We start from the raw sequence: 288,358 nt of genomic DNA, 5'->3' as shown, positions 1-288,358 counted from the left end.
TGAAAAAGTTGAATCGGGTTGCAATTTACAATTTATACGAACTTTTAATCTGGAATTTGCAATTTTGTTTTTAAATGACTGCAATTTGCAAAATAAAAACTTTAAATGGCTGCAATTTGCAAATTTTCCAACAAATTAAATAAGCTATTTTTATCGTTAGAGGTAAACCTAAGCGTGTAAGGTGGCAATTGCACAAAACCCCTAAGTAAAATGGGCCCTAAAATTTGAAACAGAGTATTTACACAATTTTTTTAACAATTTGTAAATTACCGAGTAAGAGAAAACTTTTATGATTGGTTATATCATGTGGAGTATTTGATAATTATTATTTTTAATTCTTTTGAGGTCAATTACATGGGTATAGAGTATAGACCAATTGAAAGGGGGAGAGTAAAAAAAAAATCTTTAGCTTAGTTTTTGTTTAATATGACACGAGTAGTTAGTTACTTGTCCAATAACAGCAATTAAATAGGTATTTAAGGATAAGGGCTACATTATTATATTATAAAACTCATCAACATTATATTACTATTCTTTGGATCAATTTTTATGTGAAATTTACACCCATGACGACCAGATCGATCCACTATTGGCTATATCGGATTTAAGTTCCCAAGTAAATAAATTTTCTTCTATTACCCAATTTTCTTAAATTTATAAAGTTAATTCATGAGCATAAGCATAACCACTAAATTAAGTTTTATTTATTTATTTATTTATTTATTTAAACCAGCATTATATTAAAGAAGCCAAGTCCATCAGTACATATGGAGTTAAATTATATCCTGTGGAGTACAATTTTCCCACACTTGCTCAACTTCTAAGGGAAATTAGCTTTGCTAAGTGATGAGCTAAAAAATTAAGATGAAAGAACAATTAGGGTACAACAAAAACTAAATAAAATATCTATCTATACGTATACCACAAAATGTCACAACTCACAAAAATTCCTCCACCAAGTTTAAAATTATTTAGAACTACTCTATAATACGAAGTACATATTTAATTTGGGTCTATGCGTCGAATTTGGGAGCAACATCATTTAACTTAACTCAAAGATATATAACCTAGACCAAATTCTTTACAATCCCCTACAATCTTAATATCTTTGACCCATGCCCTTACTTAGGGATGTTGATCGGTCCAAGATCGGATCGAAAACCGAAAAATTGAATTTAAAGAAACGAAGACCAGACAATTAAGTTAGGACCGAACTGAAAATATTGGTCCAAAACCTGGACCGGACTGGTTTGGATCGATTTTAGAATCTTAATAAAAAAATTTCCTAAATTTTATATAATTTATGGAAAATTAAAAAAAAAAAAACAATATTTTAACGTCTTTTTTTGTATGTTTAGTATAAAAAGACTCATATGACTAAAGTTTTTCAAGCTTGGTAGGATAATCTTAATCATTATTAAAGCTTTTATGTATAATTTTAAGCAAAAACCTGATCCGTTCAAAGATCGATTTTTATAGGGTTTTAGACCGGACCGAACAAGACCGAAGACAAAAAAAAATCAATTTCTCTACCAGGAGACTGGGCCAATTAATTTGGTCCGGACCGATCCGGTCCATTTTTCCGGTCCGGACCAAACTATGAACACCCCTACCCTTATGATATTTTATTAGATCATTTCAAGAACTTCTCACTCCAACTCTTGTCTTGTACTCTTGACTTCTTGAGTCTTGTGTCCTTTTTTTTTTTTTTTTTTTTTTTTTTTGGTAGAAAATCAAACGGCCGGATTCTACATTACTTCGTATAGTGTAATTTCTACAAGATGACGCTTCAAAATGATCGGACGAGGTGTTGTAGATGGACTTGTAGACGTTGTAGTGTCACATTGTAGCATGAATTTCCAATGCATAGCATATATTCTTGACGTTAACAAAAGTGTCATTGACATTAACAAATAAGACCAAAATCTAATATTTTGATTAGAACGTATTAAATTAGAAAATTAAGATAAATTAAACACTACGTAAGTGATAAATGTGAGATAAGAGTAGCAATATGACAAGTATGGACTATGAAATGATAGTATAAAACATAATCTTAGGTCTCAACCATCGGCTCTAATATCATGTTAAAAGACCAACTCAATCAAATATTTAACCTGGAGGCCCAGGGTTATGTTCTATACTGTAGCATGAAATCTCCTTTAATTGCATATTTTTTATTCACTAAAAAGATATTTTCTTATGTGATATCCAGCAAAATCGAGCTTGCAATTTTGAATACATATCAAGTGGTCAAGTGGAGGCATAATTAGTCTAGGCAGTGATGATGTTAATGGATGAGGATTTAATTGGAAGTTCTTAATTGTTGAAAGAACAAGGCACAATTACGCTCTAACCACTCCCTACAAGAAAAGTAGGGTTTAATTTGGAATAAAAATAACCTAATTAGACAAATTGAAATTGTTTCATTTGAAAAATCCAGCCATTGTTTGCTCTTTAATTTTCACGCCCACCAAATAAGAAAATGTCAATTTAGTTAATCAATCGTTTTTGTAGCATTAGTTAATGATATATAACGTCCTTAAGCTAAGGGTGCGTGCACGCACTTGATCATTTAGAGCATTAATCTTATTTTTGCTTTGAACTTATTTTTTATGATCTAGTTTAATTGACTTATTTAACTTTGCTTTGATCTTATGTACGCTAATCAATATGGAAAAAATATATCAAATATGATCTTATTAGATATATAATGATACTAGTACGTATCCCGGGCGATGCCTCGGGTTCTCTCCGCATTATATATCTTTATATTTTAAAAAATCCTTACATTAATTGACTACTTATATAAAACAAATTCTCCTAAAGGCGGGTGTATGTTAACTTATTGTGAGACAAGTTAAAATTATGTTAAAAGTATTTAATATTTATCTTATTATATTTATACATATCAAAGATTTTCGTTGACTTAGTATCCTGCATGTCACACTAATTCTTATTTGATGTCTTCATGACGTGTCACTTGTCAAAAAACCGATATGTCAACTTTTGATATCTCATTTTAATTGATTAAAGTATATCATAAATAAACCTTGTTTTGGGTTTCAAAAAAAAATAAACCTTGTTTTGTACAACTTTTTAAAATAAATTTTATAATATAAATTTAACATATTTGTAAGATAATTTTTTTAAATTTACGATCTACTTATTCATACGGAAAACTAGAAGTACTATCAAAAATAAAATTCTAAGGGTCTATTCACTTCAGCTTAATTTCAGTTCAGTTCAGCTCCAATCAATTCAATTCAGTTCACTTCAGTTCTTTTAATTTCCTTTTCTCATAAAATATTCATTTCAACTCTATTCGGTTTAGTTCAATTCAGCTCCAATCAGTTCAGTTCAGTTCAGTTCAGCTCCAATCAGTTCAGTAAATGTGAACAGGCCCTAAATAACTTTTTTATCTTAAAAAATCCATCTTAAATTCATTTATCTAGTGTTATAGGTGTCGTACTAAATCTTATATGCCGCTTTCATGGCACGACACTTGGCGAAAAGTTGAAACGTTAAGTGTCGATATCTCGTGAACTGGCTAAACTTATGAAATGAATCATGATCCGACCCTAATTGAAAGGTCTACATAGTAATAAAATTCTATTAGATTGTGAAGTATATTATTTTAACCGATTAATATATATTTATGGATATTTTACGCTTTAAACTAATTCCTTCGCTCCAAAAATTATTATGATATAAAAAATAAATTTATATGATAATTTTTTAGAATTATAATCTAATAATTTTTTGAATAAAATTAGAATTCAATTTGTACATCTGAAATATTGGTATTTAATCGAAAATCAAATTCTAAACTAACAATTTTATCCTAAAATTCTATCCAAATAGAATTCTAAACTAACTTTTTTAATCTTATGAAGTCTATTTAAATTTATCCAACGTGGCGCGACACTTGGCGAAAAGTTGGAACGCCAAGTGTCGCTGCCTCGTGACCCGGCTAAAAGTTTAGCTTTATATATTAGCTATATGATACATATTATTAATATGTAATTATTATTAATTATTATTATTATTATTATTAATAATAAAAACCTACAAAGTCAATCAATTTACAAGAAATTGGTGGGGAGCCAAGATACATTTTGGGCCCCACCCCTCTAGCTATAGTGAACTCAATTCTGTTGAAGATGTGAGCAGATGTACGAGCACCAATATCCTGAGTCTTAGCGAACACCTGAACCCGCTTCAGCAATGCAATAGCATCCTTCTCTAACTCACCCTATGAAGTAAATGAGAAAGGTAGAAAACCATAGCCAATAGCCTTGCAACGCGCCCTATACTTGTCCCACTTTCGCTGAGCTGCAACCGACACAACCCGACCAGGAATGAAGTCAGACAGCCCAGATTGTGTTAAAGGAGAAGACCCCGTCAAATCAACACATACATTAAGGCCTCTGTCCCAGGTCAGGAATAAAGCACCACATCTGATGGTCGAAGAGCCCCGTCGTCCCTTCCAGACAACCCAATGTTAACCTCCTTTCTCGCAGAAATCCCAGACCAAAAATAAATATCAATAAGGGTATCACGAACAACGTTGTGCCGATATTTAATACCCACCATCCTAGCACAAGGCACTGCATTATCCCTATAAATATCCCCATCAAAAACCCTTGAGCAAGCAGAACATGGTGTCGAAATGGAGAACAAAGGAACTCCCAACCGTTAACAAAGAACACAATGGTAAGTCTTACAATTCATAGTCTGATCCAAACCTGATATTGGAACCGCTTGCAACCAGGCTGAAGTGTGATCCCCTAGTTAGGACTTCCATAAGGCATGACGTGGAGATAAGGAGAAAGTGGATTCTGCAGATGCAGTGACCTTCGTGAATTATATATCTGCCAATTTCTTCATGTGTTTGGGGGCAGCGATCTCACTAGGGTTACTCAAAGGTCAGTCTCCAAAATCTTATTAAAAAGACTAAGAGCACCATCAAAGGCCGGTCTAGGACCAAAAATACCAGAATTGCGAAGAAGCGTAGCCTGAAGACCAGAAGACTACAAACGCAACGCTAGGAAAGCATAGTGCCAAACATCACCCGCTGAATAGACACCCAATCCACCATAAGCAAAAGGTAATGTGGCAAGACGCCATTGCCAATCACCAAAACCAGGCTCCAAAGCAGTTACAATACGCTCCAAAGAAGCCCGAAGAGCTACATCAAAAGAAATCTATGCCGCTTCAAAAAGACAAGGAGGACAAGTACGCATAGCAAAGTAGAGTTTTGAAACCCCAATACACGCACGAAGAAGTAACAACTTACATTGGGGATCATCGAGCTTAGCAACAGCATCCATTAGTACAATGATCTTCGACATCCTCTGCTAAACAAGCTCACAACAGAAAGAGGAATTCGCACTGACAGGACCACCCAACAATTTAACACCACGCACCGGACAACCAATATCTAAAGGAAAGACACCCACATGACGACTACGAGGGTCCTCCGAGGGCCAGAAATTATTATTATTATTATTATTATTATTATTATTATGTTACGAAATTAAAGGTATTTGGTGATGAAAAACTACACATAAAACATTAAAACATGTTAGATTGTTAGAACTTATTTTTTCTGATGTGGTCTGAAATAAGTAAAAATAAGGTAAGTTAAACATGACCTTACTTTTTCCATTCTCAAATAATATTTTTTCATTTACTTTTATACATTGTTTTAGGAAGGTGAATAAATAAATAAATAAAATAGTGGAGTTTGGTTGATTAAAGGTAAATATGCAAAATAAAATAGTAAGGGTATAGCCATATAGATCTTTGGGTTAATAAGACTTTTATTTGAAGACAGGTCTGATAAAAGAAGTAATACATGTGCCAAACAGTTGAATTAATATGAAGTATATGATTAAACTTAATTAGGTCTTGTTTAGTTGACAACATATAATGGGGGAAATAGAAATTCATGGGAATTAATAAGTTGGATATTTGTTTGGCTGACACATAATAGCAAAAATTAATATGGAGAAATTAAGGATTCACGAGAATTTCAACTTCCTACGAAACATGAAAAGTAAATTACCAAGCTAGCTCTCCCATGGGCCATGGTCAATCAAATTCCATGGGAATTTTAAATTCTTATATTGCTAACCAATAACAAATTGAGGAAATTCTTAGAATTTCATTTTAGTGAAATAACATCCTTTTATCCGTTTTTCTAAATTACACTCTTTTTTACTTTATTCCTTTTATGACAACTTTTTATTCATTTTTTTTAATCATCATCCACGATGCTACTTTGTGGACCTAATTTTATTTGATAAATCTCTCTATCTTTGTCGTCTTTAATATAAAAGTACCCACATATATAGTCCTTAATTTTATTTTTCATTGGTTTACGTAGCTAGGACTTAGCAAAACAAAGATGATATAAAATGCAACTTTGTATGTGAATTTAATTCTCATGTCAACTTTCAATACTAATTTGGTTTTCTTATGCTCCTCTGTTTTTTTTTTTAAATGTATCACTTTGACTTTTGCACTATTTACATACCATGGTTGACTTAATTTTTTCACCTCTATAAAATAAATACATGTTATTTTATAATATATCATTAGATTTGTCCTAATGTCTAGTTTCATAATATAATTTTGTTACAATTTAAACTAATAGTCAATTAAAAATATTAATGATCAAAATTATATCTCGATAAATGTGCCGATCAAAGTGATGTATTAAAAAAAACAGATGGAGTATGTCACATCAGTACACTCCGTACAATCATCAATTGGGTTACTCGTACTAAAATTCTCGATCTACTCCAATTTTATTTTGGTCACTCTAATCAAATTGTAAGCAAACCTTTTCTTGTGAGTAAAGTAGTTCATATTTTTTTGAAAAGATTTTTAGACGTTTACTTGCTACAACCAAAGATAGCGATGTGTAGTTCGATTTTGATTTCAAGTTTCTACATAGTATTATTTTTTTCAAGTTTCTATATAGTATTATTTTTTTTTCAAGTTTCTATATGCTAGTCCAAATTTTAAAAAGGCAAACTAGATGTAGGGATGTCACTAAGGTCAAGGCTAGTCATATCTAGTTATCCACCTCGCCCCAATTGGTAGAAGTTATACACAGTGATTGTTTGTAACTACTCCGTAATAAAATAACCAGCCTGGATAAAACGATAACATATTGTAATTTTTTTTGTACGGAAAAAGTAATTTTATTAATAAATAGTCATACGACATATACAATAATAATAAAGATTTGTAAACCACAATTTTAGAGAAATTAACATAACTTTTTCGATCAAAATCATAATTAATTTGCATATTTGGCATATCTCACACTCCACTGCTTCACTGCTTCAATCTTGACGCAAGCAGTGATTTTTGATGTATTTGTCTCTTTCCAAGTAGAGACCTTCGCAATTTGTGTTATGTTTTGACCGTAGAGTTGATGACAAACCCTAAACCCATATGAATCCAAATCACCTTTCCAATTATTATCATAGCCCTAAAAATAAAATTCTCATCCATAGATGAGAATCAAAAAAAATTGGGACAGACTTTCACAAATAGGAGAACAAAACAAAAGCAAACCAAGCAAAAACTTAATAAAATTAAACAAAAAAGGTCGGAAATAGTCTAATATCCGAAGAAATTAGACCATTTCCGGCCTAACGGCAAAGAAAACAAAAACCCTAGAGGAGAAAGGAGGGAGGAGGGAGGAGAGAGAAGAGAGAAAAGGCGGCGGCTCGGATTTCTTTATACCTATTTTAACATATTGTGCTTTTAATATGTTATACATAGCCCATAATTAATGAGCTACTTCCTCCGTTAAATTTTTATTCCAACATTTACCATATGTGGGAGCTAAGTATTATTAATTGCAACAATTTTTTTCCTTTTGTAGTAACTTTTCCCTAAAATGACCAAACTACCCTTATTATAAACTGATTAACAACACTGTTAACATATAACCAAAATTAATTAAAACCCTAATCTTCTATCATCGTTTAATATTTCTCACCAATAAAATCAGATCTCCCTTCCTCTTTATCTTTCCCCTAGGCTTCATCAAACATAAACTCTAACTCCTTTATCTTCTCAACTGCCTCATTCATTGTAACCTTCAAGTATTTGCATTTGCTCCATATGGTGTCCCTTATTTCACCCCCAATACTAGATTTATCACTACCCATTTTCTCATTCGTTTTCCACAATGTTCTCTCTCTCTCTCTCGCTTTCTTCTTTAATTTCCCCTTCCACTCTACTCAAAACTACGCCCTTCATTCTTCTCAGATTTTTGCACTTTTCTTAACAAAAATGAGTTCCTCTAACTATAATGAAACAAATCTCATCTGCTGTGAGAATATTCCTTCAGAAAAGAAAGAAGGTGATGTTCCTTCTGGTTACAAATGCTACATATGGGTTCGTGGAACTGGACAAATGAAACCAATTCGTCGAGCTTCTTTAATGAGTTTGCATCGTAAGCATGGTGGTGATGCACAGCTTGTTGAGTACATCTCTTTCGATGAGGACACTGAACTAAATCCAGATCTAGTGAAGAAAATTGAGTGAGCAAAGGGCAAAAGAGGTAGACCTGGAAGGAATGGAACTGGGAGCAAAGATGGATATGGGGTTGTTGCAGAATAGAAAAAGGAGTACCATGTCGCCGTTGAGACCCCTAATGTTGTTGAGAAGCCTTATGTTGAGGCTGCTAAGTCCTTCACTGCAAAGGGCCCCTTTTTTGGAATCAAGAGGGTTAGCTCTAGATACCTAATTGATGTGGATAAGTCCGATGAAGGGTACCTTGCAATTCTGAGGGAGTTTCATCCAGAATGGTTCACTGACAACATACCTAGCTTAGTTTAGTATAAATCTTCTAACCCTAATTTCTTTTTTATTTAATTTTCTTTAATTGTTAAATAGCAAATCTATTATGTTAAGATCGTTGAGTCTCTTAAATGGCATCCTTAAATCTTCTAACCCTAATTTCTTTTTCATTTAATTTTCTTTAATTGTTAAATAGCACTTCTATTATGTTAAGATCGTTGAGTCTCTTAAATGGCATCCTTGGTGTTGGTTTATATGAGTTTTGTTGTGAAATGTTGGTGATATATGGTTGTCAAATGTTGCCTGATTGTTGGTTGTTAATTGTTGGTTTATGGATCCCTGAATGTGAAATGTTGGTGATATATGTTTAGCTTGTTTGCTGGATATGTTGGTATGAGATGGTGAATTCTGTGTAGCCATCTTAGACTTGATATTAATTAATTACATTCCCATGGGCTAAGATTATTGAAGTGCTTGAACAATGTGTTTTTGCTTTGGTGAACAAATGTTGTAATTTGAACTATTTATACCCTCCTTTGCAAGTGAAATGTAAAAGGGTGGAAAATTTTGATTGAAAAAGATGAAAATATAAATTTTGGTGAAAATTCGAGAGGGAAAAAGCACACCCCCCTAAAATAAGATATGCTCCAACTAAAAGAAAAAGGGTCCCACAACATTTTCTTTCTTTTTAAAGTTGATCACATGCTCTTATCCCATACTTATTAACCCTTAAAACTTTGACTTGGAACCGTGCTATCCCCCTTTATTGCAAAAAACAATTGACGGAAGAAGTATATGTAGCCTAAGTTCACAATGTGTATTTTATTACGTGTGATATGTAGTTTTTAAACAAAGTGAACTAAACGTAATGTGTATCTTATTCATAATGTGTAACAAAAACCTATTAACGTAGAAAAAATAACCTCATTTTTTAATGTGTAATAAGGAATAATTGAAATGAATAATCCCACCTTTGTCACTTTTGCTTAAAATAATCCTACCTTTGCGTATTCTAGAAATAATCCCACCTTTTACCCTCATATGCTTAAAATAGTCCCTTGACCTGTTTGCAAAATTGCTAACCGGTTTTAGAAGGTGACTTGCCACGTGTCACCTTTTAATTGTTCTTATTATTTTTAAATAATTAATATAGAAAAAAATCAAAAATTTAAAACAAAAAAAATTAAAAACCCTTTCATCACCTTCTCCCCTCCAAAACCCCCACCTGAACCAGCCCTCCCTGCCCTTCCCGATCCCTCCCTGCCGAAGTAACTCCACCCCTTCCCCGCCGGCTTAAAACTAATCCCATTATTCTTGTGTAATGTTTCCGTAACTAATCAGCGACACTATAATTCTATTCTTCTTCTTAATGAAAATAATCATGAGTTCATGACTTTAGAATCTAAATATTCTGATATGATTTTTCATTTTGCCAAAGTAACTTTCTGTTATTTTCATTTAATTAAAAAAAATTAAAAATTTCATGTTTTGGTTGAATCAATATCACGGATTCACGGGTTCCATTTCACTATCTTGTGGGTATTCGATTGATTTTCTGATTTTCGAATTGTTTGATATTCGCTTGATTTTCTGGGTTTAATTAATTATCCCCAAATTTTGTAATCTTCTCTTGATTATATTCATGGGTGAGAAAATAGTATGTTTGTGTAGAAGATGACCACAATATTTGTTGCTGCTACTCATGGGCTTGAACAAAGTATATCATGAAACATACGAGTCGGTTTTAGGGGGTTTCGGGATGGCTGGGCGGTTGGGTTTTGGGGTGGTCGATTTTAGGGGTTTTGGGATGGCTGGGTGGCCGGTTTTAAAGGTACGGTGGTCAGGTGAGAGGGGTAGGGTTGGGACGTGGAGGTTTCAGGTGGGGCTCCAGTGATGGTGTTGGTAATGGAGGTCTGCCATTGAAGGTGGGAGGTAGGAGGTAGATAGATATTTAAGAAATTTAAAAAAAAAAAAAAGTTAACCTGTTTAATAGGTTATAAGTTAAAAGGATCGTTTTAAGTAGATGATAGGTAAAGGTGGGATTATTTCTAGATTATTTAAAGGTGGAATCGTTTTGAGCAGAAGTGACAAAGGTGGGATTATTAGTTTCAATTTTTCCGTGTAATAAAAACCTATTAACATAGAAAAAATGACCTCATTTTTTGATATATTCAACAAACAAATTTAATATGGTTTTTTTAATTAATTAAACTAAACATGATTATTTTTTACTTATGTATATAACACAAAACATGACAATGTATCATTCTCAATTTTTAAGTTAAACCGTTAAACTACCCATTATTGACTTGAAACAACCAGAATTGAACATGTTAAAAACCCATTATCTGAGACCAAAAACTGATCGAAACCATTTTATTCAATGCGAAATCGAACCAATTCGTGGATTCGATTAATGTAAATTATATAAGCATATATCTTGAATAAGGAACATAATTGTTTGAATTTGACCCCAAACTAAAACCGAACTGAATACGGTTTAAGCCGTTGTTGACCGAACTGTTTCTAATCAGAAACAGTGTGAACCTGGTAAAAACTGTTTAAATTAAACCATACTGCATCACAAAGCAACTTGTGCAAACCAAACTGTTTTCAACCACAAACCATTTAAATCGGACCGTTTACAACAGTCAAACCGTTTAAATCAAAATGTTTGGAACATGTTACTTTTTTATTAAAGATAAGATACATTGGATGATTGGAAGCGTCCACTCACAAGATCGTTACTTGTTTACAATTATTGTGACACGATTTCTGAAAAAACAAAGCAAGTGATTGATAGTAATGTAATAATATAATTATAATGAAACAATACTGTGGAGTACCTTATAATTTTTTTTTATAGTACTCGTATAATAGACTAAGAACATAACAAAACTTAAAACATAGCATGACATAGAATTGATATTTATTTGTATAATTCCGATACCTGAAATGAAGTGATATGTTTAATCTTGACTAGATATAAAACCAAATTTGCATAAACGGACAAACCGGTTTCAAACCAATTCGCCAACCATATAAACCTTCATCCCAAACCAAAACCGAGCCTCAAACCAAATTTACAATGCTATTCGCATGTAAACAGTGTAAGTGATGTAACGTAAAAATTTACCACAGAGCAATCTTTTAAGGACGTAGGGAGTATTAACGCGGTTAAAAAAATGGTTTGGATAGTATAACCCGGGTAATGGTATGCCGCTTTAACAGATAAGACGACACACACGACTACTCAATTCCCTTCACTTCCTGCTCCTTCCTTCACTCCCATTTCCACCGTCTCCTACGCCGGCGACGGTCCCACTTTCACCGCCGAACTTCACTACTTTCTCAGTCACGCTGGCCAGTTACGCCCCTCTCTTCTTTCTTTGTATTGCTTAGCTTTTGATTGTTATGTTTAAATTGTTATTTTACTTTGTAATGTTCCCTTCTCCCCTGTTTCTTTTCCCAGTTAGAATAATGCAGCAGAAAAAGAAATTGAAAAAAATGTACCCTTGATTCTTGAATTGAGTAAAATTGGGAAAGTGTGATTTTTGGAAGGCGGGGTTTTGATTTTTTTTGGAAAAATGTTGGAAATTTGAATATAGGTTACTTATGCTGCATAATAACTGACTCAATTGCATGATTTAATGGATAGAAATTTGTTTATGTCTTTAATTAGCAACCCCATTTTGCTAGTTTTATTCTCTTGTGTTCATGGTGATTGCTTGTGAATTAAATATGCTGATATAACCCTGTTCTGTATGGTACACCCGAGTGTATAATGGACACCTTGCTCCTTTACCCTTCAAATTGTTGTTCTTTGGCCTAAACATTTAGTTGTGGAGGAGGGGTTTTATGAATGAATGAAAATTTAACACAAAAAAGGGGCAACACAAATTGAAGTTAATGGTGTATGCTGAAATAAGCAAACCCTCCACAATTTTAAATAATGTTTATACAATGTGTAAAGATAAACTATGTTTTTTGATAGGTTGAACATCGAACGGAACAAAGGACCGCTGTAATTAGAAGTGGAGGATGGAGGGAGGACCCTTGGTATTGAGTCAATGCAGTAGCATAAGTAGCTCAAAATTTCAGTCTAGTCTTAATCACCATCCTTCAATATCTTTGTGGCCTCACCGACAAACTTCTCTTTCTCGCTTTAGTTTTAGTTCTAGTTCTAGCTCTAGTTCAATTAGCAGCAGTGCAGGCAGTAACATTTGCCATCCTAAGAACCTGAAACCCTGGTTGAGAAGAGAAGTTAAAAGCCAGCACTTGGTGTCTGGGGCTGGTGCTGGACCGGTTACCATAAAGGAAATTGATACTTCATCATCATCTTTGGCAAGTGGTAAAAATGATGACACATATACATTGCCCAGAATGGATAAGAATGGAAGGTTTTGCAGTCCAAGAGCTGCTCGGGAGCTTGCCTTGTACAGTAATTTTAAGCATTTCTTACTTTTTTTTTTTGCAACAATCTACATCATTTTACTAGGTGTTTGGAATGAATTTGATTTGTTTTGAATATGAAAATGGGCAGGTTGATTGTATATGCTTCATGTTTAGATGGGCATAATCCAGTTCGTTTGTTTGAGAAGAGAATGAATGCCCCTAGAGGTAGTTTTTGTTTGTTTCTTGAAATTCTTGCTCTATTTTTCTAATCCCAACCTCTTCTCCTTTGGACGGTTGGAGGAAAGCTGTGTATTTTCATTAATTGCTATGTCACTGCAAATTAGAATCTGGGTACGTCTTCAACAAGAACTCTTTACTTCAATATGATCACACAAGGTTTGGAGGTCCCCCTGTTATCACTTCCTCAGTTGAGGAAGCTGAGCAACATCTCAGTGAACTTGAAGCTGAATCAGCTATTGGTAAATTTTGTGACTTTGCTTTTATTTTGTATCTTTAGTATTGTTGAAAGCTCTCGGGAGATGCCATTATCTGATTCTGAGATTACTGACTATGTCATTAGTTCATCCGTCTGCTACATAGCATGTTGTCTACTTGCTAAATTTTTGGATCATAATCTCTCATTCTCTATATCATTGCAGTGTATATGCATAGTTCAGAAAAAAATGTTAAAGAAATCATCTCTTCTGTGTTAACTTTTGTTTCCTTGTTTAGTAAGTTGCACATCTACATTGGAAATTGGCTAGAAAATTCGAACATCTCATATGTACACTTTATGAGTTACACTGCTAATCCACCATACATGCCTTCTTGTGGTACTTCGTACTTGTCTAGTATTGGACTTGGCCAGCTACTTGCTTTGTAGATTGTAAGAGTAAAAATGGCGGGCAATCCTTGTGGTCCTAGTTTTCAGCTCCCTTACCCATTTTCCTTATTTGAATTCATTAAAATTATTACTTCCAGATCACATAGAAAACCATTCCGAGTCCTAGAACTATGTACTGATTTTTGCATACATACCTTTGAATGATTATGTTTCTTGCTTTCCATGGAAGACCTACAGCTTCTGCAATAAATCTGGTCTTAATCACAGTAAAGGACTCCATCAGTCCATCCAACAAGTCAATAATTAATTTAAAATTAATGTTATACAAGTACCTCTTGAAAGGCTCCTTCCCAGGTTGTGTGGGGGACGGGGTGGGGGTAGGATACTAGGATGTATGCAGTCTTGTGCACCATACTCTTGAAATAACACAAAGGATATATCCATGGGAGCTTAAATGAATACATCTAAACACGAGACAGCTATCTACTTTATTGTAAGAAGCAAAGACGCTTGAATGAACCGTTTGGGTCTAGTTTATTGCAATAATCATAAACAGGTGAATGTCTCGTTTCAATTTCATGTGATTTAGCTGATTTTCCTGTCTCTTAGTAGTTTTAATTTTTGAGTCAGTAAATCCTTGCCAAAAAGGCAAATAAGCAATTTAGCATTTTCTTCAGCAAATTGCCGAGATAGGACCCTTTTGTTTTGAGCTCATCTTTGTCTAATCTTGTATAGTCAGTCTTAGCTTAAAGCTGTGCCTATGAAAGGCTTCTTGGTTTTGTACCACATAGCCCAAGTCATTATGGGCGTCATAGTGTCATACCTTGTAGAAGTTAGTACTTAGTAGCACTAGAAAGTAGTGAAGACAATATTCTTACGGAGTAGTTGAATCCTATTAGAGTGAATCTGCTTAACGGCTGCTAAATTTTAGTATTTTACTAATTCCAGCTCTTCAGGATATGTCTTAGTACTCTTAGACCATGGACTTGCAGTTTAACACTACTATATGATCCCATCTGCGATTATGCATTTATGCGTGATTATTGGAAAAAGGGATGTCAGTATGTCACCATTTAACTATCCCAGTAGTCTGTATATGACATTACAAGAAATGCCTGCAAATTGCCAATATTTACCCTATGTTGATTTTAAACTCTTTTCAGTTAAGCGAAGGACCCTCTCTTCAGCTTACCAAGATTTTCCATCGATTTACAAATTTAGCTTCAAGCTCATGGCTTATGGCCCATACCAAGATTAAGTGGTTTTGAATGTCATTGACACTTAAACTATTGGGCACAGTGAATGATCATTGTGGCCCCTAGACTTCTTATAATCTTTCAAAATGGACTTTTTGTGGTGTTTATAGTTTGAGGTCATGTATGGATGACCAATGTGGATCCTGACTGCTTGGATACTGAGGATATTTTAATCTAGTTCTAAGTGGGAGATTTGCATTTCTCTTATATGCATCATTGATCAATTGTGCTGTTCTGGTTCCTTGTGAACACAATTTGTTTTGGTTGGAGAGATATGCTGAAACATAGTGCTGATTTTGGGATCATATTCATCCTTTAAGGCCTTTAACATGAGGTTCTGTTTCGATGGAAATGGAGCAATATAATTCCGACTAAAATTGTTATTTTGCGTGAAATGGCTGATTACCCATTTCAAGTTTTAACTTGATTTGCTTCACATGTTTCTGAATTCTGATTAGTTCATACATCTGTAAATTTGTGGTCATTCAAGTTTGAGCTTGTAGATTGCTGAATTTCCAGTTTTCTTTGTGTCCTAATACGCATCATCCTTCTCATTTTCTTGTTACAGCAGTTCTCTTAGATATTTGAGTTATATCTGATCATAACTTTTATTACAGAAGCAGAAGTTCTATCAGCTCCTCTGAAGTTGGTATACAGCAAATTGCTTCTGAGGCAAAAATTCTATCTCTATAGTGTCACTTTGATATTTTACTCTCACTGTATGCTAATACAATTTAATGCCTTTTATCCACTGTAGGTTCACAAAGAAACTATTAGGTGCAGTGGTGGATAATTGGGATAATCATGTCCTTGTGATTGATAAAGTAGCACCATCAAATTGGAAGGTCTGTTTTACACTCATTATTTATTCGTATGATTCTTAGAGTTGGGGCTGTGAAAATATTTCTATGATTACAGTTGTGTTTTTATTATTCGTACTTAATTTTTTTTTGGATTCTTAACTTATTAGCCACTCATTATTGGGTATACAGGACCATTATGCATTACATTTCACACCATTACCATGACTAATATTGCAAATACATGATTGTTTATGTGAACCTGTAGATAACTAGATAATGTAAATGTTTATTTATTAGAAACTGTGTGTATTTTTTTTCTTACAACCTCATACTGTCATTTTGAATGCTCAATCACTAGAATGAGCCAGCTGGAAGAATTTTGGAGTTCTCAATTCTTCATTTAGCAATGTCCGAAATATCTGCAGTCGGAACACGACATCAAATTGTTATCAATGAGGTATTTTATTCTTTATTGATGAGAACGTGCCAGTTTCAAATAGACAATACTAATCATAAATTTTTTCCTGCACTTGAAGGCTGTGGATCTTGCAAAACGGTTTTGTGATGGTTCAGCGCCTCGCATAATAAATGGCTGTTTGAGAACCTTTGTCCAAGAACAATCATGAAGAAATGCAATGCAGGAGGAAGATGCATATAGTAATCATGAGAAGAGGGCATAACTCTCCCACTGTCTGATGGAAGATAGAAACTGCTCGTGGAAGGAATTTGTATAGCTGATTGTTGCGGGTTTTCTCCATGACTCCATATAGCATTTTGTGCTCTTCAAGGCTTTATTTATTGTTGTTCTTTCCTTTGCAGAATGTAACTGAACTTCCCGCAATGACTTGAGGAAAAAAAAATGAAAATTATACAGTAGTGCTGTAGTAATGTAGAGCAGAGTGTAGAGAGTTTTCAACCAGCCCAATCTATGGGTTTATGGAAAGGGAGATGACAATTCGATGTTGTCCATAAACACTTTAATGTATCGAGTGAATGAGATTAATATGTTTCCTTTTTCACCGAAATGAGATAGCTTGGCACCATTAGTCTGTTAATGTCAATGTGTATAGGGCATGCATTAGCGTAGTTTGCAGCAAAAATGGGTTATGAGGTTTGGGCTTGGCTTGGCAGTCTATGACGATGACGGGGACGTTGTTGGGGCAGCTTGTAGTATGATGCTAGCTTGGTAGGTGATCATGACGTGAATGAAGCTGAGCCACTGATGGTTTGCCTATGGATTGTTATTGTAAACTATACAAGGCGTCAGAGGATAAGCAAATAGCATAAGCTGGTTGCTGGTAAAACTTCTAGAAGTCCGGAAATTGATGCTCTGTACTTTTATCTTTTTCATTATCACGAAGATAAACTTGTATTTTCTCCCTGACCTTAGATCCTTGTTAATGTTTATTTTATGAGTATATTGCCAAGCATCACCCTCATTCCACAGATTGATAACAGACTGATAAAACATTTTATTTGAATGCTGCTATATTTTTAACATCCCTTTTAACATTTTGTTCATTTATTCTTAGACTAGAATATATATAGCTAAAAGTGATAAATTATTGTTACTTTCTTAATAGAAATGTTGTTAGACAGTACAATTTCTTACAAAACTTTTTCTATATTTCAATATAATTTTTGCACAAAAAATCATTGGTTCTTTGACGATTTCAGGGAGAAACTTCCTCTCAGAAGGAGAAAGAGTTAACATGATTACAAAATAAAAACAAACATAAGCAAGATCACCAAAGAAACATAAATAAGGGTTTTTTACCTGTAGGTTGTAGCAACCGATAAAAGTTCCTCCAAAATTCAGTAATAGAAGCTTGGGTTTAAGAGTGGAGAGCGGTTATCATAAAGTTCCAATTTACGAAAAAGAAAATAAAACTAGATCACAAATTTAACGCACATTATTTTGAATTTAAAAAGGCTTTTTGGAGTCCGATACATATTTATCTAATAAGGTTTATTAAATTAAAAGTCTCAAACATACCAAAACATCAAATAAGTTCAGAAAAGATTAGTTTAAGGTCCGGTCCGATCAAAACATCAAATAAGCTCGAAAAGTTTAGTTCAAATAACTGCAGCTTAAAGTTTTTCCGATAGGCTTATTGGTACATTCTCGCAATAGAAAAATATCTTCATTTTCACTTCTTCTAAGCTCAAGTAAGAAAGCAACCATAGGCCCATAGCTTAGCCACCCACAACAATGGAGGTTTTTCCCCGCTTTTCTAACCGCCTTCTTTCTCTCTCCTCCATAAACCCTAACCCCAAATCTCTCATTACCCCATTTTTCCATCTCCAATTTTGCCAATTACCCACTTTAAATCCCTTACCCATTTGCCCAAACCCGCTTAAAACGACCCGTTTTTTCAGTACAAAACCCCTCAATTCTTCTTCTTCACCTTCCCCATTAACAACTCGAGCAGGTTGGTTACTGGGTCTTGGAGAAAAAAACAAGCAGAAGTTGCCCGACTTGGTTAAGGCGGGTGACCCGGTTCTTCATGAACCGGCCCGAGAAGTTGACCCGAATGAAATTGGGTCTGAGAAGATTCAGAAGATAATTGATGATATGATTAAAGTTATGAGGGTTGCTCCTGGTGTTGGGCTTGCTGCTCCACAAATTGGTATACCTTTAAAGGTTGATTCTTGACTTCTTGTTATTTAAATTTATTTTCATTTCGATTGTTTGCTTTTGATTTTATATTTTATTTGGTGTATTGAGAGCCGCAAAGGATATAATGTAGAGGTAGACACGTAGTTTGACTAATCACAAGGGTTGAGTACCATCCCGAGACTTTAGCCAATTAAGTTTTGTTTGATAATTGTGTGTTAATTTAGTCTTTTTTTTTTTTTTTTTTTTTTTTTTTTTTTTTTTTTTTTTTTTTTGGGGAAACAGTGTTTCCACTTCCACTAGTAGACTTGTTATGAGTTAGATTGCGTACATTTGGACCTCAGGAAAGCCTTGTTTAGTACTATGTATTAGTGTTTCACTAGTTTTGCTTGTAAGTGGTAAAGTTGCGTACATTTGGACCTCATGGAACTTTGTCTAATGTTTTATTTTTATTATGTTAAATGATGTTAAAGGCTTTGGAGGTACCAAATTAGGGTCTGTTCATTTCAGCTTAATTTCACTTCATTTCAGTTCAGCTCCAATCAGTTCAGTTCAGTTTAACTCCTAAATTCCTTCTCTCATAAAATATTCATTTTAGTTCAGTTCTATTCAACTCAGCTCCAATTAGTTCAGTTCAGCTTAGCTCAACTCAGTTCATTAAATGTGAACAGGCCCTTAGAATAATGTGTTAGGATATGTAATTGTTAATTTGTTACACTTTGTTGAATGTTTGAGAGTTTTGATGATTACTTGTTGAATTTTGAAATTATACAGTTCTGACCATTTGTGAACTTCACTTGGAAAACAAAATTTTGTTTTCCTAACAGTGTGAATAGTATGAATGTTGATATTTCAGAGTAGTCAATTATAAACAAAGACCTTCAATTTTCCTTTTGGTGTAAAAGCAATTAGAGTAAGATCATTTATTTGACATGAGAAAGTATAGTGCTTGTGATATGGAATGGTTGTTTGGCAAATAACAATAAGCTATTTTTCTTTTGTAATAGCTCGACCTAACTAGTCAATAACTAGGTGTAAGCCAAATATGAACTTAGTTTTTCATCTTTGTGTAGATTATTGTTTTGGAAGATACAAAAGAGTTCATCAGTTATGCGCCAAAAGAGGAGATCAAAGCACAAGATAGACGGCCATTTGATCTTCTGGTATGATAGACGATAAGAACATTTTAAAAAGATGAAATGGTTTTTCCTTTTGGTTTATGTTCCTTCTAATTTCTAGGAAGTGCAAAGTGCTCTCTATAAATTGACGAACTCTTAGATTTGAGGCAGGTTATTGTGAATCCAGTACTGAAAAAGAAGAGCAACAGAACGGCACTTTTCTTTGAAGGCTGCCTGAGGTATGAGGCATTACCTCTATTAATATCTTCAGCCTGAGTATCTGTCATGATAGAATAGGATCGTTTCCACCAAATGGTCTCTTGCAACTCATGTATTACACTATATGTGCTATTAGGCCTATTACTGCTATATTTAGTGGCATAGTAACTGTTTTTGTTGTGGTGGTATCCATTTTGTGTATACACAGTACTAAGGTGATATTCTTTGTTATATGAGGGCAGTATACCCCTTTTGTTTCAGCATACGCTCTGTGATATTACTACCTTTGTAATTCCCCTTTAAAAATATTGAGGGAAAATATGGAAAGAATGGAGGGCTCAAATATCTTTCTTATTTCTGAAGTTTAAATACAATCCAGGATAGTGCTGAAGCGTAAGGCCATTTGTTCAAATACATTCCAGGCAAAGTGAGACCTGACTTTCCTGCCTCAAGCATAGGCCATTTGTCAAATGAAATTACCTGTGACATAACATGTATGTTTTAGCTGTAGCATAGGTTGGAATGGTGTTGGCATGCTGCTTTGAATTATGATATAACACTTATGTATTCAAATTTGACATCGTTCTTCCTGTTTAACGGTGTGCCAAAACTCATGATACTTATCTGAATCTAAAAGTTTTGATGATTTACAGTGTCAACGGGTATAGAGCAGTGGTGGAGCGATATCTTGATGTTGAAGTCAAGGGACTGGATCAATATGGGCAGCCTATAAAAGTGGACGCTTCAGGATGGCAGGCACGTATTCTTCAGCATGAGTGTGACCATTTGGAGGGTACTCTATATGTTGACAAGATGATGCCAAGGACATTCAGAACTGTTGAAAACTTAGATTTACCTCTTGCAGTTGGCTCTCCGAAGCTTGGAGCACGCAAGATTTCATCTTGATAGACTAGCCGATGGAGGATCTTGTCACCCATTACATTGGTATAATTAGCTCGAGAATTTTCAAGGGGAACCATCATTCATTTTGATTATTTTCATATTGATTACATGTTATATTTTAGTGGGAAAGATCTCTGTAGGTGGCTCTACTTTTTATAAGCTATTTGTTCCAAAGGTACTTGGATATTTCATCTCTCTCCCTCTTAGCGAGGTTACATCAGTTTGAATTTTAATTCTGGTTGGTGTTGAAATCTTTGAATACTTAGGTTAATTGGTTGGATTATATTTGACCTTTCTTTCATCGCTTTAAATTAACTTCAAATGAATTATGATATGATAATAAAATTCTTAGCAAAATTATTGTTTACAGGCTTAAAATTTCCTTTCTGAATACAATTATTGATTTATAGTTCACTTCTGTTGCGTGCTTAGTCAATGTCAAAACATTCCTAGTAGAAGAAATCAAATGGAAAATTGCAGGGAATTTGATCTTGGACCTAACATGTTTAATCAACTACATTAGGAGACAATTACTTGCAAGTTGCAGCCATATATAGCCTTCAAAAATGCATCTCAATGTTCTGTTTCATGCAGTACATATATTCAGAGTAGACTGCTACTATGTTCAGGTTACATATATTTTACACAATTACAAACCAATCCACAAACTTTTTAAAGCGACGATGATAAGCAGTCTGCACTAGAGCTCACGAGTCATGACATTGCAAAAGTAGCCACCCTGTGTCATATCATCAAATCTCATTATTTGACATAAGATGATTTTCCATGGTCAACTTGAATAATGAAGGGCGTTGGAAGTTGGCTTTTGCTTGATCATGCTTTTGCTGGTTGGAAAGCAAGGGGAAGGATACACAAACCCAGAACTCGAACCTTGGGCTTGCCAACAAAATGCTGTTGTGACTCCTGTGTAACTTATGAGCTGGATGTCCTTCAAATATAACCCTTGGCAAGGACTGCTATCACTGCAAGCAAATCTTATCGCTTCCTCTGACACTGAAGTCCCTTTGATGCCCACAAATGATATTTTACCAACATGTACTGCTGATGTCTGCAGGTAAATGGAATAATACTCCAATTATTCAAATCAAGCCAGGGGGAAACTATCACTGTTTTGTGTTAGCAAACATATAAGGTTGAGAGTTTTGGACATGGAGGAAAAACAAGAGAAGATTGTTTTGCAGTTTCCATGCTTATGCATGTTAACATCTGAGAGGACTAGGGAGGAAAGCCAGTGAAGAAAAGGATAGGACGATCAAGAAGCAGGCTGGCCCTCATAATCTCATACTGTTAGTATTCCCCAATAAACTAATTATGTTCAGTATATTTCTGGCATTCTAGCTAAAACATATTAATGATATAATATGCTATATGCACTATATGGAAATGAAAACATATGAAGAGCATGTGTTAGAATAGAGTACAACTTGAAACAAACTTGCACCTGAAAAATACACCATATAATAATGTTAAAGGAACAAATTTTGCAAAATTACAAGCAGTATGTAATACCTGATTTTTACATGGCTTTGGAGAATCACAATAATATTGATCAATTATAATCGGATTAGAGACATTTTCCATCCACACGTTTCGGAAAGTAACCCTTGTCACATACCCAGCACCTCCCTGTCACAAATGACATCTTTCATTACAGTGGGAGGATCTTAACTGGGTTGTTTTTGTTAAATGCGAAGTACATAGATTATTTGGTTACCTGCTCCATGGCAGTAATTTTTTTTTTTTTTTTTTTTAAAAAAAATTGAACATTATTGTTGTTGTCGTGAGTGAAGAAGCTAAAAACCATATCACATAAACCATTACCTGCCAGGTTTTAATTCTTACACCATTCTGAGTATTCGATAGGTATGCCCCATCAACCATAACATCATCCACCTCTGCCCATTCATGCTGTTTTCCTAAACTTCCAATACTATTGGAAATTTCAAAGAATGAGCCAAGATCTCGGGGTGGACAAGAGACCAATCAGAATAAATGTAACACAGAATGGTATTGTCAATACCTTATGCCATGGCCTGGGCCACAAAAAAGACCTGTGATTACAACTTTTGAGGAATTGCTCACAATAGAGATACAATCATCACCTGCAAAAGTATGTAAACCATTCAGAAAAAAACTTAGACACAGAAATGGAGTTTGGTGAATGAGAAAACAACACAAATCATGTAAGCCACAGTTAATGTTTTGCAATGCTCTTCTTATCTCAAAGGACAACTTATTTGCATAAATTATTCATCCAAAAGTTCCTATTTATACGACAAAAAGCTAAAAATTAATTATTAAATGCAACAAGTCATCCCTTGACTCGCCACATTTATGGATCAAACCAGCAAATGATGCAGGCAGACCAAATACAAAATCCAGCATTACAGCATTTAGCCAATTGGTTGCCCCATCATAATGATCGAAAAAACTAAGAATCCATGTATTCGCTAACTGCAGCTAGCCAAGTATTCATGTAGGCATACCAATATGGAGCTATCACTTTATCACAGCAAATTTAAAAAACAGTAGTAGAAAAGTAACTAACCCGTTCTAATATTACTATCAATGACTTGCACATCAGAAGAGGCACTAATGTGGATTCCATCAGTATTGGGGCTTTCAGCAGGTGCTGTTAGTGTGACGTTGGAAACCACAACGCTACGACAATTGGTAAAGGTCAGATGCGTTTGTTGACTGTCAACAATACTGATATTTCGAATTTTTAATTTCTTGCACCTGTGAAAAATAACAGCCTGCAGCATGATTGTTCAGCCAATCTAAAGATTGCAAAAACTACATCAATCTCTAAGAAGTACGAATAACCTATAATAGCCACAAGTATGATTCAAGGACTGTCAAAAGAACATAAACTTATGGCTTGAGCAAGTAGCAGAACTTACAGTGGGAGCATGATGGCAAGGCTGCGAAAATCAACAGGCAAAAAGATATAAAGAAGATTAGATGAATCATTAAACAACATTTCGAAAGACCGAAAAGAAGATCATGGACATAAGAACAGCATACCATTGTCTTATTGGTCTTGCAGGATCTAGCCCACCATATCTCACCCATACCATTTATTGTCCCTCCACCCTCTAGAGTTAGTTTCTTTACACCGTGAAAATAAAGCCATTTTCGAGGGTTCAAACCAAGCCATACTTCAGGATCTTTAGGAGCAATAATTGCTCCAAGTATCTGTTAAAAGACACAAGTGAAAATGTCAAAAAGAAAAGAAAAAAAAAAAGGCTTTGTTTCCCACTATTATAATGGTAATCTATCCTTGAGTTGGAAAAAAGATGGAAGTCCATTAAGACAGAAAAGAAAACAGCATCACAACATACCCTTAGAGTCACCTCAGCTCGACACTTAGCAAAATTTATTGGCTGCACCAAATAAGTAAAACCCTCTGGAATTATTACTGTTGATCGCTGAGATGAATAACATGCCACTTTCCATGCTTTTCTGAAGGCCTGCAACGAGGTAAGGCATTTGATGTAACTGACAATCAATTTAGCAGGCCAAGTATTTACTGGCAAAGAAAAGTTTCAACTGCTTAATCTTATTTCCACCACTGAAAATTTGATTGTCGAAGGAGATGGAAAGAATACCAAAACAAGAATCTCAATTCACAAAAAATGCTGACAAGTAGCTAGTGACACATAACTTCAGTTGCTCTATCTTTTTCTTATTTTGGTACGACATCATTAGGTAACAATAACAATCAACAAGTTAGAATGAAATCTTTGCATAGAATACCAAAAGTGTGTGTCATAATGAGTTGGTATTAGATCACCCCAAATATGCTATTTTCTTCATCAATTTTCTTACTACTCTCTCCAACAAGCCGTTAATAAACCTTTTATCATATATTAAGGCTCCCCATCTGGGCCATTATCCCATTCAATCCTAGTAAACAAAAATTTACCCTCTGCCCACGGCACCAAGGATTATCAGATTACTTGTTTCCAACCTAAAGATGATATCATATAGCACATAAAGTACTACAGTAGACACTTCATAGTTGACAAAAAAACAAAGGGAAATCCTCCCATATCCAAGCCTTAGAATCCTTCTTAGATCAAGCTATTCTAAACACAGTAGACTCCCATTCCTCGAATACGAGCATATGAGTAACTTAGCCACAGTCATATTCCATATTGCAATATGACATTCAGACATTCAATTTGAAGAACAATCCTAAGTTCCTAACATGACTTATTCTGGAATCCCCCAAAATGCACACAGACATACTAACAATATCATCATCATCACACATTCACACCCCACCAAAAAAATAAAATAAAAAAAGCAGCAACACCAATAACCATAGATACATTGGTGATTAAATCAAATAAATAAAGCAAACAAATTGTAAAATCCATAAATTTCACATTTTTATTAAAAAGGAGGTAAATGGGTATGAATAATTATACCTCAGTATCATCATGAAGGCCATCACCAACAGCACCATATGCAGTAACATGAAGAACAGACCCTTCTTTTCTGGGTGTCCTGTTTCTTATAAACCCGGATTGTGGGAGCTCAATTAAAGAATCAATTTCCACTGAACTTGTAAAATGACTCAAATCCAACAACACAATTATAATAACTAACAATGTATAAGTATTTCTAAAATTATTGGGAAATTTCATTTGCCAAATTGGGAATTAATTAAATAAATTGTAGCAGGAAATCATACTAAACAATTAACGAAGCTACTTAATGATATCCGTCACTTTTTTTTTTTTTTTTTTTTTTTTTTGGGGGGAGGGGTTTGTTTCCGAATTCGTGTTTTTTTGGGGTTGATTTTTTTTTTTTAAGGAAGGAAGAAGATTGGAAGATTTAAGTGAACTTCACAGAAAGAAGCCGACAACAAATCAAATGACGTGGAAACTTTTTTTTTTCCTAAAAACAAATCAAATGATTTAAGATTACTTTATTACTCCGTATTTTTTAGATTGTCGCTCTCCTCAGGGTGTCCCTAATGAAGTTTAGGTGTCACACGACGCTCTCCTCATTTAATTCGATTTTTACTCCATATTTAAAAATATGGTTTTCAATCAACATGTTAGTCACTAAGCTATTACCATATTACATGACATTCAATAAAAATTAAATATTAATAAAGATTTTTGTCATGGAAATAATACAGTAACTCGGGGCATCGCCCGAGCCTAACACTAGTTTTATGAATGATAAAGCGATTGGAAAAATATTTAATTTTAGGAGATTGGTAAGTTTACAACTGCTAATCCCAATCTTAAACAATGTTTAAAAGTTAGTTATCAAACAAGTTTTATATGGAGTATAATTCTAATATGCCTCAAACTTGATTTTGAACTACTATAAATATAAGACTACATGTACATCTTGTATTAATTTTTTTAGTATTAATTTCTTTTCTTGCTTGGTAGAGTAGTTTGTTGATGTATGTTTTATATGATGGAGGCGAATAAAAAGAATTCGAATATTGATAATCAAAATTATACCGAACTTGAATGGAGTGTTGCAAAAATTTTATGCAACATGAAAAGGCGGGTGGGAGAAGAAGAAAAGCAAAAATATACCGAATGTGAATTAAGTGTTGCAAAAACTTTATGCGACATGAAAAGGCTAGTGGAAGAAGAAGAGAACAAGTCCATAATATCCAATTCATCATCTCATCCATCGTCTTCTCGTCCTTCATCAGCTACAAAAACATCATAAAGTCACCATAAAGGATTTCTCTTTTAAGTCGCAATTGCGTTCACTTTTAGACGTTTTTATTACTATATAATAGGAAATAAATTTTTTGTTTTTTTTTTTTTGATGCAAACGCGGGGCTAAGCCCCAAAGAAAAACATAAAAAAGAAACTAAGGTGGAACCAAACGTGGCATAACCACGCCAACAACATCATCATATAAAATACGATCCAACGGTAGTGGGGGGGACTTGAATCAACTCGATCTTGTTGTTCTGCGTAACACCTTGATTTGCTAGCCAATCCGCGGCTTTATTAGCTTCCCTGTAAATGTGATGAATTTCCACCTCCCATTTTGCATCTTGTATCATCTCTTTGCATTTATTAATAATGTGGATACTTTCCCCTGCATAACTGCTTGTATTCTTTAAGGCACTCACTAAAGATTGACTGTCAATCTGAATCTGCACCTTTAGAGGCTTGAGTCTTGCTGCCAGCTCCAGTCCAAATTGCACAGCACGGGCTTCTGCCATAAACGCATTGCAGGCTCCAAGTTTAAGAGAAAAGGCATACAACATCTTCCCTGTGCAGTCCCTGATCACCCCACCCACCCACCCCCCCCAGCTGGGCCAGGAGCACCCTTGGCAGCATCTTCCCTGTGCAGGCTCCAAATTTTTTGTTTTTCTTGTTCTTATTTTTGTTTAGGTTTAAGAAGTTTATGTTTTGCAAGTCATTGAAAAGTCTCATGCGGATTAAGTAGTCAGTTTTAGAATATCTAGTGGAATACTATCTCTATTTCATAATAGACGTAACGTTTGACTTTATATATCAATTTATATGTTGTTGTTGAATTAGTCTCAATATATATTTTCAAAAATTAATTTTTAAACTTTTTTTTAAAAAAATAATTAGTGCAGTAAAAGTTTTGATGTTAAAAGTACTATGTTGATAGGTAAAAATATTGCATTTATTGTGGAATGAAAGTAACAAAATATAAATATATTCACGCTAAATTTTTTTTTTTAGAAGTCAATCTTTTTTTTTTTTTTTTTTCCTAAAAGATTTTAGAAGTCAATCTTTACACTAAATTAGTACTCGTATAAGTCAATCTTCACCTAAAAAATCTAAAACTTGCGTTATTTTATTTACATCTATTTTCTTTTGTTTATTACTTCGTAAGTGTTTATTTATTATCATACCTTTTTTTAATGGTTTACTATCACTTGCTATACGGAGTATGATTCAAGTTAAAAAGTTAATGTTCACAAGAATCACAACTAGGTATTACTAATTTTTTATTTTTTTTATTTTTTTATTTTTTACAGTCTATCTTTGCTAATATTGGTTTTTTTTTTTTTTTTTCTAGCTTATAATTACGTTACAGGAAAACCAAAAAATATGGAGTACCATATCTCAACCCTCACAGTTTTTTGATTCAGTATCTTCGGTTTAGACACAGAGTGAGGGAAAAGAGTTGTGCTGCTTTTTTTTCAGGTTGATGTAATAGAGTGTACAACTTTGTATTTGTTAATTAGCTAGAAGCCTAGAATTGGTTTTGGTTAAAATAATAAGGAAAAATTGATATAAATAATCCCAACTTTTACCCATTCGCTCAAAATAATTCCAACTATGCATTATTTATTTGTTTTTAATAATCCAAACTTTGAGGAATATTTGCTCAGAAAGGTCTCAACCGATCACTCAACCTGTTATAACAGGTAATTAGGACACGTGTAATCATTCGTTAAAAAATAAAAAAAATTAAAACTATAAAAATACAAATAAAATAAAATAAACCAAGCACCACCCACGACCCCCCTCCCCAACCCCAGCCACGACCCCCTTCGGAAGCCCCGTCCCCGCCGCCGACCTGACACCCTCCTCACGCTGGCACCGATCTGGACTTCAGGGAACGGTGGTTGCCGGGATGGTGGTGGTGGGGTTGCGCGGGTGTTGGGTACTTGGGTGTGGGATTAATTTTTTAGTTTTTATTAAATAAATTTTGTTTTTCAGCCTATCACGTGTTGATACGTGTCACTTAAATCTAAAAAAGAAAAAAAAAAAACCCCTTTGATAGGTTACCGGTCATTTGAGACCGATAAAAACGAATGTCCCTTAAAATTCGGATTATTTAAAAATAATTCATAGTTGAGATTATTTTGAGCGATGGGCAAAAGTTGGGATTATTTTTATCAATAATCCAATTTGTCAAACAAAGTGAATTTTTTTTTTTTATCTTCCATTCTTTTTATTTTTTTGGATTCATTTTTACCTTCTCTCTGTAACACACAATTTTTTTTGATCGTTGTACTAATTTTTTTTTTTTTTTTTTTTTTTTTTTTTGACACAAACTACTATTTTTTCCAACTCTTTGCATTTGTTCATAGAACAATGAAAGACCAACTATTTATATCCTTAATTTATTTTGTCTATATATGGTCGATAAATTGAACCCCGTCAAATGTATCATATGAAAATTAGATTTGAGAACTACGGCTTAAAAAAAATGTACAAAATTTCATTTATCATTAATTCATTATGACACTATCAAGCAAGTAAGAAGGAATAAAATAGTAAGATTGCTTAAAACCATAGAAATTCCAATATAAATCACAAATAGGTAAATAAACTAAAAATAAGAAATGGTTCGAGGAGCTAACAAGTTAAATACGAGGTGTTTAATACAAAGTACTCTGTATATATACTCGCCTTTACTAAATGTGGATTCAAAACACTGATTAAGGTAAGAAATGTGGTGTATGCTAACTAGTATATATGCTTTGAAATCCCATAGCAAGTGGCTGTAAGGGATGCACAGTTGTATCTGAGTACAATGGTTTTTTACAAGATATATTGATCACAGTACCTATTTGTGGAGGAAGGGGAAGTTTAGAAAATCCAAATTAAATTTAAACAACTTAAAGTGGAAAGGAGGAAAAATTAACATGTATATTTCTGTTTACTGAAACAATGGTAGTATACCCCATTGATGCAGAAAGCCTTGCCCTGTAGTAACCTCGAGCACCAAAAGAACCAGCACGGCTAACATAGCAGCTCTTCCATTCCAAGTTTCAGCACTCTTAGTCCAACCCCATTCCCAAACTGTCACTGGAGGAGGTAGCTCTCTGCGTTGTGAGTCGTAAGCTGCCAAAAGCTCTTCTACACTGCCGAGTGGAACGAGAGACTGCATAATACCAATCCTTTGTTTTAGATAATCTATAGAAGTAATAGAACTAACTCATGCTTGAAGCTAACAGTCTACTACCACTTATATACTTACAGTCTCCTGACATCAAAAGACAAGAGAAAACCAGAGCAGGAAAGTGTGCAGATCCTTTAATTGGAGTGAGCATTAAGGGAGAATATCAAAACCAAGATATCCATTTACCTCAACTTCAACATGCCACTTTGCCAGTTTAAGCATGATGGATAGAGATGGCAAATGACTATTTAATTTAGGTCATATATGGGTGTGGTGAGTCAATCTGTTCAAATTCGGGTTAGATCAGGTATGGTCAAAATTTAGGTAGGGTCTATTGGCAATTTGCTTATCATAAACAATCAATCGATTTGTAATCATTTACATTTCCAGTCTGGGTCAATTTAAGATGGATTAGTTTCGGTTTGGATGTGATTGCAAGAACAGTAACTTTTTTGAAATTTCTTGTTTTACTGGTAACATATCTTGCAGCATGCAAACTAGATCCTTGTACTGTATTATGTTCTTGTCTACTAAAAATGAAAATTATTTTTCTCTTTCCCAATTGTATGTCTAGTATGTTACTTGGTTCTGAGTCTGACCAGGTCTTGTTTGATCAGTTTTGCAAGCTGTTTTGAAACCAGCACAAAGTTTAAAGTCTTCTATACTGGATGTAATATCTATTGATAGCACAGACCCCAAAATAAGAACATAATAAATGCAATTTTACAAGATATCCTTTAAGAAAAAGCTAAACAGATAAACAGGTGACAGGTCTACATATTAAAAAACTTATATTCATACCTGTCGTGCTTCAAGATTTGACACTGCCATTGCCCCAACATAGGGAAGGCTTTCGATCACAGCATCAGCCAGATCTGAAATAAATGTTGGTTCACATCCTAGGGCAGGAACACGTCCCCAGTTTTCTATACCTGATTCTAGAGCTAATTCCTTGTACTCCACATCAATTTCTTCCAAAGTTTCAATATGCTCACTAACAAAACTGATGAAAATCTTTACGCAATTAGTATTTATAAAATCTGTTGATTGTCCCCAAACAAAAACATTCATGGATGAATTGATTTTTATAGAAATGGAAGTACCTGATTGGGACGGCAAGAAGACTTTTCACACCTTTCTTTCCAAGGTCAATAATAGTATCATCTGTATAGGGCTTCAACCATTCTACAGGTCCAACCCTACTCTGTACAAAGATTCCAAAGTAATCCACACCATCAACAACTATAATGGGCATTTGAAATTTTAAGTGAAAAAAATTGGTAAGCACAATGTGCAATAACAATTTTCCCTATACTTGCCATGCCACAAGCATCATTAATATATTGTACAAAGCATACAAACATAGAAAGGAAATTTACAAATGTAAAGAACCACAGATCATTTAAATTCAATACCTGGTAAGCAAGAGTGAAGGAATTGTAAATCTTTCTCTTTTCTAATTCTTCCATTATCAGGTCAACACATTCTTCCATCTCAGCCTTGTATGGGTCACCAGCTTCTTCAACATAAGCTAATGGCACACCATGAGCACTAAAGAATATCACGACCTGTCACATACAATCAGTTATATACAATAGCAAGAAAGTAATTTGAAGCTTGGATTGAACACAAATTTGATCACAGAATCCTGGGATCCCTGTTTCAGATACTTGCAACACTCTCCTAAAATAGAAATGTCTCAATAATCAATACTTGCAACACAGCCCAAAATGGATATTTTTTATACATACAATTACAATTCTACCCATACTTACCAACCTAAAATTATAAGACTACCCCGCTCCCCACTCCTTTTTATTCAATTAATTAATTAGCTCATCCCCATTCAGGAACTTTCCCTCTCATTCTCCTCAGTTTCTTCCCTTGCCCCTTTCCAACACCAGGTCCATAAACCAGTAAACCACCCACCACCATTCCCAACCCAATCCACCACCAACCTCACCGATGCTGTAACAGATGCAAGAAAGAGTGAAGAACAACAAGAACATGTAGATTAATGCGGTTCACTAACAGAGTGTTAGCTACATCCATGAACATGCCACAAAGTTTTATTGAGGATATTACATACATACGTATTACAGAATACACTAAATTAAAATATAGAGTATATATAGTACTCCCGAAACAAAAACCACCACCCACCTTCACAAACTAACCAACACCGTAGCTATTAATTACCATCATCAAAACAATCACCGCCTTCACATAAACCACCACCAGTCCACCACCATCACAACTATCATCAAAACCACCACTATCATCAAACCACCACCACCATCAGATCTGCAAACTATAATACCCTACCAATCAGGCTATCACCATCAACAGTCCTCCATATTTACAACCCCTATTACCGAAACCACCCTCTCCACAAAATATCACTATTCTCATTGTCATCACTCATCACCACCCCACCCTCAGCACAATTACCAATCTACCTGACAGTATCACCAACCATTTCCTTCCAATATTTCCTTTTTAGAGAGGCGTATCTTCTTTCCATTGACAAAAAGATTGGCGGTGGTGATAATAACAAGGGGTAGGGTGATGGAAGCTGTGGCGATCGTGAGGGGGGTTGGGAATTAAGGGAGGAGGGTGGATTGGTGGTTTTGTAGTGGCCAAACCATGTGCCCCTCTTATACAAATTGGTTTATATACTCTATCACGCCCCCTCACATGAGATGTATGGACCTTGCCATGAGGGGTGGATGAGATTTGAACGTGTGATTTTTATCTCACAGCTCTAATACCATGTTAGAGGACCAACTCAACCGAATATTAAGCTTATGTTTGAAACTTGGAATTAGTTTACATACTCTAGGTCACCAACTAGAATTTCTCTTTTAGTTACAAAACAAATGTTTTCTATTGGCCGAGCTTGTCCTATTCAGAAGAGTAATCAATTGAAAATTCAATACCAAGTTTAGGTCAGCACATAAAGGCCTAAGGCATTAAATAACTAAAAATAACTCACCTCTTTTGGATTGTTAAACTTCTTTAGTTCTTTTTCAATCAAATTACCCATGGCCTTAATATATCCATCTCGCTGATACCAGGAAGGAATGACTGTGTGCTGCATGTTGACAAGGTAATCATCCTCCCTGCAATAAAGAGTTTATGAATCAAAACTTATTCTAACTTAAAGTATTAAACTAAGCCCACAAACAGAAATTTGTTATGCAAAAATAAATAAAAAAAAAAGGAGTACATACCGGAATATACTTTCCAGAAGTCTCAAGCTTGAACCACTGGTTGATATTGAGAATTGTGGGTAAAGAGGAAGCACAACAAGCTTTGTAATGCCATCTCGTTTTATCTATGCAAACAAAGAAAGAAAGCATAAGAGCAGGATTCATTTACTTGCCCTGAATTAAACACAATGATTTGAAAGAATCAATCATAACATTCAAGAATCCTCTCAGTCAGGTATGCTCATTGTGTCCTTTAATACGCAATGTCATTGCAACTAAGCCAAAAATTTGACAGTCAAATGAACTGACAACATCAAGATATGGGGCTTTTGAAAACATCATCTGTAGAAGATCCATAGCTTTCAAAAACATCATCTATGAAAATTCCATGGCTTTGGAAAACATCATCTACATATCATGGCTTTTGAAAACATCATCTACATATCATGGCTTTTGAAAACATCATCTACAGAAGATCCATGCTTTTGAAAACATCACTTCAGAAGATCCATGTCAGTCCTCCTATGAATTTTTCCTTGGATTTCCTAGAGGTAGACATAGGATCACAATACTGTTGAATTTACTATCTTCCCAAAGATTCAAACTCCTAAACAACGTTACCAACTAGCCCCCCTTTCCTCAAAACACCCAAAAAAATACCGCGAACCAAAACAGGTGTATTACACTGGCGAATTGATAGTTTTGGCACAATGTAACAAATTCAGTACCGAATCTCATATTAGAGGATTAGAAAACATTGCTCCTAAACACCATCTTTTATTAATTTGAGAGACAAACTGTACAAAACATTACTAAAGCTCAAAGTGACTACTTTCATATGCTCAAATAGGCAACCTCATTATTTCTTCAAAACAACGGACTTTCTAATTTATATGTAAGGTTGCTAGCCTAGAAAGAGAGCTTATTAGCATTTGTGTATTTATTATCTACAGGGATAAGGAAACTACAGAATGCACCTGCCTTAAAATTTATTAGAATCTTACCAATGATAATAACAAAGCTGTGATTGTTTTCTACTGTATTACAGACTTACAGTACTACTTTATGTCCTTAGCTATTACACTTGTATCTATACCTTGGCAAGAATAATGTCTAGCAACATGTCATATAGTAACTATGCACCAACAAGGGAAAACAAAAATAAAGGTACTTAATCAGTCAATTATTCTAATTGCAAAATTTGCAACTCAAGCCATACCTCCTCAATTGCCTCTTCAGTAAATGGATGCCAATAACGCATACCAACATACACAGTTGCAGGAACATTTTTTGCATAAAGAGCCTTCTGTAACTCTTCAGCCTGGAAGAAGGTAAACAACATATTATAGTTCCATGTAATCCCAACTTGTTTGCGTCAGACACAAAAGGACTGGAAAAAACAAAATATTGCTGCCACTAAAATTCGATTATATGAAGCAAAAGGGAAATATCATTTATAACAATGAGACAGTAACTCGCCTGTGCATCTGTGATCTTCCGAAGTGGAGAACCACCACCAATTGCAGCATAACCTTCTTTGCTCTTGGGAGCCCTTGAAACAGAAATAAATTGCGCAAGGGGCTTCTGAAGAAATCGGAACAGTCTAGGCAGTCTAATGATGTCCTGTTCATTGTCTTTGGTCAGGAAACTAACAGAACTAGAAATATTTGAAATAAATTGTCATAATAAAATGACAGAAAAAATTTATCAAAAAAATTAAATTAAAGCCAGTACGCATACAAAAAGGGAACGAAAAATTTGTGAAATTACGTCATGCAAGCCATATGCAGCAATTTTCCAGTACAGCCTTGCATATGCTGACTTGCTGACCTTCCTGTAACTAACACACTTACCCCTTGATTTTTCAATTTAGCCCAATTCCAAAATTCATCCTATATGTATGACCAGCAACTAGAAATATATATGCATTAGCTTAGTGATGGTGAGCAATAAACAGCTAGCCATAAACCTAGCATTTAAAAATGAATCTACCAAGAAGGGTTTGGGAATGTTGGCCCATTGAACCAAATAGATAATTGCTTGAAATAAGGTTTTTTAGATCCAGGCTGGGAACCAATAAAATACTGAATTATAAGATTTTCAAAAGTTTTAGCTGATACCTTAATGAAGTTTATAGCTAAAATGAAATAACATTTACAAAAGCACACAAGTACATAACCAATACAAGGAATAAGCAAAGCTTTTCTTAGTGTCCTATTCCCATTACAGCTTTTCACATTTAATAAAATGAGAAGACTAATTTGGATGCCTTCAACCTCTTCAACTAGTTGATCTTTCATGTTTGAAAACTCTGCAAGATATGTTACTGGAAAAGTTTACACAATTTTGAATAATACTATAGCCAATCTTCCACTTGTTTCCTTCTCTTTAACATCATTATGTTTGTTATTTCCTTTGCATACATATTCCAGCACAACTCCTTGCCCTTCATAAGGCAGAACAGACGACACGCGATATAAGTCTACTTAAGTAGTCATCTTCTTTGGTCTTACGTTCTCCAATATAGTTAATTTACATTCATAAATTGGTCTTCTAGAATTATAGCAACTGATGTATCATTATAGCGTAGGACAGACAGACAAGTGGCTCAATTCGTGCCCAACAAATCAACAGTTGTACAACAAATGTGACATACAAAATGCTACTGACAAAGAATCAATCAGAGCCTCAAAGCCCCAGAGATATGAAATCATTTCAGCAAATGACATCATTAGAGTGGAATGCATCACAAAAGTTATCCATGTAATCGCAAATCATACTGAAAAAGAGAGTTACATACCGGATCTGCAAAAAGGTTATACAAGAAAGGTTGCACATCGTCCAAAGTCTCTGGGCCTCCAAGATTTAGCAACAATACTCCTATTTTCTCCTCACCCACAGAAGGTGTTGTAGACACACTGGGAGTTTCAGAGGTCAGTAATGCTCCAACTGGAAGTGAATGTATTTTGAATGATTGACATATTGTAGATTCTTCTTTGGACCAACCAAAGAAACATTTTCCTATTACCAAGTGCTTTGATGTATTGGCATGAGCATTGTTCTCCATTGACACTCCTGCACAACGATATATCTTTTGAGGAGTACCCATCTCCTGTGGCAATAACCTAGCAGAGAAAACATAAATCAGCTATAGTTATGTAATAATGTCATCCTTGTTAATCAAAGTAGTGCTGCATGACAGATGATGACTACTAATAAATGCGACATAAATGGCATTATTTCATGATACAAGAGGAACTAAAAACCTACATTACATACTTAAAGAATCAAGACAAAAACAGTGCTGAACAATGACATATTCTAATGCAGGGAACTAATCCCCTTGCAGAAAACCAAATTTAGGCTGTTTTCACTCGTATCAAAACCTAGGAAAAATTGTGTTTACAACACTACACTGTGACTCAAGGTAACCAAATCTACTAGATTTAACAAGTGGGCATTATTTACTCTCAACTACAAGTGAATAGATGTGTGTCTAAGACCTAGGTTAGGAATATACTAAGAAATATTTTCACGCTTATGGCCTAATTTGAGAATCAAATATGATAGAGTTTGGAGTAATTGGAACATACTTCATATACTTTAGCAATAATGAAGAATCTGGTAACATATTTTGCAGCATGCACACAAGATCCGAGATTTTTGCCTTCATCATACGAACTAAATCATTCTTACATAGATGAAAATTCACCGTAAGTTATAAACTATTTTGTTTAACTGACATTAAATCTTATAGAATTAAATCCATTTGATCAGTACAACATTTATATATCATCTATATATCTCCAACACACACTTGAATCACTTTGTAATATTTAAAAGCCCTTTCCTTTCTAATGAACTCCACTAAAACAGTATCTTTCACTAGGGACAGTGAAGTAAGTTACATATATGATCGAATCTCGTCTACGTCATTGTCCTATTATTCCCTATAGGATTCTCTTTCCTCCTAACACATGAATGCTAATCCTACATGAGGTGCAAAATTTTGCAACAAGCTAATCACACCAAATTCAAGCATATTAATACAGCTAAATTCCATTAGACCATTACCAATTATTTTAAAAAATTCCACAAAATTAAGCAACCAAAATTCAAAGTTTATTCAATACAGATAATAATTTAGTAACACATGCAAAATAAAACCATAAATGATGATGAATCAAATTTCAAAAATGAAAATACCGGCAACAACATGAAAGAACGGATGTACGGTTCTTAGACAAATGCATCACATCATCACCATTAGAAACCCTCAACCCTACAAAATCAGCACAAAAAACCCACAAAAATTACAGAAAAATCAACCCAAAAAACAACAAAATTAAGCAAAATTATGACAAAAAAACAAGAAATTACCGGTAAATCGAGCAGATTGTAGAGTAGAAATAGCACTACCAATTGCCATTTTCAGAGCTCAAAAAAATGGGGAAAAGGGGTCAAAATTCAGCGCCGCATTTAGAGAGAGAAAGAGAGGAGAGAGAAAACAAAAGTGAGAGAGTGAGAGTTACAGAACAGAGAAGAGGAGAGCAGCAGATTACAGGTCTGCTCAAATGAGTATAGCCCACACTTCAATAGTGGCATTATCCGTCATACCTGAATATTTATTTATTAATAATTTTAAAATATGGTGGAAATTTCTGCAAGAATATGGTTCATACGTGTGACATGGATGATGTCCACGTCATCATCTTTGAAAAGACTTGGGATTTTTTTAATGGGTATTATTTTATAATTTTGTTTAATCCAATCAAGAGTCAAAGATACTCTTATTTTTAAAAAATAGAAAGTCAAAAGATATTCTCAAATGACATGGGTGACAATCAGGTTGTATGGTTTGGGTTTTTCATTCAAGTCGGTGACTTGTGAATTTATTGTCTATTATTAGTGTAGGCACGGAAATTTTAAACAACAATGCGCATGGTGTATCTGTTTTCAGAAGAAAAAAAAATGAAAAGAGCATATTTCTCTGGAATTTATTATGTGTCGCTACTTATTGTTTGTGTCAAAATAAACATATTTTTGTTTAGTTTACCTAAGAATGAGTAATGAGAATCAATCCCATGAAATAGGATGAAAGCTTTAACCACTAGAGTTATACCTAACTCTCGTAGTCAAATATTGACTCTTTTGTATTGACTTTCATATTTTGATTGAATAATTAATTTGGGTTATTTTGGCCCATAATAATAATAATAATAATAATAATAATAATAAAACCCAACAAAATGGGTTTGAGTAGAGTAATAGTACTCATTTAAGTAATAATATAACCCAACAAAATGGGTTTGATTATTCATTCAAATGGATTATCGGTAAAATGAGATTAAAAGCACATTTGGGTTAATGAAAAGAGAGTTGTCATTAGGCCCATTTAGGTGGTCATCTTAGAACCTTAGCCTTGGAGAATTCTATAAATAGAATTCATCTCTCATTTGAGGCATATAGAAAATCTAAAGAAAAACCTTTATAAGGAAAAAAACTCTCTAAACCTAAAATCATTCTAATTTCTCTAAAAACCTCAAGACAAATCTATATTTTGCAGACTTAAATTTTGTGTTACAATTTTTTCGACAAACTCAATGGGACAATTATTATATTACTTTTTATTTCGTTCTCTAAGTTTCAAAATCCGTAGAATTAATGGGCGATTGTGTCAAATTTGCTTCCAAATTCTACAAGATTTAATTGCGTCAAATCTACACAACCTAGCTTGATGTGGCATTTGTTGCGATTAGTTTTTAGGTGTCAAATAAGGACATAATGTGAAAATAAAATTAAAAAAAAACTTCCTATAAAATTAATAATTCTTTACTAGACTAATCACAAAGACTTCATTTCCTCCTTATATGGACTAAGCCTTGTAAGTACATAATATGGATAAACCATCAAAATTGAAGTCTTGTTAGAGTGGAAATAATTATTATTTCCTTATATTTTTAATTTCCACCTAATCTACAAGAGTGATAATATAACAAATTATCCATAAAAACATTGCTCTCACAATTTTAAATGATTTAGTTTGATGTGAGTCGCAATCAAATGTATTTAGAGGCATGTTTTAACGTTTTGAAAATGAGGTATGTCTTAATATGTTGAAGATAATGAAATTTTTTATGATTGATGTAGTAATAGTTTCAAAAAAATTATCTTTAGTGGTTAATCTTTGTAAATTTTGGCATGTTTTATGTCGATGAGGCATGTTTTAATGTTAAACATAATGAAAAAGATAGAGAGTGTTTCAATTAACTCAAATAATTTTGATTGATGATTATTGATTAATACAGGTAATTTCGAAAATTTTGATTGAGTGGTCATTCTTAGCTTGCATGTTTTAATGTCTCAAAGATGAGTCATGTCTTAATGTCTTGAAGATAATGAAAAGGAGAGTGGTTCAATTATTTCTAAAGGTCTAATAATTATAATTGAATATTGATAATGATACAAAACATTAATACTTTTATATTATATATGTAGGAAGACTATTCAATGGCTATATAATAGTTGGCGTGTCAAAAAAAAAAAATGGCTATATAATAGTTGTGGCCACTATAAACTTTTGATCTAAACCCTTTATTTTTTTAGAGGAGATCTTATCCATTCATTCATTTATCAAATCAAATCATTATTTTTAAAATTTTTTTTTTTAAAAAAAAACTGCTTTTACCAATATTTTTTTTTTAACTATTGACGACATATTTTATAACTGCTTCTCCATTGATGGGAGGTTGGAAATTAATTTTAATTCATATACACTAATACACTACATAGGCATTAGAAATTAAGATTGTACGATCAAGCAGCGTTAGATTGATTCATAGTAGCATTATTATAAGATTACAAAAATTGGAAGAATGGTATATATAGAAGAGAATCAGATATGATCAATGGTGGAATTTGACATATTTAAACATTTTAATTTCTTCTATGTATGGTATGACCTTTGAAGATAATGAATTCATCAATTCATGGTAAACAATGGAGTAGTATGAAAATCGTGAGTCTAGGGTGGAAGAGGATGATAAGTTGGTAATGCAGTATTTAATTTAAATCAATCAATCAATCAAAGCCTTAATCCCAAAAGTGGGGTCGGCTAACATGAACCAAATTTGATTATTCCGTGTAGTCATCAACATAAATCTTTCTCCTCCATCCCTTACGATCCAAAACTTCATCCTCACGTAAATCCATGCACTTCATATCCTTCCTCACTCCTTCCAACCAAGTCATCTTTGGTCTCCCTCTTCCTCGTTTAATCCCTCCATGGTCCCACTCTTCCACTCTTCGCACCGGTGCACCCTCGGGTCTCCGTCTTACATGTCCAAACCAACGCAGACGATTTTCCCTTAATTTATCTACAATGCCCGCCACACCTACTTTCTTGCGAATAACCTCATTTCTGATTCTATCTCTTAAAGTGTTTCCACACATCCACCTTAACATGCGCATTTCCGTAACCTCCATCTTTTTAATATGCTCTTTCTTAGAAGCCCAACATTCTGTATCATAGAGCAACACTGGTCTTATGGCAGTCCTGTAGAATTTTCCCTTCAACTTTAAGGGAATGCTGCGGTCGCATAACACTCCCGTGGCCGCTCTCCATTTAAGCCACCCTGACTTAATCCTGTGGGTCACGTCTTGATCAATGTCACCATTCTTCTGGATGATCGACCCTAGGTACTTAAAACATTCACTCATGGTCAAATCCTTTCCATCCAAACTCACCACTTCATTGCTTGTCCCCCTCTGAGTGCCAAAACGACATACCAAATATTCAGTCTTACTCCGACTTAGCTTAAACCCTCTAGATTCCAACCTTTGCCTCCATTGCTCCAACTTGACATTAACCCCATCCTTAGTCTCATCCACCAAAACGATATCATCTGCGAACAACATACACCATGGAACCTCATCTTGAATTGGTCTAGTTAATTCATCTAGAACCGTTGCAAAAAGAAAAGGGCTTAATGCAGACCCTTGATGCAATCCGATTGTAATAGGGAAATCTTTTGTCAACCCTCCGCATGTCCTCACATTTGTTGACACATCCCGATACATATCCTTAACTAGGTCTACATACCTTCGTGGGATACCTTTCTTCAACATTGCCCACCAAAGTATCTCTCTTGGCACCTTGTCATATGCCTTCTCTAAATCAATAAAGACCATATGAAGATCTTTCTTCTTTACCCTATAAAACTCCATCATTTGTCTTATCAAATGGATTGCCTCCATAGTAGATCTCCCAGGCATAAAACCAAATTGGTTATCTGAAATGCTTGTGCATGCCCTCAACCTTTGTTCAATCACCCTTTCCCACAACTTCATAGTATGGCTCATAAGCTTAATTCCTCGATAGTTAGAACAATCTTGAGCGTCTCCTTTGTTTTTATAAACCGGGACCAAGGTGCTCTTCCTCCAATCTTGTGGGATCCTTGTAGCCGTCCATATCTTGTTGAAAAGGTTTGTTAACCAATCAATACCAATCTTACCCAAACACCTCCACACCTCTATCGGTACCCCATCAGGGCCAACCGCCTTCTTAGGTTTCATCTTCCTCAGTGCAATCTCCACCTCTACTCTCCTAATCCTTCGCACATACTCCATGTTGATTTCTTCATCACTCATAGAGGTATCTCCTATCACAACTCCATTACTTCCATTAAATAATTCATCGAAGTACCCCTTCCACCTGTCCTTGATGCCCTCCTCTTGCACTAGGACCATTTGGTTCTTATCTTTGACACACTTCACCATGCCAATATCCTTCCTTGCCTCTTGTCTTCTCTTTGCCATCTTATAAATGATCCTTTCTCCCTCCTTGGAATCAAGCTTTTCATAAACCTCCTGATATGCCTTTTCTTTTGCTTGGCGAACAGCTGCCTTTGCCTTACTCTTAGCCTCCTTATACGCTGCAAAGGTTTCATCACTCCTACATTTTCCTAAGGCTTGATAGCATTCCCTTTTTTGCTTAATTACTGCTTTCACCTCTTCATTCCACCACGAAGTATCTCTCTGTACCGAAGTTCTTCCCCTTACTTCCCCTAAGACCTCTTTGGCCACTCTTAGGAAACAGTTCTTCATTCGTAACCAAGTCATGTCCGGATCCACCTCTCCATCCCAATCCGCTTCTTCAATTACCTTTTCTGTAAAAACCTTAGCTTTTGCATCCCTTAGGGTCCACCATCTTATCCTTGGTTCTTCTTGTCTAACTTTTTTCTTCGCCTTCTCTTTCAGACGAATAGTCATTACCAATAGCCGGTGTTGGGTGACCACACTCTCCCCTGGGATAACCTTACAGTTTATGCAACTTTGTCTATCTATGCTCCTTGTGAGCAGGAAGTCTATTTGAGTTGCATTTGCTCCATTCCGAAAAGTTATCAAGTGTGAATCCCTCTTCTTAAACCAAGTATTAGCCAAAATTAAATCATATGATTGGGCAAAATCCATAATAGCTTCACCACCGGCGTCCCTCTGCCCATACCCAAAGCCTCCATGGACACTCTCATAGCCATCTCGGCTCGCCCCAACGTGCCCATTTAGATCCCCTCCAATATATAACTTCTCTGAGTGGTGGACACCCTGCACCACCTCGTCTAGGTCCTCCCAAAATTGTCGTTTCTCTTCTGCATCTAAACCCACTTGGGGAGCATAAGCACTGATAACATTCACAATCTCCTTGCCACATAGCAACTTCAGCCTTATCAACCTATCGTTCTTCCGATAGACCTCGATCACCTCTTTTGCCAACCTCTCATCGAGAACCACACCAACTCCGTTCCTAGCTCCACCATTCCTTGTTCTGTGGCTCGTTTCTTGCCCAACATACCATACCTTATACCCCAAAACCAAGCCTCGAGCTCCTTCTCCTGTCCATCTTGTCTCTTGGAGGCACATGATGTTCACGCGTCGTCTTTTCATTACTTCTACCAATTCTGCTGATTTTCCCGTAAGAGACCCCACATTCCAAGAACCAATCCGCAAACTAAATTCTTTTCTCCCACGCTCCCTCCTGATCCCAACTCCAAGCCCTTGATTATTTGACACCACAATTGGGCAATATGGCGCGTCGCTTCTGGGCGACGACCTAGCAACCCTTACATACTTATCACTGCACCCGGGTCTGGGAAGTGCAGCGCGTCGCTCAGTAGGGAACGCCCCAATGGCACGCCCTTGCTCATTTGACACCACACTCGGGCAATGTGGCGCGTCGCTTCTGGGCGACGACCTAGCAACCCTTGCATACTTATCACTACACCCGGGTCTAGGAAGTGCAGCGCGTCGCTGAGTAGGGAACGCCCCCACGAAAATATCTGTTTGGCTCATGTCATGGGATGTGACGAAGTTTTATACTGGCTGTCACTGGCCTACCGTAACCCTCCTCCTTTATCCAGGCTTGGGACTGGCAGCGGGAAACCCACTGGCGGAGTTGCAGTATTTAATTTAAAGGTAAAATAAAATTATTTTTCAAGTCAACCCAATAGTCAATATGAAGGATGTGGAACTATTATTGACAGATGTACAATCATGAATTAATAGTTATGGTGGCCACAAAATTATTGTAGCCATTGCAAAATTGTCTAAGTTCTTTACCCATATAAAAATAAAATCATCTCCCTAATACCAAAATTAGCGAAATTGATCTTAAAATTTACTTGGAATTTAAAGTAAGATGGGATATTAAACTATCAACAAGATCATCATACTAAAAACCATAGATCAATGGGAGGAATTGAAAAGAGCATTGTTGAATGAATAACAAAGTAACCAATTAGTTAGGTTTTTTTAAAAAAAAAATTTAAATTTTTTATTTATTTATTAATTTATCAACTAAATGAATGGTTAAGATTTAATATTGTGTATCAATGGCTTAGATTAAAAGATTACAATGGCTACAAAATTGTGGTAGCCATTGCAAAATTGTCCCTTATAATAATATTCATATTTTATCAAAATTTTATGCCAGAGCGATAATTAAACAAAATTAATACATTGGTTATAACTTATAATGATGTTATAAAACGCCAATATCGTTATTTCTAGCAAGCTATTAAAAACATCCAAACTTTAGGATTTGTAAACATAACAAAGCAAACAAAACAAAGCCTTTTAACCAATGTGACCATCAGTCTTACAACGATCCCATACTTCATTATTTTTTTTCCATATTAAGGATTTCAATTTCTCATCAACTTCCTTTGATTTGACGGTTGCATCCGTCAACAGGTCATGGCATTGTCTTCCCATATTTATTAGTGTTGTGCAACATTCTTCTGTAACGATTGTTGCATCAGCAAATACATATAAAAATATTGCATTTCCACAAATAGCGCCTGCCTTATTTGCACATTCGACAAAAGAAACGTTGTTAAAACATGTGCATGGACTTGGACTAGGCTCATTAACGGCTTCAATGATAGCATTTGGTCTAGAGACTACAAAGGAGGTTAGTAGCATCATAGACATGACAAGTAAGTTTATTTGTAGGGTAATTTTAGTATCCATTGTAATGAAATAATCGAGAGAATGAATGTTATGATGATAAAATATTCTCATCACCTCTTTCTATAGGAAGAAAAATAAAACAGAAGTTGAGATTATAATGGGAGTTTCTCTATCTTTAAGTTATTTAATGAATGAAATTTTGTAACTTTTTTTTTTTACAACAGTAAAATTCTGTAATTTGCAACTCATTTTCGTTTCTCCAATCACTTTGTAACTCTTTTTGTTAGGTTACATAAAAGTTATATAATGAATGAAAAATAATACTTTCCCAACTCATGTAGAAAATTTGGAACTCTTTTCCAACTCATATAGAAGGTATTATTTTATATGCAGGAAATACCAAATAAAGTTTCTACTTAAGAATTTTTTACATGGCTAATAAAAATAATTCCATTCAACTTCTTTTAATCAACAATTGTTTTAGGTAGTGTTTATTAATGACTAATACTATAATACTTGTAAAATATATTGACAAATAGGAAGTGTATATATATTGAATTCGCATTTTAAAATACTTTCACAACACTTATTAGTTTTAATTATGTCAATATATATTCACAAAAATTATTTTTCAACCTTCCACATTGTCAAACTCAAAACCTCTATAAGCTTACTTATGTAAACTTTTATTTTTTGAGTTTAGGGAACATAAATTTCAAACAAGAATTAAAGTTTCACCCTCTCAAAACTCTAATTATAATTGCAAGACAACTAAAATCTTTGGAGAATTTTTAAAGTCCTTATTAGCCAAACCTATTACTCTTGTTATCCAAACAAAAACCTCAATTGACATTGACATGTCAAATTTATATTATAGAACGAAAAAATAAAAAAAAAATTCAAAAATTGAAAAGTCATACAACATTTTTAGGTTATTAGGCATAAAATTTGCGCATCTCACAACCATGGGGTTGTGGAGTAAATCCCACCAGAGACACTTTAGGATGGGGATTCCCTTACCCTTCCCCCCACTCCCAAAGTGCCTAACCCGCTAACTCGAGACGGGAGGACCTGTGACTCTGCGGCCTGATAAGACCTTTCTCCTTACCCAAAAAAAAAAAAAAAAAAAAAAAAAAAATCAGGTTGTAATAAGATCCAAGATTCAAAGGGATAAAATCATTGTTCCAAGAAAACTCAAGAGATGTTAATGGAAGATGACCCTTGATCCACTCTTTTTGGGAGGTTACACCACTTGTATTTTACAACATTAACAAATAACTTCATATCAAACCCTCGAGCTAAATCACAACCAGCTTAACGGAAAATTGTTGCATCGTTTTGAATCAATGCTCTCTACATATAAGGTGACTCACATACAAATAATCTATCAGATGTTAAGGCTCAATTCCTCTATAAATTTCTTGCACTAAACTCTTTCTCATATTTTTCAATGATCCTACAAACTGTGTATTAGTAAATGTAAAAGATACAAAATGCAATACTTGTTGCAAGAGATAGAAACTACTAAATTCCTCGCTATCTTTTTATTTCCAAAAAGGAACATTTTGCCCGTTGAAAAGAATTATTGTAAACTCATCAAGAATAATAAGAAGTTATAATGCCATCAGTATTATGCTCCCTTCTTACAGAACTTTTCAAGCCATTCCATAGTCACACTCTTTGGCCTCTCTAGTGGCAAGCCAAGAGCTCGGTCCCATATTAGCTGCATGAGGAGATCAGATATAACGAAAATTTATAACGAATTAAACTCATTTACGGTGTAAAACTAATTAGCAAATTTAGATAATAAAAATGAACAAACCTGTGAGCAAATGCCAAGACTCCTTGATACTCCAAACAAAACTGTATAGTACCTGTCAAAGAAGATATTTGTTATATGACTAGGAAAGTAGTTTGAAACATTGGAATACAAAAGAGGAAATGGAGGATACCTTGCTTCCGTCAAACCATAGTGGTTCAGCAAAACTCCACTATGAGCGTCAACATTCGGCCATGGGTTCTTAACCTATATAATCCCAAAACATCATACATTAAGAGAAAGAGAGGAACTCGTGCAAATTCTTGAAAGAACTAGCATATCCAAAGCATTATACCTTTCCAAGTTCTGTTAGAATAGGAGGCACCACTTCATACAACTTTGACACCTGCAAAAACATTTTATTGAGGTTATAATCTCAAAAGTTAAGAAAGAAAATGATCATAATCTTTCAGAAAATATATACCAGTTGGAAAAGTGGGTCGTGAGGCATGTGCTTCAACGCAAATTCTCTCTGGCATGTGTATCTTGGATCTGTCTTCCGCAGAACTCCATGACCATATCCAGGTACCACCTATAGATTTAAAAGTGTACATAATAACAGCCATGTATGTGTTAGACCCTTAATGGGAGTATGGGGGCATATGGATGACCTTACATGAGTAAGGACAACATCAAACAAGATTTAGCAAGAACATATCATCAAGATTTAACGAATTGAGAAAAAACAGGTGGACAGTTTAAGACTACTCTCAATGTTTACAGATATTTTGACAAATGGGAAAATCTATCATAAACACAAGCAGAATGCTCAGAGATTGCTTTCCTATTGTTCCCTATGGCCCTTGCCGACAAGATGTATAAGATTTTACTATAGGCACTAGGCCCACCCATTCCCTTTCTCTCCTTATCCCACAATTTTGATCAATTACAGAATTTACAGTCACACCAAACCACACCTTGCCACAGAATAGAGCAGTCTATCAATATCTGTAACTATGTTGCACCATATTTGTCCATGTCTTAATTTACACTTGAATACTTGATGCATACATTAATTCCCCCATCAGTCAGACAAACACCCATTCCAGCTTAAATTCATAGTTGTTATAATTACAATGCGGCGCGCGTGCGCGCGCACACCCACACACAGACTGTAGCTATCCCCCCCCCCCCCCCCCACACACACACACCACCACCACATACACACACACTCACACTCAAAATATATATTGAGTGTTAGCTAATGTTAGTTGGCAATTTACTGTACAATGACAGCGTGATCATTGATCATACATGTGATTTATCGACTTACCTTGCCACTGTTTAGTGTCTTCCAAACATAATCTTTCAACTGCTCAGTCGAGATGTTCTCTCCACATTCATCAACAACCGACTTAATCCACAGCAGCACTTCCTGAGATAAAATAGGTCAAGCACTTAATCCACAACTGTTTAGTGTTTTTGAGATTTAGCTTGTTCCAATGCATGGTAAAAAATGTAACAGAAAAAACATGTAACAATTCCAAACTGTAGCCTTGTAGGAACTCAAATTCAGAAGAAGGAAAAAAAAAAAAAAAAAAAAAAAAAAAAAAAAAAAAAAAAAAAAAAAAAAAAAAAAGATGTACAACTAACAATGTTTTATTTTGCAGGATTAACTGGTTAGTGATTATCAAAAGAAATAAAAATAGTTATGGAAAAATATTATACCTGGTTGGCTAATCCGTGGAGTGGGCCAGCTAACCCATTCAATGCAGCTGCAAATGATAGATAAGGATCTGAAAGTGCACTACCCACCTACATTGTGGTAAGAGCAGGTCAGAGTCCTAAAGTTCAAGTGTAATATTTGATGCATAAAGATGCTTCTTATTGATTTTTTTTACTACGTATTATCATGAACTCCAAAGAAGCCCACCAATGCAGTAGCAAACTAACTGAAAACTGAGGAGTTGAGGACAAAGAAAGTAAATTTTTCAGATATTTACCAAATGGCCAGTGTGAGCGCTAACATTACCACCTTCGTGATCACTGCAAAATAGGAGAAAAATATTTTATCTTAATATAAGTAAATTCTATGATTCTAATGAGACAAGTCTTATCTGAACATTCTGGCAAATGTTTACCTGTGAAGTGTGACATAAAGCCGCATCAGCTCAAGCATCTGAGAGCTATCAAATCCCAACATATGCGCGAAATTTGCACCATAATCTAGGGAGTCATCCTTTGGTATAATCTCTCCATTCTTATACATCCTTCAACACAGATTAATAAAACATAAATCGATATTTATCCAATTATAACTCACAACAAAAAAAAAAAAAAAAAAAAAAAAAAAAAAAAAAAAAAAAAAAAAAAAAAAAAAAAAAAAAAAAAAAAAAAAACATGAGCAGCAACCTTCACACTATATCCAGCTGCCTGTATGGATCAATTGACATCAAATTGGCAGCAAGAATGCAGAAAGCAAGGCCAACCCATCTAATACTCTTTAAGCCCTCACCATCCTTTTGAGGAGCCATTATAGATTTATAGTATACTTTGTATAGAAAAGCATGCACTACGCAATTACTATAAAGTAGTAAATCACCTACTCGCTTTTAGCAATGCTTTATAAGTTTTGAGTAAAGGATGAGTGTCATCAAATTTTCAAGGTTATTTCCTTATAAAGGGAGTAAATATATTTCCAAAAGATATAGAAGTTTGTCACTAAAACCCAAGTACAGTTCATCTCACTAAACAATACTAGCTACATCAAAAGTCATGAAACCCTCGTGATACATATGCCCCTTTTTAAGTGTACATAAGATGATAGACCTGGGCTCCAACAGATTGTGACTTTAACCACATAAAATTCCTGGATGCTAAAACTTTAATACCTGAGAGCTCATTTCATTTACTTTCTTCTTATTACACAAAAAAAACCTGAAGCTGGTAAAACACCATCCTTGAAATCTTAATGACTGATAGAAGTAATACTGACCTGCGATAAATATAAGCTGCAACAACAGGAACTTGAGCAATCAAAGTGAGGCAATCCTCATATGTTGGCTCCCAAAACCTGGAATCAAAATCACCTTTAGTACTTGGCTAGATGAAGAAAGTCAAGACAGGTAAAATAAAACCGCAGTAAAATATCGTAGTGACTCACTTTGATTTGTGGATCCCTTTTTCATAAGCCTTCTGAAATTCGCTTTGGACCTTAAAGAAAGAAAGAAAAGTTATACACCTTACCAGCAATCAATTTTTTCCTTTTATTTGTTGTTTCATAAATTAAAAGGACATGAGCCAGAGGTCATTAGTTAGAAGCTTTCATCAATAATGCAATAGCATGATCAGAGGAGTACAACAGTCACATCAAGAATGACAAAAAGGAAAAGAACAAGAAATAGCTTACAGAACTAACATCCAGAAGTAATTTTACATCATTGAATAATTAACATACATGCCAAAAAAAACAACAAGAGAAACCAATAAGGAAGACACCAAAATAAAGGTATAATCAATACCTGAAGGGCCATAACACCAGTAGTAAACTGAGTCATTGGGTGAGCAGTTATTGGAAGGGCATCAATTGTTTTGTAGACATGGTCTGCAATTACAATAATTCAATAAATTCTCACACTTAATGAAAGATTTATCTCCAACTAGACAGAGATGGCTAAGATAAAGCACATAGTAGAACAAGAAAACTTTTCTTAATAGTTCCTCCATTTCTTTCAGTTGCAACAAATGAAATGGAACGATTTTTCAAGAAAGAAGAGAGATAAGGAAAGGGTATCCAAGTGTAAATGTGAAGTAAGGGAAAGGTAATAATTTTCCAGGTCCAAAGTTACTTACTACAGATTGGTTGCAAGTTTTGCAACAAATATGAAATTTCCAAAAATAAAAAAAATAAAAAACAAAATAAAGGAGAAGCGATGCAACTAAAAAGAAATGGATGAAGTATTGATAACACATCTTATGGATAAGAAAGGCAAAGGATGGGAAAAAGATACAAGTAACTGACCACCAGTCCACTGCAAGTTTTGAAAATGTAAAAAACAACTCTTATATTAGTTGATGAAAATCAAGAAGAAAAAGTTAAACACAGATGCAGTTTAGGAGGAAAAAAAAACTGCTTAAGCAGCAAAGAAGAGTGTACATGCATAGAGGTATAGCATAGTATACCTACAAATTAGACACCAATACTGCAAAAGGATAGATTGACTTAAAAAAATGTATCATTAGTGAAAAAGTGAACCTGGGATCGAAGCACGTTCCCGCAATTCTGCTGATAATGCATCTACTTGCTCTTTGCTTGGGACCTAAATTAATGAAAGAAAAGCAAGATACAGAATATAAAATTTCAAAGATTAAGTAAAATTAGAATTTTTATGTGACCAGAAATTTTTGCTTGGTAGACTGACACTATGACCACTGCTGACATAACATGTGACAAGCAATTTTCATAAATCATAACATAAATTCTAAGGTAATAACATATGAAATTCTGTCTACAATATAGTTCTCACATCAACCCTGAAGAACAATTTAGCGAGATCTCTTCATCCATATCTGCATATTTCAGGGCACCAATTGATTTCATAGTGGAATAATGATAATATAAAAATACTCAGACAAGGGCATAATAACTCAAAATCAGCCTTCTCTCACATTCAAACAGGAATCTTATGATCAAATGACATTCTTAAAATCTCATTCTAGTACATTCAGACAAATGGCAAAAGAACAACTTTCTTTAAACAGAGTGAGACAAAATATAAGGCAAAGCAGAAGACCATAGCGTATACAGTATATTTGGAGATCTTCAGGTTCAATTATGCAGAACTTTAGAGATAGAAAGGTATAATCTTTAGACCCAGACAAAAGCACAATATTTCGAAAAATGGATTATTAAAGAAAAAAAGGCTAAGGACATTGAGAAGCCTGCAGCCTGTATTTGTAAGATGAATTTATATACCTTTCCAGTTAAAAGAAGCCAAAGAAGACTTTCAGGCAATGGCTCTCCACCAGGACTTGCAGCAGGTAATAGTTTCTGACACTCAGGTATAGAATAACCCCTGAACCGAATTCCCTAAAAAAGTATCATAATCAATGAAACAAATTAACATTAATGTCAAAATTAACTGAAGGGAAACATTTGGAAAGTAGTGAAAATTACTATACCTCTTCTGGGTCAAGTAAAGAAGTTTCCCAAAGTAAACCGGTCATTCCTCTCATTCCTCCCAATACCTAGTACATTAATGTAATATACTTATATGAGAAAGAGACAAAGTAAAAATCCATAGGCCAAAAAAGAGATATAACAAGTATTGTAGCTATGAATTATACGACAACGTGATTATTTTTAATACTACGACAATCCAATGTAGCTAGCCACAAGTATCCTAACACCTCAAATGGATACAAATACATGGCATGGTCCTAAGTTCACATTGTTGTCCTAATCCGAAATTTCTCAAAGTCTGAGTAATGTACGATAACAAAATAGGAGTATAGAGCTATTGATTATAGATAAGCTAATACCATGTCAACAGTAATGTTCCCAAGCTGGACGCTTCCATTTTCTTTCTTTATCTTCTTCAACCGTTCCTACAGAAATAGAAAATGGGATCAAGAACAAAACCACAGTAAGAACTTCATGAATGTAAACTTCATTATAGCAAAAGTTTATAATCATCAAATTTGAAGTCAAACAAACCTGTTGTTCAGGAATCAATTCTTGTAACTCGGAACGAAGGTCCTGCTCATGACATGAAAAAAATTGCAATAAGACACAATAAGCTTAACATTTAACACAAACAATTAAAAAAAAAATGCAACATTTTAAACTTGATGATTAAACAATCATGTCGATCTTATCGACCTTTTATAAACTTAAATTTAAAACAAACACCTGCATTCTTCTCTAGTTTACACCACAATATGGTCACTTCTCACTTTACACTTACACTTGACATTGGCAACTTTCAGCTACAATAATACCTCTATACAATGCATAACCAAAATAAATTTACGGAGGTTAATTTATGTACAGATGCATTTTCACTCAATTTTACAAATTACAAATTAATAAATCAATGGCATAAACAAGGAGATAGAATTTACAAGGCTAGATGAACTTTGCATCTGAATCCATCTCACAGAACCACTTAGACTTGATTGTTGGCCCTGCAAGTAAAAATTCATTCATAACATCATCAAGGCTACAACAATTTTAAAAAAAACATGACTCAAACCATACATTTGTAAATTTAAATTACAGAACATTCATTTTAATAGGAGTAAAAGCAAATTACAACAACATCTACTTATAATTACCAAATAAATAGTAAAAGGATAATGATATATGCAAGTATTCAAATGCAACCTCAAAAGCTAACAAAAAACATTAATTACACCAATTGACGCCGTAATTTTGTCATACATTCCTAAATTGATATCGAATTATGAACTATATTTAATGTTTATAGTTAGCTCGGATTGCAAATATACATCAAAACTGATAAATCAATCAAAGTGTAATGTTAGAAGTAAACATAATAAAATTCAACAAAATTTAACAAAGATCCAGAAGCTTACAACTCGAGAACGAAGCTTCGAGAGAGTTGAAATGCCTCGGAAAAACGACATGATCAGCCTAAAATTGCAAAATTAAGAGCAAAACAATCCAAAAATTAGGAAAAATTAATGCAATTACAGGAAGATTAAATCTGTAACAGTTGAAGAAATTGAAATCTGGAAAAGTTAGTATGAATGAAATTCAAAAGTAAGAGAAAATGGAAGAGAGAGAAAATCACCTTCGTTAGAACAACGCAGAGAAAATGAGGAGATTCGAACGAGTCTTGAATGAATGAATGAATGAATCGGTGAGGAACGAGTTAGACGGGTAAAACGTGTTGGAGTTGGCGGCTTAATTGAATAGTGTTGGGCTAAACAGCTTATTGTTGCTTGGAACAGTCAAGTCAATTTTGCATTGCCGGGCCTTTTGCAAAGTTTTGAGTTAGTTCATTATTTTAGGTGCAAAGAGAGTCGAAAGGGCAATGATATATTGAAATAAATAATATTCAATTTTAAGTCTTGAATATCGTCATAAAGTTTTTATTTGTCTATTACTTATAAATTGTTAGTTAAACTGCTTATATAGAGATGTTTGGCATGTGAGAATGAGAGTTTGAGAATTAGAGGATTGATTTAAATTGAGAATTTTCCATTATAACTTTATTTGTTAACTTTTCTCACTTGCGATTCTTTCTAACTCTTCTCATCACCTGTGTTGACTCATTTGTGCAAATTTTTATTTAAAAAAAATGAAGTTCAAGTTTGGAGTAATATTAGGAATGAGGAAGTACTTACAGATCTAGTTAGCATCACAATGCTATATACATTTAATTTGAATACTAGAGCTTACAATTGAACTGAAATTGGAAAAAGGTACATTTAATCATGCATTGAGCTATTTACTGTGAGATGATGACATCATTGACCTATATATATATATATATATATATATTTGAATAGTCATCATTGAGCTACATAGGTATAGGAAAAACAGCATTATTACAATTTATACTTGTATATATAATTTAGTAATTGACATTGTATTAATTAATTAAAAAATATACTATTCAAAGATTGACAAAGTCAAAGAACATGCATGTTGAAATATTAACAACAAGAGTTATTTGGTGCTTTTAGATACCAACTTGTCATAAACAAGTAATCTAAATGTCAATCAACATAAACATACACTACCCTCGTATTCTGTTCCCATGACGAGTGGCAAAACCATAAATTTTCATCAAAAGGGCCAATAAGAACAAATATGTTATTCTTTCTCATGTAATTATTTATACTCGGTATTTCCTATATTCATATAGCTAATAATCAACAAAAAAACAAGGACAAAAATTGAACACACAACTAATGTGAAACTTTAGTAAATGAACAAGAATACTAAGTAAGTTACACATTGTGTTCAAAAAAAAAAAAAAAAAAAAGTAAGTTACACATTGTTTACGTGCATAGCCACCCTAATTCTGCCCTATTCCCGCCCTTGAGCACATATGGGAGAATATGAGATAGTATAAAATTAAGTACAATAATGAAAATCGTAGATTTATCAACTAATATATTTGTTCCATTTCATTAATTAAAATAATGAATGTGTTATGTGTATGCATTCAAACTCATTTTTTCTAATTTATACAAATAATCTATCTATAAAACACATAAGACAATACAATAATAACACTCCCACAGCTCACAATCCGATCTATTCACAAATCACATTGCCTTAATGAGAAAACAAAATTTTATACAATGCATCCAATTGATGATAAACTTTCATATTCAAGTAAAAATTTCACATACAATTAAAAAAAACGCCTTTAAAAATCAGACTATTCAATTCTTTAAATTTTAAAACATACAATTAACCAAAAACTTTAAGAATGTTAACAACTCCTCAAACATCGTATATTTACATTCCTGCTACTCAAAAAAATTGGGGCACAATGTAAAACCCAAAAAATGAACAAAAACTATTGTTCATAATAAATTTCTTAAAGCCTTAACATTATCCAAAATTACACATAATTGTTTTTCCTAATAAAAAAAAATTAATACCCGTTGACTTTTGAAACCTCATCCTCGCCTAGCCACATTACGTAAATTAACATTAACCAAAATACTACCTGGGCCGGGATATAATATTCCGTACGGTTCGACCGGACCGTGGAGTTCTCCTTAATGCAGCACAACACCCACAACCTTTAACCCGAGGCGAACCCGGTTCATCAATCGCATCCTGGTTCGACCGTGTAGTCTTTATCGGCTTAATATTAATCGTAGGATTATTAACGTTTAAGTCATCACAAAAACGTGATTGTTGTCGTCGTTGTTGTTGTTGACCGTGCAGCGGTCTATTTGGTAGAGTGAATTCTTGAGAATAAAAACGTGGTTTGGTCGAATTAGACCTGTTTTTAGGCCGAGTTATTTCACCTGATAAAAATAAGTCGTCCCAAACAAGGCCTGAAGAGCCTTGACGCCTGAATGAAATGTCTGATCTTTGTAATCCTCCTGCACTTACTTGCGCCATTGAGTTTGATTTTCTCTCTCTTTTGTTTTTTTTTTCTTATCGTGTATGGATAATGAAATGTTGTTTCGATTTTTTTGGTTGGCGGGTTATTTTAAGGTGGTGGTGAACTTTTGACACTATTTATAGACTATAGAGGGTTTGAAGGAATAAAATAAGGGGTTGTTTAATAGAAGTACTAAGTAGTATATAAGATTTGGAGATTTAATTTTCTTGAGTGTATCTAAATATAGGTGTCGTGGATAAAGTTTAAGATTTAAAAAAATAAATTTTGTGGAGTAAATTTTTTTTTTTTTTTTTTTGACAGGAGATTACTTGTTATGGATAAAATTAAGTCTTTGCTTTGGGATATAATTAAGGTTTAAAATTATCCAGTGGTTAAAAATTTAAAAAATAATAATATAATATAGGTTGAACAAGTCATAATCTGTTATAACTTATATGTAATGTAGGATCACAAACTTTTTCTTCAAAAATAAAAATAAATATGTAGGATCAAAAACTTTAATTTGATTATTGTCTTAAACTAACAGATTTATTCAGGCATAGTCTTGCATAATTCAGCATGTTATATAATTTGCTAAGCTATAGTATGACCTATGTCATTATTTGATATGTTAATGACTACCTACTGACTATTTACAATTATTACGCTCAACATAATACAGTAGTGGATCTTGGCCGAAAATATAATAGGGGTCAGGATTTAAATATTTTACCTCTTACTCAAAACTAATCACTATATCCTAATATTTTATAAGTAAATATCGGTTATTTAAATTCATTAACTAATTAATAACAATAATTTACGGGAGCCTGGCCTCGAATGTCTCTGGTGGGAAATCCCCCTTTGTATACATGCATGGATTGAATGGAAAGGCTTTTTAAAAAGAAATTACTTGATTGACTACAACTTTTTGGGCTATTTTTATTTTACTTTTAAAACCAACCATTGTTGATTATTTATTTAATTAATTACTCTTTGTTTGAATGTTCATGGAAATTAAAATTTGGTAGATAGCACAAAAATTAAACGACCATAATATAGCATATACTTCATTTTCGTTTCACACTATCATAGCATCATTGCCATATATTGTCATAATCATAAATTCATAATGCAAAGTAATTAAGAAAAGAAAGGTCAACTTTGACTTTCACAATGATCCATTAATTATTTACAACCAATGTCCGTCACATCTATGAGAGAAATTATAGTCAATGAATTGCTCAAATTTCAAGGTTTGTGATTTGCATGAAGTCCATGAACTATCAAAAATGATTTACTAGGAGTACATTCTTTAACTAGAGAACTCTTATTTTATTTTTTTTATTTTTTTTTGACAATCCAAACCCCAACAAAAGAGAACTCTTATTTTATAAGTTATAGGAAGTATGTTTATTTTATTTATTTTTTAAATTGAAGGGCACAAATTGGTCCATTGAAGATTTAGAGTGCTATCATTAAAAGTACTTTCGGTGTACAAATTTGCTCCTTTGAAGATTTGGATTGTTGCCATTAAAAGTGAAATACCTTAGTGCGTGCATCCATTACGAAATATAGTATGAATCATTGTTGTATAGACCTAACAAAACCAACCAATACTTGATTTACATAATGGACTGCATTTTAAAACTTATTGTAGATGTGGCCTGGTTCATTAAATTGAAGTAGTCCAAGTAATTTGACCATCCTCATTATTAGAGGTTCATACTTTAAGCCTAATCCTAACAAAATTACTAGTATTATTGTAATCGATACATGGCTAACTTTTAATGTCACAATAGTAACTATTGGAGTATGTTTGATATCACTGTAGTTTTTTATAAAGTCATTGCAATATAGCCTATAGGCCTAGTTGAAGTAAGACAAGTCATATGACCATCCTCATAAGATTACACGAGGTTTATCTTCCTAGTGCTAAATGTTTGCAAGTTATGAAATCACATTGTAATATACCTCATATATTAGTGAATTTGTTACACAACCTCTTAAGAAAACAAAATTTGCAACATTCGTTTATTTTTTTTTTAAATTATAATTGCAATATTCCTTTTTTAGGGAAATAATTGTAACAATCCTTAAATAGAGCAAGGTAAGATTTTGGTTAAAAGAAAATCGATGATTAATAAGATGACACGTGTTAGGCTAATATTGGTGGAAAAGCCCCATAGATCGTGAAAGTGCAGAACCACTAACCATCCATGAAGAGGTTGACTTACCAAACATGGGTTGAAAAAAGGGCTGGTCCACTAAAAGTCAGTTACTAAGAAAAGAACCTCAAAAATAACAGAAGAATGCAAAAAACAAACATGAAATCATCTCGAAAATGGGCAAAATCCATTTCTTCTATTTCTTCTTGCCTTTATTTTCTTCTCATCATCTTTCAAGTCCCTCTTTTCAGGTACACATACACTATTTTTTTACATCTATTCGTAGTTATAATCAATTTGACACGATAACGGTTGCTACAATAGTCACAATGTTCAAATTTGTTTATAAACTCGTGGTTTATAGACTTATTATAGTTAAGAAATTGATCAATGTCCATTTTATGTGTTAAGATTGTGAGTTATTTAGCATCAACTAAGGTGGATTATTGTTGTAACACGTTTCCATCTATAAGCTAATGAGTAAAGTTGTTGTTCATATATTAATGTGGTGCGGAAATAGAATGAAAATGGTGAAATCATATACTTCTGTATTAATAAATTCTCCGCCTCCAAAAATGAGGCTAATGAGAAAGTAATTGGAATTCAATTCATAGTGTTACCTATCTTAGTTGATGGAAAAAAATCTAACAAGTGCTATGCCAATTTGAAGACATTTAGGATTTCGAAAAATACATATTTGGCTATTAGCAAATCTTGTGTATATTTTACTTGATGAATGTTTTTCTTGACATTGAGTTTATAGCTAGAAAAATGTTGAGTACAACATTTAAAATGGCCAAATCCTAGAATCATGAGAAGTTATTATTCTTGCTTATGAATCACAGGGTTCCATGTCGAAGTGGAATATGCATAACTCCGGTTCAAGTAACATCTTCTCAGCTAATAGCAAGCGAAGTCTTGCCTGTTTCATTTGTGAAGATCCTTCTTTACCCGGGTGCGATTGTTAATGCTCTTATCAATGGCATAACCATCCCTAACTATGATGATTTGCTAGAAATTTATAACTTTACTCATGTGAAAGAGGCTTCTGCAATCATTGATCTTAGGCATCTTGAGGTTTGTTACTACTAATTACTATTTAAACTTGTACTATTGCATCTTCTGATATCATCATATGACTTAGATTTTGTTCTTTTCACCTTCGATAAGTAAACTCAAGTGAAAAGAATGACACCTTAATCTTAATCTTCGCGTAAGTTCTGCTGGTGTTTTCAGTATAACAGATAATAACTCTGACATTTTTTCTGAGGACTGTCATTCAGATTCTAGCAGGAAGCTACTTCTGTGTGGTTGGGGCAATACTCGGTCTGCTAAAGAATGGCAGGTTAAGCTTATTTGGAAGTTTGCTGCTTATATGGGGCTTGTTTAAGGAAATAATGAGGCAAAAATCTACTTGTTTAGACTATTGTCAGTCAGTTGAAATTTCTCCGATCATGTTAGTAGCTCTCTTTAACGCGTTATCATCTATCAGAAGCGATGTAAGAGCTGTCGTAAAAAGCTTTCAAGCTCACCAATCAGCAACAGCAGCAGTTGATTTGGATGAACATATAAAGAAAAGGAAGAAGGATAGGGAGATGAAGAGACTTGAATGGAATGTCAATTATGTTGGCAGTGCTACAACTCCTAGGTCTACAAAAGTTGCACAACAAGGAATTAAAAATACTTTTTACTGAATTTTCCTCTGCTTTTTTGGTACAAGTATGATTTTATTGTTAGTATTTTCTAGTTTTTGGAGTTTTTCCTGGTTAATTTCTAGGTTTCTTTTTTATTTGGAAGGCGAAGATTGTTGCAAATCCAAATCCTCTTATCACATTTCCGTGTGATGGCATATACTTTAGCAGTGAAACACAACATCAGTTTGCAATTTTTTTCACTGAAAATTTTGCGTTTGGGTTGGCGTTCATATCAGCTATTACCATTGGGGTGCAGGCTTCATTTCTTTACACTAGCGATTTGCGAGTTAAGATTGATAATGATGGTTCATTTGATAGACGATTCTAAGGGATAAATTGATAATGATGATAACAATTTTATTCTCCGTAGTGATAGTTTAGCAAGTGACTAATCTGTAACAAACTAACAAGTTAACATGTTGCATGAAGACATTCCCTTGCTTAAGTGGTTAAGTGACTAGAGAAAACTAGAGAGGATCCATCTCCATGATGACCATGAATTAAATGAACTTTCTCTACTCGGTGGATAAATTACCCACTAGCAAAAGATATATACACAGTAATGTATCTATTCAAATACGTAGTGGTAGCGAGTGACTGTGGCATTGAGTTTAGTTAGCTGGCAAAGGCATTGTTGAGATGTATTATCCAATCGTGTTGGGTCACTAGTCATACCTAAGCTAATTTTTTTTATAGCATAAATATGATAATGACCTAGGCATAAGCACAAACCAACATACAACTACGATGCGTCATTTCACGTCTAGGTTGTCCATTTAGAAATTGCAATATGATCCGTAATTAGCAAGTCGGACCTACAAATTGTAACAAAATGTAGGCACGCAAGCCGAGACATGACCTAAACTGTATATCTTCATCTCTCTCATTCTTGCTATTTTTTTTGGGTGTTTAGAGAGCCACAAGAGCGGGGGTTAGAATAGATCCCAAGATCTCCTGAAATCGGAAAGGAAGCACTAAACACTTGAGTTATTCTTCACACTCTCTCTCATTCTTGTTATTTTGATGCTACATTGCCTTAGCAAATCACAATGACATTAGTCTTATTACCATCAAAGGCATCAATCATTCATTGTCCAACTGGCCATATCAAAATTTGCTCAAGTTGGAACAAATATGATATGATCATCAATTATTTTGCAACTCATGTTACCATATATAGCCAAAAATCACATTGATTAATTATTAATTACACATTTAAAACTCAAATCTGATTTTGGCTCTCTGTATTGGACCATCCCCATGACTAGAATGTTTGGTGTGAATTTAATGGCATTTTCACAGGTTTTCTCTCTCCTAATTTCTCATCAATCTGCCCATCACGATCCCACCTTTTGTTGTCCTATGTTTCCAATTTCCCTTTAATTTATGTTGAAAATGAAAGGTGAGAATTTTAGCTTCATGTTCTCAAAAATCATGACAAAAACATCATAGAGAGCCACAAATTTTTTCTGGTTTTGAAATTTCTATCAATTTACTGTCATTTTTTCTGGGCACTTTTTCATAACTTGGGAAAGGCCTCAAATTCTTAAAAAATTAATTGGGTTTTCTCAAATTTTTTATTTGCTGAGTGTTTGTACTAGTTTTGGGATCAATATTACAGGATTAGAATTTGGGTAGGGTTCAAATTCAAATATTTGAATTGGATTTTCCCAATTTGCAGATTGCTTGCACTAGTTTTGTAATCAAATTACAGTGCTGTCAACAAGATAGGAACTTTGGAGCAAATTTCAGATTTCTGAAGTGGGGTTTGTTCAGTGTAGCAGATTTCTGAGTGATTTACAGGTAAAATCAAATAGTTTCTGAAGTGGGTTTTGCTTGGATGACGTAGAAATGTCTTTTTTCATATACACATTCATGAAACTTTGATTGTGAAGGAATGATTTTTTATAGTAATTTGAGGCACACCTAGGAGTAGGTGTTTGATGCCTTTGTGTTAGAATTCGAGCAATCGAACCGCGACACTTGGGTATTGATTAAGGTTATTGGTTTATAGATGCAAGCAATTGATTGATGAATGGTATATAAGAGATGTTTGATGGAATTATGACAATGTCTTTTCATACATTGAACTATCCAATACACTTTTTAGGGAGGACATATAAACATGGCACTTTAAAAAGCTCAAGAGTAATTCCTGCTTCGGCTACTCCCCCTTCTTCAATACTTGTGCACACTGGTGAAAGTGACAACTCTTTGAAATGTGGGGGAATTTATGTTCCAAACATGTCTTTATCAAAGAAAGATTTTAGTACTAGTTCCATACTTAACCAAGGAAATGCAATTGGTGTGATAGGAGGAGTATCTCTTGATTCTACATTAAATTTCGTGAATAAGTTTGTGCGTTGGGGATCAATGGAGGGGAAAGATTGTCCTCCCTTCATTCTTTGTTCTGATCCGCAGCTGATGGAGGAGCTGTTGATCTATGAGAGAAGTTCTTTTCCTTCGTTGTATGCTCAAGTGAGGCCTTCTAATTTGGATCATACTCTGATTGTAGAGAACTTGAAGCGCAAAAGGGCGTTTCTGGAGCAAGGGGGTGCCCAGTGCCTTGTGATGCCTTGTCATTTGTTGCATTCATGGCATGCTGATGTTTCTAATGGATGCAGTGTGCCCATTCTTCATATGGCTGAGTGTGTGGCTAAGGAACTTAAGGAAGCCAAGTTAAGGCCTCTTGAAACTGGATGTCCTTTGAGGATTGGTGTGGTTGGTAGTGATGCTGTACTGAAATCAGGGTTCTATCAGGAAAAGCTACAGAATGAGGTATTGGTTTCGATGGTTTGCTCCTTTTACTGTGCACTTCTTACAGTCTGGATTGAGAATATTGATTAGGAAAGCTTGTTTATTTTTGGAATGTGACATTATCAATTAGGTGGAACTTGCATATTGTTTTGAGTTAAAGACTTAGAATTTGCATTGCTTTAGAATTTTAGGTATTGATCATGCAAGCTGACGTATCATGATATTTCTGTGAATGAAACATGAACTTAAAGTGCTGACGTATTTTGATCTTGTGAAGTAACTAAAGTACTAAACTCTTGGATGAAACTTGGAGCTATTTAAGTATGAATCGGGACTTGTCTTTTTAGTTCAAAAGTTTCATTAATGTTGCTGGAGCTTTTACATACATAATTGTTGAACCTTGTAGAATGTTGAGCACAAGTCTTTCAAGGTTCTTATTCACATTAAGGTGTAGACAATATGTAATGTCCAAAAGTAGAAGTATACAAGAAAAGCCTGTTTTCGACTCCTTGAATCGTGGAATCTCACCCCACCCTACCTCCCCTAATATAAAATAAGAAGGAAAAAGGTCTTTGTCCTTCCTCTGCTTTCTTCTTGGAGTCTATAACTCTGTAATGATGAAATGTGCTGGCAGTATGATTGGGATATAACTCATATAAGTTTTGGGTTTTGCTGAAATGTACTTAAACTGTTAAAAGAAATGATACATGTATCTCATGAGTCTTTAAGACTCAAATAAAATAACACATCTCTTCTTGTTCCAGTGCCTTTGCGTTACCACTCCTTATCCCTTCCTGTTGAACTTCCCATAACATTTGGCATGTTTAAAAGGTTTGTTCTATGCTGATCAATTCAGATAGAGAAGTTTTTGCTTTAGTTATAAGCAGCACTTTGAATTTGAGCAATCTTGTTGTGATTTTCTTTATATTCATTAGGGCTATGAGTAGAGTTTCCTGTTCTATATTGAGTATTGAATTTTCTCTCCTACAACAGTTGAATTAAGCTTAGGCTTTTCTGTTATTAGATGTCTGATGAGTTGCTGCAATTTTCTTGGGCATCAAGTTCTAAGATGCACAACGGAACCCTTTTTTTTTTAACCCTGGTTTGCCTGCATTCTGGGGCATCTGTTGAAGTACAATTTGTGTTTATGGTTTACATACGATTTGGTTTTGTAGCTTTGCATTATGAATGTGTGACACTTGATCTCTCTTTTTTAACCCCTGCTCTTATGAGTGATCAGGGTTAATATAACACCACCATAATATACCAATAATTTGTTTCCTTCTGAATTCCTTGGTAGGGATTTGAGGTCGTGCTTCCAGATAAAGCAACCATGGAACACACTGTGCGTCCTGCCATTGAAGCTTTGGACAGGAAAGACATTGAAGGGGCTCGGAACTTGTTAAGAATTGCGCTTCAAGTTTTGTTAGTGAGGGCCGTAAACATGGTCATCATTGCATCTCATGACATGCATGAGCTTTTACCCCCTGATGACCCTCTACTTAAGAAATGTATTGATCCAATTGATGCTTTGGTGAGGTCAACTATCAAATGGTCTCAATCTGTGGACAGAAGTTCTTAGTGAGCAGATCTTATAATTTCATTAAGCAGTATGAATGTGAATTATCATTATGTAAATGCCTCCTCTTTTTGCCATTTATTGATGCAGGACTTTTTGTCAGTTTACAGATTTTATTAAAATTGTGTTGATTTCAGGCATAAGTAGCGAAGGACAATTGTAAGGGCAGACTTAATGGCAAAGTTCTGCAATTGTTTGATATTCCACCCTCTGCAAGTGAAATTCAGTCCATTCCTCAGTTTTTTTTTTTTTTGGTTCATATTCTCTTATACAGCCAGTCCGTTGAATGAATGAATTCATCAAAATCTGATCGTAGGTAAAGTCCATTTGAGTACCTAGGCACAGGGGGTAAAGAAAACTGTATTGCGACCTAACTGTTGGGAAATTAGCACAACTTAGCAATGACAACAGATAGAAACAGGAATACTATCAGAATTTCCCTCTCAATGAAAAAGATCAATCTATGGTATATACAGTTTATGTATTTTTATGTCTAATACAGTTGCAGAACAAATATCTACACCATCCAAGTGGTATCTTGCTAACAAAAACTTGAATGGATTCTAATACGTACACTTCAAGACCTTAATTCTGCACTTCTATAACGGTATTTCTGAACTCTCCTTATGTATTGTTTCCAAGCTCCACCCGAAGTACCAAACCCAAATCTAGAGTTACCCCGACATGAAACCAAATCTAATACTACTACTCATTGTTGACGCCCACTAGCCAAACCAGGCACCGAGGATTCCTCATCAATCCAATCAGCGTAGATACCAACAATTTTCTTGGGCCTTGTCCATTTAAATGAGCTCACTCGTGGTGGTGGCAGTCTGTGCTTGGAAGCAGTTGGTTTGAGCGGTTTCTGAACCTCACTAGGAAAGGCATTCTTGACCAAGGTCTTAGGAGCAGTCTGTGAATTTTCAGATTGTGATGCAAGTACAGGTGCGGATCTTCTTGAATCTGAAACGAAGCACGGGAGATATGGTAAGAAGAAAGCCTATTTTTCTTTTATGTGAATAAGTCAAGCATAAACACATCACACATGTATATACACATAAATACATTAAAACAAAGCTTAAGATTAAAAATAGGTTACAATTAATACAAAAGGCTTAAGACAATGCCTGTGTCAACAAATTTTTAAAGCTGGTGATAAATGCACTGAAAGCAGCCTAATATAATACAGTATACACATTTGAAACTGAGTCAAACTTTCTGTTTCAAATTTCATGCTTGAAATACTGAAACAAGATTTGTTTTTGAACTTGAAGCAGCAATTTTTTTTTATAGATACATGGTGTTACAGCTACCATCCGAATCATGATGCAATTCACAGCAACAAAGTGAACAAACTGACGATGAATGCTAGCACATAGCTGTGACTAGAAAGCATAGATTGGTCCATAGTCGCCAAAATTTTCAAGGATTGTAGTTGCAACGAATGTGACACACATATTTCAGTTCTCATACATGTCAAAATTTTAGTAACAATAATGCAGTAAGCTACTGTATTGAAGTTTCACATATCTTAGCAAAGTAATTTAACAAAGAACTCCAGTCGCAAACTACAGAACACAAATACTAAATAATTTGCTGAAGGTAAACAGCCAACACAGCCTATTACCTTCTTGTCCAAGAGCATAATTGCATACTGAACCATTAGTATTGATGTCATTGTCAACAATCATTAATTTTGTACATTCCCTTCTGTTGCACCATGAATCAACATCCACTGGCTGAATGTTATTAGCAGAGTTCTCTGTATACAAGTCCTCCCTCCTCTCTGCATAATAATCTGATTCTCTATGCGGAAACATACATCGTTCACCATAAGGGCATGTACTCCTAGAGTTGTACCTGCAACTTCTCTGACTTTCCTCAGGTAAATGAAAAAATTTGCATCTGTCCCCAAAATGGCATCTTCTAGTAAACCAAAAGTTCCTGCATGGAAGAGTCTTGTACTTGGAATTAACAGTAAAAGAGCCTCTATTAGCAGAAAACCGAGCTTCCGAGGGTCTTTCGACTATACTGTAGTTCGTCATAGGAGATTGATAATCAGTTCCTGATTGAGAAAAAAAAAAACCCAGCAACAGATGAACAGAAGGCGGTCTTGTAACTCGCCTGCAGACTAAGTCAGGATCTATCACATATGCACCTGCAAGGCTGCAACAACATTTTATTTCTTTCAATTAATCAAACAGAAAAACAAATTCAATCGGAGTTTAAATTAGCATTTCACAAAATCAAGAACACCCATTGGATTTCTTTTAAAAACCCTACGCCTTGACAGAATGACAGGAGAAATTTAGAACAACTTGCATTGTCGTTTCTTTTTTTTTTTCCTAACAATTTAACAATAACACAGTAACATTTTCAAACAACAAAACATTCCCAGAAACATAAACCCATAATTCAAGCATTCAATTCCCATAATAAGCAGAAATTGGTGAAAAATACATGATCCAAGAAAATTCAGACCCGCCCTTCTTTCTTGGGGTTACTTAGCTCCTAATCTCTGCCAAAATTATCAAATAATTAACACAGACATTAACATCTAAGCCCTTTTTCATGATTATAATTTCGACCCACAATCACATATTAACTTAGATTAAACAAAAATCAACACCCCTAAAACCCCTTCATCAAGCTTCTTCCATTTTATCAATTTTCAATCCTTAACACATTATAACAAGTTAAAAATCATTTGGGTTTTTCAATTATAAAATGGCTAATATTATAAGACACAAATTACAAATAAACATCAAAAATTTCTTGCCTGAGATTGATGATTAAGAGTATATACACCAATTTTTGATCTTAATCTTGAAGCCTTCTTGTTTTTGAACACAGCAATTTTTGATGACTAAGAGTATATACACCAAGCTTCAAAACAACAGAAAACACAGCAAATACTCTAGTACATCCTCTCTTCTGTAAACACTACACACTATTATCCCTTACGAGCAAGTATTATAAATTCCAGTCAGGTTTGTGAATATATCAAACTTTCCCTCTCAATGAAAAGATCAATCTATGGCATGTGCGGTTTATGTACTTCTATGTCTAATACAGCTGCAGAACAATATCTACACCATCCAAGTGGTATCTTGCTAACAAAAACTTGAATAAATTCTAATACGTACACTTCAAGACCTTGTTTCTGCACTTGTATAATGGTATATCTGAACTCCCCTTATATACATACTGTTGCCAAGTTCCACCACAAGTACCAAACCCAAATCTAATACTTATTGTTGAAGCCCACTAGCCGAACCAGGCACCGAGGATTCCTCATCAATCCAATCAGCATAGATGCCAACAAATTTCTTGGGCCTTTTCCATTTGAATGAGCTCACTTGTCGTGGTGACAGTTCGTGCTTGGAAGCAGTTGGTTTGAGCGGATTCTGAACCTCAGCATTGACCAAGGTCTTAGGAGCAGTTTGTGCATTTCCTGATTCTGATGCAAGTACAGGTGCAGAACTACTTGAACCTGAAACAAAACTCGAGAAATATGGACAATGGTAAGAAGAAAGCCTATTATTCTTACATAAGTCTAATAAGCATTACCACAAGTATATCCACATATATAAATTAAAACAAAGCTTAAAATTAAAGTTTGGTTACAATTAGTACAAAAGGCTAAACACAATGCCTGTGTCAAAAAAATTTTAAAGCTGGTGATGAATGCACTGAAACCAGCCTAACATAAATATAGACAATTTTTATAGATACATGGTGTTACAGAGACCATCCATACCATGATGCAATTCTTAGCAACAAAGTGAACAAACCGACGATGAATGCTAACACATAGCTGCTGTGACTAGAAAGCATACATTAGTCTATAGTCATCTAAATTTTCAAGGATTGTAGTTGCAACATTTAGTTATATGTCTGCACCACCAACAATGATCATTCCCTAATTCAGATTCATATCCCGTTACATGATTTTACATCTTCAAGAATTCAAATCATTCAGCTCATTTGCCACGAATGTGTCTCACATATTTCAGTTCTCATACACTCATACATTGATACATTATGTCAAATTTTAAGAAACAATAATGCAGTAACCTACTGTATTGAAGTTTCACATGTTATCTTAGACAGCATAGTAATTTTACAAAGAATTCTAGTCTCAATCTACAGAACACAAATACTTACTAATTTGCTGAAGGAAAACAGCCGAATTTCAAAGTGCACATAAAACACAGCCTATTACCTTCTTGTCCAAGAGCATTATTGCTTACAGATCCATGACTATGGATGTCAACAGTCATTGAGTTTGTACATCGCCTTCTGTTTCTTCTTCTGTTGCCCTCTCTCCTCTCTGCGTTATAATCTGATTCTGTATGCCAAAAAACACATTTTTCACCATATGGGCATGTCCTCTTAAAGTTGAACTTGCAGGTATTATGAGAAAATTTGCATGTGTCCCCATAATGGCATTTTCCAGTAGACTGAAAATTCCTGCATAATGCTTTTCTGTACTTGTAATTACCAGCAACCGAGCCTCTATTAGCAGAAATCGGTGCTTCTGAGGGTCTCTCGGCCATACTGAAGTTTCTCACAGGAGATCAGTAATCAGTTCCTGACTGAGAAAAATAACCAGCAACAGAAGGCGGTCTTATAACTTGCCTGCAGACTGCAACAACATTTTTATTTCCTTTCGATTAATCAAACAAATAAACAAATTCAATCAGAGTTTAAATTAGCATTTCACAAAATCAAGAACACCCATTGAATTTCTTTTAACTCTACACCTTGATAGAATGACAGGAGAAATGTAGAACAACTTGCATTGTCTTTTTTTTTAAAAAACAATGTAACAATAATACTGTAACATTTTCAGATAACTAAAAATTCCCAGAAATATAAACCCATAATTCAAGAATTCAATTCCCATAATTAGCAAAAATTGGTGAAGAATACATGATCCAAGAAAATTCAAACCCACCTTTCTTTAAATTATCAAATAATTAACATATACATTAACATCTAAGCCCCTTTTTATGAAATATAATTTCGACCCACAATCACATATTGACTTAGATAAAACAATAAAACATAATCAAGCTTCTTCTATTTCAATCAACAATACTCATTTCTTAACACATTATAGCAAGTTAAAAATCATTTGGGTATCTCAATTATAAAATGGCTGAGATTATAAGACTCAAATTACAAATAAAGATAAAAAATTTCTTGCCTGAGATTGACGAACTCCTTAAGTCTTTGAACAAGAAGGCTTCAAGATTAAGATGCTACAAGTATAAGATCATATAAGAATGGCTAAGAAAACTATTCTCTGCTTTCTTTGAGAATTTTATAAAAGTGATAAAAATGGGGAGTAATGCAATTGGACAGAAATGGGAGTGTTATTGTTGTAACATTAGAAATTGTTCCGTTTAAATGTCCTCTTTTTTTTCCCGGGAAGAAGAAAGTTAATTTTATTGTATCGGATTATTTTTGTATTTTCCCTCAAATTGATTGTATCTTTCCCATAACGGGTTATTGTATATGGAGTACTTTTTTTATATGTACGCGATACATGTGTTAATTCAAAATACTTTCAAATCTCGTTCATTAAGTCATTTACGAGACTTTCTATATTAGATTTTTCCAAAAAATGATTAAATTAACTTGTTTATAATAAAATCGAATTAAGTTGAATGTACTTGTTACGCACCCCAGTGGTATATCTAGGAATTTTGAAGTGTGGGTTCAGAATCGTAAAAAAATAAAAATATATATCGTAAAGAATCAATTTATAAGTTCAAATTTCGGATTACAAAAGGATTACATTTTTAGGAAAATAAAAAATAGAACTACAAAAGCATTCTTTGAGTTTGATGCTTTGGAATTGTGTAAGTACATTATTATCACTAACTCTAGTAAATAAGTCTCTTTCAAGAAAAGTAAGTAAACTATCATTGAAGAGTTGATTGCCTATTCTTAAAAATCAATAACATACTGTAGAGGTGATCATTTATGGGTTTGGGCGGGAAAGGGACAGGCTAACAGCTAAGGCCTTGTTTATTTCACCTTATTTTTGCTTATCTGATCTGATATGCTCTTATTGTCTAATTTGACCAGACTTTGACCTTAAGTGTACAATAATCTGTAAGGACAAAATATATCAAGTGAGATCTTGTTAGATTTGTAATAATATATATTTTATTAATATATAATTTTCATTATTTTTTTCATTATGAAAGTAAAGATATTTAGCGATAAAAAATTGCACATAAAACGATAATATGATCTGAACTTATTTTTTCTAATCTGAATTTATTTTTTCTGAAATAAGTCAAAATAAGGTGAACTAAACAAAGCCTTTTATGCGAGCTCGGCAATTTGTCCATACCCGTCCTATTAAACGGGTCGAGCTTGTCCACAGGGTAACGAGCTTAAATCTTTATTTTTTTAATATTATTTTAAGTACTTTGTTGTTATTATTATAATCTTTTTATTGATCAAGTTGTCTTAAAAATTTCTTGATCACAAATGATAAAGAAATTAAAAAAATATTGAAATCATGACATATGTTAGTAAAAAATATGAAAGAACTTATATAATAAGTCTCGAATGATAAAATATTAAAAAGAAAAATAGTTATTGTAGCTATTAAAAACTTAAGAGTCTTTTTTTTTTTTTTTTTTGGACCCAGAATAAAAACTTAGAGTCAAATATACTTTCTTTGTATTCTTTTCTATAATATATGTATATAATCTAACTAACAAAAAAAATTTATTTAATTACTATGTATTTTTTATTAAACGGACCAAATGGGCTAGCCCATGGTACAAATTGTTTGGTACATGTCCGCCCAATTATGTTAAAAAAAAAGTGGTAAATTCCACCTATCAAGAAATAATTGAAACGTTATTTCGATGCACCTCCGATCGAAATAAAAAACCTTCTTTGGGAGGGTATGGTAGGGGTGGCTTTGCCACGGTTGGTGGTGTAACTGTGTAAGTGTTTTTGTTTGGGTTTTTCCCTCCTTTGCATCAAAAAAAAAAAAAAAAAAAAAAAATAATTGAAACGAATGTGTAAAAAAATAAAAAATTGAAACATAAAAACGTTAAAAAGGACAAACGTAACTCTCTTTTAAAAATGGATGAATAAATAAAAATTAACAAACGTACTCACTAACAACTGGAATTCGGATTGTTTTAGGCACCCTTGTTCTCTTGAATCAGAAACCAACGAAGAGAGATCGAATTGGAAGAGGTGATCCGAGCAACTGACGAATCAGATTCAAAGTAGAAGATTATAAAGGATTCATGTCTCAACAGCTTTTTGAGCTTCTTTCTTCTCTCCTCAATGAGGTATACACCATTAATCTTTTCCATCTGTCAATTTTACACTTGTTGAACTCTTACAATCTACCTTGTTTTTGTTGGAAATCTCTTAATTTTGAATTGGGTAATTACAATCTGTAGATTTAATGGAATTCAATTAATTTTGAATTGGGTATTTTAAATTTTGTAGAATGTTTAGGGTAATTAAGTTGATAGAACATGTTGGATTTAGGTACTGTTGAAGATGTAATGCACCCTTTTGGATTTTGATGTTTTGTACTCAAATTTCACATCTTTTATTAGAGGAAGTTAGTCAATGTAATTGTGGTAACGAGAGAACTAATGACTGGGTTTTGCTTGATCTATTGGCTGAGAGAGCAATTTGGGTTACTAAGATTTGAACAGAAATAGTCATAGTATAAACTCAAATTATTATAGGAAACTACTTAGGATTGAAATTGTGTCGTTACTGGCTCGTGGGGATTGTTCAATTTGTTCAATCTCGTCGGTGATGCTCGGTTTGAGGATTGGTTTGTGCTTATTCTTGTCATTTTAATCTTCAGTTTTGGTATCGAAATTTGTGGTTTATGATGTACAAAGTTATTTTCTTATCATATCTCGGTTTCTTATCTACTTAAATTTGGCATGAGTGATACGGTGATACCTATATCCCCTAGATTACATATTCATTCCAAATGGACAATATAACATTGGGGTTGTTTGCATGTATGGGGAGCTGGAATTAAGGGATTAATGTCTATTTTGTCTTGGCTAATTAGGCTAACGATCCCACTAGGTTCTCACTTTAAAAGTATTATGAGCAGTGTCTAAATTAGCTTGGAGTTAAGCAGTTAACATAATTTTGATCGTTCCCTGTTGCCGTAGAAGAGCTTTTTTTAATAATTTCCCCATGACCCAGTCTCTATGTTGAAGCTTGGCCCTTGTAAACAGTGTTCCAATTCACTTGGAATCAGGACATACTTTTTTCTCCTTGCTGCAGCTGTAGAGCACTATCTAATGATTGTTTCTGAACAAAATACTACAAAGGACCATGGGGCTGTAGCATCTAATTTGATCATGTTCAAGCTTCTGCACCTGAATTACGTAATTAGTCTAGTTGCATGATGTTGCAGAATGCATCTTTCCAGCATACTATGTCCCTAGACCAGCCTACTTTTGTCCAGTTTATTTTCACAAAATTCATTAGATTAGAAGCTATGGTGAGTATATATATATTACAATAGAACGATTCGATAAAAATTTTGGCCCATATTTGTAGCTTCCATTGCCAAATCATGGAAACTTCAGTAAGTCAGTTGAGTTTATTTAAGGAATTCCTGAAAGGGAATTATTTGGTCCATTGTGACTTTATATGATTGTAACATTCTATCTGTTCTTCCCCTGATTGTAGCTGCTAGCCTGCTAGCTCCTGTTAATCTTTGACTGTAACTTAAGTTTCTATCCATTTCTTGAAACCTACACATGAAGCCAGCTGTCCTTGGCAATCTAGTGCTCTTTTCAGTTTCCTTTTTCCACATCTCTTTGAATCATACATGAGGATGTGTAGTCGTGTAGATTCAGAGTCCATTGTTTGTCCAACAATCAACCCATGCAGTTAATTAGCTGGAAATTGCAGTAATTCTTATGGTTGAGGTAGAAAAAGAAATAAGTGAGTAATAAAAAACCTATAAGCTGAGGATAAAGGAAGTGGGTCGAATCTTTTGTACACTTCTTATTTGTTGGGGATCAGATTCACTCTGACGAAACAAACACTGATCTGCTGCTCCTTGCTGGCATGGAAGAAAGTACCAACAAGCTGTATTGTGCCTTACTAGCTCATTGCTTATGAGTGATGAACTTATTTCAGTGAAATTTCTCTCCTGGCTACTGGAAGACTGTTCCATACTGGAGTTTCTTCATCTGCTTGCTTGACATCACACTCTCCTTTAGCCAGAAAAAGAATCCTTGATTGTTTGCATTTTTTGTACACTTTATTTGTTTAAGCCTTAGATAATGTTAGTTGTAATATTTTGATGCTGATATCTCATATAGGCCTTACAGAAAATAGAGAGGCCAGCACCCTGCGCTTTAGCACTGTGCTCTAATACCTCTTACTGATACCAGTTGGGACTTTCTTTATTTCCTTATAAGGAAAGAGTTTTGTCTCTTTGGTATGATAATTGAGAATCACTCCTTTGTTGCGTACTCTGTGTAACACATATGCATTCAAATTGAAGACACTAGTTATAGTATGGGACAACTTTAGTTGGTAACTTGGTACTAATATTTCTATTTTGTTAATCTGCGGCTTTCTGAAGCCATTCTCCAGCTGGCTTTTAAGGTTTAATTTGTTAACATGTTCCTTTTCTTTTATTATATTATCTTTTTCTGGGAGGAAATAGTTGTCTTCTACGGTGTATCCATCCCCTAATATTTGTATTGCTGGATTTTTGTTCCCCTTCGAAATCACTCATTGCTGCCTGCTGTGTAGGTGGAGTCATTATCAAATGAAGAAGAAGTTGATTTACGTGCTAAAATAGAAGCTCTTAAATCAGAAGTTACAAAAGTACCTTCTCAATCTCAACAACATACTGATGATGAGGTATCTTCCTTCTCTTGGGACATTTTCCTTGCAAAATTGGGTTTGAGGTACTTGGTTCTCACCATCTGTTGCTCGTGTCACTCAGTTGGAGCTGGCCAGTAAAATGGATAATTTGTCATCGAAGCTTGATGAAGTGGATAAGATGATTTCATCAACAGATCCTCAAGTAAAATCTCTATTGAGTAGTACTGCTGATGTATGGATGCCTGTTATAACTGCTACTTCAGAGGAACGTCGTAAATTTTCGTCATCGGTTGAAGGTGAAGAGCCTGAAGTAAAAGCAAACGCATCCAAAAAGACACCCTAGGGCAATGATGCCTTATAAGTAACAATTTTATGCAAATGCAATGATTCACTCCATTTGGTACTATTTTGTATGTTTCGGAGAAAAAGTACTTATTTGCTGTTTGTAAAATAAGCACATAGCATGCTGGACAGTTTCTTCATTCCTTTGTAAATTCAATATATGAGCCTCGTATCCTTTCTGATATATGTAACAATGTACGTATATACTATGTATATGCCTTAAGTAACAAGTCCATGATCTATGTGACTGTTTTGTGTCAATTTATTCTGCCTTTCTGGTGTTCTAAAATTATCCATTTGAAGTCGTTCAAAATTCATTGGCTATTTTGCAAACTCTTTCAAGTCTCTGAGATTGTTTCGCACAAGCTTACTATGAAACATCAGAAGTTACCCCTGAAAAAAGTTTTTTAGTATTCTGGAAATAGGATATATATACAACTTTATGTTGTCAGTAAGCTTGCTAGTATAAATAACAGAATGGGAGCTTGCAACTTTCATGTTTTCTGTATGTTCTTAAGTGTCAAATAACAAAATGAGAGCTCGCAACTTTCGTGTTCTCTGTGCTCGCAAGTGTAAATAACATGATGAGAGCTTGCAACTTTCGTGTTGTCTGTATTAAGTTGTTGACTAGCGGAATCCAGTTAGACTTAGAGGCGTTAGAGCTGAGTCCAGCAGAGTCTGTTGTCCTCGGGAAATAGTTCCAAAAAAATCTAGTTTGGAGAAAAACGGGGAGTATAATTACAGAAGGTGAAAAGGATAAACAGCTTTATGCAATCCCAACCAAAAGGGCTGGAAATACTACTGAAAAATCCAATAACCCTGTAAAATAATTATATTAAAAATAAAGTTAAACATTGGTTTCCTGGAGGCAAAGCAAACAGATTTTGAGGCATCAATGCTCTGTGCTCCTGTTTCAACCAACGGATAGAAATAAGGCGTGTTATCCTTCCAGTTGTAGCTTCTTTATCCCAGGAAAAGATGGGAGGATTGCGATTATAGCATCACCATATCCCACAGGTTCTGTTGAAAAACTAAGATTAGCAGGAACAAAAGGAAATAATACTGAGAATAAAAAAACACTTTAATTCTTATCAATCATAGCAGAAAATTATAATGAGCGTACCGCCATCCTTGCATAGGATCTTTGTGACTTCACCAGATATATCTGACTGCAATTGGAATGATGAAATTGGAGAAATTAGATGTTGCTTTCCTAAGTGCACAAAATTTGCTAATAGCCAGAATATATGAACACCACCGAGCATTCACAATTTGCTAAGAGAAATCAATCATCTTCGATGAATTATACGAAGTACCTAAAAAACAGAAGTAAATAAATAACAGCATATTCTGAAGAGTAAATCAATTACCTCAACTGGTATCTCGCCACCTAGCTGCTCAATGTAACAAATCACTTGCCCCTCCTTAACAACCTGCTTCTGTTTATGTCAAAAATAAATGTTAGAAACTCATATAGCAGATTAGAGAGTGTTAAGCTGATAACAACATGGTCCATAAAACCATAACAAAGATATGTCTTGAACATTTATGTGAACTTTCATAAACTTTCAAGTTCTGAAAAACCATTCCTTCTCCAAAAATCAAATCAAGTAGCCTCAGTGAAACAGCAAATTATAGAGTATATATATAGAACCAACACATGACATGAGTACATGATGAATAACTTGGCAACTGATGTCAGCATAAGACATTAAGACCATCCATGACATACAGTAAACATCAAATACCTCTACCCTTCGACAAACATTAAAAAGATGAAAACTTGGCCTCATAGCAGGATTGTAGGAGTAACAGCATAAGATAGCACCTAAATGGGTACCTCCATGTCTCCTCTCCCTTTCTAACAAACCCAAAGAGGCTCCACAAAAAAGGGACAATCACAAGAATTAAGAGTGGATTAGGCAAGGGATGAAATAATCTACCTCTTTGCAAGCTGGAGGTGCACGCTTTCCTTTTATGGTTCGAGATCTCCGGAAAAACCCTACCTGCATCATCAATGGCTTTAAAATTTCTGCTTTAAATATCTTTAAACTAGAGACAATATATAAGAGGATTCTTACCTTTGGAGATTGGATTATTACCAATCCTTCATTTGCCGCTCTCTCAAGCAAGGTATCAGCAACAATGTCTAGAGGCTCAGCCTTGGTGATGGCTAGTGACGATGGCGAGACTGGACCATTCAAAGAAGGTGCCTCTACTGCTGTGCTTGAACTCATAGAAGCTGAACCAGATGGAGGGAGAGGTGGAGGGTCAACAGCCTTAGACAACTCCCTCGTTACATGGAGGTGAAAACCATTAAGCTAATCTTGCAAGAACGTCAAAGCTATTAGAAATGTGAAGATGATTTGCATTTACACAAAAAGTTGACCCAAAATACAAAAATATTTGTAAATATCCTAGTGTAAACTAATACTTAATTTTTTATAGATACTAACATCATTTACAAATATTCCACGTACTGCCAAACGAGGCCTAGAACAGCTTAAAGATAATTGCAAAAAAAGTAATCAAGTATGTTGTAAATTGAACATGCAACTCCAAGTACTATTTAGCTTAAACTGTATCCCATCCCTAGAAAATATTTAAGCATCAACAGGTATCTCATCACTGTGATAAAGAATCCTGGATCTATTCCAAAAAGTGTTGCAATCTAAAATGAGACTCCACAACTAAAGTCCAGCAACACTTGATGTTGTCACTGGAGTTGTGGTTGCAGCATGCCAATGACCAAATTAATGGAGCTATTGTGTGGGATTGAAAGTCTTTATTAATCCAGATGGCTTAAGGTAGCATAATTATGGCCTCTAAAACTTTCAAATCTTCATTTAATTCTGAGATAACCACAATTGAATCAAGCAATATTTTTTTCAAGAATTTGTCGTTTGAAAATGCCAGGTTTGCCAGCTAAATGGAAATTGGTATGAAGTTGCTACAGCTCGAAAGTGAGATTTTCAACATTCATGATGAGCTGAGTTTTCAAGATATTCTACACACAAGAGTAACCGCAAAAACAATTGTACACTACCAGCGCCCAAACAACTGTACACTACCAGCACCCAACATGTATTCAAGTTTAAACCAAAGATAGGCTTAACCTACAGGATACACTTTAAAGAAAATGTATTAACTCTACTGATAAGCACAAATTAATTTTAGGAATTAGAATCAAATTCATCTTTCAATACTTTTTTTGATAGAATAGAAGATATCTAAGAGTATCATGCTTTGCCATCAAAAAAAATGTTTCAAATCCAGCATTATTGGAATCACAACTAACGAATAAAATTGTATTTCCATGTACCAACTATCCATGGTCCAAAGAGCAATGTGATTCCATATCATCCTATTTCTTATCAATACGAGAAAGGTAAAGTAAAATATAAAGGAACAAAGGAAACTTACTTTCAGTTCAAATTCTGCGATTGATGTTGTATCGCATATTTCTGTCAGCAGTAATTTCACCTAGATAGAGGGGGGAAAAGCATCAAATTTAACTGAACTTTTAATCAACGGATAAATAAGGCTCAGATAGAAAAGGAGGGTAAGAAATAAGAGCACAGGTCAGAAAGGGGATTTAGAAGGTAAAAACAGAAAAGGCAGAGATGGAAATTATCAAATTAATCAAGGAAAATCAATTTCTCAATAACCATAATACAAAAAAAAATATGATTATTTTGCTAGCTTGTCTACACCAAAATCCCATAATACTCAGAATACAATATATAGAATTCCCAACAAATTTTAATATAGGGTATCAGGTAAAAGAATATCAAACTGAAATTCACAAACATTATTATTAACAGTCTAACTTTGTTCAGCCTCTGAAACATCATATAAAATAATTCACATTCAATCGCAGACTTGAAAGGTGTGGCAAGTACTCTGACAGAATGCATTTATTTTAAACAGATAAGAATCATGTGAAAGACTCACAGAATCAAGAAACCGATGCAATGTCCATGTGGGACTTCCCTCTCTGGATGCACATATACCAAGTTCCAAAATATTACAAAATGGACCAAAAGTCATACATCAAGGCATGAAAGTTCTACCAGCAAAAATTAGTAAGAAGGCATTGAGCTGAATCCACCTTTTCTGAACAATAAATGATAAAGCATTTAGTTAAACTTAATAAGACTTAGAAATGAATAACCTCGTCTGAATCTGGAATAAGCTGGCTAACCGGACCAGAAAGGTTACTTTGCTCTTCTCCCTCCTCTAACGTTGAAGTAGCTGGCTCACCTGTATGAACATTCATATGACAGTGTGAACAACATGCAGGTACGGTGAAAAGGATACCTATAAGGAGACTACATAGAATTTCCTTTTCTCTTTCATAGTTTTATTCCTTCCCAGAAAATGCAAGTTAGACATCTAGACAGACAGACAAAGTTTTCTAATAATTACTTTCCTTTTCTGAAGAAATCAAACTTAACTGGTTCATATAACATGAGAATTTGAGAATATCAGCATCAAACAAATTAGCACCCTTCAATTGATATATCTTGTCAAATTAAGTTGCTAATCAACAAACTCCTCATGGAAAAAAATAGTTTACAATTAATACTAATGTAACATAGCCCACAAATTTACACTAGGTCTTGTTATTTGAGAACACTCCAAATGCTGCAACTAAAGTTTTCGATTTTCTTATGTTTTGGGTTTCGTTCATGGTGAACATGTTTTCAAGCTTAACATAGTACCATTGAGGTTATGGTACCTGTCCACACCATTACCACCCTTGAAATTTCTGTAATAATACATTAATACTGTAAGAAACACAGGTTACCCTTTTCATATACAAAGAAAATCTGCAGTAAATCATACAGCCAAACATTTGACTTTACCGTTCCTTTCCTCTCATAAAATCATAAGACAGTAAGACACTATTCTATATCTTCTTTTGCATGAAATTTATGTATTTCCCAGAAATTTTGTGCAAAAAATTTTACTCATAGACTTGTTTGAGGCATCAAGCATCAAGAAGTTGACATATGTGGAATTGGAGAAGGGCCTACTAGCCTAGAGACCCTAGAGCACCTACACACGATGCTATTACTACATCTTTATCTCAGTTCCGGAATTATTAGACCAAGAATAAATAAACAATACCAGAAGACAAATGAAAATAAGTCCGGGGAGAGAAGTTGTTTCGGACTACACATGCATTGCAACATGCAACAGCAATGATAATATGATTTCAAGTTACAACTATAGCATTAGCTGCAAGCCTGTAATAGTAGCAAAAGTAAAGAACGAGTAACAAAGGATAAAAAAGGATTCTGTTATCACTTACTTTCAGTGGTCAATGATGCTTGAGCACGGCATATAATGAATTCTTTATGTGAAGTTTGTGACATTTTTAAACCTGATTGCTTCCATGACTTTGGCCTACTTCCAGCTTGAATAACACGCGGGAAGGATGTCAAAGATAAGCTACTCCTATAGTTAAGCTTCGAGCCCAAAATTTGTGTGTTTGAAATACCTAAGCTACCTGAAATCAGGCAAAAGATAAATTTGTGATTTGATGAGCTTATAATAGGATTGATATCCTACGATTCCAAACACATACTGACTTCCATAGGACAATGGAAAGACAAGGTTTCATCTTCGGTGGGAATAAGAGGTGATGGAATAGTAGCAAGCCAAAATTGCAAATAAACTATTTATCGAGTTTTCAATTCTACCTGATCACAAACATGTTCAAAAGGTTACAAATTATGCTTTGTTGCATAGGGGTGGCAATTCGGGTCAACAGGTAGGTTCAGGTCAGATTTATTGTATGGTTCAGTCGCCACTTGCCAAGTAAGTAGCAGGGCACTTGTTAAATACTAAAGTACATCATCCCCTTCGGTATATAAAAGCCATGTTGATCCAACATTTGCCAAAACATACTACGACATACAACACTAAACAATGTGAATAACCTTCATGTCATTCTACTTTTTCACACAACCAAGCAGCTAAAAACTAACATCTATTGGTTAATTTTTCTCAAAGATTTCCATACTAACAACTAATGCAAACATCTAACGAACTCGGCTCATTGAATCAACTAACAATATATGAAATTAGACTTAATTAGTTACAATGCCAATCTACTAATCGAATTTACAATCCCTACATGAAGAAAAATAATAGAAGATCAACATTTAAGTAACTAAACTACAGAAACATTTACTATGTTCAGGCCTTTCGATTCCGGCTCCGGTTCCATTTCCAACAGCATGATAGAACTTATCAAATTCAATTGAATAATTTTCAAGAAACAAATTTTTTTTTTTTTTTTTTTCACTCGATGCAAACAATACAACAATAAATATCATGCAATATAGATACGAATACAATAAATCAAATTTATAGGGTGTGATAAAATTAAATCTATTTCACCCACTAATTTATAAGCATTATTCAACAGAACCCAAAAACCAAATTCCGAAAAAATTAAGAGCAAAATCAACAACCATAACAAGACAATGGATATATAAACACAAGGGAAAGTGATGATCACAGCAGAAAGATGCAAACTTTGATTGAAAGAGGAGAGAGAGAGAGAGGGACTTACTGGCAGCCATGGCAGTGGTTCGAAGTAGTTAGAGAGAGAAAGTAGGAGAGAGAAACTGGTGGAGAGAGTGAAAGCGCATGAAACCCAAAAGCTGCAGAGCTCAGGTTTAGCCGTTTTTTTATGGAATTAATTTTCTGTGACTGAAATACCAGTATTTTATTCCCCGTTTTTTTTTTTTTTTTTTTTTTTTTAATACTCACCTATAATGATGTCTTTTGGCCAAATTTTAGTCATAAAATATTTACCAATTTGTGTTTTCCAATAACCATTAATATTACCCGTTCAAAAATAACCATTAATATTATTTTTTTTTTTTTTTGACAAGAATATTAATTTTATACTCGTACCAATTTACAACAATATTTACAAACTTAGCTTTTTTTTTATGTAAATTTTGCTTTTTAATGTTTTTTTATTACATTTTCTCTCTACTTTTTAACATATCCCTAAATTTACATTTCCAATATACTTTTTACAACTTCTTAATTATGTTTATTAATTTCTGTAAAAATTGCTCATAAAAGGAATCATTAAGGGACGGAAGGAGTACTTCGTAGTTAAGATGAAAGGCCGTATCGAACAATCAATATGGAAACAAATCAAAATTATGGTCAATATTAGACCAAAATTACTGCACTACTAGCTTTGAGGAAATCTGTTGGAATTAGTTCACCTAATTTTGTTTTAATTATTCATTTACTAACAAGTACGTAACATATACTACCTTCGTTTCTTTTTAGTTGACACGTTTTCTTAATCACGTTTGGCTGTTTGCCAATACTCATATTCAACCGCTAATATCTTTAATTATTGAAAAGGAAAATTATAAAAAGTTAATTTTGAAAATACTCCGTATATATCATGACGAATCTAACAAGATCCATATGACTATATTTTTCATACATATAAATTACAAAATACGGTCAAAGGTGTGTAAATTGTGCTAAAGTCAAAACGTGTAAACTAAAAAAACGAAAGTAGTATTAAAAAGGCAAATTTTATTATACGAGTATGTTGGTAGGCAACTATGCAAGATGGATAGATTTTTTTTTTTTTTTTTTTTTTTTTACGGTAAGAAGAAGGACCCTGACCAAACCTCAACCCTCACGGTTTTTTTGGTACGGTATATGCGAGTTAGGCACTTTGAGAGTGAGGGGGGAAAGGTAAGGAATCCCCACCCTCAAAGTTTAAAATGTTAATCCTAATAGTTGAGCACATGTTCATCCAAACAATCTCATGCGATATATACTACTTCTATTAATTAAACATATAAAAATATGTAGTACATATTAAACTCTAATTTAGTAATTTGACATTGAAATCCAATTGTGGCAATATGTTTCAGTACAACGTTATGATAGTAAGGGATATTGATCCCTTATAGACTAGACTAGCATGTTTTTCTCCTAGAACAAATATCCTAAATCCTCCAAGATTGGTACTACACACCCTCAAATTCTCAAGACTAAGAGTAGAAATGAGATTTTATAAAATTATGCACAAAGGGCAAAACGGTAAAGACTCATTATATTTGATTCTTCTCGCTTAATAATTTTCAGTAATCTACTAATGTAATTTAATCATATGTTTGGAGTTTTGGATTTGGCACTATAGAGTTGAACTAAACTGAAATTATGAAAAATAAGTCCAAAAGAACAGAGCTCTACTCCATTGAACAAGTCCTAAAAAAAAGCAATTGCATTCATTGCTTGATTCATCAACATTTACAAGACACTATCTATATAACACAACCTTGCTACAGAGCATTGCTTCAATAAGCTGCACGTCATCGAAATGGGGAAGTATGATAGCAAAATTACACATTTATCTTCCAACCCAAAACCTTTCTTGAGCAAGCATTATCTCTAAAAACTAAACAAAACCTTTTCTACAGTTGGATTTTCAAAAACCCTTTCTACTCCTGCTACTAGGACTAGCAGGAGCAGGACTTCTTGCATTCATAGATTCACCAAAACTATGAGCACGAGCAGGACTGCCTCGATATCCATCAACCCGAAGAGGAGATCCTACTGTGCCCTCAGTCCCTCTGGAGGCTTCGGCCTCCAGAACTTTTGCTTCTTCAGTCAACATCCCTAACTTCATAGGCAAAGCTTCATTATTAGTTCAAGAAAAGAGCAATGGATGAAGAGATGGGGAGAGAAATAATATTACCCGAAGTTCATTTTCTCGGAGATGATCTTCAAGAGCCTCAATAGCAGGAGTAAGACTGCAATATATAGTATCAAGTGAATATAAAAAATGCACCACCAGAATAAAGGTACTCCTGAAAATCAGCGTACTCACCAGTATTCCATTAACTTGCACATTGAAGCTTGATATGTTGATGTATGATGAATGAAAGTAAGTGGATGCAACTTGCCATCCCTTTATAGAAGTTTTAATACAAAATAACAACCTATTAGAGGAAATTTAAAAATGCTCTGTAAGAAGGAAAGAAAAAAGAAGCCATCAGCAGTTTACCTGATATTCTGGGATATCGCTTGGTTATAAGCAGCCTTCTCCTCTTCATACAACACACGCTGCAAATCCGTAAAGGAGGCCAAAGGTGAATCTAGCTTGAGAAGGGAAGATGCAGGAAGAACGTCAAGAGGGATTTCTTTCCGGATATACTCTGCTCCACTACCAACGCAGGCAAGGAAAATAACTTTAGAAACATTAAGTAATATAGCCTACTAGCTTGTACAACCTATAACCTGACACAATTGTGCACATGAAAATACCAACTCCCTAAGAAATACGTAATTATAAATTTTGAAGAGAGCTTCTCAAAACCATTTTGCAATTTCCACCTTTTTTCTCATTAATCCAAAACAATCAATACAACAAAACTTGCTAGAATACATTTCAATCCCCAACCTTATTATCCCCAATATGTACGATATCTACTAGCTGCAGAAACTTCAAAACCACATGCACTCTCCATCCTAAATTTGCCATTATATAAAACTTCAGAGACCCCCAAAAAGTTAAATTGTTTGAATAAACATGAAATAAAGTTATATCTTTCAAAATATAAACAAGAAATGAGGTCTCTATTGAAGTTTCTCTACACAAAGGTTGGCAAATTTTACAAGTTGCTAGGCGCGCTTAATCTCATCATACTCTTAAAAAAATAATAAATAAAAGATGTATGGTAAAGCTCAACAAGTCATGACAACAGAAATTGCTGTCAAAAGAATGACATGATATATTGATTTGAAAAACACACAATCTGAATCTGGAAAATTGACTCTAAACACCAAATCCTCATTCACCCACCAGAGCTGCTAACACACCAGCACACTAGCATCACAACAACGACCTTGCTTTATCCTCCTCCCCCAACCCCCCCCCCCCCCCCTCTCTCTCTCTCTTCTCTCTGTCCCCCCTGCATCTCCTACCACTGCCAATCCTATACTTTTCTTTGTATGGATAGCGCAAACACCTCCCATTTCCCTAGCTATAACAATACTAGAAAAGGTCTTTCAGAAACAGCATCAATTGATAGGCAACTGAAAACCAAATACTGCATGTCTGCAGAGCATAATAGCGTAATAGAAAAAGATGCATACCACACTACTGCTCTGGGAAAATAATTCCTTTAATAATGGTGCCAGCGCTATATAGAGAATTGGTATTGTAGAAGATATGAGATAAAACACTAGAGAAAGGATGAACACGTACTCATATATACCTCATTTCCAAATGAGAGCGATGCATAGCTTCTTGCATGCCATCAGACATATCCATGGGATCAATGTCACCAAAAGCATTACCAGCGCTGTCAGGGTGAAATTTCCCTCCTATTCTATCAGAGCCCTGAAATTTTCATATAAATGGATAAAGAAGCTGCCTACATTTCAATTTTGTTTAACATTAATCATTCAAAGGTAGACAAACAGGGAGTTTAGAATGCAGCAAAAGAAGCATCATAAAAAATTAAGAAAAATTACCCTTATACCTACCCCCAACAAAAAGTTATAGATCGATGTTCCTTAAGAGACCCATTTATCCTTATTCTGGTTCCAACTCATCTAGATTTTAAGATAATTGATAAAGATCACAACACAGATTTGCACAAAGGAGGTCATGCTATTAAGTTGAATCAAGACCAAAAAAAAAGAAAAAAAAAAAAAAAAACTCAAAAAAGGTTCTCTAACATGTCACACACTAGATGAGGGAATATATTCTTACACGTTCAATCCTTAAAGAGAAAGAAAAACACTCATCTCATGGAGATGGAAGCACAAACACCACAATTGACCGATTGAGTGTCGATTACTTTAATGTCTGTAATTCAAGGTTAAACTATTCCTCACAAATCATTGTTAAGAAGTACCATGAGCTACAAATTATAGCCTTTATAGGAGCCCTCATTAATCCTTCTTTAGAATAAGTTTCAACTGTCAATTTTGTCAAATCAATATCCCACTTATATTCAAGACAATGCTCCTTTTTCCAGTGTACTTTTTTCCATCCTTTGCTAGGTCCACCAGAATTACGTACACATGGATTTTCAACACAACATTTCATATAAGCCCATGCTAGTCATCATATATTCACTGTCACACACATGGCAAACTGAAACCTCTTCTCTTCCAAAAGGTGCTACTTCCACATGTAATAAGTGCAGAATTTCTAAATGCATGTCATATAGAAACTTAAAATATCAATGTTCCAAAGAGGTGGAGGGGGATTAAAATTTCAGCTAGTTGATAAACTTTAAAATAACACCCATTGAAAGAGGAGCTTAAAAAATTTTCCTAATTACAGAAGAAGCATCTAGTTGACTTCCTGATACGCAAATTGAGTCAAGTGACAGGAGTCACAGGACATATACATGAGGAAAATACATAATCAAAATAGATTTGAGAGTAAACTTATATGTTTTATTGACACAAGCACCAGCAGCAACTACTATTGGCATTCATATAAAACCAATTTCTTTGCACTTTCATATATCCTTCATTTAAGAATAAGCTCACAAGATAATCCTTCCAAAATCAAAGGTCATTCACATCAAAAAGGAGTACCATAGATATATATCAGAAGAAGAAGAAAATAAACTTTTGTTACTAACAAGGGTTATAAAAAGCAACAGGTAAGAACAACTCAAAGGAATGGACTATGAACAAATAAAAGATTATGCGATAAATTATATACAAGGGATATATAAAATCCACTTGTGATCAAGATCTCATAACAACCAAAATGATGAAGCCCTGGAGACTAATCTTTCAGTGATTGAGCATGTGGAAAAAGAAAACTACAGCACACTTGTAATTGTAGTGCATAATAAAAAAAGAGCTTGCCCCGAGCATCCATTAAAGAATAGTGCAAAGCCTAGCATAGATTATGCCTTAACATCACTTATGACAGCATCTATGTAACATTTTCATTGCAAATCATTCACTAAGGCATCACGTTTGAATGAAAATACCCAACTCTGTGTCTAACCTTAGTTGCAGCAGTTCTTGAATCACCTGTGTCCTGTTCAGGTTTTTCACCCTTCCCAGAGCCTAACCTTGATGCATCATCAGAACTCAAAGATGATTCAACATCTATAATGTGATTTTTCTGTACAGGAGATACAGTCATAGGCCTTGAATTGTAACTCTGCTTCCCATCCAAAGACTGGAATGCAATGGCTTGAATTCTTCCAACCTGAATATTGGCCAACAAAATTCACAAATTGCTCCAACAAAAGTGCAAGGATAAGGGTTTAAAGTTTTTTTTTATTATTATTATTGACACAAACCTTATAAGCATCTTCATTAAAACATGAAAATATAAGGCCGATGAATCCTGAATCTAAAAGCTGATACATTGCCTGAGTACGCACATCTGCAGAGGGTAGTCAATCTCAATTAACGGGGCAAAGTAAGACAAACACAGAGTTTATCCAATCTTAGAGCCCCCAATATATACTTCGGTTTGGAATTTGAATTACTAGAAATCGGCCATAAAATGCAGCAGAGATTAGTCAAACAACTGCGCCTTTCTGAAAAACAAATAACTTACATGCATATACGTACGTACATTGCAGATGTGTGTGTGCATTTGAATGTAAATAATTATTTAATCTACCAAATATTATCATCTCAGATATAAAAATGCATGCAGAGAATAAGAATTACATTACTCAACAAGATTGAGAGCGACAAGAAAAATACACTTAATTAGATTATAGCCTAAAATGGTAAGTATATTGAAGACTTAACTACTTAGCTTTAATCTCACAGACCCATAGTAGGCAGGATTTACACAGAGAGTAGTTTTTGGTGGTATTTTAAACTGAAGAGGTAGGGAGGAGAACGAAAATATATTGAATTTCAGGTTGGGCTTTAAAATCTCAGGACAGTACCGAAGAAAATAAGAGAATAAGAATTGAAAATCTTTATTCATAATTAAGTCTAGACTGTCTCTCTCTCTTACATCAACCCTGCTCATATTATACTCCTGTGCTCTATCAATCTCTCATCAACCCGGCTCATATTATACTCCTGTGCTATCTGGCAACTGCTCCCACTATCTACTCTGAATTTTGAAGATGTATACCTATAAAATTATAGTCCAGCCAAGTAATTCATGTGTTGAGGAACTTATAACTGTAATTTGGCTTGCATTCTTGTAAGGAACATCGGATGAGATGACATGTCACGAAATTTTAAGTTTTTATTAATATATATTTTATTGGATATGCAGAATATATGTAGTATAACCAATACCTAATAAATGTTATGTGCACCTAAAAACCACTGATTTGTATAGAGCTATAGACAAGGAGTCGAATTGGTTGGCTCCTGCCCCTTGTGGCCACAGCAACAATGAAAGTAACAATTGTCACAATTCCATACTTACCAACATGCGATGGAAGTACAGTTATATGAGGATGAGAATGATACCACCCAATCACTCTTGTTCGTCTTCCAGTTGAAGTGCTCATTCTGTGCTATTTAGTTAATTACACAAATCGTCCAAAATTCCATGCACATTTTTCAAAAATCTGAAACTTCAAAGTTCACTCATGTGCAGTTGTTTAAAAGATTACACAGTTGGCTGTAATTTATATCCTTTGAATGCACTCATTTCCCATTCGTTAATTTTGCAATCTTTAAAAATCCAATTAACTTTGCCTAACCTACCAAATTTATAACAAGAAATTTCCTTCATCACTCACAGCCCCACACAAAGTAAAGGGATTTAAAGAAGTTAGCTGAACATACACAAACAAAAACAAAGGATATTTCTGCCATAGCTGATGCGGCAGCCAACTGTTCAGGGTTAGTTTCCACTCTGTCCTTCCTTCTATCAGACCGAGTCTGCGGTGCTGCGCCCCATATCAAAGCTGTTGTTTTTCCACCTCTCGAGCACTGAAATTGTTAAGTTACCATCATGGCATCAGTATACAGAAAATCTGACAACAAAGGATGTGGCGAGTACTAAACCAAAAGGGAAATTTTGCCACCTTTTTAATTTTGTTTTCAAATTTCAAAGTACTCTCTCACTTATTTCATTTTCTGCCCAAATTAAACAACCAATTCTGCCTTATTGATAAGAAATGGAAAACCCCAAATAGTGAATAAGTCTAAGAACCCACTCTAACCTAACTTACACCCAAAATTCAACAAATTTCAAACCCTAAACCAAATTATTACTTACACATTTAAAAAAGCAACAAAAAATTCAACCTTTTAATTCTTTAATTCAGAACAAAATTACATCTTTCATCATGCTAAAAGATTAACATCAAATAAACAAATTGAAATGAAAATGACAAAATTAAGGAAACCCATGAACAAAAAAACACCCAAAGATTGCAAGCACATAACTTTCATCAAAAACAAAGAAAATAAACCTTAAAATAACCAAAATTCAAATACCAATTAACCAAATCTGGACAAAAATTACAGAAAGAGTCAAGAGAGAGAGACTAAACCTCAATGTCTCCAAGAAGAAGACCCATGATCTCTTCTGTTTCGGTTGAAAAAGCGTGGGTGACGCAAGTTAACCACACTTCTTCCGACATTTTTACATTTGTCAGTGACATCTCCTCCTTCTCCTTCTCCTTCTCCTTCTCCCTCTCCCTCAAATCACAAAAGCAGATTGAAATTGTTGTGGTTTGTGGAATAGAAATAGAGAGGGAGTGCAGGCGCAACGTTACTGCACTTCTCCAGGTCAAGGGGGTAATTAATAGTTATCGCGTTAGAGTCGAGGAGAAATTTGTATTAATCCCCTTGTGATTTATTACATACAAAAGGTTGCAAATCAAGTGACATGCATTTTCATACCTACTGGGTAGGGTTAGATCAAGATACGATCAGGGCTGTTTCCCTCTCGACTTTGGGTCTTAGGGGGATATACTACTGTTTTTAAGTAACACGTCCTTTAGTATAAACTAATGTGTGTCCCGGGTGATGCCCCGGAGTGCTATTTTGTACTTTAAACTTTTTTAATTTGATAATTATGTTCAACTGAGTGTGATTCTGGCGTTACCTCGGATGTTACAGTTTTTTTTACCTCATATGTATTTATTTTCTAATCTTGTGAAAAATAAATAAATTAAATAACCACTAATTTGAAAGGAATATATAATGTTAATTATGTGAAATTTAAAACACTAATAAAAGTTGGTTGAGATGGTAAGTGTACAACCTTTATTTGTTGGAGGTTGCGGGTTCGAATCTTGATCAAACCATAATTTATTTATTTTGTTAAATGAACTTGCAAGCTTATGTGTCGCATGCACTTTGAATATATATAGTATAGATATATATAGTATAGATTTTAATATATAGTATAGATTTTACTCGCATGAGAATTAGAGCAACTCTAGTGACAAGCTAAGTAATTGTCATTGTCAACCCTAAATGTTATGTAATGATGTACAATAGTTATAGTAGTCAACTTGCTCAATACAAAAAAGGTTTAATTAGAGATTACAACATATTTTATTGATTATATGCATCGCATTTTATTTTTCTAAAAAAAAGACAAAAAAATCCATATTGTAGGTTATATTTTATCGGATTTTAGTTAAGATTTCTGGTTGATTACAAAGTATATCACTTTTGTAACCCTTTATAAAATTTCCGTACCTCTTTACTTTTAAATTCACTTCAAATTGTTGAGACATTATTGAGTTTGAAGTCTTTTACTACCCCCCTCACCCCCCAAAAAAATAAAGAGTCATTAGTTTAGATCACTCCTAAGCTTCTAAACATAAGTCCCAAATCCTCTGATCTTCAGCACCGCCACATCAATGGTGATTGTGATGGCGACAATGTGAAGCTAATTTGTTTGGTTTAGCTAATTGCATTTTTCTTACTCCAGTGGTAAAAAATGTAATCCATCCTATTAAGCAAATGTAATATTTGTTGGAGAATTAAGTATAACATGCGCTGTATACGATTAGAATGTGCATTACAATATTACATATAAAAAATTGGGAATTTAGTGGCAAGTTAATAGAAAAGACATGAGTATATAATTTAAAATACTAATCAAAAATTATTTTCTAAAAGTAAAAGTGTGTCATTATTAAATAAAATAACTTTTAAAGAAATTATCATGAATCATAGTTGCAAATATATCATCATAGTTGCATATAATATTTTTATTTTTTATTTATATCTTCAGGTAGATCTAAGTAGATTAATGTTATGTTGATAACACATTTTCTGTCACCTTTAAATGATTAAGTGCAAAATTTTTAAGATGTTTTTTTTTTTTTTAATGAAAATATTTAAAATGACTTAAATGATTAGATTGTTTGGCAAAACGCCTTAAACAAAATTTAAGGTGACAAAAAATATGACATAAATTGAAATATTAATTTGAATAACATCCTAATTTTTTTTATTTGCCTAACTTAAATTATCAGATAAACTAGTTCTAAAATGATTTGTACTTGTGTTGAAATTTTAGATTTTCTAGGAATTGTTTGTAAGTGCCATTTGACTATCTTTCACTAATGGAATCGTTTTTCTTCTCATAAAAAAAATTCAGCACCTCATGTTACGCTAAATAATCTTCACCAATTTTTTTGCTATTTTTATTTTTTCAACTTATAATGTGCCGACACGTGTCACTCAAAACTGAAAAAAAACCACTTAAACAGGTACAGACCACTTGGGATCATTTTAAGCGAATGACCCCCAAAGTTGGGATTATTTAAAAATAATCCAAAGTTGAGATTATTTTGAGCGAATAGACAAAAATTGAGATTATTTTTGTCAATTTTTTCTAATTTTTATTGAACTTAATTTAATTTACTGATTGGGTCATGTCATTCTCTCTCTAGAAATAGAGAGTTTTTCACTCTAGAAATAGAGTTTACCCCTCAAGGGTTTTTTACGGTGGTCCTTTAAAGCAATCTCCCTTGGAATCACCCACACAACCATCATTAAGTTACCCAGGTAAGTTGTGCCTAAGAAGTAATTACCGCCCTACGCTGCTCCCTGTCAAGCCACTTGGCAGATCTTGTTGGTGCCTTTAGAAAAGGCCAATATCTTTATTCTTCTGTAATCATTCCTTTTGCTAACGGAATTTCCATTTTTCCTCCTGCTGTGAGTGTCTTTTCACCTCCGTTTTGTTTTTTACTCTCATCCTTCTCCATTTTGGATTAACGGTGAGCCCTTTTATTAACTTCGTTAGTTTAAATTGCTGTTTGGGCGGCTAATCCTACCAATTAACCACAGCAGTAATTCTCATTATCCAAAGCTAATCTGCATGCCCCTGTCACCCGTAACGAGACAGAATTTTAATCGCCTCCTTGGCATGGTGGCTAATTTAAATCTCATCCTATTTCTCACAACCAAAACACAGCTTCTATTACCTCTTCCAAACACCTCTCTGCTTGTTTCCGTTTGTTTTTTCTGTTCTTACCACCCATCACACCATGACTGACAGAAACAGCTCTAGAAACATAAATAGGGCAGCAGCCTTAGCAGAGTTAGAACCTTACAGAGTCACTGGTAGCAGGGCATTTTGGCAAAAATGTGTGTATGGATATCTTATGGATTACCGTACTTTAAGTCCTAGTGCCATTCGTGATTTCATCAATCAAAGATGGAGAACGAGGGGTTACATCGATGTTTTCAAAATGAATGATCTGTATGTCTTTAAATGTACAAATGATGAGGACAAACAAGACCTCTTGTACAAGACAAAAGCATGTTTTGATGGTGCATTAATGGTTTTCGCGCCATGGTGGCCCAATCAAGTGCCACACACTGTTCGTTTTAGAAAGGCCAAGTTCTGGGTAAGAATATGTGGCCTTCCATGTGAGTACCTCAACTCACATATGGCAGAAACTGTTGGCGAGCTGCTGGGAATGCTGGGAATGCCATTCCAGATTGATTTTGAACCTCAATTTGTGCCAAGAAACGACTATCTCAGAATCGAAGTGCTGCTCAACCTTGGAGAACCTTTAATTCCTGGTTTTTTTCTCAAGTTGGATGATGACTCTGTCATCTGGATTCAGCTAAGGTATGAGAATCTCTTTAAATATTGTGTTAGATGCGGTAGAATTGGTCACAAATACTCTAGGTGTAGAAGACACGAGGATCTCATCCAACAGGATGTTAATCACAAACTGATGCACTATCAATCTAGGGGTATTCCCACCCTTGAAGTAGAAGATGGTTTTTCTATGTTTAATCTAGACATGCGAGCTACTCCAGCTTCAGAACGCACTATAACCCCAAGAGAGCAATTTGGGAATGATCCGGACCACCCCCCATCCCCAAACTTTCGGGCTTCGGATATAATGGTTGACTTTGATCTTGGAATTCAAAGTGGCGGTCGGACTGTCAGACCTGGAGAAAGGTTTAGCGGTGGTGCGGCACCTTTCAGGGGTCCAATTGTTAACCTTAATGCTGCTCAGACTCACGTCAGCCAGCAACAAACGGGAGTTGATATGGATATTGAAGGTCAGGAGGCTGCACAAGAACAGGGTGCTGCTCAAGAACTAGGAGAGGCGCCACCGCAGGTAGTAGCTGAAGGAGAAATTGGAGCAACCGAGCAGAACACTGCACCTGGTAGTGATCCTTACAGAAGAGCTGCTGCTACAGGGCCAATTCAAGGCGAAAATTCGGATCCAAGTCAGAACAGGGGAATGCAAGGCGCATATCCGAGGTATGGATCTGACATTGAAAGTATTAGATTTGATGTCCTCATGAGCTCTGCAATCCAGTCTAGGGTTGAATTAAATGATGATATTGCCGGAAGAAGAATAGATGATGCTGGCTACAACCAGCGTTTCTTCATCGATTTCGACGCACAAAATCAACCAAGGGCATTTGAGATAAGAGAACCAGATTCTCCAATTCATGACCCAATGGATTACCAAGGCGAGGAAAGTCCAGAAGGATTCCTAATTGGACAGGTACCTGAAGATCCGATGAGCCCTTGGTTGGGTGAGCAACAGATTGATGTTGAGGAGGAAGACTTACCAGAAGAAAATAGCGCGGAAGCACTTGCTAACACTCAGGTTCGTTCGCAGCCAAGAATCGAACAAATTGCAGTTGAAATTGAAGGCAATAGGGGAGTGGAGGTATCTCAAACATCGGAAACAATGTCGGACAGTGCTCTTATCTCCACCAAATGGGGAGAACGAGATCGAAGGGGGAGAAAGGAAAAGAACAGGAGATTCAAGAAAGGAAAGAACAGGAGAAGGTTTAAGCAAGAGAATTGCCCCCTGAAACGCAAGGCAATTTCGGATCTTGATTTAGTCTCCATCCAATTTATAGAAGAGGAAGAAGATGACGCGGACTCGCACATGGCAAGAAAGAAGAAAAAAGGGAAGCGTCACTGTGTTGGTGGGGATCTTGCTGGAGAAGGGCCTTCTACCTCAACACAATTTGGGCCTGGGCCTAAGCTTTCTTTTTCTTTTGAAGCTAACCTTGTTTTATCTTACTCAGGAGATGGGCTTGCGGTGGTTGACCCAATTCAACCACCTCTAGCGCAGTGATCGGTCTAATCTGGAATTGTCGGGGGATTAAATGCCCAACTACCCCGATTATTCCCATTTTGAAAAGACTTGTTGGGTCTTTTGATCCGGATTTCATTTTTCTTTCGGAAACCAAAAGTAATTCGGATGTAGTCTTTAATCGTCTTAGAAGTCTAGGTTTTAATTTTTATAAAGGTGTCAACCCTAGGGGACTTAGTGGTGGCTTATGGCTAGGTTGGAAGGACAACAACTTGTTCAAGGTTATTTTTGTTTGTGTCAACTTCATGGTTGTAGACGTCAATGATTTACTCAATGGAAAATGGAGGTTGATTTTGGTTTACGGGGAACCAAACACTTCACAACGATGTGGTGTTTGGGATTGTCTCAACGATTGGGTTAACCCAAACATTAATTTACCGATCACTTTAGTTGGCGACTTTAACCAAGTAGATTCACTTTTAGATAAATCCGGGGAGAAAACATCTCCCATAAGAGGTGCAAATTCATTTAACGATTGGAAATCTCTTAACAACTTGCATGATATTATTTATGAGGGACCTAAATTTACTTGGTCTAATGGGAGAGAAGGAAGTGAATTGGTTTTAGAACGCTTAGACAAAGGCTACGCAAATTCTTGTTGGCTAAATAAGTTCCCTCACGCTCATATTATTCACAAGCCCATTCAAATCTCAGATCATGCCCCAATCATTTTTAACAACCAACACACTAAGCAGAAAAGGAAAACGAGCAGCTACAAATTAGAACAGTGGAGCCTGAATTATGGTGAATGCATAGAAGCAGCACAAAGGGGATGGCATACAAATCAGAACGGTTCCCCTATGTATAAGTTAATACGACGGTCTCAACAAGCAAGAAAGGAAATCAAGAAGTGGACGCTTGATAAAAGAGAAGAGTGGAACGGGACCTGGGATAAATTCGAAAAAGACTTGCTGGAAGCCCAATTAATTATGGAAGAAGAAGGGAAAGACGAGGAGTTTAGAGATGTAAGTAAGAAGCTGGAAGAATACTCTTCAAACCTTGCTGTTTACTGGCGACAAAGAGCAAAAATAAACTGGAATTATGCAGGGGATACATGTTCTAGATTTTTCTTCAATTTTGTCAAAGGACGGAAAGCCAGAAATAAGATTGATGCGATCAAGGGAGAGGATGGAGAATGGATTACAGAAGAACATGAGATCGCAGAATTAGCAGCAAATTTTTTTAAGGGTATATACAGGGGAAGGGGTGCATCCATAAATAGCAGCTCTGCGAATTGTAATAGGAGAGATGAAATTGAACGAGGCACCAGAGGCATCACAAGACATCTCACAGAGGACCAGAAGGATATGCTCTCCAAACCGTACTCAAGGAAGGAAATCAGGAATGCCCTTTTTGCCATGAAACCCTGGAAAGCACCAGGCCCAGATGGGATCCCAGCTGGGTTTTACCAAAAAAATTGGAATTGGGTTCAACATGATGTAATTGATGCGGTACAATCGGCCCTCAAGTCAGTAACATTTTGAGAGAATTGAATTGCACTAATTTAGCCTTGATTCCGAAGTGTGATAATCCCGAAACTATGGATAAACTTAGACCAATTGGTTTGTGTAATGTCATTTACAAAATCATCTCAAAGTGCATTACTAATAGACTAAGAAGGGTGATTAATGACTTAGTAAGCCAGTTCCAAAATGCTTTCATTCCTGGTAGAGCAATTGCTGACAATATCTTAATTGCTCACGAGTTGCTAGAAAATATTAGGAAAACAAAGAAAGGGGTTAGAGGAAAACTTGCCATTAAAACGGATATGAGTAAAGCTTATGACCGAATTCAATGGGATTTTTTAGAGAGGGTACTCTATAAATTTGGCCTGCCAAATCTGATGATCAAGACCATTATGCACTGTGTAACTTCAACTTCCTTTTCTGTAATCATAAATGGTTCTGTAGGAGAAAGGTTTGCTCCCAGTTGTGGCCTAAGGCAAGGGGACCCTCTCTCCCCTTATTTATTTATTCTATGTATGGAAGGTCTTTCGGGTTTAATTGGTATAGAGGAAGAGGCTGGGAACATAGTGGGGATCAGTGTAGCCCAAAAAGCCCCAAAAATCAGTCATCTTTTCTTTGCAGATGACTCAGTGTTTTTTGTGCAAGGCAAGGATAAGAGTGTGCAGAACTTAAGTAAGGTCCTTGATATCTATTGCAAAGCCTCTGGCCAAATTATAAATCAAGAAAAATATGTGCTTCTCTCGAGTCCAAACTTGGATGATAGCAAAACCAGCAAATTTAGTGACCTCCTGGGTATAAAAAGAAGCAACAATTTTGGGGTTTACCTCGGCATCCCAGCTGATTTTGGAAGCTCCAAGCAACAGATTTTTGGTACTCTTATTGATAGAGTCAAAAGCAGGCTAACTGCGTGGAATGCCCTATTCCTTTCTTATGCTGGGAGGTTAACTTTGATCAAGTCTGTGCTTTCCAGTTTGGGAACCTACGTTCTCTCTGCTTTCAAGTGTCTTGTTACTATTTTGAGAAAAATTAACAGCATTGTGGCTAAGTTCTGGTGGTTGGGAAGCAAAGCTGGAAAAGGTGTTTACTGGAGAAAATGGTCTATCCTCACTCAGCATAAGGAGAAGGGAGGGTTAGGCATCTTGGATGCTCGTTTCTTCAACCAAGCTCTATTGGCTAAGCAAGGTTGGCGCATTATAAATGATCCCGAGGCTTTAATTAGCAGAATCTTTGGGACTAAGTATGGGATTAACAAGGAGTCTTTGTTTGAAGATGCTTGGGATAAGAGGAAAGTTGGTTCATGGGGCTGGAATGGTATAAAGTGGGGTCTTCAGGTTCTAAAAAAGGGGTGTGTGTGGTCTCTAGGTGATGGGTGCGGTGCAAAAATTCACCATCCCTGGGTAAATGATTCCACACCTGAATGGAAGAATCAAGGATCACACATAAATGAGGTGGTTGCCAGCTTACTGAAGGAGGATGGGAGATGGGATCTCATCAAGTGTCATGCTTGGTTCACTGACAACACGGTAAGGAATATTGAAAAAATAAAACTCATGGACGCAGGCATGGATGATCATGTTGTCTGGAATATTAGCAAGAATGGACTGTATACAGTGAAGAGTGGTTACAGATTCCTCCATGATGAGTATTACAGCAAGGACATAGTCTCGGATAATAGGAGTTCTAATTCTCACAAATGGGAAAGATTTTGGAAGCTTGCTGGGACTTTGAAACAGAAGACTTTTGTTTGGAAAATTCTCAACAAAGCTCTTCCAGTTGGCAGTGAAAGGAAGAAGAGAGGTTTAGGTGACAATCACCATTGTGTTCTCTGCTGGAATGGGTTAGAACAGCAGACCTCTCACCTTGAAACCCTTGAACATTTGTTTAGGGACTGTTCTTTTGCTAGCCATGTGTGGAAAGGCTGCAATCTAGGCCTCAATGTGGACTCCCAGAGCAATATCCCCATCTCGGAATGGATTGAAAACTGGCAAAGAGCACTTACTGGTGTTCATAAAGGTTTGGAAGAGAGTTATTTGCTTTTTATTGCAGGTTTGGAGTGCATATGGGAAGCCAGGAATGCTGTGATATTCAGGAGCTCTAGTCCAAATCCGTGGGGAGCTATCAAGAAAATGGAGTATCAAGTCTACCTAGCCCTGAAAAAATCACGCTTGCAGGAGGTAAAAAATGACAGAAATTCCTTGCAGGACCAGCAGCAAGAGCACAACTTTGATCAACCTCCAGGTTTTGGTTCGAAACACAACTCGGAGGAGCATGATAATTGCAATCACTCCTGGATCATTGGAACTGGTAGCTGCAATACTCGAAGACTGGTGGTGCAACAATTAAATAAGAGACGGGGTGCTTCAAGCTGGACATGGTGCATCGAGGATGCTACTAAGATCATTGTGCAGAATCCTTGTCCTGCTGAATATGAGGGCGACACTATAAGCTTATTACACGCTATCTATGAGGGAATGCAAGCTGCTCTTAACAGCCAATTTTGGCACCTCCAGATTTGCTGCCAAGACAAACGAGTTGCACGCTGGCTACAAGGAAGTCTTACTGATTTGCAGTAAGGAAGGAAGTGGATTCACAGGATTCACAACTTGTTACCTCTATTTCATTGCTTATCTAGTGTTACTGTTATTGGGGATTAACTCCCTTTGTACTGGCTGTCAAAAAAAAAAAAAAAAAAAAAAAAAAAATTTTAATTTACTGAACTAATTTAAAATAATTAATTCGCTCATTATACTTAGTATTAATTAAATTAAATAATAATATTTGTATTATAAAATTAAATAATAATATTTGTTAAGTATCAATCCTTTTTTTTTTTTTTTTTTTTTTTTTTTACTTTTTTTGATTTGAAAATTGTAAATATCATCCTAATCCTGATGTACAAATCCAAATTTTTTTGGAATACATTTTTATATGAGGATGAATAATGACCGTCGAAATGATTAGATCTAACGATTGAGATTATATGCGTGTAATTAATCCTTGTTTTCAATGTTTTCCAATTTCAAGCATTTCACTTTCACGCTTCCACCTTTCTCTCTCTCTCTCCTCCCTCCATTGAAGCGTACTTCGAGTTTTCCATTGAAGCGGCTTCTAAGCTTTCTATCCTCCATTGAAGCTGCTTCTGTGGTAAGATTATTATTATTCTTCAATTCATCGATTATTAATCGCTCAATCTAGGGTTTAATTTCACACTATCGTTTTTTTTTTTTTAATTTTTTTTATTTTAGTATAGTTTATTAATTTAGGGTTCTTATTAGGTTGATTATTGAACTATTGATTATAATAACTGAAGTTGTGGAAGCTTAAAACGAGCGATTTTGTTGCAAGAATTTTGTTTTATGCAATTTATGTTGATTTTCTTTAGCGAGATGAATTTTGTGTGATGTTTCTGAGCCTAATCAAGCCGATCTGAAATAATTTGGGGCTATTTAAGCATGAGTCGAGCTTGAGTTGGAGTAGTAGTAGTATGATTAATAAACTAATTAAGTGATCTAGTATTTTATTTGATTTGTTTTTGCCAAGTAAGTAGCACTATGTGTTTAGATTCCGAAGAACGGTCGTTGATTTGATCAGCATTATTGTTTGATTGTTATTTGGTGGCTGTTAAGTGGGTTTCGCGCTGTTTAGGTGATTCTTGAAATGGAGCATTATATAGGTTAAATTGAAGATACAAGTGTAAATTTAAGCCATACAAATGTTATTCGTATTGTGTACCATTACTTATGTTTGATTTGTTGAAGTTTGAATATGTCTTTCTGCCTCTGTTGATCAGATCATAGCTTAAGAATTTTGTAAAGAATGTGTGAATTGTGCTGATTTATTGTTATAATAATAAAAATTTTATCATTTTGAAGTTCAATATAATTAATAGTGTAAGGTTAATTTCATGTTAGTTTGATTGTCATAAAAGTGAATAAATAGATATATATTGCCAAATCTAGAAATTACAGAATCACACCTCTGTTATTCTATGCATAAAATTCCAGTCTTAGCTTGATATTCGTCTTGATTTTTTAGATAATTCTGAACATTTCAATTAACCATGCATCATGAAATTGGTAAAAAATGGCATGATAACAAATCGACAATGTCCTTATACTATAAAGCTTAGAACTTGATTTAGTAGAAGTCTTGGACTGACATTTGGTTGAAAGGTTTAGTAAGGAGCAAAAAATAGAAAAGAAAGAAGGTGAAACCATGTAATGATTTGGGAATACATTAGAAAGGCTTTATTTTTTTCCCCTTCCTTCTTTGTTATTTGGTATCATACATCTGACTTCAGGTGATTGGATTTTCCCCCCCTTGATAAGATTTATCTATATTTAGTCGATGATTGTTTTTGTCCAATCATCATTTCAGGCATTCTGGGTGAGATTTTAATTTTTTAATTTTTATTATTTTTACAATTAACTTTATGACTTGTTTTTATAAAAGCTCAGATAATATAATTTATAGACCAGTTCCCCCAAAAACTCTAACCTAAGGCCTTTAATGTTATTAACGTGCTCTTGCTGGTTATCCAGCAGCAGGATTCTCTTTGAGTAGTGGTTCTGTTTTATATTATGTATTTGTGTTTGTGATCATCTTGATTTACTACAAATAAGTGGATGATACATTTGTGTATTTGATGCTTTTCTGCTGTATATATTAGTTTGAGTGTCATAATTGAAGTCTGCAGACAAAGTGGAAGGGAGGCAATCTATTATGCATTGCCTTTGTGTCCTTAGATGAACTTAACTTTCAGGGTGCATGTAGCTGGTCTTGTGTGATGTGATGATTCATACTTTCACAGTGTATTTGCTGCTTCTAACCCTAATAATTTTGCCATCAGGGAGGTTGTGTCAGTCTGCTCAGCATGAACCTGCAGCAAGCTGCACAGCCAAGAACTTCTGCCAATGGTTTTAATCGTCGCAGAGTTGAAAAAGAGAACAGCAATAGGATGGATATTAAATCACAGCCTGGCAAGTCAAATCCCGATAGAGTGACAAGTGCAGGTGAAGATCTCTAATATAAGTGCTCTACTAATTTTTCATTTGCAACTTAATAATTTTATTTTTGATGCAGGTATAACAAGTGGCAGCAGAATTGTAGGGTCTGAGAGTCCTTCGCAGGATCGGCTTGTGTATTTGACAACCTGTCTAATTGGACATCATGTAGAAGTCCAGGTTAAAAATGGATCGGTATACTCTGGAATTTTCCATGCGACAAGCGCCGATAAAGATTTTGGTAAGTCTCGTAGATGTGAAGCATTAGTATTTCATGCTTTTCTGCTGTCATACAGCACTGTAAAATTGACTGTTGTGGGAACATTGCCTCGTGACATTTCCTTTTGGTTCACTCTCAGGGGCTGTCTTGAAAATGGCTCGATTGATTAAGGATGTCTCTCTTAGGCCACAAAAGGTTACTTCTGATTCAGTTGTCAAGGCTCCATCAAAAACTCTTATAATTCCAGCTAATGAACTTGTGCAAATTGTGGCTAAGGTCTTCATCTGCACTCTTCGTTTTATAGATTATATATATACAGGGAACGCATGATTGAATTCTAGTTCTGTTTTTGTTACATTGTTTTTTGTCTCTACTTAGTCTTACTTTCCTGATTTTTAATGATTCAATTCCTGTCAAATATGCTGCCGTTTGGAACAAAAATTTATGGTTCTCTCAACTGACATGATTTTTGGCAGGATGTGCCTGTTACAAGGGATGGATTGTCTAATGAGCTCCGAGGTGAAAGTAGGCAGGATATAATGTTGGACTCTTACATATCTCATTCTCGTCATGTTGAGGGGGGACGAGAGCTCGAGCCCTGGATGCCTGATAAGGATGATCCACTGTGCCCTGAATTGGACAACGTTTTTGATTCCTCTTGGACTGGGTTGTTATAGTAACTATATCTATTAATTAATTTTCCAAATTTTTTGGCTTACTTCCTATTACATTGAACTTTCTAATTTTTTATAACTTATTAAAAGTTTTTTTTTTTTTAAAAAAAAAAAAAATTGCTCACTTATTTATTATTTTATTTTTTAAAATTCCTGACATAAGATTTTTTTAATCTTCACTCAATAGGAGCTGGGACCAGTTCAAGGTTAACGAGAAACTGTTTGGTGTAAAAAGCACATTCAACGAGGAACTGTATACCACAAAACTTGAGAAGGGCCCTCGAACAAGGGAATTAGAGGAGGAAGCTAGGAGAATAGCTAGGGAAATTGAGGGTGAGGAAACTCATGATCTTCATTTAGCAGAGGTGAGGTTGCACTGAATAAACTATTCAAGTCTTGATTTTTGGGACATTCAATCTTACTTGGTGGACATGTATTCTATTTCAGGAGCGTGGTGTAAATCCTTATGGTGGCTTTGATATTGATGAAGAGACAAAGTATTCCGCAGTTTATAGGGGTGCTGATGACAGTGGGTGTGCAGATGAGGATATATTGTTAAATTCACGTGATGCAGAGACCTTTGGAGATTCTACTGGGCCTGCTTTTGGCAGATCCTTTGCTGATGTCGCTAGTGGGAAAAGTGGAAAAGGCTTTGAAGGAGGTAGAGTGCCTTCGCGATCTACAGTGAAGGTAAATATATATATATATATATATATATATATATATATATATATATATATATATATATATATATATATATATATATATATATATATATATATATATATATATAATTAGTTTATCTACTACTGTTGATTGATTATGATGTAATAAAGAATTCTTCCAAATGTCTACCTAGCAAATAACCTGTGTATATAATTAATCTATTGAAATAGGGAATCTGACTTGAGAAAGAAAGGAGTACTGTGGAACATAGCTTTTAGGATCTTGAAAAGCACATACCCCTTTATTTTTCTAAATGCAACACTTTAGAGTTTTAGGTGGTTGAGTTGAATGTGTTAAGATATTGTTTTATTAAAAAAAAAGAGGTAGTAAGGCAATAGTTTATTGAAAAGTAGGAGATGAGGGAAGAGAGAAAGTATTATTGGGGCTGGAGTGGCAACTATGAGAGGAGAGAGATGTAATAAAATACTTAAATTTATTTCCATTATAGGAATTGTTGCATAAAAAATAGAGGGAGTAGGTGTTCTTCATCAATGGTTATTCACTTTAAGGCTTTGTTCTTTCGTCTATTGATTCATTTAGAAATATGTAGATAGGAAAAAAAGTGTGATATTATGTAGTCCTTTGCCTTGTGTATTTTGGTGCAATTTTAAGTTGCCTCATTATGCTGATATCATGATATTTTTTATTACTTCCCCTGTTTTTTTTAGTTGACACGGCTTGACTTTTGAGTTTTGACACTACTCACAAATCCTATTTGACTAGTTTTTGTTAGTTATAGCTACGATAAAACATAATCACGTGTTGTCTTGTTAGAACCATCTCAAAATATATTTTCATGATACCAACTTTTTATACTACGTAAGTTTTACTTATTAATCATTGAAATAGTGTGTTGGCAAATGTTAAAAAAGAAATGTGTCCACTAAAAAAATGGAGTAAGTACATGCTAGAGATCTATGTAGCTGAGTTATTGTGACAGTAGTCTAATTATTGTTAATCAGAAAATTTAAATATTTACCTACAAACTGCTACCTTACCTCTTGACATGTATTGTTTGAGATTATGAGATTTGATTGTGTAGGTTTCAAATTATAACTGATTGGCCAAAAGAAAGAAAAAAAAAAGGTAGGTGTATGGCGTTAATGTGAAGCCATTTATTCTGTAGTGCACCATTAAAATTGTGTTGAAACTTGCAAGTCGCAAGTTCTCAACTTCCTAAGATTCTTGCATTATGCTACTCGTAGACACCAGAAAGCAGTGAAGATTCTTCATAAGAGTTTTCCATTACTGTAAATTCTTTCAACTGCAGTTTGTAGAATAAGTGCTGATTTTGTGGACCTATCTAGATGATTGAAACCTACCAAGCAATGATGATAAAGAAGACGTATAATGTTTTGAACAAACGAGCTACTCACTCAAACTATGCAGATCTGCTATATATGAGAAATCTTTTGGTCCACTTTATAGTTTATCCATGTAGGCATAAAAGTGTAATAGAGTAACTATGAAAAGGATCGTTATGCTACATTGCTACCCATTTTGTCTCCGAGGCATTTTTATTTTTTGGAAATATTGTGTCTCAGAGGCTTGTATACTGTGATGATCTTGTGCAGCTAGAGCTTGAATGGTTATTGCAATTGTCATTTATTGTTTATTTTCCAAGCCTCTTTTTAATACAGTGTATCTGGGTGCTAAGGCTGAGATTTCTTTTCTTGAGGCTGATTTCAACTTTTTTGTCTAGGATTTGTGTCCTATACTTGATATAATTTGGTTAAAGATGGTTTGCCTTAATTTTTCTGTTCATTTCACTTGTTACAGCTTGCATCATTCTGTGTATTTTGAGTTGGTCTTCTCTAACCTAATTTCCCAAGTTCCAACTTTTAATGTAGAATGCATAGTTCAATTTGTGTTATGTGCATGAAGTCCTGTAGTGAGGGGCATAGGCTGCAAATTCATGGCGGATTATTTCAATTGTGGTTGTGGATGGGTGAGGTATAGCTAAACGGAATAATTTTTTTACATGTCATGGGCATACTTATGACAAGCTATTGGGGACTTTTCTCTGTCAGAGTTTTGCCCAATGACCTTTGGTTGGTTAACCTCCTGAACTGTTTTGAAACCTTTTTTATTTTTTTATTTTTTTTTTTAAGTTTTTGAGATAGGTTGCTCAAAGTTAGGTTTACATTTGGTCCTATACCTTGGGGAAATATCTGTGTGCGCGTGTGTGTGTGAGAGTATCATCTCTTCTTTCAGCATTAATATGTTTTTCTTGGGAACTGATGTTTTTGAGGGGTCAATATTGCTGTGGTGTATGCAGGATGAAATACACCCAACCCAGTTTAATGCCAACCAAGATTTCCAATGCTCTGGCTCTTTGGCGTCTGATCATAGTTCAAATGCTATTGATGCATTTGAAGATGACAACAGGTCTTCTTTCTCCTGTTAAGTTCTATTATTGAGTTGAGATTTTGCTTAAGTTGGCGCTATGATTGTATGGCATAATTTAGTATGTAGTAATGCTGATATTTCATTTTCTCCTTTCTGAAACCTTTTGTGCATTAGGGTGCAAGGAAATTATGTCGATGACCAAGGCGGAAAAATATTATTTAAGGAGACTGTAAGAGCACATATGATGAGTTTTCTTGACTGTTGTATTCTTTAGTTGTTGCATTTAAATCAACTTGTATTATAACATTTTTCTTGTTTATGTTCTTATATGTTTTTGGTTTCCATCACGCAGTTAAGTGAGGATGTTCACACTGGAAAAGCTGATGGTGAATCAGGTACATGTCTGATTTTGGCTGATGCCTGTGCTTTGTCTTGCTCAAGAAGTTACAGGCCTTGCCTATTAAACATCATTTTTCTTATGATGGATGAGGCTGGAAAACCTTTTGGGGAGGGAGTGGTAAAGGGAAGAAAAAACAAAAGCTGTGATGTATTAGTGCTGTGATCTGGGGATCTCAAACTAAACTATTCATGCACCTTATTGCATTGTTATTAACTTATGCTATTATGTATATTAATTGAAAATTCTTGTGGGAACCTCTGCGTGTTGACTTTATCTTCTCTTGATTAATATTTATGATAAATAGGTATGGTGCTCGCAACTTAGTTCTGAGTATATTATGTGTGATTGCCAGGCGTAATGGTTTTCCTTATTTTAATTAAGGATATGCATATGCTGTAGGAATCTGGCTTAGCCTTTGGATTGGGGGTTTTGGATAAAAAAGATTGGCCATAATTTGATGGGAAGATCTTCAATTTGGAAGGCTTCTTGGGCTTAGGTGGTGTTTATTGCTTCTTTGTTGTGTAGTTGTATGGAAATGTTCCAGACTTAGGTTTTTGAAACTACTGTATATCTTTTTAAAATGAACTTAGTGAAAAGCATGAATGATTGATTGGAAAATGGACAATTTGTTTTTTGAACTAATCACCTTGTCATTTGTAAGCATTTGAAATGAACAACTAAAGGATCGTATGGTAATTTGGTTTATGATTGTTAAAGACCCTTGAGTCATATGCTAGGTAACAATGATTCTTACATCAATTCTGCTTTCCGCATCACTCCCCTTGTGAAGATCAGCTAACAATAGTATTGATCCATTTATCATTTACTCGCTCTTGTTTAATCCTTTCATCATTTTTTGTGGATAAAGGCTGGTTATGTTCTCTTTATATGCTGCTATAGTTAATGGAACTATGGATTAGTCACTTAGTCTAATTATCAACTGGATCTCCCTCAATATGAATATACTGGGAGTGACAGCAAAACTAGGGAAACCCTGCCTCTTTGAAGCTATTAAACCCAACATTCTTTTCGTATGCTTGGTTGTAGTGTAAGGTAGGATAATAAGAGGTATATTTTTAATCGGTAACTGATGATGGTTGCATACAAATGCTTCAAGCATTTCGAGAGGCTCTTTTTTTTCTCCCAAGAATCAAAAAGTTGAAATATGTCATGCATTCAACATGAGTCTCACCTTCCATTTTCTCTTCTTATATTAGATCGATCTTCTCTACTCACTTCTACCTGCTTTCTGTGAACACAATTTGTTTCTAACTGAATTAAAGTGATTTGCTCATGTTACCCTTGCAGCCTTAAATTATACTAATTTGCTAGGGGATCTAGAAGGAGTCAGTACAAAAGGTCAGAGTTATGGATTAGGGTCTTTGAGGACATGAAGTTAGAACTTGATGTAAAGAGTAGTCTGTAATATTGACGGGAGAGTGAAATGCTGCTTTTAGTGATCATCTGAAGGAAAAGAACTGGATCAAGTAGTTTTTTGGAGCATCTTTGCCGTATGAATTTTTACATAATCAAGTATAACAAAAAATTTACACTTGAAAGTTGGGGGTATTTTAAAATTTTCCAAGCATAGAGTTAGGGTATTCCAGTTAAAATGACATTTTTTCTACAAATTTTTTTGGTGATGTGATAAATTAAGGGGGAGTTTTGTACTTGCAATCCTAGAGTGTGTTTATTCTTGTTTTCAAAAGTAAATTCGAGTGCCTATGCTGAGTATGGATTGACCCTTGTCCTGTTATGCAAGTATTCAAGTGGTGAAATATTAAAAGAAAATGAACGGATGCGAATGCTTATGGTGGTTTTTGAGGAATTTTAATTTAATGTTGGCTGTTATGATGGTATTATGAAATGCAAGGGTTTTGTTTCTTCACAAAGAATGTCACCGAAGGGAGGTATTCAATTCTATGGTGTCCTGTGTTGGTGATTGGGAGTGTTAGGAGCTTGTTGTGGTGCAAGCAATAGAATAAAAGCCAAAGGTTAACTAAAGCATTGGGGAGCCTGCTGCACCTAGGCATGCCTTTGGTGCACTTCATTAAAGTGAGGCACACTTAATAATTATTAGAAATGGTGGATAAAGTAGTAAGAGAGATTAAGTTAAAAGTTGGGAGGGTGTAAAAAGTAGCTGAAATAAGTAAGAGATTGAAAAGATGTAAATATTGTGGGGAGGGAGGGTAAGATTGTAAAATGTGTTTGCCAAACTTAGAATAAAAGAGAAGTAAGCCTTTTTTTTTTTTTTTTTTTTTTTTTTTTTTTTAAATAAAAAAAATTAATGGAAAGTGGGTATATAATATATACTTCTACCTGTATATATGTTGCAGAGTATTTTTTTTCATTTATGATTTTTCTTCAAATCTGATGGTCCTTCAGCTACATTTGCCTGGAAGATTATTAGTTTGTTTATATATGTTAGATCTGACTCATTATTGACATGCATATTTGTAGATTTACAACCATTGTGGAATGTGAAGCGAAGTGGCTCTGAGAAGACTAATGTGTCTTCATTAACAGCAACAACTTCAGATGTCAACACGAAACCTGTAGAGAAAACCAGTTCTAGTGAGCTCATAGAAGATAGCTCTGGCAAAGCACATGTGCCTACTGAACCCACAAATTCTCGAGGACGACCAGGCAGTTCTGCATCGTCTACTTCGGAGACAGGAGCTGCTACCACAGCTCCAAGTGGTCCTGCCCTATCACCTAGCTCATCTATGGGTTCATTATCTTCTGAAAAGTCAACATTGAATCCCAATGCAAAGGTTTCTGTACATTCTTCATTTTTTAAAAATGATTTTTGGGTGCATGCTCTGTATCTTGTTTTTTATGTTTGCCTAAATATGCTTTCATGCTTTGTGTGGATCACATTTTCTGTCTACAAATTACCTACGCTTTACATTGGTCAAATTCATGCAATGATGCATTTTTTTGTTTTTTTTTACTTGTTTTACTTGCAGGAATTCAAATTTAACCCCAATGCAAAATGTTTTGTTCCAACACAAAGTCCTTTAAGGCCACCTTCCCCAGTTAATGATGCTTCATTCTATTTTCCATCCAGCATGCCTACAGTGCCTCATATGCATGGCATGCCAGTTGGTATGGGGGTGAGTAACTGATTAAATGCTTAATGGAACCCATGCTTTTTTTTTTTCATCTTCTACTTGTTTATACCTCCTATCCGCTCTCGTAATTTTTCACTATATTAGATGTGATGGGCTGTTTAGTGGGAAAGGAGTTAAAAATTGTACAGTTGTCAAATAATATACCTTTAGGAGAGAGGTTTGGGTGGAAGGTTTTAATCTTTTTTTTATTTTATTTTATTTTATTTTATTTTATTTTATTTTTTTTATTTAGGAACTTAAGCCTAAAAAGAAAATGAGGTGGGTACTTTGAATAAACCCAAAATGCAAAATGGGTCAGTATTTTGAAAAAAAGGGAGTAGTAGTGTTTGGCGAGAGTATATTTAGGTGGTATCTTCCTCTCCTAACTGGTTACGAAATGAAATACATGGTTAAATTTAATCCTCCCCCCCCCCCCCCCCCCCCCCCCCCTCTCTCTTTTCCGGTCTGCATAATAATGAGGTGGAATGAATGCTAAGATAGCTGGTGGTCCAACTGTTTGTTGTTTGGATAGTCTGCAAGTATGAAAGTCTATCAAATTTGGGAATGGTGATTATGGAATGAGCACTTGAAGCCAAACTTGATCCTCTTTGTCCAAACAACATACCTCAAGTTTGGCCAATAATTTATGTAAAAGTAAGGGATGTGAGAAGAAAATCTTAATAGTGAGGTAGGAGTGGGGACCGTGTGAGTATTTCCATATAAGGATTTAAGGAAGTGTTGCTTTAAAAAAATCGGCTGATTATAAGAAGTGTTGCATTTACAAAAACACAGAGGGAGTTAAAAAATGATCTTGTACTCCTTGCCTCTGCCTAGTCCCTACTGCACCTGTGGAATAGCCTACCATAATTGACCATAGCTGAAAGAAGAAGCTACAAAAGTGTCTTCTCTGATTTTTTGATTGTTAGATAAGGTTAGGGATTTCTTCAGTAATACTTTATGTATTGCACTCTTGCAGATGCAACAAGATTTACAGCTGCCTTGATCAGAGCCCTAATCACTTTTAATTTTTTAATATTCTGACAGGTTGGGCCATCCTTTGTTGGGCCTCAGCCAATGCTTTTTAATCCTCAGGCTGCAGGGATGCAATCACCACAAGCATATTTTCCTGCAAATGGCCCTCAGGTGAGATTTTTACTACATTCCTGCTAAATAGAAATCATGCGTAAATTCCTTGTGTAGGAGACTTGATGAATTTTTGATTTCTCCTAACCATGTGCAGTATGGACAACAGATGATTCTTGGCCATCCCAGGCAAGTCATGTACATGCCAGGCTACCCTGCGGTAAGTTAATGGCTTTTTTTAGATGATTGTGTATTCAGTAGAAGATTAAAAATATGTCCCCATTTGTCAGTCAGTCCCATTCACTGTCTTGGCTTGTGGATGGTGAGATTTTCTTCTTTTTGTAGTTGGCATCAAATAAGCTCAATTCTACTTATTTAATGATGTCATTTTTCTCCATAGGAAATGCCATACAAAGGACGGGAATATTAGACACTTTGAGTCCAACTGCATCTTCAGTGGGGCATTGCATTGTTTAGAACAAAATAACAGATTCAAGAAGAAAATTTCCGCAAATGCTTCTCACGTACCAATTCTCCAGTGGAGACCAGGTTATTGGTGGAAGATACCGAGTTTCTGGTAGTAGCACTGGTCATGCCTTGTATTACCATGTTCCATTAAACATATACCCCTCTTAGACAGCTTGTGCTCAGATCACTGTCATAGTTTTCTTTTAGGACGAATTCAGTATAATCAAATTGTTCATTTCCCCCATAATGTTCATCTTTAATCTGCATATTTAATGCTAATTTAGAAATAGATAGGTACTTCATGTTGTGTGGACTTAATAACCTTTTTACTCGAGCTATCTGATCGATTGTGATAAATTTATAGGACTTGTCACTCGTGTTTGTCTTCTAATAGTGACAAGTTGTACACGATTGGCTACAATTTTGTTCTCATTTTGTTGTTGATGCAGTAGTGATATAGAATAGCACTTGATAGCTCAGTGGTCATAAAATTATGGGATTTTCAATAATTATCCTCTATGTTCCAAACCTCTTTTATTCATTCTGTTTCGAGTTTTTTCCTTTTTTATTTCCTTTGATCTTTGTAAAGTCCATTTTTAAACATGTTTTCCCTTGCCGAAAGAATACTTTTTATAGCTTATCTTGAACTTGTGGATCAGTGACCATGAGGTTACTTGGCAGCTGTGTTGAACATCGGGTCAGTGATGTTTGTTTGTGCTATGGTCATAGTGGCTGTTTTGATGGGGTGTAGCTGAGAGGAGTATTATGTTTGTCGAAGGTTTTGGAAGTCGATTTTGGAATGAAGCTGAGAGAGGGAATACCGGAATATGGTGGTTGAAGGTGCTTGGAATAGAATAGAATACAGGGTCACTCGTTATACACCATTGCACATCTTATAACTTTCAATAGCTAAAATATAAATAGTGGTCATACAAGCTATATTAAAATACAGATCTCCTCTTCTACTTATTTCCTGCTGGATTTTCACACCGCAGAAGAATTATTTTCAGAGTTTAACCTGTTAGATGAAGATGGTATCTGTAAACTGTTTTCATCCTCACATTCTGAGACAGAGAAAGGGATCATATCCCTGTTGTGATTAATCTCTTCTGCTTCCTGTAAACAAACTAGGCTCTCCTTGTATGGAAGAACTTGCAATATATTAATAAACCCGCGAGCTTGAAGATCTTTCATGTCTTGTGCAACGGGATTGTAGGAAACTAGATTTCTTTCAGCATGTTCCAAAAGAAGCTCGCCATTCTTCCAAAACCCCAAGGGCGCTGCTACCCCCAATACGGGTCCTATAGTTAGTTGCTTCATCCAAGACTCTCTAACACCATACTCGCCCAAAACCCACACATCGAAACTTTTACTTACTCCTCCAAGAGGGTAATCATGAATGAAAGCTAGGTTGTTCTTTATGGATGCTAGACACCCATGTACTCTCTTTGAAGGGATGCCATTATAATAAGGGAGTTGGGTCTTTGTGAAAACCTCGTTCTTCATGTTGAACGAGAAAATCACTTTCTGTACATGGTTATCAATCTCAAACCAGCTAAAAATACCGTCTATTGAGGGGCTTGAAGACGAGCAAGGTAGATTCCCAGTTGGCTGAAATTCCTCCCCAACATCAATCTCCTTCCACTTGTTGGTGCTCAGTGTGTATAGCTCCGCGTGAGCTATAGTTGAAGACGAGGGCAAACACATGTGCTTGAATGCCAAAACCTTGTACTCATTCCTTTCATCATCAAGCCCAAAACCAACACACAAGTCGAAAGTGTATGCATCAAGAGGAGACTTAACATGAGACTTCGGAAGGTTTTTCAGCAGTCGGTTTGCAGGATTCCATAGTGATATTGCACCATCTTTAGCATCAAAGACACAAAAGATCCCATTACAAGGTCCTAAAATATGTGCAAAACTACGGTTTTCTTCATTTGAACTAGGAAAAGATAGTTGAAAATGCTTATTTTTGATGTGAAGTGTCTCAGAAGAGATCAATGAAAGTACTTGCCTCTTTGGTGGTTTAACATGGCTAATTAGAAGAAGCTCATGATTGTTTGAGCTTACAAAGTGCTTGAGCATGAAGCGCGAATCAATAATATGAGCATACCATGATTTCGATACACATTTGAATCGTTGCAGGGACTTAACAGGCAGCCTTAGTAGGATCTCTGAAATCAAGTCTTCTGGTAGTGTAACAAGGATTGACATCTTCAATTTTCTCTAGCTTGTCTTTGCTGTTGGTGATTTTGTTTGCTTGATTGTTGTGTCTTTTAAGTGTAAATTTATGGAAGTTGTCAATGAGAAAAAAAAAAGTAGGATTTGAAAGGTTCTAAATCAATAAGCAACCTTTTAATTTGTTGACAAAGGAAAAGTTAATTAGAAATGTCATTTTCAAATATTTGTTCAACCACCTTATCCTAATAAGAAGAAAAAAAAATATTAGTGCATTTTCGTCCGCAATCAAGAGCACAACTTAAACCATAAAAATAAAAATCATATATACATAGTGTTTTAGACTTTAGAGGCATTTTTTTTTTTTAGGTTATTTGTCAGGACGTTTTTACCATTTTAGAGATATTTTTACAAGTTTTATAATTGTGTCTTGAGAAAAAGGAAGATAAAAAACCTGTTAAAATAAAGTACTCGTAACAAGTATAGAGATGAGAATATTTTGCAATTTTAATTTATTTTTTTTAAATTTTACATTTTAGGCAATCAAGCAATGCATGTTGTTGTCCATTATCTTGGTATATTAATGCCTTTTAAAACAAAACAAACGGGGAAGATAATTACGCAAACATAACTTGTACAATTATTTCAAAATTCATAATGCTTTTCATCATGCATGACTTCATTCGGTTCTTTTTAACTTGAAGATGACACATGACATACGTGCAATGAATTACTTATGGCTTAAATAATAAAAACAGGACAATTTGAAAATTAATTATAATATTATACAAACTGAATTGAATACAATAGTCAGTAGGAAGTAATTGATAAACAGGGAGAAGGTAGGAGGAACTGGGAGTTAAGACAACTTTAAAAGGTTTGGGTTGCAAGAATTCCAATTCTGTAAGGAAAGTAATATTGAGGAGATCTTCTTGTAATATTCTTATTCTTTCGTCCGTTTTAAATACTCCGTAATAATTAGTTTTTGGTTCCGGACAATGCTCAAGTCATTACATAAAAGTAGCAATTGTATGTGTACTTCATGATTACTTAATCTTTTGTTGATTAATTAAATTCTATTTTTTCTTATTTTATTCACTAAATTTTGGACCTTTCTTTGCAAAATAGACATAAAATAATACGACATAGCTTACTATAAGTATATAAAACATTTGTAATATAAATAAACAAGAAAAAAAAAATGAAAGAAAAGAAAAGAGGAGATTGATCAATGCATATATGTAGCTTAAGATTCAAGAAAGATTAATCTTAACTAAATTATCTTCATTTGATTTAAATAAATCAAATCAAATAATTAAATGAGTACAACCTTATAATTCCTTTAGGGAGCCTATTTTCAGATTCAGGAAACAAAAACTACATATATAGGAAAATATTCTCATGCAATAAAGAAAGATAAAAAAATACCTAGTCCATATTTTTTTTATTTGCCATTTTTGGGCTTAATTAACTACTATATAACAAAAGAGTGTATATGGACTAATTTTAGAACCAAAATCCAAAACCCATATTAGAAATTTAATTCTTTGGATTGGCAGGCGACGCGTTGCTGATGGGTGCATTGTCTGGGGTGGTGCTGGGTGTATTGCTTGGGGTGGTGGTGGTTTCGGTCGTGGTGCCAGCAGTAGGGTTGCTGCCTGCTGCATCACTGGTGTTGTTTAATCCCAAAGTGCTCTTTACTGTTTCAGCTGCTCCTGTTGCAAGGCTCTTCACTTGCTCCCCTGTCTGTGTAATATAGATATTTTAGTTTTAATTAGCTCAAAAATTATTTCCAACAAAGTTATATTAAAAATACAATAAGGCACTTATATATATATATATATATATATATATATATATATATATATATATATATATATATATATATATATATATATATATATATTGCCTAGTTATTTAGATCACTTAAACACTTAAAGTTTAAAATGTAATAGAATATTTATTTATAGATAGAGGGATCGCAGTATGATATAAGAACATTTATTAATAAACGGAGGGAGTATGTTATAATTTTTTTTTGAAAACTCGGAATGAGATTATAACAGACTTGCCTGTTGAAGAATCTGAGTGGCTTGTTGAGCAGATCCTGATGCTGCACTGCTGACTTGGGCCATAACTCCTTCACTCTTCTCCTGAAATATATATCAGATTAAAATTAATAATTAAGGCCTCATGAAATAATAATAATAAAATTAATAATAATCCTAATATACATGAAATCGACGAAAAAACGAGGCTAGATCAATTAATTAGAACAAATTTTATACCTGAGCTTGGGTAGCAGCCTCATTGGCTTTTTGGCTGATTTCTTGAGTTTGTTGGTTGCTTGCCATTTTGTTTGCAAAGTCTGAGCTTAGAAGAGATGTAGATTTTGATTGTGAAACTTAAAAGTTCAAAAGATATTTGATGTTTCTTACAATAATGCAAATTAGAGCTGTATTTATAGTGATGATTATATATCTCAAAGCACCAATGAAACTATTTTTGGGGTGTTTACTGCATAATTTTCTCTAACAATTTGATGGTAATTAATGGTGTTTGTTGCGGGAAATGGGGTTTATTGTTAATTGTTAAGCCATCTTTTGACCATTTCACACAAAAGTGCAAGTATTCACCATTGTGCATGCTTCTTGGTCAAATTATTATCTAATTTTTTTTGATCAATATTAATATCATTATTACTATTTTTTTTTTTCTAGAAAACAATTATGTGTATACTATCAAGTATCAACCACCTTTACCTGTCTCCATTAAAAAACAGAAAAAACAAAAATATAACCTTTAATTATCCCTTTAATGCATTATTCTCAATTCTTAATCTATAATAACCTAACTTCAGTGTACAAGCATAGTATTCTGGCTAGAGCTTCCCTCCCGATTCTAGGAGGTCCTAAGATCGATTCTCACCCCCGCCCTCGTGGCTCTCTAAACAAAAAAAAAAAAAAAAAAAAAGGTATTCTGGATTAATGTTAAGAAACCATGCTTCAAGAAACAAAATTAAAAGATTCAGCCATTTCTCAAGTTAGATTATACCTTCTTCTGTTCAAGGAGTCAATAGATGAATTATCAAACTTATTTCCATTTATCATTCAAAGAGATTACATTAAAGTTCTGAAAATTATTACATTCTCCAGTACAAAATACCATAAGAGAAATGTCTTAATTACAAGGATCATGTTGGTATTTGTTGAGGAATATTGGTTTAAACTGTTGATGAAGAATAAGTAAGTGTTCTTAGATACGAGAAGATGACAGGAAACAAACTTCGTAGGTATTTTACGTACACAAACGAGAGCACAGCTAAAGGCCTCCACAAGCACAAATTGTGCCTCATGGTCACCCATAGAGTGCTTCAATGAGAGCAAGTATCAACTGGATAAAGGTCGTGAGACTTAGAAGTTAGAAGACAATCAGTCCTTGGTGCATCAGATGAATGTATCAAGCTTTGTGTTTCAGATCCAGACATTTGTTTTAGCGGCTGCTTCTTAGATGTCTGATAAAACCACTCATGACTATATACCTTATTGGGCTCCAGAATTAGTTCTTGTACCGCAGTGTTTCCTTCAAGCATGTTCAGTGCCTCAGACATCGTAGGCCTAAGTGCTGGAGACGGATTTGTGCATAATAGTGCTATCTGAATCATAATTGACGCTTCTTCTTTGTTGTAATCAGTTCCTAATGTTGGATCCATCAACTCCATTAAGTCTCCTTTTTGTTTCAGAACATAGGCCTGGAAATTATGAAGATTGATATAAATGATATCTTTTCCATTTAGAATGCAGAACATTATCCTGCATAACAAAGAAGTATATGGCTAAAGAAATTAAATTTACCCAATCAAGGAGACAAAAGTGATCTTCACTAGGCTCAAATTTCATGTTGCTTCTTCCGGCCACGACTTCTAATACAACAACCCCAAAGCTGTACACATCAGCTTTAGGTGTCAAATAACCCCACAATGCATATTCTGGAGCCATGTATCCTCTGCAAACAAACAAAAATTCCTAGTTCAAAGAATGAATTCAAAGATTGCCTTTGCCCCTTAATCAGAGTTAACCTCTCATCTTCATTAATTCATTGACCGATATATTACTATCATTTCCATATAATGATATCATCATTTAAAAAAATTACATAGTTTGCCATCCCAAGAAACAAGTGCAGGAGACTAGATAATGGTTATACTATGAATTACAGAAAATAGATCAGCCATCTTATAATGTACATAAGATTTGAGTAATAGAAATTAATAATAAGAAAAAGTAGAAATACTTTGGACAAGGTCTTATGAACTCTATGATAAAGACAATAGAAATTTAAAGAGTTAGCTTACATTGTTCCAGCAATTCTAGTGCTAATGTGTGTAACCTCCTCTTCATTAAGCCTTGCCAACCCAAAGTCTGAGATTTTTGGGTTAAGGTTGCGATCAAGCAATACGTTTGTAGCTTTGATGTCCCTATGAACAATTTTTATCCTTGATTCTTCATGTAAGAAAGCTAAACCTTTAGCTATCCCAATGCAAATCCTTTTCCTTATAGGCCAATCAAATTTTAATCGGCCATCATCTGGACCTTCATTTAGAAAACAACTAGTAAGTTAAAATCTTTGCGGACTACTTTACAACTATGACTCCACTCGGAAGGAGTGCCTGCATTGCAAAGTCTGTACTCTTGTACTCTTTGCAATGCAAACAGGATAAAGAGAGAAACACAATATAACTCCTTACCAAACAAAGCATGTCCAAGGTCTTTGTTCACCAAGTATTCATACACCAGGAAAAGTTGGCTTGTATCGACACAACATCCATACAATCTCACAAGATTTGGATGGCACATACTAGAAATCATGCCAATTTCATTCACAAATTCTCGATTTCCTTGGGAAGATTTGGCTGAAAGTTGTTTCACAGCAATATGGGTACCATCTAACAGGGTTCCCTACATAAGAGTTGGTATAAATTTTTGTGCTTTTCACTCCCCAAGTTGTCCATGACTTATAAGTTGAATAATTACACACCAACACTGTAATTCATTAAGCAAAAACAAAGTACTTAGTAACATACCTTGTACACAGATCCAAACCCACCTTCTCCTAGCTTATTAGCAGTATTAAAGTTGTTACAGGCAGCCTTGATTTGCTTATAAGTGAAAAGACCAATTTGTGGATTCAGTACACGGAGCTCTGAGCACAAATCAATAGTATTCAGAAAGGTACAATTCTACAAGTAATTAAATTAAATAGGAAGTAAACTAAGTGGTACATTGATAACATAAAAATTTGAACAATCACTATTGTTTTTTTGCTCATGTTGTGGATTATCTGCAACTTGCAGTGCTCTTATTTTCTTATATGCTCAAGATCATTTTTCGTGCCCCTGTCTACGTGATTAAAGACAGGTGATTTGAAAGTATAAAAGATGTGGATGGTCATTTAAGGCATATTAAACAGTAAAATTAATTTGTTCATCAGTTGAATTCTAATAAACATGTTAATGTAGCGATAAGTTAGAAACACTTTCAACTACAAGTCTGTAACATCTCACATAAGTAAAATGTTCCTACATCACAGGTAGCACAGCACACACTGACCTTGTTCCCTTGATTTTATAATTTCCTTATGGCGTTTCCACCAAAAAGCAACTAGTGCAATTCCAATGAGGAACGATGTAGCTGCTACTAGAGCCCACATGACTATTTTCCAGTCAAAAGGAGGGTTGAACTCTGCCCAAAGAAAAAAATTAACACTTACTAATTGAACCTTAAAAAAAAAACCTTATTTCTAGACAATTAGGTTGATACACAAACAAATTTAACCACTCTATCAATGTCATGCCCCAATTTTGAAAAATTAGGAAACTTATGGCAGAAGATGTACTTGCTAATTTTACAGTTCATTTGATCAATGGTAATGATGCAATAATTAATTTATTTCATGAGTACAAAACAATAGGATTAAACGTTTCCTTAAAAAATGACTTAAAATGAGCACAAAATTTCTATATGATGCTTGACTTACGCGACTCTACTGAAATAGCTGAAATAAGAGGTCCATAATTTCCTTTTAGTGGAATATTTGTGCTCCCTTTTCCAGCATAGTAGAAGCGAATTTCTATTGTTGAATTTGTTACTGATATGTTACTGAAAACTTTCTTGAAAGCCTTATGTGTTCCATTAGCTTCCTTTACAATATCAAAATCCTTGAAATATAGCTTTTCCTGCACAATGTAGTCCAACTCTTTAGATGCAAATTTCTAAAAATTCCAGCAATTTTATGATCATTAATAGGACTGAGATAAGTAGACAGTATTAAACAACCTGGATAAAAATATCAAACACCCGCCTTCCTATACTTGTGTATGTATCATCATCTGTAAAGACGATTTCAGAAAAGTAAAGGGTCACACTGTAGTTCCCTTTTGCCAGGCAACGGCCATAGTAAGTTAGAGACGTAGCAGAGAGTCGTGCATCTTTATACAGCCCTTCATCACTCTTTCCTATTACCTTAGAAGTATTTTGCGCTATATAATTATTTGTATAACTTTCAGGTTTCCAGAATTCTCCACTACTACTGAATCCCCAGTCAGGCTGGTTATGAAAAAATGTAGCAGCACCATTTTTCTCATCATCTTGCTGATAGGTGATCTTTCCTATTCTGGTTTCTGGTCCCCCGCAGTTAATATGCAATGAATACCGAGCTTCACAAGTACAATAATACATGTAAATGAAACCTTGACCATAATCTTTGACTAATATATAAGATTTTTACAAAAAAAAAGTTTTGTAGAATTTAGCATCATTGATGTTAAACACAATTTTTCATATGTGGCTGGCCACACCGTGTGGTCGGGGTTACTAATTCAAGAGTTACTTATTCAGAGGTTACTTATTTTGGGATTACTCAGATGGTCAAGGGTTACTTATTCAAGAGTTATTTGGACGGTCAGGGGTTACATTCACACAGAAAACGCACTAACCGACTCACTAACCCCAGAATAAATAACCTTCGACCGACTGAGTAACTTCTGAATAAGTAACCCTTGAATAAGTAACTGCGTCCACACAGTTTGGAACACTGAATCTTAAAATATAAATTTGAGTATCATTATCATACTAAAATAGTATCTCTATGACTAAGGATATTACAAATTTAGAATTTATAAGCGGTGAACTAATAGTCCGTATAGATTACGTTTGGATAACAATAATGAAGAGAAAGGAAGGGAAAGGAAAAAGAGGAAAGGGAAAGGGAGGGAGAAGGTGACCTTTTATGTTCCTTCTAAATCTCTCCAACAATGGAGGGATTTGGTGTATAAATGGAGAAGGAAAATGCATCCCTTCTTTTCTCTTCTCTTCCTTTCTCTCCATCCAAACATAGTGTAAGACTAAAGACTAGAAACATTGTTTGGATTGAGAGAATTGGAGGGAAAGGAAGAGAAGGGATTCATCCCCCTTTCTTTGAATACCTTTTGGTAGGAGGGAAAGGAAAGGAAATGGAAAGATCCATTTTCCCTCCATCTTTAATAAAACAAATCCTTCCAATGTTGGAAAGATTTGGAGGGAAAATGTGACCTTACCTTCTCCCTCCCTCCCTTTCCATTCCTTCCCCTTCCTTCTTTTTCCCTCCCCTCCCTTTCTCGTCTACTTTGTTATCCAAACATACCGTAATGAAGAAGCCAGCACAGTGCACTTACACTTTGTTTGGATAGAAAAGTGGAAGAGAAAGGGAAGGAGTGAAGAAGAAGAAAAGGGGGGGAATGGAAGGGGAGGAGAAGGTAAGGTTACATTTTCCCTCCAAAACTTTCCAACATTGGAAGGATTTAGTTTATTAAAGAGGGAGGGAAAATGAATCCTTCCATTTCCCTTCCCTTCCCTCCTACCAAAAGGTATCCAAAGAAGGGAAGATGAATCCCTTCTTTTCTCTTCTCTTCCTTTCCCTCCAATTCTCTCAATCCAAATAATGTGTAAAAAATAGCCTTTGCTATCAATCAAATAGAGCATATACCTTTTGGACATCTTAAGCTCTTCAAGCATGCACTTGAATCTCTATGTCAATTGTCATTAAGGATATCAATAGTCAAGAACGGGACAAAGAATGTATACCAAATCTATTTAAACAATATCTTAAACTTACAAGGTTGTACGCCTTGCATTGCTCCTGTACGAGTTTCTGAAGAAAAGAAAAGACGAGAGTGTATCTTATTAAGCTAAGAATTAAGTGCGAGATGAAGATAAGAAATTGCAGCAGAATAGACTGCATAAAACTTACATAGTATTTTTGCCACAAAGAGGTTCTTTAGGGTCATCAGTAAAATTGTTGTACGAAATGTCTATGTGGCTGAAAGCACAATTGTCATGTCATCAGGAGAATATTTATTTGCTCAAAATAGCAACAAAATTAGCATGAACAAATGAGCATCATACAATGTTGGCCAGCATTTCCACTCCTAGCAGAAACTCATGAAAATTTGTAACTTGAGTGACAAAACCATGTTACAGACGCAATTCTCTTTTGATTCATCACTTAATCTAGAAAGCTATTCCTCTGTCTTCAAAAAGCACTTTCCTTTTCGGTCTGCTTTGATATTAATTTAACGCTCTGTTTAAGGATACAACTAACCCAGTCTCAAGTGGGGGGGGGGGGGGGGGGGATTAATGTTCTTCTTTCTCGTCAACCTCAACCATGGAAAAGACACAATCAATCCTGATCTGAACGAAGAAGGGCTAGTGGTGGAGTAATCACTCAAGATATTTTATCAAAATATCAACTATAAATTCAATAAAATAGTGGAATTACTCACCAAATTGCTCTGTTTTAATCCTCTAAGGAATTAGGTATCAATATAAGATCAAACAGAAATCACGTCTAAAATTAAAAGGTTTTGGTTATACTCCCTCCGTCCACAAATATTAAAGAATTTAGTAGGGTGTGGTGAAATAGTGAGAAAAGAAAAGGTTAATGGAGGGATCTAGAACACATTGGTTGAGTGTAAAATTTAAATAGGATCACAGGAAGATTATTTGTGGACAGAGGGCGTACTAATTAAGGGTAAAGATCATACATAGTATCATCTGCATCTGCAATCCAGTTGGGAATAGGTCCATTTAGCATATTTCCAGTTAAATGCCTGAAAGAAGAAAAAAAAAAAAAAAAGGAATCATCATTACTCGCCAAAAGAAAATCTTACAACCGATTCATTTCTGGTTCACTTGACAGAAGCCAGACTTATGCTGCAAATAAGTGTAGGCTCCAGAAGAAGTTACCGCCAAACAAAGTCCAAAACACACTGTAGAAGCTCTTGTAAAACATGAACGATTGACAAGATTCCAAGCACACGAAGCTCACAACGTATACAGCTAAGTCAAAGAGAGAAATCACAGATTCACAGTTCCCATCCTTTGGCTTTCAGGTCAAACAACCCTTTTGGTAGTGTAGGAATCAATGGCATAATGATCACAATTTTGAATTTTTTCAACATTAGTCTATGACAGTGTCCAATTGTTCATGGTAACACACCTCCATCCTTGAGTTTTATGTGTTTAAATCATTACCACTCAGTATCACTTTAGAGATGGTATCTAGGGGTTGAATATAATAACCATGGACATTGAAAAACGGCTTTTCTTATTAATTGACATAAAAAACTCGTTACCATTACCACAAGTTGTTACCGCAAAAGGGACTGGATAGGTACATCTGTTGCTGAACTAGTTCTATGCTCTATTTACTTGCACCTACCCCTTACTTTTTAAGGGTTCCAATGCTAAAGTGGGTTTTCAAGGCCAGTTGAGACAAACGCGGTTATGATCATATAATGCCAACTGAACAGCCACAATAATTAGGTGCTGCAATTTGTTGGTATTACATCTTCTAAGCTCTGAATACACCTATTTCAGACTGTTAGAATTATATTAGTTTCATAAAAAATCTTATTATCTTTCCTTTATAAAATTTAATGATATTGGGATGATCGAGATCATAAGTTGTGTAAGATTGATTGGGACTTTGGGAGTGCTTACAAGTGTTCTATATAAAAGAGAGTTGGAACAGAGCCTGTCAACCTGTTGAAGCTAAGATCGCTGCAAAATAACACAATAAATGAAAAAAAATAACTTCAGAAACAGGGATACGTTTATACGTACGATCATAATAGCCATATAAGAAGTGTGGGATGGAAAAGTATACATGAATATTAATTTCTTCAAGGATCTAATATCTGGGGGTATTTCACCAGTAATATTACAGCTCCTCAAAATCCTATCACAAAACAAATTACTTGCTTAGGTTGATGTTTAAGTTGTGCAAAAACTACTTTTGCTCCTTGAGTTTTTATTTCAATAAAAATAACAAAACATGACTCACAGTGTAGTTAAGTCTCCCATATTTTGTAGTGATGGAAAATTAGAACCTTCTCCGCCCAAATCACTGATTCTCCTGCAGAAAAAGTACAAGAAATCAATACTGCCATTCTATCTGTCCATTGAAGCATAGATAATAAGCTAGATTTTATCTTGACAAGATCATTAGAAAGAAATTATTCACATCACAATAAACATTGTCATCATGTTCAAAGAAAGGTAATTTTATTAAAAAGTATGGGCTTCATCTTACACTAATAGAAAGGTTTGTTTTACACTATCTTCTAAAAGAAAATTCTTTATTTGAGAAAAGAAGTATACATATAAAAGGAGGCCAAAGAGTCCTCTGAAAATAAGTAAATAAGAAGTGTGACAATCATGCAGCACATCAAGGAACACATCCAGTAGAGGAGAAATTGGAGAATGTTGAACTCCTTTAAGAAAAGAATTCATCATAAAAAAAAATATGAGAAACATACATAATAAAGTAGAATTACTTACAAGTCTTTTAATTTGTGCAGAGTAAATATGTCAGATGGTATCGGCCCCTCAAAGCCACTGCCTATCATATATCTGCCGAGTGTCCACGGTGACGCTAAGACGGATCAAAACCATGATTGGAACAATTTTGCATCATTCGGATTTTCAAGGAAGACAACTTACAAGTATTGAAGTTCTGAATAATGCTTTATAAAATCAGGTAAGCTTCCGTTGAAGTTGTTGCTACTTAATAGACTAGCAATTACACCACAAAAAGAAATGATTGAGAAAGAGGAGACGGATAAATATGTACAAAAGCTTTATGCATATAGTTAAACTCTCCAATGTAAAAACTACTTACAGTATTGTTAAATTTCTCAGATTCTTCAACTCCAAAGGCAAATGTCCTGTAAGTTTGTTGTCACTTAATATTCTTTCATCAACAAGGGAAGAGACACAAGTTCCGGTGTTAATGATCATGTAACAGATGAAAATTTAGAATGAATAAATGTGGCCTATCACTAAAAAAAGAAAAACGAAAAAGGTACCTACAAGTTGGTTAAGCTGACCAAGTTCCCAAGTTCAGCAGGAACAGTTCCATTAAAGTGATTGCTCTCAATGCTTCTGATGTTCATACACAATTTGAGAATCAGGTAAGATATATATGCTACATGTTTGTGCTTTCACTTAAAGAGGGCAATAGGGAGAACAAGGAGGATACAGCTGTGTAAGAGTGGTGATTTTTCCCAAATACTTTGGAATTGGTCCTGATAGTCGATTGGCAAACAGAGACCTGTAAATAGAATAGATTGCAAAAACAAGACATTAAGAAAATATGAATACATGTGAAAAGGAAATACATGTTTTCTTACACAAAATTCAGCTTTGTATCAATCCATTCAACTGGCACTGTTCCAGTAAGGACATTACTCGAGAGATCACTGATTAAAACAAAATAAGGGGGACAAGTTAATGGCTTCCTGAAGTATCAATGACCATATATGCACAAAAAAAAAAAAAAAAAAAAAAAAAAAAAAAAAATCACAGGGGGCTGTTCTTACATGGTCTTAATGTAACGCAGCTTGGAGAGGGATTTCGGAAGGACACCAGCAAGGTTTTGCCCCTTCCAGTGACTTTATGCAAGAAATAAGCTTTAAGTTAGACTATGTCATCTACGAAAATCATAGAATAATTACCAAAAATGCTGGCACATGAAGAACAGAAATGACTGCAGGGTTGGTATTTACAGAGTATTTCTATTTCTCTATCTTAAACAATTTTTTCTTCAGATGAAGAGATTCTTTAAGTCAGACAGCTTGTTCATTCAGATAACATACTCATGGGTCGATTGGATATAATCTTCTTTAGAAAGGATTAAAAGCGTTTTTGGAGCACTTAAAGCCATGGCTTTAGATGCTTGGGGTAGGTTTGGAATCCTTAGGATAGTGTATTGTGACAAATGGGAAAAGATCAATGCACAAAGGTCAACTTTATTGATTTTAAGAGATGAGACCATGATATGGATTAGTCATTATGGCTGATCCCTTTTGATCTTTTTAATCCAATCAAGGTTTATGATTCCTCCTCCAAAGAGATCCATTGGAGGATCCTACCCTTTTACCTTTATAGTTTCTTGGATTTAAAACCTCGTAACACCTTAGTGAGATCCCACTCTGGTTCTTGGTGATCCACACCAATTCTAGCCAAGTTTCCGCTTTTATTTTCTGTCTAAGCTTCAATAATTTTACATCACATCATAAGCTCTTTAATATAAAAGAATATGAGCCAAGTTTATCCAAAAACACGACTTAGTTGCTCCGTAATAATAGAACTTATTTAAACTAAATATGTACTTATTAATCAAGTTGAATAGAACACATACACTCTTAATAACCTTTCTTTTTTTTTTTTTTTTTTTTTTCCTTTTTAATGTCAAGTACCACCGGAGGGATATGGCATGGCTAATGTTAAGGTATACCTCGAACAAAGCTACTCTGTGAGTTAAGAAACAAAGGATAATATAATCACTAGACTGAGAACTAATTCAAAAAATCAAAATGAATAAATAAATCTATGTATCAAGTGCCAAAGCCTAAGCAAGCAACTTGTATGTTTGAGCAACTTACATATCTGTGATATGCCATGTGCCATTTAGGCATGTGCAATTGACCAAATTGATATACCTCTTCCTAGTTGGGTCATCTTTTGATTTCCAGCAAGTGTTACTTGCGCTCTGGCTACAAGGATCTGTTGAGCAATCTGAGTCATTTTTTCGCACTTCTCTGGCAATTTGATGAAGACTTTCCACTGCACACACCAAACAAGATATAAATACATCACTTTGTGATCGTGAGAGAAGTTAGTAAATGGTGATCCATTTGACTTCTTCCATTTATCTTGTCAGTTGTGCTAATAAAAGTTAAGTTAGAATGAACCAGCTCATAGGAGATCAAGAATTCAGACATTTGACAAGAAAAGAAATGTGATGCTAGTTGGAAATAGAACAAAGACAGCCAAGTTGGGATGATTTCTGTAAACAATAGAACAGATGGCACTCGATACAAACACCAAATTAGTATCCTGTGTGCTGATCATGGATTCATTTTGGTATCGTATAAAGTTATCATTTGCAAATTACAATGTCTACTACCATAACCAACATACCTCCATTCTCTTCACCTTTAAACTTTAATAAAACAAAAGTGTAAGATAAGATCTAGCAAGGGATCAACCACTATGGACCAACTTTTTTCTATAAAGTTTAACTCGTTATATAAAAAGGGAACTTGAAACATCAATTCGAAGGTTAGCAACTTAGCCTTACAGGAACCATCATGGTATAACCAACAAACTCTCCACGTTCTAGGAAGGGTTGAAAAAATATAACAAAAGCATATGCTAAGGCCTAATAGAGACGCATTATAATATACAAGAAGGACTAACATTACATGTTTACAACCAATGCTTGTCCTTGTTTTGGGAAAGCATTGATGGTTGAATTGGATTCTCCTTCTCGACCCTTATGCACCATGCTTAAATCATGCATGCTACATACTTCCTAAGTTCCTATGTTCCATAGAGTATTCCCCACTTTTCTTTTTGGGTGTCCATTTGAGTTTGCTTTATACCATAAGTTTTTGAGTGCATCTCAGCACATAGCTCCTATGTATTTACAAAAGATATAGTAGGATAAAAATGTAAATTTGGCAAGCTGACTTTACAGTGGTACATTATAATGTACCATTATGTATGTATAATGTACTATTAAATTATAATTTGTCTGAATAATACTTTTTGTGTACTATTATGCATGTAGTGGTACTTTATACCATCTTATACGTTGAATATTTTTCCCCAAAAGACTTACCACCTGTCATCTATTTACATGTAATGGCACATTTTTCATCCTATACGTTTGTTAAACTAATAGGAGCTATGCGCTAAGGGTTAACCTAAGGCCCCGTTTTGTTTGATGTAAAATGTTTTCATGGAAAATGATTTTTCCATTTTTTTCCCATTTTCCTTTGTTTGGTTTGTTAAGGGGTGGAAAACAATTTTTCCAAGGGTGAAAAATTTCGTCCTTAATGATGGAAAACATTTTCCATCTTAAACCAAGAAAAGCTACATTTTCCTCTCTCCTCCTTACCTCCTTTTTTACTTCCCTCTCATTCATCCTTACATTTTCACTCCTATTTTTTATTTTTCTTGAACTTTTCTTGTATGCAACCAAACAAAGGAAAACAAATTTGCAATTGTGCTTTTTCTTAAAAATATGTTTGCCATAAAAACTGATTTTTCATTGAAAATGTTTTATATTAAACCAAATAGGGCCTAAGCTTTTAACACTTTACTCTCATACAGACATACAGTGTCTTTGGTCCCACCAATTTTCTTATGAACTCCACAAGCCAAAAACTAAAAAAAGTAGCTAGTACATTTTTTTATATGGGCAAACAAAAGGAAACCAAAGGAGTACCTAAGCTCAATTCACAACTACAGTACAAATTTTTACATGTATTAGCCTCAAAACAAAAGGGGCCAAAGAGAAGCAATTTTATTGACCTTATCTTACAATTAACTCAAAAAAAAAAAAAAAAAAAAAACCTGATATGAATCTATCAGCCATGATTTAACTTATCTTGATGTATTAGCCTCAAAATAATCTATCCAGTTTTAATTCAATTATATTGTAGTTGTTAATTGAAAACCACAAGATCAGAAAATTTTAGATCACATCACATTAGGGTGAACTGGACATAGCCTAGAGATATCAAAATTCTACAAGTTTACTAATGTGTAATTAAAGATAGCAATGATAATTTTTTTTTGCACTGTTAAACATATAAAAAAGAAATGGGAAGAACAAAAAGGAAAGGAGAAGTACAGAGAAAAAGAAAGAAGTGAAAATAAATCAAGAAAGAAGATCGATAAAAGTCATAGGACTCATAAAGAGGATAGAATAACAAAGGCCTAGTGAATAGTGAAGAGTAGAAAGGACAAGATTTTCTATTCCATTAAAAGAAAATGGTTTCCTTTTGCAAAATAGCAATTTTACTAATTTTCACTCCTTTAAACCACCCCTCAAAAGAAAAAAGAAAAAAAATCGAGAAATATGTTATATCCAACCAAACACTCTCGTAGGCTCGTAGCAGCTTGTATATGTTAAATTCAAGTATAAAGCATACACTATGGGCGGAGTTTGTCCCTTTTTATTTGTCCCATACTCTTTCTTGGAGTATCTCGCATAGTCATATTATAACCCCGTGTACACAAATTTGGCTCATTTGTAATTAAGTGAACTTTGTTCTATGAAGTAATAAAAAAGAACGGAGGGAGTACATAAGTAGCATTTAATCAAGCATTTGATGGGCATAATGTTTAACAACACTCCCATAGTCCCAACTAATACAAAGTACTATAATAATACAGATTATTTCGACTATAAAAGTTGTTTTTATAGTATCTTTATTTGCAAATGATACAGTATATATTAGTACGGGTATATTCTAATTTACACAACAAATCAGGTACATAGAATGGAAAAAACAGAAAGAGTACCATAAATAAAAAAAATAAAAAAAAAGAATTAAACAGCTAACCTTCTTGAGTAGGAGTGGGAGAGCAATCACTGCAAACGCCAAAACCCATAAAAAAAGCTAGTAAAATTACAGCGGCTGTGAAACTGCTGAAACTCAAACTAGCTGCCATTTGCACAGTAGCTTATACTACGAAGAATAAGTTTTTTATTTTTTTTGGGATTGCGCTAATTTGATCATTTTGATGCTTCTAAAAGGCTTTAATTTATAGTAGTAATTGCAGACTTTGAAGTGCCAAGCCAAAGTCAAGTTTTTTCTTTCCCTCTTTTTCTCTTCCGTTTTACTGTGAGATGTGACTTTTGAAAAGGAAATAAAATTCATTTGATTTAAATTTCTGGATGAATAAAACTGACAATCGACTCAATTGAATTGAGGATGACTTTTGAATGGCCACAATAAAATTGTGGTCATTATATTAAATCAAATCATAATCGTTAATTTTAATTGATTAATGTGAACCGTTGATATGATTACTTTTTATTTTTTTAAAAAAAAAGAAATTTGAGCAAGATTTTTTTAAAAATACCACATTCTTATCAGTTTTCGATCTTATCAATTTCTTCTTACTCAGTAATTTTTTTCCTTTACTTCTTTGTTTTAAATTGGATACATATTGCAAAAAATTCAAGCAACCTTAATTGGATGCCAGATTCAGAGGCAACAATTGACTTGATCTAATGCCATATCAGTATATCACTATGCGCAAAAAGCACATACAAAACAGACATGCGGCTTTTGTTATCCCATCTATTGCGAGAAGACAACAATGGTTGAACTTGGAGCCAATAGCAAATAATTATAACCAGTATACGTGGATCACAGGCAAAGATTGAATCATTGAATGAAGAGAAGTAAATGGGAAAAAAATACAGACTAATCAATAAAGAAAAAACTGATCGTGATAGTTTTTACAACTTTTTTTTTTGTCAATTTTTTTAAAAATAAAATAAAAATAAACCATATCAACGGTTTAGGTTAGTCAATATAAATGAATGGTTGTGATTTGTTTTAATAAAATAACCACAATTTTATTGTAGCCATTTGAAAACTATCCTTGAATTGAATTCTAAGAAGTATTGAATTGAGCTGCGTTAGATTATTACGGAAAATGGATCAATTTCAAGCACAACTGATTTCAAGAGGGTTATTATTACGGGTTTTTCGACATATATTCCTGATTTTTTTTTTTTTTTTATTCAACGTTTACTCGTGAACTTTTTAAAATTCATCATATACCCTTATGTTTTAAAAAAATGCACCATATACTTTGATGACTAATGATTGTAAACTTTGTTAATCATTAGGGTTAATTATGATTAGAAACTACCCTAAATACTTTATACCTCCGAAGTCCCCTATATTTTTTTCCCACCCGCAAAACCACCCAAATTTCTTTTTCTTATCCTCAAAATCAATCATTCAGATATGATTATGGAGATTTGGAGTGGTTTCATGATTAGACAAAGGAGAAAAGTGATTTCAAGGATGGAGGGATAGACCTAATGTGGTTTCGATGCATAATTAATTAAATTCCACCCATCTTTTTGTCATTAGGGGTATATGGTGAATTTTTGTAACAATTCAGGGGTATATAGTGAATTTGAAAATTTTCATAAGTATACGGTGATAAACAAAAAAACTCAAGGATATATGGTGAAAAACCCGTTATTATTAACCCACTTTTAAAAGTGGGTTATTATTACGAGTAGTTTTTTTGTTTTATTTTCATTATTTTACAAGAATAGGGCATTTGATATGTGGGAGTGAGAGTTTGGAGAATAGATGATGGAATAAGATTATTATAAGTATAAGGCGGGCTTAAATTAAAAGTGCTTTTTAAGACTACAATTTCTGTTGACTAAAAAGTAAGACTAAAATTTATGTTAGGAAAATGACAACTTTTACATTATATAAGGATTACTTTAGTTACTACCTTGCTTGGATCGGAGGTAATATATTAAGAGGGTAATAAAATTCAAACTTGAAAAAATATAAGTAATTAGATATGTTGTAGGAGACAACTAGACAAAAAAGGAGAGAGATGGAACCCTGGTAATGAGGATATAATTACCCACTCTCCCCTTTAATATAACTATTAACCCCAAAATAAGGGTAAACGTTCTTCTTTCTTTTCATCATACCACACCATAACTACATAATTTTCTTTACAATCACACCATCACTATCTCCTCCTTACTTATATTCACTTTCATTTTGCTTAGTTTGACTTTTATTACCTAGTAATACACCTCTCCCGATCCAAGCATGTCCTTAGGGTAATTTTAACCCATCATACAATAAGTTAATGAAAGTTTGTCTTAATCAAGAATTTGTGTTTGGGAATATATTTTTTGGAATTTATAAAAATGAAACCAATTCTTTGTTTGATAGTAAATGATACTAATATGTAAGGAATATATTTCGGAGTATAAATTTACAAAATTATTCTTACTAAATTTTTTTTTCTTACTTATTTATTAATGACATTTTTGTAATTTTTCTCCATTTCCAATTCCAATCTCCTAATACTTGCCCCCTTGGTATTATTTTGTTGGAAATAGAGGGCATATATTCCCCTTCCCCTTCCCCTTCCCCTTCCCCAACCTCTATTCCCAATCCCATGAAACAAACATAGGAGTTTCTTCTACTTCAGACTACAACTGCCATTCCCACCCCAAATTCCCACATACTAACACCCCTTAAGAGCTCAAAACAACATAACATCCACAAATTATAAAAGCATGCATCCAGGGTGACGGTGAGCCCGAGTAGCCAATCATTGAGCCGGAATAATCCAAGCCCGAAGGACTTTGTCCTTATTACGAGTAGTTTGACTAGTACTAGTTTTAATTTCGGAAAATTGTTACAATAGTTCTTTTATATACCAATTTTATCCAAAAGAACCTTAAAAAATATCTAAACATTGCCAACAAAATTGATCATAATGTCAACATTTCATAGGAAGAAACTATTATGCCCTTACTCATTGGTCTCATTCAAATTAAATGCACATTAATAATAATTAGATCTAAATTTAAAATAATATAATTACATCTAAATTTATAATAAATTAAAGGCAGGTAGCCAGGTGCCAACGCCCAAAATTGGCAGGCACCCCGCACATCCGCGCTAGAACCAGTTGGCCCCAATAGGGTCTGGTTTCGGGCTCTAATTGTGCGTGACGTACAACAGTTTTGGGCATCGGTTGTTCGTTCATACACTTAAATTTTTTGTTAATCTTTAGCTAAAACGGAGTAATAGAGAATTTATTTTGTCTCTGTAATAATTACTAATTTAGACATTAAAGAAAATTTATAGACAAATTAACTAAAATAACTTAAATAACAATGAGTAAAAGATTTAAAGGATTTGAATTGATCACTTGTAAGAGTCATTATAACCAAGCTTAGTTTTAAAAGTTTGTAGAATAGAAAGGTGGTACAAACCAAACGAGGTGTAAAATTTAATTAAATATAAATATCCCGCAGTTAAGTATTTTGATCAGAGAATAAGAGAAACCCCTAGTGAGAGAGAGTCCCCTTCTCCTTCTAAACAACAGCCCCTACTCAACCTCCGATAACGTCTCCTCCACTAACAGCCTCCCCTGTTTCCACCTCCATAATTCCACCTCCTACATCCAAATCTTTCCTTGATGTCCTTCAGAATAAACAAACCCATCCCCTGGCTTCTCAGCGAGCAGCTACTTCCCCCCCTGCTGCTTTTAATGCAGATAAGGAACTTTTGTCCCAATTAATGCTCAAGAGTATGAATCACTCTGCTCGAACTGGATAACGTCTATCATCTCTAAACCCTATGGTAAGTTGTTTTCTTCAGACTTTTATGCAGAAAACCTTACTAAAATTTGGAAACCTAAGTCCCCCATCTCCACCTTCCCTATTGGTAAGGGTTTCTTTATCTCCAAATTCAATCATCAAGAAGAGGCTGACCGCATTCTGAAGTCAGGCCCTTGGTTCATCAATGGAACTTTTATTTCCATAGAAAGATGGAAGCCGGGATTTAAGCCGTCCATGGCTCCTCAAAATAGGTCGGCAGTGTGGGTTGATTTACCTGAACTCCCTGCTGAGATGAATAACATGACAATGTTATCAAAAATAGGAAATGCGATTGGAACCTTTGTCAAAAGGGACAATTCGAGAGGTATTAATTACCTTCGAACAGCGAGAATTTTGGTCTTAATTAATGATGATCTTCCAAAGAAAAACCATATTTGGCTAGGCTCAATCAAGCAGGAAATTTGCTACATCCAATTCCAACAAAAACCATCAGCGACAAAGAGTCAGAAACCGGTCAACCTTTCTAAACCACCAGAAAAATCCACCTCATCAATTCCCTCCACCTCTCAAGTCCGCCCCACAACTTCCACCTCTATTGACACCCGAATTGCCACCCAGAGTGACACCTGGCAAATTGTTGCTACCAAAAGGGACTCCATGTCGTTATCTGATGGACAAAAGAGATTACAAAAGTGGGTCCAGCAAGATAAAGGTGCAAAGTTTAGCTCGTTAGATACGACAAACAAGTTCCAATTGTTGCAATTGGAAACTCAAGTTAGTGGGACCACCAAGCTTGGTAATTCTACTGAAATCCCCCTTATTCTTCTGAACCAAAAATCTTTCCAAAATCCTATTTTCATCCTTCCCAATCCCTTTTCTGACCAGAGCCGCCTGACATTGCCTTGTCACTTCACCCCTTCTCATTTCTCCTTCCCGATATCCGACAGTTTTCAAATTCAACCCACCCTCACTACAACTATGCTTTACCCCGAACATTTTCAGCATAATTCCATCTCACCATCTCTCCTCCTCAGAAAAAATGGAAAACAGACAAAACAAAAGAGAAAAAACCCAAGCCCTCATCCGTGCGATCCAGAGTCGCCGGAATCAGCCCCGCCCGGTGACGGTCACCCTATCGTCAGCGAGGAACCTAATTACCTCCACAAAACCACAATTCACCCCAGCAGAATCCCTGTTCAATCTGCAATCGTTCTATGTTCAAGGAGTTCTGGGATCCTGGCACGCACTCACCCCGGGGGTGGTGCGGGAAATCCTTCTAGCTCCGGCGGAAACAGCTCCGATGTTCTGCAATCTGAAAACAGGGGACGAAACGGATCCCCGTGTGCTGGTTCCGGCTCATATCCCGTCTTTGGCGGATGTAACTCTGATGTGCCCCCCTCTCGGAATTCTCCTAAAATGGTGGATATCGGAGCTCCAGAAATAGTACTCCGGGATGTTCATGCCGTGGGAACTACAAACTCTGGCAGATCCGCAGCCCGTGCTTCCCAAAGAAAGAAAGGCGCTGTCGATTACAAGCGACTGGCTAGTGGTTCAATCCGTCGCCGGAACAAACAATGTGAAGTGGCTCCACCTAACTCGCGAAGCCACTCAGATTCAGCTGCACTGTGGTTGGGGGACGAACAAGGAGACAAACCAGGAAATGTCGGGTATAAAAATCAAGACCAACACGTTGGAAAAGTTCAGTCATTACTCGGGCCAATATGTCACAATCGACAACAATGCGGCCTACGAAACGAAGGAGGAGATGTGCAAATTTCCCGCGATGAAGCCGGGGATGTCAATTCTTCTGTGGCATGCTAGGGGAATAGCTCGCCGGGGATTTAAAAAGAATTTCCGGCAGCTATTGAAGGACCACGATCCGGAAATAGTGATTCTTACGGAAACCAAGGTTCGCAAGTCGGGAGTGAAGGAAATCATCGAGAACTTGCCTTTCAACTCTTTTGAGGTTGTGGATCCGGTTGGTTTATCTGGAGGCATCCTTATAATGTGGAACAGTGGAGTTAATTCTATCACCACGATCTCCAAAGATCGTCATTTTATCCATGCCATAGTGCAGGTAGCCAATCAAGCCTCCTTTTTTATTTCCATAATATATGCTAGTACGTGTTTTAAGGGTAGATTAGAATTGTGGGGGGAATTATTAAATTTGGCGCCTACTATAAATCTCCCTTGGCTTGTATGTGGTGACTTTAATGATATTTGCTTTGCTCACGAGAAGTGGGGTGGGAACCCCCATCCCATAACTCAAATGAGAGCATACAAGGACACAATGGACATGTGTAACCTCTTGGATTTGGGCTATACTGGCCACAAATACACTTGGTTTAATAAAAGGAGGAATACTCCAATTTTTGAAAGACTCGACAGATTTTGGGCCTCCCCTTCTTGGATCCAGCTTTTTCAAGAAGCGGTAGTCCAAAATCTACCGAGAATGTCGTCGGATCACAATCCTTTGTTACTTTCTCTTGACAAAAGGGTTCAAGTACCGGGAGAAAAACCTTTCCGGTTCGAACCGATGTGGTTTTCGGTCCCAGAATTCGAACCTTTTGTTTCCAAGCAATGGATTGATATCTCTTCCAATTTGCCTTCTAAGCTTAATGATCTTTCTAAGTCTATGTTAAGTTGGGCCTCCACAAACTTTGCTCCTATTCAAAAACAGATAAAAAGAGTCAAAGCAAGGATTGAAGGGGCCCAACTAGCTTTTCAAAATAACCCTCAAAATGCTTTTCTATTTGACTTAGAAAGATCATTATCGGAAGAGTTAAATACTCTTCTTGATCAAGAAGAAATGTATTGGGCGACTAGAGCAAGAACGGATTGGCTCATTAATGGAGATAAAAATACAAAGTTTTTTCATCTCACCTAGACCATCCGGAAAAAAAGGAACAAAATTTCAGCTCTTAAAAATGATGTAGGGGAGTGGATATCTGATCCTTCTCAAATTCATGATCTTATTGTTCAACATTTCTCCTCGCTCTTCAAAACTGATAATATCCATCTTCCAACCCTCCCAAATTCTTTGGAACACATCAATTGCTCCCTGCCCCCTAGCCTGATGGAATTCAAGGAAGCAGTTTTCTCTATTGGGCCCTTAAAAGCTCCTGGGGAGGACGACTTCCATGCCATTTTCTTCCATAAATTCTGGGATTTTGTTCACCAAGATTGCTTCAATCTAATTTAATCCATCTTTCAGTCTAAGCACTTACCTCCATCCCTAAATAAAACTGTCATATGCCTTATCCCAAAAATCCAAAGCCCAACCCACATTTCAAGCTTTAGGCCCATAAGCCTTGTCAATTGTTGTTACAAATTCGTGTCAAAAATTTTGGTAAATAGAATTAGACCTCATCTAAATTCTATTATCTCCCCGAACCAAAATAGCTTCCTCCCGGGTCGTGGTACCGAAGTTAATTACATAATTGCAACCGAGATTATCCATTCCATGGGAAAAAAAGGGGGAAGAAAGGGGGTTTTTGCTCTAAAAATTGATCTCGAAAAGGCATATGATAGGCTTGAGTGGCCGTTTGTAAGGCATTGTCTTCTCTATTTTAATTTCTCCCTCGACACGATTGATTTAATTATGAGTTGTGTCACCTCCGTCTCCTCTTCTATCCTTATAAATGGTCATCTTTCTAAATGCTTCTCTCCTTCTAGAGGCCTCCGTCAAGGAGACCCCCTTTCCCCTTATCTTTTCATCATTTGTTTGGAGTACCTCTCAAGAATGATCCATAAAGAGTGTGACATCAAAAATTGGAGCCCTTTCCGTTTTAGGGGAGGGAAAACATGCATCTCCCACCTTCTATTCGCGGATGATGTTCTTTTATTTGGACAAACCGACAAAAAAACTCTCAAGTCTCTCATCAACACCCTTTCCTCCTTTTTCAAGCTTTCCGGCCAAAAGATGAATGCTCAAAAAAGTTCAATTTTGTTTTCCCCAAACACCCCTCAGTCCATGATAGATGAGTTTGAACAAGAGTTAGATGTCACGGCCACCAAGGATCTAGGTAAGTACCTAGGCTTCCCTCTATCCTCAAAAAAACCAACCAAAAGAAATCTCCATGACTTGGTGGACAAAATTGGTAGTAAGTTGGCTTCTGGGAAGAGTAGAACCCTATCAAAAGCTGGGAGACAAATTCTTATCCAATCTACCCTCCAAGCAATCCCTCGATACCTTATGCAATCTATTTGGATGCCTCAATATGTTCACAAGAAGTTGGATTCAATTTGCTCCAACTTCCTTTGGGGAAGTTCAAGTGACAAAAAGAATATCACATGGGTTTCTTGGGATAAGGTTTGTAGGCCTAAAGACATGGGTGGGCTGGGCTTTATTAGGCATCATCATCTGAATTATGTTGCCCTTGCAAAGCTTTGTTGGTTGGTATATAATAATAAGGGTTGGGCTGCTCATATCTTAAGGGAGATATATATTGATGGCAAGCCTAACCCCACCCCCTTCACGAAAGGATCTTTTATTTGGAAAGGCTTGGGAAAGGTGTGGCCTTTTTTTCAGAGCAGCATTGTTTGGGATGTGGGAGATGGATTTGAGATTAGCCTGTGGGAGGATAGATGGTTGCTCAAGTCTAATTTCAGATAGCGCTTTGTTGGGCCTATAAACTGTAATTCTCTCCATCTTTCTCTTTATGCTATCAACCAGTGCTCTAAACATCAGTTGGAATGCCTTATCTCCTTCCAAATTTCTGATGATCTCTTCCACCTCATTCGCTCAGTGTTCCATAATTCAACCCATGACCTCCACTTCTCTTCTTGGTCCTTTAAAGGAAAATTCGACTCATCCAAAGCTAAATTAGCCATTCAAAATCTGCAACTCTCCTCTGCCCCAGTGCTTAACTGGAATCAAATTTGGCAGTCACAGTCTTTTACCAAAATAAAATCCTTTCTATGGCTTCTAGCTTGGGAAAGAATTCCTCACAGAAAAAATCTCCACCAGAGAATCAACCATATTTCTCCAAATTGTCTCTTCTGTCCTGCATATGAAGAATCCTGCTGTCATATCTTTTTGCATTGCTCTCGTGCAAGGGAATTCTGGCACCTTTTACCTTGCCCTGTAACTTTCTGTACCAATATAACTTGGCAAGATTGGTTGTTTCAAAATCTCAAATGCAAGGATATGACATGTTGGTCAATTCCTTGGAATGTGATCTTCTGTTTTGCTATTTGGCATATCTGGTTAAGGCGTAATGCTTGGTATTTTTCTCAATCAAACACCCCCATCTCAAAAGTAATCCACCAGTGTATTTGGGCTGCTTCGGAGTTCTACTTTTCTTCTGAGTGCAACAATGAAAGTCTAAAGCCCATTCCTACTCACTGGTCTCCTCCCCCTCCAAATTTCTTCAAAATCAATTGTGATGCTTCGTTTCTGAGCTCCACTAAAGAATCGTGTTGTGCTGTAGTTTGCAGGGACAGTCTGGGTGCCTGGGTTGTTGGTTTAGTATGGAGAGGCTATCATGCATCTAGTCATGATGCAGAATTAAAAGCCATTGAACTAGCGCTTAATTTGATCAAATCAAGAAACTGGCAGAATATAGCTGTTTATTCAGATGCTAAAAGGGTAGTAGATGAGATCATGGCCCCTCACTGTGAATCTAATGTTCCTTCAATGTTATCGAAATGCAGGGACCTACGAATGGAACTCCATGTGGATATGCACTTTGAGAAAAGGCAGAGTAATGCAGTAGCAGACGTGTTAGCCAGGGATGCAAGAAGTAATCTGGAGAGCCTATATGAAACTTGTATTTTGTCTAATCCTCCAGAAATTTGTATTAGTGCTTTTGAGAGAGACCAAACTCTTTGTAGGGAAAACTCTAATTCTGATTTGGCCGGTGATGTCCCAGCAACTTCTGTTTGTAATATTGCTAACCTTTAAGTAATGCATCCCTAATTTCAAAAAAAAAAAGTATTTTGATCACAATTGTTTAGTATATACTATGGAGTATCATTATTATGAAAGCAAACCTAGCGAGAATGAACTAAATATGAGAGCATTTTAATCAAATTGTTGCAACTAAAAATAAACGGAAGAAATATTATACATAAACACAAATAAAGTTTGAAATAACAAGACTTTTATTTGTAGTTGTAAATAGAATTGTAAAAAACTGACGGATTCAAAAATAAAGGAAACCAAATATAAATTGACTTGATAGTTGTTCCCTATCCAATATGTATGGATACACTGCATGTCATGAGCCATATCACATCCATTCAATGCCAGACTCAGGAATCAGGACCCTTCCTCGAAGAAAAACTTTCTAATTGAGAAATTAAACGTAAATGATAACATTACACACTAGATAATCCCGTAGAATAGAAATTCTTATTATTCAAGCTATGTAGGGTACGTAGTAGTTGTGTATCCTCCACTACTTTTTCTGATATTTTAATGCTATTGACTCCCAAGTCCACGATTTCCTGTTTAGGATAACTTGTATTTTTCCAACTTTATTAGATGGTGTGATTGAATGAGACAATACGCTTTATTGTATGGAGAAAGAATGACATACGGAGTAATAATTTAAGAAAAGGAGGGGCACAAAGCAAGCTAAGATCAATAGTAACAAAGACGTACGGAGTAATAATTTAAGAAAAGGAGGGGCACAAAGCAAGCTAAGATCAATAGTAACAAAGACGGGATTTGATTTCAGATTTAATGATCCGAGAACCTTAGCATATATACTGACCATACATTATATCTCTATAGATGAGTATACAATATATTTTCGATCACAATCTATATAAGTATGTCCGATTGTCCTTTAAACTACGTATGTCTAGCAAAAATGTTCTTCATGGTTGTCCATGTATGCTTTAATAGGAATAATTATCAACTGGATAAAGATCACGTAGAGACGAGGAAGTCGATAACTCGACCATAGGTACACTAGGAGAGTGTAATAGGCTTTGAGTATCGGTTTCGATTGTTTGGCTTTGCCTACTCTTAGATGATCCATACACCCACTCATGAACATATGAGTTATTTGGCTCTAGAATTAGTTCTTCTACCTCTATGTTTCCTTCAAGCATGCTCAACGCCTTGGACATTGTTGGCCTAAGCGCCGGAGACGGGTTAATGCATAATAATGCAACCTTAATTATTGTTAACACTTCGTCTTCATTGTAATCTGTCCCCAATCTTGGATCCACCAGTTCTATCAATTTCCCATTTTGTTGAAGAACAAAAGCCTGGGAAGTAAAATTTAAGACGTGTTTATCTCTTCATGTACCAAAACTTAAAGACCTTACCATTGCTTTTACCTAATAGCATCATGCATGCTATCTCATCTAGATTTAGTTATCACGTTAATAGTTTAAATGACTATAATTCCAAATGGAGCATTTAATAAGCTAAGATTTCTATGTTACTGAACAAAAGAAAAAAAGAATTACCAAATCCAGGAGACAAAAAAGATCTCCACTTGGTTCAAACTTCATGTTGCTTCTTCCGGCTACAATTTCTAACGCGACAACCCCAAAGCTGTAAACATCCGCCTTCTCTGTTAAGTAACCCCGCATTGCATATTCTGGAGCCATGTATCCTCTATAAATCGAAATTATAACAAAAGATTTCAGATAAACATGTTGGCCTTGTTTAATGAAAAAATCACGAAGACCAAATACAAACATCCGCCTTCTTTGTCACATAATAGTGAAATATAATGAGATGGTCCGGTCTAGACAACTTACATTGTTCCTGCAATCCTAGTGCTGATATGAGTATTATCTTCTTCATTGAGCTTTGCCAATCCAAAGTCGGAGATTTTTGGGTTAAGGTCACGATCAAGCAAAACATTTGTAGCTTTGATATCTCTATGAACAATTTTTATTGTTGATTCGTCGTGCAGGAAGGCCAGACCCCTTGCTATGCCTACACAAATCCTTTTCCTAGTAGGCCAATCGAATCTCAAGTGACCACCTTCCTCTGTAACATAATTCAGTTAAAATGTTACGCGACTTGTGTTGATACAGACAGTATATAGCTAGCTAGGATCAAATATACATAGTACATACCGAACAAAGCATGTCCAAGGTCATTGTTCTCCAAGTATTCATAAACCAAGAAAAGTTGGCTAGTATCAACGCTACAACCATACAGTCTTACAAGATTTGGATGGCATAAGGTAGAAATAATACCAATTTCATTTACAAATTCTCGGTTCCCTTGGGATGATCTTGAAGAAAGTTGTTTCACAGCAATATCAGTACCATCCAACAATTTCCCCTGCACATAAATACAAGGTTTAATTTTCGAGTCTTGATAGAGTTGTCCAAGAATAAAAATGCAGGACACTTAATGATTTTCTAGCAGTAAAATTATCGCGAGAAAGAAAGAATAATAATAGGCAGATAGACCTTGTACACACAACCAAAGCCACCTTCTCCAATCTTGTTAGATGCACTGAAGTTGTTACAAGCAGTCTTGATTTGTTTGTAAGTGAATAAACTTATTTGTGGATTTTGTCCTAGGAGATCTGATCAAGAAAAAATGTCAATTTAACCATGTTTAACAGAAATTAAACACACACAATAAAATGGCAAGTCTTCTTCGGACAAACACATGTACTTACCTTGTTCCCTTGATGCTATTAATTCCATACGGCGTTTCCACCAGAGTATACCAAGAACAATATTGATTACACACAGTGTAGCCCCAATAAAGATCCATAAGAGTATTTTCCAATTAAAAGGAGGGTTGAACTCTACAAGAAATGACACGACGAACAGCTTAAATATCTAAATTAAGACAGACAGAATGAAGAAAATGATATTAGGCATTAGCATTATGTCAATCAAAAGAAATCCCGATGTGTGCATGCATATATATTCACCTGACTCCACTGAAATAGCTGAGATAAGAGGACCATAATTGCCTCTTACCGGGATCTGCCAGCTCCCTTTCCCTGCGTAGTAGAAGCGAATTTCTACATAATTGGTTACGGCTACATGTGGAAAAGATTTAATGAGCGCCTTACTCGTTCCATTCGCTTCCTTCTCTATATTAAAGTCCTTGGCAACCAACTTCTCCTGCACCAAAATTCATGTCTATGAAATGCTCTCAAACAGGAATACTTTTAAGTAATTAATAATACTCCTTAATTTGTAAATGCTTTTGTTAGAAACCTGGATATAAATATCAAAAAATCGTCTCCCAAGACTCACAAACGAACTGTTGTCAGCAAAGACGATCTCAGAAAAGTATAGTGTCACAGTGTAGTTCCCTTTTGCCAGGCAACGACCATAATAAGTGAGAGATGTAGCAGCAAGTCTTGCATCTTTATAAAGCTCTGTATCATTCATCTGTAGTGTAGATTTGTTTTCTGCTATATAAAGATCAGTAGGAAGTCTACGATTCCAGAACTCTCCGCTACTGCTGTATCCCCACTCTGCTTTTTTCGGAACAAATTTAGCTGCACCATCAGACTCATTATCTTGTTCAAAGGTAGTTTTTCCAATCCTAGCTTCTTCTCCTCCACAGTTGATATGCAATGAATACCGAGCTTCACAATGAGAAAACTATCATTAGAATCTCAAGCTAAGCCAGCTTCTTTCATCCTTGCTCCAACCACACGAAATCAGATGATTATATTATTGACAGATCAGGATAGGTGCATAGACATTAAGGTGTCACATGCTTTTATTCCTATATAGCTCAAGATAACAAGGACGCGACTAAAAGATCATTTACCTTTAGAACATTTCAAGTTTGTTAGGCATGCGCTTGTATCTCTTTTGTGGATTTCAGCAACCAAAAAGACATCATAATTCATGCATCAGCTTCAACAAACTTGTATTATACATGTAAAACAAATGGAAAAAAATAAAATTTACTTACAAGTTCGTTTTGAAGTCCCTTGCATTGCTTCTGTACAAGTTTCTGAATAGAAAGGAAGGAAAGAATGAATCAGTTTTCAACTAATGAAGTATACCAAAAAGTTATAAAATACCCTCAAGACGATGTATTCATGTAGATATTAATGTACACTTACAGAGTTGATCTATCACAATGAGAAGTAGCATTAAAATTGTTGTAAGAAAGGTCTATATGGCTGAAAGGAAAAAATAAAATATAATAAAATTAGATTCCAAAGTACAAAAGCATCTATCACAACTAAATCTAAGAATAATTTGTGACATTAAGGTTGTAAGCCCAAACCTACTGTCATCTGTGTCAGTGATCGAGCTGGGAATGGTTCCAGTTAACATATTGCTTGTCAGAAACCTAAACATAAGCAGTCAGATAAATGCTTAATACATAAAAATACACTAGAGGAAAAATTTATACAGGATCATATAAAATATGGTGGACTAAACTTTACTGAAATTAAGCTTGTTCTAGCTAGGCTGAAAATATTGTGGAACAACTTGGGCATTTTCTAGGCTGTAGAAGAGGTTTCTAGATATTTTTAGTTGTACAGTCATGTGAGAGTAGTTGCTTACAGTTTTCGCAATGAGTACAAATATAGGAAACTATCTGGAACGGCGCCTGTTAACTTGTTGAAGCTAAGATCCCTGCAATATAGCAACAAAGAATGTAAAAAAAATTATATTTAAAATGCAGAGAAGTAGATCAGTAGATGCATAGGAGTATATACAAAGAAAAAGAAAGGAAGATGAACTACAGTTGGACCAATTGTGGCATATTGCGTCCGATGTATGAAGGGATAACCCCAGTAATGTTACAGCTCCTTAAAACCCTGTGAAATTAAATATAAAGTACTTGCTCAAGATACTGTGTTCCAATTTTATTTTATTTTCAATTTTCTGAATTAGTTCTGTATATATATGAAGAAAAATGACTCACAGTGTATTCAGTCCATTCAAATTTTCAAATGGTGGAAATTCAGAACCATCTCCATTCAAATCAGTGATTCTCCTGCAGACAAATATGTGAGTAATACAGTAACATGTATGCTTTAATTTGGAAGTATAAGAAAGCTATATAAATAGGGATGTGTAGATAACTTACAGTTCCTGTAAATTATTCAGAAGAGAAATACTAGGTGGGATGGGCCCTTCAAAGCCACTACCTTGAATTTCTCTGAAAACAGAATAATTTAGATGGATCAGAATCATTTTCTGGAACATATGCAGAGTTAGTGTTCTCAACAAACAAACTTACAGGGCTTGGAGTTTTGTCCAACTCTGAAAAAAATCAGGCAAGCGCCCGCTGAAGTTGTTACTGCTTAATCGACTACAACACATGGGAGATTAGACTTATAAGACGGAAAATGAGTTAGTCTATGATAAGTTATATGGTAAAGGAGCTCAAGTATCAAATTAAGGAAATAAGTGTTTTATCTAAGACATCTAATCTCAATTGACAGTGTATACTTACAGTTCTGTTAAATTATTTAGGTTCTTTAACTCGACAGGCAAGGACCCTGTAAGTGCATTGTCAGTTAGAGTTCTTCCATCCAAGAGTACATGCAAGTTCAAAGAACACAAAAGAAGTTTAGTAGCTAGTATTAGTATAGAGTAAATGCTACAAAAAATACCTTAACTATATCTTAATAAGTAGAAATTTGACCTACAGGTTGCTCAAGTTGATCAGTTTTCCAAGTTCAGGAGGAATAGTTCCGTTGAATTGATTACTCTCAAGGCTTCTGAATAATTTGGTGTCGCGTGTTCAAAAAAGAAATGAAACATTGTAAGAAACATGCACAACCTTGTTTAATGTGTGGTGAAAAGGGAACTAAAAGTGAGGATAGCATACAAATATGTAAGGGTGCTAAAATTTCCCAAGTAATCAGGAATAGGTCCTGACAAGCGATTTGCAAAAAGAGACCTGCAATAACAGACAACATCCCTTTTGCATATCAGAATTCAAGCACACAGAAACATTATTGGATCATGAAAATTAATATGGCCAGTTTCTTACAAGAATTTCAACTTTGTAGCTGTCCATTCTCGTGGGATAGTTCCAGTAAGGAGACTCCGTGAAAGGTCTCTAACAATATACAAGGAATAGATTATTGTCATATATAAATACCATCATTCATTATGCAAAAAAACTTACAAAAGTGTAACTGAGAGAGTCTTCCTACAAGGTTGTTAGGTAAGACAAATTTGCAAGATATCTTGGAAGTACGCCACTAAGACTTTGGCCCTTCCATGAACTGTTTTACAGCAAAGAAAAACTTTGTGTAAGAGTAAATGAATCAATCTAACAAGATAAAGAAGAAGATCAGAAAGACACTATTTAAGCATCTTATAATTGCTCTTACATGTTTGTCACATGTGTTACACCATCAATGCATGAACAAGATACTTGGTTGACATAACTATGCCTGCTCGGATCAACTTCTGTAAACCAGCAGGTGTTGTTTTTGTCACAAGGATCCTTTTTACAGTTATTCATGTCAGGCTTCTTCAATTCTTTAGCAACTTCCAGAAGGGCAATCACTGCATATAATACGGAGTAACATATTATTCAACGTTCTGAGCTTAAGATAGAGTATAGAAAGTTGGACATACCTCCCTGTCCATTAAGGCCTGTGTTAGTCCTCGTATGTATCAACTTACAACCACTTAACCACACGAGGCCTTATCAAAGCATAATTCATCTTTCAATCTTTGTATATAGGTATCTTTGTTCTGTCCATAATTATGTATGAAATTCCAAACAAAAAAAAGAAACTTTTTTTTCTAGCATCATGCACTAATTAATATACATTGCATATGTAAGAATCCTACCACTAACTACAACCTCTTAAATCGTAAAAAGTTGTAATAAATACTTATAGACCTGTATGTTTTACATGCTGCATTATCAAGATTAAATTTCACTGTTGCATTGATAGATATGTTTTTATTGCACAAGTTCTAGACATCTGCTGTTACAGCATTCAGAAATCGCAGCAGGGTCAAAACACTGGTTCATTCACACGTACCGATTTACTAATAGTAATTGATGACTGCTATCTTTTTTCACCAGACACTATTCTTAAATGACTTATAGCTTACAGTAAGTTTATAGGGGATATGACAGGCCAAAGAGGAGAAAAATAAGAATTTTGTGACGTCTTAAGCTCATTAACTATCTTCATACGTTCATACGAGGGAACATTGAAACAGGATTCAAACTAACATATAGTCCTCTTTTGATCTAGAATTAGTTACCACATTGTCTCAACCTTTACAGTTAGGTTGTAACGCCTTATTCTTACATGACCAAAAAGAGGTTTACAAGGATAATGACAGTCAAATACAACGTAGCAGACAAAACAGAATTTTGGTACACATTAAATTCATTAATTTCATACCAGGGACTATACTCCCTTTAATCAGAAACCAAATAAAATGCATATATATAGGAATTTCGTTATAAAATTAGAATAGTCTTATATGATCTGAAATGTCCTTTAGAATACTAGCTATACATTGGTACATCTCTTGATTCATACACAATTCAACAAAGTTGAAAAAGTCTCAAGGACAATAACGTTTCAAATTTGGATTATAATTTATTAATGATTAATCAAAACATTTCATTCAAATGTCCCCAATAATCTTTTTATGAAGCATGTTATAATTGCACTACCTTTTTGAACTATTAAAGATAAGATAAGAGCAACTTGCCAATGTGTTATTAGTATATACATCACAATAGACAAATACTAGATGATACATATAACCTGTGTATGAGTTGAGAATAAAGTCAATACGTACACCCGAGTTAAGACTAATTGTCCCACATGTATGAAAGAGAAGAAGGAAATGACTAAAAATCTAACATACAAGTTTAATGGGCACGAATCAACAATTGGTTATAGGATAGAACTTTGCTGAGCTTACATGGAGTCAGACTCTCCTTCGTTCGATCTGGGTTGTTCTTGCCTAGTGAAGATAGATTTATTCATCTAGTATGAAATCATATTGGACTTGTATATGCTTCGATTCTCTTTGGATGAATATTAATGAAAAGTTTATTTGAACTTGGATTGATGCATGTCATGATGTCAACATGTCAATAGCTTAGTTAGACTACATGCATCATGCATGCAGAGACATACCCCCATGCATGATATGATCAAAACTCACTTCGCCCATGGAATATAAACTACAAGTCAACATTTGAGAGTAGAGAGGAGCTGAGTTTAACACTTGTTGAGACTAGGGAGGAGTTAAGGAAATCCCCTACTCTCAAGTACGTGGTAGGGCTTGAATTGAACTCGTGATCCCAAAGTCACAAATTGAGTTTTCCACCATACTTGTTTGTTACTTATATAATTAGTTAATTACATACAAGCTAAGTTAGGGTCCTGTTGTTGTAAATATACATACAAGACCTAACCTATAAGAAGATGAGAAGAAATGAAGCAATAAACTCAAAAAAAGGGAGTAATACAAAAAAGAAGAAATGAGTGAAAATGCTAGCTAACCTTCTTGAGGAGGTGTGTTTGGTGCGCAAACATCTGTAGCTGCGCTGAAATGCGCAAGCAGAAGCAACATGAAAAAGAACATACTACTATTTGAAGTGGAATTTCTGCCTGATAATAATGCCATTTAATTTCCAGGTGAGTACTTCTCTGTCTTTTTTGTGTTAAAAGTTGTGCGCTGCCAAAGAAATTTTATTTATAGACTAGAATATTGTTTGAAAATTACACCCAAAATATCATTATTTAGTCATAATTATGAATAAGAGGTACGACCATATGATATGACAAACTCACAAAGGTCCCAATTGTCATTTTTTTTTTTTTTTGTTTTTCCAAATAATTGCCAAACAAGTTCTACTATTTTTTGCGTCGAAAATAATTAATAATAATACGGATCTGTTCACATTTACTAAACTGAGCTGACAAAAATGAATATTTTATTAGAGAAGGAAATTAGAAGCTAAAATGAACTGATTGAAGCTAAAGTGAACATAAATTAAGCTGAACCGAACAAACCCTAAAGTAGATTGGTATATGCAAACCAAAGATCGAATAATACGTTGACCGGTGAAATGAAATTAGATATATACTTTATTTTATAAATATGTAGCTGCTGACTTTTGCTTTATACACGTACTAATTTAAACGATTTTTTGAGCAAAATCTTATATGGGGTACAGTGTTTAAGTGTTGCTACAATACAGTACCTTGGAATAAATTGAGGCTTCATTACAATTCCAATAAGGCAAGGAAAGTCACATATAATCTAATTCGATTAATAATCACGTAGATTGTAGTATTTGCTCATATTCTACCTGTCAAATTAGTCATTATGACTTACATTAAATAACTTACAATTTTCCATACGTAACACATAATAAAATACTAATCATAATCCAACGGTGTTAATTAAGATTTGATGGATAAAATGTACGTGTTCGATTATTTCTGCAGGTCTAATATGGATTGCTCTATAAATATTTTTTTTTTATTAAATTAAAGAATAAAGAATATTATTACGTACTAATCTAAATCAAAACAGGCTTCTAAAGTTCTAACGCTAAGTATCAAAGTCAAAGGCAAATAATTGACAATTGTGTACTTGATTTTGAAAAATAGTATTAATATTATAAAAATTTACGTGCATGCCCCAAATTGGTAGGGCTTTGATCTAACTATCAATTAGTGTGTATTTCAAACAATGTTCCCAAGTTATAAATTCATCATATTACTAGTTTACTACGTACATGAGTTTCAAATCATAAAAAACGAAATATAAGAATTGGAGTAGCAAAGAAATAAAAGAACGAGAAAAAAACATCAAGGATGATGAGATCCATGGAAAAGAAGAGTACGTAAAAGTATCATCATATGATCCATATACTTTAAACCCAGAATTTATAGTTTGTATACGGAGTATACGTGTGAGGCCTATCGATAAATATAGTTTAAAACTCCAAATATCGAAATTATTAAAAAAAAAAAAGAAAAAAGAAAAAAGAATGGAGAAAATATATCATTATAACTTTATATGCCAAAGGTCATCAATATCAATACTATATACTAATAGAGAGACCGGAAGTGACACATGTCATCTCCTGGTTAAATTTTTTTGCTATGGTATATTATTATATAAAATATCTTTCCTATTTTAAAGTAACATATTTCTTTCATATAAATAATTATGTACCTTTATAATAGGATTTATAAATCACAATAAACTTATATAAGGTAATATCTTTTTAAAAAAAAACTAATATACTGTAATATATATTAAAATGATATGATTAACTAAGATTTTTATAATATATTTTTGTTGTAATAAAATTCAAGTTGTATTATTGATTGTATGTATAAACATATATATCTATTTTGGCAAAGACCGTGCGTTGCACGGGATCTAAGTTAGTTCTACTATAAAATAGAATATTAATGCTCCTCTATAATATGTGTGCAAATTCCTAAATTGTATTTATATTCTAGCTACTTAAGCAAGATGCTACCAACCTTAACTTCTACCCCCTTCTTAATTATGAAGTCAAAATAGTGTAACCTGTAAATTGTGTACGTGAAAACTAAGATTCAACTTAGTGACATCTTCATAACGCAAGCATGACATAATCATTTCTCCTAATTTAAAAGCAGTAGACCAGCCACAGAGGTTTTCCCATTGATCTACTCTCTAGTACTCTGTAATTAAGATCACTGTACTGCACCTAAAACTCGACAGTAGACTACTGAATTTCGCGTTTGGTTTTCCCATTACATGTAATTGTCCTAAACAGATTACTTGCTACTTGATCACAATCCTCGAACCGTTCACAAAATACACATGTACACTATCACGGATTCATGGTGATCACAATACTTGAATTGAGCAAGTGGTTGAGGCTCTTGGATAATTCTTTAATGTAGTCTCAATCGACGTCTGATCTGGAATTGGAATCCTAGATTCTTGGGCTCGAAATATGACCAATTCCTCCAAAACTAATGCTTGTCTTAGGAAAAACTTGGTTATTTCTACTTCCCGGTTAAATAATCCATAGTACTCTTTTATCACTATTCTTTTAAGATGATACCTGCAACATGAAGGAATTGCGCGAGCAGCTCTGAAACACTCTAGTTCCAACTCCAGTAACTCGCTTTTATATCCAGAGTATACGAAGTATTCACGAGGATCAGAACTCATAAGCCCCTGCAAATTATTAGTAGACAACAATCAAAAACATAATTTGCTTACAGTTGATTAAGAGCTAATGCAACATTAACTATACATGATGCATTGCACTTGTGTAAATAATACCGAAACCATACACTTACAGTGCACTTACCCATGGTAAAATAAGTGTTTCTAAGACGGGCGAACTGAAAAGAAGTGGCAGCAACAACTTATCCCAGTAGTGATTTTCACCAGAAAAAGACAGCTCCAGATGCTTCAGATTATGAAACACAGGCAGTTGATCCGTTAGGACATTTTCGTTATCACAGTCAAATCCCTTCAGCCAAAGGTGAACATTTGACAACCAGCTGGTCAATTGCATGATTCACAAAATAACAAAAAAAATAATTTAGCTATAAACAGAGTTTAGATCAGAGTGACTTACCAGAAAGAACCAGCCAAGCAAAGACAAATGTTGAACATAAGACAAGGGTTTGATGAGGGTACTTATCTGCTTAAAAGAAAACTGAATTTCCTCATGTAATAAGATATCAGGGATGGTTAGTGCTTCTTTAACAAAACAAGGAATCTTGGGGATTGAGTACATGCATCTTGAATTATCCATGAATTCAAGGAACTCCGAATCAGGATAGCTGAAATGCACCAACTCATTGTAATCACGCGCAATACTCTCAAGTCTATTCATATACATACACAATCTCCGAAGGGAAGTTGGATAGATAGATGTGTTGTGGATATGGTTTGGTAAGGCTTGAAATGTGAGGTCTTCAAGTGAGGGGCAGCTTGAAACTAGCCTGGGCAGAAGGTCATCATCAGGAATGAATGAAGTGAGCAAGAGTAGTTGTTTCAAGTTTGGAAGTCGATAAACTGGCATAGTGATTACTTGATCAAGACCAATGTTAACCTGAAGCTTCAACACCTCCAATGTTTCACATGTGAATATAGCCGGGGGCAACTGAGCTTTATCTGGTTTCTTCACCAGAATGCAGAGGTCCAGCTCCCTAAGGCCAGAAAAAGTCAATGGAAAAGAGATCCATTTTTTAAGATGTGTGAACTTCAAGTCAAGGAGATGGCGACAACCATTAGAGTACGGGTTCACACGGCCTGCTCTGCTGATATGAAGTCTAAACCTTTTGAGATGCTGAGAACGATATTGTTGGAGGACAGTATTGACAAAGGTGACAAAAGTGGGCAAACGCTGAATTGCAGATGGGTGTTTCAATGCTTTCAAACAATGTGATGTAGGTAAACCGTCGAAATCGAGGCTTGTAATTAAAGGGAAAACCCTCCTTATTCGCTTAGAGATGACAGACAGAGAAGCTGCATCCTTGGTAGGAAGCAGAGATAGAATCTTAATCAACAAATCATCAGGTAAACTGGTGAGCCTATCTACCCTTGTTCTAACGTTGCGATTTTGCACTTCCTGTGAGAAAATTATAGTGGTACAGTAATCAGACAGGGTTTTGTACTCAAACACATACATAAACTTGATCTCTGAATAGAGATCAACAATAAAAATTAGAGGATATTGTGTCAATTATTAATTTGTGGGCCTAGATTCACAATATAAGCGTTTAAACCAAAGAACATAAACCTAAAAGATATAAAGAACATGTAATACACTCAAAAATAATGGTGGGCAATGGACATGGTCTAATCTCAATGCATGCATAAAAAAACATACAAGTATATCCAAAAGAAAAAGAAATGAACATATATAAAGTTCAACTACACCCAAAGAACAAGTTCCATTTATATTCATTTTTTAAAATAAAAAAGTCCAATTGAGAAGATCATAGTTAAAAGAACAAGAACATAATCTTCAACCTTAAGACACAAATCCGAACATATAGTTCATAATCAAAAGAACATGATCGGTGATTCTTTTCATCTTGGCAAAATATAATTCAACGCCGAAAACATAGTTTGTCATTCTTGGTCAGGTGAACGATTTAATTTGCGCTATAACGTAACATAATCTCAGACTTCCCTAAATTATGGAATTATTATAAATTGCTTTGACTGATATATACTAATTTGGAAAGTGCATTTAATCACAAATTCACAATAACAATCAGAAGATTATTTGATTTAATCACACATTCACAATAACAATCAGAGAATAATTTGGAAACTGATATCGAATCCGAATTAGCCTAAAAGAAAAAAAAAAAAAAAAAAAAAAAAGATAAATTATCACACTTTTCCTCTAGCAAATTATATAGTAAATGCAAATTTAAACATCCCATGAACAAGAACATTAATTTTTAAACCCAAATTCACGTATATATATCATTCTGAATTCGTAATGTATAGATTGTTGTATCAAAGAAAATTAAAATTACTGAAATGAAATCAATGATCACGAAATTTATAACGAATCCTAAAGTTACTACTCAAAATGTCAGATTTAATTAGGGTTTTATAATAATCAACAAAATCATTATGATTGAATAAATTAATGGAAGAAAGATTCATATTAATAAGTACAAACCCAAATTTGCAACTCAGAATTAATAACAAACCCTAATTTTTTTAGTTGATCGAAAATACAGTACAAGAAAATTGAGTTGGGAGTGAGGAGAGAAAATTACCATGGCTGCTGATAGCGGGAGAAAACCAGAGTGTATTTGCAAACCCTTTTACGTACTACTACTTTTTTTTGCTTCTCGACGTATTTAAATTTTTAAAGGCAATGTTTATTTCACTTCTTATTTATTTTTTTTAAAATATTTAAAAATAAATTTCACCTCTAAGTCAAAAAATAAATAAATATTATCTCCATTTCATATTATTTGCCATAATTAGACGTTTTTCCTCTCTACTTTATGTCAAATCGTTACAAATAATATGAAATAAATGTAGTAAATAAAACAAAGGGTTTTTATACGTGGTACCCCTGCGTTATTGGGTTTTCTACATTGTACCCTTCAAAATCCAAAGTTCTACAAGGTGCCCTTGAGTTTTTGGGTTTTTCTACATAGTACACACTTGTGTTGTAAAATAAATAACTCTAACTTAATTTGACTCAAATCGACACCATCTAAATGATCTATTTACCACTTCTATATTTATATTCGATGGAGAAATCACCAATCTTCATTATTCGTTATTTAATGGAAGTTTTGTATGATTGTTTGAGATGGAAGATAAGAATTTTTTTTGCTCCTACTTAACTAAAAGAGCTTGTTTTAGAGGGGACTCAAGTTGTTAGTCCTTTTTTTTTGCAATAAACATGGTAGTTGTGTCTTTGAAGATACTAAATAAGTCGTTTAGATGGTGTTGGCTTGAATCAAATTAATTTAGAGTCATTTATTTTACAACTCAAGGGTACCATATAGAAAAATCCAAAAACTTAAGGGTATAATGTAAAACAAACTAATAACTCAAGGTTACCTTGTAGAAATTTGAATTTGGGAGGGTACAAGATAGAAAACTCAAAAACTCAAGGGTGCTATGTAGAAAAACCCATAAACAAATAAATGTCACCTCGTTTAGATACTCCATTTTATTTTTATGAGTGTTCTGCTTTGACTTTTGCATTGTTTAAAGGATTACTTTCACCGATATCTATGTTTCATTACCTTATTACTGTCTATTACTATGGAGTATTACGAGCCGTACTTATTTCAAATTAAATCTAATAAAATAAGTTCATCTCATAAGTAGTACTTGATTATTATTTTTTGTGTAATTTATATGGTTAAGACCCCGTTCACTTCACCTTATTTTTGCTGAACTGAAATTATTTTTACTGAAACAAAATTATATTTGCTGAACTTAAATTATTTTTACTGAACTTAAATTATTGTTGCTGAACTGAAATTATTTTTACTGATTTTCTATTATAATTCTTCTTTAAGATAACTGAATTTTACTGAACTGAAATTATTTTTACTGAACTGAAATTAATTTTACTGAACTGAACTTATTTTTACTTAATATTATTTTTTTAAGGTGAAGTGAACAGGGCCTAAATATCTTTAATTTAATTCTGTAATGAAAAAATTATGAAAATTACATACGAAGTATATGTTAGGTAATAATCGTAATACACGTTAATATAAATCTTACTCCGTATAAGATTCCATTGATATATTTTTCCTTATAAGACTGAATTTGTAATTTGTACACAATACTCCCTCTATTTCTATATTTTTTTTCCCCATTGGCCATTGCCAAAAGTCTAGCAAACTTTTAAAAGTTTGACCATGAATTCTTGTTATTCTACAAGAGTTAATATAGTCATATGGAATCTTTAATATATATATATATATATATATATATATCTTTAATATCAACTTTTTATAATTTTTACATGTATGAAAATGGAGATCATATAAATGTTTTAACACATATCTTGAAAATCGTGAAAATTCGGGTAAAAAAATAGGGATAGATGGAGTATTATAGAACCACAAATCTACCTCCTTTGGACTTCCTTCAATTCTTCAACTAGTCAAACTAATGTAGCATAACTTTATATAAAATAGAAGGTATAGGCCCTGTTCACCTCACCTTAAAAAAAATAATATTCAGTAAAAATAATTTCAATTTAGTAAAATTAATTTCAGTTCAGTAAAAATAATTTCAGTTCAGCAAAAATAATTCCAGTTTAGCAAAAATCAGTAAACTTAAAGAAGAAATATAATAAAATATCGGTTAATATAATTTCAATTCAATAAAAATAATTTCAGTTCAATAAAATTAATTTCAATTAAGTAAAAATAATTAAGTTCAATAAAAATAATTTCAATTCAGTAAAAATAATATTAGTTTAGCAAAAATAAGGTGAAATGAATGGGGCCTTAATGCCCAAACAAACCAAAAAAGAATTAAAAAAGTATTTTTTTTTTTTATTTGTACAAGGAAAAATAAAATCAATTGAAAGCGAAAATATTCCAAACCTTAAATTAAGACACCCCTCAATCCCTCATTCATAAAACTCAAAAATGAGCAAAACCCAATTAATTTCCCGTAATAATAAAATATGTTTATATTACCTTTTCTCTCTCTTCGCGTCATATGGACATTATTTCCTTCTCTCTCCTCCACTCTAATGGCCATTATTTCCTTCTCTCTCCTCCCCTCCCATGGCCATACCCATGATGGACCACCTTCGCGGCTCTACATCGCCCGATCGGCCAGCCAGACAAAAAACACCGTAGTAGCAAATTATGTAAAGTAAGCCCATCCTAACCCCTTGGAGAAAGGGATTTGCTCATGCGAGTGGTGCTCACGGTGGTGCGGCGGTCCAATGGTGGTGCTAATGGTGATGTGGTGGTCGGCTGGTGGTGCTCGTGGTTGTACGGTGGTCGATTAGTGAAGCTAATGGTCGTCCAGTGGTGCGGCAGGTGCTACTAGTGGTTGTAAAGTGGTGATCAGATAGAGGGGAGAGAAAGGGGGTGTGACTCCTAAACTTACAAAATTCCTCTTGATGTGGCTGCTAAATTTACAAAATTACCCTTAATATAAAACAAGTTTTATAAATATACGAAATTAACTTGTATTTTCTCCTCATAAACATATGTCCTCTATCGCATTACAACCAACTGCCATTTAATCATCTTTGGCTCTTTGCCATTATAAAGATAATATTCAAGATTTGATAGGAAGGAAAAAATAAAAATGAAGGAGTAGTTCATTGGGAATATGTATTTTTTAGGAACATGTGTAATCCAATTAAATTTGCTTTAGTAAAAAAAAAATGTTAAATCATTGAACTTAGGCGGGGATGGAATTTTTCCAAAGTTAAATCAGTTAAAGAATTAAGGAGTAAAAACAATGGTAAAACACAAAAAAAAAAAAAAAAAAAAAAAAAAAAAAACAAAAACAAAAACAAAAAAAAAAGGATGATGACATTATTGACTTATTGAGTGTAAGTGGGAAATTTTTAAATAGCATGACATGAATTAAAATCTGATATCATTAATTTTGGATTATTGTTGATTAAAAAGACTTTTCAAAAAGAAGTCCCTCGCGTAGGGTTGAAAATTCTCTCTAGGGTTCCGTGCTTTCGTTTCCAAAAATTTCTGTGCCATTAATCTCTGAATAACCTTTACAATTCAACCAATTTCTTTTATTGTCGGGAATCTTGTGATATGGAGGACCAATTGATTAAGGAGTGGGATAATCTGAAACTGACTGAGGAAGAAAATTTTGTCCTTGGTGAGTCGAGTGCAATGGAGGACGAGGAAAGCTCACAGCAGAAGCTTGCTTTGTCTTTGGTAGGTAAATTGCTCACCAAGAAATCCTTTAACATTGATGCAATGAAGCGTGTGCTGAAAAATCTCTGGAGAATTGATGGTAATGTGGCGATAAGGTCTGTCGAAACAAACCTTTTTATCTTTCAATTTTTCAATGCTGATGATAGGAGGAAGGTATTAGATGGGAGACCTTGGGCTTTTGACAATCAGACCCTGCTTCTGAAGGAGATTTGCGCTGATGAACAACCTTCAGAAATCAGCTTCGACACATGCCCCTTCTGGATTCGAATTCTTGATGTTCCGTTTGGTCGACGTTCTTCTTGGTTTGCTAGGGAAGTTGGTGACTGCATTGGAGAGTGTCTAGAGGTGGATGAATCCGACCCTCTTGGGTGGGATGAGTATATGCGAGTCAAGTCTTGGTGAATATCAAAAAACCCTTGCGAAGGGGGATAAAGATTGCTATTGACTCCGGGAAAACCAAATGGATTGGCTTCAAATATGAACGCCTAGGAGATTTTTGCTATTATTGTGGCCGAATTGGGCACAATGATAAAGATTGTGAGGAGAAGGACAACTGCAGTAATGAGTCGCCAATCGTGTTCCAATATGGCCCGTTCTTGACGGCTTCCCCTCATCGTTCGAAGGTGCCTGCTAAGGAGAGGGAGTTGGAGAAAAAATGGATGGAGTGCTTAGCAAAGAAGAACAGATTGCCTAGGTCTGATTATAATGACCCTTCTGCCATTCGATTGGGGCCACCTAGTGCAGCAAGGAAATTGTTGTTTTCGTCGCCAAACACGACCTCTGCAATTATACCAAAGCCACGGACTGTGTCGCTCATGGCTGTGGCTGATGAAGGCAATGGGAAAATGGTGCTACGACCAACTGCGGTACAAGCAAGGGGGGCAGAACATGTTGAGGATGTCACTTCTATTGTTGTCGAGAGTCAGAATGTGGTGAGGGATGGGGTGGTGGTGCATGTTGGGGAGCCTGGGGTGATGGCGGGTACAACTACAAGAGTTCGAAAGTGGATCCGCAAAGATGGTGTCTCGGATATGGATGTGACAGAGAGTAGTGATGACAAGCTTATATCAAAAAAGAGGAGTGCTGATTCTATTGTGGAGGTACCTAAAGATGCTACTGCCAAATTTTCTGAAAAGAAATTGAAGCTTGACATTAGTGGTATTTCTTCTGTTAATTCTGTACCTAAAGTAGAGGGTCTTGGTATTGACCAAGCCCTCGAAAAACAATGAAAATTTTAAGCTGGAACTGCCACGGGCTTGGCAACCCGCGTGCAGTTAGGACCCTCCAAGATTTATGTTGGAGGGAAAGGCCGAATATTGTCTTTGTAATGGAGACTATGTTAGATGAAAAAATTCTTAATAAAATAAAAAATCGTTGTGGTTACACGAATGGTTTCTGTCTAAGGAGTACTGGGAGGTCTGGCGGGATTGGGCTATGGTGGAAGGATGTAAATCTTGCAATTGTCTCTTATTCAATCCATCATGTTTGTGCCCATATTTCCGATGCAAATAATGTTCCTTTATGGAGAGCTATAGGTATTTATGGGTGGCCAGAACAAGCAAATAAACATCAGACGTGGTCTCTTATGTCCCAAATTAAAGCTGCTAATCAACTTCCTTGTGTTATGTTCGGGGATTTTAATGAGATTGTGAGTATGTCGGAGAAGGAGGGAGGTGTTCCGCGGAGTGAGAGGTTGATGGATGCCTTTCGAGAAGCAATTGATAGATGTGAATTACGGGATTTGGGGTATAAGGGGAGTATTTTCACTTGGGAGAGGGGTAATTCGATGGCAACTTTTATCCGGGAGTGCCTTGATCGATTTCTTGCGGATAGTGGATGGTGTGATTTGTTCCCTGAAATTGAGGTGCGGCATCTACCAATCTTAAAGCCCGATCACGCTCCAATTGTGTTAACAACAGAGGTGCAAGGTCCGAATGAACATTTTAACATGGCGTATAAATTCGAGCATTTTTGGCTCTCTGATGATGGGTGTGGGGAAGTGGTCAAAGGTGCGTGGGACGAGGCAGGGGGTCTTGGTATGCGTGAGAAAATTGCTGTTTGTGGAGAAAGGTTGGCTAGTTGGGCCACACTGACTTTTGGCTCTATTAAGAAGAAAATTAAAAAAGCTGAAAAATCTTTGAAGGAGTTGAAAGAAAGTCCCATGGATGGTGAAAAACTGCTGCTATGCAACAAATTGTCCGAAGAACTTGATTCCTTGTACTTGATGGAGGAGTCTTATTGGTTTGCACGTGCTCGGGCAAATGAGTTGCGAGATGGGGATAAGAATACAAAGTACTTTCATCATAAAGCTAGTCAACGTAAGGCTCGGAACAGAATTAATGGCCTATTTGATGAGCATGGGGATTGGAAGAAAAGCAGGGTCGATTTAGAGAAATTAATTGCTGCCTATTTCTCTAAACTTTTTGCTACTAGTTCGCCCACGGGGTTTCAAGATGCCATGGAAGGACTCGATACTTTGGTTACTCCGGAGATGAATGATGTTCTTGACTGTGAGCCGACAGGTGATGAGGTGAAACAGGCTTTGTTCCAGATGCATCCACATAAGGCCCCGGGTCCTGACGGTATGCATGCTTTATTTTTTCAAAAATTTTGGCATGTTATTGGGGTGGATATTATTGCTTATGTTCAGAGTTGGTGGAGGGGTAATATTGATCTTTCGGGGATTAATAATACTTGCATTGTTCTAATTCCGAAAATTGAAAAACCTACTCTGATTTCGGAATTTAGACCGATAAGTTGCTGCAATGTTATTTATAAAATCATCTCGAAAGTGCTTGCAAATAAATTGAAAATTTTTTTGGGTGAAATTATTTCCCCAAACCAGAGTGCTTTTGTCCCGCAGAGGCTTATCACTGATAATGCCATTGTAGCATTCGAAATTTTTCATCATATGAAGCGAGGGGGTGAAGGTAAAGATGGCAACATTGCACTAAAACTGGATATGAGCAAGGCGTACGATCGTGTAGAGTGGGTTTTTTTGGAGCAAGTCATGTTTAAATTGGGTTTTTCGGCTCATTGGATCCACAGGGTGATGAATTGTCTTAAAAGTGTTTCTTTTGCTTTTAAGATTAATGGTCAAGTGTCTGGTTCTGTGATTCCTTCGAGAGGTTTAAGGCAGGGTGATCCAATCTCTCCGTACTTATTTTTATTATGTGCTGATGCTTTCTCAACTCTGATATCCAAGGCCGCCAATGGTAATCTTATTCATGGTGCGAGGATATGCAGGGCTGCTCCTAGAGTGTCTCACTTGTTTTTTGCAGATGACAGTATACTTTTGGCTAGAGCAAATGTGCAAGAATGCTCGGTTATAGCTAATATTATTAGCAAATATGAAAGAGCTTCGGGTCAGAATGTCAATTTATGCAAGACTGAGGTCGTTTTTAGCAAAAAAGTGTGTCCGACGCGGAGACAAGAGATTATAGATATTTTGGGTGTTAGGGAAGTGGCACGTCATGAGAAGTATCTTGGATTACCGACCATAATTGGGAGATCGAAGAAGGCGATTTTTGCAGGATTAAAGGAGCGGATATGGAAAAAACTACAAGGGTGGAAGGAAAAGTTGCTTTCTAGACCAGGGAAGGAAGTGATGATTAAAGCCGTGGCCCAAGCAATCCCGACCTATATGATGAGTATTTTCAAGCTACCTGAGGGTCTCATTGACGAAATCCATTCTATGTTTGCGCGCTTTTGGTGGGGCTCTACGGATACTGCGAGCAAAATGCATTGGCAAAGGTGGGAACTCTTATGTCGTTCCAAAGCAAGTGGTGGTTTGGGTTTCCGGGACCTAAAATGCTTTAATAAGGCATTACTTGCGAAACAGGTATGGAGGTTGCATCACAATCCTGGTACTCTTATTCACACAATTTTAAAGGCAAGATACTTTAAAAATTGTGATGTCCTTGAAGCTAGTAGTGGTTACGACCCGAGCTATACATGGAGGAGTATGTGTGGCACTAGAGAGCTGCTCCTTGATGGCCTCAAATGGAGGGTGGGAACGGGTTGTGCTATAAGTGTATGGAGTGATGCATGGCTGCCTGGTTGCTCGTCAGCTATTGTGCCCACTCCGACACCTACCAGTGACTTGTCTCTAAGAGTATGTGATTTGATTGATCATGCTAGTGGAATGTGGGATATGAGTGTGATTAATTGCAATTTTAATGCTGTTGATGCTGCCAAAATACTATCCATTCCCCTATCTCCGAATAGCCCCCTTGATCGAATGTATTGGTGGCCGTCGAAGAATGGGATGTATAGTGTGAAATCTGGATACTGGTTGAGCAAAAGAGAGTCTAGTGTGGAGCAAGATAGCAATGTGAATGATGTATGGCGACTGATCTGGTCCTTGAAGTGCCCCCCAAAATTGAAGCATTTTTTATGGAGAGCCTGTAAAGGCTTCCTAGCAGTAAAGGAACGTCTATTTTTTCGCCATGTCACCTCAGATAAAACATGCTCGATATGCAATGCCAATGAGGAATCTATTATTCACGCCACATTTGAGTGTGTTGCGGCAAAAGAGATATGGGCTGCCAGCCCCTATTTTGACAGTATAAGGGATGCCCCATCTGGTAGTTTTTGTGAAAGACTATTGTGGCTGTCCTCTAAGGTGTCGAAGGAGGAGTTTATTACTATGGCAGCTCTAGCTTGGGCCTCGTGGCACTGCAGAAATATGTCAATTTTCGAGCAAGCAACATTCAATGCTGTGGATGTGGCGAAAGGATGGATAAACTTGGTAAGGGAAAGTAATGCATATGGTACGAAGGTTAGCAATTCTGTCCCACAGGTCTGTAGCTCCTCTAGCAATTGGTGCTGTCCAAGTGAAGGCGTGGTAAAAATTAACTGTGATGCTCATGTGGGAGCTGCTACGGGATTGGGTGCTGTAATGAGAGATGATCAAGGCAACCTGCTTGCTGCTGCAGTACGTGCTGAAAGTGCAGGGTGGGGGGTGGATTTGGCAGAAGCAGCTGCTTGTCGCTATGGTTTGTTGCTAGCTAGAAGGCTGGGGTTTACAAGAGTGCACCTTGAGTGTGACGCTGAATCAGTTGTGAAGGCAATTTTGTCTAAGTCCGTAGGCTTTTCTCCTATTTTCCTGCTTTTTGATGATATTTGTAAATTAGCGTCTAGTTTTATTTCGTTTTCGTTATCTCATATTAAGCGTGCGGGTAATACTCTAGCCCATAATGTTGCAAGATGGGATGCTAGAGGTTGTAACGAAATTGTTTCTCTTGGTCCGTTTCCCCAAAGCTTGATTACTTTGGCGGAAATTGATCTGCTTTAATGATATTCTCGCAGCTTGTTTTCAAAAAAAAAAAAAAAAAGACTTTTCAAAAATAATAGAAAGGGAATGATTTCAAAATAAAATTGAAAGGACTATTTCACAGTTCTACATCTCCTCATCAAATTATATTCTCATCCACAAATATCATACTACCTCTGTCTTTTTTAGTTGACACGTTTTGATTTTAGCACTATTCACACACTTGCCTTTGACTGTATTTTGTAATTTATCCGTAATGAAAAATATAGTTATGTGAGATCTTGTTAGATTCGTGACGATATATAGTTTCACAATATCAAATATTTATAATTTTTTCTTATCGATAATTAAAAATGTTAATGGTTAAATATGTGCATTGACAAACGTAATTAAAGAAACGTGTCAATTTTAAAACGAAGGAAGTAATTCTTATGTACGTGATGTTCATACATAACAAAATCACGTCACGAAGAAAAGTACGTACAGCATCTTTTTATAGGAAGGGTCATCATCTTTCTTTCTTTTTATATGTGATGAATACTATTTATTAAAATTTTATTATAAATCTCGTGAAAGTATGAAATTTCATCGAACACTTGAATAGTGCTTTACTAGCCCACTGTATCTTGGCACTTGGCAAATTCCATAAATGGAGATATCCTTTTGAATAGTCCAACTTCATGCATATGGTCTATATATATCCTTGATCCCCAAGTATAGATAAAGGGTCATAGTCCAACCTCCCTTTCAAATAAATTCGTTTTTCCTAGAAGATATTTTTGTAATTTTGTTTTTGTTCAAATTTGTCTTAGGTGTCCATATTTTCTTGGAACATAACGATAATTAACAAGTATGTACTCATTTTCTGTAACCCGTTTTCTCTTTAACTGATTTTCCCATAGCCCGCTCTTTTTCCAAAACACTATAAATTCCATCTTTTAAGCTTCCTCCCCACTTAACAAAACCCCAACTGAACATGGGTATTTTACCAATTTCATATTTTCTCTCTTCTTTCAAAAACCCATCTCTTAATTTTCTTCAAAGTCCATTCTTTTTGCGAGATTCCTCTGTTTTCTTACATCTAATCCTATTATTTGGTCTAATTCTTACATGGGTTTACAAATTATTCCGAAGAAATGGCAATGATCACACCAAAGATAGAAACTTTTGGTATTATAAACCTGTTTTCTTCCCTTCTTTAGCTCTTTCATTATTTAATCTAGCATTATTTTGCTTAAATTGCTTTTATTGGTATAAAAATGGCTGGTCAGATGAAAAACTAGCTACCCTTTTGGATTTAGCATTGAAGGTGTTTGTTTGGTTGTTAGTTTCTATTTACTTGCATAAACAATTTATTTACCACTTTAATGGTGTAAAACTTCCTGTTCAATAGAGAGTTTGGTGGGGTTTTTACCTTGTTGTGTCTTGTTATTGTCTTATTGTAGACACTATCCAACTTAGTAGAAATCAAAGTTTGCCAATTCAAGTTTTGGTATGTGATGTAGTATATGTTATATCAGGAATTTTTCTTTGTTGTGTTGGGGTTTTTGGGAGGTTTACTAGTGAGGATAGTGATCTTCAAGAGCCATTTTTGAATGGTATTGGTAGGGTGGATTCGAGTCTGAGCGAAGGGAGTGAAACAATTAGTCCTTATTTGAATGCTGGGTTGTTTAGTAACATAACTTTTACTTGGGTAGGCTCATTAATCTCCAAAGGTTATAATAAAACTTTGGACTTTGAGGATGTTCCGTCTCTTTCAGGTAAAGATGATGTTAGTGAATCCCATATGATTTTTAGAAATTGTATGGAGTCTCTTAGAGAAGGTACTGATAAGAAGGTGACAAGTATGAGGCTTGTGAAATCTTTGATCTTAACATCATGGGTTGATATCGTATTGACGGCTTTCCTTTGCCTCATCAAAACAATAGCGTCTTTTGTTGGTCCTTACCTCATTGATACCTTTGTCCAGTACCTTAATGGGAGAAGGGAATACAAAAACCAAGGCTATGTACTAGTTTCTGCATTCTTCTTTGCGAAGCTTGTGGAATGCCTATGTCAAAGGCATTGGTTCTTTAGGCTTCAAGTAGTTGGGATTAGGATGAAAGCTGTGCTTATAGAGAGTATCTATAATAAGGCATTGACCCTCTCTAGTCGATTGAAGCAAGGTCATACAAGTGGGGAGATGATCAATTTCATGACTGTGGATGCAGAGAGAATTGATGATTTTAGTTGGTATATGCATGATCCATGGATGGTCATATTGAAAGTTGCATTGGCCTTGTTGCTGTTGTATAAAAGTCTAGGGTTGGCATCACTTGCTGCATTTTCTGGAACCATTTTCACTATGTTGGCCAATTATCCTTTGTCAACTTTGCTTGAGAAGTATCAGGCAAAGCTAATGGAAGCCAAGGATAAGAGAATGAAGGCGACATCTGAGATATTGAAGAACATGAGAATTCTGAAGCTTCAAGCATGGGAAATGAAATTCTTGTCTAAGATTGTTGACCTAAGAAATAGTGAAAATGTTTGGTTGAAGAAATTTTTTAGTATTTCAGCTGCAACAGTTTTTGTTTTCTGGGGTGCTCCAACATTTGTGATGGTTATTACTTTTGGGACATGTATGATCATGGGTATACCTCTTGAATCAGGGAAGGTTTTAACTGCTCTTGCAACATTTCGGATTCTTCAGGAACCCATTTACAATCTGCCAGACACAATCTCTATGGTCATACAGACAAAAGTTTCCCTTGATAGAATTGCCTCTTTCCTTTGTCTTGATGACTTAGAACCTGATACTGTAGAGAAAATTCCTAGAGCAACTTCTGAAGTTGCTGTTGAGATTAATGAAGGAAATTTTAGCTGGGATTCATCGGCCTCAATCCCTACATTAAAAAACATCAATCTTAGAGTTAAACATGGTATGAGGGTGGCAGTATGTGGTACAGTTGGTTCTGGAAAGTCTACTCTACTTTCTTGCATTTTAGGAGAAGTTTCAAAGATATCTGGAAGTTTACGATTGAGTGGATCCAAGGCTTATGTCCCACAATCCCCTTGGATTCAGAGTGGCAAGATAGTCGATAATATATTGTTTGGCCAGAATATGGATCATGAAAAGTATGACAGGGTATTAGAGGCATGTTCCTTGAGTAAGGATCTTGAAATCTTGTCTTTTGGAGATCAGACAATAATTGGTGAGAGGGGTATCAATTTGAGTGGTGGTCAGAAGCAGAGGATACAACTCGCTCGTGCTTTATACAAAGATGCTGACATATATCTGTTTGATGATCCATTTAGTGCTGTTGATGCTCACACTGGTAGTCATCTCTTCAAGGTATTAATCTTTTCCTTTTGCATAAAATGCATTCTATTTTGTTCTCATTTATCTGTACAAATACTGCTAAATATTCACATTATCCCTAATATGTATTATGAATTATATAATGTTCACTATAAAAGCTATAGTTATATTTGGAGTATAAGTTGGTTGGACAATTATAGCTTCATTCTAGACCATCATTTGTAGTGCAAGTTTTTTTCTCCTGCTTGATCTTGTTACATGCTTAGTAATTGGAAGTGCTGAACCCATTGTTTTAAATGTAATTTTTACGGTCCGAGATCAAAGTCCGCATTGAGTATAAAGCTGAGATCCAGGCTTGTGCTATGAAATTACATGTGCTTACGTTGTCTTGTTTAGAATCTTTTGGTCTTTAGATTCATTGTTCTGTTGCAAATTTTCTGTTTGATTGCAATATCTAGCTATTTATTTCTCTTGGGATCATAACTTATTGGGTAGTGTCTGATTAACTTGCAGGAATGTCTGCTAGGTCTTTTAGAATCCAAGACTGTGATATATGTAACACACCAAGTGGAGTTCTTGCCTGCTGCAGATTTAATATTGGTGAGAGAACATAAAAACAAAATTTCTTCCTCCAATTGCTGGCATTATTTTTATTTATATCACCTTCTGATACCCTCTAACTCATGTATCGTTTAAAGGTCATGAAAGAAGGGAGTATATTGCAAGCAGGAAAGTACAATGATATTCTTGCTTCCGGAACAGACTTCATGGAACTTGTAGGAGCACACAAAGAAGCCTTATCTGCACTTGATTTGGCAGAGCCTGGAGTTTCAAAGCCGAAAGTTGATGAGGAATGTAGTGATAAGAAAGCCTTAGAGGAGAGCAATGTTGGTAAGGTTGAAAAAAATGATGATATGGCAGGGCTTAAGCGACAACTTGTTCAAGACGAAGAAAGAGAGAAAGGTAGAGTGGGACTTTCAGTCTATTGGAAATATCTCACCACAGCATATGGAGGAGCTTTGGTACCCTTAATATTGTTAGCTCAAATACTTTTCCAGACTCTTCAAATTTTAAGCAATTATTGGATGGCTTGGGCAACTCCTGTCTCTTCGGATGCTAAACCTATTGTCAACGCGAAAACTGTAATACTTGTCTATGTTGCTTTGGCCATTGGAAGTTCCTTCTGTATCCTAGCAAGGGCTAGTCTCCTCGTGACTGTTGCATACAGGACAGCTACTTCCCTATTCAGTAAGATGCACTCGTGCATATTCCGTGCCCCCATGTCATTTTTCGATGCTACCCCAAGTGGGCGGATTTTAAATCGGGTACATAAACTTCCCCTGCTCCTTTATTTTGCATTCAATTTTGAAATATTTCTGAAAATTAATGGTATATACATATAAGAACTGGAAAATTTGTTTGTAACATCTCTAAACAGGATAAGTTTCTTAAATCATCCACTGCAACTTATTGAACCATATTCACGTCATGATTCAGGCATCTACAGATCAAAGTGCTGTAGATTTGAACATTCCATCTCAAATTGGTGCATTTGCATTCTCGTTCATACAACTTCTGGGAATTATTGTGGTGATGTCACAAATTACATGGCAAGTTTTCGTGATTTTCATCCCTGTTACTGCAGTCTCTTTATGGTATCAGGTAACTTTGATGAGCTTTGTACTCTTGTCATTATACATATTGCAAATTGCTTTACGAGCTGTTCAAAAGCTTGTATCGAAACTATGACTTGAATCTAGTGTAGCTCAATATCAACTAATATGCATGGAAATGGGAAGCAAAATTATCAAATGAGGGAAGAAAAATATAAATTCAAAATTATTTTTGTTTATGTTGCAGCAATATTACATACCCTCAGCAAGAGAACTTTGTCGATTGGTTGGAGTAACTAAAGCTCCAGTGATACAACATTTTGCTGAGACTATATCTGGAGCAACAACTATTAGGAGCTTTGATCAAGAATCTAGGTTCTGTGCTACAAGCATACAGCTAGTAAATGGATACTCAAGACCAAAGTTTTACAGCGCTGTTGCAATGGAATGGCTTACCTTTCGCTTGGACATGTTATCTTTAATTACATTTGCCGCCTCATTGATCATTTTGATCTCCATTCCTGTAGGACTAATTGATCCTGGTACATAATTAAACCCCATTTATTTCTGACTCGCTATCTTATTCCATCCTGTACAACATAAACATTCTAACATTTAATACTCTTTATGTTTAAAGGAATTGCTGGTTTATCTGTTACGTATGGGCTCAATCTGAACAGGCTACAAAGCTCGATGATATGGAATTTATGTAATATGGAGAATAAAATCATCTCAGTTGAGAGGATCCTTCAGTATACTTGTATTACTAGCGAACCTCCACTTGTTATAGAAGAAAATAGGCCAGATTCATCTTGGCCGTCTTTTGGAGAAGTCAGTGTTCAAAACCTTCAGGTGATTTTAGTTTCATTTCACTCTTATTATTTCATAAAATTTTGACAACAAACAATAATAATAAAAAAAAAAGAAACTAAGTGCATGCTAGTTATAATGTTGTGGAAATGTATAGATTCGTTATGCTCCACACATGCCACTTGTGTTACGAGGAATTACTTGTACATTTCATGGAGGGAAGAAGACTGGCATTGTAGGGAGAACAGGAAGTGGTAAATCAACCCTCATACAGGCACTTTTCCGCATCGTTGAACCTGCAGCTGGGCAGATCATGTTAGATGGTATCAACATATCTTCCATTGGACTGCATGATCTACGGACTAGATTAAGTATAATCCCACAAGATCCCACCATGTTTGAAGGAACTGTCCGAAGCAACCTGGATTATCCTCTTGAAGAATACTCTGATGAACAGATTTGGGATGTAAGTCTTACATTTTGGTACATAACTTTGCGCTCTACAAATACCCTTTTCCATTCCTCCCTAAAAAAACACTTTGTAATGTTTTCAGGCTCTTGATAAATGCCAACTTGGAGACGAAGTTAGAAAGAAAGAAGGAAAACTCGATTCAATAGGTTTGTTTGTTACTTCATTTACTCTGATTTTTTGTTGATTTTGGTCCTATTTTTTGGCTTTCAACTTATTTGGATTCTTTATCAAACTTTCAGTTACCGAGAATGGTGAGAATTGGAGTATGGGGCAGAGGCAGCTTGTTTGTTTAGGCCGCGTGCTACTTAAGAGAAGCAAAGTATTGATTCTAGACGAAGCAACTGCATCAATCGACACAGCTACAGACAACTTGATTCAGCAAACACTAAGAGAACATTTCTCAGATTCGACGGTAATAATCATAGCTCACCGGATTACATCAGTTATCGATAGTGATATGGTGGTGCTTCTAAGCCATGGACTTGTAGAGGAATGCAATTCACCAATGAAGTTGCTAGAAAACAAGTCATCGTCGTTTGCTAAACTCGTTGCAGAGTATACAACAAGATGTATATCAAATGCAGAGGATGTAAAAATGTAAAATAACAGTACATTACGGTGAAGTCCAAAGAACTCAACTATGTCTTCTTGGATGATGGCGAAAATCATTACAATAAAATTTTGGATAAAAGACTAAAATTGTTAGCAATACAATGTACAAATAGAGTGTACGTAAGCAATAGAAAGTACAAACAGAGTGTTAAGTGTAAGTGGTGGTGCTAATATTGGTCCTCCAGTTAATTAATGATGCTAATTGTCATGGTAATAGCAAAGATATTTGATTATAATGTTTTTTTTTTTTTTGTTTTTTTCTCTCATTTCAAAAAGACTACTTCCTTGAGTCCTTCGTTTTTAATATTACATACATTAATTTGATTTATGATTCACATGCTCTCTTTGATTTAATTATTCTCTATTTTAACGTGAATAAATGTTCGCTGTTATGTAATATGGATTATATAATTGATTAATTGTCATGTCTATTTATATAATATTTTTTCTATTATTACTATTCCTCTATCCCTATTTGTTTTGGACAGTCTTTTTCAACTCGAAATTGGGTTGGGCCTGGCTCGTTTTTTAAAAATGGGGGGCTTGGGAAAGCATTTTTATGCAAATTTAGTTGCTTTTTTTCTTGGCCCGGCCCGAAAAGCCTGCACGGCCCAGCTACAAATTTTTGCCTAGACTCAAGTGTAGGCAAAAATGCATGCACCACCTTCCAAACGACCATATGATTTGCATTTCAACTTCGCATTGCTGCACTTCACACACACCCACACTCTAATACTCTAACCGCCATGCTGTCTCTGTAGGTACACCCCTGCTTCTACAGTAATCACAACAGCAGCAATTCAGAGAAGATGTCGAGTATATACGCATCTTAATCGAGTTTGCCCATATTGATAATCCTAACTTATATTCAATCAATTCAACAAGCAAACTACAAGCCTAATCGAAGCAAAAACAAGCAAATAGCACATGAATAGTATAGAGAATTTAAGCCATAACTCCCTAATTTTGGTTGTGATGAAGATTTACACAAAGGTTGTAACGATGATGATTTTTAATTGGTATTAATGTACTGTGGTGGCGGCGACAACGGCAGCGATGACGACAATTACAATTATTGTGGCCAAAGTTGAAGTTGTGTTAGACAAAATAGCTACTTGTATATATCAGAGGATTGATGAGGAGGAGAGGAGGAGATGAGTAAATTTATTTCAAACCACCATATATTAATGTTCAGCTTGTGGAATTGATAATGAACATATTATTTAATTGTTTCTTATTCCAGTTTTGTGCGTCTTATATGAACATCTATAACTGTTATTTTGCTAATCAATTATTTTTACCAATTTCGTGTGTCGCATAAAAATAATCTTAGGTTAAAAAATGCTCACTTTTGTAATAGTAAATGTTCATTTATGTTTAACTTATGTTTTCAGAAGTAAACTATATGTTTATTATAGTACTTGAATATATATGTCGTACATGTGAATTTCAATGATTTTCATTCTTTTATATACGCTCATATATATATACTAACTAGTGAACATATTTTAATATTTGTTCATGTGACTTTTAATGATTATCATTTGTTACATGTTTGATTATTGCAGTGGGAAAAGAGGATGCTCTTATTTTTGAAGAAGCAAGTCAGTCTGAGTATTGGGGAAACAATTTCTTTCTAAAGATGATGCTTATAAAATGTATAATGAATATGCTTCTATGAAAGGTTTTGGAATTAGAGTTGAGAGGAGTATATGTAAGAGGCGAAGGGATACTCATTTTCTATGAAAAGATTTGTTTGTTCTAATGAGGTTTATAAAGATGATAAGTGTAGAAATATTAGGTCCTATGAGAGACTTGATACAAGAATGAATTAAATGTTTAGCTTTTGTACAATTTAATTTTCTACTGATCGTTCAGGTATGTTTATGAACATGTAGTGTCAAATATTCTAATATAGTTATTGAATTAAGGGTCAAAGTTGACAATTGTAAATGCTCAACCACAAATTCAAGTTGTTGAATATTTAGTTTTTTATTTATGAATATGTTGTTTTCCTAATATGAACATTATATAAGTCTTCAAAAAATATGAACATTATATATATACTATCTAATAAAAATTTGCTTTTGAAAGATTTGATTTATTATAATACTTAGGGATCGGAAAAAAAAAAAAAAAGGTTTATCATTCTTATTAAAATCAAACAGAAATCGTATATCACCAAAAATTGAAATATTGGAAATTAAAATATACAACACAATTCACACATATTATTATACACGATAAACTTCTCATCCAAAATCGAAAAATTCAAGCTTGTGTTATTGGTTCATGTTGCGCAAATCCATACCTGTTTGATCTCCTCAATTGTTTTCGTCTTTTTTTTTCTTTGCTATTGTGTGGTCTAACTCACTATATCCACGATTCTTTGTTTAATTAATAGAAAAAAAAACAAATGAATTATTAGTTAGATTTGAGCAACAGTAAGTGTTAAAATGAATCAAGTTGCATATGAATAAATGAATAGTATACCAATTAAAATGATCGATATGGAAATGAAGATTTATCAATATATATATAAATGAACATATATTAGTGTGAAAATGACCATCATCCAAAAAAAATGCAAATAATAATAATAAGAATAATAATAATGTACTCATACTCAAAAATCAAAATGTACTTGTTTAAATTATTAAGTTTTAAATGAAAATTAGTAAAAATTACTAAAATGCAATAATTCATACTCTATTTCCATGTTTCAAGCTTCGATGATGTTGTAACACAATTGCAACAAAAAATTATTAAAGGGTTTATACTCTTTTTTCGAACAAAATCTGAACAAAATCACTTACTCCTTCAAATTTCGACCTTGATTTGCTGAATTCTGTAGTAATTGAACAATTTTTTTTTTGATAATTTGTGACAAATACGTAGAAATTTTCTGATTTGAAAATGCAAAAATGCTGTAAAGAGAGAAAATGTAGAAAATGGGTGAGGAGAGAGAAAGTGAAATGAGAATAGTGGTTTATTTTTTTTTATTTTTTTTTTTATTTATATAGTACGATTACTATATGAGCAGATTCTGGGAAAGTGGGTATTTGGGGGAAGGGGTGCTATACGATGCATTTAGAGAGGGGTGTAGGGGAAGATGCCTAGACTAGAGTCTAGCCATAAATAATTTAGCCTACAAAATGGGCTGAAATTTTAAGCCTTGGCCCGACCCGAACCCTGCTCGGCCCACCCAATGATTACCTCTATTAAAAGGGTATTCTTTAACGACTGCTGCATATCATATATGGTCATGGGACAACAACTTTACTCTCATACAATTACTTTAGACCTTACCACTTTTCTCACTTATCAATGCCTTTAACCAAAACTTAAAAAAAAAAAACAAACTATGAGTATTGGGAAAACAATTAGAAACAGAAGGATCAAAGTAATAGACAATTAAAGCACAAGTATCAATGTTTAAAATTATCTCTAAAAAAAATGCAAATATTAAGTAACGGAAGGAGTATTTTGTCCATATTCTTTTGTCCCATTTGACTGTGCATAGTCTCTAAGGCGCGTCTTAAAAAGTCTATATCCTTATTTCCATACATGTAAAAGTTATAAAAACAAGATATTAACAATATTTATGATGAGACAAATTTAACAAGACCACTTATGACTATATTATCATTAATAGATTACCAATAATTTATAGTCAAAATTTACAAATTTGACATTAAAACTGATAATGGGACAAAAATAAAGGAAGAGAGAGTATAATTAATACAATCTAAAACTTTCTATGTCGACACCTTTGTAAAAAGAAATCCATGGTTCTGCATGCCACTCCCTTTAAAGTGACTTTATATTTTAGGAATAGTATACCTGGCCTCATTTGTACAAGAAGAAAACTAATAGACATGCACAATTATTGTGAAATCATTATTTTATGATCAAAGCTTAATATAAAATAAGAAAATTCATGGATCGAGCAATAATTTTCTGATCAAATCTAATACAATTTTATCACATAAAAAACGTTATCTAGAAGAGTACGCGAGAAGTGGAGCTAAGTCAGCTAAATACGATAACACGTAGTCGTACAATAGTAGAAGCTAATAGTTGCATGGCACGTGACAAGTTACGTGTCTCATAACAAGACACGTGTTCTAGGTTGGGAGAATCATGCAACGTCTATAAATATCGGGTTCATGCAATCTACAGTATTAGTTCAACACATATTAAAATATAAAAACTCATAATCATTATTTTCAGGTTTTATTGTTAATCAAAGATTTTTAATTAATTTTCGATAAATTGGTAATTAGTTTGAGGTGGTAAAAGGTATATATATATGGCGTCTCATGGTCAGAGTTACAGAGCTGGTGAAGCTACTGGTAAAGCTGAGGTAATTTAGTTAAACACTTAATTAAATATCTTTAATTTGATATATTTTCATATGTATGTTGCACTATGGTAGTATGGTTGGATTTATGAATTCGATTTATGGCATTTCATGATGTTCCCAAGCAAAACATTATGTTTTATTGGCGCTCAGAGAGAGCCACAAGGACAGGGTGATGAGAATCGATCTCAGGATCTCCTGGATTGGAAGGGAAGCTCTAAGCCTCTAACCACTTGAACTATCCCTCACTTTCACGCAAAAACATTATGTAGTTGTACTATTTTATAATATTGTTCATATTTATACTTAGCTCTTTATGTTTAGAACTTTATTAGGATAGTGATGATTTATAATCGGATTATTTTATGAATTTTACTAAATGTAGTATGTATTTCGTGTACTTATATTAATATAAGGGGTTGAGCTAAGATAATATTAGGATTGTATGAGAGATATTATTCTAACAAAATGACCATGATGTACAAAATATGGTAGGATTTACACTATGTTATGTGTGGACATGGTAATCTCTCTTCTTTTGTAAAAATGGCAACTAGCTTGGTTTATGTGGATTTATATTCTCGGTTTTACAATCCGTAATTATTAGTTACACTTGAGAGTATGTAATATTGTAAAACCTATGTTAAACACGTTCATTTGTTTGGTATTAATCACAATTGAGTTGATTCATAGGAGAAAGCTAATCAAGTGATGGGCAAGACAAGGGGAGCAACAGAAGCAATGAAGGACAAGGCCCAACAAGCCAAGGACAAAACAATGGAAACAGCCCAAACAACAAAAGACAAGACTTCTGAAAAGGCCCAAAACACAAAGGGCCGAGCCCAGGAATCCAAGGACCAAACCAGTGGGTACGTAGCTGATAAGGCCCAATCCACCAAGGATGGGGCCGCTGGAATGGCCCAAACCGCCAAGGACAAGGCCTATAATGCAGCCCAAGTCACCAAGGATAAGGCCTATAACGCGGCCCAAGCAACCAAGGAAAAGGCCTCGGAAATGGCGGAAGCCGCGAAGGAGACGGCGGAAGCCGGGAGCGAGAAGACTGGAGGAATACTCCAGAGAACCGGAGAACAAGTGAAGAGTATGGCTCAAGGTGCAGCTGATGCTGTTAAGAGTACTTTTGGGATGGGTGAGCCTGAGGAGGATGAATTGGATGAGCCCATTAGGACTAATAGGCCCAATAGGCCTTAGATGAGTGTATCAGTTTGTTGGGCCTTTTGTAGAATTGGTCTTTTTAGTTTGGTTGTTTATTATTGTGGTTTTGTTTTGTTGCAATATTTCTATTTTGGACCAATTTTATTTTAGGCTTTATGACATGAGAGTATTTATAACAAAAAAAAAAAACATGAGAGTATTATTTTTTTAAAAAAAAAGACATGAGAGTATTAAAGAGTGACTCCTCTTTGTTTATCACTAGATTAGGTACGGTAATTTTTAAAAAATAACATCAACTTGGTTATTTTACCACAATTAAAACAAAAAAATCTAAAAACACTGTGGACAATCTTTGATCAAAATATAAAAGATTAAGTGGATATATTTAATAAGTATTTCCAATTTCTTCACTCCTACATGACTCAAGATAAATTGCCAAATTGGTACACATAACAACACTTGACAAAGGAATTCGGGATTTCGGATACGTCGTTTAGAATTTTTTTGACTTGAAAATTTACATTGGTAAATTAGATTTTTTATCTTTATAAAATTCCAGAAATGAGCATTTAAGAATGGTTTAAATATTTTTAAATGCAATTACTAAATATATCAAGGATCACTATTATGGAGATAATAAATTCGTTCTTTTAGGTCATCATTATCTGATGGAAGATATATTTAATAAGTATAAATTGAATAATCTAATATTCTTAAATAATTGTCTACTAAGTAATTAAAAATATTGATGTGTAGATATTGTATTCAAATATATAATTATATATAGTATCAACATGTTTAGAATGAAGCAATAAATAATACTGTAATATTGATCTTCTTGAGATTTTTTTTGTGTGTTTATATTAATATTATGACGTGTATTCTAACTAATTTTTATATATTAAGGTAGTAAATAGTAATGTTTCTATAATATAAAATAAAATAATTTAGCAGAACGTTTTGCGTGAGACCGGACTCACGTGAGTCCGGGCTCATTAATTAAAAAGGCGCGGGCCTGACCAACCCGACCAAAGCCCGTGCGCCATTTTATAAATTGTCTTAATTTTGTCGTTTTCATCATTTTAATCATTTTCATAAAATTTCGAGCGCCGTCATTCACTGAAATTCAACCACTTCATTTTCCCAAAATTTCATAAAATTCAAATCTGCAAAATTCATATAATTCAAATCTGCAAATTCCAGAAAAACATGGAGAAATCAAACAATAGGATGATGATTGAAGGAGATTCTGATTCACCTATAGAATCAATTTGCAGCTCAATTACTGCTGAAAAAGGTACAATCTAATTCATAATTTTCTTTGCATGTAATTTCAAATTTCATATAATATTGATTTCGATTTATAATTCGCATGATTTCAGATTGTATTATACCGATTTTGAAATATGAATTTCGACTTATAATTCGCATGCAAGCCAAATTGAATTTCATATCGTATTAAATTTCAATTTAATATCAGATCGTATTTAAATTGGAGTTAATTTCTGCTTATTATTAGCAATTAATGCCAATCGAATTTCAGATCGTAGTTAATTTCAACTTATAATTTGAAATCAGGCCTAATTTATTTTCAGATACTCAGTTTACTATAGTATTCGATCGAATTCAATTTCAACTTATGATTTGCATGCAAAACTATTTTTGATAATTTCAAATTGAAATTCAAATATATAACACTAATGATGAATGCAGCAGATAATGTTATTCTAGAAGAAAATATAAATGAAGAAAGAGATGATGCAGAAAGAGATGAAGATACTGCAAGTATAATAGGTATACAGATAATTAAATGTTCTGTAAAAGTATACTCTGTAATTTAGCAATCTCCTTGTTTGAGGGATCTAAACTTGAGGCTAGCTTCAAATCCCAAAATGCCAAATCTCTTCTATGAAGCTCAATTTCTGCCATTGTTCTTCTAAACAAGGCTTTAACATTAGATGGGTTAAAGTCTAATATAATTATCTATTTTCCTGACTAATATAACTTTATTCCTGAATATTATAATCTAATTTCTGATTCGAACATTATTTTGATATTTTGACTATTTTTTGTTACTGAAATTAAATTAATATTATTCCTGATTGAAACAAGTTTATTCCTGAAGCATACAATTTAATTTCTGATATATTCAAATTAATTCCTGAATAAAATTTAAAATACCTGACGTACATATTTTATTTCCTGACCAAAGAAATCTTAAAGCTGACAAACGTAATCTTATTTCTGATTGAAACAATTTTATTCCTGAAATATATAATCTAATTCCTGATATCATAATATTTTAATACCTGACATACAAAATTTAATTCCTGACAAAACAAAACTAATAAGTGACATAAATAATCTAATTCCTGAAAAAATAATCAACAACATATTATAATCAGATACAAATATTATTATTTCTGACTTATATTATCTATTTCCTGATTAAATGTAAACATAATCCTCACTGAGATCTTTTATTTCCTGACTAGTATTTAGTAATTCCTGATTTAAATAATGTAATTCCTGACGACATGATAATACTTAAGTATCATAAATTTAAAGAACATTTATTTACTGTGTATAATATTTTATTTCCTGACAAAAATAAATTATGATATGTTTCATATATACTTTTCTTGCAGATTATTACAAATATGAGAAGGATGAAAACATAAGTAAATGTCTAGCAGGTTATACTGTATCAGACTACAATGAGGGATTTGTTTTATACAAAGCTCATTCAAGGACTATTGGTTTCAGTGTCAGAAAATCAACAAAGAGAAGAGATAATAATGATAAATTGTATGAGTTTTATTTTAGGTGTTCTAAAGAAGGGCATACAAAGGGTAAAATGAAGATGGCAGCTGAACAAAATTCAGCGGAAATACCCATATTGGGTAAAACTGATGAAAAAAAGAGAAAAGATAGGGAGGTAAATGAGACAAGAACTGGTTGCAAAGCTCATATTCGTTTCAAGAAAACCAAAGAAGGAAATTTCGAAGCTGTTACACATGAGTTGGAACATAATCATGAATTGGTTATAGCAGTTCAACGTAATCATCTAAGATCAGAAAGGCAAATATCAGCACCAATGGGTGAACTAATTGAAAGCATGGTTGAAAGTGGTATCAAACCAATGGATGCTTACAATTATATCACCAATGAATCTGGAGGAGAAGAATGTGTAGGTCATACTAAGAGAGATCACCTAAACTATGTATCAAGGGTGAAAATGAGTATGGTTGAAGGTGGAGACATGCAGAATGTATTGGATACCCTTCAAGAGAGAGCAGATAATGATCCTTCATTCTTTTATAGACTGAAATTTGGAGAAGAAAACAATGTGGTGAGCTATTTTTGGCGTGATTCTCAAATGCTTGAAGATTTCAAAGCCTATGGTGATGTTTTAATCTTTGATACAACATACAAAACAAACAAATATGGGTTGATATGTGCACCATTTGTTGGTATAAACTGTCACCGGAGAACAACAATGTTTGGATGTGCATTCATAAGTGACGAAAAGACTGACACATTTGTTTGGCTTCTTAAAATTTTCAAAAAGTCGATGTGTGGAATCGAACCAAAATCAATCTTCACTGATCAGGATCTTGCAATGAGTAACACCATACCAGAGGTAAGAATTTTATTCTTCATAATATATTGTTCCTGGATTAGAATAACTTAATAACTGATAAAAACAGATCAATACCTGACAGAAATTATATAATTCCTAATAAATATCTGTTTAATTCTTGACTAATAATATATATTTCATGTTCATAATTTAATGTAAATAATTTCTGATTAAAAATATATTAATTCTTGACTAAAATAATATAATTCCTGACGAAAAATTATTAATACTAAAAAAAATAATCAATATATGAATAAAAACCAACAAAACCACATCATTTTAAACCATTACTAAATAAATCTTTTGATAATAAAAACAGGAAATACAGAAACATAAACAAAATAGCATATCATATTTTCCATATATTTTAATGATATTGATTGTGACTAGAAATTAACAGAAAAAAAATAAAGAAAAAAACCCTAAAATCATAATCTTCTTTATGTTCTTCCTCAGATATTAACCTTGTTTTTTATTTTGATCTTCTTTTTGTTCTTTCTCTTCCTTCTTGTGTTGATCTTCTTCTTTCTGCTTTTTGTTCTGGGTTTCCTGTCATATTTCTTGTGCTCTCTTTCTCTTGCTTAGTTCTTCGATTTCATTCTTTTCAACCTTTTCATAGAGCTTCATCAATCCATTCTTCATTCTATCTCTTCTATCCAACAGTTCATTTAACTTTTTTTCAAAGTTATCAATTGCATTTTCTTCTGGATCGTTTGTTGAGGTAGAAGACTGAGAATTGTTTTGCATATTTGACAAATATTGAGGATCGTTTGATGAAGTAGAAGACTGAGAATTGTTTTCCATTTTTGAAGAATATTGCAAAAAAAGTTTGTTGTAGGAGAGAGAATATACCAAAGTACAAAAACATGCAAAATGTATGAGTAAATAATACTTTTATAGACAAATAAAAAATATTTAAAAAAAAAGATAATTTTTAAATATATTCCTTTTTATTATTATTACATTGTTTTACCTATGTTATCTAATTCCTGAGGAAAAGTATGTAATTCCTGACAAAATAGTTTTAATTCCTGATTATACAAATAATCAAATTGCTAATTTCTAACTCTTATATTGTTATGCCTGAGAAAAATATACTAATATCTTACATAATTTATGTAATTTCTGACTAAATGTTTCTAATTTCTGATTATAATAGTCATATTACTGACTACAGTAATTTTAATTTTGTTGCAGGTTTATCCAAACTCAAGACATAGGCTATGTCTATGGCATTTGCAAAAGAATTTTGTCTCACACTTTGGTACTCTAAAAACAAATCCTGAATTCAAAAAAATGTTTCACAAATGCTTAAGTGGATGTGATTCTGAATCTGACTTTGAAGATTGTTGGCACAAGATGGTTCAAAAACATGGGCTAGAGAAAAAAGAATGGTTTGATAGGTTATATGGTCTACGAGATAAATGGTGCACAGCATTGAGCAAGGATATTTTCTCAGCTGGAATTCTTTCATCTCAAAGGGTAGAAGTAACAAACAGAGCAATTTCATTTAAGGCCAACAAAACCACAAAGCTTTTGGAGTTCTTTCATATTTTTGAGGCTACTGTGAAAAGATGGAGAAGCACTGAAAAGAGTGACAACTTCAGATGTACTACTGAGAGACCAAGAACAACAACAAAGATATTAAAACATGCAGCTGAAGTTTATACTCTAAACTTATACAAGGATTTTAGGCTGGAATTTGAAACAAGTCTTGGAGCATATGCAAGAGAAAAAGCCACTTCAATGCAATATGTCAAATTCTTTGATGTTTCTCTTGATGAAGATTATATGCACACCTATCAAGTCATATATTACACTCAAAACAATGAGTTTATGTGTTCTTGTATGTGCTTCACAGAGACTGGATTGCTGTGCTTTCACATTATCAAGATAATGCAAATGTACAGCATACATGCTATACCAGAGAGATACATTCTGAAACGTTGGACCAAGCTTGCTAAATCAAACATTTGGGATGGCAGTGAATTAGGTACGTACATACTTTGTTATTTTAAAATTTATTTCATGTTTATTTAGTATAAAAAAAATATCTTTATTCCTGAGATAAACATTTTAACTACTGTCATAAATAATTTGCTGACATAAATTTTCTTAATGTATAATACATGAAAAAGATAATAATATTCTGATTGAAACAAGTTTATTCCTGAAACATACAATTTAATTCCTGATATATTCAGATTAATTCCTGAATAAAATTTAAAATACCTGACATACATATTTTAATTCCTGACCAAAGAAATCTTAAAACTGACAAACTATACCTTATTCCTGATCCTTTCTAATTTATAATAACTAATTTCTGATTGAAAATTTTTTATTCCTGAAACAATCTAATTCCCATGTAATCAAAAAATTTTAATACCTGACAAACATAATTTAATTCCTGACAAAACAACTCTAATAAATGAAAAAAATAATCTAATTCCTGAACATAATGAACACTGAACAACATATTATAATATTATTATTCATGAACAAAATATTATAATAACTGATACATTTATTATTATTTCTGATATAAAATCAGATTTATTTTACACATAAAATGATATAAATATTTAAAAACTTATACATTGGTACCACTTCCTCCTTCATTAGGAAGCCTTTCAGTACCATCAGCATTAAAAATTCTAATATAAATGTTATAATGATCATGATAAACATCAAGTCTGTCTCCAACAACTATGTTGTTTGCAGCTACAAAGTTTTCCCATTCACGATTAATCAACATACCACCACAACCTGTATTTTCTGGTATGCTTAAGACTCTTACTTCCCAATGTCTATCTTCTCTGCCATTCTTCCCAGCAAAGACTCTAACAAAGTTCTTGAATTTCAGAAGAAAAAATTTCCAATCATCAGGAAGACCCTGAAAGAAAAAAAAAAATCAATTTTGATATCATTTAATCTTTACTAAAACACAAAACAAATTTATAAATTTAAAAGTTAATGTAATATATTTACCATACTAATGCGATCAATTGGTTTAACAATAATTGTACACTTCTCCTTATTTGCGTAGAAATCAGCCATTATTTTGATGATAGATTAGATGAATAAAAATATAAGTTATTTTTACAAGAATGCACCTTTTATAGAACACAATAGAGGTTGTTATAATATAACTCTTTTAATAGAAAAAACTTAATTTAGAACAGCCTTTAAATAGAAAAGAGTTATGTATGAACAGTAATAATTAATCTGTAATTTAACAGAAAAATTTATTAACTTAGTCAAATTAGAATGACTTTTTAATGATGCAATAAATGACTTTTTCTACATTATAATGAATTTTCAATGAGGCAATAAATTACTTTATTCTGTTTTGTAAGACTTTTTGCAATAATTTGACATTTCTACTGACAATTAAAATTTATCAGGAATAATATCAATTTTGTCAGAAAATTTATGGCTGAAACAGAAAATAAAAATATTATCACATAGCTCGTTGCTGACTTTTATTTTCATAATATAAATAATTATATTTCTGATATTATAATATTATTATTCTTATTACTAACAAAAATGTAGTAATCTTTTTTTTTTTTTATTAGGAAATTCAACCACAGATTATTCATTAATAAACACTCCTTGGAGGCAATCAATAACAAATAATTTTTACAACCTTGTGACAGTATGCCAAGGGAATGAAGAAGCATCAAAAATATGTGATGATGCTTTGGAACAAATGTACAAATCTGTAAGGAAAGTGTTCCAAACAAATGAAGAAAAAATTCGTGAACTTGATGAAGAAGAAGAAAGAAGAAATACAGTTAAAGATCCAAAACGACCAAAAACAAAGGGAAGGCCAAAGAAGAACAAAAGAATTAGAGGACATTTTGAAAGAAGAAGAACAGCAACAAGAGATCCAAATGAGTTTGGAACAATAACTCCTAATCCACAACTCATTTAATTCATCCCTATTGCTGCCTTCTCCTATCATAAAGTCAATCTTCAAATTTTTTATTTTATTATTCAAGATAATTGTAAACAATACTATATTTTGCCATTTTGGGGTTTGATTACTCCTGATTAAACTAATTTTAATCTCGATTTACACAATTTCATGCCTGATTTAATTTTTGATAACTCAATTTTATTACTGACTATTACATTTTAATTTCTGATAACCGAGTTTTAATTCCTGAGTTAATTCTTGACTTCTAGAATCTTATTCTTAAATAAACTAATTGTATCACTGACTAACACATTTTAATTCCTGATTATAAAAATCTTATTCCTGACTAACTCAAGTTTATTCCTGACTGACTCAACTCTATTCCTGACTGACTCAACTCTATTCCTGATTAAAAAAATCTTAATCCTGATTAACTCAAGTTTATTCCTGACTAATTCAAGTTTATTCTTGTCTAAACAATACTATATTTTGCCATTTTGAGGTTTGATTACTTCTGAAAAAAATTATTTTATTTTCTGATTAGATAAATGTTATGCCTGACTAACCTTACTTTATTACTGACTTTAAAAATCTTATTGCTGAGTAACTGAAGTTTATCCCTGACTTTAAAATAATTTTATTCCTGACTAAACTAATTTTAATCCTGATTTACACAATTTCATGCCTGATTTAATTTGTGATAACTCAATTTTATTACTGACTATTACATTTTAATTTCTGATAATCGAATTTTAATTCCTGACTTAATTCTTGACTTCTAGAATATTATTCTTAAGTAAACTAATTGTATTACTGGCTAACACAATATCATTCCTGACTTTAAAAATCTTATGCCTGACTAACCCAAGTTTGTTTCTGACAGACTCAACTCTATTCCTGATTTAAAAAATCTATTTCCTGATTAACTCAAAATTATTCCTGACAGACTCAACTCTATTCCTGATTTAAAAAAAAACTAAATTCTGATTAACTCAAGTTTATTCCTGAGTAACTCAACTTAATTCCTGTCTAAATGAAGTTTATTGCTGACTGACTCAAATTTATTCCTGACCAACAAAATTTTATTCTTAACCAAAATAAATTTATTGCTAAAATAAATAAAGTAATTTCTGAGAAGTGTAATTTAATTTATGACAAACATTTTATTCATTTTAAGTTTGATATTTAAAATTTTTAAAATTAAAATTTGATATTAATTTCTGACACAAGTATTTTAATATATGACTAATATATAGATGTATGATTAACAGAAAACGGATTTAATAGAAAATATATACATATATAAAACAAATTTATAAGTATCTATACAAAAGAAAAATAATGCCTAACTACAAAAAAAAAAAATATGTACATGTATGATTAATTGTTTAAAAAAAAAAAAATCTAATCTTCCTCTTCCTCTTCCTCTTCATTTTTCTGAAGTTTTTGATCAATTTCCAATTGCTGCTTCTCTTTTTCATCTTTTTCTTTTTGTTTTTGCATCAACTTCCACTGCCTCTCTTTTTCCCTTTCAATGGCTTCCTTTTCTTTCTGATATTTGGCCTCTAGCTTCTTTCTTGCAGGTTGAGCTTTCCAAATTTTAAGCTTGTTAATTGAAAACTCAATGCAATCATTCCACAATTTCTTCCGCAAAATATTCTCTTCTCTAGTAGCCATCTGATAAGCAAGTTGGCATCTATATATCTTCCGATTTTGCTTCTATAAATTTATATAAAAAACAATATAAGAACACTAAAAAACAATAGTTATAAATCCAAAAACAAAGGAGAAAAAATACTTACATATTTCAAGTCAACAAGACCTCCAGATATACCATTGTACTTTTTCATACACATTAATGTAAAAAGGCCACAATCCTCATTTTCATGGCTTGTTTGCCATGTAAATTTAGGTTCATGCCATTCCAATTCTTCCAAGTTTGTGTCACCATGTCGATGTTCATGCTTTTTCAGAAAGATACCAACAGCTCTAATCTGTAATTATAAATATATAAATTATAAAATTTAAAAGCATCTAAAAATATAATTTTCACAAATTTAATTTAAAATTAGCTTACCAGCACTCTGTCTATTCCATTTAATCTATCTCGATCAATATCAGTCCTGTTATTTATCCAATCTATTCTTGGACCAATACCATCAATGAAATTGAAAACCAGCAGAGTATGATGATTATCGAACGCAATGGGAAAGAATAGCTGCAAAATAAATAAAACATAATTTTCACAATAAGTAATACATTTATTAACTGAATAAAAGAACCAAATAACAGATTAAAAGATCATATTATCTGAGTAAAACATTTATATTCCTGACTTACAAAATTTTATAACTGACTAACACAATTTTTTTCCTGACTAAAACAATTTTATTCCTGGCTAAAACAATATTATTCCTGACTAAAACAATTTAATTCCTAACTATATAATATTTTTTCCTTACTAACACAGTTTACTTACTAACATAAATAAATTATTTCCTGATTATAGTAATATAATTCATGACTTAAAATAATATAAAATCTGACTAATAAAAGCTTGAATCATACTAGGTTTAGCTTATTCCTGAATATACAATATATAAAGAAGAAATAAAGTTAAAAATTTACCAAATCGGCTTCGGCTATGTTGAATGAAGGAAAACGCCTAACCCACTTGCTAATGCAGTCATAAATGTCCTCACCTCTATGCATATTCAATTTACAATCCATCTCCATTTTTAACAATTCCTCTTTAAACTTATTATACTCCATTGGGTTTTTCAAAGTTTTCAAAATTGTCTCCTTTTCCTTTATGTTAGCAACTTCTTTTCTGTAAACTGCCCTTTTTTCTAAGTACCTCCAGGTAACATTCTACAAAACAAAAAAATATATTAAATACAGAATATTATAAATAAAATTGGTTTCTGAATGAAGTAAAGAAAGGAAAAAAAAACTTACAGCAACTTCAGTTTGAAAAACAAATCTTTTATACTGAAAAACTCCTCTGTCAGTTATTTTACACTCTTCAATGTTGAGCACAGTAGCCCAAGTATCATGAATAGCAGAATTAACCCACTCAGACGGACGAAGGGAACAGAACTTCTCCTTTACCAAAATAAGATCACTCTGTTCAGGATCTTCAGTGGGAAACTGACAGATAACAGTACCTATATCCTTTACGTAAAGACTGTTGTTACGCCTCTTAATTCCCTCATCCTCACCAGTAGGATCTAACTCAAGCTGCTCAAAATAGTGCATAAAAAACAAGTAATCACACATGTATAATTCATGTTCAGTCAATCTTTTTAGATACAATGGCTTGTTTTCTTGCAAATTCCTACACACAATCTTGTCTTTCATCTGAATTGGAATCTTGTGAATAGGTGGTAGAACCCAATCTAAACCACCAGCTGCTGCTACCAATCTCTCCTCCTGCCTTTGCTTTAATTCATGAATTCTATCAACATCAATTAAGTCAATGTGTGTATCATCAATACTAGGAGGAGCAGGAGTTTTATCTATCTGAATAATGTCACCAGTAGCAACATTAGGAGAGTCCAAAGGAATAGAAACAATGGGAATAGGAATAGATTCAACAGCAACAGTTTTATTCCTCAGCAATTCTAAAACAGCACATGCATCCCTAGGCTGAGGTTGTTCTTCCTACAAGAAAAAAAAATATATATATCAAACAAAAGTCTTCTAAACCATGACAATAATAATCTATACTACATAATATAAATCATAATAAAAGTAATTTAATTTCCTGACTATGACAAGTTTATTCCTGACTAACAAAAACTATTTCCTGACAATGACAAGTTAATTCCTGACCAAGGTTAGTTTATTCCTGAATAATACAATCTAATTCCTGACTTCCACAAGTTTATTCCTGACTAACACAATTTAATTCCTGACTACCACAATAATAGTGACTAGTTTATTCCTGATGAACTCAATTTAATTTCTGATTAACTCAACATAATTCCTGATTACAACAAGTTTATTCCTGACTAACTCAATCAAATTCCTAACATAAACAATGTAATTCCTGATATAAGTAATTTAATTCCTGAAAAAGACAATTTTATTCCTGACTTACTCAATCTTATTCTAATTCAATCAGTATTCCTGACTAACACAATTTAATTCCTGACTACCACAATAATAGTGACTAGTTTATTCCTGATGAACTCAATTTAATTTCTGATTAACTCAAAATAATTTCTGAATACAACAAGTTTATTCCTGACTAACTCAATCAAATTCCTAACATAAACAGTGTAATTCCTGATATAAGTAATTTAATTCCTGAAAAAGACAATTTTATTCCTGACTTACTCAATCTTATTCTAATTCAATCAGTATTCGTTAAAAAAATATATAATTTTTGACATAAACCATTACCTGATGACCTTGATAAATAGGTAAAGCAAGTTCCTCTATAGCTTTAGACTGAATAACATCATCAGATTTAGAAAAAACCTGAAAGCATATGAATAATACAAATAAAAATAAATACAATAATATAGAATAATAAACACATTTATTTATATAAAATATGTTAGTTAAATACAATAACTATTAAAATAAATTATTGAGTTAAAATACAAATATTACACCTTAGATGTGCTGTCATCTTCTTTGTTTTTATCATTTTCTTTTTCAGAAGTTTCTTGAACTTCTTCTTTTTCAGTAACTTGTGCATTTTCTTCTTGGGATACTGGTGTATCTTGAGAAGTAGGAGGAGTAGGAGTAATTAAATTAAATCTAGGCAAAGAAGTATCTCCCTTGATAAAACTCCTCCCTTCTTGAACAAGCCTAGCCTGATTCTCATTCATAGCAGATGTATAAAATTCATTGAGTCCTTTGGCTTTCTTTGGTGTTCTTGGAGGTGATGTGGAACTAAATAAACCTTCATTACTAACTGAATGCACCTCTTTTTCTGATGGTGTTGTGCCTTCAGCTAATTCGGGTTCTGCGGTTGTGATTTCAACATCACTTCCTTGAACATTATTCAAACCAAGATCTTCTGCTTCTTTTTCTGGTTCCATAATTCCTTGGTTTGCATCCTCTAAATTCTGCTCTGCATCTTCAATTAGATCTTCTTGCAAACCAAGATCAGAAATAACATCATTCACCTATACAAAATAAAGAATAATATCAGATATATATCTAATATGATTTTAATAAGTATAAAAAAATGATAATAAATATAATCAAACTTACAATTGCATCAGATTTAAGTTTTGTTTTATCAAACTGATCCAAATCAGTAGCTAAAGTTTTAGTCTGCATTGCAGCTTCAACTATTGCATCAATTTTTGCTAAAAATTCAGGATTTGAATAGTAATCATCCTCTCCTTGAGATTGAGATTCTTGTGAATATGATTTTGCTTCATCCTTCAAATCAATAGCAAAGTCTATTTGATTCTCTGATACAATCTTCAAATCTCGACCGAATTTCATCATTTTCTTCTTCACAGGCTAATCAACAAATAAAATAAAAAATAAATAAGTAAAATGTATAAAAGGAACATAATTGTTATTCCTGACTAATAGTTTCTTATTAGTAAAATGTAAAAAAATAACATAATTCTTATTGCTAATAATAGTAATCTAATTTCTGAGAGGGTTTATGTTATTCCTGACTATAGTTTTTTATTTTTGACAAACAACTTAATTTCTGATGAAAGGAATTTAAATCCTGACAAACAGATACTAATCAAAATAAATCAATAAATTTAAGTATAATATTAGATAATGCTAATTTCTGATAGAAAGTATATAATTCCTGATAGTATGGTAGAAAATCCTGGCAATAATAATGTATTGCCAAATTACAACAAAGTAAATAAATCAACAATAAACTTAATATATTAATTTTATTTCCTGACCAAATTTACAATATTCCTGACTGATAGTTTCTTATTACTGACTAATAGTTTCTTATTGCTGACAAATACAACTTAATTTCTGATGAAAAGAATTTAAATCCTAACAAACATATACTATAATCAAAATAAAATATCAGAAAATGCTAATTTCTGATACAAAGTACATAATTCCTGATAATATAATGTTAAATCCTGACAATAATTATACATCATCAAATCAACAACTTTAATATATTAATTTAATTTCCTGACAAAAGTTACCATATTCTTGACTAACAATTTATTATTCCTGATAAAAGTATTCTACTTTCTAACTGAAATTATTAATGTTGAATAGTCTGATAACAGTTTATTATTCATGATAAAAGTATTCTAATTTCTAATAAAAGAGAGCAAATAATAAAAAATCTAAAAATGTAATAAAAGATGGCAGTTTAAACTTACATCGATATCCATATTATCAATTTCAGCATCAGTAGGAAACTCTTTGGGAATCTTGTACATTACATATCTAGCTTTGTCATCTATATCCTTCAATTCAAAGCTAGTTGATTGTACAACCTGATCTTCCTTCTTTTTTTCCTTATTTTGATCCAAATATTCATCTTCATCACTGTCTTCAATCTTAAACTCAATACTGTCAAGCCTTAAAGTTTTAAGAAGAGCCTGTTCAGATTTGCCAGCATATTGTTTTGGTGAAGCAGCAGGGTACAGTCTCACAGTACCATAATCCATATTTTCAACAACAGACTTAATCCTCTGGTTCAAACTTTCACAGGTCCAGTTCGAAATAAACGGCTTGCGATGTAAAGTTGTCCCAAACTCAAACTTTTGTAAAAATGCAATTACAAAAGCAACTAGACAGCCATTTACTTGTTTAGATTTTGTCTTCAACTCCTTCCCTTCCTTTTTTTTTCAAAACAAAGGCTTGAAAATCTGTTATTGACGCACATAAGAAGTCCATAACATAACCAGCCCAGTTGAAAGCCTTAATGAAACGCACATCTTCTAAAGACTTGATGATATTAAAATTAGGAGACTTATCAGCAATTGGAGCCAAAAATGTAGACACAGCAAACATAACAAATAGCTTTTTAAAATCAGCACCACCATCTCTATATCTCTCAAACATCATCTTATAAGTAATAATATTGACATATGTCTTCTTCTTCTTCCTACCCTGAACAACTTTTTCTTCTGTTTTCCTCTTCTTTTGATTCTGTGCTTCAGATTCATTTCCCTGTTCAGAGTCATCCTCTAAATCCAAACCCAAGAACCTCCTCCACTCTATCTTCAAATATTCATCAGGATTGATTGATTTCTTCATTTTAGAAATCTCTTTCACAGGTATATCAGTAAAAGGAATACCCAACACATCAGCAATATCAGAACTATCAATGTGAATTGCATGTTCCTTTTTACCAACAATAAGATTTCTAGCATGAGGATTAAAATGAGTTACTATATAGTTGTACAACTGATGACTGATATTGTCCTGCAAATTCATTTGAAGCAATCCACCAAAACCAATGTCTATAACATCCTTCTTTTGCTCATCACTAAAATCTTCCATAATTGTACAAAGATAACCAGGACCAGATTTAGCACCAATTTCAAGGTCTGAAATATCATCTTCAGTAAGAGCACTGAAAAATAAAAAACATGAATAAGACACACATATTCCTGAAAAAAATTATGTTATTTTCTTAGCATAATTATCTTTTAAAACATTTAATTCCTGACTATTATAAAATTTAAAATATATAATTACTGTATGTAATACTGATATTAAAATTCCCGACTCTAATTATCTATTTCCTGACTAATATTATCTTAAACCTGACTGAGTATTATTATGTGAATATTATTATCCTAAAACTGACTATCCATATCTATTTTCTGACAATAACTATCTAATTCCTGACTAATATATGTTAATTCCTGAGTGTTATAAATTTTAAAACATTTAATTACTCTATATAAATACTGATATTACAATTCCTGAGCATAATTATCTATTTTCTGACTAATATTATCTTTAAACCTGACTGAGTTATAATAGATGTGAATATTATTATTTGTAAACTGACTATCCATATCTATTTGCTGACAAGAACTATCTAATTCCTGACTAATGTTATAAATATTAAAACATTTAATTACTCTATTTAAATATTGATATTATTATTCCTGACTATTATTATCTATATTCTAACTAGTATTATCTTAAAACTGATTAAGTTATATTACATATGAATATTTTTATCCTAAAACTGACAATCCATATCTATTTTCTGTTAATAATTATCTAATTCCTGACTAATATATGCTAATTACTGAATAATGTTATAAATCGTAAAAATTTAATTACTCTATTTAAATATTGAAATTATTATTCCTGAATATTATTATCTATTTTCTGACAAATATTATCTAAAACCCGACGAGTTATAATGTATCTAAATATTATTATTTTTAAACTGACTATCCATATCTATTTTCTGACAAAAACTATCTAATTCCTGACTAACATAATGTAATTCATGGGTATAATAAATTGTCAAATATTTAATTACTGCAAATTTTATTGGTATAACAACTCCTGACTATTATAATCTATTTCCTGACTAATTTTATCTTAAACCTGGCTGTGTTAATTTTATTTCTGAATAATATATCATAATACCTGATCTATAAAATCTAATTCCTGATATGCTAATTCCTGAGTAAGATAAATTTGAATACAGACAACAACAACTTAATTTCTGATGAAAAACATCTAAATACTGAAAAACATATACTATTAGCAAAATAAAATAATACAATTAAAGATAATATAATAAAATGCTTATTTCTGATATAAATAATATAATTCCTGACTATATAATAGTCAATCCTCAAAATAATCAAAATTATAACTAATGTAATTACATCAAAAATAACAAAATCCTACACAAGAATATTCAAAGTAAAAACAACAATTTACATTTCATCGAACACCTGGCGTGCATCTGAATATACAAAACAATATTTTTCCGAATTTAAAAGAATTTATTTCGAATATCACACCTCACAGATCGACTTCTTTTAGAACCTTGTTTAGGACCACGCTTCTTAGAATGCTGTGAATCATCCCTACAAAACAAGAACAAGAATAAAAAAAAAATTACTGACAATTGTTTTCATAAAAAAACGAATAAGCAAATAATAACTAAAAAATTTATTAACCTTTCTGGCATTTCAACTATCTTCGGAGGCTGTTTTGATGATCGTTTAGTTCGTTTCATATAAACTTTTAAAGGAGAATCATCAGTAGGAGGAAGGCCAGCCATTAATGTAGGTGAGGAAGACGGAAATTAGGGTTTATGTAAAAAAAATGAAAATTAAGTACATGCAAATATAAGCTAGAAAATGAAGAAGTGATGCGAAATTTTAGGGAAAATGTAGTTAAGTTGAGAGTAATGGAGTGTAACTGCAGAAAACGTGGGGAAGAAGAAGGAGGAGAAAGGCGGAACGTTGGAAGACGTTTTTTTTTTTAAAAAAAAAAATCAAAAAATGATTGATAATTAATAGTCGGGCCGCGCGCGGGCCGGACTATTAAAAGACGGGCCGCGCGTACGTGGGCCTGTAAGTAGAACGGACTCACATGAGTCCGTTCTACACAATATTTTTCGATAATTTAATAACTCATTTTCACTAAGAGATGGGAAAGAGTGGGGTTATTATCATTCAATGGTAGTAAAAGTATATACACTAAATTGTGAATTTTAATCAATAAATAAACAACTTTAGAGGAAAAAATATAAATACTCTCTTGTAGTAAATCATTATATGTCGTAAATCATATTAGTATTTTCTATTATAGTCATAAATGTTTGTGTGAAAAGTTAAATCAAATCTTTTACATTTAAAGTAATTATTCTTGTTATTAACATATATATAAGAAATTATTTTCGTATAAGATTTTATTCTATCATTGATTTTTTTCTTTCAAAAAAAAAAAAATATTAAGGACACACCAGGAGATAACACGTGATATTACGGGTGTATCTTTTAGTATATAATATATATATATAGTTATATTGATGATTCTATAAAATCTTGGGATTAAGGGGTGTGATGAACATGTTTTAGATCTTCATTGTTCGAGAATAAGTTTTTTGCTTGATGTTTGGGCTATGTTGTCTCACTTTTTTTTTTTTTCAAATCATATGTTTAATCTCTTCACTTCTATTTGTAATTTGTCGTGTCCTTGTGTTTCATTTCAACTGTTTAATCTCTTCAGTTCTATTTGTAATTTGTCGTGTCTTTGTGTTTCATTTCAACTAAATGGAATTACATGAAGCCACAATATAGTATGTAAGGTTTTTTTAAAATTTTTTATTTTTTTTTTATTTTTTTTTTGGGTATGGAAAGAGATGATATTCTGTTAGATAACAAAAATGAGGTTTCCTTCAACAACCTAAACGACTTGCAACATATTCCACTCAATTTGGAAATCCAGCCAAGAATTGACTATTAAAAGGCATAACTTAAGAAATCTGCCGAGACCAAAAAAATAAAAATTTTAAAAAAACAAAAAATAAATAAATAAAAAAGGCAAGGATTAAAGTCACTTTTATGGCAATGGTTGAAGTGTGGAACCATATTTTGTACGAGGGGTACCGAGACAAAATGTTTTAGATCATAATGTAACAGTCTTTGAAATGCATACAAACAAAAAGAAAAAAAAAAAAAAATTGCAGAAAACCATTATAATTAAAAAATATTTGCTATTACCATGAAAAGCTTTGCTCTTACGCATGTCTGATAATATTAGCACCTACACCAGCACTTAAACTCTATTTGTACTTTGTATTGCTTCCATTTTATCCAAAATTTTATTGTAATGATTTTCGCCATCATCCAAGAAGATGTAATAAAGTTCTTTGGACTTCACTGTAATAGTGTCATGTACTGCTATGTTGCATTCTCTGAATTTGATATAGATCTTGTTGTGTACTCTGCAACGAGTTTAGCAAACGACGATGACTTGTTTTCTAGCAACTTCATTGGTGAATTGCATTCCTCTACAAGTCCATGGCTTAGAAGCACCACCATATCACTATCGATAACTGATGTAATCCGGTGAGCTATGATTATTACCGTCGAATCTGAGAAATGTTCTCTTAGTGTTTGCTGAATCAAGTTGTCTGTTGCTGTGTCGACTGATGCAGTTGCTTCGTCTAGAATCAATACTTTGCTTCTCTTAAGTAGCACGCGGCCTAAACAAACAAGCTGCCTCTGCCCCATACTCCAATTCTCACCATTCTCGGTAACTGAAAGTTTGATAAAGAATCCAAATAAGTTGAAAGCCTAAAAATAGGACCAAAATCAACAAAAAATCAGAGTAAATGAAGTAACAAACAAACCTATTGAATCGAGTTTTCCTTCTTTCTTTCTAACTTCGTCTCCAAGTTGGCATTTATCAAGAGCCTGAAAACATTAGAAAGTGTTTTTTTTAGGGAGGAATGGAAAAGGGTATTTGTAGAGCGCAAAGTTATGTACCAAAATGTAAGACTTACATCCCAAATCTGTTCATCAGAGTATTCTTCAAGAGGATCCAGGTTGCTTCGGACAGTTCCTTCAAACATGGTGGGATCTTGTGGGATTATACTTAATCTAGTCCGTAGATCATGCAGTCCAATGGAAGATATGTTGATACCATCTAACATGATCTGCCCAGCTGCAGGTTCAACGATGCGGAAAAGTGCCTGTATGAGGGTTGATTTACCACTTCCTGTCCTCCCTACAATGCCAGTCTTCTTCCCTCCATAAAACGTACAAGTAATTCCTCGTAACACAAGTGGCATGTGTGGAGCATAACGAATCTGTAGATTTCCACAACATTATAACTAGCATGCACTTAATTCCTTTTATATTGTTGCCTAATTTATGAAGTAATAAGAGTGAAATGAAACTAAAATCACCTGAAGGTCTTGAACATTGACCTCTCCAAAAGACGGCCAAGATGAGTCTGGCCTATTTTCTTCTATAACAAGTGGAGGTTCGCTTGGGATACAAGTATACTGAAAGATCCTCTCAACTGAGATGATTTTGTTCTCCATATTACACAAATTCCATATCAGCCAGCCTTGTAGCATGTTCAGATTAAGCCCATATGTCACAGATAAACCAGCGATTCCTTCATACATGAAGTATTAAATGTTAGAATGTTTATGTTGTAGGCAGGTTGGAAATAAGATATAAAGTACGGATATAAATGGGGCTTACATACCAGGATCAATTAATCCTACAGGAATGGAGATCAAAAAAATCAAAGAGGCGGCAAATGTGATTGAAGATAACATGTCCAAGCGAAAGCAAAGCCATTCCATTGCAGCAGCACTGTAAAATTTTGGTCTTGAGTATCCATTTACTAGCGGTATGCTTGTAGCACAGAACCTAGATTCTTGATCAAAGCTCCGAATAGTTGTTGCTCCAGATATAGTCTCGGCAAAATGTTGTATCACTGGAGCTTTAGTTACCCCAACCAATCGACAAAGTTCTCGTGCTGAGGGTATGTAATATTGCTGCAAAATAATAAAAATTTAGATTTAAAGTAATGGGAGTAACAGAAGATCTCGTGTATATTTTTTGATTGGCACACTAATAAGCCTTTTCTTGATTCGATGATGGTTCCTTAAGTGCAGCAAGAAACAACTACAGATTTCAGGAAGGAGATCTAAGCAGTTATAAAATGGCTTTGGCAAGCAATAAGCCATCTAATTGAGTAATGGTAGACTACAGAAAGCTACTGCAGGTTCAACAACACAAAATTTGTTCATTAACAGTCTAAACTTGTGATGAGTGTCATATTTTGCAATGCATACATACAATTCTTACTAAGAGATATGATCACTTAATAACAGGGTAATGGAAAGACAGAATTTGGGTGTAGCAACTGGCTAAGAGATTTAAATGCATGGATTGTTATGAAATACATGTCTCCGTTTCGAAATGTCAGAAACTTAGAATACTCAGGCAAAGCCTCTTCTTGACCAGCAAACTGTTCCTTCCAGTCCCAAAATTATCTCTTTTAAACAAAAATTTCTTTATAATTGGTAAGAACACAAAAAACATATATTTTTTCACACATTTACCATTTTTTTTTCTGAATTTTTGTATATTTCTTTCCTAATTGATAATTTACTTCCCATTTCCAAGCAATCACACCTGCTGCGTGGCATAAATGTGCCATCTGATGACTTCTCAATTTCCTTAATAATAATCTGATACCAATAAACAGCATGATGTTTCAAAGATGACCTCATTTAACTAAATAACAACCAAACGAAATATTGTCCATTTGGAGTCATTATGTTGAGGTAATGGAATAAAAATATCAACAACACTGAAGCTAATTTATAGAAGAACACATAGATAAATAAAGAGAATAGCTAGTCGACATTGGGCTACACTAGATGGCAAGCCACAATTTTGAATTTTGATACAAGCTCCTGAAAAGCTTGTACAGAAATTTTCAATGAAGTATAATGACAAGAGTCTGAAGCTCATCAAATTTACCTGATACCATAAAGAGACTGCAATAACAGGGATGAAAATCACGAAAACTTGCCATGCAACTTGTGACATCACCACAATAATTCCCAGAAGTTGTATGAATGAGAATGCAAAAGAACCAATTTGAGATGGAATGTTCAGATCTACAGCACTTTGATCTGTAGATGCCTGAAACAAGAAATGAAAATATGTTCAATGAATTACGTCAAATCAACTCTAATTACAGCAGACAATTTAAGATACTTATCATGTTCATTATTCAGAGATGTCACAAAATAATTTACCACCTTCCTATTCTTCTTATACCATCAATTATCAGAAAAATCTCAAAATTGAATGCAAAACAAAGAAGCAAGGGATGTGTATGTACCCGATTCAAAATCCGCCCACTTGGGGTAGCATCAAAAAATGACATGGGGGCACGGAATATGCACGAGTGCATCTTACTGAATAGAGAAGTAGCTGTCTTGTACGCAACAGTATAAAGGAGACTTGCCCTTGCTAGGATACAAAAGGAGCTTCCAATGGCCAAAGCAACATAGACAAGTATTAAAGTTTTCGCATTGACTGTAGGTTCAGCATCAGAGGAGACAGGAGTTGCCCAAGCCATCCAATAATTGCTTAAAATTTGAAGAGTCTGGAAAAGTATTTGAGCTAACAATATCAAGGGTACCAAAGCTCCTGCATATGCTGTGGTGAGATAGTTCCAATAGACTGAGAGTCCCACTCTACCTTTCTCTCTTTCTTCATCTTGAACAAGTTGTGCCTTGAGCCCTGACATATCTTCATTTTTTTCAATCTTATTGCTCTCCTCTAAGGCTTTCTGATCACTACATTCTTCATCAACTTTCGGCTTTGTAACTCCAGGCTCAACCGAATCAAGTGTAGATAAGGCTTGTTCGTGTGCTCCTACAAGTTCCATGAAGTCTGTTCCTGAAGCAAGAATATCATTGTACTTTCCTGCTTGCAATATACTCCCTTCTTTCATGACCTTTCAATGATATGTGAGTTAGAGAGTAATCAGAAGTTGATTTAAAATACATTGACTGCAATTGGAGGAAGAAGAAAATTTCTGAAGTTCTCTCACCAAAATTAAATCTGCAGCAGGCAAGAACTCAACTTGGTGTGTTACATATATCACAGTCTTGGATTTTAAAAGGCCAAGCAGACATTCCTGCAAGTACATCCATGCAAACACACACAAATTGTGTAAAACAAATATTTAAGAATAATGTGAATATCACCGCTATTTGTACAACAAAATGGAAACAAAATTGAATGCAATCTATGTAAAAGGAAAAGGTTAATACCTTGAAGAGATGACTACCAGTGTGAGCATCAACAGCACTAAAAGGATCATCAAATAGATATATGTCAGCATCTTGGTATAAAGCACGAGCAAGTTGTATTCTCTGCTTCTGACCACCACTCAAATTGATACCCCTCTCACCAATTATTGTCTGATCCCCAAAAGACAAGATTTCAAGATCCTTCTTCAAGGAACATGCCTCTAATACCCTGTCATACTTTTCATGATCCATTTTCTGGCCAAATAATATATTATCGACTATCTTGCCACTCTGAATCCAAGGGGATTGTGGGACATAAGCCTTGGATCCACTCAATCTTAAACCTCCAGAGATCTTTGAAACTTCTCCTAAAATGCAAGAAAGTAGAGTAGACTTTCCAGAACCAACTGTACCGCAAACTGCAACCCTCATACCATGTTTAACTCTAAGATTGATGTTTTTTAATGTAGGGCTTGGGGCCAATGGATCCCAGCTAAAATTTCCTTCATTTATCTCAACAGAAACTTCAGAAGTAGCTCTAGGAATTTTCTCAATAGTATCGGGTTCTAAGTCATCAAGACAAAGGAAAGAGGCAATTCTATCAAGGGAAACTTTTGTTTGTATGATCATAGAGATTGTGTCTGGCAGATTGTAAATGGGTTCCTGAAGAATCCTAAACGTTGCAAGTGCAGTTAAAACCTTACCAGATTCAAGAGGGATACCCATGATCATACATGTCCCAAAAGTAATAACAGACACAAATGTTGGAGCACCCCAGAAAACAAAAACTGTTGCAGCTGAAATACTAAAAAATTTCCTCAACCAAACATTTTCATTATTTCTTAGGTCAACAATCTTAGACAAGAATTTCATTTCCCATGCTTGAAGCTTCAGAATTCTCATGTTCTTCAATATCTCAGATGTTGCCTTCATTCTCTTATCCTTGGCTTCCATTAGCTTTTCCTGATACTTCTCAAGCAAAGTTGACAAAGGATAATTGGCCAACATGATGAAAACGGTTGCAGCAAGTGCAGCAAGTGATGCCAACCCTAGACTTTTATACAAGATCAACAAGGCCAATGCAACTTGCAATATGACCATCCATGGATCATGCATGTACCAACTAAAATTACCAATTCTCTCTGCATCTACAGACATGAAATTGATCATTTCCCCACTTGTATGACCTTGCTTCGATCGACAAGAGAGGGTCAATGCCTTATTATAGATACTCTCTATAAGCACAGCTTTTGCCCTAATCCCAACTACTTGAAGTCTAAAGAACCAATGCCTTTGAGAAAGGCATTCCACAACCTTCGCGAAGAAGAATGCAGAAACTAGTACATAGCCTTGGTTTTTGTATTCCCTTCTCCCATTGAGGTATTGGACGAAGGTATCAATAAGGTACGGACCAACATAAGACGCTAATGTATTAATGAGGCAAAGGAAAGCCGTCAAAACAATATCAACCCATGATGTTAAGATCAAAGATTTCACAAGCATCATAGTTGTCACCTTCTTATCACTACCATCTCTAAGAGACTCCATACAATTTCTAAAAATCATATGGGATTCACTAACATCATCTTTACCCGAAAGGGAAGGAACATCCTCAAGGTCCAAAGTTTTATTATAACCTTTGGAGATTAAAGAGCCTACCCAAGTAAAAGTTAGGTTACTAAACAACCCAGCATTCAAATAAGGACTAATTGTTTCACTCCCTTCGCTCTTACTTGAATCAACCCTACCATTACCATTCAAAAAAGGCTCTTGAAGATTACTCTCCTCACTAGTAAACCTCCCAAAAACCCCAACACAACAAAGAAAAAATCCTGATATAACATATACTACATTACATACCAAAACTTGAATTGGCAAACTTTGATTTCCCTTAAACTGGATTATGTCTACAATAAGGCAATAACAAGAAATAAGAAGGTAAAAACCCCACCAAACCCTCAATAGAACAGGAAGTTTTACACCATTAAAGCGGTAGCTAAATTGCTTATGCAAGTAAATAGAAACTAACAACCAAACAAACACCTTCAATGCTAAATCCAAAAGGGTAGCTAGTTTTTCATCTGACCAGTCATTTCTATACCAATAAAAGCAATTTAAGCAAAATAATGCTACATTAAATAAAGAAAGAGCCAAAGAAGGGAAGAAAACAGGTTTATAATACCAAAAGTTTCTATCTTTGGAGTGTTCATCGCCACTTCTTCGGAATGATTTGTAAACCCATGAAAGAATTAGACCAAATAATAGGATTAAATGTAAAAAAACAGAGGAATCTCGCAAAAAGATTGGACTTTGAAGAAAATTAAGAGATGGGTCTTCGAAAGAAGAGAGAAAATATGAGATTGGTGAAATACCCATGTTCAATTCAACGGTTAATTCTTCTTCAAAGAATAAATTATAGAAATAGAGAGGTTAAATAAATGGGGTTTTGTAAGTTTGTTATAGAGAGTGGAGGAGAGAGAGCTTGAAAGATGGAATTTATAGTGTTTTGGAAAGAGGAGGAAAGAGCGGGCTATTGGAAAAACAGTCAACGAGAAAACGGGTCACACTGTCACAGAGTCCTTGTTAATTATTGCTAGGGTACCAGAAAATATGGACACCTAAAACAAATTTGAACAAAAAAAATTATGTACAAAAATAACTTCTACGAAAAATGATTCAATTTGAGAGTGAGGAATATCTCAAGTGGTTAGAACTTTTCCCCTTTCCTCCCGATTTCAAAAAATTCTGGAATTGAATCTCACACCCCGCCCTTGTGACTCTCTAAACACCAAAAAAATAAAAAATAAAAAAAATAAAAAAAAATCAATTTGATAGGGCAAACTCCTTTTACCTCAATTTTTTTACATTTTTACTCAATATATCTTTATAGGTTTTTTGTATACTCACCCACTTTTTTTACATTGTCTCTCTTTTACTTTAACCACATACATTTTTTGTAAACCCACATACATTGTCCCCTAAAAAAAACCACATACATTTTTGTAAATATTCTAAACCCTAAACTTTGATAATATTTCAATATCAATACTTAACCTACTTCTATATCAAAATATCACAAAGATATATTATTTTTGTTTTCTAAATAATATCATAAGGTATATAGAAAATATATCATAATAGTATGTTTTCCTATATTCCTAACAATTTTCAATCATATTTTCACTTATTGTAAATATTAAGATTAAATGAAAACAGAGCTAATTCATTCGTTGATATCATATGTTAAGTTTGGCTAGGTAGTCACAATCACAATCATATCACAAATAAAGTCATTGTATATATGATTTACACTACCACTTGATTAAGAAGTCATATTATAGAAAAGTATTTGCCTCAAATGAGTCCAACTTTCCTCATTCACAAATTAAAAAAACTTAAAACGCTTTAACTTTACTTGGGGATCAAGGATATAGTGTACGTAGCAAAGTCATGCATGAAGTTGGACCATTCAAAAAGATATCTTTATTTATGGAATCTGCCAAGATACAGCGGCCTAGTAGAGCAATACTCGACGAAAATTCCTACTTTCACGAGATTTAAAATAAAATTCTAACAAGTGTTCATCAATTTAATTAAAGCTTTAAGTAGTGACAAAAAAACAAAGTAAAAAAAAAAAAAATGATGATGACCCCTCCTATAAAATGACAATGTACTTGACTTTAGTATTTTTCGTGACATGATAAAGGAAAAAAAAAAAAAAAAAAAAAAAAAAAAAAGTATGCAATTTATCAAGATCAGGTAAAAAAGAATTTTGATATTTGTGGATGAGAAAAAAAATGTAATTTCAAATGCAATAACTATTCACACAATTTGATATAAATGATGACCTAGGAGATATATAATTTTTGTCCATTTTGTTAAGATACCATCAAATCACACTCTCAATTTGTAGATCTATTTTAAGTATGTCTGAAATTACTTATATAGTACGAGTACTGAATTTCAATAAGCTTTGTTAAATGCACTTTGACTTTGATTTGATATAGCATGACACATCAATTATAATTCACAAGACCATTTGTAAATTGCACAACATACCACTGATACTAGTCTATGGCATATGATAGATTGATAACACAATTTCTACCCATGATAGATTGATAGTATGCGCACAATTTCTGGAAAGTGATTTTGGCACACCACTAAGGATCTGTTCTGATTTACTGAGCTGAGCTGAACTAATTGGAGCTGAGCTGAATTGAATTGTGTATGAGAGAAGGAAATTAGGAACTAAACTGAACTCATTGGAGCTTAGCTGAACTGAAATTAAGCTGAATAGAACAAGCCGTAATTGATTTTGACACACCCTTATATGAGAATAACATAGATAATTGTACTCTCACATAAGGGTGTGCCAAAATCAATTTTGGTGTGCCAAAATCATTTCCCACAATTTCTACAGAAGATAACTGAATTTAATAGATAAAGATATATGATTAAAAAAAAGATAAATGATTATGAAAGGTAATTAATTTCCAGCAAAAAGTTTTAAGATATACCCTATTTCACCACAATTACTACAAAATTTTCCTCCACCCTGAGGGCTCAAAAAGAGATTATAAATAGCAACATAAGGTCATGTAATTTAGTCACTAAAGCCTTCACTTAGATCAGCATCGCTTATACCACTAAAATCTTCCGGTTCTTTACTCTCTTCATCTGTGTCCATTGCATCTTCTTCAGATTCTTCTTCTTCGCTTTCATCCTTGTCCTCGTAAATGACAGGAGGACCAGAGTCATACTCGTCAACTCCTTCATCGGCAACCTAATACGATAAGGAAAAAATAATGAGCTTGCATACCTATATATACATTCTATTAACAACTCATTGGCCGAGAAAAAACTTACCCCAGCATATAGGAGGTCCAAACTGCTAGCCAATTGGAGTGAGTGATTAAAATTTGCAACTCTAGATTCTATGAGCTGTCAAGAACCAAGAACAAGGTCAGCAACCCAAAACCAAGACAGCTTTTCACTTCCAACTATAAAAATGGACAAGAAGCATACACTGACACCCCTAACTGCCCTGAGCAGATACAAATGACTTCAATTATTTTCTATTAAATCGCTTCTTATTCTGGATACTATAGTATGCTTTAACTTTACATGAGAATACATTGTACTTCCTTATGTTACATAACAAAGTAAATTACACATAATATAATTTTAATGTAACATACATGAAGTAGGTATAGATAGCCATTAAATTCGACTTCAATTTATGTGAAATGTAAGATAGGAACCTTTACCTGGTATAACGAATTAAGAGCAGCTAATGAAGACTCTTGGGACATTATCCTGCTAGAATGCTGGAGAAGTAAACTCCTTAGCCAAGGAAGAGCGCATACCAAAACAGCACCCCTGTCATCACAGATAAATAACATTTTAGACTTGATCTACTCTAGCCAACACCATGATAAAAATTTCCAGGCTTCCAGCCATGTTGAATTGCAATGCATTCAAAAAATTTCAGCAATGAACTGATAGGTCACCATCTTATACAGTGACCATAGCTTGAAGCTACTTGCAACAAGAAAATATCCACCATAGCTCTTTACAAAGCATATTTGCATCATGACATCACCATCTATAAATCTATAATACTGTTCTGCTAGCTAAACAGTCAGATTACAGAATGTACTTTTCCACTAGAATTCACTGAAGTGAATTGGAGTCATTGAACTGAGCTGCTGGAACAAACATAAGCTGAATTTGGTCTCTCTCTCTCTCTCTCTCTCTCTCTCTCACTCACTCTCTCTCAGGTATAAAAGCCACATAATGTCCCTAATATAAAATCAATTCAGTTTCCTACCAAATTATTCCTAAAAATAGGGATAATTAAGTTTGGACTATGGATACATAATAAAATATTTCACTTTGGCTTTCATTAGAATGGAGAAAACATTTCTGACTTTAGTATTGAAAGCCTTGACAAACAATTTCAATCAGGTTTTCATAATAATGGAGAAAACATTCATGGCTTTAGTATTTAAAGTCTTTGGATGAGCATGTATATTGGTGAATAGTAACTTCCTAACTAAGGCTCTATTCACTTCAACTTGTTAAAATAGTTTCAGCAAAAATAAGTTAGCAAATTCAGAGTATAATTAAACTTCAGCAAGATAAGTTAATTTCAGCTTAAATAAGTTAGATTAAGCAAAGAAAAGTTTTTTATAAAAACTTGATAAAAATTTATAATAAAATTGAACAAAAATAAGCTGAGGAAAACTAAGCCTAATTGTGGCATTTTGCTACTCTTTCTAAAATGCTAATTCATACATGGATTAATGTATGCCTAATCATTTATCTAATATGTTGATTTTGGCATACACTTTATGGACTTCAATGACCATTGCAGCAAATTAATTAAAAAATTACAAAAAGCTTAGTGTAATGTTGAAGCCAACAACTATTCAGCTGAAGTAAAATCAAGGACAGACTGAACCAATATAATTCAGGTGTGCAAGAATTTAGGCGATAATAATAAAATAATAAGAATAAAATTGGAGTAAACAAGTAAATGGGGATAACATGTTTGGAGGAAAAAGTAACCACCCAGGTGAACTCACATGAGGTCCAATGTGAATGGAACAGGAACATCGTGCAGTTAAAGGGAGGATTTTAAAAGATCACAATCTTTGTCATAGTTAACGCACAAGCATATACTTCTCGGAATACCAATCCAATCAAAAGTTTCATATCCCACTCTAAGAAGCCAGCTTATGTAGGTACACTTCAACACTTCAAAACAAGTCCCATATCTCAGAACTTAAGAAATACTTTGTAATAAGCATCAGTAGATATATCTGTCTGCATTGCAAGTCCAGGATACATAAATGTTTTCCAAACAGGGTTTCTAGCATGTCTCGCAGTGGAACAGAGTTGTAATCCAAGCTTCAACATACTCTATGCTAATGGGACTTCCTCACCATTTTCTTTAATTTACAGCATATTAGGCACACATTTTTATTTTATTAACCTCCAGATGAAATGAATAAAGATATTGCACATAGAAAGTTGATTTACCTTGACTGGATAATAGCTAGTAGAGAGTTCAAAAGCTTGAAAATGTCAACTGCATTTAGATGTGAAACAGAGTTCGCAATAACCTGTCAATGAAAACCATTCTGGTTAGAAATCAATTAACGAGTCCAACTTTCTAGCAGAAGTTTAAAGAAAATGAAGAAAGAGAAAATGGGGAAAATTAACCTTATCATCTTGATTGTACAAACAATCTAACAGAAGTGCGCTATCATCAGCATGTAATGCTTGCCTTAACAAAACATGTATGGAGTCTGCACTGGGAGGCTGTGTCTGAGAAGGTTCTGGACTTTCCTGAATTTCAGTGTTATCGTTCTTTTCAATGCCTAAACTAGCAAGTTTGTCAGCCATTGTAGGCTCATTCTCATCGATCTGAATCCCATCTGTGTCTTCTCCTTTATCTGTATCAAGGACAGGTATGATCACTAATTGCAATTTGCAAGCATAGAGCAAAATTATAAACATGAGAATCATAATACAGATTAAGAGTAAACTTGCTCAGACATTTTACCAGAGCTCTAACCCCACTCCTGAATCCTTCAGAGTTCGGACTAATCAAATTCAGTGAAAATTCAGTGAACTTCCAATCACAATTATCATAGGCGTGTTCTACCACTTAGCTAATAGCCCGTCTCCGGCCTCTAATTCAAAATTACACCTAAACAGCCATCCCCAAATCACTCCATAACTAATTAACTATCATCCAATACTTCATCATCCAACTCACCACAAATCAGTTACAATCCTCAACAGCCAATTCCACAAGTGCCAACCCTAAATACCCTTCAACCAAACAAGCATTTCTTTCAAACCCCCAAAACTAAGCTATTATCAAATGACATACACTAAAAATCAAATAACAATAACTAAATATCTCAAATTTAATACATGTAACTACATCAAAAGCTCAAATCAATCAATTAACAAGAAAAAACAAACACCCAAAAAATTAAATATAGTCAAAAAATCATTACCATAAGCTATAATATTTTCAGTAAGTTGAGCATCATCAATTTCAGGTGCCCTTCTCTTTTTACTTGATTTTTTCATAGAACTCTTCTTAGCAGAAGCTTCCATGGCAGAGGACCGTCCTACCTTAAAGGGTTCTGCAACACATTCACAACCAAATTTGACTCAACTATCAAATTAATTTCTCCTCGCTTAAAAACATGAATAGCAAAAAAAATTCTCTTCAATAATTTATCGTAGAAGAACCCTAAATTGAGAATACTGACTATTGAATTTATGATAAACCCTAAATTGTGAAATTGATATTCTGATTATTGAAAACAATATCTTACCTTGGAAGCTGTTTTCAATGGAGGAGGGAAAGCTTAGAAGGCAGTTTAATGGAGAATACAGAGTACGCTCTGCAATGGAGGAGAGAGACTGAGGGAGCAGCGGCGCAGCGTAGACTTAAAAATGAAAACGACGAGCGTGTCTCAGACCTGCACTAGCACAGGGGCACCATTGTAATTTCGCCATGTAGCTATTTTTATTTAGATTGATAAGGACTAAGGACTTAAGGAGACCGGAACTTCTCACAGGTCCTCTCGGCCTAAGCACTTTGAGTGTGGGGGGATGTGATTTCACCATGTAGCTAATACTAAAAGAAAAATTTTTGATTTAACCAGAGAAATACTGTGTGAATCGTGTCTAACTTGATCGACCTAAAAATAGGTATACACCATATTTATAACTGTATTTTTTTAAAGTACAATTTTATTTATTTTTATTTATTTTTTTTTGTAAAAGGAAGTACGAAATATTTTTCAAAAGTTGTATCTATGTTTAAGTATGATATGCTATTTTGGGAACATATTGGCCGTGTTTAGAGAAAAGCTAAAAGTTGAAACTGATTGTGTTGGCTGATTTTAACTAGTTGATTGTATTACTTGATTTGACTAACTTATTTTATTAACTTATTGTAGAAAAGTGTTTGGTAAATAGTTGATTGTTTAAAGTTGATTGATTATTGAAAACCAATAAGCTAATTGTGGGATAGGTAATTCATATAAGATTTTAATTTAATGAGGGTACAAGTGTCATTACACCATAATAATTGAAAAAGCTTCTAAAAAAAACTTTTTAAAAAAGAGCTTATTTAGTGGAATAAACTCTTTAAATAAGCTTCCCACTAAACACCTTGAATTAGCTTATTTAATAGTTAATAAGCTAACGTTGATCAAATAAGCTAATTTTGCCCAAATAATCTAGTTACAAACACAGCCATTGATTGAAATGTGGTAAGATTAATCGAACTCAAAAATGAAAAACATCAATAGTCCATTTTGGCTCAACTAAAACTCAATAAATCTAAGTCATAAACATGCATTGTTCACCCAAAATCCAAAATGCACTGACCTGAAAATGACTAGTGAGAAAGCTAATTGATGTAGGTTAGAGAACCAAGGTACCGGTTCTATTAGTCTATCTTAATTGATTTACAATAATAATACAACCGCTTGAGTTTTCTTTAAAAATTTAAATAAGTAAAATAACAAAAACATTTGAGAAAGAATTAAATTTGTATCGATCTCTAAAACAATTTGATCAAGTCGCGACTCAGAAATTTTGTATTGATACCATCACTATATGAAAATCATTGTTCTGTTATCAAAATCGTGATCTTGTGGGAAAACTTGGATTTTTTTTTACGTTGAACTAAACTAGAAAATATTAGTACAGAAGTAATACAATTGCAACAAAAAAAATTATCATGAATAGTGAGCTGTGTACAAGGCCTACATTTGGATGGTGTTACCATTGGTCCCGTTCACATCATTTCTTCACGGTTGTTGAACACAAATATCTTAGTGAATATTCATTTGAGGAGCACATCTCTGCCAAATCTTGATGGGAACTAGTAATGGCTTTCTGTAGCGATTTCAGGGCTGGAAGCAAGTTTCTGGAATTTTGTTGGATAGAATGACCGTGAACTTTGCAGATTTCCTGCAAGACAGAATATAGAAAATTAGAAATTAGGGCCAGCAGGACTGCAGAAAAGATCGTATCACAGACAACAGTTTCCACCTCAATTAGTTAAGACTTAGATACAAACCTGACACCATCTAAGAATGAACTCCAAATAAGGGCAGCCCTCCAAAAGTTCTGTCAACGCCTCTATTAATCTTTGCAAGTATCTGAAAGGGATTGATGAAGCAACAGCTGGTATGTCAGCAGGATTGACAGAAAGAATACATTTTTTCATGAGTGAGTCTTCATTTAATCTAAGACTGAGGATCAGAGCTCTGCTATGTTGATCTTCATTGAGTGCTGCATCAACTGCCTGAAAAGAGTAGAAAGGCATTTGTCTTAAAATAGATAATACAGCACCAATGGAATTTTTCCTCTCATCAGAGATAAAACTAAGAAAAAATATATAACAAAAATATCAAGATACTAAACAAAAGTAAAACAAATGGAGTGAAATACACATTAATCAACCATAGCAAAGTCCACTCCACACATTTTCTGTCCTCCAAAACAATGCAATATAGCTACCGGGAATGGGGAAGGGAACGTGAAAGATTATCATTCCTCAGTGAAAGTAAAAGACATAAGATGCAGAAAAGGCGCAATGTTGGAAAATGAAAGAAATACAAGTGTGTACCTCAGGAGTAACATCAATGTCAAGGTCAGTAGGATCAAAAATAAAGGATTCATCCACTGAATAAACCAGAACTCCCTCTGTTGTTGCCGCCACAAAGCTGCGTCCAGTAGGTGCAATTCTGAGGCACTTTGTTCGAATAACAGGCCTCCCACGGTTAGGCATAGATCCTGGCAAATCCAAACCAAGTTTTCCTCGTGTTTGTTTGTCAATGCCTTCCTCTGTATCACTATTGTCATCATCAATCAATTCCAGAGGACCAGCTTCTGTCATCTTTTTAGAGTTTAAGACGTCCAGGACCCCATCAAGTGAAAGATTGTGAGTTATTTGAAACCTACGTAACAATACCTGGGCCACAGAAGAAATCCAAGAATAAGTATAACCAGTTATACTAGATATAGGAAGTGCATAACATAACCCGTAGACAATAATAATTTTTTTAATCCAAGGAATACAATTGGGAAGAAAGTAGAACATTCATGACTAAAATACCAAAAGAAAAAAACACAAAACTTCAGACTCCGCATCCAGGAATACGACACAACTAAATTATTGCCATTATAGGAAAGATTTCACCCCTAAAGTTGAGTAAATTGTAGTTATATATAGCTCCTTATGTCAAGCATTTGAACTTTGAAAGCAAAAAATTGAAACACCAATAAACACAAATATTGATCCAATTTTTTCTTGATCGTAGAAACCTATGAATCTAGGGTTGCATTTCAACCACCACCATGCAACAAAGGCAAGTTGAGATATGCCTCCTTATTCCACATAATGACCAATAATCCTAAAAAGAACTTAAGACCACAGATCTATAAGCTAAAACCACAGCCAGAGAGAAATTTGGCCTTAGCACTAGTGTTTGCCATTTGCTAAATAGTCAAATCAAGTTAGAGTCTAAGAGAAATCTCCATACAGCAGAACACTCCCACCCCTCATTTGCCTTAGTCTCGTCTTTCCTCTATTACTTATAAAATTTCATTACTTTGCTCTCTGCTGCATTTTTCCATGGTTGCAGGAGAGCTAATGTAGGTCTACAAGCAATGCAGTTGGGGTACAAGACACACATGATACAAGGAGCAAATTATTTTGCTGAGAAAAGGTTGCATATATACTTTACACGTTTTTTTTTTTATAAAGAAAATGGCAGCACAAAAAAGTAGAATATACAAGCACCAGATAAAGAAAACAAAAGCAGGGGAAGTTGAAGTGGGGAGAAGCAGAAGAAGACAAACCTGCTCAGCGATATCATACATACAAATAAATTTGCTACTGCCACCAGCCAGTATGTAACTTCCATCAGCAGAATAGCTCAAGGTTGTAAAGTACTTTCCTGAGGTGGAGTTAGCTGCGGATCTGCGATCAGTCATCAACCGACCTCCAGCAATATCTCTACGACCCTCAATAGTATACATTAATGCACCGTCAAGAGGATCCCAGAAATTAATTAGGCCATCTAATGTACTGCAAGCTAGTTGTTTCCCATCTGGACGGTAAACAACAGTAAGAACATCATGGACGTGTTGAAATGTCTCAACGGAACCCTTCCCTTCAAAAACATCCCACAGCCGCACAGTTTTGTCCCATGAAGACGAAGCCAATATTGCCTGCAAGTAAAAGGTCAAGCAAAAAAACATTAACATTTTGTCTTTGAAGATTTAACTTCCATTAAAATGTTTAGTAGCTTACAGACATTAAACAAGCAAGAAATGCCAATAACTAAATAAAGGCATCAAGTGCAGCCAACAGGCTTTACCCTGCTTAATGAAAGAAAAAGACTCACACAGCCTCAAATATTATCTCACAAGAACTCCAGACACCAACTCCTCCCCCGCCCCAAAATACTTTATCACATAGAACAGCTACTATGAGTTACTCATCCTCCTCATTCCATGGCTAACCATTTTATAGCTAAATCCTCCAATCAACAAATCTCTAAACTTCCAACCCACACTATCCTCAACCAAATTCAAACTTGAATTAAGAAAAACACAAGCTTAAGGAATTTTTACCCTCCCTGAGAGTATGGATTTATTCCCACCTTTTCAAAATGATCTTCTCAATTGTACTTTATGTCCAACTTGTAGTTGTGTGTAAATTAAGGTAAGGGAAAAATCTTGAAATAAAGTACAATTGGACATCTCAAATACAATGGGACCATCGTTTTTTGGAATAAAATACATTAGGATCACTTATTATTTTGGATTAAAGTACATTGGGACAATTTATTTGGATTGGGACCATTAAAATAGAAAATGGGAAGATCATTAAAATAGTGAGGATAAGTGAGGCATTAAAATAGAAAATGGGAAGATCATTTTGAAACACACAAAATGGAAAGTGAGAATATCATTTTGAAACGGAGAGAGTACTATTTAACTCTTTTTTGGGACACAAAAAGAACATCCTTAGACTTAGCTGCCAAAGGTTAGATCGTTTTGGGAGGAGTGTTGTCATGCTTGGATCTTCTATGTATTGACCATAGCCCTGTGCTAGTGATGCGGGAGAAAAATGGTTGACAGACAATGTTTCAGACTTAGATACTAATATTGACATTAGTAAGTGTCAAAGTGTCCAACTCAACTATCTTTTGAAAATTTGAATGATTTTGGCCCAAAATGAAGTATTGATGAGTCCGTACTCATGTAGAAATGTTAAGAATCAAGCACGGATGTGAAATGAAGAGTCCAAATAACATAGTTGAGCAGAAGCTTCTACCTATAAGGCTATAACCTTTTTCTCTTCAAAACCTAATTTTCCAAATACCACAATCCACTTCAAATTAGTTTGAGTAATGTTCTGATTGGGTTTGAGCAAACACAATAGGTTTCAAGAACCCCCAAATGGTGGTAGAGAATTTGGGTTCTTCAATTTGTTCGTGTTGGTGAGATATTTGAGATTTCATAAGCAAGTAGGTGTTTAGGGAGAGATGAGAGAAAGAGAGTGGCTAATGGAGGCAATAAGGAAGAGAAAGAGTATGGGTGATTCCAAACTTCCAATCAGGGTCGTCTTAAACATTTTAGGGGCCCTGTTTTAAAATTAAAAATTGGGCCCTAGTAAAATATACTCTATACAATTTTATTTATTTGAAAATATTCTAAAATACCATCATATCATATTACAATACTCAAATGTCTCAAACAGGGCCCCTAAAATGTTTAGAACAGCCCTAGATTCATTAAAATAAAAGTGTAAGATTTACTAAAAATGAATTGTAAAAAAATAATTTCGGACAAATGAAAAAGGAAAGTGTAAAAACCAATCTAAAACAATGTGCACATTTATATGAATCTAATGACATCTTATTTGATATTTTTTCTTCTTAAGGATATTTTACAAACAAGATCAAATTATAGTCATATATGTTCAACATAGCCTTACTAATTGACTTTGTAGCCTTATAGGTGAGGACATAGAAGAAAATTGGTGTGATATATGGGGTCACCACAACAGTGTAAAGTCCTTCATTCCATTAAAAATAAACTTTGGCAAGTTGAGTGACAAATGCAACTACAAAAAGTCAGAGGAAAGATGAAAAGAATTCATACATTTGACGGAGAAAACATTAATCCATGAACAGGCCCTTCATGACCACTTAGAACATCTAGCAAACGTCCTGTTTTCATTGACCAAACAAATATCTGAGCAGAAACAATACAATACATTGTGTTAGACGTGTTTCGAACAAATACCAGTATACCACCATGAGGACAAAACCTATTAATTACAAAGTATATGCTTACCTCGAATGAATCTAATGTTCCAGCACATATCACTTCACCACTCTGATCAGCAGTCAAAGAAACAAACTGCTTCGAAGAAGGGGTAGTAAATGTCCTAAAGTTTCTATACCGGAAAAGATCCCATGCACGAACTGTTCCATCCAAAGATGCACTTAAGAGGCTATGATTATTAGCCATAAAGTGGAGGGCAGTGACTGCATTAGTATGCTCAGGAAATGTCACAAAACAAAAGCCAGAGGAAACATTCCAAACCTACAAAAAAGATGTAAACTTAAGCATCTAGTCATAGGAACCTGTCAAATGAGCAAAGGCTGCCATCATAGAGCACAAATGCAAATATGCAATATACGATGCAAGACATATACATTTAAATTCAAAACCTTTCAGAACAACATGCCAATTTAGAGATTTGATGCTCAAAAAATTGGATAACAAAAGGAGGGAATAAGCAGCACTGCAGCAACACTTAAAAACAGACTGTGCTAAATATTCAATGTTGCCTCTCACCTTGATTTTGTTATCATCGGCTCCAGTAGCCAAGAGCTGTGAATCGGGTGAATAAGCAAGACAATTTACGTCAAAATAATGGCCTTGCTGCTTCAAAATATAACTCTCTGACTTCCATTCCCAAACAAGCAGCTGCCCAAGCCTTGCACATCCAAACGTTAACCAGTTACCCAAGTCGTTAAAAACAGCAGTTGTGATCTTCTCTCGTGATATTGACAACTGATGTATGCAAAGAAAATCAGGCATTTGGTACAACCCGAAAACTCCACTCGAGTATCCCACAACTACCACATCAATTCCCTGGTGATAATCACACGCAGTCACTTTAGCCGGCGCTTGCATAAAATAATCCTTCTTAAGCAACTCCCACTTTAGCTTATGCAGAAGAAACTCACTCCCTTCATCCCCAAAGTCCCCTTCTTTCTCATCAAACTCTTTCCTTTTCTTCACATCAACAACAGCAATGACACCATCACTGCCAATGCCACCTTCCTCGTCCATCTTTTCAGGAGTCCCGGGAGAAGGCGGGTCATTCATTTCCTCACCCTTCTCTCCTTTTCCACCCAAACTACCATCAAAATCAGGACAACCCCAACTAAACAACCCCCCATCACGGGAAACACTATAAACCCGCGAAACCTTACCCGTCTTCTTATCAACCCCAAAAAACACACCCACAATCACATCTCTATGACCCAGAAACAAAAATGGCTTATTATTCTTGAATTCCTTCAATTTCCTCAAACAAAACAACCTAACAGTCAAATCCCTCGAACCCGCAATCAAATACCCCGAATCAGGGCTCCAATTCAAGCAACTAACCGTATCATCGAAATCAGCAAAAGTTCTAACTAATTCAAATGCAAAAAATTGCTTCCTAAAACCAGGTGAACGCCAAATTTGAATCAATTTACCAACAGCAACAGCAATAAACTGCCCATTTGGGCTAAATTGAAGAGCAGAAACTTTACCCTTGAAAGTGATTCTATGAAGAACAATCCGACGGTGGATATTGATGAATTGAGCCCTGCTATTCTCATCAACGGCCAAGATGAAGTTCCCATCTGGCGATACCGCGATACGAATGATGTTTGCAGAAAATTGACATGGTAATGTTATTGTATTCGATTTGACGAGGTCGGTGATGGAAATCCGATTACCCACCGATGAAATTAGCTGATTATTGCCGGAAACGACGACGTTTCCTCCCCTGTAAGGAGCTCCTAGAAGATTCTGGAACCTGTAATTCATGGTGAATTAGGGTTTTAGGGGTGAAAGAGTGAGAGAGAGAATGAGTGTTGTGTTAAACCCTACAAAATTTGGGGGTGAGAGAAATACAACAATGGAGGTTGTTAAACCCTAAAAATTTTGAGAGGGTTTTAGTCGGGGGTTGTTATTTGTCGCTCCCATTTTACCGGGTAACGCTCCCCTTTTTTCTTGAAATTCCAATTTTACCCCTAATATATAAATACGGTTTTTCCTTCCCGACCAACATTTCTCACTTCTTTACTTCTCTCTCTAACTCTCTTACTCTCAAACTCTCTTACTCTCTAACTCTCTAAAACAATTTTTTTTTAAAAAAAAAAGTTCCAAAATTGTTCTTCATTTTTTGAAAAAAAACAACAATCATCATAAACACAAAAGAAAATGGGTGATTCGAGGCGGATTAGGCTGAGATTCGGAGGGAGGGAGGACCTTCGGCGGCGCTGGTGGCAGGGGCGTAGGCGGCGCTGGCAGCGATGGTGGAGACGAGGTATTTGTTTTTTTTTTTTTTTCGGATCCAGGAACTTCCGCCCAAAATTTCCGGAAGTTCCATGGAGGATCCGCCTGGAATTTCCGGATTTTACTCCAGGATCCGGAAATTCCAGGCGGATCCTCCATGGAACTTCCGGAAATTTTGGGCGGAAGTTCCAATTTTTTTTTTTTTTTTTTTTTTGGCCCGTTAATAAAATTGTTATTTTTTTTTTTCCGGATTTTGGTTTTATTTTTTGTTATTTTGAAGTGTTATGGTGATTATTGTTGATATTATTATTATTGTTGTTGTTATTATTGTGCTTATTATATTTTAAAAAATATGATAATTTTTATTATTTTGTTGATATTAGGTTTTTATTATTAATGTTAAGGTTATTGTTGTTGTTGTTAATTTGTTTTTTTTTTTTTTTTTGGATTTTGTTATTTTTGTTGTTATTTTGAAGTGTTATGGTTAGTATTATTATTATTGTTGTTATTTTTATTGTTGATATTATTATTATTATTATTGTTATTATTATTATTATCATTATTATTATTATTATTATAATTATTATTAGTGTTATTATTTTTAAAAATATGATTAGTATTATTATTAAACTAATTTGATATTAGGGTTTTCATGGTTATTGTTGTTGTTTAATTTTTTTTTTTTTTGTTGTTGTTGTTGTTATAATAATATTATTATTAGTGTTATTAGTAGTACTATTATTAATATTTTTAATTATGATTAGTATTATAGTTGTTGATATTAGTGTTATTATTATTGTTATTATGGTTATTGTTGTTGTTAATTTGTATTTGTTGTTGTTGTTGTTGTTGTTGTTAGTTATTGTTGTTGTTAAGATTATATTTGTTGTTGTTAATTTGTATTTGTTGTTGTTTTTGTTGTTGTTATTATTATTGTTGTTATTGTTATTATGGTTATTATGGTTATTGTTATTACTAAAATCGGATTATTTTTTAATTTTATGTAGATCGAGGGTTCTGGTGCTCGACATGCAATATCACGACGTCTGAATGCGTCTGTTAGGAGACAGACATCTCGATCTTCACCGGTTCAGCCCGAGCAGCAGCAATACGGGTCTACTAGTGGTTGGTCGAGAGACCAACAGTCTGGTAGTAGTCGGCCCTTGTACTCTGCAAGTGGAGCACCCATATCTGACGAGGAAGACGAATGTTCGGGTAGTCATGCTGGTGACCGGGATGAAGAACAGGACCCTCAGGATTTCCATATGGTATATAGGGGTCAGTTTGGGAGATTTGTTGGTAGTGGGTCGAGTCAGCCTACTTCCAGCTCTGCAGAGGCATGGTTAGTGCAGGAACCGATGCCGGGTGGGCCTGAGGATGGGTCAGTTATCCCTAGTTTTGGCGGTCACGTGGCACGGTATATCTGGATGGAGCAGGAGCGTAGTGTTTTGCGCTGTTTGAGTATGACAAAGTTATGTTCTGACTTGTGTACTTGGCGAGGCCGTCAATCTGTGGAGGACATTGCGGAGATTGATGCTAGTTGGTTGTCTCACTTGCCCGGCCTGATGTTTAAGAGACTTGATTGGCCGTTGATTTCTGCTTTTGTTGAGAGGTGGCAGCCAGATTCGAACACCTTTCACATGCCATTTGGGGAGATTACGATCTTGCTGCACGACGTGTACAACATACTTGGGTTACGGGTTGCAGGCAATATGGTGTCCACTACTCCTAGCACGGACGTGTTACGGGACGAGTGCTCGGTCACCATGGATATGACTCCAGATGATCTGTCTGAGGTTTGCGGCACAAAGACCATTTGGCAGGGTAGTGGGGTGTTGACTGATAAGATTTTTGAGTCGACATTGGCGGTCGACCGGGATTTTAGTGAGCAGCTTGATGCATACTTGTGGTTAGTGCTTGGAGGTACACTGTTTGTAGACAAGAGTGGTAACCGTACGCATCCTTCCTTCCTCCACGAGCTATGTCACACGGATGTCCCTATTAACGAGTATGCTTGGGGAACAGCTGCACTGGCCTACTTGTATCGGCAACTGGGCACGGCATCACGGAAAGGTGCTGATTCGATTGCTGGTTGTCTCACGCTTCTGCAAGCGTGGATTTACGAGTACTTTCCGTGCTTTCGGCCACAGCAGGGTACCTTGACCCGGGACCTTCAAATGCCTCGTGCGTCTGCTTGGGATGTAGGAGCGGGATGTCCTAGCAAGAACCTGGAGCTCCTGTTAGCTTTTCGTACTAGGATTGATGCGCTTACCGACCGTGAGGTGAACTGGCTACCGTACGGAGCTGATCCTGCATTACGAGTGCCCCCCACTTTATTCATTGGCTGCATCCAGTACCGTAACATCATTGAGCCGTACATGCCTGATAGAGTGGTCCGCCAGCTTGGTTTCGTGCAAGGCATTCCCCGCGAGATTATCAGGCCAGAGAAGGCCAAGAGGCCGACTAACTTGAAGATGTATCGGGTAGACTTCCCAACTGAGATGACAGCTGTGATGTGGAACAGGTTTGTTCCTGGGGTATCTCAGAGTGTTGTTTTAGGTGCCCTACCCAGGCTTAGTGCTGCAGCTCCTTCGGTTGCGCCCGGTTACATGCAGTGGCTGTACAGGTTTTCTCACCCGCGGGTATCTCCAGGTCCAGGAGTTACAAGCAACCTGCCTGAGCGGACTAACACTGATTACGTAAGTATTAATGCTTAATATTATATTAACAATGACTTCTATTAATTTTTGTGTTATAATATGTTATTGTTTTATTTGCAGTGGATGGGTCGGTCCATGGAGATTCACCAAAGAGCACTAGCTGAGTATCCTGAAATGTCGAGTGAGACTCGAACAATGACTGAGCAACTTGTATTTGATTGGAAGTCAAAAATGGGACTTTAGATTATTTTGATTAGATGTTCTGTTAGTGATGGTTTTAATTATGTTATGAACTTATTTGTATTTTATTTTTAAAAATGTAATGTATAAACTGGACACTTATTTTATTTTATATTTGATGTTTTGTTGCATATCATGTTAGATTAAAAGCAAATACATATAAAATTAATTTCATAAATCTAATTTTCTTACAAATGTTCAAAGTTAGTGAATGTACATTACAAACTACCTAACTAATGCATCCCACATGTCCCTTCTCAATTGATATGCTTGATCCCATCCATTGACACTATCCTCGTGGTGTTCCGTCCACCAACCGGCGATCGGCGGGAGTGGTGAATCAGGTACAAGGTCAAGACGGATAAAATGTGATCCACCAACTGTAGCAATCACAAACTCTCGAGTCGGTGACCGAACCCCGTTGCGTGCCCTAAGCGGTAAGACTGTGATGCATGGGTAGTAGCAAGTTGGTACTAGGCCTACTCCGAGACAAATCACCCTTGCGTTGAACCACGTAGCAATAGGAAATAAATCTTGAATTGTAACCATCCAATGCCGCTCCCCGACAGCCCCACTATCCCATCGAATACGCTCCACGTTCATCCAAAGTCGCCCAAGCCCGTAAATCCGTTCGTACAAATCAGGATGACCAGCGACCTCGTTCGCTATTGTTTCCCGAGCGTCATACCACTTATTTTGATCGCCAAAGAAGAAGTCGGCGACACAACGAAAGCCACAGTTCCCATCACCAATGACATCCTTCCAAGACGAAATGTACGGCAACATTGGGGCTGGAAGCAAGTTCAAATACCTGCATTGACTAATGTCACTTGGATCTACAACACAAAATTAAAAGATAAATTATTAGTAAAGCTACAAGTATTAATTTTACATAATTTTATATTATATATAGAATTTTAGTATTACCTGGTTCTTGGTCACCACCACGTTGAGTGTGTTGACGGTTCACATGCTCGAAATAGCTACGATCACGCCTGGTGTTATTTCTTTTCGGTCGACCACGAGTGTTAAGGTTGATATGTGGTTCTTCAAGGTGTGAATGATCTGGATGTAGCTCCTCTTCAATGATTCGCGTTACATTTCGACGTACGGCCGGGTCACTTTAATTTCCATGACTTCGTCGATCAGGGACCGAAAATGTGCAGCCTCCTCGGTCGAATCATTTACCACTTCAGGAATGTTAACACCATCACAACCAATAACCAGTGTCTTCCAGAAAGAATGAATTTGGCTGCTATACAATCCCGTCTGTGCAACTATCGATTCATGTATCTGGCAAGCACATGGAAGACCATGGGTCAGACGCATAGCACATCCACACCATTCATGGACCTGGTAACTCAAATCCCGCATCCTTTTCGTCTCGTTATCCAGAACTTTCAAGCAATGTTGAGACACTTTGCCATTTATACGTGACAGTGGCAACTGTTTGTACATCTGACCAATTTTAGACCTTGATGCCTCCAAGTCATTACGAATTTGTATGATGCGATTACCGATGTGACAATGGACTCGGGCCCATATGGTATCCAAATCACCTGCCAATGATTCTAATTAGTAAATTCAAATACAATTACAATTAATACAATTACAATTACGTAACAACGAGAACAACTAATAAAATAATACAACTAACCTGTGGATGATTCTAACCAAGTTTTCACTGCTGAATGTTGGCTCTCAACTCTGCAGTTGGTGGTGTTACCAAAATGAAGAACCTGGTTCGTCCAAAATTTCACAAATTTCTCCTTATGACAAAGCCAAGTTCTCTGAACATACTGAATCACTTCCGGATATTTTCCCCACCTCACTTGCATGGCAGTTAGAGCACGATCATACTCCGCCTGTGTTGTTGCATTCACGATTTTGAACCATCTCCCAGCTCTAAAACTGACACCAACCGTCTTGTTTCCAAACATCTTCGTCACCTTAGCCTCCACATCTCTGTTGATGTGCCATAAACAGAGTAAATGTGACGTCCCTGGAAAGACTTCTCTCAAAGCCGCACATAGCCCAAGATCACGGTCTGAAATAAATACAGATGGCTCTTTATCAAACCCAATCAACTCCCTTAATCTCTGCAACACCCACCGATAGCTAGCCGTGCACTCGTCGCGCATGAAAACATATCCAACTAGAAAATTCTGGTTTGTCGGTGTCACGCCTACTATCTCAAAGAAAGGCATGTTATATCGATTGGTCTTGTAAGTAGAATCCATACCTATGACATGTGGGTATGTGCGGAGTATGTTGACCATGATCGGGTGCACCATAAATGCATGTTGCAAAACGTTTTGATCATCATTCGTGAACCAGTAAATGTATTTACTCTCTCTCGCCAGATGAAGAAATTGCTGAACAACTCCTCTTCCTTCGGACATCTCCATCCTGAAGTCATTTCGGCAATTGTAAATGTGTCGGATGTTTGGATGATCATCAGGAAATTGCTCGGCAATAGTGGACATGATGTTACGGGGAGCAACCTTAGACTTTGTCATGTCCCGCACAACCTGTTTTGCACCCGGACTCAATCCGCTCACTTTACGGTGACCCTCTGGGTACACAATCATTGGGTGGTTATGTGTCCCGGTGTGATCATTTTTCGCAATGATCTTCCAACTTTCGGTGCTGACATCATAATATATCTTGATGTAGAATGGACAACCATTAGCTTTGGTTTTGGTGTCCTTCCGTATCGCGTTCTCCAAATCTCTCGGCTTGCTCCTTCGTGACCGATCACATCGCAAATACCGATACGGCCGACCATATCTGGTTTTGTTATAAGACGATTTCACCAATATAAATCCCAATTTTATGGAAACACCTTCAGCCCATGTAACAGCATCGTCAAATGTAGGAAAAAACGTATCGGTGACAAAATTCCCACTATAATTCACACCGTCACCGCCTTCCTCAGATTCCATATCCTATACAAATTAAACAAAACATGCTTTATGTCAAAATAATAATAATAAAAACAATAATAATAATAATAATTATAATTAAAATAATAAAAATAATAAAAACAATACTAATACTAATAATAATAATAATAATAATAACAATACTAATAACAATACTAATAATAATAACAACAAATACAAAACAATAACAATATTAATGATAATAAAAAATTATAACAACAACTACAAAACAATTTATAAGACCATAACGTTAATTAATAAATAAATAATAATAATAATAACAATAACAACAATAATAATAATAATAATAATAATAATAATAATAATATTAATAATATTAATATTAATATTAAAATTATATTTCTACTAATTAATAATAACAATATTAATAATATTAATATTAATATTAAAATTATATTTCTACTAATTAATAATAACAATATCAACAACAACAACAACAATAAAAATAACAGCAACAACAACAATAATAATATCAACTACAACAACAACAATAATATCAACATATTACTAATAATAATAATAATAATAATGAAACAAAAAATAAACATATTACTAATAATCATATTAATACAACAAAATTACATTAATTATCAAATACTAAATCACAACAATAATCACAAGACCACGAAAAAAAAAAAAAAAAAAACTTAATAAACGTACTTAAAAAAAAAAAAAAAAAAAAAAAAAAAAAAAAATAAATAAAATTATAGGGACATCCGCCTAAAATTTCCGGATGTCCCTAGGTACATCCGCTTGAAATTTCCGGATGTTCCTTGGTACATCCGGAAATTTTAGGCGGATGTACCTAGGATATCCGGAAATTTTAGGCGGATGTCCTAATTACCGAAAATAAAAATAAAAAAAAAAAAACTTACAGAATGATCCGACACATTCTCCGGCGTACGTATGTTCCACTCGCCGTCCATGACCCAAAACCCGTCGGCAAATTTAACGATTTTTGAAAATAGAAAATTTAGGTGGTCGTGGGGACCGATTTGGTTGCAAGGTCGTGGGGACCGATTTTGGGAAGCTCGGGACAACAATGTCGTGAAGTAAGGGGACCGTTTCATGTATTGTGTCCAAATGGGGAACAAGGTCCTTTTTATAACCCAAATTGCATAAAGGGCATAGTGGTCCATTCAAGTCAAAAAGGGAGCGTTACCTGGTAAAATGGGAGCGACAAATAGCAGTTGAGGTTTTAGTTGGTTTGTTTGTTTGTTTGAATGAAGGGGATTGGCATTTCTTGCATAATTGCAGATAGGGATAATTTGGACTATTTGAATTAGGGCAATTTTGGAAAGATATAACTAGTTGGATATTGGATTGGATGGAGTGGATCGGTTAGGTATTCTTTTGAGTGATGATTACACTATTCTAACGGAGATTGATTTTTATGGTATAGCAAAGATGTTTTAAAAGAGTATTCGAAATTTTTTCTGACAAAACTAAGAATGATGATTTTAGCATAAAAACGCTTTGAGCTTTTATTTTTTGGTAAAGAGTTTCACTTAGTAAGTTAGTAGCTAGTAAAAGAAGAGAAAAGTAGTTTGAGGAAATGATACCTATTCAATATTGTGACTCTCTATTAAGTTCTCCCTTCAATTCTTTCTTACTCAACCATGTTTTCAATTCCACCTAAGTGATCTAACTTATCATATTAACATCATTGTTAGATAATTGCAAAAGAAATTCTTTAACATGTTTCTACCTAAATTTAATCTCCTGTTGTTTAAGGTTTGACACGTCAATATTAAAAAGAGGCGAGACACAAGATGAGACATATGATTCTCAAAATTAAAAGGAAAAATTGACAAGAATAATCCCAACTTTGCCTCATCCGCCCAAAATAGTCCCAACTTTGGATTATTTTGTAATAATCCAAACTTTGATATGAATTTACTTTCAATAGTCCAAAGTGACTAGTAACTTGTTGAGAAGGTAATTTTTTTTTTTTTAAAAAAAAATGTAATTTACACATGTGACAATATGATTGGTCAAAATATGTTATTAGTAAAGCTAAATGTCGCCTTCGAATATCTAACTAACGCCCGCAAAATAAACTAAAATTACAAATTTACCCTTTTTTAATCAAAAAAAATTACCCCCTTAATTTACCCCCCTCTTCATACTACCCACCACTACCACCTCTTCATACTAACCACCACCACCACCACCTCCTCCTCCTCTTTTAACCACCAACTCCTTACCTCCGGTTTCACGATCTACACAGCCGCGGTAATGACGAGTAAGGACAAAGGGAAGTCGGTCGCTGGCGGAGAAAATGTTTGTTTTTATTTATTTATTTTCTGAATTCGCGGCAAACGCCTAGATTTTTCGCACGTTCTAGGCTCAAACGCCTAGTTCGTGCGAACAACCGTGTGGTTGTATGAAAAATCTGGGCGTTTGAGGTGAAACGTCTAGTTTTTTAAAATACCCTAGGCTAAAACGCCTAGTTTTTTCGAATAGCCTAGGATGTTTCGAAAAAAACTAGGCGTTTCAGCCTAGGTTATTCGAAAATTCTAGGCGTTTCATGGGTTTCGAATTTTTTTAAAAAAATTATCGCGACGTACCGATTCCGTACGATTCGACGAGCCTTTGGCGAGCGTCTAAGGTTGTGTTTCTGGTATTTCGTCGTTGTCCATAAGATCTAACGACTTTGATTTTGCAAAATTTTAAAAAAATTTGTTTGATTTTGAAACTCACGGTGGTTGGGGTGCTTGTTCGATGAGCGTTAGTGGTCGTTGACCACTAGAGAGAACGGTGAAAAGTTTTGTGTACAGTAAAAGTGTGAAATTGAGGTAAAATTAATTATTTTTATAATCATTATTATAAGGATAAATACGTTTTTTTATTTTGCGGGCGTTAGTTAGATATTCGAGGGCGATATTTAACAACCCCTTTTTCTTTAGGCTGATCATTAATATAAAAGATAGCAGATCATCAGTATTTATTAACAATTAACTAATTATTTTAAAACTAACTATTTAAAAAATAATTTTAAGAAAAATCACCACCAGCCACTCTCCCTACCCTTCACCACCGCCGGCATCCGCCCAAGCCCAGCCTGCCCCTAGATTCTTCCCCGCTGCAACCCTAACCCTCCCTTTCTCCGCAACTGCATTTTGCAACCAATTAATCCCCACTCGTAAGTTGCAAACCCCTTCTGCAACCACGCACGAAATCGGAAAAGGGTGGAGGTTTCGGTGGCTCAGGGTCGCGGCTCGCGGGCAAGGTGAGGGTTCGCACTCCTCGCAGTTAGGGCCGTTGTAGTTGGCAAGGGTAAGGGTTTCGAATAGGTTCTTTAATTTGGTTGGCGAAATGGATTCGAGGTAGAGAAGGGGGTATCGAGAGAGGTGGTGGTGTTGCCGGCGCGGAAGGGGATCGGCGAGGGTGGAGGCGGACTGGCTGGACGGTGGCATGGGCTGGGTGGGTAAGACCGTAAGGTGGTTGAGACTCTAGCAAGATGATTTTTAAGCTAATTAATTTACTAGATTAGCTCCCGCGCGATACACGGATATCATGAAAGGAAAAAATAAAAAAAAAGTTTTTTAAATAATATTCCATAAAAAAATCATAAGATATTAAGGTAAACAGTTGTCAAAAGGCTTATTAAAAAAATTGTGAAGAGTTTAACGTACAATATTAAGTATTAAAATATTTTATAGTCAATATTTAATTTATTTTTTTTTTTAAAAAAATGTAAAAGATAAAAAAAAAAATTTAGGCGGGAAAATTTTGAAAGAGAAGTTGACACGTGTACAATTTGGATAAATGAATGATGTCAGCGGTTGTTCTTTCAGTATTAGTTATATATATTTTTTTAAAAAAAATTCTGAATTTTTTTTATTATTTTTAATTTTTTTTAACCAATCATATGCTAACACATGTCAGATAACTTACTATAACAAGTTAAATAACTGGTTGGGACCACTAGAAGCAAATCAATATTAGAGTTCGGATTATTAAAAAATAATTCAAAGTTGGGATTATTTTGGGTGAATGAGCAAAGTTGGGATTATTCTTGTAAATTTTTCCAAAGTAAAAATTTTGAATAGCAGTCATAGGTTTATATTTACTTTTCCAATATACTTTGTATTCCCTAAGAAACAATTTTACAACTTACAATTGTTGGCTCGTTGCATGACAAAAGCTCCAAAACTTTAAGTAGAAGAATACTAACATGTGTTTTATAATTCATGTAAAGTCAAATGTTACAATTAATTTGAGACAGATGAAGTATCTTAAATTACTTTATATCTTTGTAGCTATGGTACAAGACAATACTCTGTAACATGCATACATGAAGTGAAGCCGCAATACACTAAAATTCGATTTAAATAAAGTAAATATTCTAATAATCATATAGTAGAAGTGTAGAACAACCAATCTCATTAGCTACAAGCCTAGAAACCAATCCCCAAAAAAAAACTTATGTAAAAAACCAAATGAAATTTCAAAAAAAAAATTACATAATCTTATTGGATAACAGGCTTATAGCCGAAAACTTATCATAGAATATCTGCAAACCAAACTATACTGTATGCCGTCAAACTATATTCTTCAATCAACCATCCACTGTTTTTTGTTTACAGGTCAGAACAGAACTCAGAAGTCCATCCTCATGAATTTTATGAAGCATGTACTGAACAAAGTTTCGAAGTTATGGTAGAGTCCTTCAGCGGAAGCATTCGATCCCCAACCTCGATACCAAGAAGCTGCATACTTCATCCATCTCCATAGGAATAGTGTAATGACCAAGCCTGCATTATGACCAAACATTAGTCCTCTACAATTGAAAAGATAAACAAGGCAAAAGCCGGTATAACAGATGGACTGCAGGTGATTAATAGTTGTTGTTGCAGAAGAAATTGAGGCTTGTACATACCCATCAAAGTTTTTGAATGTGAGATTTCGAAATCCAGCTGAAGTCAAGGCTTGAGCAGACTTCTCACCAAATCTGTATGCAACTACTTCATCAGCTGCAAGAGCAAAATGGTGATGTTAGCAATGGTATGTAACTGTCAGCAATGTTAATAGTGCTTTATGCATCATTTGCTATGACTGATCAAAATACGATTAAAGGATGAGGCAAATCGATGTTCATTAAACACTTATCACCTCAAAGAAAATGCAACATCATACAAGAATTATCATACTTATCATGTGAAGTTTAGAATGATAATGGTTAAGTGTATAGCCGAGTTATTAACACATTGTTTATATTATCAAACAGAGTAAAATGGCGCGATTGCTTGTCTCTGAACTGAAGTATGAAGGAGAAGAGGTACAGAAGGACTTACATTTTCCATGACAGAGGAAAATTGGCAAGGACGCGGCCCTCCTTGCAGCATCATTTGAACCTCCCATCTTGTTTCTCAAACTCCTGAAACAATGAACATCAAGTGAGAAACAAAAATTTGTTTTTAATAAGAACAATGAAAACACATTAGTTGCATGCTCAGGAAATCTTTAGTATACCTTGCACCTGGAAGCCAACCACTAAGTCCAACTATTGCCCTCAAATTGATTGGATAAAAGTTTCCATTCGCGTATTTCCCTACAGCGAAGCAGGATGCTGAGTAGAGACCAACAGCAGCACCCATACTGAATCCTCCAATTCCAAGTTTAACTGTTTAGAAAAGCAAGAAATCATCAGACTGTCAATTTAACAGCAGGTGTAAAATGAAACTCTCAAACATTTGTATTCTATTCTTGTTGGGTTTCACTAGTATATGAAAAAACTCAGCTGTTAAAAACTTAATGTATGTAATAAGGTTTTATCATATTATTGCTACATTTATTTTTGCAGTGCAAAAGTTCAGACTGATACCATCAGCAGGCTCTGTTGACAATAGATTTGCAATATGTGACGCCGAGGCATCCAATCCCTCAAGATCGTCTTGACTATCCTCTGAAATCTCCGTTACATCAAACCCTATTATACATACAGAGAAGGAACTTAGATCAGCTTTCCTCACAAAAGTAAAATACTAGAAAAAAACAAAAGTAATTAAGTAATATAGGCGAATCATAACATGAAAATTTTTCAGGAAATAAAGATAGCTGGCTTACATGCTGTGCATGTAAATCCACCAAGTAATGCCACAGGGCGAGTTGGAGCCGTTGGACATATAAATTTAACCTGCATCACAATGCATATTTGTATCAGCAAAGAGTTGTACAACGCCTCAGCAACATTCGACCCTCAAAAATAATAGCAGAAGATATGAAACCGCGTTTTGGTATAAAGCAAGGATGCTTACATTTGGAAGAGGAAGAGATTCCAAGAGCTGACAAGCACTGCGAGAAAACCAATTGCACAAGAATAAGAAGGTATTGCAGAAGAATGTTCAAAGTTTTTAATTCCATAATTTGACTTGGCACTTCAATAGATTATAAAAGATGCTACTAACATGATGTATTGTAAAATGTATAAATTAACAATATCATCAAAAGATAATTAAAGACATGGAAAAAGACTCAAACCTCCAAAGGCGAAAAAAGGGAAAAGAAAAAAGGAATACAGCTATAGCTCTAGATGAAGGTGGACTAATTTGGAATGATCTACTAGGAACTGCTATTAGCAAGTGTGTTATAGGCATGAGTTATGAATATAAGTTCGATACCAAAAACGTTTTTCATTACCTCTCTCACTCAATGATGTAAGAGAATCAGTGTAAAGCAGTCCACTATGCAAGCGATATGTATTAAAAGGATTCGAAAGTTGTCAAGGACTCAAAAGAGACATGAAAAGGAACGAATAAAGCTCGAACAACAATCATGGAAAACAGATTGCAAGAAAAGCAAAACTTAGCAAGAATTAAGGCTAACTCATGATGCCAGTAACAGCAATGAGGAAAACAGGACTTAGGCTCAAATTACAATGTTTCGAACTCTAAGATTAATATTGTGTAATTGAACAATGTCATGATTCATGAGTTATAGCGTAATAAATCTTTTTCCAAACAACGCGCCACAATTAGTGATTTCCAACATCATTTCTAGTCATTAGACTCATTACAACAAATGAACATGCACACAAGAGATAAACAAGAGAGAATGAGGACCTTGATCCATTATCACCAAGTCCATGTAGCCAAACAATTGTAGCAAGGTGCCTCCCTCGAGGCCTAACTACATGTGTCCTCCCAAACTCGAACGTTCTCCTTGCGCCTCTTGCACCTAACAATAATACAATCCATAGCAAATGAGCTCAAAAATTCAATGTCAAAACACACAACAATTAACAACACCACAACTCCAATGCCTCCCTCTTAGAAGACTCCCATATATAGTGGAGTTAACAGGTCCAGATGTACGCAATCTTATCACTACACGTCTACACATATGCATCAAACACACTTTGAACACGAAAAACGAACTCACCAGACCCAGTTGAGTAATTTGAATAGCTCATATTGAAGTTGCAACAAAGTTTACTAGCAAAACACCCTATTAGCAAATATATGTAATAAAAGTGAAAGGAAAATACAATGAAAAAAAAACCCAAGTATGATGGCCTATTTATATCAAAAAATAAAGTGGGAGAATATATGAATATACAATAAATCAATGAAAAATAGTATAGGTGTGTGTAAACTTGTAAACAAGCTGAACTTTGTGCCTAAATAAAAAGGAGAGGTATACATGAAAAGATATTGACAAAAGCTGGAAATCTTTTTTGGAAAGAGAATCAAAAACCATTACCATTCCAAGAGCACATTAATTTAATGTCTCTGCTAATTCAGAGGACTCTGCTGTTTTTTTTTTTTTTTTTTTTTTTGGACTGCAGTTTCTTGCAGTTGGGTGAGAATCTAATACTTCTGGGGACTGTTCATTAAAAAAAAAAAAAAAAAAAGAGCCAACAGTGTAATCAAACTTCGTTCGGCTAATACTTGTGTACAACGGATTACGTGTTTACAGGTGTCATTTAATTTGATGTATACAATATGTTTGCAGGTGACATATATGTTTAGTCACCTAAATCACATAAAAGTCATCGTTACATAGGGTTTACCGGCTACCCGGCTTTTCATACTTGATTACTTGTTTAGTAGAAGGTGTTGCTTTCAATTTTTTTGGTTTCAAGATTACTGAATTATTGGTTTATTAAACATCCGGAACTCAAAATTAGTCATACTTTATGGTAAAGGGGCTCATAAATTGAACAAGAGAGCTTAGCTTTTAGATTCACCTTTTGACTCTAAGTAAATTGTTCATCATCCAAGAGGTTAATACAGTTGGACACGAGTACACGACAGAGCCATGCAAGTCCACCTGTCATGACAGCAAGCTTCGCTCAAATAAGCTGTATGTAGAACAAGCTAAGAAATTATTGTGTCATATCAGGCTCACGCAGATTGTTTAAATAGAGCTTATGCACAACTCAACCCACTTGTTATATTATATCGTGTTGTGCCAGTAAACATTTTTTTTTTCCATTTTATAACAGTTAAACATAATAATCAAAAACAATTAGAGATATGATTATTTTAAAATTTCTAATGAAAAGGCATGCAGGACGCAAAAAATCAAGAAGGTCCTTTACATAATTTGAAAATGGGTTCAATTTATTTCTTTAACAACACGGTTGATTGATGCCCATTAAAGAGGTTCGATTTTTGAGTTCACAATGAAAGAATATCAATTTTAAATTTGCAAAAGCAGAAAAAGAAAAAAAGTAGTGGAAATTAGTAAAGACAAGAATAGTTTTGAGATATTGGCGCTTTAAATATCTTTGTGTAGCAATTTATTAAAGTACAAATTTACACTTTCTTCAAACATGCACATGAGAACACACGTGCGTTATGTTACAGAGTATTTTGATATCTGAGTTAATCGAAGTTTTAGGCATTTGAGGTTAAAACATGATTTTATTTTTGTATTATTCCTCATATATGCTTAATATTTTGCAACGATATCATATTATTTACGTATTGAGGATGCCTACGTTGATCTTCTATTACTTTCATAGATGTACTTGTTTCAGTTGAGAAAAATACAAAGATTATTCAATTTGCTCCATTCCATAATGAAACCTCACATGTACTACTCAGGCTCAAAAAAAATAAAAATAAAATTACCATGATATAATTAAAGTTTAGATAATAGATTAAACATGCATAATTATATATAATCTTGTTGAATTTATAACAATTTTAATGTTCTTTTTTTTTTTTTTTAATCAATTTTTCATAATTTTTACTAATATATTATTGAAAATAATTAAGGATCATATGTGTGCATTGAAATTTGAAGACCAAGCAAACTGCAAATATAATAGCTTTTTTTTTTTTTTTTGGCATTAAATATAATAGCATTTTAGGAACAAAGTGAGTACTAACTTTTTTTTTTTTTTTAATAAGAAACTATACGTAAACAATATTCCTTTTTCATCTATTTTATTGACTCAAACCTCTTTATAATAGTTGTTAAGCAATAATATTTTTTTTCAATTCTTTTTAAAATTTAAATAACCTTTCAATTTTCCATAGGTTTCCAAGTACCTTCGTCTATTGATGCCTATAAGAAACAACTCAATGCACCGTCCATTGTACAAATTATTCTTTTTGTCATCCACACAAAACTTGTTTATATAAATTAATTAGTTATTGCATACTCAATCTCCACTTATAAATTTATAATTGCAAATATGATTAATTATGTAACAAATTATCTACTACATCAACATTAATTTAACAACTATAACAATATAATATACTCTCCACGTATAATTACTATATGTTTTTTTTGGAGTCTAGCTAGTAAAGCTTAAAGCTAACTTTAATTTTTATGTGAATTCGTTGACTTTTGAATGTAATTAATTTTGTACTTAATAATATTGAATTATGTACCCCGTTGAAATTTTAGCATCACATATTAGCATCTAAGAACCTTTATTAATAAGTCAACATTACGACATTTTTTCCTTTCTTTAGGAGAAAAAGAGTAGAAATTTAGGTTAGGCTTTTTTAAATTGTCAACTTTGCACCCTACCTTATTATGAAAGAATATCTTTACTACAAAATATATGCATGTAACCTAAGTTAATAGTGTTTTTTATGATAATATCATATTATATATTGTTGTCATAAAGTTGTGGGCAAGTGGTATATATATATATATATATATATATATATATATATATATATATATATATATATATATATATATATATATATATATATATATATATATATATATATATATATATATTAATCATATACATCTAGGTAACGTTTATTCCTAGCTTGTGTCTATTCTCACTTTATTAGTTGATTCGAAAATTAATTTTCACTAGTTAGTTAATAGAGGAATAAGCTACATACATGAGAGTGAGAACAAATTCCTTAACTATCATACGATAGTCATATACCAATAAATACTCTTTAAACTTTACTTTAAAAGTATCATACTTTGTATTAGCTTTTGTGATGTATCAGACTAGTGATATACTATACGTGCATCCGAGAGGGCGAGAGTATGCACATTACGTGTGTGATTATGTGAATGGCTTGGAAAGAAACATGGCATGCGCCTTTCACACTCATTGTGTGTCTTGTACATTTGAATAATATAAGAGCCTAAACAATTGTCAATACCATAACATGTACTTGTATGGTTTATAAGATATGTGCATATATAGCAAGATTAGCATGACTAACAAGTCATAAAAGAAAAAAATATAGTATGACTCTAAAAATTAACTATATTTTACTTGAAAAGACATTTCCTTAAGATATAAAATGTTTTATATATATATATGTATGTATGTATGTGTGTGTGTGTGTGTGTGTTTGTCTACATATGAAGATGAAATTATCGAAATCAATTATATTGATTGGTCATCGAATTTTTAATAAGACAGCTTACATAAGAGCTTGTTGTAGTTTATCAAATGATAAACAAATTTTATTTATCGAATGACATTTTCATAAATAAATTAATAGATTTATCCAAATATCAACTGTGTCGCTGTAAAAGTTGTTGATCTATTTACAAAATTTATTTGATAAACTTGTGTTTTCTGCTTATATTATGCTAAGCACAAATGCACAATTGCAAAAGTATACTGTAATTCCTTCTGATTAAAGTTCCAAAAAAGTGATTGCATATTTGCATGGAAGTACAACTTTCCAATAATTTAAGTGAAAAGAATGGAGTTTAGCAAAAGAATTTAGCAATAGTGAAATGAAAAAAAAAAAAAAAAAAAAGATCCCGACTTTTATTGTTCTACCATTGTATTTGTACCATAAGTAGCATAATTAGTTAATGAAAAGAAAAGGGATTATAATTAACTAATTTGTAACCATTAACCATCGACCTTTTGGATCTATTGAGACATGTTTTTGAATAATAAATCACACGAATCTTACTTGGTTTTTGTGAAAAGAGAATTTGATTCATGCTATGGACGGCTGATTTTTTTATACATAATATTTATACAAGGAGTATTTTTTAAGCATATAATAATATATAAATAGAGTTTATCGCTCGGATATTTTATCCATTTGCCCTCCAGTCTAAAAAAATTAAAAAGTTTTAATTATGGGGATCAAATTTAGAGTTTGAACTCATACAAGTTTCTTTACTTAATGCTCTCTTACTTAAGTAAAGTGTAATTTTTTAAAAAAAAATAATGAGGAAAGGTACTTAGAATAAAGTAGAAAACTCTCCAAAAATAGAGTAATTTTATCTGATGTTACTATTTAATTATTGACAATAAAGCCTTAGCCCTCCTATTAATAGATAAAAATTATATTCATTGATAATTTAATTAACACCAATGCCTTAGGCTATTTAAAAGGTTATTCTAATTTGAGCTTTATAAGGTTTGGCATGATCAAGTATGATATGAGTTTTTTAATTTAAAAGACTGTTTTAGTTTAAGTTATTGTTGTTGTATCTTTATAAGTGTGTATCCGGTGTATTTTTTGATCTGGTCTAGTTTGATTTTTATAAAAATAATAATACAAATAAAGTTGAAACCATGATACCATAGTTAACTTTAAAAGAAGAAATTACTTCAATTCTCCCGTTTTTTTTAAAGTGTTATACTTACCAAATGCGACCATTTTTTTAAAGTGTTACACTTTCGTTCATTTTCAGCAACAACTATATTTCAATTTTATACAGTACTTCATAACAAGGATATGCTCTCTTGATCTTGAATGATGTGTTTTCATGTTTTGGCCGGTATGTATTTTTGCAAGGTCTAGCCTAGCCTCATATGACCAGATTTAAATCTTTCTGATTTGATCTTTTAAATCATCTAGTGTATTTTGAATCACTAATTTTATATGGTGGTGTGGTCTAGTCTCTTTCTAATCTTGTCTAATATGGTTTGAATTTTTCTTATTTAGTTTTATATTGTCTAATTTTCACAAATAATAATCCGAAGTTAATAATAGGAACTCGTGGAGAGGATAGACAAAACCTAGGACACCCAGAAAAATTACTATTCCGTACGAAGTATTTTACTCCATTAGTGCTCTCTCAAGTCAGATTAACTGTTTAACTTAACCCATTATACATTCCTCAAAATAAAAATAAAGCATATAAGACAAGTAAAATGAGACGTGAGAGGTAATCATACAGTTCGTGTTTCATAAACAGTTCAATAATTTGAGAAGTCATTTCAATTGTCATAGTCACAAACTCACAACTGTGAACCAAACTAAAAAAAAGAGAGTACTTGACATGTATAGAATAAATAGGTGTGGGCGTGTGGCTGTCCATCAAACGAAGATAGAAAAAAGGACCGAAACCCTTTTTTCTAATTTTTGTACGGAGTATTTTTTTGCGTTACAATTGTCCATACTCCATAAGACAATAATATAATAAGTCTTCTTCAATTCATTCGTAAACCAAACTTTTTGAATGCTAGCTAATTCACACATAGAATTTCAAGAAAAAGAAAGGTAAATAAAAGAATATGCTAGCTAATAATTTGATATATATTTCTGTCCATCAATTTTTGGATTTGTATGTTTTTTTTCAAGCTTCTTTTTCCATTTTAGTGTACAACGGTTCATTTAGAATCAATACACAGATATTATTCCCCACTTTTTTTACTGTAATATACAACGACTAATTAATATTCATATGATAGAAAGTTCATATGAAGGTGAACCCTATACGAGTTTTCATGATAGAAAGTTCTTCGAAAAGTTTTGTAAATAAGAAAATAAGTGAATAAATAATAACGGTAATGGAAATTTATTATATGTGAAGTATTGCTATATGTCTATTTTTTGTTTGTATAAAAAACAAAACCCGCCAAAAAAAATTACTCGTAAAACAAAACACATATGTCTTCAATTGCAAATTATATGATTACAAATTATTGTTTGTTGATCTACTATGGAATTAGGGACTGTTCTGATTATTGAATTGAGCTGAACTGAACTGAACTGAACTGAATTAAATAGAGCTGAATTAAAATTAAAACTGAACTGAACTGATTGGAGCTGAACTGAACTAAACTGAATTGAAATTAAGCTGAAGAGAACATGCCCTTAGTAATTAGAAAATATATTTTTGATTCATAATATATATAAGAAATCCAAACATTAATCATTTGGCTTATACACTAGGTATAGATTTTGGTTACATCTTATGTTGAAATGTTCAATTTATTGGATGATACACAATAATAGTACCCCTCAAAATTTTTGGAGCATAATTTATTGTCATTGAATGTTATGTAAAACCTGTATGGCTATACCTAATGAATATATAAATAAATCACTATTAAAAGTTACAATATTTTTCCTATCAGACGGCTTAACAGATCTAGAAATGACCATATAAAATCCCATTCATAATAAGACCATCTTAGCTAAAAAATAGTTAACAATATTTTAGGTCATATTTTAAAAAATAAAAAATTTACTTTTCAAAAAAAATTCTTACAAAAAGTCAATCATAAGCGTTTTTTTTTTTTTTTTTTGACAACTTTTCTAAATTTAACTACGTTTTTTCTTATATGTATATAGTTTTAACCATGTTGGTTGTAGATCTTTCACCAAAAATTGACACGAAGAGAGAAGTAGAAGGGCGAAAGAGCAAAAATTATGGAAAAAAACAAAATGTTGGATCCTTTCTAATAATTAATCTAATGGAGATGGATGCTCAAATAATCTTATGAGAATAAAATGTATGTGTAGATTCTGAACAATAATATGGTTGCCTCCTTGATAAATATCATGCATGGGAACAACTTGAAGACTACATAGAAAGAGACAAGAAATAGTGACATTTTCCAAGTAGTTGAGACTTTTTTTTTCTTAGCAACAAATTCAAACCCACAACATTGTATTATTCCACCCCAACATGTTAACAATACTGGCTACTTGTCATTTTACTATAAGTTTATTAATATACGAAATACTAGTCTTTGAGATTTTGACCTAAGTCATTCAAGCTCGATAGATTGTTTACATGAAATAGATTGATTAGAATTTTAGAATTTTAGAATTTTATATCTAGTATATTTGAAATTTAAAAAATTTTAACCAGTATTTTCAGCTCTGAAATAAAATTAATAAGTTTATGCAGTAAAAAAATAATTTATGAAAATTAGTTAAACTAGTATAGGACTTTCAACGAAAAAAAAAAAGTGTTCAGAAACAAACATAGTTTGGTGGAAAAAAATTTATAGAACTATGTAAAGTTTGATAGTGAGTTCTAAACTCACTTATTAGGCTCCTTTATTAGAGTTGAAAATCATACGTAGTATAATTTTTGTATTTCAGCAGAATTACATAAGTATTTAATATTTTTCTCTTATGTTCTTGGTTTCCTTTTTGTGTGTGCTATGGTTGGAATTTTCTCCCCCATTATTTTTTAGAATTTGTTATATACACCCGGGTCATTTGCTCATTTAATCAACAAATGATTAAATAATATTTTTACTCATTTGTTGATTGAATGAGCAAAATGACCCCGAGTGTATATAATAGACTCTCCCATTCTTAGGTTTGAAAGGAAGCAAACTTTGCATTGGAGAATATTGAAAGAGTTCAAAAAGCCGTAGCCAGATGTGGAGGAAGGAGGAGATCAAAGCTGTAAGCATATGGTTGCCTAAAATTTTTTCTGCTCATTTAATGGTTGCCTATTAGTTTGATAGTGAGTTCTAAACTCACTTACAATGTTGTGCCTATTAGTTATTAGTTATAATGAGAACACTTATTAATCTAAATGGGGCTTTATTATTGCTCTAACCATTATTAGAGCAATACTAAAGCCCCAGGAAACAAGTGCTTTGAGCCTTTGATTGCCTCTTCCTTCCGTCACAAATTGCAATGGATTCCCAATCTCTTCCACTTTCTCCATTGCAAAGCTTCCTTCTTTTCAAACCTAAGAACGGAGGAAAAATCTCCTCCATAGAGCAAACACAAGGGGTACCCAGGGAAGTAGAAAATACATTGCAATCAATCACGATCTGCAGACTGAATAAGAAGCTCAACACAGATAGCGGCTAAAGAGTACCCTGGTCTCTAGGATAGCGGGGTTTTTCACTTACGGAGTATTTGTGAATTGTGATGCAGATGCTTTTCGGCCTGTTGGTATTCCACGAAGTTTCATTATCTGTGTTGCAATAGTTGATCATAATATTAGAGAAGGCCTGCCAGTTCCTAGAAAAACTAAGCATAACCATTACAATTATTTCAGCATGAAAATTTCAAACTGGATTTTCTTTGAGTGATGCAGCAAAAGGATCAATGGATTATTCGCCCAAGCAGCAAAGATCATGAATGAAATTTATACTTCCAATTACCAGTTCAATGGTAAAGAAACAACTTTTTCGTATTTATCTCAAAAATAGAGCAGCGGGCTAAATTGTTACCAACAAGCATCCGTCTAAGGTACCATCAAAAAAACAAACAAGCTTTTTCGCTTTTCAATTGGAAAGCAGCAGCAGAAGTTTCACAGAACTTGTCTCATTGTCTCACCAGATCTTATTACGTCACTAAAATCGTAAACTACAATCAATGGTGGTGGTGGTGTTCGCCTTCATCTTCATCATGCCCTTCGGGGTCACCGCCATCGCCAACAACTTCCAACTGCAATAGATTAACCAATTAATAAGCATTTCTAATAAAACCAACATTATAGACAAAAATATTGAAGTAAGAATGTAAAGGATGAGAATAAATAGCCAAACAACTGCATGAATAATCCTTGAATCAGGAAAAAAAAAAAAAAAGTTTTTGTCATCCATAGCCCTAAATTGCTAAAAGCAAGAATGTAAAGTATGAGAATATGTCCAATCTCATCAAAGACTAGTTGTTGGAAGGACATTATCTAGCTTTATTTATATAATTCTACCCCTTAAAAAACATGTAAATGGATTTGGCACTTAAAAACAGGTTACAGTATGCAATAAATCGTGAATTTGAAAGTGCAATATGGTGGCACACTGGTACTAGTTCTTCAAAAAACCAGATAACTACTATCAGCTTTCAGACCAAATCAAGAAAATATGCAGAAAATTCAAAGTAGCTGATTCAATCTAAAATGTGGCTAATATTACTCACTTGTCAAAAATAATAATCATTTTAACAAATATTTTAGATTGAGCATAATTTAATTTTCTGTACAAAAGTAGAGAAAGTACGTGTCAAGTTCAGTTTGAGATGCGTATGATTCACAGACAAAGCACCGAATTTCCAGTATAGATTCTCGACATCATAGTTGACAAAGTTGTTATGACAAGGATCTAAATGATATACCGGTCATTAAAAATTCCACATAGTATGTCACTAACCTGGAAGAATTGTGTGCAGACTGGACACTCATATGGCTTGTCTTTCTCGAGCCAAAACCAGACAACATCATGTTCATCCTCTGGGAAAAGAAGGGTTACAAAGATTTAAAGGGTTTTAGTACATGTCAGAAACAGCAAAATAATATTCAGGTACTAATATAATGGAGATGACATTGTATCTAGAAGAGGGCATAAAAAGACTTAATACTGACCTCCTTCGCCACCAGGACATCCAACAATTCTTTTGTCAAAGACAGACTTAACAATAGCTGGGTTTTCCTGCATTCATATATAGCAATTCAAAGTTAGCACAAAATTTTAAAATCAACGTGTAGATCATCTCCATATAATGATGGGACGTGAAGAAAATTTCAAGCTATATAAATTTAACAACATAGATGACAGACCAACATATTAACTATATAAATTTTTAGTCAGTTCAAAATTTTAAAGAAGTACATCATAATACTTCGTAAATGATAGCAAGCTTGACATTTTAAAAAGCGTTTACAAAAGAAGCCATCTAAATCACATCATGCTCTTTAGAATTTTTAATATCAAGATACCATTAATTTGAAAATGCATAGATCATATAATAACCTTCTTATTGAAATGAGCATATAATTTTTTTTCTGGTTTTTTCCTACAACAGGTTTATAACTTCATTTGCATTATCAAGCCCAACAGGAGGATAAAAAGATATTTAAAATAAATAAATAAAGCAATATTGAAATAAAGGAAGAATACTGAAGACAAAGAGGAGCATATTATAGTAAACAGGACTAAAAAGACCAAAAAATATCTAACCTCCTAGGATGTTCTACTCATTACAGTATAATCAACGCAAATAGAGAACAAATTCTAAAGTTCATCAATGTAGACTTTGAAACTAAGCTGCCATTTTGGGGTTCCCTGACTAAAGACAGTTTAGAAGCACTAATATTAGATTAGGGACTTTGGGGTAAGATATTAACAGGAAAAAAAGGGGGGGGGGGGGGGGGGGGGGGGGGAAAGGCAAAGCTTTTGGGTTTATAAAAAATTTAAAGCAGACAAGCTGAAGGCTTTAAGGAAATTAAAGTTTTGATAAAAATCATAAATATTAATGCCGGCCTAAGAGAATAAACTAAAGCACCGAAATTTAGCATCACATTAAAATGAAAGATGAAGAGTCTCAAGGCTAGAAAATACAAGAAAACCATAATCGTAATGTTCCAGAGTAATACGTTCTGATTTCATTATGTTACACAACTACATGATAAAATCATTGCACCTGATTTCAGGAGATTAAAACAAGAAAGAAATATCAAGGTATGAAAAGACAGCATACCAATCAGGTCCTCTGCAGTCTACACTCTACACATTACGTATTTTCATCGCACTGAGATATACATAACATCATGATGGCTACATGTAACTATGTAAGAGATGCCATACATGATAAAATTTCATTCTATTATTCCTACCAAGGGTCACAGTTCGGCAAACACATAAATTAGAAAGGCAACCACCTTACAAAAAGAACGATCAAAGTATCAAACAATCCTCAGTGTAGGCATCCCTTGCATTTGCCCATATACAATCAGTATTACAGCAAAAACCAACTTACCAGGGTTGATTAAAGTAATTGGATTGGGTACAGCCAAGGGCCTTGGCTACTTTGTATTGAATACAGGTATTTTAAGCGTCTAACAGCTCAGGAAAGTAAAATTTTCATGTTCCCGTTCCAAATAATGTGTCATAACTCATAAGGCAAAGGTCCATACCCATATCTACATGACAAATGCCCATTTCAAATAGTTGAGGTGAAATGAAGAGTCCCCGAGTAACATAGGGCGTTACAGTAGCAGCCTAGAAAATGGCTAACTAACAAATACTTCCTCTCAAACCCCTTTCTCAGATTGAAACAACCCAAACAAAATGAATGACTGCCCATTTCACTCCCTCCCTCCCTTCCTATATTCCTAGATAGTGTCAAATTATAGCATATATCAATGTATACAACCTTAAAACAATTTCACATTTGACAATCACATTTAATTATCGGCAATACCCATCACAATTAACAAATAAAATATCGCCAATATCCATCATAATAAATAAGCATTAAATCATCAAATGCAAGCAAAAGCAAAATCCAAAAAAATCCGCAAAATTTATGAAAAAAACTAACCTTGGTGCCGAAAGGACCTGAAGGGTGGTTAATCTCCAGAATATCCTTCCCCTAAGAAAAATCATCACAAATAATTCAATAAAAATTGAGAAATTTCATAATCTCCCAAAATTAATGCAACAATCATTCATTCAAATAATGATAAAAAAAAAAAGTAAAAACCTGCAGCTCAGCTTCAAGCTCTTCACGCTCATGACCAGTAGCAATGGGCATTACATCTTCAACCTTAGTCTTTGAAACTTCTACACCACCCAAAAACAATCCAATCAATTAAAATAAAATCAGCAGATCAACAAAAATAGATCTAAATCAAACCCTAGAAAAAGGGTGAAAACAATTACCGGCTTCAGCGGAGAAATGGCGGCGAGAGAGAAGAAATGAAGAGGATCGAACAGTGGAGGTAGCAGCAGGAAGACGATGAGAAAGAGAAGAAAATGAAGGTTTAACAATGGCGGAAGAAGAAGAAGAAGAAGAAGAAAGGGATTTGAGGTGAGAGAAAACAAGTCTTCGCCACATGATTGATTGATTGAATTGTGTTCTGGATCTTAGGTCACACCCTGATTGTTGAAGATGATGAATCGATGAATTGATCTGGAAATTGAATTGGGGGAGATTGGTGAATTTTCTCTCTCTTAGTCTGGGTGGAAATGAGGAGAAAATGGGTGTGGAGGAAGGGAGGGCGGCTGTTTCCTTGGGGTTGGGCTGGGTGGGGCTTCAAATGGGTTGCAATGGTTTGAGTAGAGTTTCCAATTTTTTCGGAATTTGTACGCTCGGTTTGGTAGGTGGTAATAAATATGATGTACCATGTATGTTTGGACTATGGACTTTATAGAGTAATACTTCACTGTAATGAAATTTAAGTTTATGAGTTATTATTGACTTATTGTTATGGCTTATTATTATGAATTATAGAGTATTGTACTTATGCGGCCATGTTAATACATGAGATTTAAATTATTGGATTAACTTTCAAAAATACGATATTTGTTTATTAATTGTGCTCCCTCCGTTCCTATATAATACAATATTAATATTTACTGATAATTTGAGAAGAACTAGTGGATATTATAGCAAAAGTGAGATTTGATGTGCAAGTGGGGTTTATTGGGGTAGTTTTACTACAAAATAGTTTGTAAGAAAGAGTAACTATTAAAAAAAAAATCCACTAGGGTTAGAGAAACAATGAAATAATAGTCATCTCATACTAAGGTAGGAAATAATTTTATGTATTTAGAATAAATTGAAAAGACAAGTGTTGCAAGTATTTAGGAATAGAGGGAATACTATATATCACTTCTAGTTTTCCATCTCCATCAACAGGCTCGTAATTTTAATTTGTAGCACATACAATAATACAATGTGAGTTATCAAGTTGATATTTTGAAAATATTTTTATGAATGTTGTGAATTTGTAACCAAAAGACGTAGAGTGATTAAATGAACTATCCATGTTGATTATGGAAGTTATAAGACCAGTTGTGATTGAAGTGGTTATAGATGTTTTAAGAAGGATAATTGCACCATGTGAGTGATGGGGAATCTTTCTACAAATGACCAAGAACGAAATTCCTCTAAAAGAAAGAATTTTTGGTACACATACTAGCTCCATTTGCCAACAAGAATTATTGAGGTTACAGGATTCATTAGGGACCAAAGCAAACAAAAGTTGGTGCCAACCAAAGAACATGAAAAAACTTTGAAGTATCACTAGGAAGTAAAAAACTCGAGTTGTAAGTTAACCTTATGTAGCATTCCGTAGTAAATGTTACATGTCTATGGCTCAAACTTTCTAAGAGTCAGGCAATCGAGTTGTAAATTAACCCCGTAGTAAACGTTACATTGTCTTTGACCTTCTAAAAGTCCTACAGAGGAATTGGGAACTGCTTTAATACTTACATTTTTATATCAGAAGAAAAGACTACAGAAGTACAGATCACAACTTCCTACAAACTTCCACTTGATGTTAGAATAAATATGCACTACTATGCAAATCAATATCAGCCTAGCTACAGATCAAGATATTAACTTCTGCTTTTGCTTTTTAGCAGCAGGTTTCTGTGTCTCCTGATCTTCCTCTAATTTCCGTCTCAACTTAGCTAAATCATCTTCACTGACAGAACCATTTGACTGACGATTCAATGCATATGCTTCAGCCAACTTCCGTTTGCATTCTTTGCTTGCAGTATCATGGGAAACCACTGGTAGGGAAAAGCAGAAATTATAAGCCACGAGAATTGTATTCAAGGAAGATAATCTCATAAATAAAGGGGTCATTTATAATTGTGAACAGTCCATGAAAGCTAAAACAGTAACAGGCAAACAAAGCATATAGAGGCATAAGAAAACAAGGTCATAAACAAGATTTTTTCATGCTCCCAAGATCAAGAACAAAAAATAAGGGAAGAAACTGAGCACATCTCGATTCAGCCATGTACGCCTCATCATTACAGGAGGGCGGAGGGGGCTCTATACTATTAAAAACTCACTAAAACTGTCCATAAATATACATATATTCCAATTACCAGGAATATGCAAATGAACATCTTAATGCCACTCTATCATAACCTCCTCAATAGTCATCCATACACATTTATCATTGCCCACATTATTTTTCATCATAATGCCAACCACATTTGCTAAACATTACCTATTTCCATAATCCAAAACTGTTTATAATCAAAAGTAATGTGAATCTGACATACTTGACACAACTTAAGATTCAATCTGTATACTATATTCCAAAAGACAGGACAGCTGAACTAGAAAATGATACAAACATCCAAACTCAAGTCCAAAAGATTGTTGTCCTTTCAAAAGAATCATAAAGCAAAAAAATTTCGCATTGAAGAAAAACAAAGGTCCATATTTCATGTTGGTATTTACTTCTTTTACTTTGCTTTCAAGTCAAAATTTAGGGCAATAATCTCCACTAATACTGATGCAGAAGGAACTAAGTTTTCTATTGTCAATATACATACATACATACATACATACATACATACATACATACATACATACATACATACATACATATATATATATATATATATATATATATACTGATGCAAATAAAGTGAGCATATCATGTGCTCCTACGCCATAAGCCAAAATAAACTTCTAAAGATCCCTGGCAACTAGGTATGAACAGCAAAAATTGCATACCAAAAAAATGCTTGCTCAAATGAAAAGCTAACTTGACTTCTGGGTAAACTGACTCTTAAATTGAACAATTGAACCAACTAAAACCACTCAGAAGAAAAAAGAGCAAATCAATTTGCATGTCAGCTTAATGAATGTCTTGAGAACAACAACAGTTCACTTACCAGGACTTGGATAGTCTTTCCCAATTATGCATTTAGCCTTCACTTGGATGCTCTTGGGAGCTGTCCATGGTTCATAAATGTACTGTTTTGGCATATCTGATCATTGAAATGACTCACCATTAATTAACTTCAGAAAATAGAAGATCTCAGGCGATGTTAATGAACTCAACATACCTTTCAGTACAGGGAGAAAATGCCTGATGAAATCGCCATTTGGGTCATGTTTCTTCCCGAATGAGATTGGTGAGTAAATTCTGTGATACTGTTCAGAGAAAACAAGACTTAATGATGTGTCTCAAAGTCACATAGGAACTTCTCTGTTATAGTCTTAAAAAATGGTGAAAGTTTTCTCTTATCAATTAGATATTTTGGATTAAGTATCTTATGCTGCAGACACCATCACACATTCTTGTTCAATTATAATTTTAGGATTCCTTATCAGCTTGTTGATGTATGTGAAATTAAAATCTAGGTGCTATCAGATATCATAATTTTGCTGCTTACAGTCGTTCAGAAATCAGAAACATTAAGCAATTAAACAAGCTCAAATGCAATTGGCAGGAACAAAAAAAAATATCCAACAAACTTTTATCCATAGCCACTCATCTATATATATATTCCCAAGTGAAGCTGGCAAATTCTTTTGATATTCAATGCAAAACATTGATAAAATCTGTAAATACAATATTCAACATGAAAATATTGAGCATACCTCGTAGAAAAATGAGGAACAAGAAAGCCAGAGCCAATTTCCATTGTTAATTGACCAATCTGAATCAATCAATAACCTCTCAAATACATCACGACCTTTCTCCCAGTGGATAAACTGTTAGTAAAAAGAAATAATTAGAAAGTCCAAATAGAATGTTTAATATACAGGAACCAAAAAGGAAAAAGAAGTTAAAACTTTCAGGTCCCACCAAATCACCACGGGTAAGAAAGCATGCAACACAATGCCGTGCAAGATGGTGCATCCAACCCCATTTATGAAGCTGCAGGACAGTGACAAAAAAAATAATGTTATGGAAGCAAGGTACATAAACTCTTTAAAGCGTACGTACATCAACATCAAAAAAGCAGCCTGTATTAAGTTACAAAAGAAGATAAAAGTAAGATAACTGCCTGTATCATGATGGCATCAATCCAAGGATACCCAGTCCTTCCATCTCTCCAAGCAGCAAGCAGCTCACTATCTTCATTCCAAGGGATCTATGTCATGAAGCAGAATAAGTTCTTTCATAACTAAGCAAAGATGCAAAATTGATTGCATGTGAGTATAACAGATAAATCCTGAAGAAATTCAATTTGAGCAAAGTAAATACGAAAACATCACTGACACCACTTACCATTGAAACTCATGTTGGCAACAAAATTTCATAGTAACAAGACAAAAAACAATTAAATTTAAGTTTCTCATGGCAGGTTTAAGAAAGAATAATAGTTACAGATAAAATCTTCATGTCTGATAGCTAAGCAAGTCTGAGTATGCTACAAATCTTCAAATCAAACCTATGCAGCCAATGACTATTACTAGACAAGATAAACAAGATATATGCCAAGAAGGCTGCGATAGATAGAAGGGGAGGGTAGACAACATATTCTGTGGAAAAACGCTAAAGCAACCCCCTGACCCCCAAATGGAAATGGTTACATGGTAAGGGAAAGTAACAGAATGTCATAGGGCAAGAAACTGATACACACTGAGGAAAAAGTATGACCATGCTTTATATTCAAGTTCGTGTTTCCAAAAAAAATAATGCCAGTAAAATGTTGAAGTCTTTCGTGAGAAAGCATGGCATAATTACTCATAAGAAGAAAAGCTATTACTTTATATTACTCAGTCTAAGATGTGGGCATTGAAAATAGAAAGGCAACCAGTCAAAGTAAGTAATTAATATAAGATGCACCATGTAACATACCTGCTTACATATTTGGTTACCCTTCATCCGATCAATATTGGGAGTTCCAAAAGATGCTGTATAGAAAAAGTCCCGCCACAACAGCTGCAGATTTTGAACTACGTTTTACAAGAGTAATAAAAATGAAAGCAATTTTAGCCACAAATTCAGAAACTGACCTGCCCAAGAAGAGAAACAGGTGGGGATGTATGTTGCTTGACACTCTTATATACCTCTTGAATACATTGGTAAAAATACCTGGAAGATATACAGCCAAACTGCACAAAATAAATTTAGAGAAATATTAGAAGTGCTTTTAGCGTTTAAATTCTTAGCCAGTCTTTCAGACTTGCCCACCACAACCAACAAGCACACATGATAAAAGGTTGATGCAAATCCTAGTTCACCACTTACTTTCAAATATGGTGACAGAACAGTAGTTGCAGGCTTAAGAAAAGAAGAGGGATTCCCTTTTGGCTTCTCAAACTTTGCCACCCATGCCTGCAGCAATGGAAAGACAGTAAATTTGGAAAGCATGATAGCTACATATAATCCAAAAAACTATTCACTAACGTGGGAAAGACACCTAAACACGGTACAAGCGTTCCACGTCAATCATGACAGGGGGAAAAAACACAAACAAATCTAGGAAACACTAAAACAGCAATTAACTGACTCTACTTGAAATCAAGTACGTCAAAGCTGCAATTTTAGAGTTGCTCAAGGGAGATATACTATTTACATTCGAAGAAATTGTTGAGACAAAAGCACAATGATGTCAGGAAAAATCACAGCGCAGTGGGTTGAGATTTCAGATAATTATAATAAGAAACTAGATGTTTCTACTTTCCAGATCTGGGGAGAGGTAGCATATAACAGCAGTTGAGCGAAAAATACTAATTCCAGATTAATTTCTTATTCACAAACTATTATTTCAAGTCAATTAACTAAACCTCACATTTTTACATCAAAACAATATCTCATGGTATTATATAAAAAAATGTACCAATATTTAGAAGATTAAAGTACAAGCCGGCGTCAACCACTATGTTGCCCCATTGGTCATTACCATCGGTTGTACAGCTGCTATACAATTGACTTAATTAAAACTCACATATAACAAAACTTAAAAGTGCAGACTTATATTACAGTATTACTAAAACAAGCAGACACCCTAATTTCAAGTAAAAATTAACAAGATAAGATGCTACAAGTATTGTTTAAAGCATAATCCAGAAAACATGTTCTCTAACCCTTGAATTACTGTGAGGAAGTGATATCTTCCTGTTTTGTCCAGTCAATAGTGAAGGCTGTGAGGCAGGACATAATATAAATATATATATATGCAAAATGTAAATCCTGCAACCCCAATTCTTTTTCTTTTTTTTTTTTTTTTTTTTTTTTTTTTTTGCTTAGTCAATAGTTATGCTAGTTTTAGTACATTCTGATACGATCCCAAAAGCAATGCTGAGAAAACCATCGACATTAGTTCGAATTCATACTCTCAGATATAACTCCAAGACTGCCAAAATAAGGATAAATCAGAAACATCCACCCAAGGGAGGCACACATCAAAAGAAAGCAACTGAACTCCACTCCACAAAATTACTACAAAAGGTAGAATCATACATTCATACCTTATCATCAAGTGATTGCTTCAGCCTCTTCAGTGCTTCAGATTCACCACCTTTAAATGGAGAAAATTCATGCTGCAAAACTATTTTAATTTATCAGCAAATATGTGAAACAACATATTATAAACAAAAAGCCCCTAAACAGTTGGCAGTGTCGGATTTCATACCTGTTCAACGTTTAGATAGCCAAGTTCTTCCATTGTCGGAACATTTAAAACTTGCAAATCACCTATGTCCCCAGGAGGAGGAATCGATGATGGTCCAGTTGAAACTGGAAAAGAGGCCCAAGACGGTTGACCAGCAATCTTCAGAAATGACTGGTATGTAAGAGGTGGCTTGCCCCCATTCTGTTAAAATGCAACGTAAACAGAAAGCCAATTCAAGGTATTAGCCAAAATTAATGTTCGACTAAATTGAGGGAGCTTAAATTTTGTTCAACTTTTGAAAAACAGAATTATAATCTCAGAGAGCATCTTTCTTGCAGCAACATTTACAGCACATGTTCCAATATTAAGCAATTTGTCGGAGTCCAAATTACCTTAGCTATAACCGCTCTAGGATCAAACAGTGTATGACTCACAGGAGAGAAAATTTCGATTCCTTGTTGAGATGCATATTTCTGTGAACATCAACTTCTAGTAGTTAGAAGACAAATAGCTGAACACAACAAAATGCAAAACATGGAAACAGGTCTATTGTCAAATGCAGACGAAGGGGAGATTAAGCGAATTCCTAGCAATATAAAGACTATGGAATGGAGAACGAAACAAGCTGAACACAACATTACCTCAACTCTAGCACTCAAATCTTGATAATATGGATCAGTATCATACTCAAAGCAAAGCTTCTTTATGTTCCACTGCATAAAATCCACAAATGAAAAAAAGAACACACATGATCATAATCCTGTGAGATCAATGTAAACATCGATTATGCTTCTCTATATAAGACCAATGTACAACTTGTTCCATGTTCCCTACACTTTTCACTTTATACAAGCAGACACTCATACAAAACAAACTCAAATAAGCTTCAATGCAAAGCAAAAATTACCATTAAAAACAATATGACATAGCTACTTATGTAAGAAGTATTAAATATCTTGCACATGAATCAGATATACCAATCAAATTACGATAAACGGGCCTGGATTGCACCTCAAAACCATATGGCAATAACAAGAGTAGCCCCTTAGCCTTATAAATGGACACAACTTTCTCATTTCTTCAATGTGGGATACACATCCCACATTCCCAATACTCACTCTTACTTTTGCACTCGATTAATGTAGGACAACACTTTCACTCACATATGGGTTTGCTCATGGCTCAACAAATTACCATATTTACTTATTTTCGAAACTTGATCATCCATATATACATTCACAGTTTCCTTATAAGAAATGTTCAACATTCAATTTTTAGTGCAAAAGTCTAAACTTAAACCAAAGAAAGTGCAAATAATTTAAAATTAGTTAGTAACCAACTAATTAAACTAATGTTCATGTTTTCCCTCCAAATAAACCCCTTTTAATATATTTAGTACATACTTGTCAATACTACACTACTAAAAGTACAAACCAACATTAACTTGTATCAGACGTATTAGGAATTTAGAAGTTCTTGGTCTTTAAATGTTCTTTTTTTTTTCCTTACTTTTTACAGAGTACTAAAAAAAATACCCTTGAGCAGATCACAAAGTCTTATATGTGGCTGGCCACACGGTATGGGCAGCCAGCCACTATAAAGATTAGAGCATCTCCAATGGTTAGTTTTAGGGGCTTGCTTGCAATATTTAAGAATTACATATTTGTAGCTCTACCATTGGGGAAGAAAGAAAATTGGCTGCTTTCAAGCAGACCCTGCTCAAACAAGCAGTGTAGCTTGAAAATTTTTTTCTATGAAAAAATAATTTAATTATGGGATATTTGCTTAAAATAAAAAATAAAAAAAAAAACTTCAGTGATATATGTAGTAGATCGATGACATCGATCTATACTCCATTCCCAACACTATATTTTATCCTATTCCTATCTTTTTTTTTTGGCAAAATTGGCCTCAACATCACGAAATTTTAACGAGGGCAAGTAACAGCATGAACTTTGACTAGTAGCTATAACAACACAAACTTCTTCATTAAGTGCACAAAATATCATAAATGAATCTCGATACCAAAAGTTTTGCCGAAGACATGGTATCTAATATTTTATTATCATCAAAAATCGTCTGGTATTGCGTGCCTCGATTTGTATGCGGAAAAAAATTATCAAACAAGGTTTTGGAGGTCAATTTAGTCAATTTTGAGATCAAATTTAGCAAATTAATCCAAAAAAATTGATTTGCATGCTCTAAAAATGTCTCGGTTAAGGTTTTGGGTCAATTTGGACCTTGAAGACTAAATATGATATCAAAATTTGCACAAAAGTTAATAAAATCATCGTATTGGATAAAATTTTCGGTCCTAGGTTCCATTTATGATATTTTGTGCACCTGATAAAGAAGTTGGTGCTATTACGACTATTAGTCAAAGTTCCTGTTGCTATTTGCATCTTGTTAAAAGTTCGTGTTGTTGTAGCTAATTTTGCCTTTTTTTTTTTCATAGCAAGATTCATATATATCATACATTGATTTGAATATTAATATTATACATATATACTTACTATATTCTATATATATTTAGTTCAACTACCATATGTTTTTATAAAATAAATAAATTATATTAAAATAAAAGGAAGTTAAATACGTAGTAGTTAAACGTATTTGTTAAAAAAAATATACTACGTATACATAAGGTTTTTTTTTTTTTTTTTTTTTTTTTTTGTTAATTACAGGATTTATATACATTAGGTTAAAACCTTGTATTAAACTAATATTGTATTGTTTTCCTATCTAATTTGTGAAAAATATATATAAAGATTTCTTCAAAACAAATTATATAATAATTTACAATTATAAATTAAATTATGTTTAGAACAAAAAAAAAATTAAATTATGTTAGAAACAAAAATAAAAGGCTTATACAAGCTACAAAGCAGTGCTTACTGTTGGTGCAACTTATGTAGCCTAAATTCATTGTTGCTTGAAATTATGATGTGGCGAGGTAAGCTACAAGTTGTTGTAGCTTACTATTGGAGATGCTCTTACTTTGCTAGTGTAATCTGGGTTACTTGGTTAGTATTAAAAGAGTAACTTCGTCATTGTTATAGAGTTACAATCAATAAATATACCTGTTTGAAGCAATGAGTCAAGACATCACCAGGCTCACCCTTAAAAACCAACAACCTAGACCCAATCTTCTTAAGACTACAATCCAAGTCCAACAAACTCTCAAGCAAAAACCTAATCCGGTTCACCCCAGCCCTAGACGAACCGGGCGAGAAAGCATCCGGGTCAGGCTCCATATAATGCGGGTCAATCACAAAAACCGGGTACACAAAATCCGACCCATTAGCAGCATGTTCTAAAGCCGGGTTGTCGTGAATTCGGAGCCCCTTTCTGAACCAGATTAAAGAAGAATTACCCGAATCCGCCATTTTTGGAAGAATTGAGGAAGTTATTGAAAATGGGGGTTTGAAATTGGGAGAGAGGAAGAAGAGGTGGTTTGAGGAGAGAGAAAGGGGAAGGCGCATTTGAGAAGTTATTAAATTTCGCGTCTTTGAAAAGGAGATAGATTATGGTTACATTTGGTTTGGGGTTAGGTCTAATGTGCATTTGTGAGGAGGTTGTAATGTTGTATGGTTGGTTTGGGGATGCACCACGTCGTGCCACTCTATATCATAGCCTTGAGCCCTAGACATAGAGCTGGCAATTTCACCCGAACCCACAGATAATCGATTTAGTCGATCCGAAAATATGGATAAAAATCCAACCAAAGGCGGATTATAAATGGATGACAGGTGGATCGGGTGAGGGATCAGGTCGGATTCGGGTGGACCTCCATCCAACCCGTCACCCGATCCACCCATCCATCCACATATATGTACTATTAGCCATTTAATAAATATAAACAAATATTAAAATAAATAAAAATATATATAGTATTTACTACATCTAGAAGCTATTGATACAATAGAAAATCAAATGCAGACTATTGTTTAATTCATGGGTATTGATATTAGTGGACTACTTTTCCAAATCTAAACTTTTTTTTTAATTAAAAATTAGGATGCAAATAGAACTTGAATTTCACCCATTTATCACCCGATCCACCTGATACATCCGTGGATGATGGATGGATCAAATATGGATGGAGTTGGACTAGGTGACGGATGGTTCAGGTAATGGATGGGCATAGGCGAATGGAGCATAATCCGACCCGTATCCAATCCATTGCCAGCCCTACCTGGCCATGAACTTTTTTTTTTTTTTTTTGGAAAGATACACAAATGTTAAGAAAGCTTTCATTTAAGAATACAACATAATTTGTCGAAATTAAAAAATAATGATAGAATGCTTTTAAGGGTGCGTTTTATTCACCTGATTTTTACTTATCTGATCTTATTTTAGTTATGAATTAAACTTCGGTAGCTTTGATTAACCCTTATCACAACTTATCTGAACTTATTAACCCTGAAATAAGTGAAAATAAGGTGAACAAAACAGGGTCTAAGTGAAGTGATTGAGAGGTCTAAGGCCTTTTTTAATACACCTTATTTTTACTTATTTCATAAAAAATAAGTTCAGATCAGAAAAAATAAGTTCACATTAGATCATTGTTTTATGTGCAGTTTTTTATCGCTAAATATCTTTAATTTCGTAATTAAAAAAAATGAAAATCACATATTAATAACTAAAATACACATTATTACGAATCTAATAAGACCGCACTTGATATATTTTTTCCGTACAGATTATCTTATATTTTAGGTCAAAGTTTGGTCCAATATGACATTCAGACCAGATCAAATCAAAACAGATCAGATAAGTTCAGATAAACAAAAATAAGGTGAACCAAACAAGCCTAAATCTAACACAACCTGTTGATTGATTTGATTTTTGATAAAGATTGGAGTAACATAAGGTGATTAAGCACTTGTTAAATGTCATCCATTAACAATTGAATCTTTCATATACTTTATGATATTGGCCCTGTGAAATCGTATGAAGTAGTATCAAAATTGAGCTTAAGAATTCCAAGAGGTGGAGACATCCAAACTACTCTAATAGCATAGTTAGCTTTCGAAAAAGGAACGGTAGGGGGTTAAAGATTACAAATAATTGATATAAATATGAAGTTGCCCATTATGGAAATTTAGAGACACTTTAGTACCTTTAGAAAGCCTATATTTAATCACAATGATCTCTTTTGGCAAAATAAAATTGACTCCTCTTATGATCGACAAAATAAAATTGACTCCTCTTATGATCGACCCTACAATTGCTACAAGTTCAAGCAAATGTCATACTTGTATATGTGATCTAATGAAAGTATGATCTAGAATGGGTCCCTCATTTGAATTATTAGGGCAATCGTAATATAAGACCCTCATTTAATTTCGTTTCCCCTCTTAATCCTTCATTTCATTAAGGCAAAAAGGGTCATTTTATGTCCTATTTATATCCCTCCCCTTTATAACACCCCGACCAGTATTAAATTAAATTAGAGGGATTAGAGGGATAATACCAAGAGATGGAGACATCCAAACAACTCTAATAGCATAGTTAGTTGGCTTTCGGAGAAGGGATGGTAGGGGGTTAGAGATTACAATTAATTGATTTAAATATGAAGTTGCCCATTATACCTTTAGAAAGCCTATATTTAATCACAGTGATCTATTTTGGCAAAAAAAAAATAAAAAATAAAAAATTGGCGAAGAAGTTTCATTAAAAAAAAACTTCATTGTGGCTGCTGGGATTCGAGCCCAGGTCTCCACGGCCACAACGTGGAATTCTAACCACTAAACTACAGCCACTTTTTTATTTAATATTTAACATAAAACATTATTATAGCTTTAAAAATACGTATTTTACCGCCTATTAAAGATTTAAGTCGACCGATGAAGCATTCCAGGAAATTTCGAAGAATAAAAAAAAAAAAAAAAAAAAACTGACAAACAATCGGTGATCAAAATGCTTAGGTACGATTCTTCTTGTTTATCTTAATTATATCTTTTCGATTGACTTAATTTTCTGCATTTCAATTTTATAGTGTTCAAGTCATAATTTGCCCTAATTTGATTCGATATTTGTAAAAATTTGTAATCCGTAATTGTAATTTAGTTGCTTAAAATTAATTTGATTTTACTGCTATTAGTCTATTACTAGTATGTAGCTGCATTGTAAAATGAAATTGAGGATTAGTTATTTGAGCTGTTGATGAATTTTTTTATTTAAATTTGATTGATTTGATTCTGAGTTTTAGTTTTGATTTAGTGTAAGGGAGAGTATTGAGGATATGAATTTTGTCAAGAATTATGATTCGTTTGGTCTAGGAAATTGTTTAAAAATTACAAGTCTTTGTGAATTTGTAAACCTAAACACAGTTTAGAGTTCAAAGATTTTCTGTCATTTGTGTGAATTTTGTAAGGAAAAGAAGCTTATACTTCCTGAGTTCCTTCCATCCTGAACTGCTATTCGCACTCGAAATAGGCACGTTGATTGATGTTTAGATGTAGAGTGAAATATTGAAATTGATGGTAAATTTAGAGTGATAAATTAGAAGTGTGTAAACTGGGAAAATGGAAGTTTCGAGTTTTTTTTTTTTTTTTTTTTTTTTTTTTTTTTTTTTTTTTGTTTTTTTTTTGTGACTGGTAAAGTGGAATGGGTGTGGATTACATTTTGGGATTGGGGGACGGGTGGGGGGGTGTGGTGGGGTAGTTAAATCGGAATGAACGTTCGAGTCTTGAGAGCTTTATGTGATGAAGTTATGTATTTTTGTGGCAAAATGTATATGGTGCAATAACAGGAGCATTCCTCTTTATAAACCGTCACTCCCCTTTGATGTGTAGTGATTACACCAATTCGCTGATTATCCTTTAGAACAATGGCTAATCGCTTCCTAGTTCCTACCATAGAACATAGGAAAGCTTAGGAAGTGGTACCCGGATGTTAGAGGAAATTTTGTTTAGGGTGTCACTTCGTCATAGGCTGCACCTTGCAACCGTAGTTGATGTGTTGGTTCTTAATTATGACCAGTTAAGATCTGTGGGATTTTCTAAGGCTTGAATTTATAACTCTTACACCACAAATTGAAAAACTACATTATATGTTTTGTGCAAAAGAGGTTGCATGGGCGCATGGTTATCTCACATGGAGAAAGTGGATTGGCTGTTGTTGGGCAAGGATGGTACTTAACTAAGACAAAGGAGAAAGTTACACTGGCAAATTCAGTAGAGTTTTAAAATCAATTTTTTAGACAGTTGTGAGGCACTAATCAAATCATTGACTATAATGTTGAGTTGGTTTGTATGCTGCTTTATTAGAAAGGCAATTATTGTCACATGAATATAAAGCTATGTACTTCACATCGTCTGGATATTACAAATTATGAATGCTATGTCTATGATTAATGATTATATGCATCTAGTGTACCCTTTTTTTTGGTTTGCTTTTGATACATGGTACTTGCATAGTTGCTTTACTCTGGAATGAGCAGCAACTAAATTACAATTCTGGAGAATGGGTTAGATTAAGCTTTTATTCAATTTCACTCTGGAAGAATGAGCATTCCTAGTAAGTTAGACTGTTAGAGAGTACATCCTCTCATTATAGTTAAGGCACTTGTGAAGTTGTGAGCTTGTTATGATTTTGTCATAGTAGGAATTGTTTTGTGAAATTGTGATGTTTGATGATCAACATGCTTCAGGACATTCATCTTGGTTGTTGCATCAGGATCATTCTATGTGTTAAGTGTAACAACCTAAGCCTTACTACTCAGTTGTTAATCTTTAATTGCACATGTGGAGCTATAGCCAATAAGAAGATGTTAGAATTTAGTTTAGAACTCAGAGTTTGCTGGAGATTTAAGACCTAACATTTACTGTGATAGTTCTAACAAAATCAACATTCTTTCACTGACGAATTCACATGTCATTCCATTGTTTATATTTAATTCTCTCTTTTTCTCTCTATATTTTGAATGGTGAGGAATGCTGATATCAGAGATGTCCCACTACAATACCAATGTAACTTATGATTTTGCATGAGGGGGAGGGGGTGTCCGGTTCAAATCTGAATTTACACTCATCTTAAATAATAGTTCACATTATCAGGCTGTGAAAAGGGCTTAAAAAGGTATGGGAATCAGGTGTATGAAATGGTGGCTTTCTTTCCATAACTATGAATTGATTTTCTAAGTTTCTTTGTGCTACATAATTGGAGGTATGGAACTGAATGGTTATTGATTGGGGTTGTTATTATGCTTGAAAAGAAAGAGATTATTGAATCTTTAGTGAATATAAAGCTAAGTAACAGTTCCAGTGCTTCTTCAGTGAATATGAAGCTAAGTAACAGTTCCAATGCTTCTTTTTGAAGGCATTATTAAAAGACTCAGCGGACTTTCCCTCATGTAGTTGCAGTTTTTGTCTCATGTATTTGCTTAGGCTTAAAGGCCTATTTCTGCCTGGCTGATCCTAGCTCTTTGCATTGACTTTATGCCAAAAAGAGGGTTTATTTTTCAGAGTGGGTTGAATATTGATTGATGGTGTGACTGTAGTCTGTAGGTTCTTTAGGTATAGGGCATGAGGTCATGCTAACCTGTAACTGAGAGTTTGTGGGTGTAGTAGTGTACTGGATTCTCTATCTTTGGAAGGAAGGAGTCTTTAGGTGCATGTCATTTTGATAACTACACTTTTAGGACTGTAGATGGTGGGATCTAGAGTTTATGTATCATGATTCAGGAGTGTCCGCCATAGCCTGACTATCATGCTGTTGATTTATGGATATTCTGACTGCCAAGGGTGGCTAATTTTGCTGACTTGTTTATGTAAATGCATTATGGATCTAAGTATTTTTGTCATCGCATTGAAGAAGTTTTTTGTTTGACAACCTGTTATAGATTGGATATGCAGAAAAAATAGAGATGAAAAAGAAGAGATTTGAAGGATTGTCTTTGATGAAATTAAATAAAAAAATAGAGCATACAATCCCAGCTTAATTGGCTTCCATGCTTACACTAAGAATAGGAAGAAAAAAAAAAAACCTTCTCATCATTATACTCCCCCCCCCCCCCCCCCCCACAAAAAAAAAGAAAAAGAAAAAAAGAAACTCATCTATTGATGGACTAACTCCCCTCTTCTTGTTGCTCAAGCTACCTCTAACTGAATCATAATAAATATTCCTATTGTGCCTTTCTTCTATGCCCAAAGCCTTACAGAATCCCACAAAAACATTGTCTTCTATTGATTGCAATGAAGAAGTCTAATTTTAGACAGAGCCGCTTCTTGTACCTGACAATCTGACTTGTCAATGATTTCAGTTAGATCAAGGGACTTGTTTTTTTGAATTGGGACAACTAAAGATGTTACTCTCTGAGCAGTTAGAGGATATCTGATAACAAATGTTATTTAGGTTAGAATGTGGCTGATGACATAGCTTCTGATGGTGATTTACTGTTGTCTATACTCTACACTTATTTTCTCATGGGGTTCAGACTTTTTTGATGATGGTTCAGGAACTATGGAGATCATGCTAGAGATCACTAATCTTTATTGCTTTTGTATTTTCATAATCTGAGAAACATGAAGCAGGACTTGTCAAATTATTTTGGTTACAATATTTGAAGAGAGAGTATGATGGTGCTAACTGGATTCCTACTTTTCTTAGTGATTTTTGTTTATTAGGCTCGAAGCAGATATTCCCATATATCTAGCTTACATTTTTGAAGGGATATGTATGATGTTTATTTTACTTTATAAGCTTATCATGGGCTGACAACTACAACATTATCAGAGGCTCAGAGCCATAAGCTCAATGATAGAGTCGGCTACATGAACCAAAATTTTATAGCTGTCAACCAAGATAGTCTCCCTCCATGCCTTTCTATCTAGTGCTATGTGTTCCTGTAAAGCCAATTCTTTCATATTGCTCCTAACTCGCTCTATCCAAATCATATATTGCTGATTATTGGAGATGAAGTTTTTAGGATATGTTTTTTTAAACATTTGTTGATCAAGGAACTTATTTTATCTCAGAAATGTATGACGTTATTAACTGCTATAAGCTGTAACTGCACCATGAATTGTTTGAAAGAGCCAAGAGGTTTATTATTTTAAGGTAGACTATCATAAACATCCCTCAATGGAGAGCCTGTCATGCTCAATTGTTAACGAGAACTTTTCTGTTCATTTTAATTTTCTAACGGTGAGACAGCTTAGATCAGTTAATAAGACAATTTCAATAGTGATGTTTTCTTCAAATGAAAAAAGATATGGGCCACGCTTAGAGCAATAGTTACCTCAGAAGAGGGTTTTGCTACTATATTTTATGAATGATTGACTTTCAGCATCCTGTTTTTTATTGAATTGGTGATTAGGATTTATAAAGTGCATGCATATAGTTACATTTTTGCTTTCATTATGAAGTCAGGATCTTTTAGTCTTTATCTGTATGTTTTGAAACTTTTATGGGCTATTTTATGGTGGCCAAAAAGGAAATGCTTAATATGTAGATAAGTTTTGGTAAGTTGCCGTTTTAGGCATCCCAATAGGCTTATTCATCTTGATAGATGCTGAGGGGCCAAAAGAGTTTTCTCATTTGTTTGCTGAGCTAGTGAACAGTAACTTGTCTTATATTCAGCGTGCTTTCTTAAAAGTATTTGGAATAAGTTCCAATAACAATGACATTTATTTATTTTTAAAAGCAAGGGCAATAGTAGGGATGCAGTTCTTGCATCTAAAAGTTTGTGTATGACTCACAGGATGTAGAAGTGAACATAGCCTATGTATGTTGAGTTAGCCGGCCTGTTTAGAAGTAAAGGAAAGCTGTTGGTCCTTGACTCTGTAGCATAGATAGGATAATTAATGTGAAGGTGTAAAACTACGAATGTGATTTTCAGAGTTGAGTGAATGCCCTGATTTTATCTGCCAATGCATGTTGCCTCTGGGTTTTCAGTGGGCATAAAAATGTTTGGTGAAGTAAGTTAATTATGCCATTTAGCTGTATAATAAGGCTGTTTGAGCTTAATCTCTGGGTGTTAGCCGAGCTTTAAGCCTTTATCTACTGAACCAAATTCTTACTTTCATGTATAATGTTGGTACCAGTGGTATGCTCCAGTATTCAATTTCTCATAATTTTATGTATGTTCCAATGTACTCAATTGATTTTTGGTCCTTTTTATAGAAAGAGTCTTTCTTATAAGGTGAATTCTTGTCTTTTCCTATCATTCTAATGATAGCTGTTACATTACAGAAGTTCCTAGTTCCTATTGATTTTTTAATGAGAAAATTTAGGCTTACTTGGACGTCTGGACTTGAAGTCTTGGGTAAATGCAATCCCACTAAATGGTATCATATGGAGTTTTATATTCTCCTACTGTGTATGGCTTTAGTAACACTGCTTATATATTAGTTATCCCAGTTTTTTTCCTAGTCTTTACCCTTGTTTTATGCTTGCTGGCTGTGTTCGTATTGATGAAGGTTGAGAAATTTTGCTCAAGAGTGCCAATGAACCCAAAGGTTTAAACCAGCCTTAGTGCTCACAGAAGTGTGTTTTTACACATTCTCTGGCATGAGGTGCCTAAACCTTAAAGCCTTATCCCTTTTTATTGTTCCTCTTGAGTCAGGAAATGGATTACAAGTACAAAGAAAATTAAGGAATTGGGGATACCTTGGGAGAAAGAAATAGAAATAACTTAAGAAAGCATGTATTCAGAATAAATGGATGAGGGTTGGAAATTTATTTGCATTGCTACACGGTTTCTTTTTTTGCAACTCTGGTTAATGTTCTTTCATGTTAATGATCTGTGCTATCATTTACCAGTCTTTCATTGGCCTTCTATCTTTTCTCTATGTAGTTGCTGCACCTTTTACCCAAAGGTGTAACTGATTCTGATGCAATTTTTGAACCCCATGCTATTAAAGTCTACCGAAGTTTAGATGTATGTTGCCTGACATAAATGAGTAAAGAGAAATCATTTGGAGCTTTCTAACCCAAATAATGAGGAACATATCTAGTTATGACATGTATATGTTTAGGCAGTAAATTCTTCAGCAAATTCTTTTAACTGACACTAGGAACTGGAAGATTTTCTAGCTTTGATTTAGGCACGGCATAGATCCTTTAAACTTCGTATGTCTTTGTGAACCAAACTAAACTTTTTTATATTGGGCTGCACCTATTTTGTTTTACACAACTTTTTGGGCTTTGTGGGCAAACTAGTTCATCACTTTTTAACAGCTTCAATTGCCTGTTATACTTTTCAACAGCTTTAACTCTAGGGATGAGATGAAGAATTTTATGCTTATGCTTCTGGTTGCAGAATCATGAGTCATTGCCTATGATGTTTGATGTCTGGAATTGTTTGGTTTGGTGTTAAATTGTACATATGAATTTGACTAACATTCTCCCAATCCTCTTCTTATTAATTGGAGTGTTTTCTTGTATGAAGCATCTCACCTTCATCAAATAACTCCGAAATAGATGAGTATCAAATATTATGTCGCACACTGAGTAATTTATGTGACGGGGGTTATGGCATTGGAGAACCATGTGATAACACCCATTTATCAGATAGAAATATGGCATTGGTCACATGAGAGAGAGATTCCCTTTAAATTGCTAGCAACTGGCAAGCAAAGAAGAAGACAAATGAAATGTGCATCTGATTTAGAGACCAGGAAGCCATATAGGAATTATTTTCTTGTTGTTTAGTTGAGTTTTGACACTCTCTTAGAAAACTTTTGGGCAAATTATTGTATAATATTATCAGATAATATGACAATCCTTGGTGAAGCAAAAAAGTATTGGCACATTTGTTTATAAAAGAAGACTTGGGGACCTATTAAGGTATTACTATATTAATTCTAAGGTTTAAACAATTATATTTGTTCTGGTTGGTAGTTGAAATGTCTGTTAGAACTGTTGCTGCTGTTCCAATATCTGCTGCTCTGCACTGGAGTTCATAATTCTTTGCTTGTTCATGTTTGGTATTATACTGTAATGATTGGGTCTAAAGGAGATACCCCTATATATAATTTTTTAACCAATATGAGTAATATCATATGCTTGGCCACGCGTACGTGCAGAGATCATGCATTTTTTTATTGTATATTTGTACCTAGTTAATTATGCTTTTTTTTAATAGTCTAATGTTTTTTTTTTTCAATTGTTTACAGCTAATCATGGTGATATTGACATGGAAACATCTTGTACAATGCTGTGATCTTAATGGAAGTAAGTTTCAAGCACTAAGGTTTCTTATACATAAGTTCACTGATAAAAGTCCAAAGTCTTATTTTTTATTTCTTAGAAAAGATACATTTTCATTTTGGAATAAATTAGCAGCTACTACCAGCCCCTCTGAGATTGGTGCTGCTATACAGATTAAAAAACAGGTGACAGCCAATCATAGGAAGAGAATTAGAAAAGCCCGACAAAGTGGCTTAAATTAAGGTTAGACAAAGCCAGTTAAATTGCTTTGGCCATAGGTTACCAAAGGAGACAATGTTTCTTAAAGTATTAAGATTTAAGCGGAAAGGTCATCTACAGCCATGGATTTAAGGGATTTACTAGGGATTTGTGGATGTGTCTAATTGGTAAATGAGCTGGTGAGCTGGATAGCTCCGAGAAGAATGTACGATATTTTACATTTTTTTTTTCATTTTTAAAATCAAGGGCTGTTTTGTCTTTTATTTGTTTTCTAACAATATGATCTCTTTTGTTTTTGCAGGAGCTACAAGAAGTGTTCGTTTTCTTTTGGACTTTCAAGTAACATAAGAGGTTACATTCCTGTTCCTAACATTTAATGTATGCGTGTTTTTGGTGGACTCGGTTAAACATGTTAATTCCTGCACAAATACGCAAAGGAAAACTCAAAAGCAAGTTTTAGGCTTTTGTCTTTTTAGGAATATCAGTTGTATTGAGATGTTTGATTTGGGATTCGGCAGAGGGACTGGTGGAACAAGTTTAAAAACAGATTATATATTAGAAGCCATCTACTGACCCAGTACAATTAACTAAAGTACATCATATTAAAGGATCCTGATGAGTTGATGCCTTCTATGTCAACTGTTGGTGATGGATTTGGTGGGCTAGTTAAATAGAGTGAATTTAAAATGCACATTTTCATACATGATGCTAAACACGAATGTGAGGCAATAATAGATTGAGCAGTTATCAATGTAAGAAGATAAAGGAAACAGATAACTTCTAAATGCTATTAGTTGGGTTTCGTAGAAGTGATTTGTGGTTGAAAGGAAATTATTTAAATTGAATGATGTTAATGTTTGCTTTGCCAAGTTCATTGCATGAGTATACCTACTGTCATGTCAGAAGAATAAGAAGGTGCTTTGGTTAGAAGATTAGGATAGTGCTTTGGAGTTTGGAATCCAGCTGAAAGCTGGCATATGCTAAGATCTTGGTTGATGTTTTAGCTTAGGTTACATGACATTTAATGTTAAATCATCTGAAAAGATATTGGCAAACAAAGGGATAAGAACTTAAGAAGGCACTGCTGAATTTATTTTTTTGACACACTTTAACGTTGATGGCAAGTAGATTTGTCATAGGTTGATGTCTTTGATAGTGCCTCTTTGGTACAGCAGCAACTGTTTTTAATACCTAATCAGTAACTTTTTCCTCCCAAATATGTAGTTTACTTGATTCTTTATTAGCTATGCAGATCAAAGCTACAGACATGTTTGCCTTTTTTTTTTTATAAAGACATGAAACTAAACAGCAGAACCAAACAGGCATATACTATTACCACTTACCAGTAATTGTTAATGATAACTTAATGGTCACTCATACAGTGTCTCAGTGATACGGAAAGTTCAGAAGATGCACGTTTCTTGCTTAATCGACGTTCATTATTACATCCTTAAAAATGGTAGACCATTGTAGGCTAGGTGTTAAGATAAAGATGTATGAAGCTAGGATTTGGGTTAAGAAATTAAATAAGTAGGTATTAGGAGCTAATTAGGCATGATGCTTCTATTTCATTAAATGTATAAAAATTTCACAATCTCTTTACAAGTAGGACAGAGAGTAGATCTCCTAGCCACATGCCTTTTGGGGACCATCAATTAGTAATCAGTTCTAACAGCTTCGAAGGACAATAGAATAATCAATGAAGAAGAAACCTCGTGGTCCCATGAGGGCATATAGTTGGTAGATTTGGCTATCTTGCCAGGTAATGTTAAGTTCACTGTGGAAACAGAAAGATGGAAGCACTGGATGATTGAAGTCATTTATATTGAGCTTCCTCCATTTGGTCTCAATGGGTAATGTTTGTTGATTGCAGATTCACTGGGTAGTACCTCCTTTGATGGGTCTGTATGGATATTGAGTCAGCTCTAGGCTGTAGTTTGTAGTACAAGGGCCATGTAAACTGGTATACTGCAGTTAGAGTTGCTGGGTGGTCCTTAGCAACGCATTATTAAGAGCAACGGAAATGGGATACAATATAGAGAGAGAGTGCAAACTCATTGCTTAAGTCGGATGTGGGGTAAATGTATGGGTTCTGGTAATTTGTAGGTCGGGTTAATGAGGTTGAAAAATCATGTTCAATTGTTCATAACCCAAATTTTTTTATTTCTAGGCTTCTAGCTAGCGCAATCTGTTGGTGCTGCTTTTTAAATATCTGTTTAGAAGACCTATCAAAGTTTGCAGCTATGATAATATATGCAAATTTCCAAATATAAACTTGTGACTGTGAATGCATTATGAAAATGCACTTTAAGATAAGCTAATAAATGAGTCATTAATTATAAAATGAAACATTGATAGACTTAATGTCATTCTATTGATTGTTAACACCTCAAGACAAATATGAGAAAGAAAACTGTCTAAAAGTCACGTTAACTACATGTCAAATGATTATAACATACATATGTGACACTCTCTGTCTTTTACAAACAGGTTAGTCCTAAAGTCCTGACCAAAAAGGCCTTCATCTAATTCTGGTTGTTAATTTGTCATATTTCGCTTCAGCTCAATTGGCATTTAAATGATTTGATATTAGCTCACTGAAGAAATTGCAGGTTGTTTAGGTTTTGATAGTTTTGGATTACAAGTTAAAAATGCTGTCCCTTTCACAAAATTCAGCTCGATATTCAATTGGATCAATTTTAGACATGTAAAATACGTGCGTTCACATCAGTATGCTCCAGATTGCTCCTTGCTAGAAGGTAATCATCTACATGCTTGATGTAATATATGATTAAAATGCTTTAAAAGTAGGGAAAGGTGTTCCAGCTTTCGAAAGAAACTTCACAGTTTTTATAGTGTAACTGTTTCTCTGCTTTATCTTCATCGGATTAAGCGAATTGAGAATGGCGTGGTTGTATCAAAAGCTCCACTCTCCGGCATACACCACGGGTATTTCCACTGTTAAAATCGGTATATGTGCTTATCTAGTGCATTATTATACTTAACATACTAGATTAGTCCCGTGCGATGCACGGAAATATAGAGTATATATATTTTATGTATTATTATGTATCAGAAAAATTATTGAGATATAACCATTGGTTGTAAATGCTAATTTTATAAAATTATTTTTTTTTTTGAAGAGATTTATAAAATTAATTTTGAAGAAGAACAAACCAAATATGAAAATTTAAGCACATACATAAAAGTTAGATTTTTAATATACGAATTTAATTAAACAAATAAATAATGATTTTAAACTAGTAATATATACAGGAAAATAGAAAAAATGTATACATCAAAGTATTTTGTTCGATGAAGCATAAGGGAAAGATGTATTAGATACCAATAGTTGGTGATAGAAGAAAAATAAATAAATTAAATAGTATAGATAAATTGAGAGGAGGAGAAATTAAATTTGAAATTTGAAACCAAAGAAAATATAATGACGTCATATTTTTATTTAGGCGGGAAAATTTTTCTTATAAAAGTGCCACGTGGACAATATGATGTCAGCGGTTGTTCCTTTAGTTTATTTATAGATTGTAGTTCCAACTAATAATAAGCAAGGGGGACAAATAATACTTTGCTATTTTGAAGCTCTAGATCATTGTCTTGAATTGTACAATATGGAAACCCTGGCATTTTTGCTCCAAATTTTGGGGTCTCGTTTAACTAGCTGAACCTACCCCTTTGTATTGTGCTCTGTGTCATTTTGTTAATTTACTGCTCATTTATCAATATATGCATTTTGATTACTGTAATTCCTTTTGTTTATATATGCTTTATGTCGAAATTGTTATTTTATCTTTCAAGAAATTCTTTCCTGTTTGTTATTGATGTTGATTCTATACCTGGCAATTACTGTACGTTACTGCTAATTGTCATGCCTTGGAATCATAGTACCTATATTTTCTACTTTCTGTGTTACAACTTTCTGATTAACTTACATGTCGCTTGTCTTCGAATCACTTATATTGTCATGTATCCCAACTTATTATATGACTCTGATCTTTAGTCCGATTCTTATTAATCCCAATTCAGGATCTTTACTGGAATTCTTTAGGTATACGATGATCAGTTAAAATGTTTTGCAGCCAGAAAACTAATATTCAATACTGTAGTTGCATCACGTCTACTGGCATTGCTTGAAAGGTAATTGATGCGCCACATATATGACATCCTTATGTATACATACGCGTGGTTGATAGAACGTTTTGCTGATGATACCCTCTATTTCTGGATTATCTTTCTTAATAACTTGCCAAAATTTGTCTGTGGTTCACATTGATAATTCCCTGAGTAGCACTTAAATTATCAGTTTAAATATGAATAATGTGACATCATGTGCTCTTTTGACTAACTGAATTCCTTAATATTACTATATTTTCAGACATTATCAGATAACAATAGCTGTGCCTCCTCTTTTGTCATCCATCCTAACAATAAAAATGTGAAACCTACTTTCTTTCTCATGAAATTAATATTTATATACCAATGTTTCATCCTTTTACTAAGATTCATGCCCCTTGCATACATTTTGAAGACACCAATTTGCAACCCCTTTGCTCATTGTAAAGTCAATACCTATTTTTTTCCCTGTACATTTTGAAGCATCCGAGTTGTTTTCGACTTCGCGTTCCGAAAACAGTATTTGATGATGATTAGTTGCTACCCACACACCCCCCCTTGATCCTCCTCTAATAATTTTCCTGTGCTTATATTTATTTAATTGCATCTTGTTAATAATTTTAATGACAAGCTTAAATTAGTTTATCTGATCATCTGGCATGATAAGCTGTCCTCATTACTGATGTTCCCCTTTGTGTGCAGTTAGGCTTTCCGCGTTGTTGATATCAGCTTCTTCCTAGTTCCTACTACTGTACTACTGTCTACATTATTATTATTTGTCAATTCTATTATTCCTTTGCCTTGACAGCGATGTATTATTGTGACATTCTAATGTATGTCACCATGATAAGCGTTGACATTTTTACTATTTTTTTTGGGGGAAATATCATATCCTTTAATAAATGGATTTTGAGAGTTGTGTTCAAATTTGTTTATCTTCTTTGCCCTTCATACACCCCATTGAAGTGCGCTGATGGAGACGAAATTTGATTTTGATACCTGTATCTGTCCTCCTTTTGAACTCTTTTTTACCTCAAGGCTTATTTCCATCGTTGCTTGGATTAAGGTGGTGCATTATCCTATCCTCTCACACCATATTTACTTATGAAATATGAACACTTTTTTAAATATTCTAAATTTATATGCATAAAGTGCTCATCTAACGGAACAAAAATGTGCATAACATAAACATTTTGTTATATATTACAAGGTGTCAGTCAGGAGCAAATGTATACAAATATATACTTAATTACATTGAGTGACACAAGAAGCATATCAAAAAAGGAAAAAAAAAAAAAAAGTTAGTCCTACTACTAATATTTTCACATAGGGTTACTGTTTTGGCAAAAAAGTTAGCAAACCATCAAGACAAACCTAAAAAGGAATTAAGAAAATCAAAGAAAGGGAGTAAAAGGAGTAAAAATTATTTTGTTGGGTTTTCTCTGTATGTAGGACATAATTTATGTAGGTTAGGGTCGGATCTAGGATCCTACAAGCTCCGAAATATAATCGGAGCTCCGAATTGAGGGTAAAGGAGCATCAAAACGGTGGGTGCATGCTTATAATTGGGTGATATCTCAAATGTAAACTTTTGCAAGATCATGGCTATAGCTAATTTGGCTTGTAACAATGCTAGGTTTTGCCCGATGCACTGGCGCCCCCCAAGGCCGAATGGCATGAAGGCGGTCGGGTGGGTGGCAGCCCGGGACACGCCTTGAGAGAAACGGGACGGGTTGAACTCCGATGCATCCGGGCCCCATATTGTGGTATCATGATGGACGGCTAATATTGGGACTAAGAGCTCGGTTTCTTCATTAATGTTAATATCTCCAAGGTCTACTTGTGTTTTTGCTCGTCGAATTGTTGCTACTACTGGTGGATATAGCCTTAAGACTTCAGATATGATCATTGACAGCTGCATGAATAAGAAAACATGTTATTCAATTGTACTTTGAGAGACAATAATTAAAGAAATACCATAAAATGCACATGAATTTTAAATTTCCTTGCCAAATTTGACATTTTACCGTAATAGCTTTTTTTTTTTTTTTTTTTTTTTTATTTTTTTTTTTTATCAAATTAATTATTCATCAACTAATTAAATTACTTAAAATGTAAGCCATACTAAAAATAATTTAAGACAATGGCCATTGAAGAATAATCGTGAGAGGCAGAAACCCATACGATAAGCCAAGTGTGTCATTTTTATTTATATTTTATTTTTTTTAAAAAAGGCACACCCTAACTATTGACTTCTTATAATAACATTATCATACAATATAACATACGAAGTACTTTATAAAATCAAAATTGTAACATCAGTTTCGCAAAGCTAAGTAATATACTCGGAATATCCAACCTATCCACAAAATCAATCTCTTAATAAACTAATTATATTAGAGGTGTATAAAATATAAAAATTAGAGTTTAAATACAATCAAATTAAATTGATTTACTATTCTTTTAAAAATTTTGATAATCAAATACCAAATGACAAAGCACTAATAAGATCGTACTCTTATCTAATTAAGGACTGTCCTTTTAATTTTGTTTTAAGTACTTTTATTTAATTAAAGGGTTTTTTTTTAAAAAAAAAAAATTAAAATTGAAAAATGGTTATATTAATTTCTTCCCGGAATTAGACAAGAATATGCATGCGGACAAAAAAAAAAAAGAGGAAATAAAATTAGTCGAAAGAAGAGCACTTTAAATTAGCACTACTTACCGTCTTTAGATTTAAAACATCATCTTTAGTTGGGATATCACGTGCTCCACACACCCTCATAACTTCCTCACGTGCCAATTGCTGCCATTGAGGGTGCATTGCTAAGAGTATACTTGTCCATATTAACAAATTTGAAGTTGTGTGTTTCCCAGCAAAAAAGAAACTCTTACACTCTTCTACTATATCATTATCTGTTATACTTTTTTCACTTGTGTTTTTATTATTACTCATGCTTGCTTCTATTAGTATCTCCAATAAATCCCTATGACTTTCCTCTCCTTCTCCTCCGTCTCCGACTTTGACTCCGACTCCTTCTTCCTCCTCCCGTCGTCTTAATAGACTCTCTTTCCTCTGACTAATCAACTTCATTAATGATGCCTCGATCTCCCTGTCTAGTTTCCACGTCGTCCTGTTCCTCTTCGTTGGCAGGAATCTACGACGAAATAAAAAGGACAACAACAAAACGCGTCAATTCTCTTCCTATATTATATTATTAATAATAACAATAGTAGTGCTATTATTATTAAGCGTGTTCGGTTGGGAGTATATCAGTCTTGTACAATACAGTACTACTGCTACTGTATGTATGTACGTTTGTACACTAGCAGTGCAGTAGTAGCAGTACTGTCGAGTACCAACAACATTTTTAATCTACATACCTTTGGCCAGGGAAGAAGACCTTTTGGAAGGACTCGGCGGCGAAGACGATTTGCTTAGCTTGTAATTGGTAGATCTTCTTGCCATCATCATAGCTAGCTCCAAAAATAGTCCTTGTAATAACCTCTTCTGTCAAATTTTGAAACCATTCTGAGACTTCCAGTTCAACCTTGCCCGAATTCGAAATCAAGGACCACTTGTCCAACATATGGGCCACACTCTTTCCCATTATGGGTATCATCATCTGCTCAACATTTACCATTTTTAACCATAAGTTTATTACTCCCTCCGTCCCTAAATTACATTCCTCCTTTCTATTTTTGGTATTCCAAAATTACATTCCTCCTTTCTATCTTTGGTAAGTTTTTTTAGTAAATCAACTCTCTTTTTTTGTTTTATATTTAATGCTTTCTCACTCATCCTTACCTAATCTCACTCATCCTTACCTAATCTCACTCATAATCCTTGTGCCAAACTACAATGAATATGATTGGTTAAAAATTTTCAATTAGGAGCATGTGATTGGTCCTTTTTTTTTGCAAAGGATTGATGACATGTCATGAGTAATAAATATTCTATCTTTGTACTTCCCATTGCATTATCTAATTATTGTTATTTGTCTTATTCTTCTCTCCTTAATTCCCATGTAAATTTCCAAACAGGAATGTAATTTAGGGACGGAGGGAGTACATTTTTATGGGTAGTAATAAATGTATATATACATAGATATATCATGTTTACATGATAGTATCTTTCTTGTTACAACAACTAAAATAAATAAATAATGTCGTCTTTTTAAATTAAAAAAATATTCCGTGCATTAGCACTGGTACAATCCAGAGAGTGTAACTTACTTTAAGGTTTTCGAGATGGAAGATGGGTGAAATGGTCTTGCGACGATGAGCCCATACGTCGCCTTTAAGAGATATGAGACCATGACCTTCAAGTTTTTTTACTAGAGGATGAGACTCGTATTTTTCGTAGAATTCTGCTTTGGTAGATAAAATCTCTCTTATTTGACCCGGATCCGCTATGGTTAGTCTTGGGGTCGGTCCAAACCATATAAGGTAAGTTGCACCTGTTTAAAAAATTTCAATAAAATGGTTAATTTTCATAACTTATAACGAAATTATGGTGCAATTATCATTAATCATGTGAACTGTAATAATAATAATACTTTCTAATTAAGTTGTTATTAAAACATAGGAGAAAATTTATTACATGATCATGAATATGTGATGATAAAAAACTAGTTAGGAAATTAGGAAACATGAATTGAGGAGAGAGAAAGAGAATAATGTTATTATGAATTTATGATGAAAGTGAGATGGTGGAAAGAAGACAGCTCAAAAACAGTTCCTATGTAGTACTTCCAAAACATGATCCATGAAAATTTTAATTTGTAATCAAATTAATTAAAACACCCTTAAAATTTAACCCAATATACATTGCTTAGAATTAATTAAAATAAAAAAAATTGTATGAAAAATGGACAATTTTTTTGTATGCAAAGATGGGAACAAGGTGAAAAAGAAAGGAAATTGTAAAAAAAGTTGGATGCAATAAGGAAATTGTAAAAAAAAGTTGGATGCAATAATAATTAGAATTTCATCATATTTTTCAGATCCTCCCAACCTTTCAAATCAAAAGTAAAATCAATTTTTTGGCATCTTTCGAATCAAAAGAAAAGAAAGGTTTGTTTTCTTCCCTAGCCACCACTTGACAAAAACCATGACAAGCAAAACATGATCATACACACAAACACAAAATTCTTGCTTTAGGGCGACCAAGACATACACTCTATGCTCGCCAAACAGCAGGAGGTTCAGATGTACGCAACCTTGGTATGAAACGTAAATTTATGAAATAAAAAGCGGGAATTACTTACCATAAAGTTTCTTCCAATGATGGTAGAAAGGAAGGACTCTAGGAAGAATATTATGAGAAAGAGTCATAGGTTGTGAAGAAGCTTTGAGCATCATTTCTACCAATTCTTTCATATTACCAATGAAGATATTATAAGGAGGCCCTTTAATTCCTTGATTTGAATAATGCTTTGCAACTTTTCTTGGTCTCCACCATAATTGTAACACTAATTTTGTTGCTATTGCTATTGTTACCAATACTACCACATTTACCCAAATACCCTTCATCATCATATTCTTACCATCTTCTTGATCAAAATCCATTTTTTTCTTCTTCTTTAAATTCTAGAGAGAGAAAGTAGAGAGAGAAAGTGGAGGAGAGAAAGAATGAAGGTAGGAAGAAGAAATGTTTTTCTGTTTGTTTTATATAGAGAAGGCTAAAAGGGCCGCCATTAGAGTCAACTTGTGAGGGCAATTTTTGTAATTTATTTTATTTGTTAAAGATTTTGGGTGAAAAGACTAAAATACCCCCATTGTGTTTGTGTGGGGGGGGGGGGGGGGTTATTGATAGTTGCAAATTTTTTTCCATAAATTCAGCACATCTCTTTTGCTGCGTGTTAGTAATTTAATTTACACTTGGTTGCCATATGGCGAATTTTAAATTAATTATTATTCACATCGTATGAGATTTCTCCACCTTAATGACTAAAGAAAGTTGTACATAACATAATTAATGACTTTGATACCAACAATATTCTATATATAAATACCAGTAATTCATCTTTAGAAATTTATGACAAAATCACGCGTGATTTCGTTTTATATAATATGTCCTCTTATTAATTAACGGTTTTATTTTGTTACATTTATGTAGCTTCTTATCCTTTTTTTTTTTTGTTTTTTTTTTTGTTTGAGAAGTAGCTTCTTATTCATATCCTTCACTAATTGATATGACATTGTTTTGTAATCTAATTTTCTTTCTTGTTGGTATCCTAATTTTTATGAGTTTTAAATGTACTTCCTCCATCTAATTTCATAATCAAATAATATAACCTCCAATAATATGATATTAATTCACAAAGATATTTTATTTTACAATAATTGTTATTTAATTACTACCATGTATTACCATTACCAACTCTGTATTTGATCTTGTCAAAAAAAAAAAAAAAAAAAAAAAAAACTCTGAAATTGATTAAGTAAATACAATGTATTTGGCAATGAGTTCATTCGTTATTAGATGGTATGAAGAGAATTAGGAATATATAATCAAATCATTAATTTTTAATTACTCTTCATCCATCTAAAATTGTTTCATAATCAAATATAATAACATCCAATAATTAAATACAAGTATTTGATATTAATTCACAAAGATCTGATATGAAGAGTATTTACTACTATGTTACCATTTATTTTTTATGCAACTATATTATGGAGTACCATTTATCAACATGAATTTGATTAAGTATATACCATGTATTTTGTAATGAGATCATTAATCTATCATTATTAAGTAAATAGTACTACACATTAGGTAATGAATTTTTTTTTTTTCACAAACACATTATATTAGGTAATGAGATTATAAATCATAATGGAGTTATTATAGGAAATAAAAAATACCGTTTTTATAGATAATTTTAAGATAACTTAAATGAAATGTGACTATTTATATTGAACAAAAAAAGTACTCCGATTCGGCCGTTCTTAATAAAATAACCCACAAGTGATGACATATAGCAACATATATACCAAGGGAAAGAATTTTGAAGTGAGAATAGCACACCACGTTTGTGCCTACATTCTCATGTCAAAGGTGTGGTATTAAGGAAAGGATGCTGACCAACTACCACGCAAGCACACATCAAAGGCATAATTGGAGGACACATAACAAGTAAATAATAAATGCAAATTTTGAAAAATTATACAAGTAAAAGTATGGTCGTCATAAAATTTGTTGTAATGAACTAAAAGTTTAAAATAAGAGTCAGCCGTTTTATTCCATACATTTAAATATTATTATATATTTTTTTCGTTTTTAATAATTGCATAAACGGTTTATTAACGATAATCTAATGTACTCATTCGATCATGCATATCTTTACTTGTGCATTGTTAAACTTTTAAAAGTTGATGCTTTGAAATTAAATATATTGAGACACTTTCAATCAAGAATCAACAACACATCACTTGACTATATTTTCTTTTATATACCGATAATAATTTATGGTAAAAATTCTTAAAATTTAATCCTAAAAAGACTAATGATGCAATTTTTTTTTAACAGAAAAGTACCATAATTATGTAAATTAGTATATGTGGAAACTACAGATATGACGTGAAGAAAGTCATGAGCACATGTTTTACCACCATTTGACCATATATGCATGAAAGGTATGTGTAAACCGTTTTTGTTGGTGAAGTAGTATTTTTATAGAGGAAAGCAAATCCTGAAAGCGTTGGATAAAATAAAAATTTAAAGTTTAAATATTAATTTAAAATAAATATTAATTACACTAATCGATGTGTGATTTTAATATGCATTCTCAAATTAATATATTTTAAAGGATTATCCAATATTTCGGGGATGTTCGATAGGAAGATTCATTTTTTTATTCTAATTTTGTTTGAGAGTTAGTAGATTATGAGAAGAAACCAAGAAAGATAGAAGTAAAAAGTGTTTGTAAGTCTTAAATGCAAGCTAATTAAGTTGCATTATCCTATGGGATGCGGTATCCAACTTTGATTTTGCATTTATGGCTTGCATTGTTTACTTCATTATGAAGATTTTCTTTATGATATTTTGCATTATTGATATTGATCAATATTTAATTTGTAAAAATAGCAAATTAAGAAAAAGTTACGAGTAGTTGGTTTTTGGTATAGTGACATCTGTAAAAACAAAAGGCTAAATTTTAGAAAGATTTTGGTTGGTCCAAAGTTGAAAGACTTAAACTAGCTGGAATTAAAATTATCCTACAACCGTAATAATCTCAAGGGTTAAATACGGGTTTTGGACTGCACCCACAACTAAGTGAGAGACTTCACTTCAAGTCCAAAGAGGTTCTATTAAAAAATCATATGCGAATAGGAGAAGTAGCTCCGATTCTTAGTCTTATAAAGCATTTAATTAACTCTCTCATCTTTTATCATTAATTCATGGAAATTTTGACAATTACCACCTTCTGTTATGTCCATTTTAGCAATTACCACCTTCTATTTTTCTTTTTGAAAATTACCACCTTCTATTTTCAAAAACATCAAAAGTTACCACTTTCTTGCCTCTCAACTACCACGTGACATCATTTTGGGCTCATTCTTTCCCTTTCCTCCCTATTTCTCTCCCATTTCTCTTCCATAACTCGATTCTTACCTTCTCATTCACTTATTTTCCCCCAAAAATTCAGAAACTCTTCAATTCACTCCTCCAAATCAAAATTGACGGAAAATTATTGGTGGTTTGGGGGGAAAAAAGTGAAAGGGGAGATGAGAATCCAAATAGGAATGAGAAATGTGAGGGAAATAGGGAGGGAAGGGAAAGAATTGACCCAAAATGACGTCACGTGCTAGTTGGGGGGCAAGAAGGTGGTAACTTTTGATTTTTTGAAAATAGAAGGTGGTAATTTTCAAAAAAAAAAAATAGAAGGTGGTAATTGCTAAAATGGACATAACAGAAGGTGATAATTGTCAAAATTTCCTTAATTCATTATGAATACTTACGTGTAGTGGTAATGAAAAATCCCACATTGGAAGAATTCAAGAGTTACCATCACTATATAAGGCTAAGGGGCTACTCTCCTCATTGTCATATGGTTTTGAGGTGGAACCTCCTTGGTCTTGTAAAGTAGTGGACTTGCACTCTCCCGTGAAGGGTACGGCCCAGACCCGTATTTAACATTACCTATGTTGTTTATTTGGAAGTTTACACTTCAACAACATTAATTTGACACAAAATTGTCACGACACTCACAAACTATCAAAAATTTAAAGATCAGCCAAATTTAACTTGATAAAATGTTTTTGCATAAGTATATAACCTTATGTAACATAAAGATCAAACACACAGAATTATTAAATAAATACGTAGTTTTTAGAAAAATGTTTTTAATATTATAGTATATATAGAAATAATATTTCTTTATTTGTTCAATGGATTTTTACTCATCTCACATATTCAGTGGCAGATGCCCATAGTTTCTGCATGGCAGATGATGGCCATCAGCATTATACTCCTTGAAACGTCACAAACTCACTATACTATCATTTTTCATACCAAGTATTATAGTTATAATTATGACTGTTGTAAGTAAATTACGGAGTATTATTTTTCTTTTTAAGAAATTTTTTAGTGTGTACACAATTTGCTAGAATTGATCAATGTAAACTTGTAGTCTAATATGTATATGGCATCTACGAGACATAACGATAGCCATAGTCCATTATCTCATGAATTTATATATTAACAAATAAGACAACTCTTATCAATTCTTATTAGAATGTATCTTTATTCAATTCACCTGATTTTCAATTATTCACTTAATTAAGAAAATATACGGTCAGCTAAGTTTTAATAAGACAAGTTCAGGAAATATAAATGCCAAAAAGGCTGTTATTAGGCATCTAGCTGCATTAAACTTATAAAGCATAAAGCTTTCAAAAAATAAAATATATATAACATCTCTTGAAAGAGATTAATTTCGTTTTAAATTGTACTGCTTACATTTGTATATACATCACACTTAGTAATTTCAAGTCGTTTAGAAGTCACCCTTTTGTAAAATTGACATTGTACTACTTATAAGTTTAGTCACTATCAATATGGTGGAATTTGTTTAATACAACTTCCATTATTAATCATCAACATGACAATACACAATAACTTCACAAGTTGTGTTGCATATATAGAGATATTATCATGAGTTTCACGCATTAGAAAATTCGTAATTTTCCTTAATTAAATTAATTAGTAAAATTTCTCAAATCCATGCCACGAGGATCCTCTTAAATTGTGGAATGGAGATGCAAAATGAGGAATGACCAATCTTTCATTAGTGAGTAGAAACACACCAATATCACTTATCATGACACATAATTAATAACCCTCTATACCTTTTTTTTACATATAAATTGACAACCAACCTTATTCTACTAGAACTAGGAAACATTATACACATGTCTTTTAATAATCTAAATATCAAACGAAGTATTTTTTAAGAAATGATATGTTCTAGCTAATCTAAGGTGTGTAGTCTAGATCAAGATCCTACTTTGAATCAATTTGGGGGGGGGGGGGTGTTGAGGGTGGATGATTAAATCAATACATTCAATTGTTCTAGGGTTGTAAAATCTTACTAAATTGCACAAATCATAATTAATTGACATAGTATGTCGTAAACCAATCTTGAGCTTTAACCATTAACTTAAGTTTTTAGTTAACTTAGTTTTCAAACATATTAGAATGTATTCGAATCTCATCCACTCCTCTTTTCCAAGTTGAATATTAAACACTAGGTATATGATGGGTCTATGCTATATCCATACTTTAAGTCTAACATTTATGTGGTTTGGAATAAGTTGTGCAAGATACTCAAAATTGAGATTTTTATTTATGATCCTTTTTAATATTTAATTGACAAATTTATATGAATTTCTTGGATCTTGTAACGCTATTTATAAAACGGTACATTAAACTTATGTATATATGTATAAGTCAAGTTTATAATCCTCCTAAGTAAAATTTACTTTTTATCACAAATGGTCATCACATATATATTGTATTAAGATTCTAATATTTTTTTTTATCTTACATACAAACATTAAGGTCTTACTAAGAATCAAGGTATATATATTACATTTACATATTTTAGGTCAAGAATTGTAAGACATGTGTTGAAAATATATGGGTGGGTAACTCACCTTAAGTTTGAATCTTACCACTTGGGAGTAGGGAGTTTCCTTTATTTCCCCTCTCTACTCTCAAGCACTGACTAGCGAGACTGGACTGACTTAACATGTGATAGGTGTCGATTCAGTAGGATCTTTCATCGTACCTTAATTTTAAAAAATTGTATTGAAAGTATTTTACCAATTATGTTTATTACTACTACTGATAAACGGGTCTGGGCCACACCTGTCACATGCAACTGTCCACTTTATACGACTAAGGAGGTTCCACCTCAAAACCATATGGCAATGAGGGGAGTAGCCCCTTAGCCTTATAAAGTGTACACGGCTTTCTCTTTTCTTCAATGTGGGATACACATCCTAATATTTCTTTTCACTTTTATATTCTTTCAATGTGGGACAACACTTTCACTCACATGTGGGTTTTTCTCATGGGCTCAACACTCCCCCTCAATGTGAGTTGTCCATAATACTAGCCCAGATCACAACGCAACCCAACTTGGCTCTGATACCATAATAAACGGGTCTGGGCCACACCTGTCACATGCAATTGTCCACTTTATACGACTAAGAAAATAGGGAGAAGAGAGAATGGAATGACTTGATTACTATTCATCCATAGGTAGAGTATTTATACAAAACCTAAGAATATAAGATAGGAAACAATCTTCCTAAAAGATATACTTTAATAATATCATAACATATAATAAACCTAAATATATTATTCTCGATCAATACGGATTTTCCGATATTATCTCTTAACAACTACCCTACCTACCTCTAGTTCCTTTGTATGTACAAGAGCCCAAAATCAACAAAGCTATGACTTTAAAATATTTGACTTATGTAAAGCTCTTTGAATTGCCTTAACACGGTTGTGCTTGTGCATGTACTCCAGCACAATAACTTGTGTACTCCATCATCGATCTAAAACCACTACTCTTTTTTGCCAACTAACATACATGATTGTGTCACTTCTTGTATACCTTTTCTTCCAAAAAATTACACGTCTCACCCATTAGCTTCTTCTAGCAAGTCTTGCTTCATAACTAGGTTTCCAAGGTTATTCATGACTTATTTACCATTTTAGTCTTCTTGAATTGGGCTTGTACCCTAACGCAATAATCTTAGACACAGTGTCCGTACTGTTCATTGTGTGAGAAATATGTTGAATTTAATTTTAATTACAAACGTCAATTTCAACATCAGATGTAAAAACTTTTTCTTGGAATTACTTGGGTAAGAAAAGAAGAAATTTATAACTAATTTACGTTCACAATTAAACATGTGTTAAATTTATTAACATTTATCTATCCATCTATTCATCTATCTATTTAATTTTTTTTTGTGTCATTATGATACACAAACATTTTATGAGACACCAAAATCTTAAAAAAAAAAAGGAGACAAAAAATAGTAGGACCAATGAAATATAAATACAAAGGTATGTAAAAGATGGGAATAGCATAGAAATAGGATGGGATGAAATATGATCGAGCATCCATTATGTCTATGCTTGTAAGATATACGAGTAGAGGGGGCACAATGGGAGTTGGGAGCCTTTTAATTTGGAAGGTTGCTCTTAAAATTTAGCACATGGGAACTACAAGTGGGTCTATACTTGTATATTTTTTTATGCCATCTTTTCACGTTTCTTTCCTTTCCTTTTTTATCTTTTCCTTTTGCCCTACATGATTTTTTATTGTCACTATTCTTACAATATTTTGCAATCAAAGGTTAACTTTTTTATAAGCAAAGTGATAAGCCTCTTGTAGAGTGCTAGCTAGAGTAGGCCTATCACAAATCTTCATGCATGTGAGATCTTATTTTTTGTCACTAAGTGCAAATGATTTAAATTTGCATAAAACTAATTATATTTTCACGAATTCAGGAATTTGAATTTTAGGGATTCTTAATGTATCACGCTGAATTGAATTGAATACTCGAATTTGTATATCAGATATATTAACTTTCTACTAACACTGTAATAGACGACTCATCAGAACGTTAACACTTATCCTTGGCTTTGTTATAGATTTATTTAGGATTTAATAGGTTAATTTAGGATTTTGGCCAGGTTAATAGTCTAATAAGGATAAAAGGAAGAGTTTAATTAAAGTGAATTTTATGAGCATGACTAGAAATGACTTGAAAGCCCCAAAGCAACAAGGTGTCCCACGCTAGGACACCGCCCCCAAATCTTTGTCCTAATAGTCCCAAGACATGTTGGGTCCATATTTGTTGAAGGGACCTTTTTATTATATTTGGATCCAAATTTATAATTTTCGTATTGAAATCCCCCAACTCCTGGATTTTGGTTTTGGGATGTGGGGCTTTCTCTTCTTTTTGTGGCTTCACATGCCATGTAGATTTAGATAAGCCAATTAATCTACCTTGTTTAATGATGTTTTGACATACGCTAAAACAAAAGGAGAGGGAATCAAAATCCAATTAGATCATCAAATCCCTTGTTTTCTCATACTTTCAAATTTATGTGCAAAACTATTAGTTGTACTTTAGGATGCTCTCACAATCATATGACATTATCCTAGATTTCTTTTAAGGATTAAGATTTGGAAATACTATTGATTATACACAATTTTTATTGATATAATTGATTGATAAGAAATGTAATTATAAAATTAAACGCTTATGAATAAGTAGCTATTAACTTAGTACATGATCTTATCAAGAAATAAATTTTGAATTCAGAAGTTCTAAGCAAAGAAAATATAAGATCGAGATGAGTATGATGAGTTATTTTTGATAAAATTTCAAGTTTGGTGTAGATAGTCTATATAAATCAGTCTTGGTGATTTATATGATTTGTTTAAGAGGCATAAAAACTCTCTTTAATCCAATGATTATAAGTAAAAATTAGTATTGGAATAAAAGTCTGACTATATACAAATCAAACTAAGTTTCATCCTATATCCATTTGGTATAAAATAGAATAGGCAACTAATATCATGCAAGTCATACACTACTCATATGTGACGAGTTAATTAGTTTCTTCTTACCTCCCAATCTAGGCCATCTTTGTCTTACAGGCTCAAAAGTTATAACATTCTCGACGAGTTCACTTTTGTACTTGTATTTATAACTTAAGGTCAAATGTCCCGTTTTGGAGTAATTATCTAGTTTTGCTGGACTGGATTTTTGTGGTTTAAACAGTATTTCAAATTATTTCCATATGTTATTCAAATTCTTCAAATCTATCTATGAATTTTTTTCCTAATTAATGATAGGGTCAAATGAGCCATGATCTTTATTTCTAATACCAAGATTAAGTCTACTATGAACTTAAACATAAACATCATAGGATTATAGTATATGATCACCTACAATTCTACAAACCTAATAGGGTTCCATCATCTATTAAATTGAATGTTTCTTTTCATTATTTCATGCACATTTTTAGAGTATAGTTTATATGTACATATATTCTGTAAGAATGATGTATATATTCGTACAATAGTTTATATGAGAGTCATTCTCCCCCTTTTGAAGAATTTTTAGACTATAGCTTATTACTACATATATTTGCAATCCAAGCAATCACGTCGTTACAAAATATAAAGGCAACCTCTTTGAAGATAGATGTAATGTCATTGAACAATATTCACAACAAGATAAAAACTAGGGTTTAATCTAAAGTCTTATAAGTGTCACATCCAACGAAGTTGAAAACATGTTTAGTAACGGAAACATAGACTTCAATGCATAACAACGCTAGCTAAGATATTACTACAAACATTCTTAGGATGCTAGCTAAATTAGTGTTCTTTAAAAGATATGGACAGTAATTTAGATTAATTAAGGGATTAGGGATATTGTGAGAGTTTTTCACAATTGTAAATTGGTTAATTGAATGTCGATGGTAAATTGTTTTTCCCCCTTTCATTCTATTAGTGGAGGAGCTAGAATTTTTCACATTACATCTCATTCACCATTTTTTTAAAAAAAAATTTGCACCTTATATTTGTGTATATAAATCTTGTACGTGTATTTTACTATCCCAATTCGTGATTCATTCTCCTCCTTTTGTGGAATTTTTGAAAAAAAAAATATTAAATCCAAAGTGTCTAGGCTATCAAAAAAAAAAAAAAAAAAAAAAATAATAACAATCACGTTATAGTTTATTTAGAAACGTATGTATTGATTTTAAAGACAGATGTAAAATAACTTAACAATATTCTCGTCACATATTATAAAGTTATATATCTCTTTTCGAGAAATATATATAAAATCATCGAACATTATTCACGACAAGATTAAAATCAAGAATTGAAGCTAAGGGATTTAAGCTTGGGACAAAATATGATCTTGAAAAATTATGACAAGCTATATATATTCCATAAATTCAGGTGCCAGGGAGTCAAATTAAATACATGTCACAACCAACGCGGTGGAAAAACATGTATAGTAATGGAATTGAAATAGGATAGGGGCCATTGTTACTTACAGAAGCATATACGTACATATACATCTGTATTACAAGATTTTGTCCATCATTCATTTTTTTAGCTGTCTAGTTGGTTGTTTTTGTCCATTGATATGACTCTCAACTACCAACAAACACAATTTAATTATGAACTTTCTCAGGTATATCTAATTAGTGATAGATTTACGTTCTTATTAATCAAGGTTTAATGATTTAGATGTATGGCCGGTGAAGCTCTTTTAGTCGTCTCTTTTTGTTTGCTTCATGGATCGGGTAATGATAAAGAATATAATACATGGTATACTTTGTATATTTGTTTATTTTCTCATTTTATTTATGAAAGAGAAAATTCGTGAGGGCAGATATGAGTAATTCATTGGCAGAGACAACAAAAGGGGATGAAGAAAGTATATGGTAGCTTCCGCAACATTGACAAGGAGAATTAATTAAATAGTTATTAGACATTCATGTATGTACCTAGGTTTAGTTTGTTTGTGATTATAGTTTTCTAAGTACATTGGAGTTAATTAAAAGAGAGCAAAAACGGTTGAAAGACTGATTTGGTAATGTAGACGTGTAGTTCATTTTCATGGTAGGTCATAGAGACTTGGTGGTCGTATTCGACACATAATACTGTTGAGTTTGTTTGTGTCGAGTAAAATTTCAATGTGTCCTCCAATAGTTTTCAATAGGACCTTCTTAGCTAGGTCCTTCATCTTGTCGAATGAAGGCCTTATGAATACTGAAATTGCATCAAGATCTTAGCTAGCTAGGTCATTGGTTTTGAAATAATTTACAAATTTTTAATAGACTTTAATAGGCGGAGAGTGACTGTGTACAAGTTGTACATAGCAGGATACATCTTATAACCAATTGATAATAATAATAACGTAACGTAATGTTACAAGCATGTATGAGTTGAATGTATGTGTTTCACTATACAACAATAATGGTATTTACTTCTTCATATACATATGTTAAAAGATACCAATTAGGTGTTTTTAGTGTACAAAAAGGCGATTCTCTTCTAATATTTGGCTTTAATACTAAATTACAAATTGTGCTTGAATATATCATTGATAAAATAACCATTTATCTAATTAATTTGCTTGATGTTCTAAATAGTGGTTGGATATTACTAACCCACACATAATTGTTGTAGGAAAAAAGAAAGTATAATACTTGTATATTGACAACCTAGTTGATTGCTTATTTATACTCCATCAATTTGTACCTTTTTTTTTGTCCCATTGCTAAAATTTGGGTCAAAATTTTAAACTTGACCATAACTTCTCGTTTTACAGAAGGTAATATAGCCATCGAAGATCTCGTTTGGTTCATCTTAGTGTATATTTAATTATTATAAACTTTTTATAACTTTTACGTATATGGAAATGGAGATACTACAAACGTTTTAACACGTGTATTAGTGATTCTGAAAAATAAAATTGTGCGAAAATATAGTGATAGAGGGAGTATAGGATAATTATCAAACATCATACACTAACATGTGTCCATTGTCCCATTGTATTAGGCAATGACAATAACGATGCACCTATATCTAAAGAGGATCTTATTGAAATGTCACAAGTTGAGTATTCAATAATCATTCCAAAAGACATTCATTGGTAGGAAAAAGGACAAAGAAGTCTAAAACTCAATGATCTCATAAGATTCATAGAATATATGATCTGAGTTCGGTTTCATATTCAGGATAATAAAACATGATGATATTCAAATTTATAATATTGATAAAATTATAGCATTCGAACTCTACGACAAGTCATCATATATTAAACTAAATTAATCTTATACTCTCTATTATTTACTACGTATATGATTAGATATTAACTATAAACTATTACTATTGCAAATAATTTGAAAGCTCAATAAGATTTAAGCAACCATTTTCATTACAGTAGCAAATTAATACTATGTAGTAAATTTGCAATTCTAACGAGCATATGTACTATAATTTTGACTAAAGTTATTTATTTATTTTTTTAAAAAAAAAAAGGTATTTGAATACCTAAAAAGTAGTTGAAGTTGAGCAGTAATTTTAAAAGTTGTCACTGTTATGAAGGATGCAAGAAATTGACAAAGAAGAACATTGATATTATGTAGTTCACTAACGATGATTTGTAGCTAATTGCATAGACAGGTGAGAGGAGTGTTTAATGATGATGAAGAAAAAAGTACATACATATACAGAAAAGCTACTAGCTTGGTTAAACCCTAAGGAGTTTATATACTGCTCACAAAATATAAAACAAAATAGATCAAAGTTGGGCCAAAAATAATTTTATAACTCACCTAATTACAAACACCATAAGTTTTAAGGATGTTGCCCGACCCTGAATACCCATTGGCAGCCAGATGATAGTCTATTGAAAGGAGCTAAGTAATATGAGACTTATTGTACTACGTAATTAACAGTCACATTATCTAAGATTGCCTTTTTTTTTGTCTAACACGAGAAATACGTACATGCATACCTTTGATCGGTTTGAGCTATATACAAACCCCTCTATCCAAGTTAAGACAGTCACTCCATCATGTAAATGAACAACTACTCGTATTATTATGAGCTTTCAAATAGCATTTCAAAATTAAAATCTAGATATATCTCACAGTATTTTAGTCTAGTTTTTACAAGTTCAATACTTGAAATCGAATGAAAAGGATAAGAGATCATCAACCAACCTCACCAAGAGTCCAAGAGGTACTTAGCTTGCTTGGTTCGAGTGAGGTAAAATTATAGTAATGTTGCCTTTTATTTTGTTGTTTGTTTTGTCATATGATTGGTCACTTGTTGAGTTTTCCAATGAATATTTGTATCTCATTACTTTCAGGGACAACATAAGATTGCGATCTCGGGTTTTGCTCTAGATTGTAACAACTTCAACCTAGTACTTTTAATTATTACTATAAATTAATATGAGAATATGAGGTCAACATATATATGAAAACTAAGAAAATGGGGATAAAAAAAGGTGACAGAATTAGTTATAAACTTGTACTTTGTATGAATAAAGATCATGCACTATGACGGAGGGAATGACGAAAAGGTCAATGGAATAATAATAAATCACAAAAATAAGCTACGATCTACTATTGTCCTAAACTTTTCTGCCTCATATTATAATACTATATATGGAAAAAAAAAAAAAAAACCGAACTTAAAGGGGGCAATTGTATTAACTTTTAATACGAGTAATTATACTATCAATTTTAGATTAATCACAATAGTAGTCTAGAAATTTAAATTAAGAAATGTGTATAATGGAGAATAAAAAGATTTTATAATATAAATTGAAGTAGTTGAGTTATGTTTAGTAGTTAGTTGGAGATAAGCGATTAGTGTGAAAAAGGAGACAATAATAAATTTTAATGGATCCTGGCCTTATCATGTAAGAAATTGTTGCGATTATTACAAACAAGTGAAAAATACAAGTATAATTGTGGTTATTATGAATAGGGCAATTAATAATAATTAAAAAAATCATTCAATAATTTCTTCTAAAAGGTATTTGAAAATTGACCACCTAATAAGGGTTGAAAACCTTTATGCCATTTCTTGGTTGATTCAATGTGAAAAGAAGAAAGACTCAAAAATATATTGAAGTCAAAAGGAAGATATAAGGACTTTTATGGCTGCTACAACCAAAAGTATAAAAGCATTACACTGTCAAATTAAAAAAAAAAATCATAAAATTAAATCAATATGAATCTAGTAGTACTGAATTTTCGTTGTTAAAGAATGCTTTATTGAGACGTATTTATTCCTTAAATGCATTATGCATGTAAGGGGAAAAAGGGAAAGAATTATAGGGTTCACTCCTCTCAACCCTAACGCAAGAGTTCATCATTAGGAATTGAAGTATATACAAGATTGTGCCATACACAAGGTATATGATAATTTCGTACATCAATTATTGTTTTGACTTCATCAGGAATTCTTCGGGAAGGCCTTTTAATGTTTATTAATCTTACCTTTTAAGAAAATATAGTGTTTTGACTTTCTAAATGGTCTTTGATGAGAATTTTTTTTTTTATTATGGATTAGACTCATAGCAAATTACTCTTAATTTCTGATTGTTAATTAAGACTGTACGACATACGCCATCAAACATGACCAAATGTGTTATGGTTTGCCAATAAAAGAATATTTAATCAAGTAATAATTAATGTATCAAAACCAAAGGTAAAATTGTGTAAAATGTAATGTCTTTTAGAGATTTTATAGTTCATACGTACACATTTTTGTTTTTTACACGTTAAAACTTGTTATCTTCTCACTTTCACGTACATTGGACGGCAAAAAGCTACTAAAAGTTAAGGGACCAAAAATGGTACATACCAGTATCCATACAATAAAAAGACTTGGAATCGAATCCTTTCTATTCTATGCAAGAGGTTGACAATAAACTTGTGATAATGGTATTCCACCAACCCCCTAACCCAAAAATAAAAAAAGGAAACACTATATATTTAGTCATCCCAATTGCATTGGAATAATTGGTAAATTTTTTTTTTTTTTTTTTTTTTTTTTTTTTTTTTTTTTTTTTTTTTTTTTGTAAATGATAACAAGAAAATTGTTGGCATGCATTGCTCAAGAAAACGACCTGTTAATTTAACAACATAGCTGTATTAAATATTTGAATTTAAAATTGGTGCATGATTAATATGTTTCAAGTACCCTTTCTTAATGGTTAAGAGCTATGTCAAAGTTGTGTTGCAAGGACTCTCATCAAGTCATCATCATGAAAATATTTCTTAAGAGTTAGAAGAGGTCAATATATGTATTCTTCACATTTTTATAATAACATCATTATTTTTTTCTTCTGACTTTATGTTGTTTATCGATCTTCAATACTTATTAGCTTGTGTGAAATATGATTTTTTTTAATATTTAATTAATTGATTTTAATGGAGAAAAAAGATAGTATAAAACACATGAAGGACCAATTATAGTTTCACTTTTGGACCTAACAATCAATAACTTTAAACCAACAAATAAAGAATTCGAAAATTTAATGCACAATAAACTTACCGTTAATCAAATGCACACACGAAAGAAATATAAGCCTTTAGGGTTCCATCTTATAATCAACTAGATGAAGCCCGTATATATTAGGATTGATTGTGAAAGACGAAATAAAAGTCGAGATACAATAAACAAAATAATGGGGGTTTATATATATTTATGACTCGAGATTAATTCATTTAATATGGAAAAAAATGATGAAAATGATTTTTTTTTCTTTTTTTTTTTAACTCTAAAATCAAGAACAACACTTATGAGTGAAATGTAACTTTTATTTGAAGATGAACATAACAATTACAGAGTACTTGTATAAATTACGGAGTAACATACTTTTATTGTTCTTTATTTTTTACACCATAAAACTCATAATTAAGGCCTAAGATACAATAATAAAAAAAAAAAAAAAAGATTGAGAATATCAACTTAAAAAATAGATTTTCTCTGTTTTATTTTAAATGCATCACTTTGACCGGTGTATTTATTGAGACACAACTTTGAAGGAGGGCTGGGAGTATTTCATAGATAGTACAACATGGATGCTTGACCTTAAATTAAAAAAATAGCGACCAATCATGCGCATCATGATTAAAAAATCACGTCATGTATCAGCATTTTTTATAGTAAGAGTTTTAATTTTTAAAGATGCAAACCCTATTACAGTATTACCCTATATATACTTGCGAAAAGTTTTATAATATTACTACGTAACTGGTTATCTGTAATGGAAAGAGTACACGTCTTCCATGTTTTTGATACTTATCCTTGGGTATAGCCTAGTTTCAATTTTATTTTTTCCAGAAAAAATAATGAATTATACAAATTGACAACTTTAAAACTTAAAGTCAGTGGTTTGTTTAAAGATTAAAATATTAAACCGTCCTTTGTTTTTAAACTCAAGTAGTAATCCCAGCTATTAGACTTCTAACTAGTGTATGTTGTTTATCGGTCCAAAATTAGAATAGATTGAAATTCAAATTTGAATTAATTTGAGATTTTAATATGAGACCCATTATATCTAGATCAAAACTAACCAAAACAGTAAATCATATGTCTATCATAAAACTTGCAACCTAATAAACCTCCTTGTCAATTTCGAATTCGATTAGCCCGAGGTCTGAGGAAAGCTCTAGCCACTTGAGCTATCCCTCACTACTCTCAACCCATATTTCTGGTTTATTAGGATCATCCTCTTTTGAAGTGAAACAAGTATTTGAAAACGGAGGGAGTATTGTTGAGCCCATGAGAAAACCCACATTGCATGTGAGTGAAAGTGTTGTCCCACATTGAAAGATTATAAAAGTGAAGAGAAATATTGGGATGTGTATCCCACATTGATCTGAAGAGAAGAGAAAGTCGTGTCCACTTTATAAGACTAAGTGGATGTATCTTTGGTCGTTTAAAGTGGATACTTGTGACGGGTGTGGGCGTGCGGCCCAGGCCCGTTTATCAAGTACATAGGATATTTTTAACAAAATCACAAAAGTTCAATTATGAGAGTATTAAGATAACGTGACCACTAATTCTGAATCGAGGAGGTGTACAAGTTAAGAACGACCACCATTGCATAGATTGATGATGGTAATCTTTCTTATTATATAAAACCTAGTCTATGTAGTCATTGATGCCGACCATGCCGTAATTCATAGTTTCAGGATTATGTAATGAAAGCAACCCTGCACACATGATTATCGAGTATCAATTAACTAATATTACATTCGTAAATTTTGATCCATTAATCACGTACTTCTCTGATAAATTATGTTTGGAATTGGTACGTTCCTTTTTTTTTTTTTAATTTTAAACGTAAATTAATTAGTTACGTAAAAGAACGGTCCTTTGTGTTTAGTATATATATGCTCTAATTAAATTAACAACAATAAAGTTAGTTTTTGAGCAATAATGGCTATTAGTCACGAATTAGCACTGCAATGGCCGAAACATATACAATACTTTCTCCATTTCTTTTTACTTACAACGCACCTTTTAGGCATGTAATTTTAGCCTTTTAGGAGATGATTAGTGAAAGCAAATGAGTGATTTTATCAATATAATTTTAACAAGAGGATTAGAGTAAGATTTAGAATCACGTGTAAAAATTATTTGTCTGTTTACATTATATAAACTCGACCTAAAAACGCGTGCCAATAGAGTGTATTGCAAGTAAATAAAAACGGAGGAAGTATTACTTATAGTTATAAGGATGTACTCCCTCCGTTTTTAAATACTTCATATGTTGTTACTAATAGTCAGATCAGGTGTACGTACACCCAAATTTTAGACCCAATAAACGTATACAGGACCACTTGACTATACCATAAACAATCACGACGTACGTACGTACTACTTGACTTAATTTTTGTTCTCCAATTTAATGGGTTCCTGCTCCGACAATCAAGAACAGCTAAATATTGGGGGTAACAAAAAAAAAATGAGAACTTCAATAGAAGATATTAGTAGATCAAAAATGGCGGTGGCATGTAAATTAGGCTAAGTACGTACAAAATTAAATGAAGTGAGTATGATTTACTAAACTAATTAAAATTAAAAAGTACGTACAAACTTAGTTGTTGTATTTATTAGACATAGAGAATGAGTTGAAGTTTGGACAACTAACGTAAAAAACACAAAACAAAGAAGTGCAGCTTTTCAGAATTAAAGAGTGGAACACCATGTTATCTGTTCGTGCATTTCATTTAATTTATAAAATCTACTAATTTATTTAAGATAATTAAATCCTCATTTTGTTCCGTACTCTTTTGTGTTTCTGATTTTCTCAAAGATTTTCTTTTTATTTCCCGATGTGCATTGTATTTGTTATGCTTTCATTAGCTAGCTAGATGAAGGAGATTTTATCTCATGTAAGGAGGGATGGGAATACTGTATCTCATCTCGTTATTAGGTGGGAACACAAAAGTAATTCCAAATTAGTTTGTGTAAATTCTCTTTTCCAATTGTGTTTGGAACATGATTTACAATAACATTTTCAATTTTTTTGCTCAAAAAAACTTGTAGGAAGTTGCTTTTTTAAAAAAAAATATATATATATATATAATAAATAAATAAATAAATTTGTTTTTGGAATAATATTTAATTTTTTTCTAATATCTTATTCTCCGAATAGACTAATTAAGAGGCTTCAAATATCTTCGACCTTGTGCCATTTTAATTAATTTTTAAATTATTAATAAGCTTCATTTTGTTAGAAGAAAAAAAAAACAAATATACGTAAGAATTAAGAAAATTTGAGAAAATAATACAAAGAAACCATGTTATTCGTCAATAACATGTAGAAAAAGCACACAAAAATAATAGAGAGACGGATCTAATATAATTCTTTAATGTGTACTCTGTATTACATATGATACGAAAATAAACATGCAATACTTCATTAGGTAACACATTACACTTAATCAAGAAAGAGTATACTTAGTTATTTACACAAGTATAATAAGGGAAGTAATAAGACAGATTTTACCATAAAGAGTATAATAAATTAAAATTTGGCCATAATGTCTTGTTCCTTGGCAACAATATTTGTCCGGGTGCCCTTGTTTGCTGCCTGACATTCATGCCCTAAAAAAGTGTAGTAATTTGCATCGATTGCTTAATAATGTTACGGAGTATATTAATAATTTCTTAATTATATTCATTCTTGTAATCATATAGCTAGCTTTGTGTACGCACATACACCAATTTATCATAATGTAGCTTGGTTATCGAGTTTTTCATGCATTGATATCATATTGTCTCACCTAACGAAAATGAATGAGTGCATAGTATTGGATATTATATGATTGTCTTAAATATCTCATGCACTATGAATTATAAACTTTTAATCTTGCTATGAGTATACGACATAAATTATTAGATTGGATTAAATTTCGAGTTCATATTATCGGGATCAAATCAATAATTTTGAATTTAAACATTCTGATATATAATGTGATTTATCATTTAGAAATCGATAAAGTTATAATTATACAAAGTTTAATTGCCATTGGGATTACATTTATAAATTATTGAATCATTTCATCATTTCATTTGTAATATATTGCAAGTAGTCTGTCTTAATAAACTAAATCACTTGTAGAAAATTATAAATGCAACCAACTAACCAATTAAAATCTAGAATGCATGTGAAAAAATATACTTCCTGAAACTTTGGTTAATAATAATAATAAATTAACCAATGAAAATATTAATGAAAACTCACGTAACAATATAACATTTGTCGAACGATAATTAGAGTATAATTAGGATAAAATATCTATGTGAAAGTTGTCATAATTCTATTGAATTTCTAATAATATATATTATGAATTGACAAGTGTCTGGCTTAACTGCATGTTGGGAGACATACCTTGTCAGTTATACGTTGTGATGATGAGAAAGAGACGTTTACTAACACTAGAAGCTCTTCTCCTACCAGAAATGGAAGTCTCTATTATCAAACAAATTAAAAGAATTTTAAATGATTAAAATAAAATAAATCTACAAGAATAAAATATTGGCCATTAAACAAACAAACGTTTTACAAGAATTTTATTAGAGAGTAAAGACTTATCTTGATTTTGCATGTGTTAATGTGACTTGTTTGCTTTTCAATTGGTAGTAGAAGAAACATTGAAATTTGTTAGAATATAATATATGTCAATATATTATGTTTATTGTATATTTGCAATGTATGTTCGTTGTATATTTATCTCCTGAATTGTACGTGAGGTAAGGCTATAAAGTAAAGGAGATAAATGTACAATGAACATAAATAGCAAACTATACATTAAACATAATATATTGACAAATATTCTAACAAAATTGTTTCTTACAAGAGTGGAACTTGAATTGTCTCCAGAAATAGTACAAGATTACCAGTTAATAAGGTTTAGAAAAATGAGTTTAGCCTTTACAGATTTTATTTGTTTCCTTGTGTAAAAAACAATACGAAGTATAAACATTAAACAAACATTAAGGATTAGAAATAACATCTTCTTCAGAATAAAAAATCTGATTTACGATCTTAGTTACTCCTTATTCGATTGTTAATCAGTTTAGTTTTTACGGAAATTTCACCAAATGCCACTGAACAATTTAAAAATTCACCAAATGCCATCAGACTTTTCAGAATTCACCAAATGCCACCCAGTTTTTAAAAAATTCACCCAGTGCCATTAATGACCAACGACCGTTAACTCCGTAAGTAATTAGGGGTTAATCATGACACGTGTCACGACATAATTGGACCATTTATCTTAATTTATAAAAATTAAAAAAAAAACAAAAAAAGTTAAAAATAATTAAAAATTAAAATAAAAAATAAAAAAAAATCCCCAAAATTTTCCCAGCCACCCTGACCACCGCCAAACACTAACCCCTCCCTCATCTCGCCGGAAAACGGCCGGTCACCACCGGGACCACCAACAATCGGCCGGCCGACCATGTAGCTCCCCACCAACAATCGTTTTGGGGGTCGACGGTGGGTCGGGTGGGGGACTACATGGTCGGCCGGCCGATTGTTGGTGGTTTTGGTGGTGACCGGCCGTCTTCCGGCGAGATGAGGGGAGGGGTTAGGGTTTGGCGGTGGTCGGGGTGGCTGGGAAAATTTTGAGGTTTTTATTATTATTATTATTATTATTATTATTATTATTATTATTATTATTATTATTATTATTATTATTTGTATTTTTTTTTTGTTTTTTTTAATTTTTATGAATTAAGATAAATGGTCCAATTATGTCATGACACGTGTCATGATTAACCCCTAATTACTAACGGAGTTAACGGCCGTTGGTCATTAATGGCACTGGGTGAATTTTTTAAAAAGTGGGTGGCATTTGGTGAATTCTGAAAAGTCCGATGGCATTTGGTGAATTTTTAAATTTCTCAGTTGCATTTGGTGAAATAGCCGTAGTTTTTATTATTATTTTTTTTAATTAATTATATATATATATATATATATATATATATATATATATATATATATATATATATATATATATATATATAATATAATATAAATAATGCTATATTTTTGAAAGCTTCACTGCAAAAAACACCTATTTGATTAATAATGAAGTCATTGGGACAACTCCTATATATTGTACAACTAAGCCTCTCTTTTGTGTTCTTATTTTACCTTCAAAGTAGATCCAACTAAAGATGGTACTGAGTCGGGCCGGCCAGAAGCTCAGCATGAAAAAAGCACGGCAGACGCCATGACACGAGCACGAAAAAAGCATGACATGACATGATATTATGCGTATGGGTCATGTGCCGGGCCTGAGCCGACTTTATTTGAGAGAAGCATGATAAGGCATGGCATGATCGAGCCCGGCATGACAAAGCATGCTAAAATCAATGCAATTTTTCTTAGGCACGCAAGTCCAGCACGATGGTACGTGGGCCTGGGTTGTGCACGGGTCAACCTTTTAAAAAATTTAGTCCAGGATGAAACTCATAGACCAGGCCTAACTACCGCAAAGCATGTGGGCCTAGCACGAGGCACGACCTGACACGGCCTAGAGCCATCTTTAGATCCAAGTGAACAATTGAGCCTAAAAAAAAAAAAAAACAAAGCTCATAAATATAGTTTTCTCATCAAAAATAATAGGAAGCCCATAAGAATAAATGATTAATTAATTATGTGAGCTTAAGTGAGATGATATAGTATGGGCCTCCACTTCTAAGATCCTTTTTGGACTGCTATTAAGCCCATATACTGAACCAATGATGCTGTTTGCTCAATGAGGGATTGGATTGTTTCTTCTGTATTTGAAATGGAGTCGTCATCCAAATTAAAGCCCAATACGTAATGAATTAATGATCCGCCCAGATGTTATCACTGTGCCCAAAGCTCATTCAACAAGTACAAAGTACTTACAACTTGGCAACACACCGAACAAAGCGGTCTATGTATGATAAGTCATAGGCGATTAATCGCCCACTAGTAATTTGTATTGCGTTTTGGTTCATTTGCACATAGGTATGAAAAAACAAAAAGAAAAGAAAAAGCGGTTTTGACAAAAATTAAAAATTATTATTATTTTGAAAAGTAATAATAGTAATTCAACTTTCTAAACTCTTCTAGAGAGCACATTTAACTCCCATGCACAGGGAAGTGCTTCGTAACATTGAAGGTGGCCACTTTATTCAATGGCAATCTAATACTACACGTCTATTTCTTTCTCTTTTTGCAACGGCATTAGGGATATTATCTCTTTCAAAAAAAAAAAAAAAAAAAAAATCCTTTCTTTACAAAATAATTTCTTCAATATAATCCTAGTAAATCAGATCACAATGAATCGAATAATTTCTCGCCTAGCTAGTTCGAGAGTATTAGGCAAACCCCTGCAGCTTCTTAGAGCAGATGATGGTGTTATCGCTATCAATTCCAAGGTAATTGCAAACTTGTTGTGTAGTTTGTCTATCACAAAGAATACTCCCTTTGTCTCATATTACATATGCGGTTTGACTTTTGGTTGTCTAATTTTTTTATTTTTTTTTGAAGGGATGGTCGTCTAATCCCATCATTTTAAATTTTTCACAATTTTGATACAATATTAGAGATTAAAAACTTATAACGAAAACATATGTTAAAGATACGGAGTAATATAATTGCATCACATCTCTTGTAGATAATTTTAGGCGAAAATACCTA

General features: G+C 33.9%; 24 protein-coding genes, 2 long non-coding RNA genes, 1 other non-coding gene and 1 pseudogene across 32 annotated transcripts; 11 read left to right on the top strand and 17 right to left on the bottom strand.

Annotated features, from left to right (window-relative positions):
* The first annotated feature begins 12,041 nt into the window (after positions 1–12,041).
* Positions 12,042–17,506, top strand: LOC145589756 (uncharacterized). Of its 2 annotated transcripts, none has more exons than XM_081646442.1 (7): positions 12,042–12,196; positions 12,824–13,265; positions 13,373–13,449; positions 13,569–13,703; positions 15,942–16,169; positions 16,486–16,584; positions 16,664–17,506. In XM_081646442.1, exons 2-5 carry the CDS (start codon positions 12,871–12,873, stop codon positions 16,079–16,081), a joined length of 747 nt encoding a protein of 248 aa, XP_081502568.1. In that variant the 5' UTR covers positions 12,042–12,196; positions 12,824–12,870; the 3' UTR covers positions 16,082–16,169; positions 16,486–16,584; positions 16,664–17,506. The 2 variants fall into 2 exon arrangements, with proteins under 2 accessions (XP_081502568.1, XP_081502569.1); XM_081646443.1 differs by having other exon boundaries at positions 12,044–12,192.
* A 791-nt stretch (positions 17,507–18,297) lies between these two features.
* Positions 18,298–21,269, top strand: LOC145588022 (peptide deformylase 1A, chloroplastic/mitochondrial-like). Its single transcript, XM_081644659.1, has 4 exons — positions 18,298–18,771; positions 19,818–19,907; positions 20,034–20,101; positions 20,735–21,269. The coding sequence occupies exons 1-4, from the start codon at positions 18,340–18,342 to the stop codon at positions 20,985–20,987; spliced, it is 843 nt and encodes a 280-aa protein (XP_081500785.1). The 5' UTR covers positions 18,298–18,339; the 3' UTR covers positions 20,988–21,269.
* Positions 21,270–21,513: 244 nt separating this feature from the next.
* LOC145588021 (putative polygalacturonase At1g80170) lies at positions 21,514–25,865 on the bottom strand. 2 transcript variants are annotated; one of them, XM_081644657.1, is made up of 9 exons: positions 25,442–25,865; positions 24,350–24,478; positions 24,033–24,203; positions 23,880–23,929; positions 23,554–23,744; positions 23,026–23,107; positions 22,827–22,935; positions 22,515–22,631; positions 21,514–22,053 (listed from the first exon to the last, which is right to left on the bottom strand). In XM_081644657.1, exons 1-9 carry the CDS (start codon positions 25,658–25,660, stop codon positions 21,775–21,777), a joined length of 1,347 nt encoding a protein of 448 aa, XP_081500783.1. In that variant the 5' UTR covers positions 25,661–25,865; the 3' UTR covers positions 21,514–21,774. The 2 variants fall into 2 exon arrangements, with proteins under 2 accessions (XP_081500783.1, XP_081500784.1); XM_081644658.1 differs by having other exon boundaries at positions 23,554–23,761; positions 23,909–23,929; positions 25,442–25,862.
* A 3,501-nt stretch (positions 25,866–29,366) lies between these two features.
* LOC145589755 (ferrochelatase-2, chloroplastic-like) lies at positions 29,367–37,694 on the bottom strand. Its single transcript, XM_081646441.1, has 11 exons — positions 37,484–37,694; positions 37,310–37,385; positions 35,904–36,228; positions 34,583–34,726; positions 34,323–34,424; positions 33,125–33,228; positions 32,887–33,013; positions 31,307–31,459; positions 30,995–31,095; positions 30,693–30,894; positions 29,367–29,873 (listed from the first exon to the last, which is right to left on the bottom strand). Exons 1-11 carry the CDS (start codon positions 37,530–37,532, stop codon positions 29,649–29,651), a joined length of 1,608 nt encoding a protein of 535 aa, XP_081502567.1. The 5' UTR covers positions 37,533–37,694; the 3' UTR covers positions 29,367–29,648.
* An 8,079-nt stretch (positions 37,695–45,773) lies between these two features.
* LOC145589754 (citrate synthase, mitochondrial) lies at positions 45,774–53,242 on the bottom strand. Its single transcript, XM_081646440.1, has 20 exons — positions 53,144–53,242; positions 52,926–52,983; positions 52,452–52,514; positions 52,045–52,086; positions 51,870–51,935; positions 51,510–51,575; positions 51,304–51,417; positions 50,584–50,647; positions 49,850–49,932; positions 49,492–49,541; positions 49,324–49,401; positions 48,470–48,598; positions 48,332–48,374; positions 48,057–48,143; positions 47,662–47,763; positions 46,813–46,920; positions 46,684–46,734; positions 46,522–46,595; positions 46,392–46,443; positions 45,774–46,292 (listed from the first exon to the last, which is right to left on the bottom strand). Exons 2-20 carry the CDS (start codon positions 52,974–52,976, stop codon positions 46,200–46,202), a joined length of 1,416 nt encoding a protein of 471 aa, XP_081502566.1. The 5' UTR covers positions 52,977–52,983; positions 53,144–53,242; the 3' UTR covers positions 45,774–46,199.
* A 4,416-nt stretch (positions 53,243–57,658) lies between these two features.
* Positions 57,659–59,616, top strand: LOC145589016 (uncharacterized). The gene is made up of 4 exons (XM_081645593.1): positions 57,659–57,845; positions 58,440–58,671; positions 58,878–59,252; positions 59,392–59,616. Exons 1-4 carry the CDS (start codon positions 57,739–57,741, stop codon positions 59,614–59,616), a joined length of 939 nt encoding a protein of 312 aa, XP_081501719.1. The 5' UTR covers positions 57,659–57,738.
* Positions 59,617–60,523: 907 nt separating this feature from the next.
* Positions 60,524–63,746, top strand: LOC145589753 (uncharacterized). The gene is made up of 3 exons (XM_081646439.1): positions 60,524–60,690; positions 60,970–62,066; positions 63,346–63,746. Exons 2-3 carry the CDS (start codon positions 61,338–61,340, stop codon positions 63,625–63,627), a joined length of 1,011 nt encoding a protein of 336 aa, XP_081502565.1. The 5' UTR covers positions 60,524–60,690; positions 60,970–61,337; the 3' UTR covers positions 63,628–63,746.
* A 7,054-nt stretch (positions 63,747–70,800) lies between these two features.
* Positions 70,801–74,110, top strand: LOC145588020 (uncharacterized). The gene is made up of 3 exons (XM_081644656.1): positions 70,801–70,958; positions 73,423–73,533; positions 73,619–74,110. The coding sequence occupies exons 1-3, from the start codon at positions 70,914–70,916 to the stop codon at positions 73,838–73,840; spliced, it is 378 nt and encodes a 125-aa protein (XP_081500782.1). The 5' UTR covers positions 70,801–70,913; the 3' UTR covers positions 73,841–74,110.
* A 424-nt stretch (positions 74,111–74,534) lies between these two features.
* Positions 74,535–80,547, bottom strand: LOC145588019 (uncharacterized). Its single transcript, XM_081644655.1, has 9 exons — positions 80,426–80,547; positions 79,157–79,354; positions 78,014–78,102; positions 77,263–77,322; positions 75,921–76,160; positions 75,783–75,845; positions 75,210–75,278; positions 74,963–75,008; positions 74,535–74,859 (listed from the first exon to the last, which is right to left on the bottom strand). Exons 1-9 carry the CDS (start codon positions 80,433–80,435, stop codon positions 74,780–74,782), a joined length of 855 nt encoding a protein of 284 aa, XP_081500781.1. The 5' UTR covers positions 80,436–80,547; the 3' UTR covers positions 74,535–74,779.
* Positions 80,548–82,108: 1,561 nt separating this feature from the next.
* On the bottom strand, positions 82,109–88,617 carry LOC145588018 (uncharacterized). Its single transcript, XM_081644654.1, has 10 exons — positions 88,365–88,617; positions 87,673–87,798; positions 87,287–87,374; positions 86,184–86,269; positions 85,883–86,089; positions 84,120–84,244; positions 82,907–83,065; positions 82,730–82,810; positions 82,598–82,652; positions 82,109–82,522 (listed from the first exon to the last, which is right to left on the bottom strand). Exons 1-10 carry the CDS (start codon positions 88,473–88,475, stop codon positions 82,328–82,330), a joined length of 1,233 nt encoding a protein of 410 aa, XP_081500780.1. The 5' UTR covers positions 88,476–88,617; the 3' UTR covers positions 82,109–82,327.
* Positions 88,618–97,863: 9,246 nt separating this feature from the next.
* On the top strand, positions 97,864–109,350 carry LOC145589752 (polyadenylate-binding protein-interacting protein 4-like). The gene is made up of 15 exons (XM_081646437.1): positions 97,864–98,026; positions 99,732–99,894; positions 99,965–100,126; positions 100,245–100,381; positions 100,582–100,772; positions 100,967–101,144; positions 101,227–101,469; positions 103,784–103,893; positions 104,029–104,083; positions 104,207–104,249; positions 106,715–107,028; positions 107,224–107,370; positions 108,412–108,510; positions 108,608–108,670; positions 108,851–109,350. The coding sequence occupies exons 1-15, from the start codon at positions 97,889–97,891 to the stop codon at positions 108,878–108,880; spliced, it is 2,073 nt and encodes a 690-aa protein (XP_081502563.1). The 5' UTR covers positions 97,864–97,888; the 3' UTR covers positions 108,881–109,350.
* A 350-nt stretch (positions 109,351–109,700) lies between these two features.
* On the bottom strand, positions 109,701–111,240 carry LOC145588017 (F-box/kelch-repeat protein At3g23880-like). Its single transcript, XM_081644652.1, has one exon. The coding sequence runs from the start codon at positions 111,130–111,132 to the stop codon at positions 109,903–109,905; it is 1,230 nt and encodes a 409-aa protein (XP_081500778.1). The 5' UTR covers positions 111,133–111,240; the 3' UTR covers positions 109,701–109,902.
* A 2,932-nt stretch (positions 111,241–114,172) lies between these two features.
* LOC145589751 (putative LRR receptor-like serine/threonine-protein kinase At1g53420) lies at positions 114,173–127,376 on the bottom strand. Of its 2 annotated transcripts, none has more exons than XM_081646435.1 (24): positions 127,052–127,376; positions 124,079–124,259; positions 123,014–123,085; positions 122,825–122,893; positions 122,674–122,745; positions 122,505–122,576; positions 122,314–122,385; positions 122,136–122,207; positions 121,974–122,045; positions 121,477–121,548; positions 121,300–121,371; positions 121,134–121,193; positions 120,176–120,241; positions 119,383–119,451; positions 119,248–119,283; positions 119,119–119,159; positions 117,432–117,811; positions 117,133–117,331; positions 116,706–116,837; positions 116,180–116,298; positions 115,844–116,054; positions 115,451–115,688; positions 114,951–115,101; positions 114,173–114,847 (listed from the first exon to the last, which is right to left on the bottom strand). In XM_081646435.1, exons 1-24 carry the CDS (start codon positions 127,158–127,160, stop codon positions 114,470–114,472), a joined length of 3,015 nt encoding a protein of 1,004 aa, XP_081502561.1. In that variant the 5' UTR covers positions 127,161–127,376; the 3' UTR covers positions 114,173–114,469. The 2 variants fall into 2 exon arrangements, with proteins under 2 accessions (XP_081502561.1, XP_081502562.1); XM_081646436.1 differs by having other exon boundaries at positions 124,136–124,259.
* Positions 127,377–137,688: 10,312 nt separating this feature from the next.
* LOC145589015 (putative LRR receptor-like serine/threonine-protein kinase At1g07650) lies at positions 137,689–145,383 on the bottom strand. The gene is made up of 24 exons (XM_081645592.1): positions 145,260–145,383; positions 143,103–143,280; positions 142,923–142,994; positions 142,757–142,825; positions 142,592–142,663; positions 142,410–142,481; positions 142,214–142,285; positions 141,998–142,069; positions 141,845–141,916; positions 141,680–141,751; positions 141,498–141,572; positions 141,316–141,387; positions 141,032–141,097; positions 140,865–140,924; positions 140,711–140,752; positions 140,564–140,604; positions 139,999–140,375; positions 139,707–139,902; positions 139,446–139,577; positions 139,231–139,349; positions 138,889–139,099; positions 138,565–138,799; positions 138,268–138,418; positions 137,689–138,063 (listed from the first exon to the last, which is right to left on the bottom strand). The coding sequence occupies exons 1-24, from the start codon at positions 145,381–145,383 to the stop codon at positions 137,689–137,691; spliced, it is 3,027 nt and encodes a 1,008-aa protein (XP_081501718.1).
* A 2,232-nt stretch (positions 145,384–147,615) lies between these two features.
* LOC145589014 (putative F-box/FBD/LRR-repeat protein At4g00315) lies at positions 147,616–153,003 on the bottom strand. The gene is made up of 4 exons (XM_081645591.1): positions 152,940–153,003; positions 148,361–149,430; positions 148,088–148,252; positions 147,616–147,951 (listed from the first exon to the last, which is right to left on the bottom strand). The coding sequence occupies exons 1-4, from the start codon at positions 153,001–153,003 to the stop codon at positions 147,616–147,618; spliced, it is 1,635 nt and encodes a 544-aa protein (XP_081501717.1).
* Positions 153,004–160,301: 7,298 nt separating this feature from the next.
* LOC145589749 (ABC transporter C family member 3-like) lies at positions 160,302–166,488 on the top strand (annotated as a pseudogene). Its single transcript, XR_014101800.1, has 9 exons — positions 160,302–162,769; positions 163,250–163,336; positions 163,435–164,061; positions 164,234–164,398; positions 164,597–164,891; positions 164,987–165,201; positions 165,317–165,625; positions 165,714–165,777; positions 165,871–166,488. The product of XR_014101800.1 is annotated as an ABC transporter C family member 3-like (transcript).
* A 4,524-nt stretch (positions 166,489–171,012) lies between these two features.
* On the top strand, positions 171,013–171,819 carry LOC145589750 (uncharacterized). Its single transcript, XM_081646434.1, has one exon. It carries the CDS (start codon positions 171,318–171,320, stop codon positions 171,813–171,815), a length of 498 nt encoding a protein of 165 aa, XP_081502560.1. The 5' UTR covers positions 171,013–171,317; the 3' UTR covers positions 171,816–171,819.
* Positions 171,820–174,396: 2,577 nt separating this feature from the next.
* LOC145589013 (protein FAR1-RELATED SEQUENCE 5-like) lies at positions 174,397–180,248 on the top strand. Its single transcript, XM_081645589.1, has 4 exons — positions 174,397–175,422; positions 176,620–177,415; positions 179,004–179,305; positions 180,231–180,248. Exons 1-4 carry the CDS (start codon positions 174,397–174,399, stop codon positions 180,246–180,248), a joined length of 2,142 nt encoding a protein of 713 aa, XP_081501715.1.
* Positions 180,249–189,996: 9,748 nt separating this feature from the next.
* Positions 189,997–196,547, bottom strand: LOC145589748 (ABC transporter C family member 3-like). Its single transcript, XM_081646433.1, has 9 exons — positions 194,118–196,547; positions 193,895–193,981; positions 193,178–193,798; positions 192,811–192,975; positions 191,522–191,816; positions 191,214–191,428; positions 190,809–191,114; positions 190,656–190,719; positions 189,997–190,562 (listed from the first exon to the last, which is right to left on the bottom strand). Exons 1-9 carry the CDS (start codon positions 196,470–196,472, stop codon positions 190,204–190,206), a joined length of 4,467 nt encoding a protein of 1,488 aa, XP_081502559.1. The 5' UTR covers positions 196,473–196,547; the 3' UTR covers positions 189,997–190,203.
* A 2,016-nt stretch (positions 196,548–198,563) lies between these two features.
* Positions 198,564–202,574, bottom strand: LOC145588016 (uncharacterized). The gene is made up of 7 exons (XM_081644651.1): positions 202,460–202,574; positions 202,133–202,264; positions 201,327–201,559; positions 201,144–201,226; positions 199,367–199,478; positions 198,966–199,040; positions 198,564–198,882 (listed from the first exon to the last, which is right to left on the bottom strand). The coding sequence occupies exons 2-7, from the start codon at positions 202,233–202,235 to the stop codon at positions 198,703–198,705; spliced, it is 786 nt and encodes a 261-aa protein (XP_081500777.1). The 5' UTR covers positions 202,236–202,264; positions 202,460–202,574; the 3' UTR covers positions 198,564–198,702.
* Positions 202,575–203,720: 1,146 nt separating this feature from the next.
* LOC145588015 (periodic tryptophan protein 2-like) lies at positions 203,721–210,351 on the bottom strand. The gene is made up of 7 exons (XM_081644650.1): positions 209,022–210,351; positions 208,515–208,766; positions 208,320–208,412; positions 206,007–206,378; positions 204,772–205,116; positions 204,220–204,447; positions 203,721–204,110 (listed from the first exon to the last, which is right to left on the bottom strand). Exons 1-7 carry the CDS (start codon positions 210,270–210,272, stop codon positions 203,940–203,942), a joined length of 2,712 nt encoding a protein of 903 aa, XP_081500776.1. The 5' UTR covers positions 210,273–210,351; the 3' UTR covers positions 203,721–203,939.
* A 10,709-nt stretch (positions 210,352–221,060) lies between these two features.
* On the bottom strand, positions 221,061–224,098 carry LOC145588013 (uncharacterized). Its single transcript, XM_081644649.1, has 9 exons — positions 223,996–224,098; positions 223,677–223,791; positions 222,873–222,909; positions 222,682–222,751; positions 222,440–222,544; positions 222,088–222,238; positions 221,910–221,992; positions 221,495–221,588; positions 221,061–221,369 (listed from the first exon to the last, which is right to left on the bottom strand). The coding sequence occupies exons 1-9, from the start codon at positions 224,024–224,026 to the stop codon at positions 221,285–221,287; spliced, it is 771 nt and encodes a 256-aa protein (XP_081500775.1). The 5' UTR covers positions 224,027–224,098; the 3' UTR covers positions 221,061–221,284.
* Positions 224,099–232,401: 8,303 nt separating this feature from the next.
* On the bottom strand, positions 232,402–236,223 carry LOC145589747 (cytochrome c oxidase subunit 5b-2, mitochondrial-like). Of its 2 annotated transcripts, none has more exons than XM_081646432.1 (6): positions 235,892–236,223; positions 235,713–235,789; positions 235,551–235,601; positions 233,593–233,659; positions 233,381–233,460; positions 232,402–232,676 (listed from the first exon to the last, which is right to left on the bottom strand). In XM_081646432.1, the coding sequence occupies exons 1-6, from the start codon at positions 236,064–236,066 to the stop codon at positions 232,602–232,604; spliced, it is 525 nt and encodes a 174-aa protein (XP_081502558.1). In that variant the 5' UTR covers positions 236,067–236,223; the 3' UTR covers positions 232,402–232,601. The 2 variants fall into 2 exon arrangements, with proteins under 2 accessions (XP_081502558.1, XP_081502557.1); XM_081646431.1 differs by having other exon boundaries at positions 235,713–235,792; positions 235,892–236,221.
* Positions 236,224–237,234: 1,011 nt separating this feature from the next.
* On the bottom strand, positions 237,235–246,112 carry LOC145589746 ((6-4)DNA photolyase-like). Its single transcript, XM_081646429.1, has 14 exons — positions 245,632–246,112; positions 243,193–243,264; positions 242,944–243,024; positions 242,573–242,752; positions 242,409–242,480; positions 241,186–241,272; positions 240,951–241,049; positions 240,793–240,876; positions 239,996–240,082; positions 239,794–239,865; positions 239,586–239,699; positions 239,048–239,135; positions 238,874–238,969; positions 237,235–237,748 (listed from the first exon to the last, which is right to left on the bottom strand). Exons 1-14 carry the CDS (start codon positions 246,031–246,033, stop codon positions 237,564–237,566), a joined length of 1,719 nt encoding a protein of 572 aa, XP_081502555.1. The 5' UTR covers positions 246,034–246,112; the 3' UTR covers positions 237,235–237,563.
* A 2,132-nt stretch (positions 246,113–248,244) lies between these two features.
* TRNAH-GUG (transfer RNA histidin (anticodon GUG)) lies at positions 248,245–248,316 on the bottom strand. Its single transcript has one exon. It is a non-coding gene; the product is annotated as a tRNA-His (tRNA).
* A 115-nt stretch (positions 248,317–248,431) lies between these two features.
* LOC145588012 (uncharacterized) lies at positions 248,432–257,007 on the top strand. Its single transcript, XR_014101526.1, has 3 exons — positions 248,432–248,481; positions 255,676–255,733; positions 256,230–257,007. It is a non-coding gene; the product is annotated as an uncharacterized LOC145588012 (long non-coding RNA).
* Positions 257,008–258,588: 1,581 nt separating this feature from the next.
* LOC145588011 (uncharacterized) lies at positions 258,589–260,950 on the top strand. Its single transcript, XR_014101525.1, has 3 exons — positions 258,589–258,687; positions 259,973–260,083; positions 260,762–260,950. It is a non-coding gene; the product is annotated as an uncharacterized LOC145588011 (long non-coding RNA).
* Positions 260,951–261,214: 264 nt separating this feature from the next.
* On the bottom strand, positions 261,215–265,680 carry LOC145588010 (cytochrome P450 734A1-like). Its single transcript, XM_081644648.1, has 5 exons — positions 265,330–265,680; positions 264,296–264,519; positions 263,444–263,685; positions 262,785–263,217; positions 261,215–261,974 (listed from the first exon to the last, which is right to left on the bottom strand). The coding sequence occupies exons 1-5, from the start codon at positions 265,628–265,630 to the stop codon at positions 261,549–261,551; spliced, it is 1,626 nt and encodes a 541-aa protein (XP_081500774.1). The 5' UTR covers positions 265,631–265,680; the 3' UTR covers positions 261,215–261,548.
* Positions 265,681–288,358: the final 22,678 nt, after the last annotated feature.

This window comes from Chenopodium album, chromosome 17 (assembly GCF_948465745.1).
Source record: "Chenopodium album chromosome 17, dcCheAlbu1.1, whole genome shotgun sequence".
Lineage (NCBI taxonomy): Eukaryota > Viridiplantae > Streptophyta > Magnoliopsida > Caryophyllales > Amaranthaceae > Chenopodium > Chenopodium album.
Note: the sequence above shows the minus strand (reverse complement) of the source record. Positions and strands in the feature narration are given on the sequence as shown.

Coding starts and splice junctions, on each gene's coding strand:
- LOC145589015 (XM_081645592.1), bottom strand. CDS start 145,383: ATGGCATTATTATCAGGCAGAAATTCCACTTCAAATAGTAGTATGTTC. Junction 141,098..141,315: donor TTGTACTCATTGCGAAAACT/GTAAGCAACTAC, acceptor GCTTATGTTTAG/GTTTCTGACAAGCAATATGT. Junction 140,376..140,563: donor AAACTTGAAATGTTCTAAAG/GTAAATGATCTT, acceptor CTCATTGTGAAG/CTCGGTATTCATTGCATATC.
- LOC145589746 (XM_081646429.1), bottom strand. CDS start 246,033: ATGCGCCTTCCCCTTTCTCTCTCCTCAAACCACCTCTTCTTCCTCTCT. Junction 241,273..242,408: donor AGCAATCACTTGATGATAAG/GTATGAATGTAT, acceptor CCATTGCTGCAG/GCATGGGTGGCAAAGTTTGA. Junction 240,877..240,950: donor CTGTTTCTCTTCTTGGGCAG/GTCAGTTTCTGA, acceptor CAAAATCTGCAG/CTGTTGTGGCGGGACTTTTT.
- LOC145588017 (XM_081644652.1), bottom strand. CDS start 111,132: ATGTCAATCCTTGTTACACTACCAGAAGACTTGATTTCAGAGATCCTA.
- LOC145589751 (XM_081646435.1), bottom strand. CDS start 127,160: ATGGCAGCTAGTTTGAGTTTCAGCAGTTTCACAGCCGCTGTAATTTTA. Junction 122,894..123,013: donor CTGCGTTACATTAAGACCAT/GTAAGAACAGCC, acceptor TGTTTTAATCAG/TGATCTCTCGAGTAATGTCC. Junction 114,848..114,950: donor ACTTTTGTCTCCTTGATTGG/GTAAATTTAATT, acceptor CATAATTTCCAG/GCCTATGTTCTGAAACAAAA.
- LOC145589752 (XM_081646437.1), top strand. CDS start 97,889: ATGTTTTCCAATTTCAAGCATTTCACTTTCACGCTTCCACCTTTCTCT. Junction 100,127..100,244: donor AAGCGCCGATAAAGATTTTG/GTAAGTCTCGTA, acceptor GTTCACTCTCAG/GGGCTGTCTTGAAAATGGCT. Junction 103,894..104,028: donor GCATTTGAAGATGACAACAG/GTCTTCTTTCTC, acceptor TTTGTGCATTAG/GGTGCAAGGAAATTATGTCG.
- LOC145588020 (XM_081644656.1), top strand. CDS start 70,914: ATGTCTCAACAGCTTTTTGAGCTTCTTTCTTCTCTCCTCAATGAG. Junction 70,959..73,422: donor TTTCTTCTCTCCTCAATGAG/GTATACACCATT, acceptor CCTGCTGTGTAG/GTGGAGTCATTATCAAATGA. Junction 73,534..73,618: donor AACAACATACTGATGATGAG/GTATCTTCCTTC, acceptor CGTGTCACTCAG/TTGGAGCTGGCCAGTAAAAT.
- LOC145589754 (XM_081646440.1), bottom strand. CDS start 52,976: ATGTCGTTTTTCCGAGGCATTTCAACTCTCTCGAAGCTTCGTTCTCGA. Junction 49,402..49,491: donor AAAGGGATCCACAAATCAAA/GTGAGTCACTAC, acceptor TTTTGATTCCAG/GTTTTGGGAGCCAACATATG. Junction 48,144..48,331: donor GCGCTCACACTGGCCATTTG/GTAAATATCTGA, acceptor ACCACAATGTAG/GTGGGTAGTGCACTTTCAGA.
- LOC145589748 (XM_081646433.1), bottom strand. CDS start 196,472: ATGGGTATTTCACCAATCTCATATTTTCTCTCTTCTTTCGAAGACCCA. Junction 193,982..194,117: donor CTGGTAGTCATCTCTTCAAG/GTATTAACCTTT, acceptor ATGTACTTGCAG/GAATGTCTGCTTGGCCTTTT. Junction 191,817..192,810: donor CAGTCTCTTTATGGTATCAG/GTAAATTTGATG, acceptor ATTATTTTGCAG/CAATATTACATACCCTCAGC.
- LOC145589016 (XM_081645593.1), top strand. CDS start 57,739: ATGCAAAAAACAAACATGAAATCATCTCGAAAATGGGCAAAATCCATT. Junction 57,846..58,439: donor TTTCAAGTCCCTCTTTTCAG/GTACACATACAC, acceptor TATGAATCACAG/GGTTCCATGTCGAAGTGGAA. Junction 58,672..58,877: donor TTGATCTTAGGCATCTTGAG/GTTTGTTACTAC, acceptor ACTGTCATTCAG/ATTCTAGCAGGAAGCTACTT.
- LOC145589013 (XM_081645589.1), top strand. CDS start 174,397: ATGATATGTTTCATATATACTTTTCTTGCAGATTATTACAAATATGAG. Junction 175,423..176,619: donor TGAGTAACACCATACCAGAG/GTAAGAATTTTA, acceptor ATTTTGTTGCAG/GTTTATCCAAACTCAAGACA. Junction 177,416..179,003: donor TTGGGATGGCAGTGAATTAG/GTACGTACATAC, acceptor TTTTTTTATTAG/GAAATTCAACCACAGATTAT.
- LOC145588022 (XM_081644659.1), top strand. CDS start 18,340: ATGGAGGTTTTTCCCCGCTTTTCTAACCGCCTTCTTTCTCTCTCCTCC. Junction 19,908..20,033: donor GACGGCCATTTGATCTTCTG/GTATGATAGACG, acceptor GATTTGAGGCAG/GTTATTGTGAATCCAGTACT. Junction 20,102..20,734: donor TTCTTTGAAGGCTGCCTGAG/GTATGAGGCATT, acceptor GATGATTTACAG/TGTCAACGGGTATAGAGCAG.
- LOC145589750 (XM_081646434.1), top strand. CDS start 171,318: ATGGGCAAGACAAGGGGAGCAACAGAAGCAATGAAGGACAAGGCCCAA.
- LOC145588015 (XM_081644650.1), bottom strand. CDS start 210,272: ATGAATTACAGGTTCCAGAATCTTCTAGGAGCTCCTTACAGGGGAGGA. Junction 204,448..204,771: donor ACATTGATGTTACTCCTGAG/GTACACACTTGT, acceptor TACTCTTTTCAG/GCAGTTGATGCAGCACTCAA. Junction 204,111..204,219: donor TCATTCTTAGATGGTGTCAG/GTTTGTATCTAA, acceptor TCTGTCTTGCAG/GAAATCTGCAAAGTTCACGG.
- LOC145589747 (XM_081646431.1), bottom strand. CDS start 236,066: ATGTGGCGAAGACTTGTTTTCTCTCACCTCAAATCCCTTTCTTCTTCT. Junction 233,660..235,550: donor CAGGTCCTTTCGGCACCAAG/GTTAGTTTTTTT, acceptor ATATGAATGCAG/GAAAACCCAGCTATTGTTAA. Junction 232,677..233,380: donor TCTGCACACAATTCTTCCAG/GTTAGTGACATA, acceptor AATCTATTGCAG/TTGGAAGTTGTTGGCGATGG.
- LOC145589014 (XM_081645591.1), bottom strand. CDS start 153,003: ATGGCCATTAGAGTGGAGGAGAGAGAAGGAAATAATGTCCATATGACG. Junction 148,253..148,360: donor TGCTTGGCTGGTTCTTTCTG/GTAAGTCACTCT, acceptor CTTTGGCTGAAG/GGATTTGACTGTGATAACGA. Junction 147,952..148,087: donor AAACACTTATTTTACCATGG/GTAAGTGCACTG, acceptor AATAATTTGCAG/GGGCTTATGAGTTCTGATCC.
- LOC145588019 (XM_081644655.1), bottom strand. Junction 78,103..79,156: donor AGCATCATTGACCACTGAAA/GTAAGTGATAAC, acceptor ATGTTCATACAG/GTGAGCCAGCTACTTCAACG. Junction 74,860..74,962: donor GATCCTATGCAAGGATGGCG/GTACGCTCATTA, acceptor GTTTTTCAACAG/AACCTGTGGGATATGGTGAT.
- LOC145588021 (XM_081644657.1), bottom strand. CDS start 25,660: ATGAAATTTCCCAATAATTTTAGAAATACTTATACATTGTTAGTTATT. Junction 23,745..23,879: donor GCTACTTGCTCAAGCCATAA/GTTTATGTTCTT, acceptor TATTTTTCACAG/GTGCAAGAAATTAAAAATTC. Junction 23,108..23,553: donor TGATAGTAATATTAGAACGG/GTTAGTTACTTT, acceptor ATACTTTTGCAG/GTGATGATTGTATCTCTATT.
- LOC145588010 (XM_081644648.1), bottom strand. CDS start 265,630: ATGGATTTTGATCAAGAAGATGGTAAGAATATGATGATGAAGGGTATT. Junction 264,520..265,329: donor TCATTGGAAGAAACTTTATG/GTAAGTAATTCC, acceptor TTTTTTAAACAG/GTGCAACTTACCTTATATGG. Junction 263,686..264,295: donor TCCATCTCGAAAACCTTAAA/GTAAGTTACACT, acceptor AATGTTGAGCAG/ATGATGATACCCATAATGGG.
- LOC145588013 (XM_081644649.1), bottom strand. CDS start 224,026: ATGAGCTATTCAAATTACTCAACTGGGTCTG. Junction 223,792..223,995: donor AAATTACTCAACTGGGTCTG/GTGAGTTCGTTT, acceptor TATTATTGTTAG/GTGCAAGAGGCGCAAGGAGA. Junction 222,545..222,681: donor TGGATTTACATGCACAGCAT/GTAAGCCAGCTA, acceptor TATGTATAATAG/GGTTTGATGTAACGGAGATT.
- LOC145589756 (XM_081646442.1), top strand. CDS start 12,871: ATGGAGGGAGGACCCTTGGTATTGAGTCAATGCAGTAGCATAAGTAGC. Junction 13,266..13,372: donor GCTGCTCGGGAGCTTGCCTT/GTACAGTAATTT, acceptor GAAAATGGGCAG/GTTGATTGTATATGCTTCAT. Junction 13,704..15,941: donor TGAAGCTGAATCAGCTATTG/GTAAATTTTGTG, acceptor CTTTTATTACAG/AAGCAGAAGTTCTATCAGCT.
- LOC145589755 (XM_081646441.1), bottom strand. CDS start 37,532: ATGGCAATTGGTAGTGCTATTTCTACTCTACAATCTGCTCGATTTACC. Junction 34,425..34,582: donor GGAAGATCACAGATGCACAG/GCGAGTTACTGT, acceptor ACCTTCTTCCAG/GCTGAAGAGTTACAGAAGGC. Junction 33,014..33,124: donor CTTCTGGAAAGTATATTCCG/GTATGTACTCCT, acceptor TCTTTATTGCAG/GGAGGATGATTACCTTGTCA.
- LOC145588016 (XM_081644651.1), bottom strand. CDS start 202,235: ATGGAAGCTTCTGCTAAGAAGAGTTCTATGAAAAAATCAAGTAAAAAG. Junction 201,560..202,132: donor TGAAAATATTATAGCTTATG/GTAATGATTTTT, acceptor TCCTTGATACAG/ATAAAGGAGAAGACACAGAT. Junction 199,041..199,366: donor CTCTTAATTCGTTATACCAG/GTAAAGGTTCCT, acceptor GGTTCTTGACAG/CTCATAGAATCTAGAGTTGC.
- LOC145589753 (XM_081646439.1), top strand. CDS start 61,338: ATGTTTGATGGAATTATGACAATGTCTTTTCATACATTGAACTATCCA. Junction 62,067..63,345: donor AGGAAAAGCTACAGAATGAG/GTATTGGTTTCG, acceptor ATTCCTTGGTAG/GGATTTGAGGTCGTGCTTCC.
- LOC145588018 (XM_081644654.1), bottom strand. CDS start 88,475: ATGTCACTGACAAATGTAAAAATGTCGGAAGAAGTGTGGTTAACTTGC. Junction 87,799..88,364: donor TTCTTCTTGGAGACATTGAG/GTTTAGTCTCTC, acceptor TAACAATTTCAG/TGCTCGAGAGGTGGAAAAAC. Junction 87,375..87,672: donor CCGCATCAGCTATGGCAGAA/ATATCCTTTGTT, acceptor ACTAAATAGCAC/AGAATGAGCACTTCAACTGG.